At 42.4% G+C, this 288,358-nt stretch overlaps 5 protein-coding genes and 2 long non-coding RNA genes across 12 annotated transcripts; 1 reads left to right on the plus strand and 6 right to left on the minus strand.

The window, feature by feature from the left end:
- Positions 1-9,377: 9,377 nt before the first annotated feature.
- On the minus strand, positions 9,378-12,606 carry LOC147310848 (uncharacterized). Its single transcript, XR_015125320.1, has 2 exons — positions 10,540-12,606; positions 9,378-9,910 (listed from the first exon to the last, which is right to left on the minus strand). It is a non-coding gene; the product is annotated as an uncharacterized LOC147310848 (long non-coding RNA).
- On the plus strand, positions 11,108-14,589 carry LOC147310849 (uncharacterized). Of its 2 annotated transcripts, XR_015125319.1 has the most exons (6): positions 11,108-11,403; positions 11,880-12,468; positions 13,044-13,073; positions 13,539-13,607; positions 13,788-13,862; positions 14,220-14,589. It is a non-coding gene; the product is annotated as an uncharacterized LOC147310849 (long non-coding RNA). The 2 variants fall into 2 exon arrangements; XR_015125318.1 differs by having other exon boundaries at positions 11,108-12,468.
- An 11,168-nt stretch (positions 14,590-25,757) lies between these two features.
- Positions 25,758-242,670, minus strand: LOC147310850 (titin-like). The gene is made up of 245 exons (XM_086267493.1): positions 242,462-242,670; positions 237,390-237,493; positions 237,114-237,317; positions 235,876-236,163; positions 235,626-235,705; positions 235,167-235,378; positions 235,007-235,082; positions 234,256-234,411; positions 232,736-232,969; positions 232,531-232,644; positions 231,782-232,021; positions 231,423-231,482; positions 230,432-230,690; positions 230,130-230,196; positions 229,839-230,036; positions 229,045-229,184; positions 228,791-228,939; positions 228,481-228,708; positions 227,954-228,195; positions 227,428-227,660; positions 227,165-227,329; positions 226,911-227,079; positions 225,128-226,824; positions 224,756-225,037; positions 224,406-224,672; positions 223,978-224,250; positions 223,619-223,882; positions 221,799-222,059; positions 220,415-220,675; positions 218,259-218,522; positions 217,898-218,158; positions 217,378-217,638; positions 216,866-217,126; positions 216,641-216,785; positions 216,344-216,512; positions 214,720-214,951; positions 213,269-213,553; positions 212,469-212,594; positions 211,931-212,119; positions 209,981-210,031; positions 194,383-198,150; positions 193,400-193,678; positions 192,552-193,115; positions 192,035-192,316; positions 191,665-191,943; positions 191,301-191,582; positions 190,928-191,206; positions 190,420-190,707; positions 190,038-190,316; positions 189,640-189,921; positions 189,273-189,551; positions 188,825-189,103; positions 186,937-187,215; positions 186,563-186,850; positions 186,186-186,464; positions 185,614-185,895; positions 185,100-185,378; positions 184,737-185,015; positions 184,378-184,656; positions 184,003-184,290; positions 183,635-183,913; positions 183,036-183,317; positions 181,049-181,327; positions 180,652-180,933; positions 180,272-180,550; positions 179,757-180,044; positions 175,992-176,270; positions 175,426-175,707; positions 174,554-174,832; positions 174,173-174,460; positions 173,509-173,796; positions 173,084-173,374; positions 172,433-172,720; positions 172,175-172,285; positions 171,800-172,085; positions 171,497-171,680; positions 171,335-171,418; positions 168,254-168,521; positions 167,768-168,028; positions 167,194-167,403; positions 167,003-167,080; positions 166,872-166,898; positions 163,493-163,549; positions 163,284-163,322; positions 161,720-161,794; positions 161,503-161,550; positions 161,260-161,337; positions 161,095-161,166; positions 160,610-160,861; positions 154,438-154,509; positions 154,091-154,198; positions 153,912-154,007; positions 153,446-153,490; positions 149,503-149,553; positions 147,601-147,996; positions 147,224-147,502; positions 146,618-146,887; positions 146,356-146,495; positions 146,132-146,258; positions 144,917-145,183; positions 144,521-144,787; positions 144,002-144,265; positions 143,322-143,461; positions 143,034-143,160; positions 142,670-142,936; positions 142,268-142,534; positions 141,782-142,048; positions 141,171-141,310; positions 140,931-141,057; positions 138,893-139,035; positions 136,687-136,810; positions 134,876-135,142; positions 133,915-134,012; positions 133,641-133,809; positions 132,857-133,126; positions 132,199-132,465; positions 131,496-131,774; positions 130,743-131,151; positions 129,156-129,280; positions 128,787-129,053; positions 128,344-128,613; positions 127,407-127,706; positions 126,432-126,734; positions 125,987-126,174; positions 125,565-125,679; positions 125,169-125,459; positions 124,917-125,068; positions 124,411-124,558; positions 123,930-124,229; positions 123,436-123,723; positions 123,059-123,355; positions 122,223-122,409; positions 119,092-119,207; positions 118,711-119,010; positions 117,474-117,773; positions 117,283-117,388; positions 116,851-117,047; positions 116,299-116,604; positions 116,061-116,214; positions 114,541-114,665; positions 114,327-114,445; positions 114,043-114,223; positions 109,307-109,609; positions 108,681-109,205; positions 108,269-108,571; positions 107,844-108,000; positions 107,575-107,717; positions 106,192-106,310; positions 105,902-106,079; positions 105,452-105,736; positions 105,074-105,367; positions 104,666-104,965; positions 104,199-104,507; positions 103,836-104,062; positions 103,421-103,735; positions 103,193-103,307; positions 102,750-103,058; positions 102,479-102,660; positions 102,159-102,288; positions 101,898-102,049; positions 101,508-101,655; positions 101,193-101,413; positions 99,630-99,726; positions 99,126-99,422; positions 98,342-98,641; positions 97,662-97,976; positions 97,201-97,424; positions 94,927-95,077; positions 94,558-94,839; positions 94,117-94,419; positions 93,326-93,631; positions 92,068-92,349; positions 90,468-90,655; positions 90,136-90,247; positions 89,891-90,029; positions 88,927-89,090; positions 88,689-88,840; positions 88,379-88,535; positions 87,984-88,265; positions 87,449-87,748; positions 86,894-87,187; positions 84,576-86,580; positions 83,755-84,442; positions 83,365-83,629; positions 82,856-83,182; positions 82,459-82,743; positions 82,035-82,334; positions 81,653-81,955; positions 81,237-81,512; positions 80,834-81,133; positions 80,447-80,749; positions 79,197-79,496; positions 78,824-79,111; positions 78,422-78,724; positions 77,837-78,139; positions 77,450-77,755; positions 74,865-75,152; positions 74,122-74,412; positions 73,697-73,984; positions 73,025-73,612; positions 72,594-72,698; positions 72,308-72,505; positions 71,868-72,164; positions 71,076-71,663; positions 70,391-70,693; positions 53,137-70,230; positions 52,746-53,042; positions 52,054-52,641; positions 51,632-51,934; positions 51,241-51,537; positions 50,823-51,110; positions 50,434-50,733; positions 50,100-50,251; positions 49,849-49,999; positions 49,461-49,760; positions 47,580-49,346; positions 47,138-47,431; positions 46,737-47,024; positions 46,305-46,604; positions 45,814-46,148; positions 43,907-45,638; positions 43,472-43,774; positions 42,772-43,083; positions 42,215-42,505; positions 41,831-42,130; positions 41,548-41,689; positions 41,282-41,445; positions 39,937-40,239; positions 39,561-39,842; positions 38,839-39,432; positions 38,451-38,741; positions 37,999-38,298; positions 37,372-37,674; positions 36,961-37,263; positions 36,571-36,839; positions 36,134-36,449; positions 35,679-35,984; positions 34,897-35,196; positions 34,028-34,603; positions 33,560-33,865; positions 32,950-33,332; positions 32,612-32,822; positions 26,707-32,484; positions 26,291-26,581; positions 25,758-26,050 (listed from the first exon to the last, which is right to left on the minus strand). Exons 2-245 carry the CDS (start codon positions 237,478-237,480, stop codon positions 25,758-25,760), a joined length of 91,200 nt encoding a protein of 30,399 aa, XP_086123619.1. The 5' UTR covers positions 237,481-237,493; positions 242,462-242,670.
- Positions 149,955-151,605, minus strand: LOC147310851 (uncharacterized). Its single transcript, XM_086267397.1, has one exon. The coding sequence runs from the start codon at positions 151,603-151,605 to the stop codon at positions 149,986-149,988; it is 1,620 nt and encodes a 539-aa protein (XP_086123523.1). The 3' UTR covers positions 149,955-149,985.
- Positions 156,432-160,463, minus strand: LOC147310852 (uncharacterized). The gene is made up of 4 exons (XM_086267399.1): positions 160,181-160,463; positions 158,612-159,088; positions 156,552-157,784; positions 156,432-156,484 (listed from the first exon to the last, which is right to left on the minus strand). The coding sequence occupies exons 1-4, from the start codon at positions 160,461-160,463 to the stop codon at positions 156,432-156,434; spliced, it is 2,046 nt and encodes a 681-aa protein (XP_086123525.1).
- LOC147310853 (uncharacterized) lies at positions 200,527-209,118 on the minus strand. The gene is made up of 2 exons (XM_086266804.1): positions 208,918-209,118; positions 200,527-208,781 (listed from the first exon to the last, which is right to left on the minus strand). Exon 2 carries the CDS (start codon positions 208,606-208,608, stop codon positions 200,695-200,697), a length of 7,914 nt encoding a protein of 2,637 aa, XP_086122930.1. The 5' UTR covers positions 208,609-208,781; positions 208,918-209,118; the 3' UTR covers positions 200,527-200,694.
- A 14,920-nt stretch (positions 242,671-257,590) lies between the features above and the next one.
- LOC147310854 (uncharacterized) lies at positions 257,591-282,036 on the minus strand. 5 transcript variants are annotated; one of them, XM_086265782.1, is made up of 25 exons: positions 280,924-280,987; positions 279,670-279,812; positions 279,119-279,277; positions 278,901-279,038; positions 278,738-278,815; positions 278,567-278,625; positions 276,521-276,686; positions 276,325-276,431; positions 275,755-276,126; positions 275,546-275,672; positions 273,346-273,483; positions 267,791-267,939; positions 267,520-267,669; positions 267,367-267,445; positions 266,819-266,896; positions 266,571-266,717; positions 266,380-266,489; positions 265,986-266,282; positions 265,778-265,905; positions 262,817-264,891; positions 260,815-260,934; positions 260,567-260,716; positions 260,006-260,056; positions 259,804-259,866; positions 257,591-259,725 (listed from the first exon to the last, which is right to left on the minus strand). In XM_086265782.1, the coding sequence occupies exons 3-25, from the start codon at positions 279,257-279,259 to the stop codon at positions 259,498-259,500; spliced, it is 5,151 nt and encodes a 1,716-aa protein (XP_086121908.1). In that variant the 5' UTR covers positions 279,260-279,277; positions 279,670-279,812; positions 280,924-280,987; the 3' UTR covers positions 257,591-259,497. The 5 variants fall into 5 exon arrangements, with proteins under 5 accessions (XP_086121908.1, XP_086121906.1, XP_086121905.1 ...); XM_086265780.1 differs by lacking the exon at positions 280,924-280,987 and adding an exon at positions 280,827-280,919; XM_086265779.1 differs by lacking the exon at positions 280,924-280,987 and adding an exon at positions 280,640-280,778.
- Positions 282,037-288,358: the final 6,322 nt, after the last annotated feature.

Raw genomic sequence — 288,358 nt, forward strand, 5'->3', positions numbered from 1 at the left:
GTCTTTATCTCAGAATATAAAGCACCTAGAGGCAAATTGAATTGAATTAAATTAAGATCAGCAGCATACTTTTGAGACTGAGAGTCGTCAAATATGTGAAAATGAACCAGCTCTGTAATGTGTTTGACATCATCATACAGGCCACCAAAACTAGTTACAGCATGAGTGCAAAAACTGAAAAAGATGTTGACATTATTTCTAAGTGAACCAGAGGTTTAGTGCTTACAAAGCAAGAACTACAGATCTTATTATTGCAGTAAGAGAATGAAATTTATCTGGCTTTATTTGAAAACAAAAAAACTACTTTGGTTTAGAGATGGCACGATACCACTTTTTTATGTCCGATACCGATACCGATATCATGAATTTGGATATCTGCCGATACCGATATGAATCCGATATAGTGTTTTTTTAATCAACAAAACTGTTTTTTTTTTAAATATCTTGCTGCATTTTGTATAAGTTCATACTCAAGTTTAAAACAACAACTACACTAAAGCTATTCTGTTATACCTGTATGCAAAAAAAAAATTTCATAGTTCAGCAATACTGATCAATCTAATAAACTTAAACCTACACCATCCTCCCTATTCTGGTATTTTAAAGAGTACTTAGCGTAAATATTAAGCAACCTAACTAATAGGGTTCCAACTCCCAGCAACAACAAAAATAAATAAATAAAAAATAGGGAACCACCCCTCACGCTCCACCTCATGATGCTTAATCGACGTAATCAACCTTAATTTGATGCAGTGTGAAAAAAAATGCACAGAAATCAATTCTTTTTCAAGAAATATTAAATAGATTCAACATCTTTCTTCAACAAAATTGCAGACTGCACAGATGGTACCTTCCCAAAGGAAAAAGTACTATAGCTTACTAGGGTATATATATTAGACTTAATAGTTACTATATACAGTAATGGACTTCTATTCATTTTACATCAAATTAAAACTTTGGGTGTAAGATTCAGATAATTATTTATTAAAAGCTAGACATTTTAAATGAGAATAAGAAAGAAAAGTGTGTCTTTGTGCCCCCTTTTCCCTGTTCATGCCCTATCGGCCCCCCTGGCTAAACTTTGCTAGATCCGCCCCTGCACAGTTACCAGCATCAGCTACGTAGAAAAAGATCCTGGTGTAGAAATTAATATTAAATAAATTCTAACAACAGCTGATCAAGCTTAAACGTTCTGCTGTTGTTCAGCCGCTGGTTTCCTCTTTCTGGTGCAAAGTGGGCCAAAAACAAACCAGAGAGACGGACTCGCGACAGAAAAGCCGATCAGCTGATCATTTAAGCAGTTTCATGATTGAAGTAGCAGCAAGAAGAGGCAGTCGCTCCATATATCGTTTGGTAAGCTTAACGCAGGAATGCTTTACAAACATTCAGAGATGGACTTACACACTTGCTTTACTTCTCTCGGGGATAACTTTGTCAGAGATGAAATGCCAGGTTGCTAGCGAAGCTCCACATGCTATCCAGACCACTGACAGGTCCCGCATGCCACAGCCGCTCTATCACGTGATGCATACTGCTCCGACGTGCTAACGTTCTGAGGTGAGTTATGGTGTGTTGCAAGTTTTGTGAGGTGCTTTCGTGATATTTAATGGATCGGATTACATTTTTTATTTTTCTCCGATATCCGATCCTGTAATTTAGGTCAGTATCGGACCGATACCGATACGTAATATCGGATCGGTCCATCTCTACTTTGGTTACTATATAGTTCTAAACAAACACTCACACTATGTGTTTGCCAATTGCACAGAGTCTGTTTCTTAAGAAAAAAAGAAACACTTTTAAGCTATTTATGTTCATGCAGTCTACATCTGTTCTGACTCATTTGTTGCAGGGTGAACTCGTCAGAGTGTTATGTATCACTTAAGTATCACTTCTCTGTTCCAGATGTCAGCATCATACACTCTGGGATTGAATTAGTTAGGTCTGAAGTCACTTAGTTCTATGACATAAAGAACAATTTTCTGTCAAGATTTTTTTTTATAAATACTTGATAAATACTTGATAAAGAGATAGTAGAAAATACTTCTTAACAAAAAATTGTTTTTTATCTTGTTAGAAAGTCTAACAAAAAGATCTGAAGAGTTACTGTAAGTGTAACATATGTTAACCATTCCTCGCCGTCAGTCCCCTGACCGTGGTCGGGAGACACGAGGGGAGATGCTTCCTCCAGGGCCGAAGTTTGTCCTCCTTCGGGGTTAACTCCCTTCACTTTTGTGGAGTAGTGAGGCAGACAGAAATCAGCCGAGGCACCGGAGAGTACTGAAGAGATGAGGCTTTAATAACAGTACTGCACAGTTCGGAAACACACTGCATAGCCTGTAGCCCGTTAGAACGCTGCTCCCGGTCGCCCTCTCTACCCATGACACACTCTCTCACTCTCTTTTCCCTCTTTCGCTCCCCGCGTTTCCTTCACGCGCATGCTCACACACACATTACATACACTCCTTACTGCACCCAGTCACACACAAGACAGCAATTCCCGCAACACTACCCCCACTCTGGATGGCAATTAAACAATAATTCCACTCCAGCATTGTAATGCATAAAACTGGTACACAATCCCCTTTACCACTTGGAGCCCACAGGAGATAAAAGTGTTAGCCATTACCGCATAAAAGGTGAGGTATAGTATCAACGAGTGCACTTCAGTGACAAAGAGGTTGGCTCAAGTAAGGTGTACATACATGTGCAAAATAAAGCATTTCAAGTGCTGTTAAGTAGAAAAGAAATTACACAATTGTAACTATTACATGGCGACCGGGAATAACCAACTTATCCTAGCATCTAGGAAGGCACAAATACAAATGGATAAGTGCATGTAGATAACCCCGTAGGTCCTTCAGATACTTTTTTTTAAATGTAAACACTGGAACAATGAAAAAAATATAACTCTTTTAAACCATTGTAGCTAACAGTATAGGAGGCTGAAACGATTTAAACTTGAACCGAATCTTCAGTCCTACTTGGAACTGTCCATGGTAGGTAAACCAAGTTAAGTGATCCACACTCCATACCGGTCTGGAGCTCTGCGCCGACGAGTTGGTCGCTGAAACTGCTGGCCCGGGTGGTCTGGCTCACCCACCACACCCCCACCATTCTCATGGTCTACATGGGAAGGGGACGATGGGACAACCACAACCAGAGCGGGATCAGCTGCAACTGAGACAGAAGGCTGAGAGGAGCTGGGGCCATTGCCAGTTGCAGTAGAGAACAGACTGTGCAGACCCAGATCACGGTCTGCTGGGTCATCTTCTAAAGCTGGTGGTGGGACCTCTGTAGGGGACCACTGATGAGCCTGATCAAGGACCCAGGTATTGTCCAGTGGCTCGCGGCAGCGATAATGCTTTAGCTGGTCATGGTGGACAACTTTCACTTTAGACCTTGGGTTCTTCTGGATCCGATAAACTAGGTCATCCAATTGTCCCAGGACAAAGAATGGTCCTTCATACGATGGGAGGAACTTTCTGACCTTGTTCTTGACGTGACGTGTTCCTTTGATGAGATACCACACAGGATCTCCAGTCTTATACTGTGTGTGGCAACAGTTCTTGTCATATTGCCTTTTTGCGCGCTTGACTGACTCACCCAGGGCTTCCCTGGCGATGAGGTGGGCCAGCTCCAGCCGCTCACGCATTTGCTGCACATACTCTGGAACTGAGGGTTGGTTGCCTGGATCAGGAGGTAGACCTGCGACAAGGTCCACTGGCTCACTCAGTTCTCGGCCAAACATCATGAAGTTCGGGGTGAAACCTGTAGCACTGTGTTTGGTCGCCCTGTAGGCCATAACAGCGTACGGGATCATCAGGTCCCAGTCCCAATGACAACGCTCTGCTGTGGAGGCCAGGATCTTCTGGAGAGTGGCATTGAAACGTTCAACCTGGCCATCTGACTGGGGTTGGAATGGCGTGGTATGAGTCTTATCTATGCCAAACAAACTGCACACCCCTTGGAACACATCAGATTCAAAATTGCGTCCCTGGTCACTGTGTAGTGCTTGAGGTATCCCGTAGCGGCACACCCACTCAGATGCAACGACCTCGGCAACGGTTGCAACCCGTTCATCTGGGATAGGAAAGGCTTCAGTCCACTTTGTAAAGTAGTCTTGTATCACAAGCACATATCGGTTTCTGCGCTCTGTCTCATTCAGTGGTCCCATAATGTTCAGCGCAACGCGCTCCATTGGGGCTCCTACCCGGACAGTTCCCATCGGAGCTTGCGGTGTCTTCTGGGGTCGGGCCCTGGATGCACAGCTGGTACAAGTACGGCACCAAAGAGCGACGTCTTCCCTCATGTGATACCAATAGAATCGGGTTCGTAGTCTGGCCACAGTCCGCTCGACACCAAAATGTCCACCCACTGGCCCTTCATGCATCTGGCCCATCACTTCTGGTTGTAGCTTGCGTGGCAGTACGATTTGGGGATAGAACTGGGTCTCGTCAAGGCAGTAGAAGCGACGGACCAGAACTCCATCTCTGAGGTAGAGCCGTTTCCATTGAGCCCAGTATGTCTTAGTGGCTGGGCTGCATGGTGAAACGATAGTCCATGGGGGGCGCTCACTGCTGGCCTCCATCCAGGCGCGTATGGGTGCAATGTCTGCATCAGCGTCCTGGGCTTGGCTCAGCTTCCCCATGGTCCAGCCATGAAACAGAGAAGCAGTATCTTATCTTATCTTATCATATTATATACATTTGTACTTATGTAAATATGTATATTTTTTATAGTTTTTTCCTTTCTCTTAGTTTAGGTAAAAGTTTTTCTAGTATGTTTCTCACAGTCGGGGGGAGTATTTTTTAGCCAGGAAAAACATTTCACTGTATGTTGTACTAGCTATAACTACATGTGACAAATAAATAAAGAATGAATGAATGAATCTTCAGTATCAAGGGTTTTAGCCACATATACTTTCTCGGTCAGCTTTACAGTGTGTGTATTAGTGGACATGTTCTGGTGTGATATGTCTGTTCTAGTGTGAATTGTCTGTTCTGAGATGTCTGTGTTGATAGGAGTGTTTTGACATGAAATGTCTGACTTTGTAAGAGCAGTTTGGTCTAAAGTCTTTGTTTCTGGTGTGGTGGTGTTATGACTTACCCCCACTAGACACACCGCTGTAGTAGCCGGTTGTCCCTCCACCCTCACCGGACTCAGCAACAGGGAGCTGGTGTCAGAGTCCAACTCGCATTGAACTGCCTGATGACTGGTCCCCCCGAGATGCTTGGGGGGGTCCTGCACTCTGCATGGACAGGACTGGCGACAGGGTCTTCTGGAGAGGCTATCAGCATTGGTGTGCACTCGACCTGGATGGTGGATGATCTCAAAGTTGTACTCGGCAAGCTTCTCGAGCCATCGAGCTAATTGTCCCTCTGGCTCTTTCATTTTTGTTAGCCACCGTAGACTGCTGTGGTCTGTGCGCACTTTGAAAGGCCGTCCAAGGAGGTACTGGCGAAAATGTATGGGCAGAAATCTGTGCCATCAGAAACTGAATTTGAATAAGTTAAATGTTAATTTGAATTGCTTAGATTGAATCTGAATTGTAACTTGAATAAATGCTTTTGAAAACTGAATTTGAATTAGTCTAATTTGAAATTGAATTTATGGTTTGAAAATGATCATCACTAAATTGAAATTGAATTTTATATTTTGAAAATGAATTGATTTGCTTTGAAACTGCATTTTATCCTTTAAAAATTCAGCTCTCGAATAATTTCAGTTTCACTTCTCACCATTCAATTTCAGTTCTACAATTCAATTTCAGTTCCAAAATTCAGTTTTTTGGAACTTACATCCGGTTCCGGTTCAAGCGCAGATTAATAGAACTACGTTTTACTAGCTGACCGAAAGTGTTACTGACGGGAATCTACAGCGTCTTGAGCTGAATTAAGACTTCAGAAGTCATTCGTCATGTCGAATGACCAGCGGATAAACTCTCAGGTTGGTAATAAATGTATTACATGTATAAGAACAAGCGTCATGTTAACAAATGATAGCCGTAAGGTAACTTTTATGCTTATTGTAGCTGTTAGCTAAAAACGCTAATTTAGCATAGTTTGCCCTGGATTCAGCTTTGACAACAAATATGATCGACTGTTTCTAGTAGAATTCCTAAGTTGTCATCTTAGACCCTCTCAGAGTACCCCCTCTGTATGCTTGCAGAGACCCCTACAGTAGGGAAACATGCAAAACGGTGTCCAAACTTTTGTGTTTTAGCTTTATTTATGTCTTACACAGCATCCCAACTCTTTAGCTAACTTAATAACTTTAGCTAAAGTGAATAGTTAGTCTAATTCATTAGTGCAGCATTACTGGGTCACCTCTGTTTGAAGTGATATAATATGATATACAACTATCAGTGTTTAACTACCATAATAATTCTTAGGGTACTGAGTGCATGCTTAATTAGATTTTTTTTTAAAGCATACTGCTCCATTACTATGTTTGACAGGCTGAAGTTGTCGGGTCACCTCCTAAATCGACCATCTTTTACAGGTGTTTTGTGCCAGAAATGGAGTGTCCACTGAAGACTGAAGATACTGAATCTCTACGCCTTGCCATTGATCCCTCTTGTGCCTTCATCTAGACAAGAGACATTAACTTAACCACTCTCATATGCTCTGTACCTACATCACCTTCCCTGACAGTCGTAGCTTGGCTCATCTGAGGGTGAAATTATAAGAATGTGTTATTTTGCAAAGTGCTCTCTAGGGTTCCTAAATAAAATATGGCATTGAGGTCATTTCTTTTGAATTAATCCCTTCTTCTGAAATATAAGAACCTCTCCTGGTTTTAATGGCACTTTGGATTTCCTTACTTTCTGTTCCACTTCCAAACCCAAATAGATGCTGACAAGCTGACACAGTAACATGGAAGAGGGAAAGAAGTTGGAAAGGACTAGTACAAATAAACCCAATGCCTAACAATGAAAAATGTAAAATAAGAACAATAATAATAATAAAGATAAAAGATGAAGTAACAAGTTTTTAGTTTTGTTTATTCCAAATGATCATCCAGATGTCTGTGACATGTGATGACAAACACCGTAATGGAAGGCCTTAGTCATCACATGCACTCATCATATATTTTTGCATATGCTGAACAGGCAGTCAGACATGCTGTAACTGTGGGGTGGAAAACAGCATGAACACCATACGGCAGGGGTCTCAAACTCCAGTCCTCGAGGGCATGGAAAAGTTGCATGACACTTTGACCCTTGAGGACTGGAGTTTGAGACCCCTGTCATATGGAATATGACAGGTGTGGTTGAACTGCATGAAGACTCTGAAGTTTCTCTTCTCTTCTGGCAGGACAGGAATGTGGCCTTGTCCTGTGAGCCACTGTAAGGATGTACTTAGAGTAGAACTGGACTGTCACCGGCCTCAGGCTCTTCACCCTTTTCAAAGACAAAGCAGTCATTTAGATAAAATATTAGATATTGTTTACCTGTAAATGCACAAAGAGAATTTAGAAATGTAATTATTGTCAAGAGTGAACAAGTACTGATAGTGTAATCTACAGCTGTGGCCAAACGTTTAGAGAATGAGAAGTGTTGTTTGCTTATTTACAAAGTTTGCTGTTTCAGTGATATTTGTATATCACATTATACCACTTCAAACAGAGGTGATCCAGTAATGCTGCACTAATGAATTAGACTAACTATTCACTTTAGCTAAAGTTATTAAGTTAGCTAAAGAGTTGGGATGCTGTGTAAGACATAAATAAAGCTAAAACACAAAGGTTTGGACACCGTTTTGCATGTTTCCCTACTGTAGGGGTCTCTGCAAGCATACAGAGGGGGTACTCTGAGAGGGTCCAAGATGACAACTTTGGAATTCTACTAGAAACAGTCGATCATATTTGTCAAAGCTGAATCCAGGGCAAACTATGCTAAATTAGCGTTTTTAAAAAAATACATTTTTCCTGGCCAAAATATATTTCAAATATATGGTAAATATATTTTGTATTTGTGATGCTCCAAAAAAATATATTTTTGAAATTGAAAATATATTTCTTTCAAACCAAAATACATTTCAAAACATATTTCAGAGTGAAGAAAATACATTTCCAACCTTACAGTAGAATGTATATCAAAGTATCCTTTATTTAAAATATATTTAGTGCAATAATGATGATAATGATAACAATACTAAAAGTAACATGTTTTATGCACATCTGCAAACAGTTGGATTCAAACAAAACAGAGTCAAAGGTCTATCACGAATTAGGTTGTTTATTCATTTGCTTACAGTATTTCACATTACACAATATCTCACTATAATGTAGCGTTCATTGACTTTGAAATTATCTGTCAGTGATACAGTAAACAAGATACAACAACTGCTATGTACACTTTAGTTTTTGACAATATATACAATTTAGTACTTAAAGGAACACACTCCACTGTTTTGGAAATAGGCTCATTCTCCACCTCCCTCAGAGTTAAAAATGCAGCGTCTTCTTTCTAGATCCGTACGTTAATAGGGCTCTGGAGCGTGATCTTACGGGATGGGGCGTAGCCAGGATTTTTGGTCAAGGCGCCATATTAGCAGGCCAAACAAATGCTTGCTGTGTGGTCGGTTGTAATGTTAGATTGCACTACCGACAAAGGAATAAGCTTGAAAACAGGCTCTCTTTTCATTGTTTCCTCACCTGGAAACATCATGAGGGAGCTTATGTGTTGGATGTTACCAAAAGAAGGCGTCTAGCCTGGATAGCAGCTGCGAGACGAGCTGATATTCAGTTCTCTACCAGCCACAGATATCTGTTGGTGTGCTCCAGTATTTTCATTCAGGTAAGTTCTAAATAAGTTCATATTATTATTTATAGCCTGTTAATTTTATTTTCAATAGCACAAACTTAGAACAAACATGCAGAACTACCTTCTATTTATAGAGTTGCTAATTATTTGGCATTATTGCAACAAACCAGCCTATGAAATGAATGAAACAAATCCTGACTGGGTTCCAACACTACACATGGGGCACTACGAAATCCCTGCTTCAAACTACATGCTACATACCACCATGCCAATCAGATTACTTCTTCCATGTGAGGGTAAAAAGGTGACCTTCCTGGATAAGATGGCAAAGGTTTGCTGCGTTTTGGTGAACATGTGCCCCAGTGTGGTAGTAAAACCAGGGAAAAATGCTCTTGTTAAATACTTTTAAGTCTTGTGCTGTTTATGTAGTGATAAGTTTTCAAAAGAGACAGTAAATTACAGAATGCTAGTAGTGGGTGATATTATACAAATGCTGTCATGATTTTATGTGAACATTTTGTCATTTGTAAACTATACATAACATTTTTTCTACATTGTAACTGATGTGATGTTCGACAAAGTGCTTTTAATTAAAAATAGGCAAACATTTCTTTGTTTCTTTATTCAACTTTTGAACAGTGGTATTTAGTAAGTACATATTCAGTAAATGCAAAGTATTTACATGGCCCCCTAAATTAAAACATTATGGGTTATTCAGAACAGAACTATGCTTGGAAAAATATTGTCCCATCAGTTGATCCAACTCCTCCACAGTAGCAGGTGGAACCTTTCTTTTTTGAGGATGGCTTCTTTTACCTGTCACAACGAATGGTCTGTTTATGTTTTGATCAAGAACCTTTTTTTTGGGCAGCTGAAGAGGAGAAGTCTATCTTATGGCCAACCTCTGGCTGTATCTTGGTCATATTACCCAGCAAAACCCAGTATGCAGGTTCATCTGTAACAGTCCTTGTGCCACAGATCCTCACTGTTGCTTCTACATTAAACAGAAGAGCAGTGACATGGCTGCAAGTCTCCACGACTCTAGCCATACAGCTGCAGTGGGCGGCTTCAACCTTCCCTGTGATGCTCACAATGACCTGTGGCTGCAATGCTGCAATTCAGTCTTTAAGAGTGCAGGACCTAAAACACACACACAGACAAAGTTCATTTAAAGACAAGAACTTTAATAAGCCAAGTCCGACACAAATGTGTTTTATTTACTTTCAAATCCATTTATCATAAATGTAACAAATAAAGTGTTTTTATGTATCCATCTATAGAACGCTGCATGTTATATTCTAAATCTGCATGTTTCTTTTTAGAAACCTATCAGCAAAAAATGAATCTAAAGTATGTAATGCAAGGATGTAATCACTTTCAAGAGGGAGAAAACATAAAGTTCGACTTTAAGTGACAACTATGGACACCTAATATGACAAGCAGATTCTGCAGGTCATTAATCAATGTATAAAACTAAAACAGAATGTATTTTTAGTGACACAGGACACAAACAAGGAAGCAAGATGTGTAATTAGGATTATTTATAATAAATATGAATTAATTAGGGCAATTTCTTTAACCATAAAGAATAACTAAATCCTTCAGGACAATGTCACATCAATGCACTGAACTCACTATGTTATCCCTCTAACAGAGCCTCTACATGTTCTCACTGTAATTTCCCCCTCACGAATGAATTTTTGCTAGCACTAATTTGAATGCTGGGGGGAATCAAACGCATTTTACTCGCAGTACTCAAGCTGACTTACCTTTGCTTGAATGACGGCGTACTCACAACGTGGAGGCTTAAAAATAGCCAAATCTTGTACCCAGTCCTTGGTGAATTGGATGTGCGCCTCCAGAGATTTATAATTGCGAAATTGGTGCGCCGTGTATGCTCTGACTCCACAGACAAGGTATGAGAGTAGATCATGCTAAGTCAATAGCGGTTTGGTCTTCAGGGTTTCTACTCCACGGCTATATTTCATACGGGTCCACATTTCAACAATCAAGTACCGTCTCTTTGCATCTGGACAGAATCTGTCTCTATACCGTCATTTTCTTTTGAGCTACGTTTCAGAATGGTTCGTAGCAATCTTGTTTTGATTCGTGACCTGCCAAGATGGTGCTGCGCTCCCACAATGCATTGCGACATTACGTCAACTCCAAAGCCCTTTGCGTGCAGGAGTGTATGCGCATGCGCACTGCCACGGTGGTTTAAAAAATAAAGATATAATGAAAAGTAATTAATAAAAATTAAATATTTAAACATTCCCACAAATGTGCAATGAACGTGCAAAAACTCTCTTTAGTAGTTGTTGCTGTTTCTTTCTTTCTTTCTTTCTTTCTTCTTTTTTTTTTTTGAAAAATAACGACGTCTCTGAGGCGCGAAATCTGACAGCGAGAGGAACGGCCGGATACAGGAGACGGGAAGAAACAAGCCGATTATGTTCGCGTTAATTAAGTGGTTGGAAGATGTAAAATTCTCAATTCTGCCAACTGAACATATACGAGATTTTAATGAGGATGAATAATTAGCCGGCATGGAGGAAACGGACCTTTATTTCGTGGAGTGGCGACAAGAAGCCAAGGCGGGTGGCCAGTCTAAGAAGCCTCCATCATCAAGCTAGCAGGTGCCTTTTCCCATATAATATTACTTTATTCTCGTGTATTTGGAACGGAAGCGTAGAGCTGCCACCCAGGCAAAAGAGAAATATAAGTATATCACGTTATAACGTGAAAAGTTTATCGTTCTAACAATATACTATCATGTTTGAACAACATGTTTGAACAACATTGTACGAAAAATGTACATAATTATCACGTCCGTACAATATTGTGCGAACGTGACAATTATGTATATTATAATAACGTGATATTATATTATACAAACATGAAAAGCATAATGTTAGAACAATAAACATTTCACGTCATAACGTGATACAGCTCTATTTTTCTTTTGCCTGGGTGGCAGCTCCACGCTTCCATAATTTGGTAATCAAAATATGTAACTTAATTAATTATATTGTGACGTACTTTTGCCTTTTCTTATTATTCTGCCTTCTCAATAACTATCAAAGCCTATTCACATTTAATTTGGCTTTCACAGAAATCCTACCTCTCCTTCTGGCTACAGAGTACTTACCAAGGTTAGAAACAAAGAACAGTTATGCTTTATTAATGTTCGCTAATTACAATGTTCCACATTTCCTTGCTTTTTAAGTCATTTTTAGGCTTTTTAGAGTTTTTGTTTTTTATTTTTTTAGCAGTAATGTTTCTGCCTATTTATTTCAGCCCATGAAATCGAATGCAGATCTTCCTAATGTGAGATTTACATAAATGTAAGTAATTTTGTTTGTCATTGTCATTAATGTTGTTGCTGTTGTTGTTTTTGTGCAGTTTGCAATCATATAAACCTAGCAAGCATCAGTCAGCACAGTGACTAACCTAAACAGATTCTTGCTTTATTCACATATATTATATGTAATTATATATACCTGCACATTGTACCTAGGGTTGCAGCCACTTGGCCCCACCCCATTGTTGTGACAGCCCTGATTGTACTTATACACTGCATCTGAACAGGGAACAGTCTGCCACATTAATGTATTTTTAAGTGACTTGTTTGTAATACATGAATTTGTTTTTTACAGATGTCAAAGTCTCAACCTCATGCTGCCCTCCCCCATCCTCCTAAAGTAAGTATTTGTTGTTGTAGTTTTTTATGCGGTGTCTGTGTCACATGCTAATCATAATTATTGAAATAACTGTTTTCTAACAGATTTTCCAAAACACTAGTTATGTTTGTTGTCATTCAGACCAATACTACTGCTTAGACATTGACCCTAAATACTTTAAGAATTAGATGTTGGTTTGTCAATTGAAAGTGTGTAGATCTTGCATTATTATGGTGTTATATTATGATTATACATTCAAAGACATAAAATGGTCTTAAAATGACAATGACATAACTTGTCGCAATTGTTTATGGGGCAATATACCGACCAACAAAAAGTCGCTATCGTAACAGGCCTTCAAAACAGACGGTTTTATGATTGATAAATTCAAAAAATAAATACATTTAATTTCTCTGAGATTCTCTAATATTCAGTTACAGTTCACAACACAGTTACCCGTACATGCAGTATTATACTGTAAATATAAATCTCTGCATTTAGCATCCCACTAGAAGCGTCACAGTTACTGCCTCTTTTTTTTTTTTTTTTTACAAATACCTGTACTATCACTAACACATTTACTGTTTTACTTTTAGCCTGTGGATACAAATGCAGATTTCCTTAATGTAAGTTGTGCATTTTAATTACATCATGTTATTTTTATTATTATTTATTTATTTATTTTATTTTACATTCAAATATTTCAAGCTTCTTGGTTAAAGAAGCTTGATTGCTAGTAGGTAAAGAATAGTTCACCTATAATTCATATTCCCAATTAATTTCTCACCTCTGATTGAATGCCTTTGTTTGTTTTCCTTTTGACTATAACAAAACATTTTTGCTGGATATATATGGTGAATTTATATGCATAGATACAGTCGTAGTGCTTGACACATGCAAACAGCAGTAGATGTACTAAAAAGGAAATAATTACAATCATGATGTTGATTGCTGATGTCAGTATATATATTTTAGAGGAATGTTTTGTTTTTCACCCAAAATGAACTATATTGCTTCAGAAGAGATTTATTACCCTATATAAACAGTATCTATATATTGTTCTGTTTTTTGTTTGTTTTTGTTATTTTCAGGTTCAATGGTGCGTGTTCTTCTAATGGCCGCCTTCCCACTGGAGGTTTTGATCCACAGCAATTTAAAAGGTAATCAGCTTTGAAAGTCAGTTCAAATGGTTAGCTAATAGTACTTTAAAAAGCCTACTTCTCTGTCACCAGTTTCTTTACCAAAAAGCATAATATTGTAGTTCAAATGTTTAGATGAACAAAGATCAGATTTTTGGAAATTTAACTAGCCAGACACTCAAATGTTAATGCTTTTTATAGGAGGACACAGCAAAACAGACATCGGCGCAGAGCGAAGAACTGCCCTTGATAAAGAAACCATGACAGCCATATATAGTAAGTGAAGACTGTGTATCTAAAATTGCATACTGCACAAGTAACTCACTTTGCAACAATAAAAATTGCACAGATAGGTGATGAAGCATTGAAGTGGTTGGACTCAGACAAAGAAGGTCAACAGATTGAATGATGGAGAGTAAGGATAGATGACCAAAAGGGGTGTTAGTATTACTGTAATGTGAACTGGATAGACTTTCCATCGAGGGGGAAAAAAAAGGTAAAATTATGTGGAAAATATATCTGTATCTCTATAAACGGAAATATCTGTTTGCTAAATGAAGCTAGCTAATTTAAATCATGTTTTTATTTTAACTCTGATAAAAGTACTAGAACTGTGACTTTTGTTTGTTACAGTGGCGGTAAGGAAGAGGTTCCCCAATGTATCCAGAGGGGCTTTGGGGATTGCAGTCAATTCAAAGCTGGGGGAACTCAGACTGTTGGAAAAGAAAAAAAAAGTTACATTTTAAATATGTTTTATGTTCGTACACACCCACATATATATATCTATATATATATGTGTGTGTGTGTATTCCTCTGCTTGTTATTGATCAGTAAACATCTTTGAGTGATCACATTTTTATTGTGTTAATAGCAGTTCACATCAAATTCACAGTATCGTTACTTATAAGTGTTTGTTGCAGTTGCATTTTGTATAGTAAAATGTATGTATATATATATATGTGTGTGTGTGTGTGTGTGTGTGTGTGTGTGTGTGTGTGTGTGTGTGTGTATATATATATATATATATATATATATATATATATATATATATATATATATATATAATTTTTATTTTTTAAAAATTTTACAATTTTTAAGAATGTTATGAAAATAAAGTTGTATAATGTATGTTCCTAGCTTGATTTATATGCTGTGTTTGTTTTAGATATCAAATAAAGATTTTCAGTTGTTACATGTGAATGTGTTTTCTTCGACTGAAATATATGAAGGGTAAAATATATTTTTGAAAGATTTTTAATTAATTTTCAATTATATTTTGAAATATATTTCAAAATATACAAAAATTGGCCAAAAAATATATGCGCTAAAATACATTTCAAAATATATTTATATATTTTGAAATGTATTTCAAAAAATATATTTTGAAATACATTTCAAAATATACAAAAATTGGCCAAAAAATATATGCGCTAAAATACATTTCAAAATATATAAATATATTTTGAAATGTATTTTAGCGCATATATTTTTTGGCCAATTTTTGTATATTTTGAAATATATTTCAAAATATATTTCAAAATATATTTTTTTACCGTATGGGGAGGTGATCCAGTAATGCTGCACTAATGAATTAGACTAACTATTCACTTTAGCTAAAGTTATTAAGTTAGCTAAAGAGTTGGGATGCTGTGTAAGACATAAATAAAGCTAAAACACAAAGGTTTGGACACCGTTTTGCATGTTTCCCTACTGTAGGGGTCTCTGCAAGCATACAGAGGGGGTACTCTGAGAGGGTCCAAGATGACAACTTTGGAATTCTACTAGAAACAGTCGATCATATTTGTCAAAGCTGAATCCAGGGCAAACTATGCTAAATTAGCGTTTTTAGCTAACAGCTACAATAAGCATAAAAGTTACCTTACGGCTATCATTTGTTAACATGACGCTTGTTCTTATACATGTAATACATTTATTACCAACCTGAGAGTTTATCCACTGGTCATTCGACATGACGAATGACTTCTGAAGTCTTAATTCAGCTCAAGACGCTGTAGATTCCCGTCGGTAACAATTTCGGTCAGCTAGTAAAACGTAGTTCTATTAATCTGCGCTTGAACCGGAACCGGATGTAAGTTCCAAAAAACTGAATTTTGGAACTGAAATTGAATGGTGAGAAGTGAAACCGAAATTATTCGAGAGCTGAATTTTTAAAGGATAAAATGCAGTTTCAAAGCAAATCAATTCATTTTCAAAATATAAAATTCAATTTCAATTTAGTGATGATCATTTTCAAACCATAAATTCAATTTCAAATTAGACTAATTCAAATTCAGTTTTCAAAAGCATTTATTCAAGTTACAATTCAGATTCAATCTAAGCAATTCAATTTCAAATTTAACTTATTCAAATTCAGTTTCTGATGGCACAGACTTCTGCCCATAAAAATGGGACGTGAAATCCACGACGGCTAGTAGTTCACGTCGTGTGGTGCAGTAGTTTTGTTCAGTTCTTGATAGCTTACGACTGCCATATCCCAGCACACGTTCCACGCCCTGTTGCACCTGTGACAGCACCGCGCCGATGCCAGTGTCGCTGGCATCAGTGTCTAGTGTCATTTCTCCATGGTCAAGTGGATAGCCAAGAACAGGGGCAGAGGTGAGTCGACACTTCAGCTTGTCGAAAGCTGCTTGGTGCTCAGCATGCCACTGAAAATGTGCATTCTTCTTGGTCAGGTTGTGCAGGGGTTCGGCTATAGAGGCAAAATCTTTCACAAACCGGCGGTAATATGAGGCCAGGCCGATGAAGTGTCTGACCTCCTGGATGGACGTAGGTGTGGGCCACATCTGAACCTTTTGAACTTTGCTGGGGTCGGTAGCCACTAGAGATGGCACGATACCACTTTTTTATGTCCGATACCGATACCGATATCATAAATTTGGATATCTGCCGATACCGATATGAATCCGATATAATGTTTTTTAATCAACAAAACTGTTTTTTAAAATATCTTGCTGCATTTTGCAAGTCTGCAAGTTCATACTCAAGTTTAAAACAACAACTACACTAAAGCTATTCTGTTATACCTGTATACAAAAAAAATATTTCATAGTTCAGCAATACTGATCAATCTAATAAACTTAAACCTACACCATCCTCACTATTCTGGTATTTTAAAGAGTACTTAGCGTAAATATTAAGCAACCTAACTAATAGGGTTCCAACTCCCAGCAACAACAAAAATAAATAAATAAAAAATAGGGAACCACCCCTCACGCTCCACCTTATGATGCTCAATCGACGTAATCAACCTTAATTTGATGAAGTGTGAAAAAAATACACAGAAATCAATTATTTTTCAAGAAATATTAAATAGATTCAACATCTTTCTTCAACAAAATTGCAGACTGCACAGATGGTACCTTCCCAAAGTAAAAAGTACTATAGCTTACTAGGGTATATATATTAGACTTAATAGTCACTATATACAGTAATTGACTTCTATTCATTTTACATCAAATTAAAACTTTGGGTGTCAGGTAATTATTTATTAAAAGCTCGACATTTTAAATGAGAATAAGAAAGAAAAGTATGTCTTTGTGCCCCCTTTTCCCTGTTCATGCCCTATCGGCCCCCCTGGCTAAACTTTGCTAGATCCGCCCCTGCACAGTTACCAGCGTCAGCTACGTAGAAAAAGATCCTGGTGTAGAAAGTAATATTAAATAAATTCTAACAACAGCTTATCAAGCTTAAACGTGCTGCTGTTGTTCAGCCACTGGTTTCCTCTTTCTGGTGCAAAGTGGGCCAAAAGCAAACCAAAGACACGGACTTGCGACAGAAAAGCCGATCAGCTGATCGTTAAGCAGTTTCACGATTGAAGTAGCAGCCGGAGAGTGAGAGGCAGTCGCTTGTTAAGATTAATGCAGGAATGCTTTACAAACATTCAGAGATGGACTTACACACTTGCTTTACTTCTCTCGGGATAACTTTGTCGGAGATGAAATGCCGGGTTGCTAGCGAAGCTCCACATGCTATCCAGACCACCGACAGGTCCCGCATGCCACAGCCGCTCTATCACGTGACCACACTGCTCCGACGTGCTAACGTTCTGAGGTGAGTTACGGCGTGTTGCAAGTTTTGTGAGGTGCTTTCGTGATATTTAATGGATCGGATTACATTTTTTATTTTTCTCCGATATCCGATCCAGTAATTTAGGTCAGTATCGGACCGATACCGATACGTAATATCGGATCGGTCCATCTCTAGTAGCCACACCATGCTCCGATACCACATGGCCAAGATAAGCAACTTCGCGGCGAAAGAGGCAGCATTTGGCAGGTTTCAGTTTCAAGTTAGCTTGTTGAAGTCTATAGAATACCTGGCCAAGCCGTTGCAGCATCCCCGACACGTCCTTAGCCAGCACGATGATGTCGTCTAAGTAGACCAGGCAGGTCTCCCACTGCATACCAGCCAGGACGCGGTCCATCAGCCGCTGGAACGTTGCCGGGGCATTGCATAGTCCAAATGGCATGACGTTCCACTCAAAGAGGCCTGTCCTAGTGCAGAAAGTGGCGGCCCTGCGTGCTCTAGGCGTCAGCTCAACCTGCCAGTAGCCAGATGCGAGGTCTAATGTGCTGAACCATCTGGCAGTTGAGAGTGTGTCCAGCGTGTCCTGGATGCGGGGCAGCGGGTAGGCGTCTGTTATGGTGCGGTCGTTGAGAGCCCTGTAGTCAATGCAGAGACGGTATGTCCCATCTTTCTTACGCACCATAACGATGGGCAAGGCCCAGCTGCTGCAGCTGCGTTGGGCGAGACCGCTCTGTAGACTGTTGTAGATCTGCTGATCAGCATTTTGCTGCTTTTCCCCTGCCATTCTTCGCGGATTTTGTTTGACTGGGGCACCAGGACGGGTTATGATGTCATGCTGCACCAGGCTGGTTCGGCCCAGGTCAGCAGGCCCTGTAGAAAACACATGTCCATAAGTGCAAAGCAAGCGTTTCAGTTGGAGCTGTTCATAGTCATTGAGGTCTGTGGAGCTCTGGGCAGAGAGCTCCTGCAGGTGCAGAGGAACCACAGGCGGGCTGGTCAGAGAGTCTGCAGCTGGAAAGACCATGGAGGGTTCCACGGCGTCAGCTGGCTGGAGGAGCCCGGCAATGGATCCCGCCTTAATTGTTACTGCTTTATTGCCATGGTTAAAAAGGCGAAGTGGGACAGCTTTAGAAGGCTGTGCGTTGACTAGGACTCTGGCGATAAGTACTTTGTGCTTCTCAACAAAACCTTTGGTGGGACTAAGCATCATGTCACCTCGAGCTGCTGCACCAGGATGCACGTTTCCTTTCACCATATACTCTTGCCCCGGTTCCACCACCACAGTTCTAGCTATTCTCACTGCGTGTGACTTTGTACTGGCTTCGGTTTGGTAGTAGAGCACCTCTTCACTGAAAAGGATGATGCGGCATTTGCCGAAATCAAGACGTGCTTCAGCTTGAGTGAGGAAGGGATGCCCAAGCAGCACCTCATTTCCTGCTATATCTGCCACCAAGAAATCAACATCCACCTGTCGATTGTTGATATTGACAGGTATCTGGGCTTCACCAACACCGGCACGTCCCCAGGTCCCACACCAAGCAAGGTCTCAACAACTGAGGGCTGTAGTGGTGGTCTCACGTCTGGGTGGATGGAGTTGTAGTAGGGCAGCGGCAGCACGCTCCTCCGGGCTCCACTGTCCAAAACAGCACATACCTCCACTTCGTAGAGGCGCATGGGGATACTCATTTCTTGGCTTTGGCACTTAAGGTGGAGTACAGTGGGTTTTGGGCTGTCCCAAGGGCTACTGTTCAGTGTTAAGGCCTTGGTGGTTTTGTGAGGGGAAGGGCACTGCTTTTGGACATGGCCCCAACCTTGACAGTTATGGCAGCGAACCCCACTCCTTTTAAAGTTTCTGTGATTGTTCGGTGTTGTCGAGGGTGTGTGTGGGGCAAAACGATTCGGTGAGGGGCTAGCTGCAGGTGCATGCTCATGCTCCGCAACAGTCTCATCTTTGTCTTTTTCTCTGACGACGGCAGCTCGGGGCCGGCGTTCAGCTGCGTTACGGGCTCCTTGCTGCATGGCACTGGTTACATAAGATGCAGCCCTTTTAGTGGTTTCGTGTCGGTGGGCTATTTCGTATGCACAGGCGAGTGTGGCTGGGTGCCTCTCTAGCAACTTCTGTACTATTTCTGCATCACCCAGCCCATTGGTGAAAACTTCAACAGCTATAGAGTCTTGTTCAATCTTTGCTCTATTACCATATGCAACAGCCACTTTCCCATAAATGTCATCTCTGAAAACATGCAGGGCCTCACCAGGTTTACGCACTCGCTGCCTCAGTTCTACAGCAACAGCAGGTGCATGGTCAGAAGAAGCGCCATATGCAGTTTCCAGTTCGTCCACCAGGCGGCGGTAATCCCATTTGGATGAGCGGGGATTTCTGTGGATAATGGCCCCTGCTGCTCCAACTAGGCAGAATTTAAGCTGAGTTGTCATTGTTTTTTCTGACCAATAGTTAGCTTCAGCGCAGCTCTCAAACCTGTGCAGAAATTCCTTCCACGGTGTGGTGCCGTCATATTGGCCCGGACGTAGGGTGGGGACTCTCTCTCTAGGATCACTGTCCTCTTCACTGTCAGATGGGGGCTGACGGGGCACACAGCGGGTCTTGCCTGGTTTCGAGCGGGGTTTATGCTGTGCAGTGGTTTGCCCATAGCTTATGGCTTCATTAAGGCTACTGGAAGGCATACATTGCATGGGTGTATTTAACATTGCGTTAAATTGAGCCGGTGTGCTGTGTACAAAACTGTCCATGTGAGCGGAGGAAAATGGGTTTGAGTCTGGAAAGTGGATTTTCATTTGGGGAGTAGGGACTGGATAATAGTTCATGCTGCTGCCAGTGTTTCTCTCACGGCCGTAGCTGCGGCATTCAGCATCAACGAAGGGATTAGTGCGGGAAAACTGCGGCTGGGCAGGACCATCGGGCGGCGCGAATACACCCTCTCCATTAGCATGCGTGTTAGCACAACTTCCGGCACACAGGAATGGGTTCATATATTCACATTTAGTCACAGCTCTGTCTCTGTTAGCTTCCCTAATGCTCGCGGCACCCTCGGAGACACTGGTCAGCGACATGAACGGGTTGGAGTAATTGGTCTCAAGTCCGTACTTTTCGGGAGAATGGCGAGCAGCGGCCATCGCGAATTAGCTTAGCTGCGGGCTAATACACTTGTAATTACAGTCACTCGGCTTTATCGTTAGCCGCTTTAGCCTGTCGGTTTTTCTCTGTGCTCACCACTTCTTTAACAACGTGAGAGGGTCCCTTCGTGGTCGCCAGTGTTAACCATTCCTCGCCGTCACTCCCCTGACTGTGGTCGGGAGACACGAGGGGAGATGCTTCCTCCAGGGCCGAAGTTTGTCCTCCTTCGGGGTTAACTCCCTTCACTTTTGTGGAGTAGTGAGGCAGACAGAAATCAGCCGAGGCACCGGAGAGTACTGAAGAGATGAGGCTTTAATAACAGTACTGCACACTTCGGAAACACACTGCATAGCCTGTAGCCCGTTAGAACGCTGCTCCCGGTCGCCCTCTACCCATGACACACTCTCTCACTCTCTTTTCCCTCTTTCGCTCCCCGCGTTTCCTTCACGCGCATGCTCACACACACATTACATACACTCCTTACTGCACCCAGTCACACACAAGACAGCAATTCCCGCAACACATAGTTTAAAAAGGTTCAAGTTAATCCCACTAAATGGGACAATAGCACCACCTACTGTCACAAATGTCACCCTACATTGACTAAGAAGGGCAAAGAATTGTGGGTAATCCTCAGAGTAGTGGAGGATTCATGCTGGTTGTCCACGAAAATTAACCATTCTATGTTGTTGCCTTATAAAAGGGGTTGTTGGTACAAAAGAAATTTAAAAACTGGATTATAGATGGCAGACAGTTGGTGTCATAAGCCCCGCCCTCTGTTCAAAGATGGTCGCCCACAGTGGACATAGATGCTTCTTTCACTCCTCTTTCAAACCATCTGTCCTCTCTGTCCAAAATGTGAACATTGGCATCCTCAAAGAGTGACCTTTATCCTTAAGATGCAGATGGACTGCTGAGTCTTGTCCTGTGGAGGTGGCTCTTCTGTGTTGTGCCATGCGCTTGTGAAGTGGCTGTTTGGTCTCTCCAATGTAGAGGTCTGAGCATTCCTCGCTGCACTGTACAGCAAACACCACATTGTTAAGTTTGTGTTTTGGAGTTTTGTCTTTGGGATGAACCAGGTTGTGTCTGAGTGTGTTGCTGGGTCTGAAGTAAACTGGGATGTCGTGCTTGGAGAAAACTCTCCTGAGTTTTTCTGAACACCGGCTACATAGGGGATGACAATGTTGTTGCGTTTGTCTTTCTTTTCCTCCCTCGCTGGTGTCTGATCTTCTTTTCTGTGCCTCTTTGCTGACTTGATGAAAGCCCAATTAAGATAACCGTTAAGATAAGCGTTTCCTTTACATGTGTGTGTTCCTTCTTTTTTCCTTCAGGCTTAGAGGGAACATTTTCTGCCCAGTGATGCAAGGTGGTGGGAGTAAAAGAGGTGGTACTGGTCCATGTGTGTGGGCTTCTGGTAAACTTCAGTGTTGACGTTTCCATTCTCCTCATTGTGCACAGCACAGTCCAGGAATAGCAAACAGTTATCCTTTGTGTCTTCCGTGGTGAACTTTGTTTTTATCCACAGCATTGATGTGAGCAGTGAGGGATTCCACTTCTTGTGTCTTGATTTTGACCCAGGTGTCGTCTACATATCTGTACCAGTAGCTGGGTACTCTCCCTTTGAAAGAGCCAAGAGCCATTCTTTCCACTTCCTCCAATGGCATGTCCTTTCTTGGCCTTGTTGGTGATAGAATGAGGAGTGTTCCCCACAAGGGGCGCTAGGATGGTGGCAAGGTGTTTGGAAATGTTGTAGGTGGCTGAGTTTATACTGCTATCAATGGGTCTGAGTGGGACTGTGGATCTTTGGAAGATTTTACAAAATACAGCGTATAGATGATGGTATGTTGAGCAGTCAATGACTTTATCCTTTTTAAGTTCTTGTAGGCAACTGATAACTTTCTTTTTGTTGATATGGTGATGTTATAGTCTTTGCTCAGGGATGTAACGGCCTTCTTTTCTTGTATTGTGATGTTAGACGGGGGAACTTCAAGAAACTTAAAGAAGTCCAGATGCTTTTCTTTCCAAGCTCAGACTACAATGACCTGGATGACTGAGAACCTTCACAGATGCTGAAGAGTTACCTCAACAGTATGTTGGCCTAATAGTCACAGTTTTGGTTCGGCTTTCAAAATTCTAGGACTAGAAATTTTTTTAAAATGCCACCCGATGATTGTACAGTGTTAAAATATTTGTTGGGAGGTTCCATTTGGTTGTTAGGACATTAGGATTAATCTTTTATCACAAAAGTGCTTCTGCTCCTAAGAAAATAGGTGGATGGGTGGACAGATGGATATTAAAATATAGGCAAAAAAATCATAGGTAAGTCGTGAGGACTAAGGGACATGGTTAACTGTCAACAGGGGGATTAAAAATATTAATGAAAAATGAATACATGATATATTAGCAAAACAGCTGGTTGAACTTTGCACATTTGGTCAGATTTCAAAGAGAAGTGGTAGTGGTTGAGCCTGCAACTGATCCACATGTATTTATTTAAAGATTGGATTTGACATTCCTCTACATCATCAATGCTTTCTGTGTCAAAGGTGTTATTGAAAACTCTTCCACACTGCAGGAGAAAACTTATCTGTTATAATGACACAGGCATGTCTGTTTTGCCCTGTTTCCACATAAAGTGCATCTCCTAACTGATTAGTTAAAAGCATAACCAGTGTTAGCTTATCCAGCTAATCTCCCATCATTCTCTCATCAAAAGAGTGGAGGTTTATCCACATTCCACAGGCTGGAAGCTTTATGACAGAACACTGTTTGATATGAAAAGAGAGATCACTTTCACTTTGGTACAGTTTAAATTAGATATGAAAAGTAGACACCTATTAATGCTAATTTACACCATGGAGCCCCACTGTAAAACAAAACTGTCATAGATTTAACACTTATGAAGCTGGATTTAAGAAGTGTTTAAAGTTTTTAGACACAACTTTGTTCCGGTACAGAATGTGGAACTCTCTAGACTGGCTGGTTGGTGGTTGCAGTTAATAGACTTAACATTAGTCTATGTTAGCCAGCTAGTGACAGAACTAGTAACTCAGTGAATATGGAAACTAAAACTAAAGAGCAGAACATTTTAAAATACCTTAAATGATACCATGAAAGATCAAATGGCAACCTGTGATGAACCTAAAAGCTTGGAGGAAATTATAACTTTGGCCATTTTGGCCAATACATAGGGAAAGACACTACAAGTCCCGACCAACTTCCAGTTATAGCCCCATTTCTGCTTCCAGTGGTTGATTCTTCTCATCTTTTTGTTGTTGTTGTTTTTTTACAGTCCCCCAGCTGCTAACACTGAAGAGCCAAAGCAGTTGGGGAGAGCTAACTTAACATCAGAGGAACTGATTATATTTGCGTATATTGTGGTTAGCCACCAGCCTGCATCCCAATAATTAAAGATGGGGAAACTGGCAGGCAGGGTCAAAACTTCCCCACATTCAACGTTCTGTCAACATAGGGCATGATAATTTGAGGCCTGAACAAAACTGTCTGGACAAACAACTAATTCACCAGCTTAGAATTGCCCTCGAACCTCTGGATTTACCCATGGTTGTCACAGCACATAATGGTCAATATTTTACCACCAGAACTCACCAGAGAGTGCCAGCTCAGCTGATTCCTTCACCTAACCACTATAAAGTGATCAGATTCTTTGTGTTCTTTGTTCTACCCACAATCCCAATTTTCTGTGGCTCTCATGGTTAGAAAAATCCTCACATAAACTGAGCAAAAAGTCACAATTACAGATGGAGTCACTTCTGTTTCTCACATTGCGTGCAGCCTACCTCGCCACCTACTCAGTGTGCTGTTGAGCCACATGTCATATAACTCAGACACTTGCCCCTGAATAACAGGTTAATTCCTGAAAATAGAAACCTAAATGTGTTAAACGATGTGTTTTAATGTGACGAATAACCACAGCAGAAACATACTGTAGTGCTGATAATCATGCTTTATTAAAGAAATAACTGGAGGAAAGACTCAAGGAGGGTGCGAAAATAGTCAAAACTACAACTCAAACTTCAATCAAACCCTTAAACTGCAGGGCGACATGTGGGACTTGTTGTTGAACGCAGCAGTAGGTGGTTTCATACATCTGCTTTGCCGCACCCACCTTGACTGACAGGTGAACTTCTAAAAACTAGCACACAAACACACTGCATACCTCCGAGAGACAGCTCTGTTTCTGCAAACAAGCACAGGAGGGACTCTTATTTAAAGTGATTGGCCAGGTTGGTGGTACAAGTGAAAAGTCTCATCAGTGGTTGTTTGCCAGATGCAGAGCACAAAATATAAAAGAAACACTTGTGCTCAGGGAGTGCAGGCCGCTTGCACTCTGAGCACGTCAGTGAAATAGCAGTACGACAGAATCAGTCGGAGTGCGAGGTCCAGTCATCCTGCTTACATGAGGGTAAATGCAAACAGCATTCAGGATCTCACACTGCTTTCACAATGCTAATGCACTGCTCTCTAAAGCAGTGTATTCATAGTTTTGTCTCTGATTGAGTTAACATCAACAGGGAGCCTCTCTACCTGTTGAGGCAATCTTAAGACTTCAACTTATCGTTGAGGCACAAAGTTTAGTTTCTTAGTTTAACAGAGTATTCGTTCCTGTTGGAACTTTCTCCTGTTAAACCATATACAGTTTCATTTTGTTTTAGTTAATATTATTGTCATAAATAACAATGCATACACTTCCCATAACCGGTAAATTCGGCTATATACATTATGTACATGTCACAGAATAATGGATCAAAAATCCTAAGTCACAGTTATCCAATATGGTACATTTTATAACACCTTTAGACTTTAGTCTAGTTTGGCAAAAATTAATGTCAAGATAGTTACAAAAATAGTTCATATTTACAAGAACAGAAATCCAGATCTTTATCAAGTAGATTCTTTTGCTTGATTAAATAAAAACGCATGAGAAAAGGAAAAAGGGGAAGTTTTGAAGAGTTGTTTTTTTTTCCTTACACCGATCGAATACTAATGTGAACAGTTGCTGTATCAGATCCCAGCTCATTTGACAGTTTGAGGGTGTAGCTTCCAGCATCCTCCTTCTTCACCCCAGTGATAATGAGCGTGGTCAAGTCCTCAGTGGTCTCAATATGGAAGCGTCCGGCAGCAGTCAACTCAATCCTTTTGCCGTCGTGCGACCACTCAATGTGTCTGGCATCACCAGAGAAGGCACAGGCGACTGTCAGGACTTTGCCAGGCTCAATGCTGATGTCCTCTGGCAGAGCTTCAATCCTTGGAGCAGAACCTGGAACCCATGATATATGCACAGAACAAGAACCTTTTTTTCATTTAGAGTAAGGCAGGCACACAATTTCACAACAGACACAAACAAAAAAATGTTATGACAAAAAAGCATGTTTTGCTAATTGAGCTTAATTCAGCATCTTTATGAGGTTTCATTTCAAAAGAAGGATAATTGTGTTGCTGGTGGATGCAAGGAAGCTAAGTACAGTTTTACAGATTACCAAGAGTCTTATGATCTTACCAAGAGCTCTAAGTGATCCCTCCATGTGGGAGGCCATCTCCATGAGGCTACTGGAGCTCATGGCATATGCCTCAGATGACACGGAGGACATGCTGGACATGGACATGGTCTCAAACTTCATTTCAGCTGCCATGCTGCTGAAGGAGCGGGAATCCGTCATGGATGACATCATTGCCTGCTGGGAAGTAGAAGAAAAGGCAGACGACTCCTCCATTGTATGGATTTCTTTCTTCATCATCACCGATGAACTCAAGGATGACGATGACTCCTTTTGACTCATCAATACTGATTCTGGCAGAAGAAACGATAACACACATGTCATTGTTAAGAATGACTTCAATGTTAGGGCTCTGTTATAATTTCTTTAAAGCATTAAACTGGATCAGATTTTCTGGATGGTGATAGAAAAAGCCTACCTTGAAGTCCCAGCTGCTGTTCACAATAAGCTGTAATCTTCTTGCGAATTGACTGAAACACTTGTCCAGTGAAGTTGAAAGAAGACTTGGATACTCCTCCTTCTGATTTCATCTCACAGATGTACTCTCCCTGATCACTGTCTGTTAAATTATGGATCAAAAGGCTGCAAGAACCCTCAGAATAGTGCATCTCTAGGCGACTGCTTTGTGAAAGCCTCCTCCCATTCACATACCATACCACCTCTCTGACGGAGCTCTCACAAACACAGGACATCCTCACTGACCCCTCACAGGCTTCTGCTGTTAGCTGACTCATGACCTTGGGGGGTTTTGGGATTGGGGATTTTACGGTGGGTGGAGATACAACTCTCTTGGGGGACATGGTGGGAGGAGGAGACTTCATTCTAGGAGGTGATTTGATCCCTTCAGGTTCAGGGGACTTCAGTGCCCTTGGTGATTTGATGCCTGCTGGTTCTGGGGACTTGATGCCTTTTGGTGTTTTGAGTCCAGGAGGTTCTGGGGACTTGACACCTCTTGGCATTTTGATTCCTGTAGGTTCTGGAGATTTGATACCCCGGGGTGATTTTACTTCCTCAGATTCCAGTGACTTTCCAGTCCCCAGGGTCTTAGTTGGCGGTGGTGACTTGAGTCGTGGCTCAGGAGATTTTAGACCTCGTGGTGACTTAAGTCCCTCAGGCTCAGGAGATTTGACACCTGGAGTCGGTGATTTTAAGCTCGGTGCAGGAGAAGGTGCAGTTGGTTCAGGAGACTTTATGGTCTTAGGAGACTTAATCCCCTCGGGTTCAGGAGACTTCACACTTGGTGTTGGGGACTTCACACTTGGAGCAGGAGATGTTGCACTTGGTTCAGGAGATTTTATACTTGAAGCTGGTGATGTAACTGAAGGCTCGATGGATTTGGTGCTAGGTTCTGGTGACTTCACACTGGGAACAGCAGAGGTTGTGGAGGGAATAGGGGATGTGGCTGAAGGTGCAGGTGACTTTACACTGGGAGTGGGTGACTTCACGGATGGCTCAGGGGGTTTGACTATTTTAACTTCCTGCTTGGGGGTTGCTCTATGGATGGTTAAAGTAAAATGAGCTTCCTGTCTGCCTTCTGAATTCTCTACCACTACTGTGTAACTGCCCTCATGGGAGGCTGTCACAGAGGAGATTTCCAAACTGGATTTATACTGAGTTGTGGTGACCTGAATGTGGTGGGATGAGACAATGGTTCTGCTCTCATGTATCCATGTCACAGTGGGTGCAGGCTCACCATCAATATCACAGGTAAATCTGACAGTCTCTCCCTCCTCAACTGTCACAGACTGAGGCTTAGTGAGGATTCTAGCTGGAAGAGAAAGTTTTGCCTTCTGGACAGAAACTTCCTCATCACCAGCAGTGGTAGAGGATTTCAGTTTAGCTTCAGATATGGTGTGTTTCCCACTCAGAGAAAATTTGTCAGATGAATAAGAGGAACTAGATGACAGGTATTCAGCAGAAGCATACTTGATAGATGAGTCATACCTCTCAGCAGAGGAGTACCTTTCAGAGGAGGCGCCATATCTCTCATGTGTGAATACCTCATGTGTTTCGGTTAACTTAGATTTGGTTTCTTCTACCTCAAAGTGGGTCTGTGAAGCATAGCCAGCTTTGAAGTGGGAGATGTGGTAGTGGTCTGTTCGAGTGACTTCAGGGACATATGCTTTGGGAGCTTCCTCATCCTTGCGGCGAGAAGAGAAAGTTGTGTAGCTACCACCTGACACCTCCAGGGTAGCATAGTCTGAAGCCTCTCCCTTAGAGTTGGAACATACACAGCGATACGTGCCACTGTCCTCTTCCTGACAGTCCAGAATAGTGATGGTCAAGACACCAGTCATGTTGGTAAAGATGAATTTCTCACTGGATTCAGAGATCGCAGTTCCATTGTGGAACCACGTGACCTCAGCCTCTGGTTTAGCTTGTACATTTAGGGTGAATTTTGTATCTTGACCAACTGGGATACGATGAGAACGCATCCTAACAGTGACACGCGGGGCATGGTCCAAACTGAAAGGTGTCTGACTGACCAACTGATACTTCCTTTCAGATTTCAGAGCAGCCTTTCTGGCCTCGTAACGGGACATGATATCAAAACGGGCAGACCGCTCAAACCTCGAGGAGGAGCGTGAAGACCTTTCAACTGACTTGATGGGGCTGGGGGAACGTGGTCGGGTCCTCTCTGGGGTAGGGGACCTCCTCCCCACAATCTCTCCCTCTACTTCCACAGGATGCCTAGCATGTGGTTGTCTTATCAGTTCTGAAACTGGACGCATTAGCTCAATGTAAGTGGGTGACAGTGACCTTCTCCTCCTCATATACTGAGAGATGGTACGTTTCTTCTTTGTCTCAGCAACCTCAACGGTTTCATGTCTACCTTCCTGCCTTCTTTCCTCATGCTCCATGGCACGTCGCTCAATGCGTACAGGGCTGCCAGCAGGTGAGGCAGAAAAGCCAAGCTCCAGTTCATCCTCCAACATCATTCCTTCTTCTTCCTCTGTTCTCATCAGCTCCTCATCGCTAAGGTCTCCCAGAGATCTCCTCCTAGATCTGAACAACGCCTCTGACACAGGACTGGGAGAGCGGCGTGCAGGTCTGACAGTCTCCAGATCATCTAGAGTGAGTTTTGGAATACGCCATCTTGGCCTATACTGGTCAGTGATTCTAGGAAGGGGCATGACGTAGAACTGTTCCCATCTGGACAAACGAATACGTTTCTGTCTCTTCTGCACAATCCTCTCCATCCTCTCTGAAATCTCATATTGATCTTTTAGCTTTCTGTACCACTTCATATCTGACAGAGGTACAAACAGTTTGATACCTTTGTTCTCATCAAGAACTCTGGGATCATGAACCACAGGCTCAGGAATTTCATAGGGCATGAAGATCCTCCTCTCCTCCTCCAACTTCTTGGTCTCTGACTTCTCCTCTTTGATGTCAAACTCACCCTCGACATTCTTCGTGCTCACTGCTGGCTTGTAAATCTCTGCAGCATATTTGAGAGCTTCTTGAGCAGTGGGATTAAGCGGTACAAGCTCCTCAGTAGCAACGATTTTCTGAGCCATCTTGTTGGTCTTTTCAATTTGTTTCTGTATGTGCATGTATTTCTCTTCCTCACTCCTATATTCTCTCCTTGTATAGGTAAGGCGGTCCACCTTCAATGTTGCCTGACAGCTGGCGGTGCCAGCAGAGTTGGTTGCAGTAACTTTGTAAACACCAGAGTCCTCAAGTAGAGTCTCTCTAATGTGAAGGACATGAGAGTCAACGTCCTCCTGTATGACAACCACCTTGGGACCAAACTGTAGTGGATGACCATCCTTTTGCCATTTAAGAGTAGGAGGTGGTACACCTGAGACTCTGAGCTCAAAATGGACACTCTGTCCCTCCATGCACTCAACATTAGCCAGCAGGCGTTTGAACATGGGCTTCATAGTTTCTTCTGTCACAGGATGTGGTGCCACAGTGAGACGGGCCTTGCAGCTGTCTTCTCCAAACTTGTTGTGGGCCATAACGGTGTATTCAGCATCATCAGTCATGTCCAGGTTATGGATCATGAGCTGGTATAGACCCTTATCACTGGTGAACGTGTACTTGCTGTCATTATCACCTGGCTTGATTTTTTCACCATTCTTAAGCCAAATTATGCAAGGCTCTGGATGCACAGTAACAGTAACACCAAAACGCACATCTTCGCCAATGAAAGCGGTGCGGTTGTAGAGAGGCAAAGTGAACTCTGGTGGTCTCTGCAGAAGCTTAGTCTTGTCAACTCTCCTCCTTAATTTCTTGATGGAGCGGCTAAGATAGTACTCTTTGATACTCCTCACTGTCTCGACAAAAAGCTCTCCATAAGCACTGTCTTCTCCATCATCACTCAGCACTTTGCATCTGTACACACCATCATCACGTTCTTCAATGTCCTTTACGTAGATACTGGCAAAGCCATTACTATAAGTAATCTCATACTTGTGGCTTGTGTGTAGCTGGCAGTTACCAAAGTACCATGACACCTGTGTACTCTTGTCATGCTTGGCAATGCTGCAAGTGAATCTTGCATAACCACCTTCTTCAGCTGAGGCATGCATGACTGGGCCAGCACGGAAGCCATGGCACTCAGTTCCAATCTTCACTTTACCAACAGCCAATCCCCTCTGGTTCTTGAAAGCACCACCATAGGCCACACGAGCTGCTGATACAATAGTATCAACCCTCTTTACCAGAGTCTGATAGTACCTTCTGTGTCTCAGTGTCCTGATAGCCTTGTTGCTAATATGCTCTATTTTCATCTTGAGCCATGGGTGCTCCAGAGCCTCATGGGCTGTCATACGAAGCTTCCTGTCCTTGACAAGAAGTCTGTCAACAAAGTCCATAGCCTCCAGGCTGATATCCTTAAATGCTTCACTGTCGAAGACATACTCACAGTTGGTGATATTCTCAATCATCTTTGTGGTAGACTCTGCTGCAAATGGATTAAGGCCACTGAGTAGAACATAGGCCATAACACCAACAGACCACATATCTGTGGCCGTTGTGACCAAATCATGGCGGTGGACCTCTGGGGCGCAGTACTCCGGTGCTGAAAAGAGCATTCTGATGTTTTCTCCCGGCACCAGAAGCCTAGCCTGGCCCATCTCAATGATCTTTATGTTGGTACTTTTCCTTGTAGTGTACACAATGTTGTCTGGGCGGATATCAAAGTGGCCAAAGTTGTGGGAATGCAGGAACTTGAGAGCAGAGCAGACTTGTCTAAGGTACTTGACAATCTCCTGCTCTGTAAGCTCAAAGTTGCTGGTGCCAAGCCGCTCAAAGATGTCAACTCCAGAAATGAATTCAAAGATAAGGATGATCTCCTCCATGCTTTCAAAGTATTCATGCAAGTAGATGATATTCTTATGCCTTCCCAAATTAAGAGCTTCAATTTCCCTCAAAACCAACTCACGATCAGTTCCTTTGACTTTGATAAACTTGGCCATGTAGGTTTTCTTTGTGGCAATCTCAATACAACGGTGAACCACACCAAACTGGCAGTGAGCAAGCTCCTCAGAGATAATGTACTTTGAGGACAGCTCCTTCACCTTGTAGAAAAGAGCCTCCTCTTTAGTAATTTCTCTTGTTTCGTCCACTTCCTCATCATAGTTCCTAATTACAGACTTGTCTTCCTTTGTGGTGATAGGCTCAGTTGGTTCAGATGGTGGGCTCAGACCAAACTGGTTCTCTGCAATAACACGGAACTGGTATTTGGCCTTTCCAAATATGTTGATGATAGTGATACTACAGTCAGTCGTTTGTCCAGCACGAATCCACCTATCACTGGTGGTGGGGCACTTCTCCACAATGTAGTTAATAATGTTGCTTCCACCATCACTGACAGGGGGCTCCCAGACAAGAGTGATAGAATCCCTTGCAATTTCACTAACCACAAGGCCTTTTGGAGCTTCAGGAATGTCGGCCACATTCACCTCGATGGTTTGCTTGTCCATTCCAAACCTGTTCTTTGCAGTAATAATGTAGTAGCCAGTATCTTTCCTCTGGACTCCCTTCTGGAATACCAGGGATGTGAAAGACCTTGTGGTGATGACTTGGTGATAAGGAGAGTTGGAGAGGATCTCCTGACCTTTCTGCCAAGTGATTGTTGGCTCAGGTTTGCCAGAGATGGGGATCTTGATGGTGATGTGATCACCACGGACAGCATGGACTGCGCCCATTCCTTGGAGCTCTTGAGGCAGATAGATCTTAGCAGGAACTACAATAAAAATGACCAAAATCATGACTTATTCTCATGAATGTGGGCTTTTTTAAAATCAGGAATTGGAAAGAAGATATCATGCATTTAGTGCATTCTAGAAAATATTTGGAAATTATGATATTACCTTCCACCTCCAAGTTGGCTGTGGTAGAGATGGATCCTGAGGAATTAGTTGCTCTGACTTGGTAAACTGTGGCATCATTCTCATCAGCAGAAGTGATGACAAGCTGATAGTAGCCTCCCTTGAACTCCAGCGCTTTGATCTTAGTTCCATCTGCCAGGATCTCCTTTCCACTACGGTACCATTTCACAACAGGCTTTGGATAGCCCAACACCTTGTTGGAGGAAAAAGAGACAAAATAAATAACTGGTGTCCACTGAACAATGATGTTATGATTGTATTTTTGACTTAAAAACTGAGAGATTTTAAAGGAATAAGCAATGTAGTTTTAAAAAAGGTACCTTAGTGACAAATGTTGCACTGGCATGGTATTTGACAGTCATGTCTCTGATCTCCTCCCTGAATGTGGGAGTGCGAGGAGGCTGGTCAGACTTGGGGATGATGGGTTCAGAAATCTCACTCCATTCGCTCTCACCGCCCATGTTCTCACATTTGACACGGAACTCATACTCGAAGCCTTCAATCAAGCCTGTGACCTCATAGTTGGTCTCTGCAATCTTCTTGGTAGTTACTGACATCCACTTGTTCTGTTTCTTCTCACGTTTCTCCAGGTAGTAGTTTGTGATTTTAGCTCCACCATCGCTGCTTGGAGGCTTCCAACAGACAACACAAGAGTCCTTTGTGGAGCTGATAATGAAAGGCTGCTGTGGGATGCCAGGTTTTTCTGAAAAACAAATAGGAAAGTTACTATAGTGCAGAAGTCCCATATTCTATGCAGTGGCAGATCTTGAAAACTAAATACGCTCCTTACAAAATGAACACATTTAAGTTTCTAGATGGTACTCTATAACTTATGCAAATAGGAGACGGTCGAGTAGAAGCTGTGGTTGATTTGAGACAGAATAAGCCATCTGTGAAGAGGACACCAAAATAAAATATAAATAAACTTACCAAATGGACTCTTGATTATAACCACTGATGGGATCTCTAGAGGCTCACTGACTCCATATTGATTCTGAGCTGAAACCCTGAAGTAGTAGCCAGCATTCTCCGTCAGATTGAGGACACGGCAGGTGGTTCCAGACAAAGAGGAGGACACCAGGTACCACTGTTCCCCTTCTTTGGCCTCCCGTTTCTCCACAATGTAGTTGGTAATCATTGATCCTCCATCATCCTTGGGAGCCTTCCAGCTGATGACAACTGAGCTCTTAAGCAGGGCTTCAACAATTAGGGGCCCCTCAGGCATGCATGGCTTGTCTAGAAACACACACACACGCGCATATATATATGAAAGATTTGTAGACTGAAACTGAAAACTCATGCAAAGGGCTTTCATTTGTAACTTTGATTTTAAATTTATGGATAGATGGATGGATGGATGTGGAGCCCTTAAGCAATTTGTTTATAGTTTGATCTCACCTTGGATTTCTACACGAAGCACAGTGTCAATAGTTCCAAAGAAATTGCTGAGCTGCACCTTATAGCGACCAGCGTTGGTCTTTCTCTGAACATTCCTCACCACGAGGTGGGTGTAGCTCTCTGTGTTTTCAATGATCACATTTTCAGATGGATTCAGAGGCTTCTTGCCATAGAACCACATGATCTGTGGGATGGGACGGCCAATGTATACGACATGAAGGCGGAGACTGGTGCCAGCCCCAGCAAAGTATTTTTCCTTCAGGGGAAAGCCAGGGTGAAACTGGGGAGCTGCCTGTAAACGCAGTTTACCACTGCTCTCGATCTCTCCAGCCTCATTGATTGCCCTACAGGTGTACAGGCCCTCATCTTCCTGTTCATCTGTTAGAATGCTGAGGGAGTGGTTTCGACCATCTGAGCTCATTTTGTACTTGCGGCTCTGGATCAGTTCCTTGCCAAAGCGGTACCACTTAATCTCAGGCAGAGGTCTGCCAATAATGCCACAGGTCAGAGTGCCAGACTCGCCAAGTTTAGTTGTTACATCTTGGATGTCTTCTGTCAAAGCTGGAGCCTCACCAACTGCAGAAAGACAGCAATGTTTAATCACACTAAATGTATTTAATTTTTACTTTTTGTTGTAAATTGAAAGGAATTACAAATAAATTGGTTGTCTTTCCCTTTAAACATTAGATTTTACACGATTTTGACTTTAACATTAAATCTTGGTCAAAATTTGGTTCTAAGATATATTTTTCTGTTGTCAGTTAAACAACATTTGTATTGAACTTGCCAGATATGTTATACATTGAATGTCAAATTCTACTGCAACGAGGTCATTTGTTTTGATAGACCTCAATCCTGCAACAGCTTACCACTCAATTTGGTCTTGATGCCCATAGGTGTGCGACGAGGTCGGCTGAGTCCAGTCTCGTTCTCAGCAAAGACTCTAAACTCATACTCAGTGGCTTCCATTAAGCCACCCATGGTGAACTGACGATCCTTCGAGCGCTCCTTATTGCATTTTTTCCAGGCACTCTCTCCAGCCTGCCTGAACTCAATCCAGTAACCTAGGATCTCCTTGCCACCATCATGCTCAGGCCTGAGCCAGTGGATGGTGATACAGTCTTTAGTGACAGAGACAATGTCAATCTCTCCTGGTTGGTTAGGTTTGTCTACAGGAAAACAGAAAGGAAAAGGGTCAATAATCTTGGATAAATTCATTCTAACATCAATACATTCTAAAAGTATTTTAGAATGTATTGATCTCATACGTTTCCCTTATCAGCACAGACTGATTTAGATTGATTGCAATGAGTTGGCAATCTGTCTGCATTTATAAATTAGATAGCAGTTATTTGCAAAATTTCATCAGTATCTCTTAAAGTAATTGCAGTCACTCTGAGTTGGACTGTGACTGTTTGGAGGTGGTGTCACCTCCTACCAGGCGACCTGTGCAATCACCTTGCAGTCAAAAGTGGTGACACAGAGGTTGAGGGTGTTACACGTTCAATCTCTGGGTGACTAGTCACCGTTACTACATGCAAATGGTTGACAAATGCCAGTAACTTAAAAATTAACAGTCACTAAGTAAAGGAAGAGTTGCAAGGAGGTTGTTGCCCTATTTGTACTCTAGTGTGACTGAGCCATAACTCACCAAATGGATCTTTGCAGACTACAGATTCAGAAGCAGGACCAGGTTCGCTCTGTCCAATGTCATTTTGTGCGACAACTCTGAACATGTACTCTGCATCAGGGATGAGACCAGTGGCATTGAACATGGTGGTGGTGATGTGGGTCTTGTTGTGGCGGACCCACTTCTCTGTTGAAACCTCCCTTCTCTCAACATAATATCCAGTGACACGAGAGCCTCCATCGTCGCGGGGCCTGGCCCAGGAGAGAGAAACTGTGGACTTGGTAACATCCATGATCTCTGGTGGGTTGCTGGGAGGTTCAGGTGGGCCTGTGATAAAGGATGGTTTTACAAATTAAATTATCAGAGTTACAGTATGTTCAGAGTGTATGATTATCACAACAATAGGTTTATTAAATACAAAATTTTCCCAGTTCGACTGAGAAAGTTGGACTAATAACAAATATATCACTACTCACAAAGTGGAGTCTTTGGTGTGACAGACTCTTCAGATTTTAAAGCTCTGCTGACACCAAACTGATTCTCAGCAGCAACCCTGAAGTGGTACTCCACATTCTCCTTTAGGCCCTTCACCACTAGAGAGTTCCCAATTACTCGAGCATCCACTGTATACCAGGCAGCCTTGGGTACCTCCCGCCTTTCCACTATGTATCCCAGGATGTCTGCTCCACCGTCATCTGATGGTGGCCTCCAACTGACTCTTACTGATCGGGCCTGAATGTCGTCAAATTCCAGAGGCCCTTCTGGGACATCTGGGCGACCAATCACTTTCACCTACAGAGAGGAGGTACAGAGAGTTCGTTTTTAAGGCTGCAAATATTATTAGATTTTATACAATATATGTTTTCATTTCATTAGCCATTCTTTAATAAAGTCTTTCAGACACGCTCCCCACCTTGATATAAACAGCCTTCCTGCCACATTTGTTTTCCAGCACCAAGTCGTAGGTACCAGTGTCATCTTTATGCGCCTCTTTGATGACCAGCTCAGTGATGTCATCATGCGTAGCAATCATGGCCCGATGGGAGATGTCACGACCATCCTTGGTCCACTTGCATGTAGGGATGGGTTTACCCTTAATGGGTACAGACAGGTGGATGACACCACCTTGTCTGACCACATAGCCCTCTTCATATTTAGGATCCAGCTCATAGTCAGGATAATCTGAAGAAGACAGAGGTTTGATTTTTTTTTTAACTAAAGCTAAAAATGCCAGGATGCTATATGCCATGCCACCAAAAAACTGAAGTAAAGGATTTATAAATATTTCAAATTCTTTCTTTACCAAGCATCTCCTGGACTTTAACCACTCCAGGAATCTCAGCAGCTTCTCCACAACCACCAGCATTGCAGGCGATGATCCTAAATTTGTATTCAGCCCCCTGTGGCATGTGGGTGATGATGTACTCGCACATCTTCGTGGGAGTTGTGTTACACAGTGTCCATTCCAGCTGGTCTACCTTCTGCATTTCAATAAAGTAGCCAGTAATGACAGAACCACCCTCCTCTTCTGGTGGAAGCCAAGCTAGAGAAACAGAAGTCCTGGTAGTGTCTGTGACTCTGGCCTGAACTGGAGGACCTGGAGGTTCTGTTTAATAACAGAGAGAATAGGTAAAGATAGTGACCCCACAGTGGTATGGCTAATTTAAAACAGAAAAGCAGTACAACTGTTACAGTGATCTTTTGCGGGACATACCAATGGGGTCTAAAGCGATGGTAATGACAGAACTCTCGCTGGGTTTCCCAGCCCCTCTAGAGTTAATGGCTGTGATACGGTGTTCATACTCCAGGCCCTCAATCAGTCCGGAGGAACGGTACCTGGTCATAGTAACAGGGTTTTTGTTGATCCTCAACCACCTGTCAGAATGGGCCTCTTTCCGTTCTATGATATAGCCCGCAATAGTGGAGCCACCATTGTCCTCAGGTGGTTTCCAGGTCAGGGTCATGCCCTCATGGGTGACATCAAGCACTTCTGGCCTGCTTGGGGGTCCGGGGATGGCTACATAGAAAAGAAAAACAATCAGAGATGAATAACAAACAAGACATAGTACCATATAGTTCAGTGAGAATAAACAATCCACAGTTTAATAGGATTTTTAAGTTTATATATCAAATCAGAACCTGTCTACTTGTAATTGTATACAGTGACCACCAATAACAGTGTGAAACTGAAACTGTAAAAAAATGCTTCAGAAAGAAGTTGGACTCGTGGGCTTGAAAAGAACAAGAAGAAGGTTTTCAAAGCAACAGTGCAAGTTATCAAAGGCAGCACAATTCTCATTGAAGGTGCATATGAAGAACATCTTATGGAAAGAGAACTTACTCTTGGCGCTCTTGCATTCCACCACATCAGACTGCAGGAAGCCACCAATGCCAAAACGATTCATGGCTGCAACACGGAACACGTACTCAGTTCCTTCAGAGAGCCTAGTGAATTTAAAGCAAGGCCTTGTCACAGACTCGGAGATGGTGGTCCAGCCAGGCCGGTGGGCATCACGCTGCTCAACAACATATCCGCTGACATTGGCACCACCATCATTCTCTGGAGGTAGCCAACTAACTGTCACTGAAACACCGTCGACTTCCTCGATCTTTACTGGACCCATAGGAATACTCGGTTTGTCTGAACAGAAACAACAAGGCAGCTATTTAGGAAGACAGTTTTTGTCTTTTTTATTTCTTTGTCTTTTGATTTTTCTCTGAAGGAAAAATACACCTTACTAAATAAAAACTGAAAATATAAAACATTCAGTTTAGTAAAGAATGTCTGCTTACCCAGGATGATAACCTTGATAACTTCAGTTGCCATGCCTATGGTATTCTTCACCTCTAGTGTGTAGTCTCCTGTGTCAGAGATGGTCGTCTCACGGATGACGAGATGGGTATATTTGCTGGTGCTGTCAATCTTGATGCGGTCCAGGGTGTCCTTCAGCTTCACACCACCAAAGTACCACGAGCAGACTGGCTGTGGTCTGCCCCTTATTGGGATGTTGAGGTCAATGGGTTTGCCGCAATTCACATGAACTATCTTCTGAGGGATACTTGTCATGTCAATCTTGGGCATAACTGCAGTAAACAAAAAATTTTTCATATGACTTATGAAAGCTTTTCACAGCTTAGTAAAAACAGAAATGATGTGATGATTTGTGTTTTGATATCTTACCCTTGATCTCTTGGATGATCACTGGAGTGACAATGTCAGTGGATTCACTGGCTCCCCTGCTGTTCGTGGCGCGGATTCTGAACAGATACTGGTCATTTTCTGTCAGAGACTGGATGGTGTGCTGGGATACTGAGGCCTTAACTGTCGCCACAGCACTCCATCTGTCGGAGCCTACTTTGCAGGCCTCAATAATGTAGCCTGTCAATCTGCTGCCACCATCATGCAAAGGCTTCTCCCAGTGCAGGGTGACAGAAGATTTGGAAACATCAACAATCTCAAGCTTCACAGGCACTGAGGGCACTTCACACACCAGCACAGCCTCCGCTGTCTCACAGGGCTCACCGACACCATAGATATTCTCTGGCAGGACTCTGAAAAAGTAGTACACACCCTCCTCCAGTCCACTGATTCTGTACAGTGTTTTCCTACACTCAGTGGTAACAGTCTTATAGGACTTCATGTTGGCCTCACGCTTCTCTATAATATAGTTGCTGACATGAGCACCACCATCAATGCTTGGGACATCCCAGGTGATCACAACAGATTCCTTGGTGTAGTCCTTCACTTTCACTGAACCTGGAGGACCAGGAGTGTCTGACAAAGAGAGGCAAGTAAAAAGATCATATTTCGAAACTATATTACTTTACTAACTGTATGGTGACTGTACATATTTGATATCCAAAATCTTTTAACAAACTCTGTGGAAACTTTGGTTGACATACCATAGACTTTAACAAGGATGATGGCAGTCTTTTTTCCAGATGGGTTCTCTGCCTCTACAATGTATTTTCCAGAGTCGTAGCGATCAACCTTCTCTACTACCAGTGATGTGTACTTGTCAGTAGTCTCAATATAACCACGGCTCTGTAGTTCCACCCCCGTCTTCCTCCAGGCCACTACTGGCGTCGGACGACCAGTGACAGACACAAATAGGCGCAGAGTACCTCCAGCGCGGAGGCACACTGTTTTCTTTAGGTCATCAGCCAGCTCCAAATCGGGTATTTCTGAGTGGATGGAGCATAGTTTACATAGAACATTAAAAAGTTCAGATGTAGTTCAAATATTGATTTTTTTCAACAGAAATCTACACCTACTTACCAATTTTCTCAAGTGGTTCGATTTCAGCACTTGGTTCACTGAACTCTCCAGTCCCATTGCTGTTAATGGCAGCAACCCTGAATCTGTACTTCTTATTGGCAGCCAAACCAGCAGCCACATACTCATTAGTCTTGAGGGCTTTGGCAGTGGCACGGTACCACTGCTCAGAACCCTCCTCTAGGATCTCCACAATGTAGCCGGTGACATCTGATCCACCATCATACATGGGCCTGGTCCAAGTCATGGTGATGCTGTGTTTCGTTGTGTCTGTGATGCGAGGCACTGATGGAGGAGCTGGGGTGTCTGTAGATGAAATGGAATTTTTGAAAATGTATTTTATCTAAACAAATATGTTGTAAAATATGTTTGGGGTGGTGCTTTCAGCATTGGTATCACTTCCTCATCCTGTTGCAAAGCACAGTGTGTGCCACTTGATTAACAACAAACATAGTGACTTCATCTGTTCACCTGTTAAATCCAGAATTCAAAATTCTGCTCCTCACATACAAGGTCTTAAATAATCAGGCCCATCTTATCTTAATACACTCTAAAGCCAGGATTTAGAGTGTATCACAATATAAATATATCACTAGTGAAGGTTACAGATGATCAAATGGCCTCTGTCAGTACTTATCTTGCTGTGCAACTACACCACAATGTGGGGTTCAATAGCACTGTGCTATGTGCATGTAAATGGGGAGTTTTCTTCGCACAAAAAGGTTAATTATGAAGTTCCACAACTAGTTAAACCAAAGGCATGTCTTAAAGACACGAGACCTGAAATACCTCTAATTTACTACTTTGTTCATTTACTAATTTCAGAGAAAACAGGGCTTGATGTACTCCAATAACACTGAAGAATCTTGGAGTCTTTTTTAATCAGCATATGTCCACATTAACACTGTATGTTGGACAGCCTTCATTGCCTACTGTATTAAATCTTTAGTAAATATTAAACTCTGCCTATCCTTTAGTTTGCCTTTTTCCGGTATCTTTCTCCTCTCTTTCCCCTTACTCCCAGCTGATCGTGGGGATTGCTGCTCTTCCCCTGAACCTGGTTCTGATGGAGGTTTCTTCCTGTTAAAAGTTTCCTTCCCATTGTTGCCAAGTGCTTGCTATTAGTGGTTAGTATGATTGTTGTGTTTCTTTCCATCATTTTAGCATTTTTACCTTACAATATAAAACACCTTATGGTGACTTCTGCTGTGAATTGGTGCTATATAAATAAAAGTGAACTGAATGGAACTGAAAAATATTAAATAATATCACTTTTCTCTTGGCATTAAAAGGACAATGTCTACAGTTTTCTTTCTTTCTTTCTTTTTTTTAAGTAAAAATGTCTTACATGTGGGGTCTTTACAGAGGATGTATACTGAGGTGTCACTTGGCTGGCTGTATCCAGCAGAGTTGACTGCTGTAACTCTGAACTGGTACTCGCTTCCCTCCAGTAGGCCTGTGATCTTCAGGCGGGTGTCATAGATGGTGTAGGTCTTATTCACTCGAGTCCACCTGGTCCAAACAACAAAACAACATCATGAAAGAGAAGGATAAGTATCTTTATTTAAGAAATGATGTCTCAACATCTTCAGTGAATCCAGAATTTGTTCTGACCTGCTACTGTTCTTCTCTCGTTTTTCAACGATGTAGTTTTTGAGCTCGCTTCCTCCATCACTCTCAGGCTTCAGCCACTCGATGATAACGTGCTCCTTACCCACTGCAGTCGCCTCTGGTGTGCCTGGCTGGGAGGGGATTGCTGTGGAAGAGTGGGAACAGGTCAGAGTCACGCAAACACATCTACATTACGTTTTCCCTTTCATAAGATGTAATATAATCCATAACACCTAAATCCAAAATTGAAATTGTAAGTAAGACTTGGAAAAATGCTGCAGCTTACTGTAAGCGTTTCTGGCGATGATGGGATCAGATTCCAAAGGAACTCCAGCCCCATACTTATTGACACCTCTAACCCTAAAGATGTACTCATTGTTCTTGATCAACCTAGTGCTGACACATGACAGGGTCTTGCACTCAGTCTCCATGATGACCCAGTTGAGGCGGCTGGTCTCACGACGTTCCACAATGTAATGGGTGACAGAGTCTCCACCATCCTCCAGAGGTATCTTCCAAGACACTGTACATTTTTCCTCTGTGACTCTGCTGATTACAATCCTATCAGCTGGAGCTCCAGGAGTGTCTAACAGACAGAAAGCAACATTTCAATCAGAAAGTTCAAACTATTACGACACACTAATTAATTAGTGTCCTTTTGGCTGCTCACCTAGAACTTTAACGCTGACAGCTGCCGTCTTAATTCCACTGGCATTCTTGACAGTTAGAATGTATCTACCTGTGTCGTATCTGTCACAGCTCTTGATGACAGCCATGGCTCTAGTGGCAGTGTAGGTCAGTGAATATTTTTCTCCAAGTTCTAAAATCTTGTCACCCTTTGACCAGTACACTGTAGGCTCTGGTTTACCACCCACAGCACCGTCCAAGACAAGGTCAGAACCAGCAGTAACAGTGACAGTCTCACCTATCAGTTTGCTGTCAAGTTCAGCTTTGGGAGGAGCTGCAAAAAGTAAGGGATGATTAGTGTTACATTAAAAAATAACAACATATACCAGTATAATGAACTGAACCCTGAAAACAATCTTTGTTTTAGTCATTTTTATTGATATTCTGCCTGGTACACCAAGCAGGGGAGCTTTTTTTTCTTTAAAGTTACATTCATTCATAGTTATTTATTGTTTCTAAAATAACAGGACATGTAGATTAACTTATTTAAATACTATCAAGGTAAAAAAAAACAAACCCAAACAAAACCCTTGAACTTACAATATTCATCCTTGCATGTGACTGGTCCAGTGGTCTCTGAAGGGACACTTTGAACACCTGCAGCATTCTTGGCAACGACACGGTATTCATAGGTCTCTCCTTCACCTAGGTTTGTGATGGTGAAGTAGTTCTCTGTGATTGTGGTATAGTTGCACTTGAGCCAGCGGTTGTCATCCCACTCATCTGTGCTGTAGACTTTTCTCTCCACCACATAACCAATGATCTTACTGCCACCATCATTGAAGGGCACTGTCCAGCACAATGACACAGAAGAGCGGGTGATGTCTGTCACCTCGGGTTTGCCAGGAGGATCTGGAGGGTAGAAATGATCATAAAACATTTATATAAGTTTATTCACACAACGTCAGATATTGTTAAAATTTGTGTAGGTTCTCAGTCATTCAGGTCAGAGTAGTCCTAAGGGCTTGAGTTGAAAAGAAGTTCTTGAAGATGTTTTATCTATCATCCAAAAGTGTTCTCTAGCTTCAGAAGTTCAGAAAAAAGAAGTACAATTGACTTCAACTCAAACACTTCCGACTATGCTCTTAAAGTCTCCATTATGCATTTTAGTTGGGCAATATCAACAGTAATAACAATAGATCTGTTTTTAGGACCTTAAGCAAAATTGAGTATTGACCATCTGTCATTTCATAATACATCTTCATAGTTAGGATGAATGTGAATGTGAATATTTTCTTACCAACAGGATTGAGTGCCACTACAGGTCTGGAGGCTTCGCTGGCTTTGCTGAGCCCAGCAAGGTTCATGGCATACACCCTGAACTGATACTCTAGCCCCTCAATCAGGTTCGAGACCTTGTATTGGCAATCCAGGCAGGGTAGCTTGTTCTCCCTCACCCACAGGATCGTGTTCCTCTCCTTTTTCTCAATCCAGTAGCCTGTCACCTTGCTGCCACCATCAGCATATGGAACATCCCATTTGATGCTAATGGCATTGGCAGATATAGATATCACATCTGGGCGAGTTGGAGGACTTGGTGGAACTATGAAAATCAAGTGGAGATGAGAATATGGTTTGTTTAGAAGAAATCCAAAGCATTAAAAAACAAAACCAATGTTGGCACACACATATATAAAATCAGGATCAGATATTTAAACTGTTGGACAGCACCTACCAAATGGATGCTCAATGACAACAGGGGCAGACTCAACGGACTTGCTGACTCCAAACTTGTTCTCAGCACAGACTCTAAATGTGTACTCCATGTATTTGGTGAGATGTGTGACTTTGATGGTGGTTCTCTTCACACTGGAGTTCACCACTTGCCAAGAAGCAGAGCCAGATTCCCGTTTTTCTACAATGTAGTTGCTGATGTCAGTACCACCATCATCAGCTGGCTCAGACCAAGAAAGGGTGCAGGACTCTGAAGAGATTCCAGAAATTTCTACTGGTCCTGTGGGTGGACTTGGTCTGCCAACTATGACCACAGTCACTGTGAATGTCTTCACACCAGCAGCATTCTCCAGTGTCAGGTAGTACTTGCCACTGTCGCTTCTCTTGCTGTCTTTCACTACCAAAATGGTTCTTTCCTTTGAGGTCTTAATGGAGACTCTGTCAGTCTCCTTCAGCTTCATCTCTTCCAGTTTCCAGGTAACTTTAGGTGCAGGTCTGCCACTGATAGGGACATCAATTGTGAAGGTGTTGGAAGTCTTGCAAGTGATGAGCTGGTTGGTGATGCTGCTGAGATCAGCAGTTGGTTCTATGCAAGGCTCCTTTATGACCACAGAGCTAAAGGTGCCCTGAGGTTCGCTAATTCCAGCATCATTCTTGGCTTTAACTCTAAAGTCATATTCTGTGTTCTCAATCAGACCCTCTACCAACATCTTTTGAGACTTAGTCTCTCCACTAACAACCCAGTAGTCAGTGCCCTTAGCCCTGAATTCAACAATATAGCCTCTAATGCGGCTGCCTCCATCATGCTCGGGTTTTAGCCATACCAGTGAGGCTGTGGAATTGGTTGTGTCAACAACATCCAATCTCTTGGGTGGCGCAGGTTCTTCTGTGGCAATTATAGGCTCAGTCATCTCTTTTGGTTCTCCCTGGCCATAATGGTTAACGGCAATCACTCTGAACAAATACGGTACACCAATTTCCAGACCAGTTACTCTGATCATCTGCCGTGAGCACTTGGTGCTGACTTCTTGCCAGGCAAGGCGGCTTGCTTCACGCTTATCCACAATGTAGTGGTGGATTCGGGATCCACCGTCAGTGGCAGGAGCGTCCCACATCACTGTCAAGGCTCCGCGAGTAATATCTTTGAAGGTTATGGCTCCTGGAGGTCCAGGAGTATCCAGTACTTTAACAGTGAATGTGATGGATTTGCGCCCACTGTTGTTCTCCAGGGACAGGGTGTATTTGCCTGCCTCATACCTGGTGCAGTTCTCTATGGTCAGAGTGGAAAATGAATCTGTGGTGTTGATATCAGCCATTATCGGAAGCTCACTGTCTAATTTAGACCACGTGGCTAGAGGAGCTGGCTTTCCTCGGAAAGCAATATGTAGGGTTATAGTGCCTCCATTCTTCACAATATGAGTTTGCTTGAAGTCAGGACCAAGATCAATTTCAGGAGATGTAAGTCTGTCCAAAGACTGAACAGGGTTTGGCATCACTGATGCTTCGCCCTCTCCTGATCCATTTACAGCACTGACTCTGAACTTGTAGAGTTCTCCAGGTACTAGACCTGTGACAGTATACCTGGTGTGAATACAAATCTGTCTGTTGACTCTGTGCCACTCCTCCAGACTGGCCTTACACATATCTATATTGTAGCCAATTATTTCCATGCCACCATCAAAGACTGGCTTGGTCCATTCCAGGGTGACAGAGGACTTAGTGGAGTCAATGACCTGATGAACAAAAAGCATAGTTACAATTTTTTTAATGCGTTTTGTTTCTACAATCTAATATTGAGTTGAACTCAGCGTTCTTCACTACAATGCTGCACCTGTTTTGTATCCAAATTGCCTCTTGTGTATGAATATGAAACATGTATAATTCAATGAGTGTTACCACAAGATCTACCTTGATTACAGTGGGAGCACTGGGAGCACTTGTTGGTTCTCTGCATCTGAAGAGCCTGGAGGTGCTGCTGGCTGGTCCAACACCAGCACCATTTTCAGCCATAACACGGAACTCATACTCATTGCCCTCAGTAAGTTTGGTCACACGGTGCCTTAACTCTGTAATGGGCCTCTTGGAGGAGACCTTAACCCAGTGCAAGCTCTTCTTCTCTCTCCTCTCTAGGATGTAGCATTTAATCTCATTGCCTCCGTCTGACCGTGGCCTGGTCCAACACAGCGTTATGCTGTCTCCAGTAACATGGGTGGCATCTGGTGTACCAGGGGCATCAGGAACAGCTGAGTAACAGAACAAAAATATAATTTTTTTAAAGTAATATCTTTGAATGGTGGAAAGCATTTCTTCCATTAGTGCTTATGTTCAATAGAAAATTCAGATTACTTTTAAGAGTTTCCCAACAAGTCAGACAGACAGCACTGAGTAACTTTACTTACTGTATTGCATCTTCGCAATTATAGGATCAGAGTCCAGTGGTTTTCCGACACCAAACTTGTTGACAGCAGAGATTCTGAACTGGTACTCATTGCCTTTGATGAGGTTGGTGGCATTATAAGAGCAAGCTTCACACTTGGAGGTGACCAAGGCCCAAGTGATCCTGGATGTCTCCCTTTTCTCCACCACATAGTGAGAAATGGCAGCACAGCCATCGTTCTCTGGTGGGCTCCACCACACAGTGCACTTCTCAGCTGTGATGCCTGTGAAACGGATTGGGCCCTCGACGGGTCCAGGGGTATCTGCAAGGAAACAGTTGATTGAGGAGACTTGTTACGGTAAAAACATTTGTATCACTTGTGTCAACAGAAACAGATTTGTCTAAAACAGTGTTTTTTAACAGATATTATAACAAATTGCACACATTTACAAACCTTGGACTCTAACGTTAATGTCAGCTTTCCTGGTTCCAGAGCTATTTTTGGCCTCTACAGTGTAAATTCCACGGTGGTTCCTGTTAGAATCGCGAATAAACAGACTACTGGTGCCAATGCCAGTAGTAATCTCAATGTCAATCATAGTCCTCTTGTCGATCTCTTTACCCTCCTTGTACCAAAGAACCTGTGGGACTGGACGTCCGGTGATTTTGCAGCTGAGACTGACGTTATCTCCAGCCCTCAGGGTGAGCACCTGGTCTGGAGACCACTCAATCTCAGGAGCAACTGGAGATGCAGACAAAAAAAATTATGAATCAGCATCAAGTAAGATGTGATTAATTAAAAAACAATCAACGATTTGCGTTCTTCTAACATGTTTTTATATTAAAAATACTTACTGCTCTCATCCTTGGTCATTATGTATCCAGAGGAGTTGGATGGTGGGCTGACTGTGCCAACAGCATTCCTGGCAATCACTCTGAACTCAATTCTTTCTCCAGGTGAGAGACCAGTTACAGTGAACTGGGTCTCACTGATATCAGTGAAGTTGCACCGTAGCCATTTGCCTCTGCCTTGACGCCTCTCCACACTATAGGCTACAATTTTGCTTCCACCATCCCTCTTGGGAATGTCCCATTGGAGGGTGACTGAGTCTCTGGTTACATCAATGCAGACTGGGGTACCAGGTGGATCTAATTGAGGGAAGAAAGCAATTAATCCATAATAATTTAGATGTAAAGAGTAACTAAATAGGACAAAATGAAAGAATCATAATGTCTAAACAGTAAATACAAAACAACTCCTAAATATAGACCGATGTACTGAGCAACGTCTACTTACCAACAGGGGAGATAGCGAGTGCATGTTTGCTCTGCTCACTGCAAGGGCTGAGTCCGGCATTGTTCTCTGCATAGACTCTAAAGGAGTACTCCAGACCCTCCACAAGACCAATTATCCTGTACTCTCTGTTAGAGATGGTTGTGGAATTCACTTTCTGCCATAAGAGGCTGTTCCTGTCCTTCTTCTCGACATGATAACCTAAGACTGGGGAACCCCCGTCAAAATCTGGGGCATCCCACTTTATTGACATACCATCACTGGTGATGTTGTAGGCAACTGGTTTTCCTGGAGGACCTGGAGGTTTGTACTGGTGCTGGGCAACAACATCTGAAGAGATGAGTGGCTCACTGACCCCATACTTATTTTCTGCACGGACTCTGAACTGGTACTGAGTTCCTTTGACCAGGTTAGGAATCTTAAAGGTAGTCCTGACAACACTGGAGCAGACCATCTTCCAGTTGGCCTGGGAGGTTTCACGTTTCTCCACACTGTAGCAGGTGATCTCGCCACCTCCATCTTCCTTCGGCTCATCCCAGGAGATAATAATACTCTGAGCTTTTATCTCGTCAAAACGGATGGGGCCAGTAGGGACTGAAGGGGGTCCCAGAGTGATCACATTGATGTCAAAGTAGTTCTTAATGACTCTGTTATCCAGAACCAAGGTGTATTGTCCAGCATGTTCTTTCTTAACCCCTCTGACTGTAACTGAAGTCTTGTTGTCAGTGGTCCTAAAGCGAATCTTCTCACTTTCCTTTAGTGGGAAATTATCCTTTAGCCAGCTGATTGTAGGTCTTGGTTTTCCCTTGAATGGTAACTCAATATGGATGTTTTGACCTATACGAACAGCAAGCTCTCCATTGGGATAATCATTCAGTTTGGCTTCAGGTGGAATGATGAGGTCCATCACTGTGATCGGACCAATTTGGGAGAAGTCACTGTTGCCTTTCTCATTCTTTGCAAACACTCTGAAATCCAGGATAGCATTTTCCTTGAGTCCCGTCACTTCACAGCTGCACCGCTTGCATTTAGCAGCTAAAGTCCATTTGACTTCATCCTGGGCTCTCTTCTCAATGATGTAGTCAGTGATGTGGCTGCCACCATCGTGGTCAGGTCTGCTCCACTGAAGGGTGACAGAGTTCTTTGTGGAGTCCACCATTATTAGGTCTTTAACAGCTCCTGGAGTTTCAGTTGCTCGGACAGCATCAGTGGTTTCACAAGGGTCACCCACACCAAACTCATTTTGAGCAGACACACGGAAGAAGTAAGCTATATCTTCCTCCAGCCCTGACACCTTGTAACTTGTATTTAAACACTCATCAGTAATCACTTGATAAGCTTTCATAGTGGAGGCCTTCTTTTCGACAATGTAATTAGTCACAGGGGAGCCACCATCTATGAGCGGAGGCTCCCAGCTTAGTGTCAGCTTTCCTCTTGTGACATTCTTTATCATCAGTTTCTGGCAGGTGGATGGACTGTCCAGAACCTTGAGGGAAACAGTAACTATCTTAGGTTCTCCAACACCATTCTCAATTTCCAGCACATACTTTCCACAGTCATCACGGGTGACCTTGGGGATGAGGAGTGTGGTAGCTCTTTCAGTGCTTGTGACTGTGTAGCGGTTATCACCAGCCATGTTACGGTCACCACGGCGCCAGGTGACATTTGGTGTAGGACGACCCTTCAGGGGGATAAAGACTTCCACATCACGGCCAGCCTTTGCTGTGTATTGAGTTGTCATAGCAACATCCAAGTCCAGATCAGCCTCCTCTGTTGGACACAAATGTCATACAAAGATGGAAAAGAATATTAATTTTGATTTTATTATTGATTCGTCTCAAGACTAATATCTTGTACTATAAAGGGAACTATATCAATACTAACCTAAAATATCTTTGGCTTGCACAGGCTGGTACATTTTGATGTCTTCTCCTTTGCCTTTACAGTTGACAGCAGATACTCTGAAGAAGTAGTAGATGCCAGGTTTGAGGTGGGACACGACATACTCACATGTCTTGACTTGTGGGTTGGTAATCACCCATTCTTTGTCCTCTGTATTCATCTGCTCTAAAATATAGTGTGTAATTTCGCTGCCACCATCATAGACGGGCTTCTCCCATCCAAGTGTGATAGATGTCTTTGTAGAGTCAACCACACGCAGCTTAGTGGGTTCACCTGGTAGATCTGGAGAAGAAAAAAGGAAAATGTAAACAATAAAGGAATTCCTCAAATGCTGACGAGATGAGGATAACTGCAAATTAAAGTCATATACCTATTGGGTCATAGGCTTTATAGAGCTCAGAAGGTTCAGAGTAGTTCCCTGCTCCAGCCTTGTTGACAGCACACACTCTGTACTGGTACTCATTGTTCTCCACCAGGTTAGCCACTTTCTGCCTGGTGTCTCTGATAGTGCCCTTCACCACCTTGATAAAAAAAAAATGGATGTATTAAAGCTAACATCTCCTATTCATTGGTAGATTTTCTTTATGCTTGAACTTTTTAGATTTGGGGCAGCAAACAAACCTTGAACCATTGCAGACTCCTCTTCTCCCTTTTCTCTAGATAGTAGCCATCAATATCACTGCCTCCGTCCAACGCTGGTCTTTCCCAGATCACTGTCATGGTAGACTTAGTGATCATAGTAACTTTAGGCTTAGATGGCTCGCTGGGAGGTACTGTGCAAAATAAAAACGATAAGGTTAAAGCTTTTAAGTTTACCATTGTAATTTACCACTGTCTATAATGAAAGTTGATATATTTTCAAACATGAGAGCAAGAGAGAGAGAGAGAGGGAGAGATACACCTCATCAGTCACATATGGGGTGACTGATGAGGTGACTTTATTCTATTTGCTTACCAAATGCATTCTTGGCAATAATGGGCTCAGACTCCAGTGGCTCTCCAATGCCATACTTGTTGACTCCACGGACTCTAAAGATGTACTCATTGCCCATTATGAGTCTGGGCACATTCACAATGCAGTCAACCAGTTTCTCTGAGACAATCGACCACATTACCCTGCTGGTCTCCCGCTTTTCTACAATGTAATGTGTCACCATGGCACCACCTTCATCAGCAGGTGGTGACCACATGATGGTGATGTTGTCAGCTGTCACCTTCTTAAACTGAATCTCTCCAGCAGGTGGGCCTGGCTTATCTGATTAGACAAGGAAAACATTTGACTCAGGGTGTATACTGCATATATGATACATGTTATACAATGAAAAATAAATATTAAATAAATACCTTGAATGAGCAGCCTGACAATGGCACATGAAGATCCGAGGGAGTTCTTCACCTTGACTTCATAGGTTCCAGAGTTAAGACGAGTTGTTTCCTTCACGAACACACTTGTGGACTCGAAAGTGTGTTTAAAAGAGAGCTGAGAAGTAGGCTTAAGCTCTCTGCCATCTTTAAACCACTCAATACTGGGAGCAGGTTTGGCTCTTATATTAAATTTGAGTTCCACATTAGAGCCAGCCTTGTGCTTGACCTCATTAAGATACTCCTGAGGTATTTCAATCTCTGGGGCACCTGGACCAGAGATGGTAAAACAAGTCAGGATGTAGAATATGTAGGGTGTGGAATAAATATCTTAGAATACAAGACAATGCATAATTGCAGAAAAAAATACACAAATATAACCCAACATGAAAAGACCTACCATAAGTGTCCACACATGTGGCTGGCCCCACAGTGATAGACGGATTGCTCACTGAACCAACTGCATTCTTTGCCATGACTCGGAACTCATATGTTTCATCCTGGGTGAGGCCAGTAACAATGAAGCGGGTGTCTGTGATATTGGTGAGGTTAGCTTTAGACCATTTGGGGCTAACACCCTCTCTCTTCTCAATGATGTAACCAGTTATTGGGGATCCACCATCATAGTCAGGCTTCTGCCAGGCCAGACTAATGGAGTTCTTAGTGATGTCAGTTATACGCAAGTATAGGGGTGGCTCTATAGGAAGATACAGTGAGGATGATTTTAATAAATATTGCAGAAAATCTTAAGTCAAAGAATTTTTCATGCATTTTATCGACTATAAACTCACCGCAGGCATCAATAGCCAATACAGCATCAGAAATCTTGCTGAAGGCACTAATTCCAGCAGAGTTTTCTGCTGCTACCTTGAACTCATAAATAAGTCCAGCATTTATGTTGGTGACTTTAAAGTGTGTGGCACGGATCACTGTTTTGTTGACTCGCTGCCAAAGGATGCTGTTTTTGTCTTTCATTTGGAGATGGTAACCAAACACATGGCTGCCTCCATCTGACTTTGGCTCCTTCCATGCAACGGTAATGCTTTCCCTGGTTACAGCAGTAATTTCTGGAGTTGATGGCACATCTGGTATAGCTGGAGGACAAGAGGCAGAGTTTGAGAATTTTGGCATGCTCACATAGTGAAGGTGTAAAGAATGAGTAGCAAAATTATTATGTTTATGTATAATAATAAGAAAAGCAAAAACTTCTTACTGTAAGGAAGACTGACAGCGACAGCTGGGGAGTCAATATGTTCACTGATTCCATATCTGTTCTCTGCCCTAATTCTGAATTGGTACTCCAGGCCAGTGGTCAGCTTCATAATTTTCATGGTGCAACGGGCCACAGCTGAAGACACGTCCATCCAGTTGGCTGTAGTTGTCTCTCGCTTCTGGATGATGTAGTTGGTGATGGGACTGCCACCATCATATGCTGGTGGGAGCCACTTTAAGCTTACACTGTCTTCTGTGACATCATACAGCTCCACTGGTCCAAGTGGGACACTGGGGCGGTCAAGAACCACAATATTTACAAAGGACTTGGTGGTTCCACTGGAGTTGGAGGCAATAATATCATAGCGGCCTGAGTCTCCTGCAATGCTCTCACGCACACTAATCTTGATACTGTCAGGAGTGACTTCTGAGTTAAACCTCATTGTTGATTTGAGCAGCACATTATCCTTGGACAGAGTCACTTTAGGTAAAGGCCGGCCTGTCAATGGAATCTCACATTTTAGGGTAGATCCAGCTCTAACATATACTGTATTGTGGGGGAAGTCCTTCATGTTGATCTCAGGAGATTCTAGAACAGAAAAGTACCAAAAAGAGTTACAACAGGAGAAATTAGGTGTAGTCTCTACTAATTGCATGGCATGTTCTGATTATTATAACAAGCTTGTAGTTTACCAAGCTGGTCTTTGACCACTACAGGAGTAATCATTTCCTTAGCATCACTGAATCCAGCATAGTTCTCAGCTCTGATTCTGAAGAAGTACTCCGCATTCTCCCTCAGACCAGACACTGTGAAGTGGATGGACTTTGTTGTACCACATTTAACCCACTTCTCTTGTCCATTCTCCAGTGCTTCTACTAGGTAGCTAGTAATTCTGCTGCCTCCATCATGTTCTGGCTTGGCCCATGCCAAGGACACACTTTCCTTGGTCACATCCGTTACACCCAGTTTTGGTGGTGGACTTGGTTTTTCTGGAGAAAGAAAATATGTCTTTCAATTAAAACAAATTTTGATATATATTTTCTGTAAAAATTAAAAAAAAAATACCAACTCAGGATTTAATACCTGTGATCTTGGTCCCCTCTTTGGTCTCAGCAGGAACACCAATACCATATTCATTCTCGCCTGTCACTCTGAAGTAGTAGACTTCTCCCTCCTGCAGGTCTGCCACCTTGTATGTCAGTCTGTGGCATGTGTCAGTCAATCTAGTCCAGCCTTTCTTGCTAGCCTCACGGTAATCAATAAGGTAATTCTTGACTGGTCCTCCTCCCTCAATCTCAGGAGTATCCCAGGTTATAGTAGCAGAGGTCTTTGTGACTTCCTTGACCTCTATATGACTAGGAGGCCCAGGTGAGTCCAAAACACGGACAGTGAGCGTCAAGGAGGAGGTACCAGCTACATTGGATAGAGTGACAGTGTATTTTCCAGAGTCATTTCGAGTTGCTTTTTCTAAGGTGATGGAAGTAAAGGTATCTGTGGTGTCAATTACAGCACGAACTCTAAGGTCTACATCAGGCTTAGCCCAAGTAACACTAGGGATGGGTTTGCCTTTGAAAGGAACTTTCATTGTGAAAGAGCTTCCATCCTTTACAATAAGAGTCTTTCTCATTTCATTGCTAACATCAAAGGTTGGCTCCTCCTCTCTTTCTTTGGCAACTTGTTTGTCTGACTCAGGACTGGGCTCACTCACTCCAATCTTGTTAATGGATTTGACAACAAACACATATTCAGTTCCAGGTGATAATCCCACCACTGTAAATTCTGTGTTTTTGGTGTTCTGTACTCCAACAATCCATTCATCATCTAATGTCTTCCTGTATTCTACTCTGTAACCAGTCACAGGTGCTCCACCATCAAAAAGTGGCTTATTCCATGACAGGGTGACTGTAGTCTTTGTGGAGTCAATTATCCTAGGCTTAGCTGGAGGTGAGGGTAAAAACTGTGGGTCTTCTGCCCTGGTGAGTGGGCAAGGAGTGCTAGGAGCACTGAGGCCAGCAGTATTCTCTGCAAAAACTCTGTATTCGTACTCACAGCCCTCGCGAAGGTGTGAAGCTTTCACTCTAAGGTCATAAACAGGTTTCTTGTTGACACGGCACCAGCGGAGGCCAGTCTTCTCTCGCTTCTCAATTACATAGCCAGCAATACTGCTGCCACCATCAGAAACAGGTCTTTCCCAGCAAATGGTCATTGCCTCACTTGTAACAGAGGTGACCTGGACATTAGTGGGAGCTGAAGGGACAGTGAATGGATCAGTGGCCTTTGTTGGCTCACTCTCCAGGCTTTCACCATCTCCATATTTGTTGACTCCCCTAACTCGGAAGATGTACTCATTTCCTTTGAGCAGTTTAGTCACTTTGCAGGTAGTTGCCTTCATGTCACCATAGACAAGAGTCCAGGCAAGACGACTGGTCTCACGTTTCTCAACAATGTAGTGCATAATTTCAGCACCACCATTTTCCTGAGGTGGTCCCCATGACAGGGTGCATTTCTCTGCTGTGAGACCAGAAACTGTTAAAGGTCCTGATGCAGGTCCAGGTCTGTCCAGAACCTTACAGTTGATAGCCACAGATCTGGTTCCAGCTACATTGTGCAGAGTAAGAACATACTGTCCAGAGTCCCTTCTGATAGCATCTTTGACAATGAGCGTGGTTGTGAAGTTAGTGGATGTGATTTCACATCTAGCCTTGGCCTCAATCTCCTTACCATCCTTAGACCATGAAACAACTGGGAGTGGACGCCCAGTAATTTCGGCATCAATTCTAATGATTTCTCCAGCCTTAATGACAACCAACTGTCTGAATTTATCTTCCAGTATAATGGTGGGAGGATCTACATCATCTTTGACAGTGACGGGTCCAGTGCTTTCTGAAGGAGCACTCAATTGCTCTGCAGAATTTTTAGCAATAACACGGAAATCATACCGGACATCTTCTGTGAGACCAGTGACATCGAAGTAAGTGTCTTGAACATTGGTGAAGTTGCATTTCAGCCAGCGACCATTGGGAAGCTCTTGACGCTCAACAATGTAGCCAGTAATTTTTGCACTGCCATCATATTCAGGTCTTTCCCAAAAAAGAGAAACTGAATTTCTAGTGATGTTTGTGACTCTAAGGTTATGTGGAGATTCACATGGATCCCTGGCTGCCACAGGGTCACTTGCCCTAGTGCATGGACCAATTCCAGCAATATTCTCAGCATACACTCTGAACTGATACAACAGACCTTCTTCCATTCCTGTCATCTTAAACTGGTTCTCAGTCACCAGACCTCTGTTGACCTTGGTCCACAAGATGCTGCTTTGGTCTTTGCTTTCAATGTGATAACCAATAACAGGACTTCCACCATCACTTGCAGGTCTGCCCCATACCACGAGCATCCCAGTTTTGGTGGCATGGACAACATGAAGTTGGGTTGGAGGGCCAGGAGGCTCAAATGGATACTGAGCAACAACAGGAGCAGAATCTATGGCAGGACTCTTCCCATAACGGTTCTCAGCTGCAATGCGGAACTGGTACTCTGTCCCCTGAGTAAGTCGAGAAACCTTTATTGATGTTCTGGCCACTGTGGCTGACACGATTTGCCATGTTGTAGTAGTAGTGTCTCTCTTCTCAACTACATAGTTGTTAATCTGACAACCACCATCATAGGTTGGAGGATCCCAAGACAGAGAAATAAAGTCAGCGCTCACCTCATCAACCTTAATGTTACTAGGTGGTCCAGGTTTATCCAGGATTATAACAGAGATTTCAGCTGACTTGGTACCAACTGAGTTAGTCAGGGTAATCACATACTTCCCTACATCCTCCTTCGTGGCATCCTTGATGACAATCTTAGATGAGGTTTTTGAATTGAGAACATTTACCCTGGTTGTCTGCTTAAGCACTTGGCCATCCTTCTTCCAGCACACCTCAGGCTGTGGTCTGCTTTTGAAGGGAACGTCAATCTTCAAATCATCTCCTGCTTTTACACTGTATGTGGTGAATAACAGGTTGATGATGGGCTCCATCGTGATGTCCCTTACCACCACAGGAGTAGCCAGAGGCTTAGCATCGCTTCTACCCTTATCATTCACAGCAGTTACCCTGAAGGAGTATTCCTCTCCAGTTGTGAGTCCATCAATGGTAGCTTCAAGTGCTTTGACTTCACTGCACACCGTCCATTTGTCATCTCCCTTGGGCTGCATCTCCACAATATAGTTTGTAATCTTACTGCCTCCATCATGATCAGGTTTCTCCCAAGAGAGTGTAACAGCATGACGAGTAATGTCAACAACCACAATCTTACCAGGAGGCAGAGGAGGCTCAGACACCTTAACTTGATCTGTAGATGCAGGCAGACCTACTCCGAGTTCATTCACAGCTAACACACGGAAATAGTATCGGCCTCCTTCCTGCAGGTCTGAAATAATGTAGGAGTTTCTGACGCAGTTAGTGCAAACACTGGTGAAAGCCATTCTCTTCTGTTCTCTCTTCTCCACTATATAATGTGATATCTTAGCCCCACCATCAATTAGAGGAGGCTCCCAGGAGAGAGAGACAGAATTTCTTTTAACATCCTTAACGCCGAGGTTAGTAGGAGCACTAGGAGAATCCAGAACTCTGACGTTGATAAAGGCTGATTTAGAGCCACTGAGGTTTTCAAGGGTCAGCACATATTTGCCAGTGTCAAATCTGTCAACATTCTCAATCACCAGCATTGTGTAAGAGCTTGTGACTTCTACCTGGGCATGTTCATTTAGAGTGCCATCAGCCTTTGACCATCTGACTTCAGGCTCAGGCTTCCCTCTGGTTGTCACAAACAGACGCAAGGTAGCAGAGGCACGGACGTTGACCATCTTTCTTAGGTCACAATCTAGTTCAATTTCAGGAGCCTCCAGCTTCTCTGCAGCAATCACAGAACAAGGCAAATCTACATGTTCTCCTACTCCCTCACAATTAACAGCACTTATGCGGAAGTTGTATTCCGCATTCTCCTTAAGTTTCTTTACTGTGTAGTTAGTGGCTTGGACGCCAGTGTGTGGTGTGCTAATGATCCATTCATCATCTGTTGCCTCTTTCATTTCAATAATATACCCAGTGATCTGTGCACCACCATCATATATAGGCCTGGACCATGAAAGGGAAACTGTGGTACTTGAATGGTCAGTGACCTTTGGATTATTTGGGGGTCCAGGTGGATAAGTGGCATCACAGGCCTTGATGTACGGAGTTGGTGCACTAGGCTTTCCTACACCAGCAGCATTTTCAGCCGAAACCCTGAATTCATATGAGTGGCCCTCTGTGAGACCAGTGCATCTGAATCGCAGGTCATTCAGCCTCTTCTTGTTGCATTTACTCCATCTGATACCATCTTTATCACGTTTTTCAAGGACATATCCCTCAATCTCTGCACCTCCATTATCATTGGGCCTCTCCCAGGAAAGCACCATGGAGTCCCTAGTGATGGCACCGACCTCAAGGTTTGAGGGGGCACTGGGAGTGGTGAAAGGGTTACGAGCAACAACAGCTTCTGATTCTAAAGGCTCGCCAACACCATATTTATTTACAGCAGTAACTCGAAAGATATATTCATTGCCAGGCAATAGTTTTGTGATTTTGTGGCTGATTGCCTGAATCTTGGGCTCAACCATAGTCCATGACAAACGACTAGTCTCTCTCTTCTCAATGATATAGTGAGAGATGCCAGCTCCTCCGTCATGTGAGGGATGATTCCAATGCAGATAACATTTCTCAGCTGTGACCCCTTTGACTTCTAGAGGTCCATCTGGAGGCCCAGGTCTATCCAGAACTTTGACATTAACTGGGATCATCTTGACTCCTCCCACATTAATAAGCTTGAGGACAAAGTGGCCACCATCCACTCTGATGCAATCCTTGACTGTCAGGATGGTACGTGTAAGGGTAGTCTTGATTTCCATTCTTGGTGTGGCTTTGTCAATCTCTTTTCCATCCTTTAACCAAATGACCTCAGGCAAAGGTTTTCCAGTATAGTCAGCATCAATGACAAATGTCTCACCTGCGTGAACAATAGTCATATCCTTGAATTTCGAATCCATGGTGGCTGCTGGAGCCTCAATTTCATCTTTGGCAGTAATTTCCCCTGTGCTCTGAGAGGGTTGGCTCAAAATCCCAGCACCATTTCTGGCAATGACCCTGAACTCATACACACAGTCTTCAGTCAGACCAGTAAGTGTAAATTGTGTATCAATGATGTTAGTGAAGCTGGCCTTCATCCAGCGGGTGTCTGGGTGCTTCCTTCTCTCAATCACATAGCCAGTAATTGCACTCCCTCCATCATACTGGGGCTTGGTCCACTGGAGTGTCACATGGTTTCTGGTGATTTCAATAGGCTCAGGAGTTCCTGGTGAGTCACAAGGGTCCCTTGCTACTGTGCTCTCAGACAGCTTGCTAGCTGGGCTGAGACCAGCAACGTTTTCAGCATAAACCCTGAATTCATACTCAATACCTTCTTCAAGTTCTGTAGTTCTGAAACGTGTGTCTGGGATTAGAAGCCTGTTTAATTTAGTCCACAAGAGGCTATTCTTTTCTTTTCTCTCAAGGTGATAGCCAAGAATTGGACTGCCCCCATTGTTGGTAGGAGGTTTCCACTCAACGACCATGCTATCCTTGGTTACAGAAGAAATGACTGGTGTTCCTGGGGCCACAGGCTCACTAAATGGATACTGAGCAATAACAGCAGGAGAGACAATTGCAGAACTCTTCCCGTATCTATTTTCAGCTGACACTCTGAATTGATATTCAACACCAGTCTTCAACTTGGTGACTTTGATGGTTGTCCTGGCAATAGTAGCAGAAACAATCTGCCATGCTGTGGTGGTAGTATCTCTCTTCTCCACGATGTAATTATTGATGGGACAGCCTCCGGTATACTCTGGTGGCTCCCAAGAGAGAGTGACATAATTAGAGCTCACCTCTTCTATCTTTACAGGGCCCGTGGGTGGCCCAGGCTTATCAAGAATAATAACAGTAATCTCCTCTGTAGCTGTTCCAATGCTACTGGTGGCTGTGACAGTGTATTTGCCAGAGTCGTCCTTATTTGCATCTTTGATGTACAGCTTAGTGCATGACAATGTGCTGGAAACATTAATTCTTGTTGTCTCTTTAAGAGCTTGTCCATCCTTCTTCCATTCAACCTTGGGAACAGGTCGTCCAATCACTGGAATCTCAATCTTCAAATCCTCACCGTGCTGTAAACTATAAGTGTTAAATTGAATCTTGAATTTGGGTTCAATGGTTATATCTTTAGCAGTGACTGGCGCAGCCAAAGGTCTAGGGTCACTCTTGCCCTTCTCATTGAAGGCTAAGATTCGAAATAGGTACTCATGTCCTGCACTGAGGCCTGTGACAGTGCCTTCACAAGTTTTGCATGTGGCAGCTACCACCCATTCCTCTGAGCCAACAGGCTGCATCTCAATGTAGTAACCAATTATTCTGCTACCTCCATCATGATCTGGCTTCTCCCAGGAGAGTGAAGCAGTTGTTTTTGTCACTTCGGTCAATGTGACCTTACCCACAGGCAGGGGGGGCTCAGATGTTTTTACTGATTCTTCTGTCTCAGCTGGCTGTCCCACACCAAACTCATTCTCTGCTAAGACTCTGAAATAATATATAGTTCCCTCTGTCAGGCCAGTTATACGATAGCTTGTCTTTGTGCACTTGTTGTCCACATTAGAGTAAACCTTCCTTGTGGACTCCCTCTTTTCAACAAGGTAATTCTTGATTCTTGCACCACCATCAATAAGAGGAGGCTCCCAGGTCAGAGTCACACTTTCCCTCTTGATGTCTGTTACTGTTAGGTTTAAAGGAGCCCCTGGAGTGTCTAGCACCTTAACGGAAACAAAAGCTGATTTGGTGCCAGCACTGTTTTCTAAATTGAGCACGTACTTTCCAGCATCATATTTGTCACAGATTTCAATTGAGAGCTGTGTGTAATCTTCACCAGTCTCAACCTGAACTTTACTGGGTAACTCTCCATCCTCTTTGGCCCAGTTTATCTCAGGAGTAGGACGGCCTTTGAATGGAATGCAGACTCTCATCGAGCCTCCTGCACGGACAACTATTCCCTTCCTGAGCTCTGAATCCAGAATCACTTCTGGAGGGTCAATTTTATCCATAGGTTTGACGACTCCCTGAATCTCAGTGGGCTCACCAACACCCACCTTGTTGATGGCACAAATGCGGACTTTGTATTCTTGGTGTTCAATCAACTTTTTGATAGTAAACTTGGTAGCATTGACTCCACAAGGTGGGGTGCATATGGCCCATTCCTCCTCATCAGCCTTGGTTATTTCCACAGCGTAGCCTTGAATCTCACAGCCACCATCATAGATAGGTCTGTGCCAAGCCAGACAAATGGAGTCTCTAGTAGTGTCTACCACATGGGCATTGGTGGGACAGCCTGGCTCGAAGGTGGGGTCACATGCTTTAAGATAGGTTGTCGATGGACTTGGCTGGCCCACTCCAGCTGCATTCTCAGCAGATATCCTGAATTCATATTCATGGTCCTCAGTCAGTCCTGTTACTCTGAAACGCAAGTCTGTCACTCTGCGTTTGTTGCACTTGGTCCACCTCACTCCTGCTCTGTCTCTCTTCTCAACAATGTAGCCAACAATGTCACTGCCTCCTGATGTCTCAGGACGGTTCCAACATACAGTCATAGAATCCCTGGTGATATTTGTGATCTCAAGATCCTGAGGTGCTCCAGGTGGAACAAATGGATTTCTCATGATAACTGGTGCTGATTCAAGTGGCTCACCTGTGCCATATTTGTTGACAGCCATGACTCTGAAGATGTACTCATTTCCCTTCAGTAGTTTTGTAACTTTAAACATGGTAGCTTTACAATCACTGCAGACCACAGTCCATGCCAAGCGGCTAGTTTCTCTTTTCTGAATGATGTAGTGAGAAATGCTGGCGCCTCCGTCATGCCTGGGTGGCAGCCACGACAGTGAGCATTTTTCCTCAGTAACATTGCTGATAGTAAGAGGTCCTTCTGAAGGCCCTGGTCTGTCCAGAACCTTCACACTGAAGGGGATAGTCTTACTTCCTGCCACATTTGTGAGAACCAGAGTATACTGTCCACCATCAACTCTGATAGCATCCTTTACAACAAGCAAAGCTTTAAAATCTGTGTTTCTGATCTCCGCTCTTGCTGAGTTTTCAACTTCAAGATTCCCCTTGAACCACTGAGCAGTTGGAATAGGCTTTCCTTCCACACTGGCCTCAAGATTGAATGTCTCTCCTGCATTTATAACAATGGTCTGGTTGTACATAGGATCTGTCTCACTCTTAGGTGGTACAACTTCATCCTTAGCAGTTATGGATCCTGTGCTCTCAGAGGGCTTGCTAACGGCACCTGCAGCATTCTTTGCAATTACTCTGAAGTCATATTTGCTATCTTCTGTGAGGCCAGTAACTGTGAATTCGTGTTCAATGATGTTTGTGAAGCTAGCCTTCATCCATTTTCCTTCAGGAAGATCACGTTTCTCTACTAGATAACCTGTAACTAAACTCCCACCATCGTACGCCGGGGGGTTCCACTTGAGTTTCACTGAGTGCCTGGTCACAATCACAGCCTCAGGACGGCTAGGAGGATCACATGGATCACGGGCAACATAAACCTCAGACACTTTGCTACATTCACCAATGCCAACAATGTTCTCTGCATAGACTCTATACTCATACTCAATGCCTTCCTCGAGTGGAGTAGATTTGAATCTACAATCTTGGATGAGCATTTTGTTTATCTTTGTCCAGAGGATACTGTTCCTTTCTTTTCTTTCCAGATGGTAGCCCAAGATGGCACTGCCACCATCACTTGGGGGTTTATGCCACTCAACTACCATGTAGTCTTTAGTGTATGAAGAAACAAATGGTGTTCCTGGTGGTCCTGGCTCCTGGAATGGATACTGTGCCACAACAGGCTGTGAATCAATTGCATAGCTCTTTCCATATCTATTTTCAGCATAGATTCTGAACTGGTACTCAGTGCCTGTCTTCAGATTGCTGACTTTTAGAGTGGTTCTAGCCACAGTGGCAGACACAACCGACCAGTTTGTTGTGGTTGTGTCTTTCTTCTCCACCACATAGTTTGAGATTGGACAACCACCTGTGTATGTAGGAGGTTCCCAGCTGAGGGTGATGCTCTCAGCACTGATATCCTCCAACTTTACAGGGCCTGTGGGTGGGCCTGGTTTGTCCAAGGTGATCACCTCTACAGTGGCATCCTTTGAACCAAGGTCATTGGAGACACCGATAGTGTACATACCTCCATCTTCTCTGGTAGCATCCTTTATGGTAAGAGTGGTAGTTTGTGCTGAGTCGGTGACATTGACTCTGGTAGTCTGCTTAAGGGCTACGCCATCTTTGGTCCAGGTGATAATTGGTTTAGGGTGACCAGCGACCGGGACCTCTAACTTGAGGTCATACCCCACCTGGACACTGTAAGAACTTGCCTTGGGTCTAACAGCAGGTTCAATAACAAGGTCCTTTGCTACAACAGAATGAGCCAACTGTCGTGGGTCACTTTTGCCCTTGTCATTTACAGCAACAACTCTGAACTGGTACTCCTCTCCCTTGAGAAGGTTTGTCACTAATGTTTCCAGTGCTTTCACACTAGCACATATAGACCAAGCTTCACTGTCCTTGGGAGCTAGTTCAACTTCATAGTGGGTGATTCTACTACCACCGTCATGCAGAGGCTTTTCCCAAGTTAAAGTTACAGTGCTGTGAGTAACATCAACAACACTGACCTTGCCAGGTGGCTGAGGTTTCTCAGATATCTTAACTGGTTCTATAGTTTTAGCAGGGAGACCCACACCATATTCATTCTCAGCCAATACTCTAAAGAAAAAGATTCCACCCTCTGGAAGAGGTTCAACTTTCCATGACATCTTGTTGCATGTCGTGATGGGAGAGTACACTTTCCTGGTGCTCTCACGCTTTTCAACAATATAGTGCTTAATCTTTGAGCCACCATCCAGATGTGGAGGCTCCCATGTGAGAGTGACAGAATTCTTGGTAATCTCTTTCACCACGAAGTTAGTTGGTGGACTAGGGGAGTCCAGCACTCTGACACTTATGAAGACTGATTTTACTCCACTAGCATTCTCAGCAGTCAGGGTGTACTTGCCACTATCAAATCTGTCAACATTCTCAATGACAAGTGATGCATAGTTGCCTGTATTGTCAATCTGAGCAGTCTCCTTAATCTCACCATCAGCCTTGCCCCATTTCACCTCTGGAGCTGGACGACCCCTTACAGGAACAAACAATCTGAGCGTACTTGCTGCTCTGATGTTGATCATCTTTCTCATATCTGCATCAAGATCAAGATCAGGTGCTTCAAGTTTCTCCTCCAAAAGAATTTTTCCAGGAACATCAGCATGCTCACCAACACCAACCTTGTTGATTGCACACACTCTAAATTGGTACTCATGCTTTTCCAGAAGTTTTTTCACAGTATATTTTGTGTCCATGATTCCAGTTGGTGGAGTACACATAAACCACTCATCAGATGCACCATTACATGCCTCTACAATGTAAGACTGAACCTCGCAGCCACCGTCATAGATGGGTTTGCCCCATGTTAGAGAAACAGTGGATCTAGATGTGTCTACCACCTTGGGGTTGTTTGGTGGGCCTGGTTTGAAGACAGGATCCAGTGCTTTGTAGTACACTGTTGGTGCACTAGGCATGCCAACACCTGCAGCATTCTCAGCAGCAACTCTGAATTCATAGCTATGGTTTTCAAGAAGCCCGGTAACTCTAAAGCGCAGCTCACTAATATTGCGCTTGTTGCATCTAGTCCATCGCACACCATCCTTGTCACGTTTCTCAACAATGTATCCCTGGATTGGGCTGCCACCATCATTAGTTGGTCTCTCCCAGGTCACCACCATAGAGTCTTTGGTGATTGTGGAAACTTCCACATTTGTTGGTGGGTTGGGAGTGACAAATGGATTCCTGGCAACCATTGGCTCAGATTCCAGTGGCTCTCCAACTCCATATTTGTTAACAGGAATCACTCTGAAAATATATTCATTACCAGGAAGTAATTTGGTGATCTTCAAGTTCAGTGTCTGAACTTTTGGTTCAACTACAGTCCAAACCAATCTGCTGGTTTCCCTCCTCTCAACAATATAATGGGAAACATCACTTCCTCCGTCTTGCAAGGGAGGTTTCCAGGAAATTGAGCATTTTTCATTAGTGACACCATAAATGGATATAGGGCCTTCGGGTGCACCAGGTCTATCTAAAACCTTAACATTAATGTTAACAGATTTCTCTCCTCCAACATTCTTTACTAGAAGTATGTACTGACCTCCATCAACACGGATGGCTTCTTTAACAACAAGACAAGCTGTAAAATCTGTGTTCTTAAGCTCTAAGCGAGCTGCTTCGGTGATCTCCTGGCCCTCTTTCAGCCAATGAATTGTGGGTACAGGTTTACCGTAAACAGCAGCCTCAAGTTTAAATGTCTCTCCAGCATTAACTACCACAGTTTGGGAGTATTTAACTTCCAAGTCAATTTTGGGTGGATCCACCTCATCCTTGGCAGTGATGGCTCCAGTAGAATCAGATGGCTGGCTAAAAACACCTGCTGCATTTTTGGCAATGACACGGAATTCATAAGTCTGATTCTCAATAAGTCCTGTGACAACAAATTCTGTTTCAGTGATGTTAGTGAAACTGGCCTTCATCCAGCGACCAGCTCCCTCCTTCTTCTCAATAACATAACCTGTGATCTTGATTCCACCATCATATTGGGGTTTTGTCCATCTTAGTGTCACTTGGTTCCGTGTTACAATGACAGCTTCTGGTTTTCCTGGTCTGTCACAAGGATCTCGGGCAACTTGTATTTCACTCACTTTGCTGGCTTTGCTGAGGCCAACAATGTTCTCAGCATAAACTCTGAACTCATATTCAATACCCTCCTCCAGGCCAATAACCTTGAATCTAGTTTCTGGGACAAGTTGTTTGTTCTGTTTCACCCACAATATATTGTTTCTCTCTTTTAGCTCTAAATGGTATCCCAAAATCTTGCTTCCACCATCATTGCTGGGTTTTTCCCATACAACCACCATACTTTCCTTGGTGGTTGACTGAACGGTAACAGAACGTGGTGAACTAGGAACCTCAAAAGGATACTGAGCAACAATAGTATCAGATAACAGGGCTGAAGATTTGCCATATCTGTTCTCTGCAGCAATCCTGAATTGGTACTCAGATCCAGTTTTCAGACGTGCTGCCTTGATAGTGGTTCTGGCTACTGTAGCTGACACAATCTGCCAGTTAGTGGTAGATGTGTCTCTCTTCTCAACGATGTAATTATTGATGGCACAACTGCCATCATACTGAGGTGGATCCCAGGACAGGATCACGCTATCAGCAGTGACCTCATCTAGCTTAATTGGGCCAGTTGGAGGGCCAGGCTTATCTAAAACAATAACACTGATATCTGTAGATGCCTCTCCAGCTGTGTTAGTAAGTTTGACAGTATATGTTCCCACATCATCTCTGCAAGCCTCCTTAATAACCAGGAGAAGATTTTTGTCTGTGGCATCTGCATTCACTCTTGTCGTCTCTTTGAGAGCAACACCATCTTTGAGCCAAGTTGCTGTAGCCTTGGGATGGGCAGCATATGGTACATCTATTTTCAGATCATCCCCTGCTAGCACACTAAATGTGCTGAAAAGAAGTTTGAAGGTTGGTGAGATGACCAGATCCTTGGCAACCACAGGCACATTGAGAGGGCGGGGGTCACTGACTCCCTTTTCATTAATGGATGAAATACGGAATGTATACTCCTCTCCCTGTGTAAGGCCAGTAACATGAGCTTCATTGCTTTTTACAACCATAACCTGGGTCCACTTCTCACTGCCTTTTCCCTGCATCTCAACTATATAGCCAGTGATTCTGCTTCCACCGTCATGGTCAGGCTTTTCCCAACTTAATGTGACACTTTTGCTGGTAACTTCACGGAGAGACACTTTGCCTGGGGGAAGAGGCCTCTCTGATGCTTTAATTGGTTCAAGAGTCTCTACTGGGAGGCCAATGCCATATTCATTCTCAGCCAAAATTCTAAAGAAGTACATCTTTCCCTCCTCTAGGTCTCCAACTTTCCAACTTGACTTATGGCAGCTGGCACACACAGTTGAATAAGCCTTTCTGGTTGATTCACGCTTCTCCACGATGTAATTGCGGACTCTGGAACCACCATCAATGACAGGAGCATCCCAAGCAAGAGAAACTGAATCTCTAGTGACCTCCCTGACAATCAGATTCTGAGGTGCTCCAGGACTGTCTAGCACTCTGACATTAACAAAGGCTGTCTTACTTCCTGAGGCATTCTCTACAGTCACAATGTATTTACCCCCATCAAATCTGTCAACATTCTCTACCTGAAGAGTGGTGAATGATGAGGTGATTTCAATGTTAGCTTTATCTAGAGATTCCCCATGCTCTCTAGACCATTTTATTTCAGGTGCTGGTCTTCCCTTGATAGGGACAAAAAGTCTGAGTGTGCTGCAGGCTCTGATGCAGACCACCTTACGTAGTTCTGCTCCAAGTTCAATTTCTGGAGGAACTAGTCTGTCTTCAGACTTGGGTGTTCCAGGAACAGCTGCAGGCTCTCCCACTCCTTCACAATTAGTTGCAGAAATATTGATTTTATACTCTTGGTTTTCCCTCAAATTGGTGATGGTGAAAGAAGTGGCAGTCCAACCATTCTTGGGAGTGTGAATTGTCCATTCATCCTCCTCAGGCAGGCAGGTCTCCACTATGTAACCAGTGATTTCTGAACCACCATCATAGACAGGCTTGTTCCATGCAAGTGTGATAGAAGACTTGGTTGTGTCCAGCACTCTGGGGTTCCCTGGGGGTCCAGGTTGGAAGATGGTGTCAATGGCTTTGTAGAATGGACTGGAAGGACTGGGCTGACTTAGCCCAGCATTATTCTCAGCAAGAACTCTGAATTCATATTCATGCCCTGGTGTGAGGCCTGAGACTTTGAATCGCAAGTCAGTTACAGTCCTCTTGTTGCACTTCACCCAGCGCAGGCCAGTTTTGTCCCGTCTTTCAATTATGTATGTGTTTATTCTACTGCCACCATCATGTTCAGGGCGATCCCAGCAGACAACCATAGAGTCCTTGGTGATTATGGTGACTTCAGGTTGCTGTGGTGGGTCACTGGGTACATAGGGGTTGGCACAGATGACAGGTTCCGACTCCACAGGTTCACCCACACCATACTTGTTAACAGCCATAACTCTGAAAATGTATTCATTGCCCTTTAGAAGCTTGGTGACCTTGAACCTATTAGCTTGAAGGTCTGTGGCCACATTTGTCCAAGCCAACCTGCTGGTCTCTCGTCTCTGAATGATAAAGTACTCAATCTTGGCACCACCATCATGTGTTGGATGGAGCCAATTAAGGACACATTTCTCAGCAGTGACATCTGTTGCAGTGAGGGAGTTGGGAGGTCCTGGTCTATCTAACACCTTGACATTGTATATGAACTTAGCAAAGCCACCAGGATTGCTGGCAATCAAAGTGAAAGCACCACCATCCCTCCTGAGCGAATCTTTGTTTGTTAAAGTTGTGTGGAACTCGGATGTTTTTATCTCAATTTTGGCTGTATCCTCAAGCTCCTTTCCTTCTTTGGTCCATACCAGAGATGGGATTGGCCTTCCAGTTACACTGGCTTCCAGCTTGAATACCTCTCCTGCCATGACAACAACAGTGCTGCTATATGATGCATCTACATCAAGCCGGGGCTCTTCAATGTCATCTCTGCACAAGATTGCTTCAGATGACTGGGATGGAGCACTAACAGCACCAGCTGAGTTCCTAGCAAACACACGGAATTCATAGGTTGCATCTTCAGTTAGACCACTGACTGTGTAGATAGTTTCCAGAATGTTGTTGAAGTTTGCTTTGAGCCAACGTCCATTGGGCATCTCCCTCCTCTCTACGGTGTATCCAGTAATAGAAAATCCTCCATCTCCCTCTGGCTTGGTCCATGACAAGGTCACTTCATGCCTAGTAATATTTAGTGCTACTGGCCTGCCTGGTGGATCAACTGGGTCCAAAGCATACATGGGCTCAGAGGGTTTGCTGGCTTTGCTGAGACCAGCCATATTTTCAGCAATAACACGGTGTTCATATGCAATTCCATCAATAAGGCCCGTTGATTTAAACAGATTTCCAACAACAAGGGCTTTGCTGATCCTCTGCCACAGAATACTGTTTTTCTCTTTCCTTTCCACATGATAGCCCAGAATGGCACTACCTCCATCAGAGGATGGCTCATTCCAACTAAGGGTCATAGCATCCTTGTTGAAAGAGGTGACCACGGGAGTGCCAGGCTGGCTTGGTACATCAAATGGATAGACAGCTACCACTGGTTCAGAGATAATGCTTGGTCCAATCCCATATCTGTTCTGGGCCTTGATGCGGAACTGATACTGAGTTCCTGTAGTGAGTCTGGCTGCCTTAAATGTGGTGCGGATGACTGTAGCTGCCAGCTCTACCCATGAAGTACCAGTGGTCTCCCGCATCTCAACAATATAGTTGTTAATAGGAACACCTCCATCATTTTCTGGTGGGTCCCAGGACATCAGCACATAATCACATGAAATTTCTTCCAGCTTAATAGGACCAGTTGGAGGTCCAGGAATGTCATGAACCAGGATTGTGATTGTCTCTGTCATTGCCCCCAGCATGTTTTTACCAGTCATAGAATACTGGCCTCCATCTTTCTTTTTTATCTCATTGATGTTGAGAATAGTTGATGTTGGTGTGGTTTCAATGTTGAGTCTTTGTGTCTCCTTGAGCACTGTATCTCCTTTCTTCCATGAAACCACAGGCCTTGGTTTGCCCAACACTGGAATCTCCACCTTCAACCGATCTCCTGCCTTAGCAATGATCGTTTTCTGGTAGACCCCACGCAGGTCAAATGAAGGAGCAGAAGTCTGCTCTTTGATAACAGCTGGTCTGCTCTCACGGGGATCACTCCTGCCTGATGCATTGACTGCCATTATACGGAAGGTATATTCAGCACCCTCAATTAGATCTGTAACAGTATAATCCAGAGCCTTAATGGTGGCCACATGGACCCACTGATCAGTGTCCTTCTTTTGAGCCTCAATGACATACCCAGTGATCAAGCTGCCACCATCATGCAAAGGCTTGGTCCATGCAAGGCTGGCACTATCAGAGGTAACATCGGTGACATACAAATTTTCTGGGGCAGAGGGGGCCTGGGATACCCTGATTGGCTCTGGGGTTTCAGCTGGCTCACCCACACCCAGGTCATTCTCAGCTGAGACACGGAAATAGTAGTAAGCTCCCTCCTCGAGGTCTGGAATCTTGAAGGAACACTTCTGCCATGTGGTGCTAAGCACTGTGTAGGCCTTCTTAGTGGCTGCTCTTTTCTCAATAATGTAGTTACGAATCTTAGAACCACCGTCAATAATGGGAATTTCCCACTGTAGGGTGATGCTGTTCTTCGTGATCTCTCTAGGTTTGAGATTGACTGGTGGTCCCGGTGTATCCAGAACTTTCACATTAACAAACCCAGTCTTCTTTCCAGCAACATTCTCTAGAGAAAGGTGGTATTTTCCAGCATCATATCTTGTGCAGTCAGGAATAACCAGAAGAGTGTACGACTCTGTGTTGTCAATATGTGCACGTGTTTTCAGGTTAGCATCATCTTTACTCCATGTGACTTCAGGGACAGGACGACCCTTGATAGGAACAAACATACGGATTGAAGCACGAACTCTAACTACCAGAGTTCTTCTGAGTTCAGCATCCAGCTCAAAGTCTGGCAACATCTCCTGGTCCACCAATTCAGTCACTTTCTCAACCTCTGCAGGCTCGCCTATTCCCTCAGAGTTTACAGCACTAACCCTGAAGTGGTATTTGCCTCCTTTTTGTAGTTTACCAATCACGTATTCTGAAGCTTTTAGTGGGTACTGTGTCTCTGTCTCCCAATCATCATGTCCTTCCTTTTTATATTCAACAATGTAGCCCTCTACTTCAAGACCACCATCATAGTGGGGTCGGCCCCAGGTGAATGTGGCTGAGGTTTTGGTGGTTTCTGTAATTCTAGGGTTGGATGGGGGACCGGGTGGATCTAATAAACACAAAAACAAAATATGGTAACAAAGTTAATATAGGTAATTATGTATTTGACAAAGCTTGATTTGTATTTTCTAACTCTCCTGCATTGCAGTTTTACAGTTTTAAAATACAATTCACATTGCCGTGAGAACATTGCTGTGAGTTTTACTTACACACAATATCTTTTGTCATGACAGGGCGCGATGGTTCACTTGGCTCCCCAAATCCAGCCTTGTTCTCAGCAGTGACTCTAAACTCGTACTCTACTCCCTCACTCAGGCCTTGCACCTTAAACCGCAGGTCAGGGATAGTCCGCTTACAGGCTCTGACCCATCTCAGTCCTTTTCTCTCTTTCCTCTCAACACAGTATCCCCTAATGTCACTTCCCCCATCTCGTACTGGTCTCTTCCATGAAATGGTGACAGCATTCCTACTAACATTATCAATCTCTGGGGTTGAGGGCGGACCTGGTGGTGCTGGGGAAACAGAAACAGGAAGGACAAATCAAATCAAATCAAATCAAATCACTTTGACTGTCACATCACATGTGCAGGTACATTGGTACAGCACATGCGAGTGAAATTCTTGTGTGCGAGCTTCACAAGCAACAGAGTTGTGCAAAATACAATAACATAAACAGGCAAAATATATGAATGGCTAAATCTGAAACTAATAAATATGTGTACAATATATAATAGTATATGTAAAAAAAAATTTTCTGGATGTGTACACTACTATTAGACATGTCTATTAGCTATATTTTTATTTTAAAGGATCTGCAAGATCCTATAGCTAAGTTGCTTTTATTGTTTAATTATTAATACACAGATATAAACCACATAAAAAATATAAACTTACAGAAACTATCAACCATTTTGACTGGAGCAGACTGGGTTGAATCTCCTGTGCCATACTGGTTCACAGCAGACACTCTGAAAATGTATTCATTGCCTTTAATCAGTTTGCTGACTACGTGTCTGCAATCCATGACATTTTCAGCTAGCTTGGTCCACTGTAGTCGGCTGGTTTCTCTCTTCTCAAGGATGTAGGATTTGATAGTAGAGCCTCCATCCTCCTCTGGTGGAAGCCAGGTCAGGGTACACTTTTCGGCTGAAATGTTACTGGCTTCAACTGGGCCTGGAGGTCCAGGAACATCTAAGACCTTCACCTTAACATGTTCTTCCTTAATGCCAAAGGGGTTGCTGGCAGTGATAGTGTACTCCCCTGTGTTCTTCCGACTTGCGTACTTAATAGCCAGAGTAGAGGAGGTTGGGGTACTGGTGATGGTGACAATGTCAGAAGTCTTCAACTCACGTCCTCCCTTGGACCACGCTGCAGTAGGTGGAGGTTTGCCCACAATTTTAGAAGCTGAGATTACAATTGTGTCTCCTGCTCTGATGGCTATACCATCTTTCATTTCTGGGTCAATAGTGATGGTTGGGGGCTCTGTAGAGATGACAAAAAAAAAGTTGTATTTTGCATTGTAGACAGTTGTTGACATTTTAAACGTTCAACAACTCAAAATTTCAAACTTTTGACAAATATTTTTAAGTCCTAACTGTACATATATACATAAAGGGGGGGGGGGGGGGGAATCAATAATCTACAGTCAACTCCAAAACGAGTCAAACTGTTTACTACTTAGCTCACCATATTCATCCTTGCAGGTCAAAAGCGGAGTAGGCTCTGAAGGAATACTGATGGCACCTGCAGCATTCCTAGCTCTGACTCTAAATTCATACTGGGATCCTTCAGTCAGGTCAGTGACGGTAAAAGCACAGCCCTGAATGTTGACATGATTTGCTTTCATCCAGGCCTTACCACTGGCCTCAAGTTTCTCTATGATATAACCAGTAAGCTTGTAGCCACCGTCATATTTGGGAGCTGTCCACATCAGAGTGACTGTGCTCCTGGTGACACTGATTACTTCAGGCTTGCCAGGAGGATCTGACATGACACAAAAGAGAAGACGGTTGTAAAACATTTCAAAAAGAGACATGGTTGCCATAGCTCAGGTAACAAGTACTGTAAACAGTACATAGTTGAATAAGATTAGAGCAAAAAAAAGATTCCAATAACAGTGGACTCACCAATAGGATCCAGAGCAACCACGGCCTCAGTTACTTTGCTAGCCTTTCCCAGGCCAGCCATGTTCATGGCCATTACCCTGAACTCATATTCTAATCCTTCTGTCAGTCCAGTGACTCTACATTCTTTTACTCTCAGAGGAGTCTTACTCGCCCGTTTCCACATCAGACTGTTCTTTTCCTTATACTCTATGTGATATCCTAGGGAAAACACAAAATTACTTGATCAGACTGATTGTTATTTGCTGTTTGCTCATACTTAGCATGTACATTGATCACTGTTTGTTACCAGTAACTGGGGCACCACCAGTGTCCTTTGGATCAACCCAAGTCAGGATGGCTGATTCATGCCTGATGCTCACAATTTCTGGTGGAGCAGGTGCCCCGGGAACATCTGGAGGAAGAAGAGAAAGCGAGAGGAAGACATTAATATGTGTAATAAAATCAGTTCAGTATAATGCAGATGATGTCATTACACGAGAAAGACTGATTTAAAAAATCCCTAAACAAAGCTATAGTTTCATTTCATTTACTAGTATTTTAAAAGTACATTTGTAAAACAAATACATCAGGTCTTATAATGAGCACTAAATGTTATTACTAGAGATAATTTTGCCCTTTTTCAAAAAAAAATTAGAGACAATGTCTTGACAAGACAAAAAGATCTGAAGTATAATCAGTTATAAATTAACAGTGGTAGTAGACAATGGCCATACTTACTGAAAGGATGCTGGGCAACGACTGGGTCAGACCTCAGATGTTCTCCAACCCCATACTTGTTCTCAGCAAACACTCTAAAGATGTATTCTATCCCGTCATGGAGTCTGATCACTCTCATGGTGGTCTTCTGGATGGCAGAAGCCACTGTAGTCCACTTGTTATCTGTTGTTCTCCTCTTCTCCACAATGTAATTAGACACCTCTGCACCACCATCATCTTTGGGTGGTCCCCACTCTAGTGTGATGGCATCGGCAGTTATCTCATCAAACGTAATGGGTCCAGTGCAAATACCGGGTTTGCCAACCACCTTCAGCTGGAACTTGCAGTCCTTTGAGCCAGCACTGTTCCTGACATTTATAGTGTAGGTGTCAGCATCTCCTCTCTGGGAGTCTCTAATCAGTAAGGTGGTGATGCCCTGAGATGCTTCAACACACATCCGGCCAGTATCACCCACTCCCATATCGCCCTTCTTCCAGGTAGCAGTGGGGTTTGGAACTCCAGTGATGGGGATGTTAATGCGTGTTGTGCTGCCCTCCTTAACCACACAGCAGCCATCGTGCAGATCACTTAAGTTGCAGTCGGGTAGCACTGAAGTTCAAAAGGATAATCATCATTAAAAAGTTCAACATTATAATTTTAGTATAACTAAGAATAGCATGAAGGCATTTTTACCAAATTGGTCCTTTGCAACAGCAGTGAGCTCAGTGGGTGGTCCCTCTCCAGACTCGTTGAGTGCCTTGACCCTGAAAGAATACTCCTTGCCTTCTGTCAGTTCTCCAATAGTGTGTGAGGTATTCTTGCCTTTCAGGATCTGCTTCCACTTCTCCTCGCCTTCACCCTGCTCCAAGATGTATGCAGTAATAAAACTCCCACCATCATTGATGGGCTTCTTCCAGGACAGGGTGATAGAGTTCTTTGTAGTCTTCTGAGCTTTGAAGTCTGTCACTGGACCAGGTTGCTCTGCACAGGAAGGACAAATGGACGAAGGTTGAACGTTTGTGTTTTTTTAGCTACATATATAGTGTCTGAGCTCATGAATGCAGTGGCTATACAGCATGAGTATATTTAAATTTAAGTATCAAATATCTTGTAACTACCAGAGGCCCTGATGCTGCCTGGGGTCTCACAGCCTTCTCCAATGCCGTATGCATTTTCAGCTAGAACTCTGAAGCAGTAGGCCTGTCCTGCCTCCAGGTTGGTGATCCTGAAGGAAATCTTAGGACAATCTGCTGACACACAGGTCCAGGCTTTCCTCTCAGCCAAACGTTTCTCTACGATGTAGTTCTTAACTGGACTACCACCATCAATCAGTGGGGCATCCCAGGTGATGCAGGCATGGGTTCTGGAGGTTTCCTTCACAGTCAGGTTTAAGGGTGGGCCCGGAGAATCTAAGTGGGCAAGAGAAGCAATTTCTTTGCCTTATAGCTTTCAGAAAGTTATACAAGCACGAGTACAAATGCATGTCTGAAGTGAAAGCACACATTAGGCCTATGTGTGCACTCTATATTTATTTAAAAAAAAAAACATTTTCTTTCTTCATGCTGATATTTCTGATATATCTTATATAATCATATATATGTTCTACTTTTTTACACATTTTAAGGTGAAAACTAGGTTCGACTCCATTTAATACATTTAATGTTTAATTTTTAAAACCACCATTTCAAGAATTGTATTTCAACTCGATGCAGGTTAAGAAAAACCTCTTGATAGATTTGAACTATAAATCAGTGAAAAGGTTTTTCACTTACTTGGTTTCATTTACATGTCTACATTGCATGTGACAGTACAACTCACTGGAGTGTGTGTACTCAACATTTTATATGCCAGAAATTCTTACCAAGGACCTTTACTACGATGGTGTAGCTCTTAGAGCCGCTGCTGTTCTCCAGTGACAGAACATATTTGCCAGAATCACATCTGTTAACATCCTCAATCATCAGTAGGGTGTCCCAGTCCGATGTCTTGATCAGTAGTCCTTGCCTTTCCTTCAAATTAGCATCAACTTTAGTCCATGTCACCTTCGGTGCTGGGCGTCCTCTCAGTGGTACATAGAGCCTCATGGTTACTCCAGCTCGCAGAACCAAAGCTTTTCTCAGGTCAGCGTCAAGCTCAGCATCAGGAGCAACTGGAGGAAACAAAGGGTGGGTCATTAACAGTGTTGGATAAGTTACTTTGAAAAGATAATTAATTATAGTTACTAGTTACTTCTTCAAAAAAGTAATTGAGTTAGTAACTGAGTTACAAGATTCTAAAAGTAATAATTACTTGAAAAGTAACTATTGTGTTACTTTAAAAAAATCCAGGGTATAATTGGCCATTTTAACTACTTTTGATGTTTCCTCCACATTTCACCTTTAAAAACTATTTACTTTGTTTGGTCTCATCCTTTTCAGCACAACCTCACATGTCTGAATTTACAGTCATGTTTTCATTTTGACAAACTGTATTAACACAATTGATCTAAAATCAGACAAAAAACATAAAATCAGAGTAGAAAAAGTTATATTTTTACTGTAACAACCACAAACATGTTTAATGAATCATATTTCATAACTTTAAATGCAAATATAAATTGTCAATGTTTAAATCATATGCACATGTTTTACAAATAACAAAGTTATTTGCATCCATTTACTTTTTACCCTCTTTTTAATAACCATTTCAAACTATTTACAGAACAATCAGCTGTTCTTCAATAAGATGCCACAAATTATTTGTGCCACTGCAAAAACATCATTTCTGTCTACTATAAAGGAAACATCACAGCCTGATACCTGCAGGTCTGACAGCAGCAGGTGTATCACTCCTGTTTTACCTGGAGACAGCAGTCGCCTCATTGTTCTGACACACAACACAAAACTACACACTAACTACACAAGACAACACATTAACTACACACTCCAAACACGCTAAACGTCATAAATCTCTCACATCTCAAAACTCTCTCTCTCTCTCTCTCTCTCTCTCTCTCTCTCTCTCGCCGTCACTCCTGAAACTTCCGCCTCTTCCTAAACAACCAAATGTCATGTTGCCATATCATTTTTTCATTGGTCCACATGGTGCATTTTCCCACCAACACAAACGGGCAGTTTTTGTTTTGTTTTTCTTATTGTTTGCTCATAAGCAGAGAGTGTTCGCTGTGCTGTCCTTAGACAGTAAACGTGACGAAAGTATTGAGGAAAAAACGCTGCGTATATATAGTTTATCATGACTCTGGTTTTACGTGGCCTTGTCACCTTGTTGCTTTGTCTTTAAGTGGTCATGTGATTGACCACGACTACTTTATTCTTCCTCAGTCAAACAACAGCACTCATGCCATTGTTTTGCCCCCTGTGCTCCAGGTGTTGTGCCAGACAGTGATCGTGATCACCATCCGCGGAAGCGCAGCTGCTTAAAGCTGCAGCGCCCAGATTACTTACAGCTACTTCCTGCAGCTGATATAAGATGCGGTAAACTGAACACAGCTTCAACCGTCTGTTTGTTGAAATAGTAACGGACCGCATTTTCTTGTTAGTAACGGTAATGGCATTGTAACGATAGGAATAGTAATTAGTTAGATTACTCGTTACTGAAAAAAGTAACGCCGTTACTTGTAACGCCGTTACTTGTAACGCCGTTATTCCCATCACTGGTCATTAATCACAGTGACTAACTTAACTGTTATGTCGTCTGTTAGTTGCCATTATTTCTTCTGTTAATCTGTCTTGCCCATTTGGCAGTACTCTCTTTTTGCTAATTTGTCCTCCTGAAAATATTAAGTGTTAATTTTGGCTAATACCAAGAAAGTCTTAGTTTATCAAGTTCACCAAGAATGATACTAATTATTGACAATATGTTTAATTAATAAAGTTAATTCGCTAGCGGAAACAAGTAATATAATATATAGATTAAAAAGATAACCACAAAGGCCAGACCAGCAATTTCAATTACGCTAGCAAATTGCTGGTTGGTCAAATTTTTCTAATAGTTGGACTTGATATGAGAAATTCTATGTTGGATTAGGTAAATGGTTATTTCATTTTCTTCGATTACCACTGAGCCAGTTAGTAGTCATACAATCTGATCTCCATAATGTCATATGCATTAAAGTTATTTAATGAAATTGAGTTCCTCTTTCACAGTGATAAACTGTGATATAGTAATGAGAGATAAGGTGTACTACTGTATTTGCTGACACAGTCTCTCCTTCAAAGCCAAGCTAACTTGATTGATTTTTATATTGCCTCTTGATTTAATTCTTTTTTCTTTTAGAGATTCAGCAATAGCCACACGTATTCATAACAATGATTTAGACATAAGCTGTTGATCTCCAGTGGAAACACCCCACAGAAAACCATTAAATTAAACCAGTAAACTAAACAATTTTCCTTTTGGAAATTATTTATCTAAATAGTGTTGAATCAGAGACAGCTGGGAACATACTTAGAATATCCTTAGGCATGTAGTTTCCAGGCACCTCGCTGGGCTCACTGTAGCCAATCTTGTTAACAGCCGTGACTCTGAACTGGTACTCAGTGTTGTCCATCAGGCCTGTCAGCAGGAATTTCGTGGCCTGGAGTTTCTTCGGCACATTGCATCTTGTCCAGCTCTCTGCATCAACTCGCTTGCACTCAACCAAGTATCCAATGATCTCACAGCCACCATCGTATGCTGGTTTGGTCCAGCTAAGGCTAACTGACGTCTTGGTAGAGTCCACCACCTTGGGGAAGGCAGGTGGCCCGGGAGGATCTAAATAATTATTTATGAATAATTAGTTGTCTGAAGCGTTTTACTTTCATTTAGAAAGTGTGTTTTAAAGCAGATACTCACAGACAGGGTCAACAGCCAGGGCACCATTTGAAGCGTCGCTGGGTTTCCCAAGACCAGCCTTGTTTATAGCAATTACTCTGAACTCATACTCAGAGCCCTCAGTCAGTTGAATGGCCTTGATGGTCCTATCAATGACTGGTCGGCGGTTAACCTTAGCCCAGCTCAGCTCAGTGGCCTCACGTTTCTCCACCATGTAGCCAAGGATGGGAGACTTGCCATCATTGGCTGGGGCCTTCCAGCTGACTGTCATGGAGTTCTGTGTGATGTTGGTGATGACAGGTGGCTCACATGGACCAGGAACATCTGACAAGAGATAATGTTTTAATTCTCTGATGGGCTACACCAACTTTGATCAACATGGTGTTATAAAGGAATAAAAAACTTACACATTAGCCATGTCACACAATTCACAATTTGAAAAATTGAATTTAAGCAAAAAAATGTCAAGCTATATATCAAATCACAGTAATTTTAATGATTTAAACATGGTCAAGCTAATATGAGACTTTATGCAGTCAGTAAAACATGCATGCTTTCATTTTTTCATTTCATTCTCCTCAAGTAGAATACAGTGAGTTTTCTTACCATACGGATTCTTGACCGTGACGGCATCAGTCATAATGGGATCTCCCACACCATACTGGTTCTCAGCACTGACTCGGAACTGATATTCGTGTCCTTCAATAAGTTTCTCCACTGAACAGTCAGTGATGTGTCCATGGATGTTTGAGGTGACCAATGCCCAGTTGGCCCTGCTAGTCTCACGCTTCTCAATGATGTAGTTAGTGATTTCAGAACCGCCATCTGCAAGTGGTGGCACCCATCGCAGCTTAACACGGTCAGCAAACACCTTAGAAATTTTCACTGAGGCTGGAGGGCCTGGTTTGTCTGTGGTAGAAAAAACACAAGGATAAGCTTTTTTCTCTCAAAACATGAAACGCTAGCTTAAGCACTACAATAAAATGAACTAACATAACTTTAGCTTACCGAGTACTTTGACCTTTATGGTGGCGTACTTGGTGCCATTGACATTTTCAGCTGTGATAGTGTAGTCCCCAGTCTCTTTCCTGGTGACAGAGTATAGCTCCAGCAGATGAAGATGTTTCTTTTGGGACATCTTCATTCCCTCAGCAAGGACCAGAGGTACTCCATCCTTCTTCCAGCTCACTTTGGGAAGTGGTTTGCCAAAGACCTCAGCATCCAGGAAGACATTTTCTCCAGCTTTCACCACAATCAGGTTCTTCATGTTAACACCTAATTCCACACGAGGAGCAACTGCATAGAAGAGGAAAAAAACCCTCATGATTATTTGTATATGACTGTATTTGTGTATCACTTTCGTTACTATGCAGAGTTGTACCATTCTCTGCGATGACAGGAATAGGGTCAGACAGCTCAGATGGAAGGCTGCTGTTAATTGCGGTCTTGGCGATGACTCTAAACTGGTATTGTTGACCCTCCTGTAGGTTAGTCACCACATAGTTCTCTGTCTGGGTGTTCATGCAGTTGGCATTGCAGCGAGTCCACTTCTCTTCTGGAAGCTTTGTATATTCCACGTAGTAGCCAATCAACTTGCTGCCACCGTCATGCTTTGGACGGCCCCACACTAATGATACAGTGCTCTTGGTCACATCCATGGGCTCGGGTTTTCCTGGTGGGTCTAGATAGAAACAAAAACCCCCACAAATGAACAGTTGTAGACGATACAGTTTAAATAACAAAGAATGAACTTGAATGCAAAAGAGTGCAAATATATATAGCAATATATCCTGAAATTAAAAAGAAAATATATTAACCAGAAAAAGTAGAATTTGAATCATTCTGATATGAGTCAAAGACGATTGTGGGTGGGGAGTATTGTGTAGGTGATTTTGACATGCAATAATTAAACTACTGATTTTATCATTGAATTGCAGCATCTGTAATCATTTAATTGCTTTCTCCTCAGTTTTTGTGGGTATTAAATCAACTACAGCATGTTTATTTAAAGGAAGGGTTCCCTAGCTTTACTGTTATATACTTTACTATATTACTGTTGAGTTGACATTGATTGATTGATAATTAAAAAAAAAATGTAACTGATTGATCAACTGATAGACAGAAAAATAGAATTCACCACTTTAATGTTAGGGCTAAAATGGGCTTCTGTATTTCAGATGTGTTTGGTTAGTTAACTTGTAACGGAAGTAGGTATTTTAAAAATAAATTTCCTTATCTTTTTGTTTGACATGTATTAAAGGGCCTGGGGCTGCTGAACTGAATCACTATTAAATATTTAGCCTTGGTACATGGAGCACGTTATCTAAAAGGGGAGATACATTTTTATTCCGTGGTTAAAAATAATTTTTAAAAAATCAAATGTTTGCTAGCTTCAACAAACTGATTGGGAAATGTTAAAAACAACAGAGGGCATACATAAAATGATGTATATGATATTTTTTCCAGTTAATAAAAACATGAATGACATAAAAGTGCAGTTGTGTTGTGAAGAGCTCTTTGAATTTAAAGTTGTCATTTTTGTGCTATTGGTTTTAACTGAAATTTACCAACAATATGGTGAAATGGTGAGAAAAATTATGATGTTTTTCTAGTTATAAGAAGTGTTCATACCGACAGCAGTCCTGGCAGTGATGAAGTCTGTCTGTTTACAAGGTTTGCCCTGTCCGGCCTGGTTTTGTGCTGACACCCTGAAGGTGTACTCCAGGCCATCGATCAGGCCTGTGCAGGTGTACTGAGTGGCTTTGACCAGAGTCTCATTAGCCTTCACCCACAGAAGGCTATTCCTCTCCTTCTTTTCAATGCAATATCCACTGATGGGGCTCCCACCATCAGAGCTGGGACGCTCCCATGATAGGATGACGAAATCCTTGTTGATCTTGTTTATCTGCAGGTTTCTGGGTTCACTCGGAGGATCTTTGGGGAAAAAAGCCATTAACACATAATGTTATTCTTGTAATGTTGGGAAGCTATGATACATATTAGAATACAAATGCTCACCAAATGGATATCTGGCAATCATCTTCTCAGAGTAGGTAGGCCCAGAGACGCCAAACCTGTTTTCAGCACGAACACGGAAGCTGTACTCTTTGCCAGGTGTCAGTTTGGTCATTCTGAAGCTCGTCTTTGTGCAAGATGTAGAAACGGTGATCCAATCACCCTGGCTAACATCACACTTCTCTACAATGTAGTTGGTGATGTTGCTACCACCATCCTCCTGTGGCGAGTTCCAGAGCAGTGTGCACGCATCCATGTCCAGTTCAGTGATCTCCAAAGGAGCTTCAGGGGGTCCAGGGATGTCTGAGACACAGACAGCACACATGTTGATAATGGAAGGCAGGGCAAAGCACTGCTGATGTGTTTACAAGAACCAGCGGTGTAAAAAGTCTCCGTTCTAACTTACCCATGACGATGACTTTGAGGATCTGATTAATCTTGGCAGTACTGTTCTCAGCTGACAGGCTGTAGTAACCACTATCCTTTCTTGTTACATTCTTTATAATAAGTGAGGTAGTTGTCAGCGTCTTTACAATGGACAGGCGATCAGAGGTTAGCACATCCTCATTGCCCTGCTTCCACTTGCAGACAGGAGCAGGTTTACCTGCCACAATAGCCTCAATCGTCATCTTGGATCCAGCTCTGACTGTCACAATGTCAGGCATGATTATCTTCGGAGCCACTGAGAGGAAGACAAAATATCAATAGTTACTTCTGTATTTCATGATGATTTAAACTTTTTGATTGACCTACATAAATGACAGTGTCTCAGTTACTATTATCCATACTAGTATGAGGAAATGTTTAAACTTGTCTACTCACTGAGCTGCTCCTTAACTTCAAACATTCCCTCAGCCTCTCGAGCCAAACTGACTCCCACTGAGTTCCTAGCAGCCACTCTGAACTTATACTTCTTTCCTTCTTTCAGACCAACTACCACGATAGTCAGGTCTTTGACCACAGAATATGGTGTCCATTTGTCCTCAGGTGCACCCTCCTCCTGGTAATCCACCACATAACCATTGATTTTGGCACCTCCATCCCTGAGTGGTTTTAGCCAGCCCAGTGTAGCACTATTCTTGGTGATCTCTAACACGTCCATCTTCTTTGGAGGGTCTGGCTCACCTGAATCCAAAACAAAGCAGGGATTAGGAACAATTAACAAAACAGACTAAATTCAGAGTCAGAAGAACACGGAACTTACTGATTGGGTCAACAGCCAAGTAGGACCTGGGTGAGTCCTGAGGAACTCCAATGCCATACTTGTTGCAGGCCATGACTCTGAAGTAATACTCAATGCCAGGTGTAAGGTTGGTGACCTTAAAGCTAGTCTTCTTCAGGTCCTCTGTGCACTTGGTCCAGGTCTTCCTATCAACCTCTCGTTTCTCCACAACGTAATTGAGGATGGGGCAGCCTCCGTCATTCTCTGGTGGCAACCAGGAGAGTTGAGCTGTTGTTTTGGTGATGTCAGTGGCATCCAGGCTGCCAACCGGACCAGGTGTGTCTGTGGACAAAATTTTTTAAATCAAAGACATGACAGCCTCCTCATTAGTGACCAGTCTTTTTAAACGGGTTTAAAAGTTATTAAAAGAAAATACACCATTTGACATTCGTTTTTTGTTTCTCACCAAGGACTTTGACACGGACAAATATTGCTTTCTCTCCAGCTGAGTTGGACAGAGTGAGTGAATATTTTCCAGAATCCTCTCTGGTGCTCTCAGGGATAACAAGGAAGGACATGGTGTCAACCTGGTCCACGTGACCTCGGCGGATTACATTGTCCACACCCAACCGCTTCCACGTAACCTTGGGGGCAGGCCTTCCTCTGATCACGGCGAAAAGCCTTATAGGACAACCAGCCCTCACAGAAAGGCCTTTCCTCAGACTGGCATCCAGCTCAATTTCTGGAGCCTCTGTTTTACATGAAAAACAAATGAATGTTTAGTGTCATCAGCTTTTGGAAAATTTACAAGACTACTGTACTATAAAACATTTATTGAGGCACAGAATCTGATGACTTCTTACCCAGGATCTCCTTGGGAGACACTGCCTCCTTCAAATAAGCATGGCGTCCCCAGCCCACCTGGTTTTGGGCTGACACCTTGAACTCATACTCCTGCTTTTCATCAAGCTGGCCAATAGTAAATTCTGTGAGCACCAGTGGTCCATGAGTATCAATTCTCTTCCAGCCCACTGTGGGATTCTCAGGGTCCGCCTCACTTTTCAGCCTCATGTCCAAGCTATAGCCAATAATGGGGGCGCCACCGTCATAGACAGGTTTAGACCAGGACAGAGTGATAGAGGTTTTTGTGCTGTCGGCCACCTTCAGGGCTGCAGGGGGACCAGGTGGCTCTGTAGGTGGAGACAGTGAAACAAAACTTATTATGAATGCAGAAATAAAAGACGAAGCTTGTCAAATCTTAAACCCCATTGTCTGGCATTTTACATGTTCTTCAGCTCTACCACAAAAAAACAAAACAAAACAACCCCCCCACTTGAACTTCTTAATAGTAAAGTTGTGACAGCAAACTCACCAATAGGATCTTTGGCTGCAACTGGTCTGCAGGGTTTACTGGGATCTCCCAGACCGACATCATTCTCAGCTCTCACTCTGAACTGGTACTCATGGTTTGGAATCAGGTTGGTTACTTTCATGCGTCTCTCAGAGATTGGGCTCTTAGTGCAGGGCACCCAGCGCACTGCCCTCTTCTCCTTCCTTTCAAGGATGTAGCCAGTGATTGACTTTCCTCCATCATTCTCAGGAGGAGCCCAGACCACAGTCATCTCATCTTTGCTCACCTTTAATCACAACCAATTATTATAGCTATGTTAATTACTATGTTATAAAAGCTTGAAGATGTTGAAATGTTTTCCACGAGACACAATTTGAAATAAAACCGAGTAGAGAGTATACAAAAATTTACCTTGGTGACTTCAGGGGCATCAGGGGGTCCAGGTTTGTTGAACTGAGTCTTGACAGTTATAGGCTTACTGTCCATGGCAGGGCCAGTTCCCATCTTGTTTTCTGCCCGCACTCTGAATATGTATTCATTGCCCTCCACCAAACGAGTGACGTTGCAGTATGGTGTGACCACAGAGGCTGAATATGTGGACCAAACCATCCTCCTGGTTTCACATTTCTCTAGAATGTAGCTGTCCACCTCACAACCTCCATCATCCTCTGGAGCATCCCAAACCACTCTGCACTTGTCAGCTCCAATGCCAGTAATCCTCAGGTCTCTCACTGGGCCGGGAACGTCCAGGACATTAACATTGGCATATGCTGTGAAAGTCCCACCCGAGTTGGTGGCAGTGATAATGTATTTTCCTGTGTCACTACGCTTGGACTTAGTCATCAGAAATTTTGAGTAGTCTGGGCCAGTTTCATAGCTTATTCTGGGATTGTCTCCAGTAGCCTTATCTTTCATCCATTTAACCTCAGGCTGGGGCTTTCCTCTCAGAGCAGCCTCCATCCTGACTGACTCTCCAGCTTTTACTGTCAGTGTTCCAGCCAACTTCAGGTCAATGACAGGCTTCTGGATCTCCTCCCTCACCAGAATATCTGCAAGTTTTACCCAGGCACTCTCACCTCCTTCACTGACAGTCTGCACTCTGGATAACAAATTGTAAAAATAAAGGTAAATAAAGGTAGATAGCTGGATAACCCTTACAGAACACAATTTCTGATCAGATAAACACCCAACAAAACAATCAGTAATTACAAATTAGAAATGAAGTAACCTACCTGAAGGTGTACGTCTGATTTTCCACACATTTATCAGCCAAAAAGAAGGTGTCTGTGAGAGTAGTGGTGTTGAGTTTTTCCCACTCCTCCGCATCTTTAGTTTTACACTCCAGGTTGTAGGAGAGATGGGGGCTTCCACCATCATAGTCAGGCTTCCGCCACCTCAAATTGACATAGTTCTTACCAATGTCAATTGCTCTGAAGTTCTCAGGCTCGCCGGGCTTGTCAATAGGGTCCATGGCCAATGTAGGAGTTTTGATCTCCACGGAGGGTCCTGGTCCTATTTTGTTCTCAGCACAGACACGGAACAGGTACTCATGGCCTTCCATCAGCTTTGCCTTGATCTTACGATTAGTGCAGTGGGAAGAGATCATAGACCACATGCTAATACTAGGCTCTCTGCACTCCACAATGTAGTTGGTGATCTCGGATCCACCATTGTCCTTAGGGCTCTCCCAGTTGATCATGCATGAGCCCTTAGTGACATAGGTCACATTCAGATTCTGGCAGTGGCTGGGTCGGTCTAGAACATTAACTGTGATTGTGCGGGAAGCCTCACCACCTTCATTTGAAGCTTTCAGAATATATTTGCCATGGTCATTCCTTGTAGCTTCCTTGATCTTTAGGTGGACTAAAGGAAGATTCTGCAGGATGGTAACACGTTTGCTGTTCTCTAGAATAGTCTCTTCTTTTGACCAAAAAACTTCAGGATCAGGGCGAGCCTTGATGTAACCAATGATGTTGATGTTGTGTCCAACACGCACAGTAACACAATCTCGACAAGTGGCCTCCATCTCAATCTCTGGAGGTATAAGAATATCCTGAGCAGTGACTGATTCTGGGATTTCTCTTGGCTCCCCGTCTCCAATCATGTTTGAAGCAAAGACTCTGAATCTATAGGTCACACCCTCTTCCAGACCCTTCACCCTGTAGGCACACTGCTTGATCAAGTCATCCAGGTTGACTTTTTTCCATTCTTCAGCGCTAGCTTTCTTCATCTCCACAGTGTAACCAAGGATTGGGCTGCCTCCATCTTTGGTAGGTTTGGTCCACACCAGGTCAGCAGTGGCCCTGCTGTAATCTTTAACTTTAGGATTGACAGGGGGACTCGGGACAGTGATGGGCCTGCAGGGCTTGCAGGGGTCGGAGACTGGGGAGGGGCCACTAAATCCAGCAATATTTTCAGCAAACACTCTGAACTCATACTCGCTGCCCTCGTAGAGGCCCAGGACTCGGTACCTCAGGTCCTTGCAAGGTGTCTTGTTGACACGGATCCACTTTCCTCCCTTGTGTCTGCGCTCAATGATGTAGCCAGTGATCTGACTGCCACCATCAGTTAGGGGCATAGTCCAGCCAAGTGTAACAGCATCCTCTGAGGTATCATAGGATTGTGGCTTACCAGGTGCACTAGGGGGCATGAATGAGTGCTCAGCAACAGTGGGCTTGCTCTCCAGAGGAGCACCAATGCCCATCTTGTTCTCAGCACGAATGCGGACTACATATTCTACTCCTTTCTGAAGGCGAGCGATCCGGAGCTGCGTTGCAAGACTACCAGAACTCACACCTCCCCATGTCTCTTTGTTGGACTCTCTTTTCTCCACAATGTAATTGGTTATAGGGCTCCCACCATCATCTTTAGGAGGACGCCATTCAATTGTCATGGAATCTGGCATGACCTCCAATATGTTGACAGGTCCAATCGGAGCAGCTGGAACATCGAGTACAGTGACATTTAAGGCCACCGTCTTGGTTCCTGCTGGGTTGGACACAGTGAGCAGGTAGGTTCCAGTGTGGTTTCTGGTGCACTCATTAATGCTGAGAATAGTGGAGAAATTATCAGTGTCAATCTTAATGTTGCCCTGGCTGGTGATCTCCTCTCCTTCGATGGACCACTTGGCAGTTGGGACAGGGATTCCTCTCATTATAGCTGGCAGTCTGATGGTAGTCCCGGCCTTCACAATGATGCCTTCAGTGAGTTTAACATCAACTTCAACAATTGGGGGCACTGTGCAAAAAGAGGTCACCTCACATTACTAGACTCATATGAAACAAATATGAAACAAAGTTAAATTATTCAAACTTTACCAGTTTACCAGCCTTATCAACAGTTTCTTTTTTTCATTAAGATCATCTGCCTCCTCTAATTCTAAGTACTCACTCGAGACACTATCATGGAACACACATCTGCACCACAATTCCTACACTATTAAGTAAATATCTAATTTCAGGTGAAAACAAACAACTGGAACACTAATTTCATGCTATTAGTTATATGTGAAATCCAATAGGGGTCATGCAAATACTGTCTTCTGCCCTACCTAGTTTCTCCTGGCAGAGGATAGGCACTGTGGTATCAGGTCTGCTGAGGCCAATGGCATTCTCAGCCCTCACTCTGAAGCGGTAGGTTTTTCCTTCCTCCAGACCAGTCACATGACTCTCAGGGATGCTGACAGTTTTCCATTCATACCACTCTTTCTCTCCCTCTTCCTGGTACTCAACCAGAAAGCCTATGATTTCACTTCCTCCATTGCGATCAGGCCAGTTCCATGCTAACCATACCTCAGTCTTGTCCACATCAACATGATGCAGGTCTTTGGGAGGACCAGGAGGGACTGGAGGGATGAAAGCAAAATGAGAGCGATTCAGGCTTCAACTACTCACTCTTTGTGCAACACAGTTTTCTTTGGTGCTTAAGGAAATTTATTTTTAGTATCCCAGAAAGTTGATTCTGTTCATAATCTGGGAATAGCATCGCCAGAAAACCCTACGCCAGGTAAGATTTTGGATGATTAAACAAGCATCTGTGGAATTTTCCAACACCAAAATAATATAGATGAATTTGAAGGATAAATAGTCACTGTGTTGTTACTCACAGAGTGGGTTCATTGCCTTGATGGCCTTTGGTGTCTCGACATATTCGCTGCGGCCGAACTGGTTTTCAGCGGCAACTCTAAACGAGTAGGACGTGCCCTCCATCAGGTGCTTCAACATCATACTGCGTTTCTTTGATGTAGAGCAGACAGGGACCCACTGAGTGGAAGCTGTGTCTTTCTTCTCTACCACAAAGTTAGTGATGCGAGTACCACCATTATCCTCTGGATCTTTCCAGGACAGGTAGGCAGAGTCACTCCTGACATCAGACACACGGAGGTGCTGTACAGGACCAGGTTTGTCTGAAGAAACATACAAAGAACATCACTAAAGTCTGATCCTTCATTAGGGGAAGACACAAAAATGAAACTGACTTTGTATCACAGGGGTGATGGCTCACAAAAATAAAATGTGCTTAATCACAGCCACTTTTTCAAAATTAAAAACCACACAGACGATTCAGCTCCAGATGTGTCCCTTCAAACCACCACTGAATTTTAGTTAATAATCCAATTCTACAAATAATTCCGTACTTACCAAGAACTAGCACAGTGCAGGTGACAGTCTTGGTTCCTACTGGATTCTCCACAGTTAGGGTGTAATCTCCACAGTCACCACGATGGCAGAACCTCATCTCCAGCTTGGTGCCTGTCTGGTTGGTTTCGATATCTGCCCGAGGGGGAACTTCTGCGTCATTCTTCTTCCAGGTGACAGTGGGAAATGGGACACCTTTGATGCCGGCTATCAGAGCAATATGAGTGCCAGCCATGGCTTTAATTTCTCGGGTCATTCCGGCATCCAGAATCAACTCTGGAGGCTCTGAAAGATGTAGAAGAAGGAAGTGAGAGAATTAATGACTACAAACACTATAGTACCTCAACACACATATGTAGCATTATGTAGCATTCTATGATACTGAAATAACAACTCACCAAGTCTGTCCTGTACTCTAATCGGCTCAGTAAGGTTGGCTGGGTTGGACTCCCCAGCAGCGTTGACAGCCATGACTCTGAAGTGGTACAAAACACCATCTTCCAAGTTGATAACCTTAAACTTGGTTTCTTTGCAGGAGTCTGGAGTCTGGTTCACCTGTTGTCCAAATTGACAAAATTCAGTGAAATAAAAAAGAAAGAAAGAAAGAACATTAGAATTGAAATGAAGAAATTAAAAGGTTAAATGTAGTTGTAGGGGTGGTCTACATGTTATATCTCTCGCCTCAATGGCTCAAGGTAACTTCCTCACCTTGAGCCATTCCTCCTTTCCAGCTGCCTGGAACTCCAGCAAGTATCCAAAGATTTTTCCTCTGCCAGTGTCGGTGGGTGGCTCCCATGACAGGGTAACTGACTCTTTGGTAAAGTCGATAGCCTTTAGATTCACTGGCGGACTAGGTTTCACTAGGGAAAAGAAGAAGGAATATTCTTGTGCTGCATTTACATCCACTAATAATAACATGGAGTGTAATTGTAAGAGAACAACTCACCAATGGGATCTTTGGCAAAGACCGGTTTAGATGGTGGGCTTGGGTCTCCAGCTCCCACTTCATTCTCAGCACTGACCCTGAACTCATACTCGCAGCCTTTCAGGAGGTCGGTCACCCAATACTCCACCTTAGGATGGATTCTTTCTGTGTTGCAGCGAACCCACCTGAGAAGAGAAACATAAAGGCTGATGTCTTGATGCATGTCAGCTAAGTAAATTCCAGAAAGTTGATTTTGTTCATCTTGACGATGCGTTTTCAGTTGGAGAAATATTTCCTTGCTCATCAACGTGACTTCTTGGATGAGTTTCTCCCACTGAAAACGCTGAAATCGAATGGAATGAAATGAAAATTCAGATGAAGTCTAACAATTTGTTTGTAAGAATGCATTTATATAAATATAAATAACATAAATTTTTTTAACTTGAGGAATAAAGGAAGCCAGAGTACTCAGAAAAAAACAACAACACATGGTTTGCATGAGAACATGCAAACTCCACATAGAAAGACAAGGCAGGCAAATAAACTCAAACCTGGGTCCTTCTTGCTCTGGGGTGACAGAGCTAACTACCACACTGCTGTGTTGCAACAGGTTTAATCTCAGTTTTCTAAAAAAGTTTGATTTATTAGGCATTGGGCTGACTGTGGCATCAGAGTTTGTGAGGCCACACACACACTGGAAGAAAGAGTTTGACATAGCTCCCACAGACTGGTGCCCACCACACAAGACCAGTGGTAAAACATTACACACTCACAGAGCAGTAGTTACATTATCAGCAACTAAAACAAATAACTTTAACAACTAGCTGAAATGTGCTGTTAATAATTCATAAGCGTGTTACAAGTCTGGATTGTGTACTTTGACATGCCAGTCATGGCTGTGTAAGTACACGAAAAAGCAATTAGAAGAAAAGCCTACAAACATTGCCTGGGCCCTAAATTATTAGTGTTATATGTATTTATGAACCTGTTGGCCATGGTCTCCTTCCTCTCCACAATGTAGCCTGTGATTGGTTTCCCTCCATCAGCAGGTGGCTCCCAGCTGATTAGGGCAGAGTCATGGTAAACTTCCTTCACCAGAGGCTGCTTGGGAGCATCTGGTGTCTCTGTAATAGACACAATGAAATGCAATTACATGCTGTTTTTACTTTATAAACACAAAAGCGGATTGCTTGCTGGCTTTGTGTGTCGTTCTCTGTGAATATCACTTACTGAAAATGTCTCTAGCTTTAGTCTCTGTAGACAGAAGAGGGTCACTGATGCCATAGATGTTTTGAGCCATTATACGAATGATGTACTCCCGGCCCTCGATTAGCTTTGGCACCTGAAAGGATATTAGTAATCAAAGCCTTTGTACTATTGTCTTGATAACAAAAGAATAAAAAAACAGAATGGTAAAAATTCAGGCATTTCAAACAAACTTTTTTATCAAAGATTTTCACAGGATCTTCTTACATATAAGGTGCATACTAAAAGTCTGGCCCAGATTTGCACTTCTCGTCACTGTTTCCAACATTTTCTGTGCTTAAAATATCTCTACTCACTCTGCAGGTGGTTCTGGTACAGGATGAGGTGACAGGCATCCATAGGTCTCTGTTGGTATCTCTCTTCTCAATGATGTAGTTGGAGACAGCACAGCCTCCGTCATCCAGAGGCGGCTTCCAGGTGATTACCATGTAATTCCTGTAGACTTCGTTGAACTCTACGGGTCCCTCTGGTGGCTGAGGACGGTCTGACAGGAAAATAATTTACAGCGATCAGCAACATGAAAATCTTCATTTATTTTCACGCCTTGGCTTATAAAAGGTTATAATACTGGGATACTCAAATGTAACATTTATTACACATTTAAACAGTTACTTGTTCAACATGCTAAGTAAAGGAAAATATCTAAAGTCTAAAGCATTAGTATTTCTGCAGTATAGAAACATTCTGTTTCAGAGTAATTCTAAAAAACAAGTTCAAGCCTTTTTTACTTCTAGGCTCAGTTACTGTAGTTATCAGGTTGTTCTAAGTTCCCCCAAAAGCCTTCGCTTGATCCAAAATAATGCAGCAAAAGAAACGAGAAAAGAAAACTAGAAAAAGAGGCTATAATGTTCTCATATTAGCTTCTCATCAGTGGCTCCCTGTTAACCCCAGAATCAAATAAAAAACTTTCCTCCTTATATACAAGTTCTCGAAAAAACCAGGCCTCTTCTTATCTTGAATATGTTGCACATTGCCCAAACAGTACGTCACCCTCAGATTGCTTATTTTTGTTTCCTATAGTATTTAAAAAGAGAGAGCCTTTCAGGCCCCTCATATGTGGATCTGTCACTCATTTTTCCTGATAATATACCATAAATCTCTCTTATGGTCCATATTGCAGCTCCAGTATACTTACTACTCTAATTTTCTGTCTGATTTTGATGTGTTGTGTATCCAAGTAGTCTAAAAAATCTTGACTTTTTCCAGACTACACGTGGCCATTCGGTCTTAAATGCTCAGACCAGAGCGTTCTCACTCCCGAGGCGTAACATGTCGACGTTTTGTCACGTCCCGGGGCGTTCCTGAGGAACGCGAAAGGAGACCTTCGGCGTTCTTATGGTACGCGGCGGGTTATGGCTGGAATCCAGTGCAATGACGCTCCCGCGGTAGTAGACGTTCCAGCCCTGTATTCCAGCCCTAAACCTAACCTTATCCCTAGCCCTGACCATAACCTTATTCCTGACCTTAACCAGGACTTTAATGATGTTAAATAGCGTGTTTCTAAGCGATTTGAAGAAAAAGAGCGAACATGTGTAGGTTCAGTCCAGACGGTTCTCATATTTCCTCTTTTTCCGAGGTCGTCATTTAGGAACGTGGTGGGTAGCCGAAAACGTAATATGGTGACGATTTGTCACCTAGCGTAAAATGTTACGCTTTGGGAGTGAGAACGGGTTGCTCAGACAGACAGAGGCACTGTTTTAAGTGCCTTTTCTGAATTTTAGTTTTTAAACCTCTGATTTGATTTTGAGTCATGTACAAGCAGCTGATCACTCATCTCGATACATCCATTAACATATCCTTCATTTCTGGTGTTAGGTGTTGGTTCGGATCAATGCTACTTTTGTGTTGTGTTAGTTCCACAGCTGGTCAGGTCATTAGCTCTTTGCTGCGACTCACCGACCACAGTGATGGTGCAGATTCCCGAGCGAGTGCCAGCAGCATTCTCCACGCTGACACAATAGCGGCCGCTGTGTTCTCTCTTGGCCTTGCTGATGTTGAGGCTGAGGTGGTGGGTGGTGCTGTGGAGGCTGATTTCCTCATCTGCCTTCAGGTCCTCATCATTCTTTGCCCAGGTGATAGCAGGGGCCGGTTTGCCACTGTAGCGTCCCGACAGCATGCAGGTGTCTCCCACCTTTACCATGAGCTTTTCCCTGAAGTCCAGGTCCAGAGTCGGTGGCTCTGCAGGGGTAACAGTTAAGCTAGTTATTATATCAGCTGAAAATCTTCCCCTAGATCATTTTCTCTGATTTAAAAGACCATTTCCACACCTACAACAGTTATAATGGCACATTTTGTCACATTTTCTTACTTCATATCAAATTATTTAATCCTGTTTATTGTATTTCCACAACAACCACGAAGATCAAGTTCCAGTCCATGTGTGTTGAAAATCATACAACAGATGCATTGAAGCCTTTAAAAATAACTTAAAATAAAAATATATTTACAGTTATTCTGTATGAACAAACATAGGCAACAGGAATGTTCACACATACTGTAGCTTAAACCCCACAATCTGTACACATGAAGGTGGGGTTCAAAAATGAGTGAATGTCATCAGTTCAGTATCTAACCATATTTGGACTTCCCTTCATTTGCTCAAATACGACCTAGAAGAACCTGACCTAAAAATGTATTTTTACACATGAATATGACCTTTTGAATATAAAATGTCATAATTTTGTCTTTTCACATTATTTGGAGAAGCAGGGTTAACACAAGACTTCCACACACACTACGGTGAGACTCTGCCATTTAGATATTTGTATTAAATTTTCTCATAATTAGCAAATAACATATTGGCCAAAAGTATGTTTAGTGAGATTAAGGTAACCGTGATCTTTGACAATCAGAATCTAATCAGTTTATCCGTGAGACCAGGAAAACTCAAGTTATCTCCATTATCAGAATAGAACGGCTGAATAAAAACATACAAGCTCTGGCCTTTGCTGACAACTGAAGCATTAAAACATCTCTTTATGCCATTACATGGCAAAACACTGACAAACCTCGAATTACATCCCAAAACCAACTTGCTGAAACAACTGTTATACCTCATAAGCAATGTTGAATCATAGTTACCATCCTTGGTTTTCACATTGGTGAGTCACTAGTTTTTATGATAAAATTAATGTTGTCATGTTGTGTCACTTACCAAGTTCATCCTTGCACTGCACAGGTTTGGTGGCAAAAGATGGTTTGCCTTGTCCCACCTGGTTGACAGCTGAGACTCTGAACTCATGGCTTGAGCCTTCCTTCAGCCCAGTTAGTGTGAACCGTCTGTCCATCAGCTTGTCCTCTCCGCCTACTCTCACAAAGCTGTCATGGCCTATCATTCGGGACTCAAGGACATAGCTGGTCACATCTGCACCACCATCATATTTGGGTGGTCTCCAGGTGACGGAGATGGAGTCTTTGGTAATAGCTGTGATGATTAGATCCTCAGGACGCTCTGGGACAGCTGCAGAAGATACAAACACAGAGTGACAGCAGTTTTTTTTTGTTCTACCCAAATGACTGTCAAAGGGTTTCGTGCCTCACGAGCGGTTGTTGTTGTTTTCCTGTAGATATTCTGCACAAATTGTGAGGAGTTGACTTGTAAAAAAGATTTACTTCCAGGTTATAATTAACATTCAAATTATTGAAAGTATATAATTGAAAAACTATTTTTGCGCTTCCATAGATTTAAAACAAATTTGTAATAATTAATTGATGAATTAATTAATTTTTAAAACGACATAAAATCAGCGTCTTCTAGATTTCATGCCTAATAGTTGCAACTTTGAAATGAGGATTTAAGAAAAAACTTTGTATATAACAATTCAGTAATAACTCCTATTATGTTTTTTCTAGTTTGGTGATTACCCTTAAAATTGTAAAGAAGTTACAACTAAAATGTTAAATAAGGGACTCTTTTCCTTTCAGGTTACTACATGTTGGACTTACAGATGGGATCTTTGATGAGAACCATCTTGTCGGTCTCGACGAAAGGTCCCATGCCTATGATGTTCTCAGCTGCAATCCTGAAGAAGTAGCCCTTGCCATCGATGAGTCCTTGTACTACAGCATTGTTTCTTGTCACTGTGTAAGATACAGAGGTCCAACCCATGCGGTCTGACTCTCTCTTCTCAATAATATAGTTGGTAATGGCTGAGCCGCCATCATCCTCAGGGGAGTACCAGGTCAGCTTGCAGGAGTCATTGGTCAGGTTCTCTCCAGCGAAGGGAAGACCAACTGGTCCAGGAACGTCTGTAGAGATAAGGACGGAGTCAGACTCTGCACATAAAGCTTCCATATTCTACTTGGATACGCGGTTAAGAAAGTGGATGGGACAGCTCTTTATGCATCAGCATGTTCAAATTGTTTGAGGTGAATGTGATTACCCACCCAGGACCTCAACAATGACCGCCTTCTTCCTCTCTCCGCCCTCGTTCTTTGCACTTAGTGTATAAATGCCCTGGTGTTGGCGTCTGCAGTTCTTAATGACCAGTGAATTAGAGATGCCTGTCGTCTCCACCACGGCCTCTTTGGGCACCTCACTGTCATCTCGGCACCAAGTGATCTGTGGGGCAGGTTTGCCGGACACGTAGGCGATAATGCGGATGGTGCCACCGGCATGGACTACGATTTTCTCCTTCACTGAGGCGTCAAGATCCATCTCAGGAGGAACTGCACGAGACGGGGACAATTTTTACGTTTGTGTTATTAACAAAAAATATTGCTTTGCCAGATGTTAAAGTTGGATCTGTATCTTACTTGTTCTGTCTTTGACCTCAATTAGCTCAGACACTAATCCAGGGTCTCCTACTCCAGCAGCATTCACAGCTCGGACTCTGAAGCGGTACAGACCACCTTCCTTAAGGCCAGCCACCACAAATTTAGTTCCTCTGATCTCAGTGTCCTTTGCCTGGGCAGAGGCGAAATGCAAATTAACGTTCATTTAATCATGTTAAAAACACTACATACTGGATCTTCATTGGCTTTGTGGAGATGTCTCAAATCCTGAAGTCAACATTACAACATTAAAGATGAGTTCAGAGCAACTGATGTCACTCTGTAAAGTAAAGATGTGGGTGGCTGTAGCTCAGGTGGCAGAGCAGGTCAGCCACTAATCAGAAGGTCGGTGGTTCGATCCCAGGCTGCATCCTGGCTGCATGCCAAATATCCTTGGGCAAGATACTAACCCCGTGTTTGCCTACTGGTGGTGGTCAGAGGGCCCGGTGGCGCCTGTGTCCGGCAGCCTCGCCTCTGTCAGTGCGCCCCAGGGCAGCTGTGGCTACATGTAGCTGCCATCACCAGTGTGTGAATGTGTGTGTGAATGACTGAATGTAGTGTAAAGCGCTTTGGGGTCCTATGGACTAGAAAAGCGCTATACAAATGCAGGCCATTTACATATATACACAGATTACATTATTTTACTGCATCATTACAACCATAGTGCTCTATCTCTTCATAGATTCAATGCATTGGTGTGTTATGTTAGTCTTTTCCTCTTTCTCTCTCGCTCTACCGCCCTCGCTCTCTCCTGCGCAACTAGGTTAATTGGGAACCCTCCTGCATATTGATTGCAGGGTGCCGTCAGCCCGTATAAAGCTAAGCCGGTGTTTTTCTGGATCGTTCCTCCCGTGCGTTTGGCGCAAAGCAGCAGTAAATGCTGGCACACCGCGACGGATTGATCAGCAAGCGAGTAGATCATATGACAGCTACAGGTAGTGATGGTGAGATGAACTGAAGCTTCCATCCAACCGGTCGACTCATGGTTCGAAGCATTGTGATGCTTCATTTGCTCTACTGCGCCATCAAGTGGACGATTCAAGTGAAACGGGCTCTGTGATTATAATGATGTGATGTGTAAACCTCTAAACTGAATAAATTGTTTTCATGGTTATTTATCCTGAATATTGTCTCAGTATCTCTGATACAAAAGAGAAAGTGGAAACTATCAGGACAGAGTCTTGGTATGACTGTGTAACTGTTAGCCTCAGACACTCAGTCAATAGTATAATTCAGATCATAGATCAGTACATTTACATAATTTTATAACCATAAAAAGGAAGCTGACACTTTCGAGACTTTATCTAAGGTGTGAGCATCACAGCAGATGCCTTTGTGTCAACGTAGCTGAGGCTAAAACAGAAAAACGATTTTACAAAAATATTCTGCAGTAGATCAAAAAAGAAGGAAGAAAACTATTAATCAATAAATGAACATTACCTGATGCTGCTGAACTGAAGCAGAGCAAATTACAGAGGTTTTATTAGAGACACAGCTGAGCGTTTTGCAATTTTGCATAATGTTAAAAAGTTTACATTTGTTCAGAAGCCTATTGAATGGCAGAAATTAGGTTTTCTTTTCGGAAGTAAGTAGTAGTAAGTGGGAAATCAGCTGTGTTTTGCTGCCCATTTTATTTTGAACCTGGACAATTACCACCAGCACGAGTTGTAGTTTGACTCGTGGGGCGCAAGCCTTCCAGTTTGGTGTGTGTGTGTGTGTGTCTTTTATTAAAGTAATCACAGTTGGTTTTAGTTTTTATGATCTGTAGCGAGCCTGACGCTCAGTGTCCTTTTATTCTTTTAACGTATTGCTCTGTGTTGTATTTCAGTGGACGGAGGACGTGCCAGTGGCCCTGGGACCTCAGGTGGGGGGTCGTTTTCACACTTTCTTTTGCACAGCACCGGGTGGGCTGTAGTGATTTTCTTTTTGTGTGATTTTCTTTTGGGTCCACGGCTGCTGGTAAGTCCAAGTTCCATGATTGTTTTATTTTTAACTTGAGGACACTGTCAACAACGACGCTACCTTTTGCTTTCTAATATTTTATTTATTTTAACCGTAAATAAAACTGTATTAATATTGGAGCCAACCTGCCTCGGTGTGCATCCTCGAATCTGTGCGGCCTCTTTTTATTCCTTTTATCTATTTTTCTTAAATGTATATTTCCTGGGGGTGAAATTCCCCTAGGTGGCGTTGTCATTTTTCGATTTCTTTTATAACCCCGCCGAACACCTGGTCACAATCTGTTTCTCTTTTTACCTTCTCCCAGGCCTCTTCAGTTTCTGTTTCCTTCTCCTCTTCAGCTACACTCAGGAGTAGCCTCCTCTGAGCTTTCTTCTCCTCTTCCTCCTTGTTCACCTCCTTGAACTCCACAATGTAGCCTGTGACTTTTGACCCTCCGTCCACCAGAGGCGGTATCCACTCGAGCTCAACTGTAGACTTTGTCCAGTCTGTTACCTTTGGAGTGGGCGGTCCAGGAGGCTCTGCATGCACAAATTGAAATACTGTAAAGCTCCAGTTTCTGCTAAATCACAAATGTGATTAGAAGCATACACAATGGTAAAACATGTTTCAGCACCAACACAATTTGCTGTCTGGAGTTTGACATTTCATTTGGGATCATTTATTTTAGTTTTGCTCGAGAATTATTTAACAGGATCTAATCTCTGTTGCAATGTTGCTGCTAACATGCTTTAACACAATAATAACTTCTGTCTTACTGATGGGGTCTCTGCAGAGTATGGGGTCAGAAGGTATACTGGGCAGTCCACAGCCAGCAGCATTGACAGCAATGACCCTGAACTGGTATAGCGCCCCTTCCAGTAGCCCAGTGACATCCCAGTTGTTGCCCAGTGGCAGTGCCCTAATGGGCTCACGGTTGACACGGATCCAGCGCTTGGCAGTGGTCTCCTTCTTCTCGATGATGTAGCCAGTGACGGGGGACCCGCCATCGTACTTGGGTTCTTCCCAGTTGACAGTCATTGACTCCAGACAGACTTCGGTCACAGTGGGCTTCTCACACTGACCGGGGACAGCTGCAAGAGGACAGGGCTGTTATCCACGATCCACCCATAATCAATACATCATTTGTCTATGAATTACCAGACAGACAGATCAGAATCCTCTAGAGCTGTGGGTGTTAGTGACACAGTGTAATATGTAATATTGTCTATGTTTGGCCTGTTAAAGGCCAATTTCTTTTTTTAATATATCCTGATATATAAAACCATAGAACTGACAGTAGTTTTTTTAATATTAGAAAATGATGACGGTAAGTTATGCAGTAAGTGGACCGTAAATAAATAATTTAACATGTAATAGATAATATTAACAAAGTGTAATACAAGTTATTTGTCCTCATTTGTGTAATGAGGGTGAAGACGTGATGGTCTAAACTCACTGAAGAGATTTCTGGCCTTCTCTGGATCACTGACCAGTGGTGGGCCTACTCCAAACTTGTTTTGAGCCATGACTCTGAACTCATACTCATGGTTCTCGGTCAGCCGGGTTACCACATAGGTACACTCTTTGGGATCATTGGAGACATGGACCCACGATTTCCTGTTCTCCTCACGCTTCTCAACCACGTAGTTGGTGATCTTAGATCCACCGTCATCGATGGGAGGGTTCCAGGCGAGGCCTATTCTTTCTGCAAACACCTCCGTGAACTTGACTGGTCCGACTGGGGGACCGGGAGGCCCTACATAGGGAGGGAAGCTGAGTCATATATGTATATCTGAAGAGACCTGGAAATCACTTCAACCAGTGATCAAACCTGCTATCACCTGATAATTAAACTGCTACGAGACTTTTAACCTTGATTTGAGAACATCACACAATTTGAATAAACTGAGTCTCTGTTTCAAAATACAAGTGGACAAAATGACATTCTCATTCTCTCTGAAGATTGCTGTTTTTAATTGAACATTACAAACTTTTTTAGACAAAGAACTTTGGATACTGCAAAGGCTTTGAGTCGGGCATAGCGCTGTTGATTTGAAGGTGACACAGCGCTCTGCCAGGCCAAGCGTCTGATAATGAAACTTGTACTGCTGTTGCCTTTAAATTAAATTATCTGATGAGAAATATGGTTTGCTGTGATTCAGCTTTGTTGAGAAATAAAATCCAAATATTTTTTAAGAGTTGAAAAGACACATGTAACATCTTTAGGTTGAATTTCTTACCAAACACTGAGAGCTTGATGCCCTTGCAAACAGTGCCCAGACTATTAGTGGCGGTCAGGCTGTAGAGTGAGCTGTCATGCCTGCTGGCTTGCTGTATTAGAAGGGTGCACTTATCCTGGGTTACTAGTTTGTTGATGTGTTGGTCATACTGAATGGCAGACTTCTCCTCAGGTTTGTCCAGACTGGCTTTGTGCCAAACGAGGCTGGGGAACGGACAGCCGCTAACTTTTGCGACAATGCTGATGTCACAGCCCTCCTCTCCCTCCATAGCCTCACGTAGTTCAATAGTGGGCGGACCTGCAGAGAGATGATCCGTTTGTTATGATCGACAAAACAAACTGTTTGTTAATCACCATCATAAAGTTAACTGAATGCAACATTCTCAGGCACCCACAGATGTTCGTGAAACAGCCCCTATGAATATTTGACTGAAAAAACAAACGTGCTGGTCAAATAGAGTGGAATATGAGTAGCCTGTCATTGGCTGAAGAGGCTGTTGCTCACATGTCTGATCCTTGATGACCATGGGTCCAATGGTGGCAGAGGGTCGGCTGGGTCCAGCAGCATTTACAGCTTTTACTCTGAACTCATATTCTCCTCCCTGTAGATTAACAAGACAGTCAACACAAAGTTTGGGTAAAATTCCAGTAGAAATTCCCAAATCACTGTGGAAAGTGGGCTGAAAGCTCAGGTTTTATCCTCTCCTGTTATTTTTTGTTGTTAGTTTTTTTTGTAAAAAATATAGATGTCCTTCAGAAGCAACTCTCTCTGCAGGATACATTTTGGCTTAATTCTCAAATTTTGTGTTGGAGAAATACAAGTTAAAATGACAGTAACATCGCAAAGAGATAGAGTGGGTTAAAGATTATGCACTAAATATTAATCATCTTAAAAAACTTTAAAGTAAAAGAAGCAATCTTTATTGCATTATATCTTAATGCATCCTTGATCATCCAGCTAAGGAAATCCCAAAAAGCTGATTCTGTTCATCTGGAGGTAACGTTTTCAGTGGGAGAAGAGTTTTGCCAAAAATTGGTCCACCCCAAGGATCGGGTCCCCCGACACAAACAGAGTAACATAGTGTACGCTGTTACGTGCCAGGAGGAATGCCAGGATTTATACATCAGGGAAAACAAACAACCTCTGGCTAAGACAGGGGTGGGCAATTCCAGGCCGGTGTCCCTGGAGGTTTTAGATGTGTCCTTGAACCAACACAGCTGATTTAAATGGCTAAATTAGCTCTTCAACATGTCCTGAAGTTCTCCAGAGGCCTGGTAACGAACTAATCATGTGATTCAGGTGTGTTGACCCAAGGTGAGATCTAAAACCTGCAGGACACCGGCCCTTGGGGCCTGGAATTGCCCACCCCTGGGCTAAGTGGATGGCACAACACAGAAGAGCCACCTCGTCAGGCCAGGACTCTGCAGTCTATTTACACCTACAGGCCAGTGGACACTCTTTCAAGGATGAGGATGTAACATCCTGGACAGGGAGGGACGCTGGTTTGAGGGCGGAGTCAAGGAGGCCATTTACGTGAAAAGGGAAAGACCATCTCTGAATCGAGGAGGGGCCTAAGGGTACATCTGTCACCATCTTACAATGCTGTGATTGCAGCCATTCCCCAACTCTCTGTGAATGGGACTCATGGCCATTGATCAGTGGTCATGAGAATTTGCATATTAATGATCTTGAAACTGACCATTTTTCACTGGTGGTGCTTGTTTCAGTTATTGGGCAAATTTCCTGTTTATAAGGTGGGAAACCTGCAGTCAGCTGAGACTGAAGACGTCAGCTGGATGAGTGACGAAACATTTCTCCCACTGAAAACGCTACACCCCGATGAACAGAATCAACTTTTATTGCATTACATTTTCATCAGTTATCAGTTTGAGTTTTCTAGAAATCATCTTAAATAACTTCCAGAAAGAAAATGATCAATCTTAAAACTAGGACAAAAAGTGACATTTAAAATATGCCTTTCTCCAGCCATGTATTCATAAATGTGATTCTAATTAATACAGGAAACAAGCAGTACATGGAGGAATACTTTGAAGAGGAAAGCCTGACCTCTTTGAGATCCTCCACCACGAAGGTGAGCTCTTCCACATCTCTCTTGTTGCACTGTTTCCAGGTCTCTTTCTCCTTGCCGGTGGTGTCCCAGCTCAATCGTTCAATGATGTAATGCTTCACAGGAGAGCCACCATTATTTTTGGGAGCCTCCCAGCTCAAGGTGACAGTGTTCTTTGTCACCAGGTTAACCTTCAGCTTGGTGGGGGGGTCAGGTGGGTCTGAGAAAGAGGATGGTTAATGTTAGGGCAATTCATATAAACTTTGGAAGTATGTGCTGCATATCTGGAGCTGAAATTCCAAACAAGTCCTCACAGATGGGGTCTCTGGCCCGGACAGGTTCAGTGGTGACAGTGAACGGGCCGAATCCCAATCGGTTCTCTGCTCGCACTCTGAACAGGTAGTCCTGACCCTCTAGCAGTCCTGGCACCACGTAGGCCTGGCTAGCACAGGCTACATTAACCTGATAACAAAGCAAAAAACGCAGCTAATCAATCACAAACAGCAGAATCTTAAAGTTAAACTTAGCTGTTATATCTAGTGCTTCTGAGTCATGGACATATTAGAATCATAGAAGCAGCTTACTATTTAGCCTGGGAGTCTCTATCCATTCCTGCAACATCTAATCAAAGGGACTATTTCCATACATTACTTTTAAAACTTAGCAAAATAGAATAGAGAAACTGACAACAAGGTGATGTTTACCTTGGTCCAGGCCTTGTCGGTCACAGATTTCTTCTCAATAAAGTAACTCTTGATTCGCTCTCCTCCATCTGTATTGGGGAGCTTCCAGATCAGCCTCATGGTTGATCGGGTGATGTCAGTAATCTTTAAGTCCTTTGGAGGTCCGGGAACATCTGCAGGCACAAGCACAGTAAAACATTTAGGACACAGGAAAAAGATGCCACTCTGCCATTGCTAGTCATCTATAAGTATGCTTCTCTTAAAAAAAAGTCACAAACATACCGAGGACAATGACCCTGATGTTGAGGTGTTTCTGTCCAGACTTGTTCTTGGCTGTGATGGTGTAACGTCCAGAGTGAGTCCTCAGACTGACAGGTATAGTCACAACAGAAGTGGTGTCTGTGGACTCCACCTGAACAAGCAAAACAAAAAAATATTTAAAGAATTGTCTTATGTATTTTGTAAGATATACAAACACAAACATAATAATGCAATGGTTTCATAAAATTGTAACAGACAAGTGAAAAATAAGGGAAAGAAGGGCAAGAACTCTTCAGAAAGGTGATTTTTTTTTTCCTGAAAATGTGGTATTAAGGTCTCACCTCAGAGTCCACAGGCAGTGTGTGGAGTTTGTTTTTCTTGTGCGACTTGGCTTTGCCGTCAAAGTCCCAGGTTACCTTAGGAGTGGGCCGGCCTTTGATGGTGGTGGGGATTCTAATGGGATCTCCAGCACGGATGGAAACCAGGTCATCTGCCATCACATCAAGTGTGATTGAAGGTGGAACTGTTGAGTAGGAATTGATAAACACATCAGTGGATGAAATACACAGTATCTACTTATTGTAGGGAAAATTACTTTAAATTCAGACATACGTTGGACATCCTCAATAAGAACTTCACTAGTGCGGGGGCTGGGATCAGACTCTCCAATGTCATTGACAGCAATGATCCTGAACCGGTAGCGCTTCAGCTCGCGGAGGCTTGGCACTGTAAACTCAGTAGTGGGGTGCAGGGTTTCAGGATCATTTACTCTCACCCACTCTGATGTCCCCTCATCCTGTATCTGGATAATGTAGCCCTTGATGGGACTGCCACCATCACTCTCTGGTGGTTTCCAGGAGAGTGTGACATTGTGTTTTGTCTTATCGGCCACCTCGGGAGCAGCAGGCATGCTTGGAGGAGCTGCAGGGAAAAGCAACAGAATGTGAAAAAAGTATCCAAATTCTATCATTCATCATCCCCCTGAATCTGGTGGCCAACACCAGACTTAAGTAAGCTGGTGGGTTTTAAAAAGACATGCATTGTCCTTTACTTACTGAGAGGGTCAACAGCAAAGGCAGAGTCAGATGGTCCACTGAAAGGTCCGGTTCCTGCTGAATTACAGGCTGCGACCCTAAACTCGTACTCTGTTCCTTCAAACAGACGTGTCACCTGAGAGACACATAATGCAACAGTATTCAATTTCTAAACAAGGAGTTGTACACACCGAGGCAGTGCTTTCCTTAAAATAAATGCTAAAATTACTAGAAAGCCCCACAGCTCACCTGGTACTCCCAGCCTTTCATGCCCCTCTTTGTGATGGGCATCTTATTGACTTTAGCCCAGTAAGCAGTACCTTTCTCTCTTTTTTCCAGCCAGTAACCAATAATCGTGGAGCCTCCATTATCTCTGGGAGGTTCCCAGGTTAGAGTCATGGAGGTCTTGCAGTACTCTGCAATTGTTGGTTTCTCTGGAGGGCCAGGAAGGCCGAAGGGGTCTATAATTTGAACTTCCTCAGTTGTGCAGGGATCAGATTTACCGTAGCGGTTCTCAGCCCGTACCCGGAAAAGGTAGGTCTTTTTGTCTTCCAGGTTCCAGACCTTCAAAAGATGTAGGTGATGTTACCATTGGAAACCAATTGGACTACATTTATTATTATTAATATAACTTGTAGTTGGTGCTACTATTATAAAGACATACCCCATATTTTCTCTCAATTATACTATTTGTAACCTCCTCCCACTGCGGTTCAGGTGGAGCTTCCTGTCCCTCTTCCACCTCAGGCACCTCTGTTACCACTTCCTTCTTCTCAATGATGTAGTTGGTCAGTTCACTTCCGCCATTATCAAGTGGTGCGTCCCAGTTGAGGTAGCAGGACTCACCTCTGATATTGGTTACTGTCACTTTCCTTGGTGGAGTTGGTCGGTCTGAAGAGAAGAGCATGAGTTCAGTCAGGACACTGTCAGCTGGTTACTCTGATACAAACAGAACTAGCATAACTAATAACATAACACCATATTTTATGTTATAAAGTACCACCACAGTGACATGATTTCAACTCACCAAGCACCATGACATAGACCGTGTGCGTGGCTGAACCCATGTTGTTGGAGGCAGCCACAGTGTAACTGCCACGGTCCCTCCTGTTGGCTGCTGGGATAGACAGCATGGTCTTGCAATTCATTCTGCCAGTCACATTTGTCTCCATCAGTAGAGTCTCAGTAGGCTTCTCGATCACTACGTCATCCTTAGACCACTCAATCTTAGGGATGGGGAGTCCCAGGACATCAGCTGGGATCTCGATGGATTCACCCTTCTTCACAGTAATGGTGTCCCCTTTGAACTGCTTCAGCATGTGAATCTCAGGAGACACTGAGAAAGGCAAGACAGAAATCAACCAAATCAGAATGCATGAGCCATGAGCCAAGTTATTAGCGTCCACCAGGGTTGACCTCTTTATTTTATATACATTTCTCTGGAGAAAACTCTTCCATCCATTACTTGAACAAGTAGAAGTTTTCAGGCTTTACCTTCATCATCTTGGATAACCACAGTCAGTGGGATGGATGGCTCACTCTCTCCAATAAGGTTGGCACACTTGATTCTGAACTCGTACATCCAGGCATCATCCAGGCCCTCCACAGTCATAGTCATGTTGGGACAGATCTCAGTGTTGCAGGGCTCAAAGGCCTGCTGGTCCTGCCTCTTTTTCTCAACAAAGTAACCAATGATAGGGCTGCCGCCATCATTACGTGGTGGTTTCCAGGCGAACGTGATGGAGTTCTTTGTGCGTTCAGTGTAGTGGAACTTCTCAGGATATGATGGCGGGCCTGCAAAACCACACAAGAAACTTGTTTCAAATACACTTCCACATTTCACACTGCTTCTAAACACAAAATCCCCAACATCCATAGAATGAAAATAAACGTAGCACTCACCCTGTGGGTCTACAGCCTTGATGGGTCCTAGCTCAACAGGTGGGCCCAGGCCGTATTTGTTCTTGGCGATGACACGGAACAGGTATTCTTGTCCCTCCATAATGCCCACACACTCACACTTGGACGAGGCGGTTTCAACAGGTTGCCTCCATGTGTGCATCTTGGGATCTCTTCGCTCCACGAGGAAGCCGGTCAAGTCACTGCCTCCATCGTCTTCAGGGTCATCCCAGTTCAGAAAGATCATCTTACGAGTGACAACAACAGGCTTCAGGTCTGTGACAGGTCCCGGGACATCTGAAAATAAAACAATATTATCCTGTTTGATCATTTGTTCAACTAATTACAAGTTCAGACTGAATTCTAACGTCCTGGACTCACCCATGACCTCCACTCTGGTCCATGCAGACTTGATGCCACTGGGGTTGCAAGCGGAGATTTGATATTTTCCGCAGTCTTTCCTCTGGACATTCTTGACTGAAAAGATGCTGTTGTTGTCCTCAGTGAGGATCTCCGCACGGTCTTTGTCGGGTTTGCCATCATCCTTGGTCCAGGTGATGGCTGGGTAGGGTTTACCTGTGACTGTAGCAGGTATAAGGAGGTTTTCTCCAGCTCTGATCACGACGCCATTCTTGACAGACAGATCCAATTCAATTACTGGGATCTCTGTTAGTGATGACCAGCAAAGAAGCAAAGAATGAAAAACAAACAAATAAAATACAAGAAGAAGAAGATATACATCAATACGAAATTAAACAAGATTTGATCTAATTGAACACTGGTTCAAATTTCTACATTTTTAAAAAAAAATTTCTGAGTTTTTCAGCTAACCTGCAGGATTTCTGACGAATACAGACTCTGTGAATCCTGGTGTTCCCTCTCCAGCAGCATTACAGGCAATGACTCTGACCGTGTACTTTGCTCCCTCTCTGACTCCATAAACAGTGAAGTTCCGAGTCTTCCACGGACGTTCCGTAGATCTTGACCAGTCCTTGGTACCAGCCATAGCCTGAATAACACCACAAAACAAACAAGAACATCCATCAGGACTGAAATCAACTTCTAACATGACAGAATCTCAAAAACAAAGTTAAAAACCTATGAGAAGTAACTTTTTTCACCTTATCCACATGATATCCCAGGATTTCCCCACCTCCATTGTCAGCAGGCGGGTCCCACTCAACTTCGATGGAGTGGTCAGTAGTTGCTGCCACTCGGGCAACTGGAGGACCTGGAGGCACTGTAGGGTCAAAGTAAACACAGATGAATCTCACCCTACAATTGACTATATTTCAGTGAGAATAACTATACCCAGATGAGGTAGGAAGTAATTCAGTTCGAATATTATACTAAAACAAAAAAACACTTGGAAATCATCTAATCTAATGTTTTAGATCATCAAACAAATTGTATTTAACAAAGACAACATAAGTAAATAGAAAATGCTGTTTTTTTCATGATGATTTCATTTAGTACAAGAATCCAAACCTACCTGGCCCTATATGAAAAAGTGAACCTAACAGCTGGTTCTACCACCTCTCGCAGCAAGAACTGCAATCAGGTGTTTGCAATAACTGGCAATGAATCTTTTATATTGGTGTGGAAGAATTTTGGTCTACTCTTCTTTGCAGATATGTTTGAATTCAGCCATATTGCCCTGTTTGAAGTCATGTCAATCCACTTCTATATGTTTTAAGTCTGGAGTTACTCTTGGCTACTCCTAAACCTTCAGTTGGGCTTTTTAGGCCATCCAAACGTGAACTTGCTGGTGTGTTTTGTATCATCGTACTGCTCCATAACCTGGGTGCGCTTGAGCTTCAGGGCACAAAGTGATGGCTGAATATTCTCTTTCAGGATTTTCTAGTAGAGAAGAGAATTCATGGTTCCATTCATTTGCTCATTTTATGCCAGATGCAACAGGACTCTTCAAAATGTTAAACTGTAACCCTTTCCCTCCACGGCGGCGATGTCTCATTCGAATGCTTGCCATATTAACTTTCGATGGCACTTTATCTGCCTGCCATGTTTGACCACAGATAATGGGGAATCAGGGTTCGATTCCGGAGAGAACCTGACAAACGACTACCACATCCAAGGAAGGCAGCACACGCACCAATGATCCCCTCCCGACTCAGGGAGGTAGTGATGAAAAATAACAATACAGGACTCTTTCGAGGCCCTGTAATGTGAATGTGAATGAAATAATCTTTTAAAAAATATTTTCTATTTACTCAGGTTACCAATTTCTAATATTAAAATTTGTTTGAAATTTTATCTGAAACATATAAATGTGACAAGTATTTAAAAAAACCAAAAGAAAATCTTAAAAGGAGCAAATAATTTTACCATAACTTTTTCTTCTTCATACTTCTAAATTCTAAAAATTGCCAGTTGCTCATTTTTCAAATATTAAATAAATGTTATAGATGGATATAACTAAGAATAAAACATTTAGTGACAACTCACAGTTCTGTCGAACAAAGGATTTAGAACAGTTTACGTACAAATTGCTGGCTGGGCAGTCTTGGGTTCAGAGGGAACACTGAACTTTCCAGGGCCGGCCTGGTTTTCGGCAGCAACTCTAAAGATGTAAGTCAGCCCCTCGATCAGACCTTCAACATTTAGCTCAGGGACAGGGATGATGTTCCTGAAGACCAAAGGTACCATGAAGGCTTTGTTATTACCCTCACACAAGCCAATATGCACTTTCATGTGTCTTGTTGCAAATTGGAAAAGAAAGAAAGAAAATGGTTACATTGTATGGTTTTCTCACCTATTTACACGTGCCCAGTGTGAGCTGTTGATCTCACGGCGCTCCACCCAGTATCCCAAGATGGGGCTGCCATTATCATTTGGTTCATTCCATGTGACCAGCATGCTATTGGCTGTGATGTCATCAACTTGTGGTTTATCAGGTGCTTCGGGAGGTTCTAAGGACATACCGAGATGAAATAGCAGAACAAAAATAAGTGGTATGTTACTATTGTTTATATACCTTTAAGTTCATTAATAGCACAGTTATCTGTTAATTAATCTACATAATGACATATATTTAATTTCAGTTGACCTTTAATCAGTTACAAACATTTTTGTGCTTTAAAACTTTACAAACCAAGCTGAAAAAAACAACAAACAAATAAAACAAAACCAAAAACTAGCTTACAGCATAGACCAGAATAATAATAAATGCACCCATACCAAAAGGATTCTTGGCAATGACCGGTTTGGAGACACAGGGTGGGCCTGCACCATACTTGTTCTCAGCCACGACCCTAAAGATGTACTCCTTCTTTTCAATGAGTTTGGGCACCAAGTAACGACATCCTTTCAATATTGCGGTAACGGTGCTCCAACCAATCTCCAGCTTGGAGTTGTCTTTCTGTTCCAGGGTGTAGTTGAGAATCTCGCTGCCACCATCATCCAGAGGGGGATCCCACTTGCAGATCACAGAGTTCTTCCTCACCTCCTCGAATCTAAAGTTTACGGGAGGCCCGGGAGTATCTGTAGACAGAATAAATGTTCAGATTTGAACTTTTTGTATCTTTTTTTAACACATGATTAGCTTTAAAGTATAAAGCTTTGGTTATAGAAAACACAAAAGAACTCGCACCGAGTATGTTGACCTCGCAGGTTGCCGAGGCAATGCCATGGTCGTTCTCCACCTTCACCATGTAGACACCATGATCAGGGCGAATCGAGTCCCTGATAACGATAGAGGATACACCCTTGTGGCTATTGTCGATGGCCAGGCGTTCATTTATGGTGGGGTAGTCTGGCTCCTCGACCTCTGGTTGTGGAACTTCCTCCTCCTTTTTCACCTCGCCTTCTTTTTTCACCTCGCCTTCTTTTTCCTCAGGTTCTTTCACCTCTCCCTCCTTCTCCTCTTTCTTCTCAGCTGTCCCCTCTTCTTTCTCCTTTTCCTCCTTCTTTTCCTCTTCCTTCTTTTCCACCTTCTTCTTCAGGGGTTTTTCAGGTCTCTTCCGGAGTGGCTCAGGCTGAATTGATTGGTTGTTCCAGTACCAGGTGATCTGAGGGTACGGAGATCCTGAAATGTTGGCATCCAGGCAGATCTCGTAGCCTCGCTTCACGGCGAGACCAGACTGCAAGCTGCCACTCAGGAAAACCTTTGGAGGATCTAAGAGAGAAATAAAATCAGACAAACCGAAATGCATACCTAGAAATAAAGAAAGTGAGAGATAGATCGAGAGAGAACGAGACCACACAGCTGATACATACCAATGGTATCAGCGGCCTTGATAAATGGCGTGTTGCGTGATGGCTCACTGATCCCAGCAGCATTTTCAGCTCTGACTCTAAAGGTGAAGTTCTTTCCTTCAATCAATCCTCTGACGGTGTAGGATACTACAGGCACCAGGAAGTCATTGCACCTCTCCCACTTGTCCTCTCCTTTCTGCTGCTTCTCTAGGATGTAGCCCATGATTTTGGAGCCACCATCATACATGGGAGGCTTCCAGGTTAGAGTAACAGTACTGGATGTTGGGTTGTGGGTTTCCACATCCACTGGTGGGTCAGGAGCATCTGGAACAAGATTTTGCATTCAGTTAGATTTCTCTTGGAAGCAAAATGTCAAACATTGAAAACTTAGGAAAACTAAATATTCATTTTCATACCAACACCAACTAGAATCTTGATATAAATGAGTAACAGTAGGTGGACATTAGGTAAGGCTGCACTTTTTGCAGCGATCTCGTATAGAAAACTATTCTGCGCATATATAAAACAGGTCCGTGGCTCCGAACTGTAGTACAGGGACCTCTGGCTGATACGTCGGGTTCGTGTCGGGCTCGTAGCTGAAAACGAGCTTTACTTTGTTGTCTGGGTCAAGTTTCAGACAGAGAGGCGTTGAAAGGCTGCTCCAACAGAACTTATTGTTTCAGAGGAAAACAGGAACACGGTGTACAGTCGAGTCTTAATAGCTTACTTACAGCTGGGCTCGTCAGGCTGCAGTGGTTATTATTATTATTAACGGGCGACCGTGGCTCAGGGGGTTGGGAATCGCATCTGTAACCGGAAGGTCGCCGGTTCGATCCCTGGGCTCTCTGTCCGGGTCGTTGTGTCCTTGGGCAAGACACTTTACCCTACTTGCCTACTGGTGTTGGCCAGAGGGGCCGATGGCGCGATATGGCAGCCTTGCTTCTGTCAGTCTGTCCCAGGGCAGCTGTGGCTACAACTGTAGCTTGCCTCCACCAGTGTGTGAATGTGAGAGTGAATGAATAGTGGAATTGTAAAGCGCTTTGAGGTTCTCGAAAAAGCGCTATATAAATGCAATCCATTATTATTATTATTATTATTATTATTATATTTACATGCTTCCAGCTTCCGTTTCTGCTCGGTGACAAGCTGAAGAGGAGACATGGGCCCATCCTCCCGCAGGCCCACCACCCGCAGGAGGCGCCATAGGGGTCGGGTGCATTGTGTGCCGGGTGGCGGCCAGGAGCGGAGGCCCTGGCGGACTGACCTCCGGCTGCCAAGACTGGCAATAGGGACATGGAATGTCACCTCTCTGGTGGGGAAGGAGCCTGAGTTAGTGCGTGAGGTTGAGAGGTACCGGCTAGATATAGTCGGGCTCACCTCTACACATGGCTTGGGCTCTGGAACCAGTCTCCTGGAGAGGGGCTGGACTCTGTCTCAGTCTGGAGTTGCCCCTGGTGAGAGGCGGCGGGCTGGGGTGGGTATTCTAATATCTCCTCGGCTTGCTGCCGGTACTTTGGGGTTTTTCCCGGTGGACGAGAGGGTTTGTTCCCTGCGCCTTAGGGTCGGGGAACGGGTCCTGACTGTCATCTGCGCTTATGCGCCGAGTGGCAGTTCGGAGTACCCAGCCTTCCTAGAGTCCCTGGGGGGGGGGGGGGGGGGGGGGGTGCTGGAAGGTGCTCCATCTGGAGACTCTGTTGTCCTGCTGGGACACTTCAATGCTCACGTGGGTAACGACAGCGAGACCTGGAGGGGCGTGATTGGGAGGAACGGCCTCCCTGATCTGAACCCGAGCGGTGCTTTGTTATTGGACTTCTGTGCTAATCACAGTTTGGCCATAACGAACACCCTGTTCGAACATAAGAGTGTCCATAAGTGCACGTGGCACCAGGACGCTCTAGGCCGTAGGTCGATGATCGATTTTGTAATCGTATCACCAGACCTGCGACCATATGTTCTGGACACTCGGGTAAAGAGAGGGGCTGAGCTGTCAACTGATCACCACCTGGTGGTGAGTTGGATCAGGTGGCGGGGGAGGACGCTGGACAGACCTGGTGCACCTAAACGCGTAGTGAGGGTGTGCTGGGAACGTCTAGCAGAGGCCCCAGTCCACGAGGTCTTCAACGCACACCTCCGGCAGAGCTTCAACAGCATTCCGAGGGAGACTGGGGAAATTGAGTCCGAATGGACCATGTTCAGCGTCTCCATTGCCGAAGCTGCTGCATTGAGCTGCGGCCGCAAGGTGGTTGGTGCCTGCCGTGGTGGTAATCCCCGAACCAAATGGTGGACACCTGAGGTGAAGGGAGCCACCAGGCTGAAGAAGGAGTCCTATCGGGCTTGGTTAGCCTGTGGGACTCCGGAGGCAGCTGACAGGTATCGACAGGCCAAGCGGAATGCGGCTCGGGCAGTGGCTGAAGCAAAAACTCGGGTGTGGGAGGAGTTCGGAGAGGCCATGGAAAAAGACTTTCGGACTGTCTCGAAGAGATTCTGGCAAACCGTCAGGCGTCTCAGGAGGGGAAAGCGGTGCTCTACCTGCACTGTGTATAGTGCTGGCGGAGCGCTGCTGACGTCGGCTGAGAAAATTGTCAGGTGGTGGAAGGAATACTTTGAGGACCTCCTTAATCCCACTGACATGTCTTCCGAGGAGGAAGCAGAGTCTGGGGATGAGGGGAATAACCCGCCAATTTCCGGGGGCGAGGTCACTGAGGCAGTTAAACAACTCCTTGGTGGCAGAGCCCCTGGTGTTGATGAGGTCCGCCCCGAGTTCCTGAAGGCTCTGGATGTTGTAGGGCTGTCCTGGTTGACACACCTCTGCAATGTTGCGTGGAGATCAGGGGCAGTACCTGTGGACTGGCAGACTGGGGTGGTGGTCCCCATCTTTAAGAAGGGGGACCGGAGGGTGTGTTCCAACTACAGGGGGATCACACTCCTCAGCCTCCCTGGGAAAGTCTATGCCAGGGTGCTGGAAAGGAGAGTTCGTCCGCTAGTCGAACCTCGGATACAGGAGGAACAATGCGGTTTTCGTCCTGGTCGCGGAACACTGGACCAGCTCTTTATCCTCTCGAGGATACTTGAGGGTGCATGGGAGTTTTCCCAACCAGTCTACATGTGTTTTGTGGACTTGGAGAAGGCATTCGACCGTGTCCCTCGGGGTGTCCTGTGGAAGGTGTTGCGGGAGTATGGGGTGTCTGGCCCATTGCTACGGGCCATTCGATCCCTATACAACCGTTGCAAGAGCTTGGTTCGCATTGCCGGCAATAAGTCGGACTCGTTCCCGATGGGTGATGGGCTCCGCCAGGGCTGCCCTTTGTCTCCGGTTCTGTTCATAATTTTTATTGACAGGATTTATAGGCGCAGCCAAGTGGCGGAGGGCTTTCGCTTTGGTGGCCTCAGAATCTCATCTCTGATTTTTGCGGATGATGTGGTTCTGTTGGCTTCATCGGGGGCGGGCCTCCAGCTCGCACTGGAACGGTTCGCAGCCGAGTGTGAAGCAGCGGGAGTGAGGATCAGCACCTCCAAATCTGAAGCCATGGTTCTCAGCCGGAAAAGGGTGGAGTGCCCACTCCGGGTCGGGGATGAGTTCCTGCCCCAAGTGGAGGAGTTCAAGTATCTCGGGGTCTTGTTCGCGAGTGATGGGAGAAGGGAGCTAGAGATCAACAGACGGATTGGGGCTGCAGCTGCAGTAATGCAGACGCTGCACCGGTCCGTCGTGGTGAAGAGGGAGCTGAGTGTAAAAGCGAAGCTCTCAATTTACCGGTCGATCTATGTCCCTACCCTCACCTATGGCCACGAGCTGTGGGTAGTGACCGAAAGAACGAGATCGTGGATACAAGCGGCAGAAATGAGCTTCCTCCGAAGGGTGGCTGGCCTCTCCCTTAGAGATAGGGTGAGAAGTTCGGCCATCCGGGAGGGGCTCAGAGTAGAGCAGCTGCTGCTCCACATCAAAAGGAGCCAGCTGAGGTGGTTCGGGCATCTGACAAGGATGCCCCCTGGGCGCCTCCTGGGTGAGGTGTTCCAGGCATGTCCCATCGGGAGGAGGCCCCAGGGCAGACCCAGGACACGCTGGAGAGATTATATCTCTCGGCTGGCCTGGGAACGCCTTGGTATTCCCCCGGATAAGCTGGAGGAGGTGGCTGGGGAGAGGGAGGTCTGTGCCTCTTTGCTTAGTCTGCTGCCCCCGCGACCCGGCCTCGGATAAAGCGGATGAAGATGGATGGATGGTAATAATTTAAAAAAATATTTCTTCATGTCTTTATGCAACTAGGGGTGACATGGGCCGCGAGATTGAGACAAAGACATTAGAGCCTCCTAATGCGTGTTTTGTTTGGGTTTCCATCGGCGTGGAATCACCAAAATAGAGAGGGCATAGCCTAACATATGAAACAGGAAAAAAACGCTGTGTAATCCCTTTACTTCAACAAAGTAACTGTATTCTAAATACCACCTTTTTAAACAGTAACTGTAATGGAATACAGTTACTCATATTTTGTATTTTAAATACGTAACGCTGGTACATGTACTTCGTTACTCCCCAACACTGAGTACAAGTGCTATAAAACTTTAAGAAATAATAATCAATCTTAAACTGGGAAAATCACACAGTATCATCTGTGCTGACTCCTGCTGCTATCCCTCGAATGGTTAAGGGTGAATGCTTTAGCTAATCTCCATCTCCATCCCAAGTGATCATATTCTCTACTGGCATTCTCACAGCAGGAAGTATAATCCTTGTATGACATCACCAGATTCGATTTCCTTACGTTTCTGGTCCTCGGCGATGACTGGGTTGCGGAGCTCGATGAACTCTCCTCCTCCAATCTTGTTAACGGCCTGGACCCTGAAGTAGTACTCTCCATTGTGGATGAGATCTTTGACCACCCAGCTCACCTTGCACTCTCCTGACATTATGTTGACGTATGTCCTCCTGCCGGCCTCACGCCGCTGTGCGGCACCACAAAAGGAACAAATGAAAAAACACATGAGCATTTTATTTTCACTGTCAGATTTCTAACGTGATCAGTAAAAACACGCTGCCATCTCAGACCTGCAAGACATAGTGAAGAATTGGACTACCACCATCATAATCTGGTGGATCCCATGAAACTTTACAGGAGCTCTTTGTGATCTCAGAAGCCACAATTTCCTTGCAAGGACCAGGAAGCCCTGAACACAAAGACATAGAGACATGAAAAAACATCGGCTCCAGGTTCAGTGTGTCTCTCCAGTGATGTACAAACTGGCCATGTGTGTTTAAATACCGATGACTTTGACATTGATGGTGGCACTGGCACTTCCCAGCTTGTTTTCTAGTGTCACTTTGTACACTCCAGCATCGGCATGAAGACTGCTGTCAATCTCCAGGTGACAGGAGGTATACTCCTTCCTGTTGAGCACCAACCAAGAAAGAAAAGACACAAAGCCATTTTAATGGAGCTCATGTTGGGCTTTTTCCCAGCAAAAAAAGATCAGTTTTCTACTGTTTGTTTGAAGAGTAATTTCAATATAGTATTCTTTAAAGAATATGTTCTTCTATTATATCAGTCATTCCATCTCAAATCAGTACATCCATGAGGGTCTGAAAGGCGTCTATAAATAAAATGTATTATTATTATTATTTTATTACATGTTTGGTAACATTTCTACTTAAACAACTCCAATTTTCTTAAATGTTTTATGGTCCAAAGTTTACCCATATATAGTGAGTGCTGTGAAATTTTAGTTTTATACATTAGAATTAGTGCTGTCAGAGTTACTCTCGTTATAATGACGTTAACGTCATAACCGCATTCACGCGGCAGATCTCTGTTAGCACGGATTGGCCCATGTTAGGGGCTGCACGGCACTAACGCGCTAACAGGCTAACCGTGCTAACACTTTGACGCTGTGCAACCCTAAAACATGACATTTTAGTTTTTGACATTAAAATTAAAAAAGAAATATTTTTTAAATGGTCACTTTCAGACCATTGTTTTGCTAACTGAAATATAAATATATGTGTCAAAAACTAATAAAAACTGGTCTTTCTAACAGCTGAAATAGATCAATTTGGGACAGATACGCACATAAAAAAATTGCCTACTAACCCCTCTGACCCTAAATCCCTAATCTATCCCTAACCCAACCCTAAACCTGGCATGACTTCTACAGGTAAGCAGAGATCAGGCATGTAAATACATATAAATTCCCCATTCTTTATATTCCCAGATCGGGTGCTAGTAGAGGCTGGGAGTTTGAGGGTCCTGCTCAGTTTCTTGGACAGCACTCTTCTACCTCTTAGTATATTTTAAACTTAATTTTAAATATCAGACTGAATGCATTAAGTCTCAAACTGTTGGGTAGAGCAAGTGTCAAAAATGAAAACTATGAATATGTTTTAACAACATTATTTTTCAGTTATCACAAAAAGCAATACCTGGATACGCTAGAATTTTTTTCTATATTTTTCTTACCTTAACTTGCCACTACTCAGACATTTACACATCGGTCCCAAATTAAGGATCTTGATGCATTTTGATGGTAAGAAAAATGAAAATTTTAGACTCAAATATTCATGTTCAAACTTTTCCTCACATTTAAATGTGTGAAAAATGGCTTGAAAGTGGGTGGATTGTAGATTTTTATTTATTTTTTTGTTTGTTATATTAGGATTAAATTTCACAGCAAGCATAAAGTTTTTATGCAAATCAGAGATGGATGAGTGTAAGGCCTGTGCTGGTGTGAAATGAAATAACCGATATGACAAAAGTTCTAGATGAAAGGATTCGCACAGAACACTCACCTAAAGCCAAGGCGTTCATCCGCCTTCAGCTCTTTGCCATCTTTGTGCCAGGTGATTTTAGGTAAGGGGACTGCTCTAAAGGGAACTGGGATGTGCAGCTTTTCTGTTTCCACAACAACTAGATCCAGAGTCTGGAATTCCAGAGTTGGGTTGCCTGAAAACACAGAAAAACAAAATCTTTCTCAGCCACAAATGAAGGGCACCGGTGACTCTCAGAAACAAATATGAAGATTCTTACAGTCAGAGTCTTTGGCAAAGACATTTTCAGAGATGTCCGACGGTTCGCTCTCTCCGATAGCATTAACGGCCCTCACTCTCAGAATGTACTCCTTTTCAGGGGTCACGCCCTCCTCTACACGGTACTTGAGCTCCTTCACTGGACGGGAGTTCACCCTCATCCACTTCTCAGTTCCAGCCTCGCACATCTCAATGTGGTATCCTCTGACAGGGGCACCGCCATCTGTTTGTGGAGGTTTCCAGGCAATTGCCAGGAAGTCTCGGCTGGCTCCAGTCACGTGTAATTCAATGGGTGGTGATGGGATGCCTGGAGGGGAGAATATAAACTCAGACTCTCCGCACTTTAAATTGTTTTTACTGTTACAATATAATTATTAATGAATTGAAAGCCTTTATTGTCATTATACATAGTATAACGAGATTAGAAACAGCTCTATAAAAGTGCACACATGCTTATAGCATTTTATAAAAACTATACAATAATTTAACTATACACTTACTGTAAATATATGAAGCTTATTTATTTATTTTTTTATCTATTTCCTGAGCTGACCTGTTGGATCTTCTATGGTGAGAATCTCGGTGGGTTCACTTGGGTGTCCACTGCCAGCCTCGTTCTCAGCTCGGACCTGGAACTGAACCTCTGTTCCCTCAATGACGTCTGTTACCCTGTACTTACAGTCTGGACCCGAGGTCTTCCCACATTTCACCCAGCGAGTTCCAAGCTTCTCTTTTTTCTCAATGGAATACCTGAACAGCCAATGGAATACAAGGGAAATAGACCTTTATACATACTAGGTCGAGGAAACAAATCTGCTGCTTCTGCTGCAGGTGCCATTTACATGGTGATCTACTAAGTGCCTATCCTGCATGAGAAACGTAAGGAAATCAGTTTTGCAGAAATGTTTAAGTTGCACGGGACTTAAGTTGTGCAATGTCACATACAGGGTACAAGATAAAATGTGATAAAATGGTAAAATGTAACCTGAGGATGGGTCTTCCACCATCGTTTTTCGGTGCCTCCCACTGCAAGTCCACATATCTTTTGGTCACAGCACTGACAGCGAGAGCGTAGGGTGGGCCAGGAGTACCTGGAAATGAGGAAACATTATCATCGTTCTTTGACAGATCAGCAGTGAGGATTTTCATTGCGACTGCGCATCCTTTCTAACTTACTGAAAGTGTCTTTTGCCAGCACAGAGTCCTCCATCTCACAGAAGGGTCCGACACCCACAGCGTTCTCAGCAGCAACACGGAACACATAAAGCGACCCTTCATTGAGCGGTTTCACGTCGCACTTCAGCTCTTTGACTGTGGTGTCCACAGTCTGCCAACCTTTACGCCTCACATCACGTTTCTCCACAATGTAGTTGGTGATGGCTGAACCTCCATTGCGCTCAGGAACCGCCCATTTCAGCTCAGCACTGTTCCTGCTGATGTTGACAACCTCTAACCAGCGTGGAGCTGAGGGAGGGTCTGGGGAAAGGAAGACAAACCACAGTTTTAATCTGTCGGTGTGACCTGGCCAGCTTCAGAGCACCAGCTGTCGGATGTGTCGCCCATATACCATAGTGTACCACGCTTATTCTCTACCAGTTTGTCTTACAGGGAAATGTTTTGACTGTTTAAAACTTCAAATATTCCAACAATTAAAACTAAATTTAAACAATTAAACTCAATTTAAGAAAATGTGAAACTGTGCTTTACATGTCACATCATTCGTCTTTTCCAGATGAAAAACACATTTCATCTAAAAAACCTGTTTAATTCAGGGTGAACGTACTCAGAGTTTGAACACTGATCAGCTGTCCTACAACAGTAAATGCTGAGCTGCCAGTCTGAGAGGTCAGCTGTTGAACGGCCCTCCTGTCTTGTACTCCCCACATAGACGTTTTCCCGAGGGCGTTCCATTTTTACCAATTATCCAAGCGTGCATTTAAGTTTTGGTTTTCAGTTTTGGTACTGAAGCAATGATATATCCCACTGTACTGATGCTCATGATTGGACATAGATTTAAACCCACCCTGAATAAATGCAAAATTTTAACCTTATTTTGAACATAAAAAATAATAATCAACCCACCTCTGTGTATTTTTATGGCAGTTTTATTAGCACTCTGAGAGGCTTATGTGGGAACCTTTCTCAGAGAACCCCACGTATGCTTATTGTACAGTTAACTGTTTGTGTTCTGGACATTTGTTTTTATTTCATGTTTGTCTAAATTGTCTGACAGCACCTGTGTTATAGAACCACACACACTAAATATCTATGTTTATTTGTGTGTGTGTTATAAATTGCACATTTTTTTAAGCTCACCCCTCTTGTATTATGTGGCAGTCAGTGCAGAACAGATCATTGATCTATGTTTTACTCCAGTATGTTTTTCTGTTTTTAGATCATGAATTATTCTTACTGAGTCTCTCTTTGCAGAGCACTGGGTCACTGGGTTCACTGGGTTCGCTCTCTCCAGCCACGTTAACAGCTCGCACTCTGAACGAGTACTCCTGCTTCTCCATCAGGCCCTTTAGGAAATATTCCAGCATGGGGATGTTCTCTGCCACACGGATCCAGTCCGTGGTGCCGGTCTTTAGCATCTCAATGACATAGCTATCAATCTTTGCTCCGCCATCATGCTCTGGTTTGGTCCACATTAGGAAGCATGACGTCTTAGCTACGTCCTTCACTGTGGGTTTGCCAGGGGGCCATGGAGGGTCTGGTAGGAAAAACAACCGTGACATATTTATCTATTCTAAACAGATTTAAAGTGCTTATAGAAGTAAGGGAAATTTAGTACCAATAGGATCTTTAACAAGGATTGGATCTGTCTCCTTGCTGGGTTTCCCAGTTCCGGCCAGATTCTCAGCAAGGACTCGGAACTTATACTTCTTCCTGGTTGGAAGACCTTTGACCCTAATGAAGAAAAGTACACTGTAATCTACCAAAGAAGCTTAATGCAAGAGTCAGTTTTGAAATTCGACAGCAGAGTAGCTAGGCTAACCTTTTTTGTGTCTTTGACTGGTCAAAAAAGTTATAGCATATGAAAGTTCTCTTTTTACCTGCATTTTAATGCAAATATAAAAAACTTCAATAACGTTTTGTTTTTCAGTTTATACTGTTGCCTCATTTCCATTGTCAGATGTTGAATAATAGAGATGATGCATAATCTTAGTTTCCCATATGCTTTTACACAAATCAATTGTTTTTAACTTTGGGAACCATCACAAGGTGCAGTGCATTTCGGATGAAGACTCAGTGGCCAGTATCAACACTGCTGTGTTGCTGCTGTAGTGTTGCAAATGTGAACGATGGAGATTGTTGTGGAAGTTTTCCATTACAGTTTTTTCTGAATGCTTAAACCCTAACTGTGATTCCTGTAGCACGATCTCTAAAACTATTCAGACTTATAGCAAAACCACTCACTGAGTTTGCAAAACTAAAAGCACAAAAACTGCTTTGCACTCAGTTTGCAATTTTGTAACATACACTTTGCAAAACTGTAGGCACAATTCACTGCACAACACTCAATTACCAAATTTCCAACACACTCCTAGCAAAAGTATACACATGTATGGCTATCATTAACACTAATTTGCCAACTGTCTGGCACACTTTCACATGTGAAAACTTTTTTAGATAATCAGTTCACTTTGCAATCAGCCTAAGCACTATAATACAGGTAAGCTGTGTGTGCAGAGTACAATGGAGGGAGCAGAAAGAGTGAGAAGTAGAGGAGGCCGAGGAAGAGGACGTGGAGGTGAAGAAGTAGGATGAAGAGGACGACAAGGACAAGGAGGAGCAAGAGGAAGACGAGAAGGGGGGAGAGGAAGATGAGGAGGGGGGAGAGGAAGGGTAGGAAGAGTAAGAAATAGAATTGCTGATGACATCAGAGCTACAATAGTGGACCATGTAATCAACCGTGGAATGACCCTGAGGGAAGCTGGCCAACGGGTCCAGCCTAACTCGAGCCGCTACACTGTAGCAAGCACCATGAGGACGTCTTGAAATGAGAATCGGTTAGTACAGTCACTTCGCACAAAGATTTGTAGCACTGCCATATGCCAATGAGAAACACACCAATACCATTGATGTAAAAATACTGAAATTGTTACTTTACAGAATTGCTAGATGACCAGATGCTGGGGCAGAGGAAGCATGTTCACTGCAGACCAAGTAACCCATATAGTCATTATGGCGATTGCAAATAATCCTATACTTGGAAATAAACACTTGTGTTTGTTTTGATGTGTTTGAATAAACACCAGTACTTGAAGTTTGGATCCCTCTATGCTTATGGATCTATGACAGAAGTATGAGCTCAAACTGACATAGCCTACCTTGTGCACAGAGAAAGCAAAAGCCAGATGTGTTTTGTATTCATACCATCAGTGTGCAGTTGGCGCATTGTGTGCTTAGTAGATGATGGCTTGTGTGTACTGTTTGATACGGAAACACCATTTTTACGAAGGTGTGAAGAGTTAATCTAGCTGTGTTTGCTTTTGCAAGAGAACTACAATGTTTTGATTATTGGGTGACAGGTTTTCTTATTTGTGTGAAGAGTTTTGCAAAATTAGCCAATAGTTACAAAAAATGTGCTTAAGCAATCAGAAAAAACTGTAAGTAAAGCCTGCAGACGAGCGGTGAGCGGTAGCTAACATTCTTTAAAAAAAAAAAAAGCTAACATTCTTTAATCACAAACAAAGAACAGAAAACCAAGCTTGGTGGAGCCTGCATGATCGTGGGGCAGACTCAGCTAAATACCGTCTCCAGGAACTAAAGGCAGTACACAGCTGTTTCACAGCTTAAGGTTCGCACTCCCTTGCTACCTCCCAGAGTCCTCGAAGAGACAAAAGACTCTTCCTGTGGAGTTGTCTGCTTGTCTGCTTCCCCCCAACTTCCTTACCAGACCCCCACCATTTGTCTAAGTAAGTAAGTAAAATTTATTTATATAGCACATTTCACAGATAAAAATCACAAAGTGCTTTACAATAAGATCAGACATACAAGTTTAAATTAATTAAAAGCCCGTTTGTATAAAAATGTCTTCAGCTGCTTTTTAAAGGAGTCAGTAGAGTCTAGACAGCGTAAAGACAACGGCAGAGAGTTCCACAGCCTCGGTGCCTGAAAAGCCCGATCCCCACGTGTTTTAAACCTAGTACGTGGGACCACCAGTAGCCTCTGACTTGAAGACCTAAGTGCTCGGGATGAAACATGAGGTTTCAACAGGTCAGAGATATACTGGGGAGCTTCACCGTGCAGAGCTCTAAAAGTTACACCTAAAATTTTAAAATGAACCCTAAACTGCATGCTAAAGAGACATGCTAAAATCCAGGGATTTAATTCATCAGATCTATTTGCCAGACAATTTTTCAGCTCGGTGTAAGAGACTGAAGCACAGCTGTGACGGCTGTATGAATTGATTGCTTCAGTCAGCCTTTGTCTGTTGGAATCAAAATCACTGAATTAACTTTTTTTCTAATAGGTTAACTTATGGGACAGGTGCTTTGTGAAAACAACAAAAGTAACCAGATCAGTTCAGTCAGTTTCAGTCTGGTGTTACTAAACCACACATTTGTCCGTGTACAGGGGTCGCTCATAAATTAAGTCTAAAGTTCTTATCTCCAAAAATGGATTTGATCCAGAGAGTCCTGGATAGAAGGTGAACCTGGTAACAGTGAAAACCTTTTAGATGCTATAACTTGTTTTGACCAGCCACCTATCCCACGTAGTTGTACTGTGTTTTTATAGTTAAGAACACATTTCATTTCAGTGAAGTATCAGAGAAAACAGAAAACATCAGGAGCACCAGTACTTTTTCTAATATTCCTGAGTTTAAACTTTTCTGTTGGAAATGTACATCAGCACACTAATCTACCAAAGAAGCTCAATGTGTAAACATCAGTTCTGAAATGTGACAGCTAGGCTCACCTGTAGTTTGTGTCTTTGACTGGCAGCTTGTTGCATCTTATCCACTTGTCATGGTCAGCTTCGTATCTCTCCACCCAGTATCCAGTAATTGGGCTTCCTCCATCCTCATCGGGCTCATACCAGTTCAGATTCAGAGAGTCCTTTGCAATATCTGAAGCCTCCAGCTTGTAAGGAGCCCCGGGAGTATCTGAGGACAAGATCAGATGCATCAGGTTAGTCCAAGTCATGAAGACTTGATGTACTTGACCAACTAGGGACCTGAAAGTAAAAAAGCCTGATTATGATAAATGTTCCACACTAAACTCTTCAGTTAGCTGAGAATCAACAAGAACAAGAATCTCTCACAGGATCTTATAAAAAAAAACCTGTACGATTAAGCTGTTTTTCCATCTTAACCTCCTAAGACCCGAACTCTTCCACGGCAGCATTTTTAATTTCTCTTTGATATTTGGGCTGATTGGGACCTGATGAATGTAAAAACAAAGAATTACCAGATTATTTTTTTTACCTGATTTTTGTTTCTAAGAAAAATGAGAGCCACAAATGAGGATATTCGTTTAAAATTTCATTAGAACAGTAGCAGGATAATGTCCTCGTAAGTGGATATCAGGCCCTTGTAGAGCAAAATTGAGTATTATGGTCTAAATAACCCAAAATGTGATGTCCACATATGTGGACGCAGGTCCTAGGAGGTTAATGCTGCATCAGACATTTCAATCCAAACAAACAGAAAAAATACTACTGTATATGAATCTATACATAAAAGAAAACTGGAAATGGACTCATCTACAAATGGAAATTTCTGTTTCTAAGATATTAGATGTAAGGTAGCCTACCAAAGGGGTATTTAGCAGTGATTGATGGGTGTTCAGCAGCTGGACCAACACCAAACTGGTTTTCAGCAAATACTCTGAAGATATAGTCTTTGAACTTGATCAGACTGGTAGCTTTGTATGTGGTCAGCTTCACAGTGGAGGACAGTCTGTGCCAGATCTCACTATCAGCAGCTCGCCGTTCAACAATATAGTTGGTAACTTTGGAGCCACCATCATCACGTGGAGGGTTCCAAGCCAGAAAGCAGGACTCATTGGTGATTTCAGAAATGTCAAAAGCAGCAGGGGGACCAGGCTTATCTGTTTTGAAGAGCAGATTTAAAATTGTAATCAGCAGAAACGGAGAATCTGTACCTTTCTCGGTCGTTAATTGATCTTACCAAGGATGTTGACATCCACAGTGGCAGTGGCACGACCGCTGCTGTTGGTGGCTTCGATGATATAAGTGGAACTGTCATCTCTCTTTGTCTTGGCGATGGTAACCATGGAGTGTCCTGGCTTGGTGTCGATGGACACCCTGTCGTCTGGTTTGAGGACCAGGTCGGCTTTGGTCCACTTGACTCGTGGCTCAGGCTTACCTGTCACATCAGCAGGAAGTTCAATCTTGCTGCCAGCCTTAGCAGTCAGACCAGCCAGAAGCTTGGCATCCAGCTGGATCTCTGGAGGCTCTGCATAGAAATTAAGGACAAGAAGTCAGTCAGTAGGTGGGCATTGAGATGCCATAGTCACAATAGAGTAAAGAGGACAGCAAGCTCAGTGTGACCACATAAAACTAATGGCTTGCTTATACGGAGTTTATACGAGGGAATAACTTGTAACGTTGGATTACACCATATGAAATTTCATGGTCCTAAGAGGACTACATCACAAGTACCTTTAGGATCAACAGCCTGGATCTCATCAGTGGCTTTGCAGGGCCGGCTGGCTCCAAGTCGGTTCAGGGCTCTGATTCTGTAAGAGTACCACTGACCCTCAATAAGATTCGTCACCTGGCACTTCAGCTCAGGTACCAAGTCCCCACAGGGCTCCCACTTATCCGTTCCTCTCTGACAGCGTTCAACATTGTAGCCCCGGATGCCGCTTCCGCCATCATACTTTGGCGGCTCCCAGGTCAGGAAGATGCCACTGGCTGACTTGTCCCTCCACCTCAGGTTTTCTGGAGGGTCGGGGACAGCTGGAGAAAAAAAACAGTTGGAGCGCTTAGAAAGTTTCTCAGAAGCAGTTTAATCGAAAGGAAGTCTCGTGTTGTTCTGACTCTACGTGTACGAAGAATGTGTTTAAGTATTTTGATTAATAGAGACAGCCAGTATTGTCATTAACATCAATGTTACACATTGAACACTGCCTTTACTCACTTGCAGGAGAGGAGACGTTAACTGGCTCGTCAATATACGCTGGCTCTCCCGGTCCACATTTGTTGCAGGCGGTGACTCTGAACAAATACTCCTTCCCTTCAACCACGTCAGTAACGGTGAACTCCAGATCCTGGATCCCTGTGGTCACCTTAGAGAAAGAAGAATTAACATCAGGCTTAACTGGTCCTTCATCACCATGTGCAGTCCAGCTAAACATTTCTTCATGACAGGCTGGGGCCATGGAAATAGTATGAGGGGAGATATTATTGAGTGGGTGATAATACTGGAAATGCACTATACGAGTGCCAGTCAGCAGGTGTTGTTACGATTCGGCTGTTACTTGTTCATGAATACCCAGAGCCAGCTAATTACAGAGCACTCTCTCTCTTACACGTGTGTGTGTTTTAAAATATAAAATTACACTTTTTTAATTTAAATATTAGATGACACATTATGTAGTGATCAGCTGGTTCAGCACACTCTGAAAGCCGATGTCACTGTTGTACCTTGACCCAGGTCTTGCGGGACACGTCTCGTTTCTCCACCTGGTAGCCAATCAGAGGACTTCCTCCATCATGCTCTGGAGCCTCCCAGCTCAGGTGGACATGCTGCCGAGTCACCTCAAGGACCTTGAAGTCCTTTGGAGCACTGGGTGCAGCTGGAGACACAAACAGAAATCCGATGACACAATTTTAACAAAAATGTAACATTTGTCAAGGCTCTGCTCAGTTTTTTTAGGGAAGATTTTTAAGGTGTACCAATAACATTGACTTCAATCTCTCCAGAGACCGATGTGACATCATTCTCCAGATGTAGCGTGTAGATGCCTTTGTCTGGACGGACACTCGGAGTGACCATTAGTTCTGTAAATGTTGACTTTGTCATGAGGAAAACCCGCTCATCATGCACGCTGGATAGCTCCTTCTCTCCGAAGGTCCACTTAGCAACAGGTATTGGATATCCAGTTATGGGGACTCTGATGGTGAGAGGCTGGGGAACAATCACTTCCAGGCCATCTTTAAAAGCACTCAGGTCAAAGCTTGGACCAACTGGAGAAGAGACAGAGGTTTTAACGTGCCTGCCTTTGCCAAGGATTTTACTATGAAGGAATAGCATATGAATAAAATAACTATGAACTAATTCATTAATCTCACCATGTGGGTCGTCAGCTAGCAGAGGTCCGATGATGTTTGAAGGCTCAGAGACTCCGGCAGCGTTTTCAGCAAACACTCTGTAGTTGTACTTAGTCCCATATTTCAGACCTGACACCTGAGGCAAACGTCAGTGAGGGATTACAACAAAGAAATGTCAAACTTTTAAAAAACCTTTTATTTAAAAGACTTTAAAAGACAGTTTTGGGAGGTTTTTACTTTGAAATAACTGGTATGCCTTTTTTAAATGACAGGTTTTTTTAAACCCTCGCTGGAAGGCTTGTTTTGTCAATTATCTAATGACACGCTTTTAGCCCGAAGCAGCTGATAAAGGGCTTTTACTCAAAGGTTGTTTTTGGTCACAAGACACTGAACATCAACGAAACAGCTACTCAGGTTTGCAGATGATTTTCTTTGATTTGTACCTTGTAGAAGAGGTCAGGGCAGAGACGGGCGTTGCAGCGGAGCCACTTGTCAGAACCGTCCTCACAGCGTTCAATGATGTATCCGGTGATCATGCTGCCTCCGTTCTTCAGTGGAGTCTCCCAGGTGAGCTGCACTGAGCTCTTGTTCTGGTCCTGCCAGGACAGGTTCAGAGGGGGGCTGGGACGCTCTGCAGGTGATCAGAAAACACCAATTTTAAACCTGTTAAGTTAGAAGTATCCTAGGGTAAACCAGTGTGTGTGTTACGTTTTACCAGGCAAGAAAGGTTGACACTGAACTAGTTAAGTTGCTTTGGAGTGCTAGCTTCTTTCTGTTCAATATTGATTTTCCCTGATTTTGAGGGACAGACTAACCTTATCTAACCATTAGATAATCATTTTCTTACTTGAAAGGGTAACCAATCATCTTTCCATGAGCCAAACTCACCGATTGGATCCATGATTTTGACGGGCTGTGAGGCAGCACTGGGTTTGCCGACACCGGCTCTGTTCTCAGCTTTCACTCTAAAAATGTACTCTTTATTCTCAATGACATCATTAATGATGGCACTGAGGTCATCAGGTTTGGCCACCAGGACAGGAGACCACTTCACTGACGTCCTGTCGCGGAGCTCAATGATATAAGAGGTAATGGGAGAGCCTCCATCTGATGTGGGAGGCTCCCAAGACAGAGTGCAGCCAAACTTGGTGACGTTTCCCACGATCACATTCAGAGGAGCTTCAGGAACATCTACAGAGATAAACAAAATATATTTTAGTGAACATGTGTTCAAGCATCCAAGTATTAAAGTATATATCAAGTTAAATTTGCACCTCAAAGATCTTGAACTTGGAAGTTTGGGCTACTTTTGTCCACTTAACTAGACTGTTTAATTTCCTTTCATCAAAATATCAATGCTTCTGTTTAATCTGAAACATCCTGTGGCTCATAAAGAAGCTAAGAGAAAGTTGGTGGCTGTGTAAAGGAACAGTTTAAAATAAAATATCATGGGTTATTTTGAACTCTAACAGAGTAAAGATTTTAAAAAAGAAACAAGGATATGAGCAGAACAGGTCAACTTAACTTCAAAGATTTGGCATGTTTGTTATATTAACACCATACTCACCATATTCAGATAATTTGATTTAGCCTCCGTCTAATTCAGTTACGAGAACAATAAGCTAACATTACCAAGATATCAGTTCATGCACTACAAATTTTTATCAGTATTTTGCAATATAAAGTCTCTATATTTATAAAGTTAAACTATTGTTTGTTTTTATTTTACCTAAAAAAGTAACATCTCTTCAACTTAGTTTTATATCTTTTTTGTTACCTTAAAGTGAAGCTTACTGTCTAACATCAGAACTACTTTACATCATTATTTAAATGTGTGCAAAAGATAAATACAGTAAATCTCACCAAACTTGTTCTTAGCTTGCACAGCTTCGTCAGTCTCCACAGTGGGTCCGCTGCCAACCCGGTTTCGGGCACAGACTCTGAATAGGTACTTGGACTCCTTCTGGAGGCCGGTCACTGTGTACTCAGGACTTTCGGCATGGTCGGTGGCCAGTGTCCAGGTCTTACGTTTCTCATCACGTCTCTCCACTATGTAGCCGATGACTTTACTGCCGCCATCGCTCTCAGGCTCCTCCCATGCGAGGCTGATCTCACCATCTGCAGTGTCAGTCACCTGGAGGTTCTTCACAGGTCCTGGGACATCTGGAAAAGAAAATCACATTATAGGATAAGATAAGCAGCCTATGGACATCTACACTACAGTATCAGCTCTGAATGAAGAGAAACCCGTTCTAAAGTTTATTCTTAATCACAGAAACAGCAGATGTGAAAATACCACACGACACCCATTATTTTGTTGTTTTAAGTATGACTGGTGCTTTTAAAGTTCACTCGTTATTATGGGATTTGAGAATTTTTATGCTTTTCTTTTTGACAATTAAAAATAATGTTTTGCACCTTTTCATGCTGCTTCAGCTACTTTTGAAGGAAACAACCTGCAGATTTAAGTAACATTCATTATGTATGGGGTGAGAAATACTGAGGCACTATGTATCATCTGAATTAGATTAATATAGCAGAACACAGCTTTTGACGACGTGTTGTCCAGATTTGGCTTCACATTTAACATTAATGATCCCAATAGTGGTCAGACTATTTAAAAAAACTAGCTTGTACTAGTAACTATTTTATCTCTAATATCACACGTAATTACTATAAAATCCTTGTGGAAGCTGCAGTTCAGTGTAATTTTAATTGTAAACTGTCTTAACACTAATTTAGTATAATTTTGTTTACTTGTAGTTAACCAGCTGCTTCTACATAACAAAGGAGACCTTACCAATGACATTCAGGTTGATGAAAGCTTCTCCCGCTCCATGTTTGTTTTTGATGATGATCTTGTAGGAGCCCTCGTCGACCTTCTTGGGGTTCTTTAATCGGTACTCTGTGTGCTCAGCTGAGGTGTAGATGTTGTCTTTTTGCAGACTCAGGTTGTTGTACAGCCAGTCAGCTTCAGCTTGTGGATAGGCACTGTAGGGGACGACCATGATAACAGGCTTTCCAACATCTGTGACGTAGTTCTGGTCAGTGGTCTTTATCTGAGGCACAGCTGCAAGAGGTGAGGAATATCATCAGTAGCACATGTAGCAGGTACAATAACTACTGAACACAACACTGATTTTTCTAAGTAACCCATGGCTCACTGGACAATGCCTTGGACTTGGACTGCAGTAGCAGTGACTGCAGTGACAGTTATTGTATTTTTTGTGTCTGCACTCTCACCTGCCAGTTCCAGCCTGGCCTTTGCATCTTTATCCTTGGCAATGACTCTGTACTCTCCCTGGTCCCGAGGTCTGATCTCACAGACCTGCAATCTGTGGACTTTACCCTCGCTCATCATCTGGTATTTGTCTCCCTGGACAACGGTCATATTGTTCCTCAACCACTTCACCTCCACTCTGTCTTTGTTGAGCTCCACCTCAAATACAACGTCCGAGCCTGGAGGTTCAAACACGTTCTGCGGGGGTCTGATGATTTCCACTGGGGTCTCTGCAGGACAAAATAACATTTTTAAAGCGGTCACACCAAGCAGGAACAGAAGAGGAACTACATTCTACTGAAAACTCTTGGAGGCAACGCTGAGGATTTCACCTTCAACAAAAAGCCTGGCCCTGGATTTCTTCTCCTCCACACCACAGGCATATTCACATTCATCATCAGGTCTGCATTCCTTGATGCGCAAAGTGCAAATCTTTCCATCTCGTTCAAATATGTATCTGAGACAAAATAGTGAATTGTTTAAAAGTAAAGAAGGAGACAGATTCCAAAACAGTAAAGTGTAAAAACGGAGGACACTGTTCATCAGGAAGAATTCTGTGTGGATACAAAAATAAACTTTTGTTTTTTCTCCTTTGTAAATGTGTAAAGTCATTAAGTCTGGGAGTTACTGCAGTTTGTGATTTGGGGGTGCAGTGTAGCTGGCCATGCTAATTTGTCCTGCTCCGATTACGGCTGCTAACTGAGAGTAATTGTGCAGGAACGTGTGTTCAAAAACAGTGAAATTACTGAGGGCAACTTCTCCCTTTGTTTTTGTTGATTAATTTGTATTTATACAGTACCATGCAAAAGACTCAGCCACCCCTCATTTCTTTATCTTTTGTTATGACAGTGGGAAACAGGTGTGGTGATTTATTAAAACACGTGCACACATGTATGGATTACAGTATGAGGAAAAAAGCTTCCCTAAGGACTGGAGGTCCCTACATATGTATGTCTAAAAGTTCACTGAACTTGGATCTGCACAGAACGTTTTCCTTCATTGTGTGGTTGAACCTGGCATAGCTGTAGGCTTCATTTCTATTGGCTGAGCAAAGGCAAGTCACAGGGTGCAGCGGTCAACTGGTTTGAACTGGGTTTTTTTGGCCTTTTTATTGGCTAGACGGAGAGGCTGAAGGGAAAGCAGATTGAAAGAGGGAACATACAGTAAAGGGCGGCAGGTTGGACTCAAACCCGGGCCAGCCACACAGCATATGGTTGCCTGCTCATCCCAGTGAGCTAAACCAGCGTCCAACTTGCTTAAACTTTGGCCGTGGCATGCAGGAGTACTCCTTGATGGCGTGCATGTGCTTTGCCTTTCTCTGCAAAGTGGTAAACCGTTATTGTGTGGTGCAAGTAATAGAAATGATTGCAGCACTAAATGGGACGTGCTGTAAAGGATGCCCCCCTGGGTGAAGTGTTTCGGGCATGTCCGACTAGAACGAGGCCTGGTGAAGACCCAGCACACGCCAGAGAGGTGACATCTCTGTGAACTCCTTGACATTCCACTTATTCAGGGTTTACCCGGCCCCGGATAAGCAGAAGAAAATGGATAGATGGACAGATGGAAAATGGACTGGGCTGAAAGTGAGTAAAAAAAAGCAGCCAGTGCTCAAACACAAACAATAAAAAACCTTCAGAAGGCCTGGAGATCTATTGCTCAGGACTACTTCGAACAATAGGACATAGTATGGCTCCTTGGAACCAAAGTATGAAGAAATAAGGGGCGGCTCGAGACCTTTGCACAGTACAGTATATATGTAGTACTCTGTATTTACTTATAATATAAATATAATAAGGTTCTATAATGAAATATATTAACAGTGAAATCAGTTTGGTCTTTGTTGTGTTGGTCACAGTTTAAAATTAAATGAACAGAGTGTGTTCACATCATTCACAGAGAAAAAGAAACGTTTCACACACCTGGGTCCTTCTCTGATCTCTCGGCCATTTCTGTACCACTTGACTTCAGCTTTCTCTTTGGTCAACTTGCATGTAAATTCTGCGTCCTCGAACTCGGTGATTGTTTGGTCTTTTAGGTGCACGTTGAAATCCGTCGGTGCCTCGCTGATGATGAGCTCTGCTGTGGCTTTGTCATCTCCAGCTACAGCTGTGTATTCACCCTCATCGGCCAGGGTGCAGTCTTTGATGGTAAGAGTATGCTTGTCTTTGTCAACTCTGTAGACAATGCGTTTGCTGAGGGTAATCTCCTCACCGGCCTTCATCCACTTCAGAGTAGCATTGGGCCTGTTGACCTTACAAGAGAAGCTGATGGTCTTCTTCTCCTGAGTGTCAATGTCCTCCGGGGGAACCACTATTCTTAGACTCTCCTCTGAAAAACACAAAGTACAGTCATATTTCAGACATTAATACTGTAGGTACTTTGGTACTTTGCATTTATATACTTTGCTAATAATACATTGGACATCCTACAATTCTCCTTCTCATGCCAAAGGTGATCTACTGGACCAAGTCTGAGGACTGTTGTTTGGTGAACCCATCATCATGTTAGAGATGATGTGAGTCTTATAATGTGATACATTAAGTGCTCAAAGTAGAAATCATCAAGTGATGTACATGTTCAGCAACAATACTCGGTGATGTTTCACTTTATGTGACAGTGGGACTGCAAACACAACAAAACATGCAGCCATGCTGCTGCCAGGAACCACTCACCCCTGATGGCCAGGCTGCAGTTGCTCTTGGCATGCTCTCCTCTCTGATTGGTCAAATTGATGCTGTAGTTGGATTCGTCTCCCTTCTGGACATCTTTGATTCTCAGGGAGAAGACATTGTCTCTCTGGGTTATTACGTACTTGCTGCTCTCAAATATGGTGTCGTCGTTCTTCAGCCACTTGGCCTTTGCTCCCTCTGTGTTGACCTCACAGTTCAGGACGACCTCCTGACCTTCTTTGCCCTCTGTGTCTTTTAGAGGAGTGATGATTTTCAGTCTCTCTGCAGAAAATAATAGAGCAGACACCAATGAGAATATTTCTGGGTCATCTGGACAAAAGACTTTAATTTCAAACGGCTGAACTCCTTGAGCCGGGGAAGAAACAAAACCCAAAAATGACACCTTCCTGCACTGCAAGTACTTCTAGCTAATATTACGTTTCAGAATGTGTTGCCAAAAATATTATTAATAAAAAAAGATATACATTCAATATGAAAAAGAAATTTTACTTCAATAAATTCCTATATTTTGCTTCATGCTGCCAATGTTGAACAAGACTGATCTCGAATGTAAATTGTTAAATACAGATTCAGGGAAAATGCTTAGTGTACTTGAAAAACAAACTAATTTAAAACTTCATTTGGTCTCCCGGGAGCAGGTTTTCTTCCCATTAACTGAGATAAACTTAAAGTGGGCAGGGCTTACCGAGCACAGTAAGGTCGGCGCTGGCTCTAGTTGGTCCAATCATAACTATGTATCCACCCTCATCTTTAAGTTCACAGTCCTTGATTTCAAGGATTCGTTTCTTGCCATCGGTGACTATCTGGTATTTCTCTCCGGCCTCGAGCTCCACGTCATCCTTCATCCATTTGACTTCATAGGTCTCCTTGGATACGGAGCACGTGAACGCTGCCTTCTCTCCTTCCACCACTTCTAGGCTTTGTGGCCTTGAGATGAATTCAGCAGCTAATTCTGCAACACAGGAAGCATTTCAGAGCTTAGAGATGGGTTTATTTCAGTGAGACTAAGGCTTAGAATCGGGTTTCTTTTAGCCACATGCTAAAAACGAACATTTCCTAGAGGCTGTCACATTTCAAATCAAGTCAAATCAATCAAGTTATCTGAGAAAAGGTTTGTATTTAGGTGCTTCAAATTGTAAAATATCCTATAACAATGGCCTGAAATTAACCAAAACCTAACCTTTACCCAAGATGGGTTGCAAATGGAGTGATAGATGTTGAAAGGTAAGGGTTTAAAATAATAAATCCTGATTTTAGATTTATTTCTCTGCATTTTCTTTGTTGTGTGTGTTACTGCTCTCGCTGTTACTTTGTTCCAAGTGCCTTTAACATTTTTTGCGTACCATTAATCTTGAGGTTTCCTGAAGTTTTGTTGCTGGAACTTAGCCTGCAGTTGTACTCTCCAGCATCAGACATGTTCAGATCCTTGATCAGGAGTATCCTTCTCTTCCCATCTACAATTTGCTCATAGCGGCCACCCTCTGGCAGCTCCGTGTCTCCTTTGTACCAGATAACGTCTGCGCTGGGTTTGGAGACTTCACAAATAAGTTTTACACTGTCAGTCTCAGTTCCCTCCACATTGAACAGGTTCTTGGTGAACCTTGTCTCCTCCTCTGCAATGAAAGGAATCCTCCATTAGTTGCTTAAAACCTTTTAATACATTTTTAACAACATATATTTTAGCAGTAAACTGCCATAACTGCTATCATGCTCACATCATTTATATCTAATTCATAAAACTCATTCAGCTTCAGCAAAATTATGTTAAATTATCAAATCAATCTGTCCACTTCTGCTTATCCAACTCATATTCTAATTTCACTGACTGATCTCCAAATCACAAACATTTATTGGTCACACAAATGTAAAATGTGCTGTTTTCCTTGATTTATTTAATTTAATCCAACTAAACCAAACTGAAGAAAATTGTAATTTTCTGTTCTTGTGATGGTTCAAATATCTGAGAAAAACTTTACTTTGAGCATCAGAAATTGTCTAATATTATCTTTAGCTTTGAAGAACTGAACAATTACATCTAACGTTAAATAATAAAATCAAGTAACCAAACACATTAATACGTGTATGAAGAAAGAGGCTGTGATCGAAGAAGAACTTCTTGATTCTTACCAACGACAGTGAGCATGCCAGAGGACTTTGAGGTCTTTGCATCACATTCGTATTCAGCCTCATCGTCAAACACAGACTTGTGGATGATGAGGATGTGCTGGCGACCTTGTGCAATAATTTCGTATTTCTTTCCCTTTCTGATTTCATTTCCGTCCTTAAACCAGCGGACCTGTGAGATGTGAAGGAAGAGGTCACTGAGAGCAAGATCAGTCCAAAGAAAACATGAAATGTAACCTTTACTGTAAGCTCATCTGGCAAAAGCGTGTGTTCTCACTTTGACGTCTTCTCTGGACACTTCACATTCAAACCTGGCTGATTCCTTCTCTACAACCTCGACGTCGTGGAGTGGCTTTGAGAACTCAATGTGTGGAGCTATTCAGACAAAGAGAAGAGACTCGTTAATACACTCAGTTTACCACCTCCTGGAGGGGAGGTTACCTTAATAGAAGAGCAAGGCCAATGTATCCTCTGGGCTTCATGTGGAAGTTTCTTTACTGTTTTAAAAGGCACTTTAACTTTTGTGGGGAGTTTGTGATTTGTGATTTGACAAATGAGTATGTATACAGGCATGCTAAAAGTAATTTGATTTTAATTTGGAGCTTAAAATCACAAATCTCAGAGTGCCATCTATCTCTTAAAAAGGGTTCCTTAACAAAAACAGAGACTGTTTCCTTAATGACCAACACTACTGGGCCACACCTCTTAATCTTTGAAATCCGGTGCTTTCAGTCCCATTGCCACAGCTGTATAAAATCAAGGACCCACCTTTACCAACATTTGTGAAACAATGGGTTGTTTTGACGCACCCACAGATTTCAAGTCAAAGGCTCTCACTGACTGAAACTATAAATGGTATTTTTGCAAAGTGGAAGAAACACTGCAACTCAGCCATAAAGTGACAGAATGGGGCTGCTCAGTGCTGAGATTCAAATTTATGAGCATTCAGCTCAAAACCTGCGGCTTTCCAAATCTCTGCCAGGATTAATATCAGCACAGATCTGGAGAGTCATAGGATGGGTTTTTATGACGAAACAGTTCCTTGAAGGCATAGAGACAGTCGGCAGCTGGCCCAGTACTTCTGTCCCATTTTGGGCCCATTAGTTACCGTGGGGACCCCTTCTCATTGAGAGGGTTGTTTTAGGCCAATAAGGGGTGAGTCACAGTCTAATTGGGGTTCCTTTTCATGCCTAATAACTTCTAACTTAATTTTCTTCCCATTTCACAACTATACTTACGTTCAACATTGAGGAAGCATGAGGTTTTGAAGTCTTTAGCATCACAAGCATATGTTTTTGAGTCGTCCAAAGTGCAGTCGTGGATGACCAGCGCTCGCTTGCAGCCGTCAACGATCATCTCATATTTCTTTGTCTTGCGGATCTCCTGTCCATCCCTGAACCATCGCACTTCTGCATTTTCCCTGGAAACTTCACATTCGAGTGTGGCCGTGGCCTCCTCTTCCACTGTCTGGTCCTCCAGAGGCTTAGTGAACTCCACTGGTGGTTCTGGATGAACAAAGAAACAGAGAAGACAGCAGTTTGAATTTCAGTGAAGTAGAAACTGAACACTAAAGATCAGTTTATTTTTCGTGGGATTTCATCCTGGCCAATAAAATAAGGCTGCAGTGATAGTCACATATTGTGGTTGATTTATCAGTGCAACGTTTCACCTCTTCTAGTCTTAAAATGCCCACAGAAAAATGTAAGTTAACAATGTAAAGTCTCAGTAAGCTGCAGTAAGAGAGTAGCTGCGGTCCAAGCCAATTGTGTTTTTTGGCGTTAGATGGGTAAGTGCAAAATAATCTTGGGGATTTGATAATACACCTGTGCAGCCTCCACAAGTAAAGTTTATACATTCATAATGACCTTTTTAAATAACCTTTTTTTTCATATCTCACAGTATAAAGTTTTCTTTTTTCTGTGAGATATGTACCTACCCAAATTACAGACCTAAGTAAAACAATCAGCAATACAAATGATAAGGACCTGTGCCAGTGAGCTGTCTGTGATCCTGAGTCATGTTTACAATCTGAAACAGAAAACTTACCATTGTAGTGGAAACTACTTGGACCATGCACTGACAAAGTCCCTCCCTGAGCCTGGTTCTGCCGGAGGTTTCTTCCTGTTAAAAGGGAGTTTTTCCTTCCCACTGTCGCCAAACTGCTTGCTCGTAGGATCATAGGGTCATATGATTGTTGGGTTTTTCTCTCTATATATCATTGTAGGGTCTACCCTACAATATAAAGCACCTTGAGGTGACTGTTGTTGTGATTTTGCGCTATATGAATTAAATTGAATTGAATATCTTAAGTGCATTTAACAGTATCCATCCACATTGACAAACAAACAAATTGAACTGGAAGACCAACCAACACAACCACTGCATGCTCGATTTTATAAAGACACCAAGATATATCAACTTGCAGAGTAAAATGCTGGAGATTTTCTATCAGTCAGCTGTGGCAAGTGCAGTGTTCATTGCTGTTGTCTTCTAGAAGGACACTAAAAAAGCTGGTGACATCAATTCAATTTAATTCAATTCCATTTTGTTTATATAGCGCCAAATCACAACAACAGTCGTCTCAAGCGGCTTAACATTGTGAGGTAAAGAGCCAACCATAATACAGAGAATCCCCAACAATCATATGACCCCTGTGAGCAAGCGCTTTGGCAACAGTGGGAAGGAAAACCTCCCTTTTAGCGACGAGGAACCAGCAGAACCAGGCTCAGGGAGGGGCGGGGCCATCTGCTGCCACCAGTTGGAGGTGAGGGGAGGGAAACAAGATAAAAGACATGCTGTGTAAGTGAGCCAGAGATTAATAATAACTCATAATTAAATCTGGAGTGGCCTATGAACACAAAAGGGATGAGAGGAGAAACAGTCAGTGCATCAATGGAAGGCACCAGCAGCCTAAGTCTATTGCAGCATAACCAGGGTGGATTCAGGGTCACCTGATCCAGTCCTGACTATAAGTTTTAAGCCTAATCTTAAAAGTAGAGAGGGTGTCTGGAATTAAGTTAAAAATCCTGAAATAGTGTTGTTGGGTTACCTTTGACAGTAAGACTGGCCTCAGTCTGGAAGTCTTTGGCTGCGAGTTTGATTTGTCCGGCTTCGTTTTGCTCGACATTGCGTAGAGTCAGGGTGTGGACTTTACCCTCCGCCTTCAACACCACCTGCAACAGAGTCGATAATCACAGGGTTTAATCTGTCCTGTATACTTCCTGTCAGGTTGATAGATTCATTCATATTTAGTATTTTCCTGCCCTGAATGTCACAACATGTCACAGGTTTTAACTTCTCTGAAGATCTTATATCAAGTTTAGAGATTCAGTTTTTGTCTGTATAAATCTTATCTCACTAAACCAACTCACTAATTTCCAATCTAATTTGGATTTTTCTGTTTTTTTCCCAGACTATGAATGAATATATGACATTAAACCTCATTGCTGCAAGGATTAGGTATTGCAGTGTCACTGAACATTGCCCGTGAGGTTCAAACCCTGGTCCTCCTCCTCCTGTTAGCAAAGCAATAATTGCTAATGGTAAGACAGGTTTATATGTGATCAACAGTCTTTGTTCTTTGGAGGTTCCTTTGTTTCTCCACATCTACAGAATGTGAAGCACAGAGATTTTCTCGGTTAAGCCTGGACGGCCAAAATGAATATAGGCACCCCTCCCCCTCCACCCCTCCCCATTTTCCCAATTTAAACTACACGACCTATAACACCCAACAGCTGCTTTTACCACTGTGTCCTGCATGTGACAGAGCTGCCTCACAACACACTCACAAATGAAACGTGCAGCATTTCTTTATCAGACTAACAAAATAAGCACAACTGAAATTTATGTGACATCAAATGAACTTGGTTCGATTTTTCATTCCTAACAATGATATTTGTCAGAACCGTTTAAGATGAAGGTACAATGATATTTTTCTGTGCTGTGTGCATGAAAAGACACATCAGCTGTCAACAAGTAGACAGTACATTCATGTGTGGAGGATAAAGTGGCCTATTAGTGTCATAGTTAAAATGCTGCTTGATCAGAAAAACACTTTTGCTGATAAGCAGAAATGTGACAGAAAAAGTAAAAACAAGACAAACTGATAATAAAGTTTATTTAGCTCTATAAAAAAACTTTATTTGTAACATCTTCAGCTGAAAACCTGCATATTTTTTCTTCAACATAAAAGATAAGATTAGATTAATTGGGTTGTCATGTGAGGCCTGAAGCACTTTTCTATAAGAAGAAAGACAAACTGCTGCTTTTTTTATCAATTTTACTTTAAACTCTTTGTGAGTTTATATCTGCCATAACACTGTAACATTTGCTTTGACCAACTCTAAACCTAGATTTTTTTGGGGGTGTTTCTTCCTTTGGTTTTAATTTAGAAAGTTACATGTTTGCCCTTCATACTGACACTTTTATGAATCTTAACTGAACTCGAGGAAGTGCAGTTCTTCATAATCTGCTACCACATGTACCAACGACACTCTTCTGTTTGTTTGTATTTAAATGCGCTGCTGAACAAATCAGCCACTTTTGGTATTACCCAAGAAAAACACGCGCTGAGATGGAAAAGCTATTCATTGAGCCCAAGGAAACATTCAGCTTTACATTCTTCTGTGCTTCAGCTACTACTGTGGCTGAAACCTCCACCTATGCTAAACATGCAACATGCAGTGCAACCGAGAAGGAGGGAACGATTCATAAGGACCACGCCGTTCTCGGGTTACTTCAAACTTTAAACACTTGGATCTGGATATGACTCGATTTCATTTCAGGGCCTGGACTATTCATTGTTCAACTCTGAATTACAATGTGGAAACAGCAAGTGCATCAGCTCAAGCAAAACACTTATAGCAGTCCATGTGTTTTGTAGCTGTAGCTGTCATAGCTCTGCTGCCACTTGCCCTGCACCTCAGCCTCCTTCAGCTGTTAAAAATAACCCTGCAGAAACGCTTGTGGGGCAGAAAAGCCTTCCTGCCTATGTTATCTCAAAACCAGGAATCCCAAACCCACACCAGCAGAGCCTTATATGAAGCCGGAGCAGTTCATTGGACACAAAAAACGAACATTGTGTACAAATGGAAAGGGAAATTCTGGCTGTGGGACACAATCATGAGGCCTGGACTTCTGTAGTGGTTTGTAACTGAATGTTAATGGGTCTTGTGTTTCAGGAAGCGAATCTCCTAGTGATCCTGTCCGCAGTAAAGAAACATTGCGTGGGCTCAGTCAGATGTGTTGAGACTTACTCTATCGCTTGGCTCCAGCTTTGTACCCCCCAGGAACCACTCGACAGCGATGCCTTCGTATGACAGCTCACACTCAAAGGTGGCAGTCTCCCCAGCAGTCACGGTGACATCCTTCAGAGGCCTCTGGAGGCCAATCACTCGGGCTTTAGATTGGGAAGAAAACATGGTTAGCGCCCCTGACCGAAAAACAGGTCAATGAAAACCAAAAAACGCCCAGAGAGACATGGCTAATCCTCAGTGGCTATTCCTCATGGTGTTTTGAGCTGAAGGCTGCTGGTGCAAGACCTTGGACAACTGAAACAAGCTGCCCTGAGACTTGGCATTAGGTGTCCAAGCTCATTAGCATGAATCCTACTGTCAGATGTAAACGGCAGGCAGAGCCAGTGAGAGTTGGGGTTCTACCCTTCCCCCCTGCCAATCACTGCAACCCTTCTCTAGATAAGGAATGTGGCTTCAAAAATAACTAAGGAGCCTGATAGGCTGAGAGCCCACATCTGCCAAATCCATTGAGGGAAGCCGGTCTGCTCCTGTCAATCACAAGATTGCAATTTCCCAGGAAAAGGAGAATGTGAATGTCCTCACAGGAGTTACCCAACGTCACACTACTGGGGAGTTTGGTAACACGGGACATACAGAGCTCTAGGAAGTCAGTGTGGATTAACAAGCCACATCAATTATTTATAACAGGCTTCTTCACATGCCTGAATTAAGGCCCCTTTACAGCCTGTTGAAATGCACTCTGGCAGCATGACAGCTCATGCAATCAGAAAGCTGTCAGTCTGAAGAGTTTGCAGTCTCACCATCAAAATGACTCATCTATTAAAGTTAATTCACATTTAAATCCCTACACTCTGAACAAGAATGACTGTTTATGATTGTGTAGCTGGACTGCTGAACTTTCTTTTATTTCTGAACATTTACTGATTTGATAAATCTAAAAGTGAGAGAGAAGCAAAATATGAAATAGTTTTTAATTCTAGAAACTTGTAAGCCTGCGCCATTATAGGAGCTTTCAATCAGTCGCTGAGTTATTTAAATATTGCACTGAATTAAATTCTAGTTCAGAGACAAGTTGGAACAAGATCAATCAAAATGAATCATGTGAAGGGAAATATTATTAAAACAACTGCATCACTAACTTTTAATTATTTATTGAATTATTAAAAACAACAAATTATCATCTGATCAAATAGTGCTCCTTGTGTTAATTCTATTACTGAAGAGGATCACGGGATGGGTTGATAACTCAAATCAAGAGGAGGAATTTCAGGAAATTTTAGGCTACGTTCACACTGCAGGCGAACGCGCATCAAATCCGACTTTTCTGACCCTATGCGACCATCTATCTGATCATGGTGTGACAGTGTGAACGGCACAAATCCGATATTTTCAAATCCGATCTGGGTCACTTTCGTATGTGGTGCTGAATCTGATACATATCTGATGTTTCAGAAAGCGACTGCTGTTTGATGGTCAGGTCGCATTAAATCCGCCTTTTACGTCACCGACACAAGACAGACGCCAATTATCAGCGCCGCAGAAGACATCGCGAACACTTCCTGACCATCCAGTGTAGATGTCAGTGAAACTGTTGGGAAGACAACGTGAACATTTTATTTGTCCTGTATAATCTGCAGATTCTGACAGAAATCTGCTGCTATCCTCTAAAACAGCAATAAGGATCATTATTACATTATTATGTAAATAACAAATAACAAAATAACTTAAAGCAAAAATTGGGAAACATAAAGTCTGAAGTCTTTATATTAAGGGCCATCAGTCAAACAATAGTTTGGTCTGGGTCTAAACAGAGCGTGTTGTGTGTGACGTCTTCTTTTGCGCATGCGGGCCGATTTGAGCGTTCACACTAGAGCGCGTTTGCTGTCGCATTTTATTTGTAGTGTGAACGAGCAGACAAAAAAATCGGAATTGAGCATCAAGACCTGCAGTGTGAACGTAGCCTTAGTTTCATACTAGCAAATGTTATCACAGACATTTCAAAAATCGCTGTGATTGACTTCAGACTTGTTTCAGTCACCTTTGACCCTGAGCTGAGCTGAGGATTTGGCATTCGCTGCTGCAAAGTCAACACTTCCAGCCATGTCCATTTTGCAGTTATAGAGGATCAATAAGTGCCGGGTTCCTTCCTCCTTGATCTCCACATTCTGAGAACAAACAATGTGCAAACCAACAAGAGATGAATGTGCCAGTTCAAAACATTTTCATGGAATTTCCAACAAATGTGTTGAAATTATATTTTATAGGTGTAAAATCTTACAGCAGACGGATGAAGTGTCTCGCCCTTCAGTTTCCAGGTGGCATGAAGGTCCTCCTCAGAAATCTCTGTCTCAAACTTTGCCATCTCGGTCTCTGTAACTTCCACGCTGTACAGTGGGCGGACGACCTTGATGTCACGTTCTGTAAAGTTTGTTAAAATATGTTAGCGAGACTTACAAGTGAAGGGAAGCGAACGGAAACGTATTAGACGACATCTGTGAAAAGAGTTTCCCATTGTCAGATACAGTGTAACAGATGAACTAAACATAGGACAAGACGGGAGAGTTAAAATCAGAAGACAAGCTTACAATTTGTGTAAAAACAGAAGTTGAGGAACGCTTGAGAATAATTAACCCCATAAAACATTTCAAAGTATATCCACATCTACACATCTACAGATCCATAATACCATGCACTGTAAGATGTGCAAGGTTGAATTATTCTCAAGTATTATAATGATAACTTTTACAAGCATTTAGAAATAAAGTGGAAGCTGCAGTAGTGCAGGACAAATGGAGATAACAGGAGGCGGGGTTTGGTGAATGCTGGTGGGCGGGGCCTGTCTCTGCAGTCCCGGTGGAGTCTGAGGGGCTGGATCACCACAGGTATTACCTTCGATGTTAAGGTCAGCGGTAGTTTTGTCAGTTCCACAGTCGCAGCTGTAAGCGCCCATGTTGCTCTTTGCTGCCTTCTTGATGACCAGCATATGTTTCTTGCCATCAGATTTGAAGGAAATGTTCTTGGAGGGAAAGATTTCTTCGCCATCTTTGAACCATTTGACCTCAGCAGCGGCCTTACTCAACTCGCAGGACAAAATCACCTCATCTTTCTCAACAGCGGTGTAATTCTGGAGCTTCACTGTGAAGTACAGGTCGCCCTCTGTGGGCAGACACCAGGATTATATCAGCTGAAAACATTCACTGGCTAAAGTCATGGCAAGTGCAGCGTATACATTCACCCAAAAATGTCACACGTTAATTCCATTTTAATACAGTAAGGGGAAGATGCAGTTTTTTCATGGCAACAAGTACACGAGTCCTGCACTCAGTACATTCTTTATGGAAATCTGGATGCATCCCTCTGCGGGACGATACTAACCGAGAACGGTGAGCATGGCCTCTGAAGTCTTGGCCATCGCCTCCACTTTGATCATAGACGTGTCATCAATTGTGACCTCCTTGAAGGCCAGCGTGTGCACTTTTCCTTCCTCGGACATGTGCACCACTTTGCTGGGGTGCAAACGGACGTCATTTTTGTACCAGACGACTGGGATTTTTTCATGAGAGAGTTCAACGCTGAACTCTGCAGTTTCACGTTCCTTTACGGTCACATCTCTTATTGGCTTGATAAATGCAAGGCGAATACCTGACAAGAAATGTGGTGTTTGTCGTTAAAAGGCTTTTGGCATACAAAGTTTAGCGAGCACGCAAAAGAAGAATTCAGCCACGTACCCAAACAAATCTTCTCCTAAAAACACTAAAGAGATCCAACTTTGTTTACCTTTGATAATCAACTTTCCGGATGTCCTCTTATCTTCAGCTTCGAACATGTATTTACCTTCATCTTCATATCTGGCAGATTTTACAAAAAGACTGTGTCTCTTTCCTTCCACGTGGAGTTCAAACTTGTCATCTGTTGACAACTCTTGAGATCCCTTCAGCCAACGGAAGCTTTTGGGCTCCCGGGAAATTTCTAGTTCAAATTTCGCTTCATCCTTTTCATACACATGTACATCAGCCAGAGGTGTAATGAATGACACTGGGACCTCTGTTGATTCAGACAGATAGTTAATAAAAAAATCAAAATATCTGAGTGGGCAGAGACTTTCCACGCTGACTCAAAAAAAGGAAGGTGGAAAGCTCACCCTTCACTTTCAGGTTAGCAGAACATTTGGCATTAGCAGCAGTGAACATGACCTCGCCGGTCTGAGGTACTCTGCAGTTGTACAAGACCAGAGTATGTTTGGCACCGTCCTCCACGATTTCAACATCCTGCAGATGGCCAACAAACGTTTTCAGCAAAATTGTGAGAGTGAAAGAAACGTGATGAGGACACAACTACGGTTTATCTCTACTAGTGTATCGACATCTAGATTTAAGTAAAAGAATGAAACCACAGATAAATGAATATCTGCTGAGATGCAGTGACATACAGTGGATGGACTGAGGAGTTCCCCATTCAGTTTCCACTGGCCATGGACATCGTCTTCACTGAGCTCAACCTCAAATCGAGCTGTCTCTCCGTCAAACACCTCAGCGCCATACATCGGCCGAACCACCTTTATGTGACGAGCTGACGTTTTGAAGAGGGGACAAAGAAATCATAAACATATAAACATATACAAACATGTACACACAATGTACACACAAAAACAAGTCAACATCAGACAGACACACATACAGAAACCAGTGCCTCGTGGTCCCGGTAATAAAATGTTGTGATGATTTGATCCAGTTTGAAACTGTGTGATTACTAAAGTGACAAAGTGCTTCAAAAGACAATAAGTGATGTGTTTTGAAAAGGAAATCTCATAACCAGAAGTCAGCGACATGACAACGACACCACACATAGATTCGAATACAGTTTAGCTTCTTGGAAACTTTAAATCTTTTAGTTTTTAGTCTTCCAGTTTCTGCTGTTAATGGAGAGAGACGGAAAAAAAAACAGTAAACGCTGATTGGAAAGTGAAGTGCTTCAAGTAAAAAATTGCAAAAAAGAGTGAGCGATAGGACGCGATGCACGGGCTGTGCAAGTGAAGACGAGTATCAAGAAGGGAAGGAAGCTGCCTCAAAATGACCGAATATCAAAATCAAGAGATTTCTGGGTCTTTACCTTCAATGTGAAGAGTCGCTGTCGTCTTGTCTGTTCCACAGTCACATAGGTACTGTCCTTTGTCTTTGTCCCCAACTCTCTTGATTATGAGGACTCTGCGTTTGCCTTCAGCTTTAATGTTCACCGTCTTAGAAGCTTTGATCTCGGCCTCATTGTGGTACCACATGACATCGACATCTTTGCTGAGCTCGCAATCTAGAACCACCTCATCTTTCTCCACTGCAGTATAGTCCTGCAGCTTAACTGTGAAGTACGGATCTCCCTCTAGAATGGGAATATTTTTGGGTAATTCCACAATACACCACAAATATACAGTGCACAAAACACGACAGTGAAGACACACGAGAAACACAAATGAAAACCACAAAAAATGATTTCGTATATATCACAGAGACAAGGATACAGTACTTTTGTAGACCCAGACAGACACAACAATGGACAAAGTGTACACAAAGCTGTGGGAAGGACGACACACTTGACAATGAGGACAGAAAGGACAGATCGTTATTCTTGGATTACCTATAACTGTCAGGTTGGCCATGGAAAGAATTCCTTTGGCCTCAGCCTTAATTTGGCAGATATCATCTAGAGTCACTTCTCTCATTTCTAGTGCGTGCTTCTTTCCATCCACGTGAATGACAACAGTTCTGCTCGGATGAATTTTGTTGTCGTTCTTGTACCAGGTGATGGGGATGTTCTCGTGAGAAAGCTCCAGCTCAAAGCGAGCTGTTTTGCCTTCCTTTACAGTTTGATCCTTTATTGGTGAGATAAATTTCAGCCTGATACCTACAATTACATTAATAAAACAGGGTCATATGAGTTAGCTCATATGATGGTGGGGTAACCAAGACAATGAATGCAGTGAAAACAATCGTGTTCTGGCCTTTTTTCCAGTAAACGTGGACCATTACTTACCCTCCACTGTGAGTCTAGCTTTTGAGGTTTTGCCTAAAACTTCAATCATGTATTCGTCCTCGTCATCAAACTCACAGCAGTTTATAATCAGCATGTGCTTCTTTCCGTCGTCGATGATGTCATATTTTTGGTCTTGGGTGATGATGTCAGCCCCTTTATACCACATGACTTTAAAAACATCTTTTGTGATGGTGCATTCAAACTTAGCTTGTTTCTTTTCTGGCACAGAAACATCCTTCAGCGGGACAACAAAGTCCATTTCGACTTCTGAGATAAAAAGTGACATAGGCACAATATGTCAACAACAGAACACAACAACAGGACTGGAGTCTACAGCCTGAGGTCGCTGTACCTTCTGTATCTCTTTAAATGTCCCTCTAGCTGTATAATTACCCCGAATCAGGAAGCACGTAGTATCAGGGACTATTAAAACACTAAGTTACTTCTTGCTATTGACTAAACTGAAGATCACTCCAAAGTGCTTAAAATGGTCAGTAAGACAACAAAGGTGCTGTTGCCAGCTCACAGTGTTCTTCCCATCTTGAACTACATCAGTCCTCTTTCTCACAAGGTGTTGAAGGACCTCCTATATTGAAGTTATTATTAAGGAACACCATGTTGTTAGTAACAAGAATTCAAAATATTCACATTCAAGTTTTGCCACAGGGTAGAAAAAACATCTTCTGAACATAGTTCCCAGAGAAGGCAAATAAGAGGTGTCTTCTGTCCACTTCTTAAAGTCTGCACTCCAGCAGATGTTTGCCAGGGAAAATCAATGATTTGTTGCAGAACTCCACTGCTGTTGTTAAAACCAAGTCCCTTTCAAATTGAGTCCCGTAACACATTCACTAACATGTGCTAACTAATAAACTGTCCATGTCCACAGATTTAACATAGAACATTTAACCATAAAAGATACAAATAAACTTTAGAGGGAGACAAAATCTGACACATTTATACTTTATATTTTCCAGTACAAGACTTTACAACAACAACAGATACAGCACACCAATTCAACCAGTGAAAATAGCTAAGATCCCACACCAGACTGATATAGTGGCACAAATGATCAAGTTGAGTTGTCGATCCTTTTCAGTAAAGGTGTAAGGTCCACTCTCACAGGACGCCTCGGTTAAGACCTCACACCTTTATTTTTACAGGACACTTTTACAGCACACAGAATTTGCAGTTCTTGGTTACAGGAGTTCCCCTTACCTTTGACATTAAGCATGGCGCTGGTTATGGCGTTCAGAGCCGTGTAGGTCACTTCTCCCGCCTGGTCCAGCTGGCAGTTTTTTAGCTTGAGTCTACGCACTGTACCCTCCATTTGGATGTCGCATGTCTAGTGAAAACATTACAATATACTCGCGAATAAAGAGTGAACATACAAATTAAAGACTACATGTGCAGCAATATAAGACAAGCCCTTTGTGCCTCACCGGGGATCTGGTCAAAACCTCTCCTTTGAGCTTCCATTCCCCAGGAATGTCGTCCTCAGAAATCTCAGTCTCAAACATGGCATCTTCCTTCTCAACCACCTCGACGCTGACCAAAGGCTTTAGGATCTCAGCCTCCCGCTCTGTGAACACATTATTAGAAATTAGTACTCAATATTAAATCTTATGCATCAGCAACAGAAAACTATTGCAATGATTTAAATGATTACAGTTACTATGGATATAAGTAAGTAAATGGATGAACCTCCAAGTGTTAGCTTGGCAGTGTAGATGCGTCCTTCCACCTCCAGCGCATATTCTGCTACGTCATCAGGCTGGCAGTTCTTAATGACGAGCGTCAGCTCCTTTCCTTCCTTCTTGATCTCAATCTTGTCAGATGGCTGGACTTCATTCTGTCCTTTGAGCCACTTCCAGTTGGGAGTTTCCTTGAAAAGCTCGCATTTAAATGTTGCAGCAGCCTTTGGTTTTACATGCTGATCTCTCAGTGGTTTCACTATCCAGTCTTTGACAATTTCTGTTGAATTTTGAGAGTCAATGACAATCATATGTTTCAGAATTTGCACAAATAAAACATTGCATGACAAAATCAGCTCAGTCTTAACGTGGTTAAAATTTTAAGCGATACTCAGTTTGAAAATTCCAAAGATCTCTATTTAATGTCCAAGCTGTGGAAATAAATCACATTTAGCTGCAGGACACTTTGCAGCAATCTTTTTCAATAGGATATAAAGATGCATAATAATGTTATGATATTTATGTTTGTTTAGGCAAACTACAAACAAGCCACAAAATTTGATAAAAATGTGTACTGAGACATGTAGGAGCGTGCAGCACGTCTCATTCTGCTTACCAATCACTTTGACGTTTGTTGTAGTCTTAACGTCTTCCTGTCCAGCCACTTCACATGAGAAAACACCGGCGTCCTCCTCCGTGGAGTTCTGGATGGTCACCGCGTGCTGCATACCAATGATATTGATCTGAATCTTGCCCTCCTTTTTCTTGAGGACCTCACCATTCTTCTTCCATATCACATCCCTCTCTTTGTTCAGCTCGCAGGTCATATACAGAGGCTGACCCTTGATTGCTGATGTCTCCTCTCCCAGTTCTTTGATCCATTTCACAGGTAGCTCTTTAACATGACAAAATAGCAGAGACATCACACATTATTTGAGGGGATTCCAATGGTTACATTTTGTGCATCTCAGGACTGCCAAAACATTATTATACCTTCAACGATAAGCTTGGCGGTGCAAGATATCTCTTTGCCAGCGTTCTTGGCCACGCACGTATATTCCCCAGTGTCAGACAGCTGGACATCAATGATGTTCAATTTGCGATCTTTGCCATCCGAAGTGAACTTGTGCTTGGGGCTCTCACGGAGATTGCTACCATCTTTCATCCAAGAAGTAACAGCAGTGGAAGGTGAGACCTCACATTCAAAGACAGCAGATGAGCCGATAGACTCGGCTTCCTGCAGAACAATGTTCTGAAGCTTTTTGATAAACTTCAGCGGGACAGCTTTGAGCTTGAACCCTGCAAAAGGTTCCTCTGGTGGTGGTGGTCCTTTCCCACCAGGCCTCAGCCCCCGACCCCTGCCCTCTCCAGGAGATGGGGTCTGCTTAGCTGAATAAACAAATTGAAGACCATCAATTCACATTTCATTTGAAAATAGAATGGCATGCTCACGTCATCATATCTGTATCTGCATCAGTAAAGTATTCACAGCGCTTTACTTGTCCCACATTTTGTGATGTTACAGCAAAATGGATCCATTTTTTTTTTCACCTCAAGGTTTGACACAGAATAACCCACAAAACTGGCAAACTGACAAAAGCTAGAAACTTTTCTCAAGTTTCTTAAAAAACCCCAACAATTTACATCAAAGTATTTATGCTCAATACTTTGTTGAAGCACCTTTAACAGCAAATACAGGCTCAAGGTTTTTTGAGTATGATGCTACAAGCTTGGTACACCGATTTTTGGGCAGTTTCTCCCATTCTTCAGGTTACTTGGGTGGTTCACAGCCATTTTCAGATCTCTCCAGGTGTGTTGTCCTGTTGGAACATGAACCTTTGCTGCAGAGGTCCGGAGCGCTCTGCAGCAAACTGTCATCAAGGATGTCTCTGTACTGTCTTTCCTGACTAGGCTCCTGCTGCTGAAAAACATCCCCCAGCATGATGCTACCACCACCATGCTTTACTGTAGTGATGGCATTGGCCAGGTGATGAGGGATACCTAGCTTCCTCTAGACATGACACTTGGCATTCAGGCCAAATAGTTTAAAGTCTGGTTCACCAGACCAGAGAATTTTGTTTCTCGTGGTCTGACAGCACTTCAGGTGGCTTTTAGCAAACTCCAGGTGGGCTGTCATGTGCTACCATCTACCATGCAGGCCCAGTTGTTCTTCTGGAAGTGGTAAGAAACATCTGGGAGGTGGTCAGGATGCACCTAAGCTCAAGTCTGAGTGCCATGGCAAAGGCTCTGAATACTTATGTACATGTTTTTGTTTTTCAATCTGAATCAAATGGGAATAATTCAAAGCAACCTTTTTTACTTTGTCACTATTGGGTACTATGTGTCAAATTTTAAGGTAACAAATTAATTTAATTTATTTTGACAAAGGCAAAACAAGAGCACAAAGACATTCTTCTCAAAGAAAACACTGAAAATGTAACAGTGCATTTAGCAGGGCTAAATACCGATTATTTATGCACAACTCATTAAGTTTAGCTTCACGAATTGAATCAATTTCTCTTTCAAAAAGTTTGCTGTGCATACAGATGTCTAAAACGACACATAACGTCTCACGTGCTCACTTACCAAACCTTAACTTTGAGTGCATGAATAGCCTGATGCACACAGATTACGTTGCATGTCCACGTGAGGTTTTGAGACAAATTGCAGGCTGCCAGCAGTGTTTCAATGTCCCAGTGTAAAGCTGGGACATCTGGGCTTTGTCATTAAAGTGTACTGGGTTCAGATTTTTAAGTGAACAATGAATTTAATCCATTTTTGAATAATGCTGTCATGTGACAAATTGTGAACAAATGAAGCGCTGTGAATCCTTTCTGGATAAACGGTAACATTGGTTTTGCTGGAACACCATTGTTTTATCAAGGTAAAACTTACGTTTCAGCCCTCTACCTCTACCTCTTCCTGCTTCCTCTGTTGGTTGTCCCTCTGTTCAGGAAGAATATAAATTATTTTATGCTCACAGGCTAATCATACATACTTATCATGCTAAACATGCCAGGGTAAGGAAATCCAGTGTAGTGAATGGACTGGGGATTATGAAATGGTTCTGATGGTAAGTTTATGAAGTATTGACACTCACATGGGGGTCGACAAAAACACGATGAGGAAGACGATACATTAAAATTAAAATAAATGGAAGAACAAAGACGAATGCAATGAGTGGGGACAATACATAATGGAGAATGGTCAAATAGCAGAAACATAAACGACATAACAAAAATGAAACAAAGCGGTAAACGTGACCGGCAGTCGGACACGGAATGATTACACAAGTCTAAGGAAAAGATGAAGAAATCGCATCACACTTAAAATACGATGGAGGGAAAATGAGGTTATGGAAGCGAAGATGAGTGGATATTATTGATGGCAGGGAGGCAGGGTTTTTTCTTTTTTGGTTGTCACCGAAGATGCCACCATCTCACCTCTCCTGGCCACCCCTGGAACCTTCACAGCACCTTCCTCTGCTTCACCTTCCCAGTCCTCTAGCTCGTAACTCTCCTCTGGAACCAGCTCCCAGCCCCATGCCTCCTCTCCCTCTGGCACAGCCTCATTCTCAGCTTCAAACTCCTCTTCAAATACTTCCTCCTCTGCCTGAGTGGCAACCTTCTTCATCTCCACGGCTCCAGGAGAGACTTCCTTTACCAAAGGAAGCTTTCCTTCATCAGGCTTTTCCGGTTCCTTAACCTTGGCTTCCTCTTGCAAAGGCTTCTTTGGGACTTTTTTTAGAATCACATCCTCAATAGATTCTTTGGGTGAAACAGTTTTAGGAAGCTTTTTGAGTTTGTCAAGACTTGGCCTTCTCTCAGCTGCAACTGTCTCTGCTTCTTTAAGTTTCTCAACTTTCGGGGAGGGAGTCTTTTTGAGCTCTACCTTCTTGAGCTGCTCTACAGGTTTTAGAGATACTTCCTCTTTTTCCTTTGATAACACTTTTTTCTTCACTTGCAGAGGTTTTTTCTCCTCGAGAACCTTTTCAGGTTTCTCAGCGGGGGCTGGAACAGGAAGTATGGTCTTTTCCAACGGAGCTACATCTACCTTCTCCGGTTTCACCGGCTTCTTCTCTGGAGCTTCTGGGATCTCAGGTTTCTTTGGTTTAGCCTGTTGTTTCCGTTCTTCAGGGGTCTCAGCTGGACTTGTGTGACGTTTTGGCAGATCATCAGTTGGCCTCCTTTCTTTCTCCTCTGCGGGTTTCTTCTCAGGCTCTGTAGCCTGTTTGGCCAGCCTGTCAAAGGGCTTCAACTTGACTGTTTCTATCTCTGGTTCCACTGTTGGAATCTTCTTCACCTTTTTTGGCCTTTTGTCCTCTTCAGGCTCCTTCTCTGGAGATTTCTTTTGGTCTCCTGGTTTTGGCACCTTGGCTGGTGGCTCTTTTACTTCAACAGGTTCTTTCTCAGATTGCTTTGGAGGTTCTGTGGTTTCCACCTGTCTGGGAAGCCTTTCCCCCTTCTGAAAAGGTGACGTGTCCTTCTCTGGCCTCTCCTTCTTGTCTTTCTCTGGATCCTCTGCTGGTTTAAGAGGCTTCTCGAAGGGTTTCAGTTTGACTACTTCTGGTTCCACTTCATCCAAAGGCAATTTTTTAACTTTCTTTAGGGCTGTACTGGGTGGGGCACTTTCCTCCTCCTTAGGTGTCTTGGGAGTTTTCTTCAGAGAAATGGTATCTTTGGGTTTCTCATCTTTTGGGCCAGGCTTCTGCCGGGTCCACGCATCTTTAGGAGTCTCTTTTTGTTCCTTTGCTTCTTTAGGTTGAATAACTTTTGGCTTTTTCACCACATCTGCTTTCTCTTTTAGCTTCTTCTCCTCCTCATATCTCGTGGTGACAAACATAATCTCAGCAGCTTCTTCTTTATGTACCATCTCCTCAACATTAACAACTGTGGTCTTGGTGACCAGAGGTAATTCCTCTTGTTCAGGCTCTTTTTGTGGAACTGATGGGATCTTCTTCAATATGATAATCTCTTGTTCTTCTTCCACCTCTCTCATGACCCTGGTTGTCTTTCTCAACGTGGGGATCTCAAACGTCACATCCTCTTCCAATTTGACCTTTTGACCTTTTTTGTGTAGAACTGTTTCTGAGGCATCAAACGTTTCATATTACTTGGTTAAACATCGGCTGTATGTATAATACAGTTTAGTGTCAGTAAACTAAACTCATATCACAATTTGTACAAACAAAGAAAATAGCAACTCGTGAAAAAGAGTATAAATAAATAAATATTAATATACAAGGGATAAAAATGTAATCAGGGATTTTAGGAAGATAACTTTGAATGATTTAAGAACAACAAACAAAAGATGACAGGGACATTTCCAGTTTCTCCAACAAAGGACAGAAAGTTTAATGTTGCATTTAGTAGAGCTAATAGGAAATTTGCAAATTAGTGATCAGCTTAATTAAAAAAAACAGTGTTGGACTGATGACTGAAAAGTTACAGATATAGGAGGTATACATGCATGGTTATATACGTGCATTTGGAGACAGGTTTCAAAAAAGGCTACAAATGCTAACTTTTGAGACCTCATGCGAGCATGCTTCAATCCACAAATACAAAGCAATTTGACCACACCTCCAACTATTTTACAAATGCCTGCACCCAAACCTGAATAAATACTGATCATTTACCTTGTGATTATGTTTTGCTTCACAAATTGGATCATTTTCTCTTTCAAAAGCTCTCTGTGCACACAAACATCTAAAACTAGACATATCCTCTCACTTGCGCACTTACCAAACCTTAAATTTGAGTGCATGAATCGCCTGATACGCAAAGATCATGTTGCATGCCCACGTGAGGTTTTGAGATAAATTTCAGGCTGCCAGCTTCTCACAGATCGTTCAGACGTCCCAGTTTTGCACTGGGACGTCTGGGTTTCCTCTGTATTACTTGAAGTGGGTGTTTCTTTTCTAAATAAACAGAACAACTCATCACTAATTACAGACACAACGCAGTAACCTATAAAAGGTAATCACTTAAATAAGCTGCTGCTACATCCTGAAAAGTTAAGAATTAGTCATTAAGCTAACATTAATGTTAACCTACTGTTATTAGAGAATGGTAGGATTAACATGAAAGTGTTATTCCACATTACCTGGATTATATGATTATTTAAAATATACAGAGATTATTTAGCACATACTCACTCCAGAGAATGATCCACAGTGATGTACAACCATGATGTCCCCCCATCTGCAGCTGAGCACTGAATGAGTCTTCCCAGCAGATTGTCCAGCATGTAGCAGCAGCTTATTTAAACTATTAATATTTACAGGCTACGCTGTGTTATCTGTAATCTATGTTTGCTAGCAGAGGGGTGACAAGTTGTTCTGTTTATTTAGAAGAACAATGACCACTCCATTTGAAAAAAAGAACAAAAAGGACTATAGAGGATGTCCCTGTTTTACACCAGCACGTTGACAGCGCTTGTGTTTGTGGATCCATGTGAAGCTGGCAGCCCACATAGGCATGCGGCGTGATCTGTGCATATCAGGTGATTCGTGCACTCCTACTTAAGGTTTTGTACGAGTGGGAGCTTTATGAAAGACAAACGTATCCAATTTATGAAGCTGAACTTAATAAACTGCATGCAGATCATTACATTTATCCAGGCTTGTGTATTTGAATTTGTGTTTTTGATGTGTGTTCAAATTGTTTTGTACGTGTGTGGACTGAAGCACACGCTTGTGAGTCCTAAAGAGTTACACACAAATAATTGTACACATTTATACATTTAAGTGTAAGCTTGTGGATCACACCATTTGTAACCCTTTTGAGACATGTTTACTCCATACATGCTAGTAGCTCTATACTGAGTGTACTCCTACCTTTCTTGACTCCTCCTGGTGCTTGGACTGGCCCCTTGGATTCATCTAATATAAAAACATAGTTCAAAAAGTTGTAACTTAATGTGGAGGAGACACAAACACAGATGTGACTCACGTGCAGAGCAAAGAATTCACTGTGCTATCATTTAGATGAAGAGCAACAGAAAAGAAATAACACCGTAAGTAAACACAAAGAATGAAATGAAGTTAGGCTGAGTACAAGGACACAGTAGCTTATGTTGAATTCAATCACCAACAGACACAAACACTGCAACAACAGACAGAGAGGCTTTACTTTGGCTAAGGGTCCTATCCTCCAACATAAGAAAGACTCATAGCAACACCAGTACACATACACAGTGGAGTATAAATAAAATTGCTGTTATCAAACAAGAAGTTTAAAAAAAGAAACTGGAACAGACTAAAGACCTTAAATAAAGAGAACATTTCCATCTCAGTCCTCTACCTGTTCCAGGTGATATCTTTTTTGTTAGTGGTTTTTCCTCCTCTGCAATCATCTTAGTTGGTTCTTCAGCCGCCATAACGGGCTTTGTCACGACCACTTTAAGTATAAAAAAGAAAGAATTGATGTATAATCACCAAAGCACGTAATATTTCTCAAAGCTGGAATCACTGTCTGAATACCTGGCTTTTCTTCTGGTGGAGTAATTGTCTTTTTCAACTTGGCATTATCAGTGACTTCAGGCTTTTTGGCAGCTTCTTGATCTTTAACAGCAGCTTGTGGTTTGCTCACTTAAAGTAAAAAGTATACAGGAATTTCAGCAACAGTGCTCTATCTAATCTACATCATCCTACACAAAGAGAACCAGAAGTTCATGTTGCATTTTTTCTATAAACACCTTGTTTTTGTCTATTTTGTTTCAAGACACAGTCAAAGATTTATATCTGCATAAGAGTGGCATTCTTTTCTGAATGCCTTAATAAACCCTCCACAGAAACACAGAAAGAGCTTTAAAGAAGTGGCTGGGTACCTTTTTGTGGAGCAGCTGGCTTTACCAGTGATTCTTTGATTTCTGGCACCAACTCCTTCTCCTTTACAAGTACTTGAAAATGAAATCACAAGACAATTAGCGCCTCACAAAGACAGATGTGGGAAGCATGAGACCATTTAAAGACTAAAACCACGTGACACTGCATAGAAAGCTGGATGACTGAGTTTCAACTCCATATGACAGCTGGACATTTGACCTCACCGTCCAAAACTATTGATAAAGAAATATTCACTTCAAATACAGAACTAGAAGTAACTGAAACAGCATTCAGTAGAAACCTTTTGTGATTTAACTGTAGTGATAAGAAAGCAAACAGCATGACGAGCAGTTTGTGCCCAGATGAAATGGCTAATATGATGAAGACGAGGAGTTATGAGTTCAAAGTCTTTTAAGAATCAAAACAATGACTGGCTCTCATATCAAGAGTGTTTCTTTTTGCCTCGATACCTCTGGAAATTTCCTGAAGGAAGAGTTTCTTTTCTCTCTTCTATTTCCAGTGTCAAATCCATTTGTCTGTAATGGAGTGAATCATTCGAGCTTCTCCCTTCTTTCTGGTGATGGCTTGAAGTTCATGAGGAGACATGCGTCTAGCAAGCGGGACTTCCTGCTTACATTCTGCTTACATCTTCTTCACGTCTTTTTTAGCTGACATACTTGTTTGCAATGACTTTTTCTTTGAGTGATTCCATTTTCACATATTTTTCAGGCCTGTCATCTGCTACATGTGATTGCTAAGACAACACCGGCTTTGCTTTCAGTGTCTTCTTCACTTTGACTGAATTTCTCCTATTATTACCTTTGATTTATCATTTTCACCAGATTTCTGCTGTTCATCTTCTGTAGATTTGCCTTTCATATAAAACTCACTTTTACAGTATCATCTGGGAAAATATATTTTACTAGAGGCTCTAATAAAAACTCGTGCTCCTCTGCAGTTAATTGTTTTGCAGATCCATTGCAGGGATCATTGAACCCTTTCTTTCCGTTTGTTGCTGCTTTGTATTAATGGTGATAAAATTGTCTTTTCACATTCAGTTTAGACTGGATGTCTTTGCTGTCCTCGGTCTTTCAAAGAATCTGGTTTCTTTGAAGATGTATTGAACTTCATTCTTAGACTTCGTCTTCCATTAAAGGCCTAAACATGAGGTTTCTCTCAGTGTGTTTCTTTGTTGAACTGGTCTTCTTCAAGTTTAATTCCTCTAATTCTGTCCTGTTTTTCATTGAAAACATAGAAAAAATATCTTCTGTTGTTTCAGTTTATTGAGATTTTGCAGATGTTTCACTAATTCCAGCCTGTAACGTTTTCTCTCCTTGGTCATGTGATCTTTTCTGGAGATGGACTTTTTATTAACTGACAATTTTCTTGTATTTTTCACCTTTTCCTTAGTTTTAAGAATAACTTAATTTGTCTTCAAACCATTAGTGACAGAAATGTTACCATGACATTTATTTTATTACCCTGACACTTTGTTGGGTTCTTGTATAGTTCTTAAAATCTCCTCTTGCCGTACAGAAACAATATCCTTGCCTACAGTGTCGTCATTATCTTTGTGGTTTGTTGCTTCCTCTTCTCTTCTTTGTAGAAGATGTTTTCTCGCATTGACATTGAGAAATTTAAATGGCGTGAAGTGTAGTGGTGCAAAGAGATCACAGTAAAAAATACAGACACAAACATTTTTAGTTAAGTAAGACAGACGCTGCTGTAAAAAGGAATATCAGGAGCTGAAAAAAGATGTGAAATGTGCTGCGACTTTACCTCTCTCTATTCTTTCTGTTTTAGCTGCAACTTGTGTTTCAGGCGACAAAGCATCAGGAGCAGCAGTGAGAATCGTGTCTTCTGTTTCTTTAAAAAAGAATCAGTTCTTATTCAAAGGAAGGCACGAGTAGATTTTAGTAGAATAACAGAGGGCAGGAAAAAAGATTTTAAGAGGAATGAAAAAGACCAACTATGAACATGTGACATGAAGAGAGGTTTACAAACTGAGGTTGATGATGGACTCAGTCTGAACACACACCAGAACAAAGACTGCAAACATGGAGTCGAATGACACAGGTACAGATTAACAATGCAATAAGAACGGTACGTTTGGTACCTCTGGAAGACTTTTTTGAAGGAATCCTTTTCTCGTCTGGCTTTAATGGCACCGAAGGAACTGTCTGAAGAGGATCCTCGGATAAAGATTCTTTTGTTTCCTTTGTCGTCTTGTATTTGAGTTCAGTTTTTGCAGAAACAGATTCAAATTCCAACCCCTGTTTGATCATTTTTGTCACGTCAGTATCTGTTACTGAGGGTTTTACTGCAACAATCTCTGTTTCTGCATAAAACATTTCCTCAGATTTCATCTTTTTCTCCGTTTTCTTTTCAAACACTTTGTGTGCACTTTGCTCACGTTCAGGGGTGACAAGTGCTTCCTGTTTTCTCTTTTCTTCCATTTTCACTGCAGTGGGAACGATTGTTGCTTCTTTACCTTTAACTGTGTCTTCCCTCAGCGCTCTTGTCATCTCTGAAACTTCATTGCTGTGTTTTTCATGTGGAGTCACTGATACGTCACGATCAACTGCTTCCTTAAAGGTGACTTCAGCTAAAGCCTTTGTTTCAGCTTCCAGGTTTTCAGTCAGTTTTCTTGCTTCTGTGGTGATCACAACCGAGGAAGGTTTGGTTTCATCTGCCTTTGTCACCACCGTGACATCTTTCAGTGTTTCCTTCTCTTTGAATGAAGTAGGCTCCTCGGATTTTTCTTTCGCGCGTCTCTCTTTGCTTTCTGTTTCAGTGCTCGTCGCTCTCTTTTTAGGTTCAAAGCTGGCTTCGTGTATGGCGATAGCTTTTTTGTCTTGTTGGTGGCTAACTGATGCACTGTCTTTCCTTTCATCTGTAATTTCTTTGCTTGGTGACTCAACTGCCTTGACAAAATACTCTGTTTTTTCTTTTGAAGGTTTATCTTGTAGTATTGTGAGCTTCGATTCAGAGTCCTGGGCTAAAACTACAGCTTGGGGTTTTTTCGGGCTGATTCTTTGTTTAGCCACGCTGCTTTCCTTCCTCTTTGAAGTATCAGTAGCAGATAGCTCACCTCTCACTTCAGACCTGTTATCTTGTTGGCTCTGTGTTTCTGTTGTACTTAAGACATCTGTTTCTACCAATACCACCACTGCCCTGTCCAGTGGAGCCACATCTTCATACCAGACTTCAGCATGTTCTTCTACTACTTGTTCACGCTCCCAGACAGCTTCTGTAAAAGGTACTTGTTCTGTCACATAATACATTTCCTGTATCTCCTGAGCTCCTTTCCTTTCCCATTGTTCTTCTTCAGTCTTCTCAAAACTTGCAGCTGTGAGATGATTTAAGAGGTGTAGAAGAAGAGGCGTCATGTGGCGGCGCCAAGATTTGACAGCAAAACACAAAGACAATCATCAGTGTTAGGAGACAACACAGAAATGAAGAACCACATGCTTTAGGTGACAATCCACTTGTTTCAAGCATTAAAGAATAAGATGTGTTTAAGATCCATGTAGTACCTTTTTTAGTAGCATAAATTTTTATATCCTGTTCAATCTCTGTGTGCAGAATCCTCTCAATCTTCTTAGCTTCGGTTTCTTTTAAGCAATGAATCAAAATTGATTCCAAGATGGTGTGTGGTGAAGAAAACAATTTGGAAAGAGAAAAATGTAGACAGTCAACAAACACATGTCAAATAACACAAACAAGCCAAGAGATGGAAGATGTTGACAAAACCTTGTGGCAGCAGTTCAGTCTGAACTCAATGCACACATTTAGTCAGCTGGAATTTCTTACCACCAATATTTGATGACACATCGATAGATGTCACATTTACTGATTCTCCTCACCACTGAGGCCAAATGAATTCAGCTCTGATAGCATTTTGTTATCTTGTTGCATTAAAGACGGAAATGTAACAAAGAAAAAATAATTTCTTTGCACTGAAAACTTTAAGTGATAATTAAGAACAATAAAGAGATTTCTTTTTACGTGATCAAAAGTTTTTGAATATTAAACACTCAAATAAAAGAGCATCATTTGATAACATTTAAGTGATTGTTGAGATTCTGGCTTCAGTTCAAATCTTGGCAGTCCTCATGCTCAAACATGCATGATGAAGATACAAAGAAAGACAAAAACAGCTGAAGTCTGCTGTACCTTTAGGAAGAATTTCTTCTACCTCTTGTTTAGGCTTGGCCTTAGATACAATATCAGGTATTGCATCAGGGGCCTTTACGTGAACTGTTTTCTCTACAGAGATCTTCTCTGTTTGCTTCTTTGAAATGAGCTCAACTTTGATTTCCTCAGTGCTTACAGATGTCTGCTTCTCAGTAATCAAAGCTTCTTCAACCACCTTCTGAGGAACCTTTACAGGCTTCCTCTTAGGAAGAGCCTCCTCTGGGACTTTTTCCTCACGTGGTTTTTCTGGTACTTTCTCAGGTAATTTTTCTGGCTCCAGCTTTGGAATTTCCTTCATGGCTTTCTCGGGTTTCAGCACTTTCTCCAAGCGTCTCTCGGGTACTGATTCAGATATTTTCTCAGGAAGCTTCACAGGTTCAGGCTCCAACACAGCAACCTCATCAAACACCTTCTGATAGCTTTTTTCAGGTACAGGTTTAGGTTCGAGCTTCAAAGCTTTAAGAGGGTGTGACACAAGAACATGCAAAAGACATGACAATAAAGAACACAAATGTGCTTTCACACAAGAAACAAATCCTTTATAAGTTCATGAAGTCATTTAGACACAAAAGGGTCACCCTGTGGAGAATAATATATGACTATGTGTTAAAAAGGAAATCTCATAGAGTAAAGACATTGAAAGGCACCTCTAAATGTACATTTTGGATATAAAATGAATAATTTGAGCTGGGTATGAGTATATATCATCATAGCATTTCTTTACTTAAAGAGACTCAAAAGACAGTGAATGAAGTCTGCCCCTGTATTAAAGAAACTTCATATGTGAAATAGAAATGTACCTTTCTCTTTCCTTGTTGGTTCTTCCTTTGGTGGAACGACAGCAGGCTCTGCTTTCTTGGCTGCTTTTGGAAGCTCAGTTATTTTTTCCTCCACAGGAACTTTAAAGAGTATTATTGGCATATATTAAAAGTCTTTTAGCAAATTCAAGTTGAAGAGTTTCATTAGAGAACAATGAAACACTCTATCGAGTGCAAGACAAGAACAATCACAACATGCAGCAACAAAATGAGAGAGGTTAGCCATTATAAAATAATATGCCACAGAACCTGAAGAGTTTAGGGTTAGTATGAGAGTTTTGGTTTTAGTTAGAAGTTTCCGGATGACTGAATTAGCTTCAGGTACCTTTAACTGCCACAGGTTTCTTCTGTGGCGCTTGTTCCTCTGTCTCAAACTTTTCTGGTTGTGCAAGTGAAGGTTGGGGTGGTTGGATTGGAGCTGAAACCTCCTTCTTTGCTGGTTCTTCTGATGCTTCAAAATAAAATTCCGTTTACTATCATTATTATAATAATAATAATTATTATTATTATAGTTAGGTAAATATGCAGTCGGCAGATATCAACATCAAAATGTACTCACAGATAAATCCCTGAAAAGAATCTGTGGTACTCAAAGGTTAATACGAGATTTGTTCGCACTACCATCAAAAACACTAATGTGAAGACACCTCAGATGAGTTAAGGTTGGACAGTGGAGTTAAGAAGATTAAAGAAAAAACACCACATTAAGAAAAACTCCACAGCCATTTACCTTTTTTTGCAGGTTCCTTTGGTGCAGGAGTTGGTTCTGGTTTGGTCACTGGGGGTTCCGGTTTTGGCACCACAGGCTTTGGTGCTGTTATTTCTGCTGATTTTTTCACCACAGGTTCAGGCTTGGGAACCACTGCAGGTTCTTTTGGTTCTGGTTTTGTTAGAGAAGGCTCGGGTTTATGAGCTTCTGGTTTAGGTTTGTCTGGTTCTAGCCTGGTTTCAGCTGGCTTGCGCCTGGTCTTTGATGGATCTGGTTTTGCAGCTTCTTCAGGGACTAGCAACATTTAGATTTGTTTAGATAAACAAAGACAAAGACTTCGCTTCCACTCTTGAAGCTAAATGAACAGTTTGAAGATCTTAATACTAAAGACAGAAGCATACACAGTAGACTACAAACTCAACACAAACATCCAAACAAAACAGGAAATACCTTTGGATGGTGGCGTCACCATTTTCTTTACTGGTACTGGTTTAGCTTCAGGCTCCTGCTCGGGGATTTGTTCAGGTTTAACCTTGGGTTCTGCTTTGGGTGTAGGCACTGGCTTTGCTTCTGGTTCCGCTTTGGGTGTAGGCACTGGCTTTGCTTCTGGTTCTGCTTTGGGTTTGGGCTTGGGCTCAGCTTCAGGCTTAGCTTCAGGGGCCACTACTTTGGAGTCTGCTGGCACCTGAGGCTTGGGTTCATCTTTAAATGGGTAAAAACATTCTTTGTTAGGATTACGCAGCAGGAGAATCTATAATTTTGCAAGAAGTGCTTCAGAGAATGAGAAAATCACCAGAATCGTATATAGAAACAGCATGACATATAAAACAGATAAAGGTTTCAATGAAGCCAAACTGACTCAGCGTGGTGGGAAACTGTATAGTGTGGCACACAGTTGATAAGACATCAAAGAAACATTAAGCAACATGAAGTACCTTTCTTTGGCACTCCAGGCTTCTCAGTAGGTGGAGGTGGGGAAGCAGTCGGCCTTTTAACTTCCTCTGTTTCTTTTAAGGAAATATTCAAACATATAATAATCAAATGAGACAACAGATTGCCCTTAGCAAAGATGTTCTAAAGACATTTGTAGGAATCCCTACCTCTGGGAACAGGAACATCCTTTTCTGGGACTGAAACCACAGCAATCTTTTCCTCCACTTGCTTTCTGGCTTCAGGCTCTTCAAATGTGCAGTTAAATTAAGTGAAGGTCAAGCAACATTAAAGAGGTTTAGGAAGTAAAAGATCAAACAAACACAAAGTATAGTTGAGATAACAGTAAAAACAAAAGAAGCTAGAAATGTAATTAATAAATTTACGTGTCAACATCAACAGTTTGTCAGTACCTCTCTGTGGTGATGCTGGTGTTGGTTTCTCTTCAGGCCTTTCCTCAACTTTGGGAAATTAAAAAAAAACACAATTAGGTGAAGAAGAGAAGTGCAGCAGAATACACGGCGCCATTTTAAAAACTGAAAACGCCACTACAGTAGATAATGTAATAAAAGAACAAAAAGACACAGTTGTAGGATGAGGGAAAGCAGAATATGCTCAGCTCTGCTGTACCTTTTGTTGGGATTTCCTCTCTCATTTGAACTTGTTTGGTCTCCATTGTCTCCTCAATGGCAACTCTTACAACTGCTGGAAAAACACATGCACAAAGGAACACATCCAAGATCGAAGGTAAGTGTCATAAAACATAAACATTCTTAAGTCTTCATAAGTCAAACATGGAATCCAACACTTTTAATTATTATTTTTTCTTTTAAGCTCAGAATTTCTAGATAAGCTTTTTAAGCATTTGGACATAAGTCAGTACAATCTAAAGCATTTGGTCATTAGTGTGTGGTGTGTTTTAGACGGGACAAGAGAGGTCAAAAGATCAGTGCAAACCTAAACTGTGCAAAGCACTCTGATAGGAGCCAGAATGATAATGCAGAACAATGTATTTGTGATAAGAAACTAAAAGATTCAGAAGCTCGACAGTAAGCAAAACCAGATCATCAGATATTAGGCTGTTACTGAACCAAAAGTGGTTATTAAAAAAACAAGCACACAAAGGCTGGTAGTGAAATGAGGGATAAAAAAGAGAGACGTATGCAAGCACAAATATATAAGATAAGAAAAAACATACATTTAAAAAAAGACAAATGTCAAGATAGACATGAGTAATGTGGCTCAAACGCACACAGGTATTGCTGTGCATGCTCTCGACATTGTGCTGACAAGAGCATGATGAGCACATCATACAAAACTGCTGGCCAGTCAAAGGCCTCAAGCCCGGGCCAATCAATACCCTAACACCTGTACAGTCTGATGTTAAAGAAAAAAAGAGATAAAGCCGCACATCTTTGAGATGCAGGACAAAAATCTACATTTTATTTGTCCTCGTTTAAAAACAGAAGTTGAACTTCTTAAAATCTTCAAACTGGAACGACTTTTTTAAAAAGCTCTATTCTTAGTGATCCATTACACACCAAACACCATTTACAGGCATAGAAAAAGCTAATACAAATGTGTGTGTGGAGAGGGTCCATATATACTTGTTGTTGTTCAGCTGGTGGAGATAGAACTCTTACCTAATATTGTACTTTTCTTACTAAGCCTAGCCAAAATCCAAAAAGTGTAAAAGCAAGAGTGCAAAATGTATTTTAGTGTGCTTAAACCTAATGGAACAGAACTGAACACAACGTATTTTATGTAATAAATCTCATCCCTAAAACCAGACTCACACACTTTTAATGTTAAATGTTGGTCAGAGGGCCCGGACACTGGCCCGGTGGCGCCAGTGTCCGGCAGCCTCGCCTCTGTCAGTGCGCCCCAGGGTGGCTGTGGCTACAATGTAGCTGCCATCACCAGTGTGTGAATGGGTGGATGACTGGATATGTAAAGCGCTTTGGGGTCCTTAGGGACTAGTAAAGCGCTATATAAATACAGGCCATTTACCATTAAATGGCAAAACATAAGTAAAAGTTAGTGAGTGTGGCATCAAGATGGAAAACTGGATTAAAGTTACAAAGTGACAACAAAACACATTCAGAACATTAGGCACAAAGAAAGAAAGAAGAACAGATACAAATTAACAGGAAAAAAGACAAAACGCAGGAGCATAAAAACAAATAGTAAATACCTTCAATCTCTTCTTCATAATGATAGAATTCATAAGATTCTTTAAAAGACAAAAAACATTTTTATTCCATTTCATTGTTAAATTCAGGTAAACATTGTCTTAATTCTATGTGGGCCACAAAACTACTATGAAATTTCTATAACAGAAACTGCTCTGTAAATTCCCTGATGTAATAAATGGAACAAAGTGAGCTGCTTATGATGCCTTACCTTGAATTGCAACTGACGTAGGCACTTCAGGCCTCTGAACAGAGGAATCTGGCATATCTACAGAGTATGGTACCAAAAGTTCTGTTTTGGTTAAGTGGTTAACTATTGGTTAACTATTAAAAACAAAACAAAACCACTGTATAAGTAGAAGTGTAGGACATTTTGGAAAATCCTCTTGCTTGGTAGCATTTGCCAGTTACAAGATAAAAAGTATAGATAGGCACATTTCAACCATAACATCAATTAAGTACAACCAGCTAGCGTAGTCCTGTAGTAACACAGGCTAGTGGGTACCATACCTAACCACCTAACTTGAAACTAGTAACTCCATATCCGGCCCTTTAGGCCTGGAGCTTAAGTTCAACATTTTAACAGCTTCCCAAAAATAAGCTAATTGGTTTCACTTTTATAAAATCATAGATAATAGTGTTATAGGTAATGGAAAAATGCATCTGGTCCTAGAAGGTCTTAAATTTGGTCAAATACAACCTCAGATGAACAACAATATACATTGTGTCATTACATATTTAACAAACACTGAGCAAAAAGGCAGACACAGTATGAAATACCCCTACTTCCTTTATAGGAATAAAGCATGTAAGTAACAGAAAGTTGCTGCTGCTCACATTCAATAGATTAAATGATGATCGACACAAGTGTGTCTACAACTGTAAAAGCAGAAGTGTTAGCAGTTTGCTAATCTGATGCATTGAGGTGGAATTGGAAAGCAAGTGGAAAATCCCATGAGTGGACATCAAATTCCCCTCAAGGACAAATGACAAATGGCAATGACATCCACCCACTGATCCATCCATGCCCAGACAAGCCCAGAGACTCCTTAGCCACCACCTCCAACTCTTCGGGTGGGTGACTGAGGCGTCTTAAAGACAGGCAATTTGTCCTTGGTCTTCCGCCAAGGTCTCCTTCCTGTGGTAAATGGCCAGGAGACCTAATATAGCAGGCAGGAGGTATCCTACTCACATGCCTGAGCCACCTCGCCTGGTTCCTGTGTGCAGAAGTTGCCACAGCTTCTCTGAGCAGAGCTGCTCTTTTGAGTCCCTCACCCTGTCTCTAAAGAAGGGCCGAGCTACCCTTTGAAGAAAGCTCATTACCATCATTCGTTATTTAAGTCACTACTCAGAACTGCAATAGGTGAGGGCAGTAACATAAATTACTAGTCAACACCTTCAGCTCTCAGTTCACCACAACAAATTGGTAATGACTCCTAATAACTGCTGCCACGCCACTCGTTTCTCGGTTACTGTAGGAACACAACCCTGAGACAGACCCTTTCTACTTGGGACAGGAACTCACAGTTTTCCAGATAAGAAAAACCTGTAGGTTGTAATTCTCATTCCCACATCTTCAGACTCTCCTGTAAAACAGCTCAGTGCAGGCTGGAAACGACCATGTGATGAAGCCAAGAGAATCTCATCATGCAGAGAAACATAGATGAGTCCCTGAGGCCACTGAAGTCAAAATTTGCTTCTTAGCTATGTCTACAAATTTTGTCCACAAACATTATGTACAAAATCACTGAAAAACCACTAACAGAGTCCAACAGCCAGTGGGGACAGGTCTGACTCATTACTGACAATACAGACCTTATGTCATGGTCCCCGTGTCTCGCCGGCTGACTCCGTGTCAGGGGACATGTTTGTTTTTGTTTTGCTCTCTCTCCCTCTTCCCTCCGCCGGGGTGGTGCTCACTGCAGGCCCTGCACCTGCACTTGTCATCACACCTGCTGCCACGCACCTGCACTTGTCATCACACCTGCTGCCGATTCCAGTGGATTAAAGCAGTACTTAAGATGGCGGACCTTTGCTATTCTTGGTTCGTTGGGCTATCGGCATCATCCCTGAACCCGTTTGTGACTGTGTTTGGACGAGTGAGATAGAGGAGCGGCGAAAGAGAGGTGTTGGACTTTCTGGAGAGAGAGAGGAGCGTTTTTGACTCATCCTCTGTGTCCCTGTGGACCCTGGAGCCCCGGACTCCTTTCCCCTGGCACTCTGTATGTATATATTCACCTGGTGTTTCCTTCACTGTAAATAAACGCACTGTTTTCTTGCCAAAGAAATCCCTGGTCTGCGCCTGAGTCCGTTTAAGGAACCTTGCTCAGGGAACCATCGCTCTAGTCTTCTAATCTAGAGGCATCACCCCACAGTGCCATGCAAAGTTGCAGAAGCGTATCAATCAGTGTAGTCCCACAACATCCAAAGCCTTAAGGAACAAGGCAAATCTCCACCCTGGGGGTCTTACCACTTACAAGAAGCTGTCTTATCCCAGTAAACTCACCTCTAGTGATTGCAAATCATCCACCTCATCCCCAGACTCTGCTTCCTCTATGAGGAGTATTTGTGACGCCACAGGCTAACCAAGTCCACTAGGAGTCCCTCTAACAGCTCTCTTTAGCTCCAGTGTCCACCATCTGCTATGCTTGCCCCAATGGCTCAATGCCCTCAGTCTCTCTCGGAATGTATTCAAAGTTATGCCAGAAGTGGAAATTGACCAGGGCTTCGGCTAGATGCTCCCAATGCACCTTCCCCATATATCTGGGCGTGCATGGCCAGCATCCTTTGCTCTCACCTCATCCAACTCACTACCAGGTGGTGATCAGTTGACAGCTAAACTCATGACACAGATATGAAATTAATCACCAACCTGCAACCTAGCGTGTCCTGGTGTCACTTCCACCTAGGAACACCCTTATACTTGAACATGTGTTCGTTATGGACACACTGTGATTATCATAGAAGTCCAATAACAGAACACCACTTTAGATTGGGCAGCCTTTTCCTCCTAGTCAAACCACACCCGGTCTACCAAATCAAAGCCAAACACATCATATCAGAAGCCGTGATCATTGTTTGGCGCTAACAGGACTTGGGCACCTGGCAGCCATGTGAGTTTAACATAGACTCCATGATTAATGGTGGCTCAAATGAACACAGGCATTGCACACAGATATTGTCAAATGTAAAGCCATTTGACTAAAATTGGGTCATGCAACAGGAGATTCACCCAGAACAATGTGAGAAAATAGTTCAAAAAAGTGGTTCTACACGCTAGTGAATCACAGTGTGGGCTTATTTTTTCACACATTGGTCCTAAATTTTGCCTTAAATCTTTTAAATACATTATGACATGATGTAATATGTCATGTGATGCTATTCCTCTGAGGTTGCATTTGCCTAGTTTTAGAACCTGGTAAGAGTCAGATCATTTTTGATTGTGTCTGAATTCGTAAAAACCTGCAGTGGTGAACTAGAGTGGTGGACTGTGTCCATATCTGACTGTGATAAAGAGGGCAGAAAGAGGTTTTCCAAAGATGTTCCTGAATGATTAAAGTCATCGAGGGTCTTGAAAATAAAATACCTACCAATGGGGACCATTGCTAATTCAATTTCTGTAAAAAAAAAAAGAAAAAGAAAATATAGAATAAACAGAGTGTTAAACACTTCGATAAAAGGTGAGCAGAAGCATAAAAAGTGTTGCCTGACTGAACTGTACCTTTGCCAGACAAATAAAGCTCAGCTGTGCTCTTAGCCTCTCCCCTGGGTTCCAACCTCACAATTACTGAGTACACGCCTATAAGGAATTAGTAATGAAGATCTTTTACACTCAGGTCTCAACAAACAACGAGGAAAAAAATCTACAGGACTTTGTGACGAGCCTTTGTAGCTTGATGGCACACTACACACCTTCGTCTTCAACGGTCACGTTTTGAATGACCATGAAATGTCTTCGGCCCTCGCTTCTGAAGTTGTACTTAGGGCTCTCTTTCAGTTCCCAGGTGTCTTTGTACCATGAAACAATGGCATTGTCAAAGGACACTTCACACTCAAAGGTGGCTGACTGTCGCTCATTGACTTCGATGTTGTGGATGCGTTTGGTGAAATGAATTTGTTCAGCTAAAAAAAAGATAAAGACGGGAATGGGTAAATGGCATCACAATTGGGAGTGTATGACAATAGCTAAATGGTCATTTTTCATCAAAATATCATCTAGATGGTTAAAAATGATGATCATCGTTTATGGGACAGTTATCAAAATGCATGTAAAAATACAACAAGTGGGACAATGGGGCATGCTTTTGGAACACGATCATGAAGAAAGTTACGAAAGAGAAGGACAAAATCAAAGAGGAAAAAAGAGGGCAATCTTCAAATTGCCAACATTATTTTAAGAGTTTGATAATGGAAGTCAAAGAGGTTAGTAACTGGGAACTACGTAAAACATGTCTATAAGTTTGCAGGATGGGTTCCAGGTACAAACCTTCCACCCAGAGGTCTGCTGAAGACTCCAGCTGTTGGTACTTGCAGGTGTATCTTCCTTGGTCTTCAGGCTTCAGGTCTCTGATCAGTAGCTTCTGAACCTTGTGTTTCACCTCAGATGTGTACCTGTCCTTCATTTCTAACTGCTTTCCATTTTTAAACCACTGAGCCTCTACATTAGGGATGGACATCTGACAAGACATAGTACATGACTGGCCTTCCTTACCCATTGTGTCCTGTAGATGTTTCTCAACCTCCACCTCTAAAGGACAAAACACATAAAAACAAAAATGAAGTCAAAAGAAAATAGTTTATTTAAGATAATCGAGGCTTTGTTCTCAATCAGCCAAGAAGACAGAACATTTACAACCACTTAAAAGCTAAAGCCTCTAAGCTAAACTAGACAACTGCCGAGGTGAAATGCTAATTACCCTTTATCAAACAACAGATACTTTTTAACAGATGCAGTAAAGCTGTCAGTACTGACCCATGACACTGAGCTTGGCACTGGATATGTGGGGCCCGCACACCACCCTGTAGTTGCCCTGGTCAGATGACTGGCAGTTCTTGATCCTGAGCAGATGGCGGTCGCCGCTGATGGTGATATTGTACTTGTCGCTAGTATCAAGTTTCTGTGTGCCTTTGTACCAGGACAGCGTGATCTCTAGGTAGTTGATCTTGATCTCACACTCGAACACTGCTTCTTCATTAATGAAGACAGATTGATTGGAAATGTCCTTCACCACAGTGACAGGCTGCAATAATGACAAAGAGCATTATGAAGTACATGCCAGACAAACAGTTTTTCATCCTTGTGATTATTTCTATTAAGTGTACACTGCAGTAAAGGAAAGATTCTCTGATGGCTCAACAGCTTTTTCTAATAATGTTTATGTGCACAACATATGTTAAGGACCAAAGAAAATAAACTGGGTCTATGGCTACAACGTAATTGATCACTTGCAATGTTGACCCTGTACCAACATTAGTTTTGTTAATTCAGCAAAAAAGACCATTGCAACGATTTCAGAATAAAGTTGGACTGATATAAATGCTAATGCATCCTATAACTGTTGACTGACAAAAACACATCAACGGCACATCAACCACTGGTCTTATCATTAATAACAAAGCCAATTATCCTTTAAATATGCTTTGAGGATTTTTAGCCTTCAGCTGTAAAAGGCTTATAAGGTATTGTCGCCCCACCCGCGCACCCTGCCGGGCATGTGGGTGTGTCACGTGGATACCCAAGTTTGTCAATGCAAAACCTGAGAACAAAACAAGGCGTAGGATTTACAAATTAATACCACAGGTGTATCTACTATCGCTGATGAGTTCAAAACTCAGTGACCTTGACCTCAAGGTCTGAGGTCATAGGTGAAGTTTTCTGAAAATCTTGTGCTTGTGATAATTCTAGAAGGAAGTCCATTGATTTTCTTCCGCTTATCTAGGACTGGGTTGCTGGGGCTTCAGCCTAAGCAGAAAAGCCCAGACCTCCCTCACCCTAGCCAGCCAAGATATATAATGTCCTTAGCTTGTCCTGGGTCTGTCCCGGGGCTTCTTCCTGGTGGGACTTGTCTAGAACACTTCACCCGGATGGCTGAACTCCTTCCGTCGCTTGTATCCATGATTTCAGCCACTACCCAGAGGTCATGACCGTTGGTAAGGGTAAGGGTGTACATTGGCCGGTAAATTAAGAGTTTTGCTTTTACGCTTAGCTCTCTCTTTACCACAACGGACTGGTACAGCGACGAGATTCTGAGACCATCAAAGTGGAAACCTTCCACCACTTGGTTACTCCTAGAAATCCTTGGTGGCAGGTCCTCTAGGGCAGCGGTCCCCAACCCCCGGGCCTCGGACCGGTACCGGTCCGTGAGTCGTTTGGTACCGGGCCGCGAGAGTTGAGGCTCAGGTATGAAATGTATGGTTTTCAGAGTTTTTATCGGTTTTCAGCGTTATTTTGTTATCGTTTTTATCGTTAACTCGGTTTTCCTGGGTCTTTTCACGTGTGTTATGAATAAATCTTCTCTTTTTCGGTACCGGTACTAGTTTTATTTTGTTCTATTTATCTGCAACACCTTAAAGGCCGGTCCATGAAAATATTGTCAGGCATAAACCGGTCAGAGGCGCAAAAAAGGTTGGAGACCTCTGCTCTAGGGTGTGTGAGGTTCACCATGAGTTCTTGAAGGCTCTGGAAGTTGTAGGGCTGTCTTGGTTGACCTGAACGTCAGAGGTCAGGTTTTCTGAAAATTGTGTGGCTGTAATAACTTGAGATGGAAGTCACCTTTGAAATTGGTGAATATGCTAAAAATATCAGATGAGTTCAAATGGGGCGATCGTGGCTCAAGAGTTGGGCGTTCGTCTTGTAATCGGAAGGTTGCCGGTTCGAGCCCCGGCTCCGACAGTCTCGGTCGTTGTGTCCTTGGGCAAGACACTTCACCCGTTGCCTACTGGTGGTGGTCAGAGGGCCCAGTGGCGCCAGTGTCCGGCAGCCTCGCCTCTGTCAGTGCGCCCCAGGGTGGCTGTGGCTACATGTAGCTGCCATCACCAGTGTGTGAATGTGTGTGTGAATGGGTGGATGATTGTGTATAGTGTAAAGCGCTTTGGGGTACTTAGGACCAAGTAAAGCGCTATACAAATACAGACCATTTATCAAATCTCAGTGACCTTGACCTCAAGGTCAAAGGTCAGAAGTCAAGTTTTCTGAAAAACTTGTAAATGTGATCATTTGAGAACAAGGCAACGTAGGATTTTGAAATCGATACCATAGGTGTATCTACTAAAAGGCTCAGGGGAGTAAAAAGAAGTTAGCTGACTAACAAAGAAATCAGTGAGAGATTTCTAATTGCTGCTGGAAAACACTTTAGAGAGCTGTAGACACCCAGTTCACGATCACGATTAAATAAGCAACTCTTTCCGACCGTTGCAAGTAAAAGCTTTACTCAATAAAGTTAAATATTAATTGTACTGTGATTCAACTAAAACAAAATGTAAAACTTTGGATTCTACTGTGGGCCTAAGAGTATTACGGTGGCCCTAGGAGGGCAAACGGATTTAAGAAAACACCAGCAAATAGGAAAACGCTGCAAAAGCACACAATACACAATGGAAACAGAAAAAAGACAACGGGAATGAGAGAAACATGACAAAAACTACAAAAACAAAATCAGAAAGGAAAACAGAAGTGTTTCAGGGGACACAATAACTTGACGGAAACATTTCCGTTTTCTTTCTGATTGTTTTCTGTATTTTCTTTATTGTCTTTTTGTCTGTTTGTGTTTTGTGTGTGCTTTTGCAGATGCTTTCAGTCCGTTTGGCCTCTCAGGGCCACCGTAAGATTCAGCTTCAGAAAGATTTTGTAAATTGATGTTATTGGTGAATAAATCTCCTTTATTTTTATTTTTATACTGATGACCTGCACAAACAAAAGTTATATTTACCTTACTGCATCTTCCTCTCTGAAATCCATTTCTAAATTCTTTACAAACATTATGAAACGATGAATTTCAAGTTGCATTAACAGTAAAGCTTTGGTTTTCAAAACGGACTTTGCACATGTCCTGACCTCAGTCCGTTCCATCCTCTTCTGCAGGTCAGCCACCAGCCTGGCCATGTCCTCATCAGACTCTCTGTCTCCACGGTCTACCTCCTGTCAGCAACACAAACAAGTGCATTAGACATCCACAGCTTCAAAATCATCGGACCAAGTGATTGTGGAGACCCTTACTTGTCTTCCACTTTCTTCAGCTCTCTCTTTTTTGAGCTGCTCAATTGCATGCAGTAGGCCTCGGTAGTCAGTGATACCGTACATCCGGGCGTATTTCTCATACTCTTTCGGGTCCACGTTTCTCAACAGCTCAACTATGTCAATGTCTTTTTCCTCCTGTGGGCTCTTTTGCTTTGATGGAGTTCTGAGAACAAGGAGATGTCATACATTTTTAAAGATAAACAAAATGACAATGACAAATTGAACGACATTTAAACGACATTTCAGTCTGAATGATTCTGTGTTGTCAGATTCTAAACTCACTTCTTCAGTTTAGCGCGGAGGTCTCCCTCAAGCATCACTACGTCCTTCTTTTCCTCTACGTGCATGTCAGTACTGCACTCGATCTCGCCATGTTTGTTGGAGGCGACACACCTGTACTGACCAGAGTCCGATTTCGTCACTTCTTTGATCTCCAGTTTGGCCTCTTGGCCCTTCTGTTCAATGGAGATCCGGCCACCATGGGTCACTTGCCTCCACTTCCCTTTCATCCACTTCACACTGGGAATGGGGTCACCACCCACCTTTGCGATGAAGGTGGCGGTTCCCTCTGTGAGCAACAGGTAGAGGAGTTAGATCAGAAATGCCTACGTTTTTACACATTTGGATTGTGCATTGTGCAAATGTTGAGACCCTCACTCTCGGTAACGTGTGCAGTTTTAGGCTCTTCAATGAAGAACAGATTGTCCAGTTTTTTGGATGGAGAAGCTGCTGGAGCTTCAGCAGGAGACAGAGCTGCTCCAGGTTTCTCTGCAAGATGACAAACTACAAATGAAAGATTCTCAAAAGCAACAAAAATCTGAATTTTTCAACTTTTGAGAAATAAAAACAATTACAAATAAATAAAATCTTAGAGTACAGATCTGAGGGGATTTAACCTTTTTTTTTTTTTTTTACCTTTGACAGTGACTTTGGCTTTGCAGAATTCGCTGCCAGCCTCATTGGTAGCCTTGCAGAGGTAGTCACCAGCATTGAGTTTAGAGACTGTGCTGATCTCCAGACATGCTGTGCCATCAGAAAAGCTGATTCTAGTGCTGCTGGATGGTGTCAACTCCTTCCTGTCCTTCATCCACTGGATCTTCAGAGGGGAAGATCCACAGACATGGCACCTGAGAATTAGCTTTTCGCCGTCATCCACAGTTGCTGGTTTGAGAGGTACGTCAAACACTGGGGGCTTCTTGGCCTCTGAAAGAGAGATAAGCCAGTCTGATTTATCTGACTGTACTGCTGTCAGTGCTCAGATTCAGATTCATAAACACATCTGAAGACCTTTAAACAAAGACTTCAAAGTAAATTCGAATAACAGGGTTAAAAAGCAAATATACATGAGGAGAAAAAGTCTGACTTGAAGCCTTCATTAGTTAACAATTTAAGCAAGATGTTTAACCAACAGTCCAAATCATCAAAGATTATAACAATGGAATAAAGAAAACCAGAGACTTCGATAAACATACCAAACCACTAAATAAGCTCCGTCATTTTTTAATCATTCCTGCTAGCTGTCATTCTGTGAGCATCAATTATGCTTCGACTTTAAATCAAACATACCTGAGATGCCAACAGTGACATCACAGGAGGCTTTCCCAGCTTCATTAGAGGCCTGGCACGAGTACCTTCCGCTGTCAATCACTTGGCTGTTTTTAATGCACAGCACTGCCACATTACTCTTAAAGCTGATGTCATACTTGTCAGAACTCTGTATCTCCATGTCATCTTTGAACCAGCTGACTGAAATGGGCTGCGACCCGGAGACTCGGCCCTCAATCTTCACCAGTTTGCCCTCCATGTCCTCGATGTGCTCTGAGGGCTTTTTGGTGAACACTGGAGGATTTTTGCGCTCTGAAATCAAGACAAGAAAGTAAGAATGATGAGAAGGGGAGCAGCTTTCAAAGACAAAACAATGTCCTTCGAGAGACGTGAATGCTTTAGAAGAGAGAGCCGAGATGGCATGAGTGTGCCCCAGGTTCAAATACCTTTGACAGTGATATCAGAGGAACAAGAGTCCTTCCCCATGTCATTAGAGGCGTGGCAGAAGTACCTCCCTGTATCTGATTTATCTGCCTTCAGAATGGTCAGGTGAGGTGTATTATCCACACAGCTAATCTTATAATTCCCCCCAGAGCGAATATCTTTGTGGTCTTTGGACCAAGTGACTTTAATGGGGGTAGAACCAGTCATGTGACATTCCAGCTCAATGCTGTCACCCACTGTCACCTCCTGTAGTGACAATTTCCTGTCAAATACCGGAGGGTATCTGGGTTCTGCAGAGTGGTGAATGAATGAAAGGAAGATAAAAGAACAAATCTTTAGATGGACACGATTAAACAGTTTGGGGCCTTAAACAGCCCAGCACCATCTGACCAAAGTGCTGTCAAAAATAATAAACAAAAGACATTTAGAACGTCTAGAACGTGAAAGAGAAAGGTGGTTAAGTACAACAGAGTGGGGCATTTTCAGAAACGTGAGGAGCAGTGACCAGAAGTCATGAGGTCTCCTAACACAGTTTCACAATAAATAGAAGACTCGTTTTTGTCTAGTCAGAATCAGTAGGTGACGGTGAGATATCTAAACGTTACACTGTTTGCTTCATAAGCATCCAGTATTAATGAATCAACCATCCAATCATGCGTCACACACCTTGCAGAGTGAGCTTGGCTCTGCATGAAGCTGAGCCCACACTGTTGGTGGCCACGCAAGTGTACTCCCCAGAGTGCCTCATCTCACTGTTGTTGATCTGCAGAACAGCTGTGTTATCATCGTACAGCATGGAAAACTCCTCCCCCTGACTCAGAGGTTTGCCGTCTTTCAGCCAGGACACCTCGATGGGCAATGAGCCAGCCACGCGGCACTCAAAGCGCACTGGCTGGCCCTCAGTTTGCTGCAGGCTGGTGATCTTCTTTGGGAATGATGGTGGCGTTTTAGCTTCTGTAAAAGATAAACACATGGCAGACATTAGTCTGAAAAGCCAGTGATTTTTACAAAGGTATAAATTCAGTAATCTGGAAAACTAGGTTTTACCTTGCACATTGAGTCTGCAGCTGGAGGAAGCAGAGCCAATCCTGTTCTCTGCCTTGCAGGTGTACTCTCCGATATCGGACTTGGTGGCTTTACTTAGCTTCAAACAGGCAACACCCTTTGTGTACTCCAGCTTGCAGGTGGGGCTAGACCTGACTTTGCCATCAGCCTTGAACCAGGACACCTTGATCTCAGGTGTGCCTGCAACCTGACATTTCAGACAGACAGCATCTCCAGCTGTCACCTCCATGGGCTCCAGTGACTCAGTAAAATATGGTGGCTCTGTGTGTGCAAACGCCAGAAAACATAGGGACACACTGTAAATTAAATCAGATCTGCAGGCTTTGGGACAGCTACACATATAATAAGTCTTGCTTTGAGTGTGGTTGTATGTATTATTGCTTATAGATTAACCTATCAGGCTTTTCCTCATCATATAGTCTTATATGCAATTTTACTGAATAAAAGTGGGCGACTGTAACATCCATAATGCAAAACCTCTGGCTTCTGTATGTTTGAGGTTTCCATATTTTTATACCTTTGCAATGTGCTGATATCAGTTTGTTACTTATTACTGCAGGTTTACAACCACTGCACACTGCTTCTAAGTAGAGTCTCCTGATTTGCCTAATCAGAAGGAAAGACTTTGTTGAGGTGGTCGGCTCTGAAGAGAGTATAAAGTTTGACTCTCGATTATTACCTAATAAGGGGCATTTTTCATTCTTTTAACTATTCAGTTTGTGTTGCTCTTTCTATCTAACATTCACACACATTTGTACTCTGGTGGATGCATCGGACGCTTGCCCAAGAATATTTTGCAGGAACAAATCAACAAATGAACCCAAACAGAGTGGGTTCAGTGATCTTGTACTAACCGAGGATAGAAACCACTGCCTCACACGTGTCTTTCCCAGCATCGTTGCACACTTGGCAGCAGTATTTTCCTGCAGCCTCCTTGTCATCAGTGCTGAGACACTCTAAGATACAGGAGCTTTCTGTTGTGGTAATGTTGTATTTGTATGAAGCAAAGATCTGCTGGCCATCTTTGTACCAGCTCACAGTGATCATGGGGGTGCCCGTGTATGTACACTCCAGGGTTAATGGTTTGCCCTTCTCAACTGATATGTCCTTCAGCTTCTTTGAGAAAGTTGCTGGCTCTGAAAAACACAATATGTTATTAAAATGATTGCGTTAGAAGAAATTTATAGACAAGAAAAACCTAAAGTCGATTGCATTTAACTAATTAATGTTGCTAGCAGAAAGGTGTGTGGTGCCACTGAAAAGATATTTGCCCCTTTCCTGAACTTAAAATATCTGTCACATGTACGTGTTTTAATATTAACCAAAGGTAACAAAGTTACCCAAACCTTACCTGGGATTAACCACATTTTAAAAATATATATTTTTTAGTGAAATAAGAAATAAGTTCTTTCTGGCCAACCTTTGACAGTGAGATTCACTGGATAGCTTTCTTTTCCTGCGTCATTAATGATCTGACAGGTGTACTCTCCAGCATGAGATTTGTCCACGTTGTAAAGCTCTAACAGAACTTTGTTATCATCCAGGGAGAAATCGTAGCCATGTCCAGCTACGATCTCTTTCGTCCCTCTGAACCACTTGAGTTTGAGAGGGGCGCTGCCTTTCACCATGGCTGAGAACGTCACATTAGAGCCTGGCATGGCCTCCACTGGCTGCGGTGGCACCACAAACGTTGGAGGTTCTGGGTCCAAACAGAAATATCAAACATTTCTATCAGACATAGAATTGTCAGGGCAATAACAGAACGGGCTAAAACGATAAGATGACTGCATTACAATCTGAATTGTTGCCAAAAACTGTGATTTTTGCCTCAGTGAATAATAAAGGATTCTGATTCTACTTCTATCTTAACTGTTTAATAAAGGTATTGGGGGGCAGGAGGTGGGGCCCGTCACATGTGTGGGCACCACAGAGGACAGGTGGTCTCCTGTGGGGTGCTTGTATCTTTTCCCAACCTGGTTGGTACAGTGGTCCAGACAAGTCAAACACCTTGCAACCAAAGAAAACATCAGCAAGTAGAAAACTGCAAATTAATGTTCACAGTGGAATAAAACAAAACCTCACAAAAACAATATTGATTTAAAGGAGACAATAATGTGACGGAACAGCTGAGAAGGTGACTGATAGCAAATGTGTATCTACAGGATTGCATGAATCATGTGTTGAGCACACACATTACTCCAACACTTCTTTCAATCCACAGCTCTTGTCTCGCCTAAATAATTTTTAATGTAATTATATTTCCGTTTGTTTTGTGTGCTTTTGCTGCAATTGTCTATTTGCTGGTGTTTTCTTAGGTTGCAGTGCATTTGAACCTGCAGAGCCACTGGGAGTGGGGTCTGCCAGTAGTGAACACTATATTTTAGGGTCTTTACCTTACAATATAAAGCACCTTGAGGCAACTGTTGTTATAATTTGGTGCTTTATGAATAAATAAAATTTTATTGAATTCTGTTATTGTGAATTTTGATATAAAACACCACCTGTTACGCCTGAAACCGTTTTCTAACATTCTAACAACAGTCAAAATCCAAGAATATATCAGATACATTCTGCATAAATATTGATTTTTACAAGTTTATCAGTTCACTATTTTTAACACATTTTTTATGATTAGTTGTCATAAGTACAAAGACAGTAATCAAAGAACATTGTCACTTTAGATTTGATTTGTGATGTTGCAGAGCTCTGTGTGCATACTCTGATGAGAACAGACACAGATGGTTTTGTGCATGGACTGTAGGATTTATTTGTCACAGAACTGTTTTTCATTGTAAATGGTAAATGGCCTGTATTTGTATAGTGCTTTATTTAGTCCCTGTGGACCCCAAAGCGCTTTACAGTCAGTCATTCACACACTGGTGATGGCAGCTACATTGTAGCCACAGCTGCCCAGGGGCGCACTGACAGAGGCGAGGCTGCCGGAAACTGGCGCCACCGGGCCCTCTGACCCGTAGGTAACGGTGAAGTGTCTTGCCCAGGGACACAACGACCGAGACTGTCGGTAAAGTGTGTTGGAGATAACCTCACAGGTGACACACTTGGCGTTTTTTTTGCTGGCTTGTCGGTAGCAGCTCCTGAAACGCAAGTGTGGCACACATCTGTTCGACCAAATCCAGTTAATCTAAGCACCAGTTAACCTGGAACCCGGTCCGAGTGTCAGGTGAACTGAACTTCAGGTAAGAAGTTATGACCTGCAGTCTATCTGGGTCAGATATCAACCAAGTTTAGGTGGAGTTTATTTTCCTTGTGCTGACTCTTTACAGTCAGTTACAATAACTCGTACTGCGTGCTAGCTAGCATGACAAACTTTTTATACAGCTGGGTGGGTGCTATGATGTTACTGATAGTGAACTTTATTCATAAGGTTAGTTAGTAGAGTTGCCAACCGTCCCGTAAAAATGAAATAGTCCCGCATTCAGAGAAAATGTTACGCGTTTCGTATTGAGCTGAGAAGAGACACAGTTTTTTTCAGCTATAATGAAAAAAAGACACAAAGTTGGAGTTATTCTGTCTTTACGCTGCACAGCTGCCTCTTCTTCTCTCATTCTCTCCCCCTCCCTCTCCTGTTCCTACTTCAATCATGAAACTGATCAATGATCAGCTGATCGTCTCTCTTGTTTGTTTATCGCCCACTTTGCGCCAGAAAGAGGAAACCAGCAGATGTCGCGCTAAACAACAGCAGCACGTTTAAGCTTGATCAGCTGTTGTTAGAATGTGTTTAATATTAATTTCTAGTATCAGCTGATGTTTGCTGGAGCCACAGCTGTAAAAGCTGCTGGTCATGATGTCGGTTTGGATATCCTAAATGGTCCGTATTTGTATAGCACTTTACTAGTCCCTAAGGACCCCAAAGCGCTTTGCACATCCAGTCATCCACCCATTCACACACACATTCACACACTGGTGATGGCAGCTACATTGTAGCCACAGCCACCCTAATGAGAGGGAAACATGAAGGTGAAACCAGGAGATGTCCTTACTGAATCATCAGAGCTGAGCAGGTGATGGTTTACCTTTTAGGTGACAGGAATGAGTTGAAGGGAAGTTATGAACTGTTTCTGAGAGACAAATAACACCAGGATCCTTTTCTAAGCAGCTGACAGCTGGTAACTGTGCAGGGGCGGGTCTAGCAAAGTTTTGCCAGGGGGGCAGGTAGGGCATTAACAGGGAGAGGGGGGCACAAAGAAATACTTTTCTTTCTTATTCTCATTTAAAATGTCTAGCTTTTATTAAATAATTATCTGAATCTTGTGAACAAAGTTTTTATCTGACGTAAAATGTATAGAAATCATACATATACCAACAAGACTACATCACTGTCACCACAGCGTTTGTTTTCATTCAAAGGCTTTATGGCTTTAATACCTGGTGGGCCGGTCTTTAGTCAAAATGCCCGATTTTCTGTCCCAGTCCAGCCCTGCAGGTTAATACTGGCAGTGTCACCATGCCAGCTGACTGTATTTCATCATCAGCCAGTGTTGTTCTTTATCAATATTACCAAAGTTTACCATAAGGCAGCATAGAAAGTATTTACTTGCTTTCAGGTTTTATTCAAATGTTAGTCTTTTCATTTGTTTCCCCACTTTTTTCCTGTTTCAAAATCAAACACCAGTTTGTGAGAAGATTATCTTCTGTTTCTAATAAGCAGATAAAGTTTTGCATTGGCTAATATGCCAATTGTTTGTTAAAAATGTTCGTATTTTAATATTCAAAAATGTTTTTGCCCAAAACATATGTGCACTATATGTCAGTAAAAATACTATGTAAATATTGATGTCCTTGAATGCTGAATAAACACTGACAAAGCACTGATTGTATCTCTTGTACTTTATCAACGCAGTATCTAAAAACTTTGCACCGTAGTGGTTAAAATCTCATTCTAATAAGAGTTAAAAGCACATTCGGATTTTTAGGTTTACAGGGTTATTGAATTATGGTTAATGGTTGGTAGACATTTTTTTTAACATTATCTGCCAATTACATCTGCCACCCTTCTCCAAATATGTGCCCCTTCTTGGCCCCCCCAACAAAAATTTTCTAGACACGCCACTGCTTTTCACTGAATTAATTGGAGGCAGCTCAGAGAAACGGGTGCTGAAACATTCAACAGACAGCAGCAACATAAAGACTTCTTTGACTGGGATACTGGGATTGGGATACTGACCTCGAACAACCAGGAAGGCTGTAGTTTCTGTGGTTCCCGCCTTGTTGACAGCCTTACATTTGTATGCTCCAGAGTCAGCCAGCTTCAGCGTGAGCACCCTTAGTGTACAGTTGTTGTCACTGAATGAAATCTCATAATTTGGCCCACTCTTTATCTCCTCGTCATTGTGGTACCATGAAATGGTAAAAGGAGATGAGCCTGACACTTTGCACTCTATTTCTAAAGGTTTTCCAACAACAGTGGTACAGTCTTTCAGTTTCCGTGAGAATGTTGGAGGAATCGTCTTATCTGTTTCAGAGGGAAACAAACAATGCTGTTAAAGAGTATCCATTTGTCAAGAAAAGTACCGTAATTTTTGGACTATAAGGCGCAATCGACAGTGCGCCTTATAGTCCGAAAAATACGATACTAGGGTAAAAGTACTTTCAATGAATCCTCTTCCCTCATGTCAATGGGGTAATGAGTGAACACACTGATCAGGATATTCCAGCTCATGGTACGAAGACGTTACCTACCTAAAACAGTGAGATTGATTTTACTCAGGTCCTTCCCAACTTCATTCATAATCTCAAATGTGTATTCTCCAGAGTCAACTTTCTCAGCAGACAGCACATTCAGGCTCGAAATCATCCGGGAAAATGAGATTTTGTATTTTCTCCCAGAAGCCAGCTCAGCACCATCTTTGAACCACTTGGGTATGAGCTCTGGGGTTCCACACACTTTGACCTCCAGGGCAGCCATATCACCTGCCGTCACACTCAGAGCATCCGGCTTGTCCACTATTTTAGCAGGCTCTGGAGTCAACAGAGAGGGAGCAGAAAATACTTAAAATCACACATTCAGGCTCCAGGTAGAAAAACAAAACAGAAAGAGAGAGAATTATATGATTACAAACCTAGAACAGTCAAGTTAGCGAAACACTCCACACTCCCAGCATCGTTTCTGAGTTGGCAGGTATATTTGCCTGCCGTAGTTGCATCAGCGTTAAAGATTTTAACTGCCACCTGGTTGTTTTCATAGGTGATTTTCCTGTTGTCACTGTCCCTGAGAATGTGATCCTTGTCTTGAACCCAGGACACAGTAATGGGTTCAGAGCCTTTAACAGTGGCCACAAGGGTCACCTCCCCTCCCAGTATCACTGTAATGTTTGACAGTCTCTTCACAAATGATGGTGGCTCTGAAGAGAGGAGAAAAACAGCGCAAAGGCAAAGTCAGCAAGGTGACAAAGTCATTTGAAAATCTAATTTTATTTTATATTATTTTAATTTAATGCTATCGCGATTTCTACTGACCTCTGAGTTTAATTGATGTCTGGCAGGTATCGCTTCCTACACTGTTTGACACTTTGCACTCGTATTCGCCGGCGTCTGAGGGCTCTATTCCAATGACATGCAGTGTGGCTGAGCTGCCCTCGCTCACCAGCTTAAACTTCCTGCTCTCCATGAGAGGTTTTCTGTCTTTAAACCAGGTGATCTGGAATGGAGCTGTACCACTGATCTCGCAGTACAAACTTACGTCCTTACCCTTCAGCCCTTCAACAGGCTGGGGTATTTTGACAAAAGATGGGGGGTCTATAGAAAGATGATGGAACCGTTAAAGAGGAATACACGAGGGAAACAATTCATGTCTAGATCTTAAAACTGGAATCCATAACTGTTGAATGAAGCTCAAAGCTGGCAGTGTTGAAAACGTTACTAGAGATTAACGGGTGGAATTTTTGTATGAACATGAAGTCTTAGAAAAGATTGTATATTTAATGTGGAAATTTTATGGAACAATTTGTCATGGTCCGTCAGTCCTCGCTGGTCGAACTGCTTTTAATGTTATGTCATTTGAGTGGTTTGTTTTTAGTCCCCTGTTTCCCTCTGTGTGCGTTTGTGTGTGTGGCCAGTGTGCCGGTTCTCGGGCAACACCAGGCTGGTGGCGTTCCCGGGCTAAGAACAGCCACACCTGCTCTTCAATCAGGATCCATCTGCTGCCAGCGGTCCTCATCAACTGTCTGCTATTTAACAGTGTGGCTGGGCTTCGATCAACGCTCTATCGCTGAGTGGCAAAGTTAGCACAAGCCCGGCTCGCGGAAACTGAAAGCTGTCTCAGGCCATCGTCTGGTGAAAACGTTTACTAAATCGTTACGTCTTGTTTTGTCAGGTAATCACGGGAATTTTGGAAATCCCACTGTTTTGAACACTTTTTGCTTCTCACTGTTTATTCTAATACTGTAAATAAATTCACAGTCGCTACCAGGAAAGTCCTGAGTTTGGGTCATGTTCCTAACACAAAATTGGAATGTGGAATTTTGCTGGGGTCTTAGAATTTGTTGGAACTGCAATTAGAATAGCAGATCTCTAAGAAATGTGGAAAATGAAGTTGGAAGTTGTAGTGACAGCAAATCCGTAATTTAAGTGTGGTTTAAGTTCAGTGAAAATTTTGGAATTGTTGAAATTTGTTACGGAACTTGGAATTTTTCTAAACTGGTGTGGAATTTTGGGGAAAGTGAATTTGAACTATGATGCAGATGAGCTGTTAGAGTTGTAAACACATATTTGGTATGCTGCTGCGCAATCTGCTGCAAATACATCTGAGACTGTGTCATTTTTGTTCTATCGTTAATTAAAATAAGGGCTTGTACGAACTACTGCATTCTGTTTTTATTGATATTTTACACAGTGTCTCATCTTTGATGGAACTGGGGTCGGAGTTTAGAAATGTACCTTCAATATGTTTTTATACCAAAACGGTTGCTCTAAGTACAAATGGACACAGTTGTAAGACTATTGAGATGTGTAGAGATGTTATGTTATCTTGCACTGCAGCTAAGATCATGGAATGATAGAAATGTATCAGAAACTACAACAAGCCAGCACGTTTGTGGAAAAAAACCTATTTGTTGTACTGCAGACAGGATGGTGAATTCCTTTAGCGTTGTAGAAGTTCAAACATATGTTGCTGGAGCTACAGGTAGAATGGCTTGGATTTTAACAAAGAGCATTACAGTTAACTTAAACGGTTCCATCTCGGTAAGCGTGAAGCGTTATGTAAAATGTATTGGCTCAAGTGAAATGATCTGTTTTGACTTGCAGATTAACATTTTCAGCGGTACAAGAAAGGGAAAAGCCTCAGATGACCCTCGACCATACTGGATTGTTAAATAAAGTAGTGCAATCAGTTATGGATACCAGCTTTAAGCAGTGGAACACAGCTATATAACCCACCAATACACTGAACAGCCACTGTGATCAGAATAATAAAATATATTTCAGAAGTCCACGGGATGCTAACCTTTAATGGTAAGTGTAGTGCTGCAGCTCACACTGCCAGCATCATTCTGAGCCTCACAGGTGTAAACTCCATCATCCTCAAAACTAGTGGAGACCAGTTCTAGCACTGCTACTGAGTCAACAAACGACGTCCTGTAGTTGCCACCGTCTGTAACTTTGGTGTCGTTTTTGAACCAGGTAATTTTCAGAGGGACTGTGCCACTGACTTTGCACTCCAGGCGGAGTGACTCACCCTGCTTCAAAAACTTATTGGCAGGGAGTTTCAGTAGAAATTCAGGTGGTTCTGGAAAGCCAAAACACAGATATGTTATCAGCTGAGGAAACACTCACCATTTAACATGGTTAAGATGGGCAGGAGGTGAGCAGATGAGATAAGCCAAGAATGACGGGTTAGAAGGAAAAGCAAAATGGCTGCGTGAATGCCATACAAATGCTAAATATATTGCTTCATAGAAAACGCAGCAGTGGAAAAGCTGTACATAATAAACAAAATGCTGCAAAGCTACACAAAATGTAACTGAAGGATTGGGTTTTGCCAGCGATGAAGAAATGAGATAAATACATCTCTGCAAGGATTGATTTAAAACATGTAAATCCAACCTTTTACTGTCAGGTTTGCACTACAGTGTACGGAGCCAGCATCATTGCTGACTTGGCAAGAGTAGACTCCACTCTGTGTGACGCCCACTGAATAGAGCTCTAAGAAACAGGACAGCCCATCAAGCCCTATTAAACAAGTAGGCCCAGTCATAAGCTCTGTGTCGTCCTTAAACCATTTGACTGTGAAGGGAGGAGTTCCCTTAAAAGTGCCTTTGAAGCGTGCAGTGGCTTTGGGCAGAGCTGTCTGCGACTCGGGCACTGTCACAAAGCTTGGAGGTTCTGAACACAAGATGAACAAGGTTAAAGATGTACTCACCTTTGGTTTAGGATCATATGACCAATCATGTTAAAAAAAAGCAGTGTCTGACCTTTGACCACGATGGACCCACTGCATTCACAGCTTCCTGCTGCGTTAGTCAGTTTGCAAGAGTATAACCCTGCGTCAGCTCTCTCTAGCTGTTCAATTTCAATGGACACAGAGTTGTCCTGCTGAATGAGCTTGTGCTTTAGACCACTAGAGATTTTGGTTCCATCTTTCTTCCATTCCACAGAGATGGGGAGAGAACCAGATATTTTGCAACATATCTGAACAAAGGACCCCAATATCTCGTGCATGTCTACCAGGGGTTTGATGAAGCTTGGGGCAATTACTTGCTCTGTTGCCAAGAGAACACCAAGACACAAGTTAGACTTTGTGAACATATTATTATGTCTAGCAGCAGCGGCGTGTTTTAGAAACTAACCTAATACAATTAGCTTGACTTTGCAGGTACAGCTACTGATGTAGTTTACCACCTCAAAGACATACTCTCCTTCATCCTCTGTCTGCGCAGCCTGAATCTTTAAGCTGCTGATATTGTTCTCAAAGATCAGCTTGTGCTGCCTGATGGACTTGAGCTCCCTGCCATCTTTCATCCATTTCACCCTGAGTTCAGGGGAGCCTGTAACCTTACAGTCCAGACTGACTGGATCTCCAACTGTAACCTTTACCACCTCAGGTTTCTCTGTGATCTGCGGAGGCACTAAAATCCCAAGCAAAGTCAACAATTCAGAACGTTTCTGAGCCAGAGTGTAAAAAGATTTTATAGCTGCAACTAGTTACCTTGCACTGTGAGGGCGGCAAAACACTTATCCTGCCCAGCCTCATTTACCACCTGGCAGGTGTATTTGCCACTGTGTATCGCCTCACAGGCAGGGATCCGGAGTGTAGCCACATTGCTTTCAAATGTTCTCTGAATCTTTGGATCCTCCAATATCCAATTCTCATCTTTTTTCCACTGTACAGAGGTGATGGGAGAGCCTTTCACAATGCACTGAAACTCTGCCATTTTACCCAGAACAGTAGCAGTGTTCTCAATTGTCTTGATGAATGTTGGTGGTTCTATTAGGAAAGAATGAAATATTAAAGTTTAAAGACCTCACCTCAAATGAAAATATGCAGAATTATTCTTCTGCTTAGACCAACCTTTGAGGCTTAGTGTAGTCTTACAAGTACAGCTTTCCACCTCGTTAGCAACAGTGCATTGATATTCACCAATATCTACAGCATCACATTTGTGCACTTCAAGACACACAGTGTCATTTAACTGAGAGAAGGCATGTTTAGCACTGGGTTTGAGCTCCTTTCCATCTTTGTGCCATGTTATCTCAAAGGGACCCGTCCCAGCAACTTGACACTCTAACATGGCAGTGGAGCCCTTCACAACATCAGCTCGAGCCAGTTCTCTAATAAATGATGGCGGTTCTGAAATGAGGGAGAGCAAACGGTCATGAACCTATTCTACTCCAGCAGGTCCATACTTGCTGGTCCAGAGGTTTACAGTTCATATAGGTAAAAATATTGGATAGCCCTGTTGTTTATTTTATGTTTAACTTAAATCAGATCAGTCTAGCTCTTTGTTTGAGGGAAACCACTGCTTTGAATTCAATGGTGTTGTAATTCTAGCACAATGAACATCGTGTACTTTGATTCAACACACCTTTGACCTTCAACTCCATGCTGCAGCTCTCACTGCCAGCTTCATTACGAGCTTCGCAGTAGTAAAGCCCACTATGTTTAACTTCAGCCCCACAGACTTCCAGTGTTGCCACAGAGTTGACAAAGGCCATCTTATAGTGATCAGTGGGGCTGATTTCAGAGCCTTCTTTGAACCAGTAGATGTCAATCTCAGGTGTGCCGGTCACCTGGCACTCAAAAACCTTACTCTGACCAGGACAAACTACAGACACACGGGCTGGGATCTGTGTAAACTTTGGAGGCACTAAGGAATAAAAGAGAGTGACTGATAAACCATCAGATGAACAACATGGGGGACACATTCACAAAGTGCATGTTTCCATCCAAGTGTTGATAACATTTTAAGCAAACTCATAGCAAGTTTTGGGAACTTGCAAGGGGGGTGTTTTGGAAAATTTAGGTACGAATTATCAGTCGAAAGTGGAGATTTAATGTGAATCAAAGGGAAAAGGTCAAATATAATGTGAGAAAAATGTCTCCAACAGATGGCTGGAGGCATACTTGGCAACTCAGTTTCACATAAAGATTAATAACCTTTGACAAAGAGTGTTGCTTGGCATGAAGCGGAGCCAACATCGTTCTGTATTTGGCAGACATAGTCTCCAGAATCTGTGGTTTTTGCGAAGAAGAGTTCCAGTGTGCTCGAGGTGTTATCTTTGATCACTGACCAGTCAGCACTGGACAGGATCTCTTTACTGCTTTTAAACCATTTGGTGGTGAGTGGTGGTGTGCCAGAGAACAGTACACTAAATTGGACTTTTGAGCCAGGCAAAACATTTATGGATTCAGGTTTTTCAAGAATGCACGGGGATTCTGAAAGACAGAGACAAAGCAATTCTGGGTAAAAATGCGTCTAACTATATTTCTTTGTACACATCCATCTGCTCAATGGTACAAAAATGTGTTCAGACCTTTCACAAATAAGACTCCAGAGCACTGGACCGTTCCTGCTTTATTTGTAGCAATGCAGGTATAATTGCCACTGTCTTTAGTGTCAAGATTGGAGATTTCTAGAAACGGAACATTTTCAAAGAATGTGCATTTGTGTTTGTCATCGGTCTGGATCTCTTTCTCATCTTTGTACCACTGTATGGTTATTGGAAGAGAACCAGACACGAGACACTCCAGATGCGCAAATGATCCTTTGACACCCTCTGTCTGTTTCAGTTTTCTTGTAAAAGACGGAGGAATTATTTGATCTAACATGGACAAAAGAAAAAGGCGAGTGAGAAACAAAGCAAGATTAAATTAAACAAAACTAAGGTGACAGACATTAAGAACAGACCGAGAATGGTGAGTGTGGCATCACACGAACTTTGTCCAACATCGTTTGAAACCTCAAAGACATATTCACCACCATCACTTTTCTGAGTTTTAATAATCTTCAACACAGAACTGGTATCTTTGCTCTGTACTTTATATCTCTGGCCTGAGGTCAGCTCCTTGCCAGCCTTTAGCCATCTGACCTTCAGGGGTTTTGTGCCTGAGAACCTGGCTTCCAGAGTAGCCGGATCCCCCTGAGTCACACTGATAGACTTTACCTCTTCTGTGATTTTTGCTGGTTCTGGGGTGTCCCAAAAAAAGAAAAACAGTCAGCAAAGATCTTAAAGCTTCCTATATTACAACACATCAATTACAAACCTCAACCTGAGCCTCCAGAACACTAAAGATTCTACACTTTGGTTCTTGTCAGCTTACAAGGTCACATTCATGTAATTTCAAGCATGAATGAGTATAAAAGTCATCAATGTTTCAGTCAAATCTCATTGTCTTGAGTGAAACTTCCTGCTAATATATTCAGATTTTAGAAAGCCATGTGAAAAAAAGTACACCTTCATTCTAAGGTTCCACATATCAGGACATTCTCGCTTAACTCAGTTTACTGATGTTTGCCAGCATTTGTTTATGCATAACTTTCTTAATGTCCCACCAAACTATTTATATCAGATTCCTGTTTCTGCTTTACAGTAGAATCTGTGTGACAATCACTTTGAAGTCTCTGTGTGCCGAGTTTCTTTTTTGCTTTTATTGTCAGCGTTGTGTGTTCATTTCTGAAGGAAAGAGCGTATGTTTGCTCTCATTAGGACAGAAATGTGTGTTGGTGTGTGGAACTTTAGCCCGATTTTTATATTCTTAACTGGCATTAATGAGACATTTCAGGGCATTTTACGAGGCAACAAGAAAGTAATGGAAAGAGTTGTGTAACGAATGACTTTCTCCGGTGAGTAATTAAGTAATGTGATGTCTCTGATATGCTATTTAGTGACGAGAGCCAATGAGAGCGAAGCAAGAATCGAAGAGAATCAAATTGAAATGTGAAGAAGATTGATAAGTGATATCACTAAATTCTTATCTTCTGATTTCTGGACTTTGACTAAGCCTTTGCAATACCTTTATTTTCTTTTTCGGCCATGATGTTGTAGTTTTGCTGGTGTACTTGGGAATACTGACCCTTATTTACTAATATGTGCATGGAAATGTTCCTACTTTGTGCAAAAAGTCTACATGCAAAATCACAGATGATGATATAAGTAATTTTTAATTTAAGACCATTTAAAATAAGGAATACTGTTATATGTTTAGATTAAAAGGTAAAAGCCTGCATCCTTACCTTGAATATTTTATATGCTTTACATGTATTTTTTTTAATCTAATTGTAATTCTGAGCACTTTGTGTCTTATGGTGTTTGAAAAAAACTGACTGATGACCAATAATTACATTATAATCATTATAATAATAATTAATATTATTCAAAGTGTGACATGGACACTCTTGCAAAAGTTGCAATATGTTGCAGTAAGCTGCCATGCCAGCAGAGGGAGACATTTTTTGCAAGCCAACATAATGATCACAGGAACACGTTTACATTTAAATATATATTTGCTGCTTAAATTAATAATTTCTGCCAATTAGGGACCCTGTAATGCATTCATACCTTCCTTCCTGACTGCTATTTACCCCGGTAATTCCTATGGTAATTCCTAATTTTAAGACCTACTAAGGGCCAGTTACATTTTTATTATGTCCAAATATGTGGACTCTTAGAATTGAAGGAGGGTGCACTTCCCATTTCACAGGACTGCAAGAAAACAGTCAAGTTTATCAACCTGTGAAGGCATACAAAGATTTTAATAAGGGTGCAAACAAAGTTGAGTTTAATATCTTAACCAACCTTTGACTGTCAGCACAGCAGAGCATGTCTGGCTGCCAGCCTGATTCTGCACCTGGCAAGAGTATTTACCACAGTGACTGCTCTGTAAGTTGGTGATCTGCAGTAGAGCAGTCTTGTTCTCATATGTAATCTGAATGTTTTCAGCCTCTTTGAGCTCATGGTTGTCTTTTAGCCAGGCCACAGTTATGGGCTCAGAACCTTTCAGACTGCAAATCAGAGAAACCTCGCTGCCAGCCAATGAGCTGAGGTTCTCCAGCTTTCGAACAAATGATGGTGGTTCTGCAAAGAAAAATGTAAAAAGCTGAGCAATCTCAAGTAAATTCCTTCTGAACAAAAAGAGAACTGTGCTTGCTAAGATTTCAAAAATATGATACAGATTAAAATGCAGCCTTTTGAAATGTAAGGAGAAGAGCTTACGGCAGCTAACAACAAAAGCACCTAAACTAACCTTTTAGCGTTACGTGACAATCACAGGAGGCTCTTCCCACTTCATTCTCAACACTACACTGGTACAAACCAACATCTCCTGTTTCTACTACCAGAACCTGAAGTGCTAGCAGGTCATCTTTCACAGTAATCCTGTGTCTTTTGTCGTTCCGAATCAATTTGGAGTTTTTATGAAATGACACAGTAAAAGGAGCAGAACCAGAGACTTGGCACTCTAGCATCAGCTCAGAACCTTTCACCACGTCCCTGTGCTCCAAGCTACGCAGAAACAATGGCGGTTCTACAACAAAACAACAGACATGTAATATAAATAGTTACATCACCAAGAAAAGAAGAAGTAAAATCGTTAAAACTAACACTAAACCAACCTTTGACTATAACTGTGCAGGTGCAACGGTCACTTCCAGCCTCACTTGATGCCACACACACATAATCTCCAGTGTCCTCTACTGTACAATTAGCTATTTCTAGAGTTGCCATCAAGTCGATCAAGCTCATTGTGTATTTAGTACTGGCACTGATCTCCATTTCATCCTTGAACCATTTGAAACCGATGACTGGGCTGCCAGTTACTTTGCACTCCAGCCTGGCAGAGTCACCACTGGTGATGAGCTTGGTTGCCTCGGGTTTCCTCACAAACACGGGAGGTTCTGATAGAAGAGGTTAATATTCAGTATGAGACAGAAGAGATTTATGGTTAATATCATATCAGTGGCATAATCTGAAGTCAGGTTTATGAAGTTGCACATGATACTAAAGACTGCACCTTTCACAAAGAGGACTACCGTGCAGTCTACCTTCCCAGCATCGTTGGATACTTCGCACGTGTATTTCGAGGTATCAGTGGGCTTTACAGAGTGAAGCTCCAAAGAGCTTGAAGAGGCATCTTTTTTAATGAAATAAGTGCCTCCTGTAATTATGTCTTTTTCTTCCCTGAACCACTTCACAGTTAAAGGAGCTGTTCCAGTGAATGCTGTTCTTAAGGAAACTGTAGTTCCTGGAATAACATCCTGGTCGTGTGGTTTCACTGTGAACGCTGGCGGTTCTGGAGGCCAATAACACAAATTTACATTTTACGTTAGTATGAAATGATTCAGAGATTACACGTAAAAAAACCAAATGCATAAGATAAGCCAAGCCTTCGTGACCTTTCACATAGAGCGTGCCACTGGTTTCTTTAAAGCCAGCTGAGTTGGTGGCTCTGCATTTGTAAACACCAGAGTCAGCCTTTTCTAGCCACATGATTCTCAGTATAGCAGAGCTGTCTTTAAATTCAGGCTGGAATTTGTCTCCAGAAACAATCTCCTGGTCGTCTTTGAACCAAGTCACGGTCATGGGCTGTGACCCAGACACCTTGCAATCCATGGAGACAGGATTATCAATGTTACCGTCAACTCTTTTCAGCGACTTGGTGAAAGCTGGAGGCATTATCCGATCTGGACGTTAAAGAAGAAAAATCATTTATTTGCAGTTTCACACTGACAGGAACCACTGAGCAAAATCCAAAAGCAAATAACATTGTACACACAACATTTTAGGGCTATAGCATAATGCATTTCCCAAAATGTATGAATACAATGTGTTTTCCGTGTAAACACACACAGCTAAAACAAAGGTTTTAAGAAATTTCAGAAGTAGCTGAAACCAGCAGCCAACCTAAGACAGTGACTGAGCATGTGCACTGGTCTTTCCCGACTTTATTTGCCACTTCCATTTTATACTCTGAAGTATCTCCTTTTTCTGCAGTAAGAATTTTCAGGGTGGCAATATTATCCTTCAGAGTCATCTTATATTTACGGCCACTAATGATCTCCTTCCCATCTTTAAACCATTTCACTTTGAGATCTGGGCTTCCAGAGACCGTGCACTCCAATGCGGCTGAGTCCCCTGCCGTCACACTAATGGACTCTGCAGGTTCTACAATCCTGGCAGGTTCTGGGATAAGACAGTTTTTAAGACAAAGAGTTTAGACATAAAAACCTGTATTACAATATGTAAAGGCATCGCTGCATCAAAGATGCTATCTGACCTTGCACAGTCAAGATCGCTTCACACTTTTGTTGCCCAGCCTCGTTCTCCGCTTGGCATGAATACTTGCCACCATGGCTGATGGCAACTGTTGTTATCGACAAACTCACAACACCGTTCTCAAAAACCATCTTGATATTTGGATCATCATCTCTTAGCATCTTGGAGTCTTTCATCCATTTCACAGTGATGGGAGTTGAACCTTTAATCATTCCTTGTAGTTTTACTGTATTTCCCAAGACTGCTGTAACACTCTCAACCCTTTTTGAGAAAGTTGGTGGATCTACAGAAACACATTACAAGTTAAAAATGGACAGAATTAAATCTGATTCCGCAACTGCTGTGATGGGCTTGAGTTTACTAACCTTTAAGTTTAGCCATAGCCTTAGTGGTGACTTTTCCCACATCATTTGATATGACACACTGATAATCTCCAATATCTGTAGTGTCAAATGTTTGAATCTCCAGCCTTGCTATTGAGTCTTGGGAAATCAATTTATATTTCTGATCACTGGTGATGGGTTTCTTATTTTTTACCCAAGTGATTTCAAAAGGAGCTGTTCCTGTGACCTCGCACTCCAGGTGAGCAGCTGCTCCCTTCACTGCCTCTACTGTCTGTAGGTCTTTTCTAATGCACGGTGGCTCTATGCATCATAGGTAAAGTAAATGCAGTTAATGCCAAAGTTTGTTTTTTGTCTGAACTGAAGTAAATGTAAAGTAAATCCTTGGACAAACCTTTAACAGCTAAAAGAGTACTGCAGCTTTCACTCCCAGCATTATTTGACACCTCACAGGTGTATCTGCCACTGTCTGTGACCAGAAGGTTCATGATCTCCACAGTAGCAACTCCACTCTTGAAAGATATTTTATATTTGTCTCCATTATTCAGCTCTCTTTCATTCCAGAACCAGTGGATGTGAAGTTCAGGCGATCCTTTGATTGTGCACTGTAAGCGTGCAGCTATGCCCTGTTTCCACGTGAGCTTAGATTCCATTTTCTTCACAAAGGCAGGGGGCTCTGAAAGAGTGTTTTGTTCAAAAACACTAAGACTTTTTATACATTGGTGAAATATAGAAAAAAGTCAACCAAGACATAAGAAAGCAAAAAAGAATGCAAAAAAGGCATAAGACAGCAGCACAGTATTAGTATCAGCTTGGAGCTAGCTAAAAACTCTTGTCAACATTGACCTCACTTCAGGTAAATGCATAGGTTTTCATCACAGCAAATGGAAAGATCACCGTTACGATCTTACCTTGAACTGTTACCACAGCCTCACAGGAGGAGCTGCCAGCCTCGTTTGCAGCTGTGCACACATATTTCCCAGAGTCCTTTAGTTTGGACTTGGGGATCTCCAGAACAGCGACCTTGTCCTCAAAGGACAGTTTACACTCCATACTCTGGTGGACTTTTTTGCCATCCCTGGTCCAGGTGACAGCCACACCAGTGTCCTCATTCACTTGGCACTCCAGCCTCAGTGGGTCATTAACAGCTGCAGATACTGGCTCAATGACCGTAACAAACCGGGGCTTGTCAATAACCTTGAGCTCTACTGCAAAAGTAGCTACACCAACACTGTTGGAAGCCTTGCACAGGTACACTCCCTGATCAGTCAGTTCAAGACTTTTAATGTGAAGGGAATACTTGTTCTTTTCACATTTTATGACATAGTTCCCTTCAGAGGAAATTGTTATGTTGTCCTTGTGCCAGACAACTTCCATAGGCGAGGATCCAGTAAGTGAGCACTGGAACACAGCTTGTTTTCCCACATATAAAGTCATTGGGTCTGGTTTTGATACAAATACTGGTGGGTACATCTCTATGGAGAGCAGGCAGAGCACACAAAAAGTTCAACAGGTTTAAAAAACCACCATTAAAAATAAACCTGTGCAACTCAGTGATCAATATGACATGGCAACATTTTGCTTCTTAATAGTGATATACTGCCAAATAATACAGCAGCTTAGCGCTATAAACTAAGCATACCTTCCACACTTGACCTTGATAATTCACAGTACAACACAGTGTTTGTATATAATTCTCTCTCTCTCAAACACATATATGCATAGCGATAATTTAAATGAGGTCCTTTTGGGATCTTACCGGTGACAATGAGCGAGGCAGTGCAGCTGTCTGTGCCGTGTTGATTTGAAGCTTTGCAGGTGTATTCTCCACTATCAGCTTTGACAGGGTTCAGGAGCTCTAAAGAGGAACTAGTGTGGTGGCTGACGATCCGATACTTTTCACTCTGTCTGATTTCGGTGCCAGATTTGTACCATTTGAACGCCACGTCCGGAGCTTCTTCAATCTCACATTCAAACTTGGTGTGACTGCCGACATTTATCTCCAGAGGTGTGATTTTCTGCCTAAAGACAGGGGGCACTGTTGCAGACACAGACAAAAAAAGCACATTTTAGTAATGAAATTTACTGCTACTCTTTAGGTAAAAACAAACAAACAAAAGATTAGGAAAAGGAATGGTGGAATGTACAATAATGGTGGATGGCAAGCCAAGGTGACTGTGGAGAAAAACAAAACCAAAAAAATGCCAGAACATTAGCCCCATGGTTTTACCAAAAGCAGCCTGAAAGAAGATGATATCAGTGTACGTGATTTTCTTGGTTTGTGAAAGATGAGGCAATCTGAAGCCCTTAAAACATGCAGAGAGACATTGTGGACGTGGAGAATGGCGACAGATCATGGGAAAACACGTTTAAAACAAAGCAGTCTGGTGCCACTTGCATGCCAATGTAAACATCCTAATGGCCAGATCATGACAAACATTATAGCAAGAAGCTTATGCACTTCAGAAATAAAATTACATTACGACTGCGATGGTTCTGGCCTTTAAGGAAATACTGACCAAGATGATGTGGAAAAAAGAAGAGAGTGAGTTAGTACCATCCAGTGCCCTGCTTAGACTGCTCATGCCAAGCTATGAAATGAATAGAGGAACCAAGGTGACAAATGCATATATTCATGTGAAGACAAAGGTTTGGAATGATCCACTGAATGATTAGTTGCTGTCAAAGAAAATGAATTGGATGAATGAGTGAATGATACATAGATTTGTCCTGTTATCAAACCTCTTGAGACCACAGTGAGCCTTGAAGATGTTGTTGTCCTGCCGGCTTCATTCTCAGCCTCACAAACATATTCTCCTTGATGCCTCTCCTTGACAACTTTGTTGATAACCATTGTGTACGTGTCATGGTCTTTGGAACACTTGAACTCTTTGCCAGATTGCACCAATTGCCCATTGAAAAACCAGTTAACCTTTGTGACGTACTTAATGGTAGTGCTGAAGGTTACTCTACTATCTTCTTCTATCAGTATGTCATTGAGAGAATTAACAATTACAGGATATTCTCTCGGTTCTGGTCTGGATACTTCGATGCCCTCTTTGGAAATGCTGACATCCACTGCCTGCTCAGTGGTAGTAGAAGTGGTAATGATAGACACTTCTACATCTTTTTCTTGACTTGTAATGATTGTTGACCTCACCTCCTGTCTTGAAACTTGCTCTGACTGCTCAGAAGCTATGTGAGCTTCAGTTTGAAGTTTGATATGGGATGACCGTTTTACCTTTGTGTCCATGGATTCCTGCACTACAACCTGTTCCTCCAATGTAGCATGCTCAACTGCCATTTTAGACTCAGTTTGAAGTGATGCAGAATGAGATTTAACAGCAGTAAAATCCGCTGTGCTCTCTGTCACGCTCACAGTCTTTACCATGGATGACACTGTTTCGCTAGAGCGAGCTGAGGTGGCTTGTGCCCTCTGAGGTTTGTCTAGTTGCATAGTACCTTGCTGTTCTGAAGTAAGAACATGGGCCTCCTGATACACCATGGAGTGAAATGCTGCCTGAACCTCAGTCCTGAGGTCAGCTGTCTGAGGGTATTCACCCTCAAAAGCTAGAGTGATCTCCACAGGGGCACCTGTTGTTGTGATCAGATATGTGAACATGGCCCACTTGGGCTCTCTTTGAACCTTGACTTCCTGTACTTCTACAGCGTTTAGGTATCCTACAACTTCAGCCAGTAACACTGGCTGTTCACTGGCTACAGCAGACTGAAGAGCATCTCTGAGCTGACGCTGTATATTTGAAGTGGATGATTTAGGGATCTGGATCACAAATGTCATCTCTTTAGGCAGAGCTGTAATATCTTTAGATTCTGGTGCCAAAAGGGACAACTTTTGCTGTGCATTAACAGCAACTTTGGTGGTCTCAGACTTGGTGATCTCTTGAGAGAATTCACCTGTCAGCACTCGCTTCTCGTCCATCATTACTGACTGCCTGACTGACTGACCCTCTTGGATCTGAACAGCAAAGTCCTGTTCTGCTGCCTTTAGAAAGACGCTACTCTCAGTGGAGATCTCTTTCTCCTCAATCTGGATTGGCTCAGTGGGTACTTTTGGCTCTACTGTTGTCTGACATGTGAATCTGTCTATAGCTGTTAAATGATCTGTGTGGCCCTCCTCCAAAGCCTGTTCATCTGTCACAGAAGTGACATGCATCACGTTCCAGCGATCCTCCTTCTGTAGTAGAGCTCGCTGATGCTTGCACTCTGTGCTAACTGGTGTCTCTTTTGACCACTGCACAGGCTGGTAGCACAGTTGGAGGATACTTTGTGGCTTGGGCTCAGTTCGAGACTGAGACTGAACTCCAGACAAGGACAAATCCAGTTCTGAGTAAAAATCAGCTGTGAGCTCTGGTTTCTCTTCTGAAAGAGCTGCATGGCTTCTTGCCTTTTCTTGTTTCTGCATTGCCACCAGCTGGTCAGGCTTCTCAACTGTGAGAATGCCCTCTTTGGGTAGGACCTCCACAGGCTGGGTTGACTGGAGATGCAGCAGGGTAGGGGCCTCTTTCTGGTGCTCTATGGTTATAGTGTCTGCCTTGGAGTCAAACTCTGATGTAGCCTCACAAACTACTGTTCTCTGCTCATCCTGACTAACAGTATGTAGCAAAGTGGGACTCTTTCTGGTCCCTGCGTGCTCTGGTGTTGGTTTTTCATATGTTAGTCTTTTCTCAGATGGAAGGAGGTCCTGTTCTGTTATAACCTGCAGGTGTAACAACTGCTTTCCTTCTATCTGGGACTTAATGGACATGGCACTGTCTAGATTAGGAAGCAACTGTGTGGACTCACCCTGCAGCATTCGTGTCTCTTCAGCAGTTAGAGCTGCTTTCATCATCGTATCTTTACAGGTATGGGCTGCTTCCTCAGCAGGCCTCTGAATAGAGAATTCTGACTCCTTGCAAAGAGTTTGCTTAGACTCGTTCACTAAAGCTGTGACAGGTGGCTTATGTTCTTTTCTAATTGCAGACTTAACAGCAGATTCTGCTGTTGCTAACTCAGTTGTGTGACCCTCTGCAAGCACCTGCTTTTCTGTGGACTGGGCCGAATATAAAATCTTAATACCTTCCTTAACCTTATAACCCATCTCTTCCTGTGGTTTGGGGATCTCTTGAGACTCCTCCTTCAGGATTGACAGTTGTGTTTTCACTTGATGACCACTGACTAGATGTTTAGGTTCTGAAGTGATTTTAACAGTAGCAGACTTCCTGTCACCCAGTGGCTCTGTGCTAACAGCAGAAAGTGGTGTGAGCTCCTCGACAACTGCTAACTTCTGTTTTGACTTTTTTTCACTGACTGCCTGAAGCTCAATGAGATCTGGCCTTTGAATGTCATCACAGTGCTGCTCTGTGAGGTCCTGACTCTCTTCAACAGACGATGTGAATGCTGCCATGTGAAGCTGTTTCGCAGGAACAGCTGACACTTGGTCTGGGTGAGTAGGAACCACAGACACCCGTTCCTCTGTCTCATGTGCCTGAAGTATTGCTGCCTGGTGGGTAACCCTCTCACAGTACACGGTGGCAGTGGAGACATCTACTTCTCTAAGGGAGCTCACTTGCTCGCTGGGAATGATCTGCCGATCTTCTGTGCCGATGGTGTAAACCATCTGATCTGACTTAGCTTTATCCTGGCCTGGGAGGCTGACCTGGTACAAGCGTGACTCTGTTGCTTGTTCTGTCACTGAAACCTTGTAACTTTTCTTCTGAACGGCTGTCTCCTGTTTGTGAGAAGCAGAGACTGATTCTTTGAATACAACAAGCTCTGCACTACAAGCGGTCTCACCAAATTGGTTGGAGGCTTTACATGTGTATAAGCCACTGTCCTGTTGTTTGACATTCTTAATAATGATGAAACCAGATCCATCTGAATTGGTTCTAATGGTACAGTTTCTACTGGGCTGGATCTGGAAAGGCCCCTTGAACCACTTTATATCAGGGACCGGATCACCACTGACTTTGTAATTAAAAGAAGCCTCTGTTCCTTCTGAGCACCTCACGGGTTGTATCTGAAGTGTGAAACTAGCAGGCTGACCTGTGAGCTTAAACATCTTCTCAACCCATTTCTCTGCCTGGCTGGCTTCAGGCTTTTTCACCTCCAGGTATGTGGTGCATGTCGTCTGGCCAAATCTATTCGTGGCAGTGCACGAGTACTTGCCCTCATATTCAGACGTGACTTGGGTGATAACCAGTGTGTACTCATCCTTCTCCTCTATCAGCTTGTATACAGAAGAGCTCTTTACAACCTTTCCATTGTGAGACCATTGCACAGTTGGCTTTGGAAAGCCAGATACTCTAACTGTAAACCTGGCGGTTTCCCCCGTGTTTACAGCTGCTCCGGAGAGCTGAGTAAGGAAAACGGGCTTTTCTTTTTTTTTCTCTAAAGTGGAAGAGTAAAGTTTAGAATCTGGCTTGAGTTCAAGTGTTTTAGCTTTTTGTGGTAACTGGACACCAGTGTAGTAGGTTTCCTCTTGTTCTTCCACAGTGGTGATGGTGGTTTCCTCTGTCAGGAAATATTGAGCAGGACATTGGATAATAATATCCAAAGACAGCAGCTATGGTTTTAGCACTTCATTCACAAAATCAGATATTAGGACTGTCCTCATGTAAAACAAATCTCAGCAGAGAGGACTTTTGCAGTCAGTTGTTGAGTTCAATCCGTATTTTGCTTTGTAAAAGTGAAAGCAAACATATCTTTATATTTAAATTACAATAATGAAAAGTCTTATAATAATGTCTCAGTTTAAAAACATTAAAATTTTGCTTTAGCTGCTGAAGTAATTATGAGGACAATCCTAGGACATGTGACAAAACTACAATAAGCACATTAACTATTAACAATTACATGAAACACAAACGCTCTGACCATTCTGGTTTGTTTTTGACTTCCGACCCATTTACAGTGTTAATTTATCAGATCACCACCTAGTGCAAGAATTGTGTCACAGCTGCCCTTAATTAGCAGAACTAGTATCAATTTTTTATAATTCTGAAATTTGTTTTATGTCTAAAATTTCTTCTACGTATATTCCGTATATATTTTATTTTCTTTGATAATTGATATTCTTTTTCTCTTTTAGCTTTTGTTTTTTAACCACTTATTCCACACTAAATTCTGCTCTGCATGGTGTGCACACAGTGAAGGTTGGGGAGGGCCTGGTTGCATTAAGAGATTTGATTGGGCAATGCAGTATCAGTAATGAAAATAAATGAATGGTCAAGTCAGTACTTGTACGGCTGGTTAGTAGCGGCCCTTTAATTGACCCATCGGCTCAAAAGTGCACGGCCCATTGGGAAAATACCCAATATTTCAGATTACCAGTTAAGCCCCAGTAATGCTTGATTAATGTCTGATTTCTCACGTAAGTCCAGTGTGCAGCTTGAATTTGGGAATAAAAATATTAACTCAGTGCATTGAATTCAGTAAAATACTTTCTTTGATTTTTATTGACAATTAGTCTGTATATAATTATCATCTGTTACATTCTTATTCATGACATATAAGGCAACTGTATTTCATGCATTTATATTTTCTTGAATATTTTTGTCTTTCATTCTGGAATGTTGCACAGAATAAAGACTGTTTGGTATGACTCCCAGAATCAGGAATTTTCAGCAAACTTTTCTACAAAACATCACTTTTAATGACTTAATTTTCTCTTTTAATGTTCATAGTGATAAATCATCCATTTGAAAGCTGGTTTAAAAAAGCAAGCTCAGACTGCATCAGAAATTTTATTATATAAACTGAGACAAACCAAGATGACAGCTGTACATATAAATGAAAGATTTCAACCTTAATATCAGAATCTTGCATTTTACTGGGTAAACATTCATACACCCCTAAAATTACACATATTTACAAGATGCCAAACTTATATTTTGTTTTTAAAAGGTTTTTCACAGTATTATCTATTTTTAAAATAAGTTATCAAGTTGCTCTTCTGTGACATTTAAAAATGCTTCAAAAAGCCATAAATTTCATTTAGAAACAGCAAGAACTTAGAATCACACAAAATCCACAAAAAGAAAAACTCTGCTAGAAAAACTTCTGTCTCATCCAAACTAAAGAGCTTCCAAATTGATTTGTGATAAGATCACTGCTTAAAATGTGTTGTCTTAGCGTTGTTAGGGCTGGGACGAACTCACCGATGCACATCAGTAATATTTAGAAGATGATGTTTTATTTGTTAGTTATTCATAGGTGCTGCCTTTGAGCAAACACACAGGTTTTTGTATTTGTGATATTTGCCTGATAAAAAGAATTTGCCTAATACAAATAATAGTGTTGTTGCTATCATCTCCATTAGTGCAAATTTCTCTTAACACCAAAATAACAAAAAAAACCAGGCTGCTAACATTTTTAGATTTTGGATGCAACACTTTGTCACTGAATTGTAAAGACATTATGGCAATAATGTTGCTTTCAAAGAGTTACCGGAAAATAGAGAAACACATAAAGCCATGTTTTTTGAACAAAAGTGTAAAGTATCACATTACCGTCACTGACACGCTAAAAGAAACATTTACTACATACATACTCAGTTATTTGAGCGCTAGCTTTGTTCTTAGACATGTCCTATATGTACGACAGGTAACCATATTATTGTTAGCCACAATCCTAAACCAGTAAGAAAATTTTAAGAAACTAGTTAGTATGAAAACATTCTCTTTTCAGAGAAATATGACATTTTTATGCTCTCTATAAAAGCTCTCTATAAAAATAATGTTTCTCCTTCATCCAACCTCTATCCAGTCTTATCTGCAAACTTCTAGAAAACTTACGCCTCATGTACTATATATATATATATATATATATATATATATATATATATATATATATATATATATATATATATATATATATATATATATAGTATAGATAAATTGCACAGACGGTCTCTTTGAATATAAGCTTTTCCTTCACACTCTGTTTTTCATTCATTCATCTTTTTCCTCCCCAAATCAAAATCTAATTCTACTGTGAAAGCAAAATTTAGATACAACACAAAATATGAATATATGACCTGTCCCAGCACCTTTACCCCTAAAACACCTTCAGCAGTGCTGCAGTTTCAATGCAGCCAGCTGTGTTTTGGATTATGCACTTGTATTCACCAGCATCACTCTGGGTCACGTTAGTAATGAGCAGATTGAAGTGGCCTGCAGTTTTCACCTGGATTATATACCTGCTATCTGTGATACGGTCTCCGTCTTTGTACCATTCAGCAGTGGGGTTTGGCTTACCATTAACCAGACACTGGAGAATGACAGGTGTCCCTACTGCTGCCGTTACATCAGTCAATGGTATGATACATTTCGGGGGTGTCTCAGTCACCTGAAACTGGAAGCTACACATATCACTGGACTTACCTTTAAATTCTATCTTTTCATCTTTTGCTGTGTCAGCAAATACATCAAAGTCAATGCTGACATATTTCTCTCCCTCTTCACTTGTTTTATTGTCAGTGTTGGCCACCAACCTGACTGCCCGCTGTGACTCATCAGCTTCTTGTTCAAAATCAAACTCCAGCTCAATTTCTGACACCTGTTCACCATCAAATGATGTGTTGCCAACCATCAAGTCAAACCTCTGGGGCTGGACTTTGGCACTGCCGAGGGACACAGCGGTCAGCTCCCTGCCCCTGGTCTTTCCCGAGAAATCCTTGGCACTTAACACCACTAGGGAAGCCCTACATAGAGTCTCTCCGACAATGTTGATTGCCCTGCAGGTATACACGCCACTATCCTGTGTTGTGACTTTGCAAATCTTCAGGAAATGATTGTCACTATCAGAAAAGTGCAAGTATTTTTTGTTATTTTGAGGAATTTTTCTATCACCTTTGAACCAGGATACGATGGGAGATGGAATTCCCATAAGTGAGCACTCAAACATTACAGTGGTGCCTTCTGGGTTTTCCATGTCACAGATTGGATTGATGAACCGTGGGGGCATCTCGGTGACCTCAAATGCTATTTTCAAGTCATCGTGCTCCTGGGTGACAAAGTCCACAGCACCCTCCTCATAAATACTTGGTAACACATTCAGAGATATGATCATACTCTTATTGTCAGCTGTGTATTCAGGTATGGTGATGATCTTCACCTGTTTCTCAAATTCTTTGACTTCATTTTCATCCAGCTCTACTTCAAGCAGAATCTCTTGAGGAGATGGTGAACGAGAAGAGTCATCTTCCTCCACATCAAATTTCATGACGTGCTGATGGGAGACAGCAGGTGGGACGGGTGTAAACCTTACTTCCTGTGATACAACGATCACTACAGCAACACTTCTGGCTTCGCCAACATAATTCACAGCTTCGCAAATATACTCCCCCTGATCAGCTCTAGTGACATTTTGAATTGTTAGTGAGATGCTGTCACCATCCCGCTCTATAGTAACTCTGTCATCCGCTACCAGCTGGGTTTTGTTGCGGAACCAATTCACCTGGGGGGAAGGTAGGCCAAACACCTCAGCATAAAATGTTAATGTGTCGTTCTCAAACACGTTTTTCTTCATGAGAGGTTTTAGGAAGGCCGGAGGGATCCCCTGCACTTTCTCCTGCAGGGTTGACAACCCCAAAGACCCTCTGGCCTGGCTGAGGATTTGATTTTCTTCCACATTCATTCCAGATAGAGTTTTTTCGATGCCCTCATCAGTAGGAGAGGTTAGGAATTGAACAGGTGAGAAGAACCTCTCACTTGAGTCTTCTGTTGATGGTCTTTTGTATTCTACAGGGGAGAATGGATATTCCTGAGGGGTCTTAAACCCACCAGATTCATCAGAACTTGGAGTATGAAAGAACACCGGAGACTTCGGAGTGTGAAAGGACTGTGCAATTGGTTGTGAGACTTCAGTAGAGGAGCCTGGGGTGTAGAACCTCTCAGCTACCTCAACTATGTCTTCACTCACAGTGCTGCCAATCTCTATGGACATCTCAGACTCAGGGGACAGCGGCCTCCCCCAGTCTGGAGGAGGACTATAGTAGTTGTACACTGCACCAAAAGTGACCTCCTCTTCCTCTATGGAGCCAGCTGCTGCTGCTCCCCCAGCTTGATCTGCTGAGTCTCTTTCCATACTATCTCCTTCCTTTCCATGGTCAGCAGCAGCTCTAGACCGACCAAGTGGGTTTGCTGTTGTGAGTACTTTAGGCTTGACAATAAATGTTTCTGGTTCTGACTTCAAGCGAACCTCAATTTTCTCATATTCACCCTTAATTTGTGTAGGAGACTCAATTAGATCATCAGCCACTGTGTTTTCTGATACTTCTCTCTTGTCATCCTGGGATTCTAGCATACTACCAAAAACACCGCTGTCAATAGATACTTCTGGGAACGAAATCAGCTCCTCATTATGAGCTTTGTCCTTAGTGGGCTCCTGTATGGAAATAAGCTTATCGCCAGAAAGTTCACCCTCCTTATGCACATACTCTAACATTAAATCAAATTCCTCTTCTAATCCTTTCACATCACGCTTCACATGTTTTTCTACTTCTTCTAAAACCCCCCCAACACTAGTATGGTCAGAATAATTTGCCGTACGTGAGATTTTAGCCTCACTTTCTACAGAGCAAACCCTTGGAACTGCACTTTGGCTTGCTGGTTTTAGAGATTTAGAAATTTGTTTGGGCTTAACAGTTCCTTCAGGTTGAGAAGAAAGTGTGGGAAGGCAGCTTCCTGCAGGTACTTTCTCAGACTCGAAAGCAATGTGGCTGCCAGTTTTGTCAAATGTTTCCCATCTAAATCTCTCCGCTTCACCCGCCTCAGTGTGTTGAGGGAGTAGGCCAAGTTCCTGTGACCCTGGTCTCACCACCTCTGGAGACTCCCGCATTTCCTCAAGAAACTGTTTAACTGCACCACAACTTACTCCTGAAATAACTTCCTTACTGACATCAGTGACCTGGGAGGTTTCAAAAGAGACGGGCTTGTTGGATTCTACTGGAGCATGAGAGGCTTTGTAAGAACTTTCACTTCTGGTTGTAGGTGAAGCAAGCTGAACACAGCTCTCTGTATGCATAGTATCAGGTTTATGTGGCATTACCTCTTCCTGCTGGTTAAGAGACATGGTAACAGACGGTATAAACTCCTCTGGGAACAGTGTTTTCTTTCTTTCCTCTTCCAGAGAAAGATTTTCCGTTAATCTAATTGGTGATGTTGATTCGAAAGTCTGTTTAATCTGAGAAACTTTAATTACAGCAGCAGAACCTTGCAGACCACAGCCGGATATAACCTGAGGCTCTCTAGAGAGACTGGGTCTGGATACAGTAGTTTTGACAGGCACGTCTGTTGGAGCTTGTGAACTCGGAGGTTTAACTTTTGGCAGCACAACACTATCCTGAGCTTTTTGGAAGATGTCAGGTTCCTTGAAATCCTCAGTTAAGCCATAAGGAGACTTCCTCTCTGTCTGCGATGGGGTGAAATCAACACCTGAAAACTTCTTAGGTTTTTCAACTTGATAGGAGACTTCAGAGATACTGGTTACCTCTCCCAACTTATTTCTAGCAACACATTTGTACAGTCCAGCATCAGGGTATGTAAAATTGCTGATATACAGCATGTACATTTTATCATGTATCTCAGTACTATATTTTCCAACAGTGGCTTCAAGGCAAATATGGTCATGATACCATGTGACGTCTGGAGCAGGTTCACCAGTTATAACACACTTCAAGACAGCTGTTTCACCCTCGGAACAGGTTATATTCTCTAATTCAGTGACCACACAGGGAGCTTCACCAACCACATCAAATGAGAAAGTAAATTTGTGTCTGACGGTCTGGGATGCTGCTTCACTACTCGGTCCAGATGACATTCCCTCTGTAAAAACCTGAGGTTTGTCCACACGAATATCCTCAGCCATCTCAGGGATGGGGGTGGCAGCTGTAATTCGAATTTCCACGGGTGAGGTGCTAAAAGATTCGTCTGAGCTGCGGCGTTTAATGATCTCCATCCGAGGCACCTTTAACGTTACCTTTCCTGAATCAGTGTAGGTCTGAAACTGCTCCTCAATCAGACTCTCCTGGTTTTCCTCCTTCATTGGTGCTTGTATTTTTACCACATCCGGTGTGACTCCTGACACTTTTGGCACCTTTTTGTTAGAGATTTCAAGAGTAGCACTGCAGATGGATTTGCCATGTTTATTGGTTATGATACAGTCATATGTGCCCTCGTGATCTGTTGTTGGATAGAATATGGTGAGCTTTGAGTTGTTAGATTTCTGTATGATATCATAGTCAGGATTGTGGTCGAGTGGATGGCCGTCTTTGAGCCAGTTCACAGTAGGTGGAGGATCACCTTGGAACTGGCAGATAAACTCAGACATCTCGCCAACTTTTACTTTAAGTGAAGATATTTCTTTAACAAATACTGGATGTGAGCCTCCCAGACTTCCAAGATCTTTTATGTTTAACTCCACATTTTCAACTCTTCTCTCTTCCTTCTTTATAGCACCTATTTCAGTACTCATCTCCTTACCCTGTGTAGATCTCAGATTTCTCAAATCTCCACTTCTTTCATCCCTCTGTTGTTTCCATTCAGTGTTTTCTCTTGCAGTTCCCATCTCCTTTTCCATAGCTCTCTCTTCTCTTACTTCTGACTGGAAGTGTTGCCTGCTGGATTTATCAACATGCATAGCATGCTTCTCCCTTCTAAACCTCACCACTCCCTCTCTTTCTGAATCATCCTGTCGACTAAGGGATGGGGAGCTTCTCCTGACTGGGGAAGGCTCATGATGGCTTTCATAAGAGGCAGAGGTAAGTTCATATTCCTCATAAGGACGCCCAGTGAGCTGGGTTGGAGAGTATTTCTGGACTGATGAAGCCTGAGAGTCCTTTTGATATCTTACAGGGGCATCAGGTGCACCCACATGGTGTAGCAAACTAGCATCTGCAGCAGGGTGCCTGGCCATAGAAGCCTCAAAAGGAGGTGACAGGTCACACTTTGCAATGGGCTGAAAAACTGACGGTTTTTCTGTTGAAAATAAATGTGGAGGCGGGGGTTCACTGGGGTGGGCTTCATGAGACATGCCACTATGATGGGGCTCACAATAAGTCAGGGGCAGTTGGGGCCACTCAGACTCAAGCTCAGCTGTATCCTCTTGTTCTACTGCATCCTGTTGCCATTTTAATATGCGCTGAGCCAGTGCTTCTTCCTCACTTACAAAGTACTCACTGTCCCTCTGCAGCCTTGTCACACGGCCCTCTGTTGGCAGTTCACCAGCCAGAGGCCACTGCAGAGTTTCACCCTCCTGGTCTTGGAAACCAGCAGGAGCAGACTCACTAGAAACACATTTCTCTCTGACTGTGTTTGCCAATTCTAAAGCAGAGGCCTCTGCGAGATTTGTTCCTGCCTCAGTGGTCTTCCCTGCCTGGAAAGGTGAGTAACCTTGAAGTTCTGCAGTCTGCTCTTGTTCCATTAAAACATCCTGTTGCCACTTTCTTATTCGCTGAGTCAAAGCCTCCTCTTCACTAATAAACTTCTCACTCTCACTCTTCAGGTCTGAGATGTTTTCCCTCGACAGCTGGAGCTCCTTTTCTGCTCTCGTCTTCTCAAACAGCATCTTCTCTGCTCTAGCTTTTCTTTCAGATCTAGACTCATATTCAGCTTCTGCTGCTTTAGCTTTAAATCTCTGCAATTTTTGTTTCTCATGTTCCAGTTCTTCTACTTTTGTTTTCATTTGTCCTTTGACCAACTGGGCAGATGTTTCAAGCTGCTCTGCTACACCTTTGACTTTAGGTGCCATAGGCATTGGCACAGGAGCTATCTTTTTCTCCATTACTTCTTGTGGGGTGTGAATGTGCTTCTCACTCTCCTTGTACTGTGTGCCTGCTGGAATAGGCAGATCGGTTTCTGAGTTAAATGTCTCCTCTTCTGATATTCTCATGCCTTCCTGCCTGATCCCTAAGGGAAGGCGTTTCTCTTCGCATTCAGTTCCTCCAGTTTCTAGCTTCTTCTCATACGGAGCTCTAAAAAACTTGCCTGCAAACTGATCACATGGCTCAACCTGTTTTTCCCCTTTGCTGTCTGGTGTTTGTTTTTCACTAATAAATCTCTCTGAAATTCTGAATCTGTCCTCTGGCCTTGGTCTTGTTCTTGGTGACTTTTGGGACTTTTGCATCAGCGTCTGTGGTGCTGTGTCTTCTTCTAGCCCAATTGTCACTGTGGAAGCTTTTGTACCCACAGAGGCAGACCTTTCCACCTCTCTGCTTCTCATCTTTATTGTAGATGTGGGTGTTGATTGAGCCATTCCTTCAGGATTATCTTCCCATGCCTCTTTTTTGAGTGATTCATGAAAAGAGGAGTGCATGGCCTCAGTTTCCACAGTTGCTCTTTTCTCCTGCTGGTTGTAAATGTGCCCTGTGGGCTCTGTGGACTTTGCCTCAGGGACAATGGGCAGATCAGTTTCAGGATCATATGTCTCCTCTCCTGGCATCCTACTCCCTTGCTGCCATTTCCTGATCCTCAGGGCAAGGAGTTTCTCCTCACAAGCTATTCGTTCAGCTTCCAGGCTCTTCTCGTAACGAGCCCTCAAATCCTCCCCAGCAAATGCTTCTTTACACAGATCAGCTGTTTCTGTTGCTGCTGTGTCTTCTCTAAGAAACCTCTCTCTGGTAGATGTGACTGACTTTGGCATGGTTGACTGTATGAGTAATGTTGCTTCTTGAGAAGGCAGACTTTTAACACGTTCCCCACTTTCAGTGTACATTGTAGTTTCTGGGTAAACCGCTTTCTCACCGAGCGGTCCTTCAAGGTTGCATGCTGTCATCCCAACATTTGTAACCTGCACCTTATGGTCATCAACCACATCTGCTTGTATTTCAACAAAACCCTTGACTTTTTTATCCTCTAGTTTCTCTGAATGTTTGTCGTCTGATGTCTTTTCTGTTTCTGACACACTTGTACTGACCAGCTCACCTCTCATTAATTGGATGGCCCTGGTTCTCGACTGAGGCTCGAATGAATGTCTAACACAAGGCTCAGCGGGATCCCTGCTAGAGGTTTTACCTTGAAACTCCCTGTACGTCTCACCCAAATCAAAGGGTCGATTGAAATGCTGAACATCAGGCAGAGAAGCAGGCTTGACCCTAAGTCTCTCGACATAATCTGCATAGCTTGACTCGCTGGCGACAGATTCTAACTCAAACTCAGAGGAAGACATGGTGGAAATAGAAAGCCTCTTTTTCTGTTTGACAGCTTTTTGGAGTGTAGTAAGTTTTGTTCTTACCTCATTGTGGAGACTCTCAGTGTCACTGAACCTCTCACTGTATCTGTCACTGCACCTGTCACTGAACTTATCACTGAACCTGGTGCCAGTGCGTCGGTCACAGTAGATGTCACTGAATCTGTCGTTGAAGCGCTCAGATCTGTCAAACATCGGGGTAGGAGACAGGGCACGCTCAGAGGCAGTTTCTAACCGCTTAGACTCCTTTTCTGGTTCCTTGTCTTCTGAATGGGAACCAGGCATGAAGTACACAGTACGCACAAGAGCACTCTTAGATCGAGATCTACCCTGATGGACCTTGGACATTTTGTCAAAAGGAGACCCGACATATCTGAGGTCAACCCTAAACTTCCTCTCTTTCCTCTGCTCTGCCATGGTATCGATGCTCTCGTGGGCTTTAGCAGTGCGTCTAATAAAGCCAAGATAGTTAGCAGACTGCTCTTCCCTCAGTGACACCAGAAGTGATGCTGTGGATTCTGCAGAACCCTCTATGTTTATTGCCATTACCTTATAACTGCCCGAGTCCTTTTCTTTGACACCATGAATAACTAGACTGGTAGTGTGAACATGCATTTTGCTGTCAGTGTAGATCCTGCGTCTATGCTCTTTAGGTATAGATCTGTTATTATGAAACCAGAGGATAGTAGGAGGAGGGCAGGCAATCAGTTTACATTTGAACTCTGCTGCCTCCCCTTCTAAGATGGACTGAAACTTAAGTTTCTTTGTGAAAGATGGTTTCATGTTTTCTGTCCATGAGCTGATGGATGAAGTCCTGCTGGAGCAACGATTGGCTGACACCAGGCCATGATCTATGAAATCCTCAGTGTCGGAGAAGGCTCCTCTAAGCTGCCAAGTGGCAGTGAGTTCTGTGCTGCAATGCACAGTTTCTTCTTTTCTTTGAGGACAGAACAGTTCTGCAAACAGAAATGGACAACTGTCAGACCAACACAGCTTCCAGGGGTAAAAACTGAAAAAAGGACTTGAATGAATCATTAATGGAAATATTAAATGCATGCAAGGACTCACAATGCCATAAGAAAATTCACTCACCATATTTGTTCGAATAAACGCAAGACTTGATTCTTTTTATTAGAAACCTGCAGGAAGTTTTGATCCTTCGTCTGTGGAAATTTCTTCAAAACATATATTATTTTGTTGTGATTAAAGAAGCATATTTTCAAGATGGACTGCTACCGTTTGCGTGTTTTAGTTCTTGAAACTTGTTTTATGCTAGAATATTTCTTACCTGACTTGCAGACAGAAGAATAAACGCCCTTTCTAATCCTTAAACTTAAACAGGGAATGAAAGATGCACACGTATGAGATGCAGAACTCTCTAAAAACAAATATTATATTCCAAAATTAACCAATGAAGCAGCAGAATTTGGTGAGACGGCGTTTATTCGAACTAATATAGGTTTACTGGGGTTATTTAGAAAGCAAACCACAGGAATCACATTCCACTATCTGCAAGCCAGGCTAAGAAATATTTTGCAGGAGGAAGGTATCAGTTCCAGATTCGGCAATCCTCCATGTCTTTAAAAAATACAGACCCGCGTTTTTCTGGGAAGAAAATCAGATGAACTTTCATGCCAAAGATAAATAAACTTTTGAATGCAAACTGCTCAAGTTCAACAAATTCTCACCTGAGGGAAACCACACAACATTATCAAAGTAAGACCAGATGGAATATGAAAGATAATTTAGAAAGTGTTTATACATATATATATATATATATATATATATATATATATATATATATATATATATATATATATATATATATATATATATATATATATATATAAAGATGTCATGCAACTGTGGAGGGTCAAAGTTCATCCTGAAATATAGAAATGATGATAAAAGCATGGACGCATGACAAGTACGATCCAACACAAAGCATCCACTCATGTAGCGGTTATCACTTTGCTCTCACAAACAATTTATCTGCTTCAGTGAGCCACAGCTTGGAGTTATCCAGTGACAGACTACTTTCAAATCAAAATTCAGTTGAGAGAAATCTGCTCCAGCTGTAGTTTTTCCACTCCAGCCATGATGGAGCAATGCTCTCGCTCTAATATGTGGTGAAAAGTTAACTTTATGACCTTACCTTTGACTTCCAGCTCAGTCTTGGTTTCAGCCTGCTCTCTCACGTGAGTCACTGTGAAGAAAGCCATGACATTTATTCCCTTTTCATCAACACACTGATCCCAACATGGGCAGATGTAGACACACATTTCTTTCACATATAATGTACATTTACATGTGTACTGACAGTTTTCTACCCCTCTTAATGTCTTTCCCTACAGAAAGTATTGCTTCCATATCTTTATTCTGAGCAGGTCTCAGAGTGTTTGGATAATTTTCTATTTTTTTCTTTTCTGTTTTTAATACTGCAGTGCGCTCAAACACACTCAAATAAATGTAAGTCTTACTGTAGCTGCCTTGAAGCAAATTCACATTCTGTATCTGAAAATGAGTCAGGTTACTAACTTCTGTCAGTTCCTGTTTTGAGGCTTTTTTGTTAAATTTTTCTGATTGAAAAATAATTTCAGAGAATCAAACCCACTAGTAACTAATGTGACAGTGAATGTTGCACCTCAGTTCAGGACATCCTCTCAAGTTTTGCTTGGAGCTAATTAGGACGGGTTACCTTCTTCGTTTATGGTGAGTGTGGCTGAGCACCTGGCCTGTTCAGCAGTATTAGCAGTCTTACAGGAGTACTGGCCAAATCATCCACTACGACGAGAGTGTTTTCATCAGACAGTGTTTTCATTCTTGTTAGGCTAAACCGAGTGTTGGTTGTGGAACCAGCTTATTTCTGATTTTGGCATGCTAGCTACACACAGATAAAAGTGGGCCTCCCCCCATGTGGCACTGTACAGCTTGTGATTGGTTGGATGAAATTGGCTCTTGGCAAATTGAAGGTATCTTTAGGTGAGTGATGTTGGTGGTGGCTGATCTGTCCCACGTTTGCTTTTGCCCTGAAATAACGCATGTTCATTGGCTCAGTGTACTTTGTTCTATTTACATCCCAGTAAGCACCATTTGTGTGATCTGTCAGGAGCTGGGAATAAGGGAATATCTTCTGTCCTTTCACAGCATAACAAAAACTACAAACTAAACTAACTAACTACAAAAATACTCAAAACAACCAAAACTACTTGGACCAGAGCAAATGATCCCTCACTATCATGGCTGAGCGTCCCCACTAGCATTTCAAATCACTAAACTGAAACTGACTGAGGGCTCATGAGGTCATATTTCAGTAAAGAAAGCGTGGATAAAAACTTTGACACAGAACTCAGGTGAAAAAGGAAAAGGTATACACAATGATATTTACTTGTTTGTATTTTTATGAAAGATTGTTCCCTGAGCCTTGGTCACCTTTCATTGCATTCCTATATAACTATAAAACACATTGCAATGGGAGTAATTTTACAAAGTTAATTCTACATGGTTAATAAACACTTCCAACACAAAAGCCCACATTTTTCTCATTTTTATTATTATTCATTTTATGATCCTCCAATGCCACCATAGGCAGTACGATGGGTTCTTTCCGGGTACTCCAGCTTCCTCCCACAGTCCAAAGTGATGCAATTAGTAGTGATAGGTTAATTGGTAACTCTAAATTGTGAACACCTCTAAAGGTATGAATGTGAGTGTGGATGGTTGTCTGTCTCTATGTGCTAGCCCTGCAACAGACTCGCGATCTGTCCAGGGTGTGCCCTTCCTTAGACAGCTGGGATGGGCTCCAGCCGATGGATGGATGAATGCCATCATTACACAGGCAGATTTTTCCCCTTTTTCCTTTGCCCACTGTTGTTGCTGTTGAGATTCACTTTAATGTATAACTTAATCCTAACCTCAAAGAACAAGTTCTGAAAACTGAATGTGCAGGATTTGTTATCGCCAGACAGCACAACACCAAATCATAATCTACAGATTCAGTGAGAGTGTGTTGATCTGAAACCAGCACTGCTGTGAGCTTCTGTTAGTGACACTTCAATTGTCTCAGAGTAAGAAAAGCAGCCTTTCTTTTTAGTAATAAACTCACCGTCTAATGTAAGAGTTGCAGAGCAGGACACCGTCCCTCCATTGTTTGTGGCCATGCAGGTATACTCGCCCTCGTCCTCTGGATAAACCCTGGAGATCTCCAGCTGACAGCTGTCATCAAACTGAGATATCCTGAAGAATTCGGACTGTTTGATTTCCTTTTTCTTGTGGAACCAGCTTATCTTCACATCTTGATGGTTGACAAAGGAAAAAGCACGGCTTGTGTAAATATACTGCAGTAAATTTGCACTGTGGGTCAACAGCAAGAGTAAATAAGTCAGAAGGTGGTTAATTAGTCGCGTGCCATAATCAAGTTTCAGTGAAGTCCCAATGGCTTCAAGAGAAGACCAAAGGACACACTTCTACTGAAACTTATGCGTAGGTAGGAAATTCCATTCACAGGAAGTGGCCACAGGTTTGAATAAAGTTTCAACTTAAAATTCTGTGCAGCGTAACTACCAGGAACTGAGCAATACCATCACTTTGTTTCAGTATTAAAAAAATCACAGCATCACTCAATAAGAAATTGTATTTTTTACCATCTCCACGGACTTTGCACTGGAAGCAAGCTGGTGCGCCCTCGCAGGCTGAAGTGCTGGCCATGGGTGAGATGATGACAGGGGGAGCAACAGTGGCGGGGGAGTCTGGAGAAACCACCTCTGAAACTGCAACACAAGAACCTGAATCAGTACAGATACAGCCACTTACAATGTCTGCCTGGACCCTGGCAGGGCAATGGTGGGTCCTCGGCCAATCCTTGACTGGTCTCCTTGACGGTTGCTATATTGCCGCCTGTGACGTGGACGACACAACTATGAGTAGTAACGCCCTTAATGAGCAATCAGTGGTAAAAGCATGTGTATCCACCAGGGGGAGCAGTGTGGAGGCTCCCTGCAGGCTTGCACTGCATATTCATACACTTTCTAATTAGCTGGTTGGTTAGCGATGCAAAAACTCCACACGCTGTCAGGTAAGAACACTCTTATACAAATAGTCTTCTTCTTTATCTTTTCCAAAACTTTAGGAAAACTTTTTTCTTTTCGTATTTTAGTGCTTGTTGTTCTGCTGCCCTACATCATTTGCATTATATTGAAGCTATCATCACCTCTTAATGATCACGTTGAATTAATAATAAAGTGCAACTTAAAAATATGCAGAAGTCATTTCCACCTTCTGGTACGATCTGACCTATTTCTGGTGGAGAGTTGTGTCCATGAAAACTGTGATGTTGGGCTAATGGCGAGAGCATGCACTCTACTCAGGAAAAAATGCCGATTTCAGCAGAAACCAACAATCTGTTTTATACAAAACTGACTATCAAGTCACATCCATGTCTCACCTTCAACATTGAGTGTTGCAGTGCTTGTGGCAGTGCCATACTCGTTCTTGGCCTCACAGGTGTAGACAGCAGCGTCTTCAGGAAAGACCTCGATGAGCAGCAGTGTGTGCTCGTTGCCATCGTGCAGGAACTTGCACTTGAAGCCAGCGGAGAGAGCCTGGGAGTTTTTGTACCAGAAGACCTGAGGCTGGGGAACACCGCTCACCTGGACTGAGAAGCGAGCTGGTTTTCCAGCCTCCACCGACTGGGGCTCCATGTGGCGAAGGATCTGAGGAGGCTCGGGGACTGAACGAGGCAGAATATTTTAGAGGTAAAGTTTAACTGGAATATACGGATATTCTTGCTCCATCCTCTCATGTCACTTCCCCTGTATTAAGTTCATGTGTGTCTATGTATTTGGTCACCATATTTCACTTCCTGTGTTATTTGGATTCTTTGTCCTCTGTGCCTTGCTTTTAGTTTTCTCATCATCCATTTCTTTTCAGCTGTGTTTTGCTTTCATCACATCTCCACTTTCCTGATTGCTGTTCTCTGTGGGTGGATTTAATTTTCCCTTTTGTGCTTCATGTTTTGTTTCCTGGACCTTTTGTGATGTAATATGAATTGCTTTCTTGTGTCCATCCTTCCGTGTCTGCATTTAGGCCTGCTAGAACCTTCAGCTGCATGTACAGCGGTCCCTCGTTTATCGCGGGAGTTACGTTCTAAAAATAACCTGCGATAGGCGAAAGTAGCCAACTTTATTTTTTACAATTAACATAGATGTTTTAAGGCTGTCAAACCCCTCACTACACACTTAATACACTTTTCTCTCTTATTTAAATATTCTCAAAGTTCAGGCCTTGTAGAAAAATAAGTCCAGTATTACAGAATGAAACCAAAGGGACCTGCAGGTGACGACGTTTTCAGCGTTGTTGTGTTTGTTGGGGAGAAAACTTCACGTCAGAGTCACGCTGCTAGCAATCGAAGATTTATGTAAATTTGACAAGCTGAACGCATTCTGTACTGTACAGGAGACACAGCACGAGATTAATTGACAATGCGCTGTAAAAAACCCAAAAAACTAAATTGCACCAAAAAAAATCTGCGAAACCGCGAAAGGCGAACCACGTTATAGCGAGGGAGCGCTGTATATACTTGAGCTTGTACATATACGTTTAACCCTGTGATTAGAGAAAAGTCCTAAAAAAATTCAAACCCAGTTCTAATTTTATTTAAATCATTAAAGATATATGCTGAACAGACATTTTACCCTTAAAAATAGCAGCTCAAAGAAATAATTATAAAGCCAAAATGGTGAGAATGATGAGTGTATGTAACCTTCAAAGCACAATTGTATCACTGATGAGAAAGTTTGAAATAAATGGCCTTTTTAGAAACAAACAAGAAACAACCAGTTTTTATGTGTTCATACTGTACATCATTCTTTCTGTGTGACGTCACGCTGGACTTACTGTTTATTCGAAGCTGCATGGTGCTTCTATTTTTGCCAGCGATGAAGGTGTACTCCCCAGCATCACTCCTGTAGGTCTCTGAGATGGTGAGGCGATGCAGCTTCCTGATGGTCACGTAGTTAAATCGTTCTTCCATCGAGAACTGGATCTCCACACCGTTCTTCAGCCAGTGACCCTCCACATCTTCTTCATTCACTTCAAACTCAAAGGTTGCACGGTGTTTCTCCAGAACCTAGGAGGGGATAGTGAAATATTTACATTTCTATCTCTGTTCAATTCAATTCAGTTTTATTTATATAGCGCCAAATCACAACAACTGTCGCCTCAAGGTGCTTTATATTGTAAGGTAGACCCTACAATAATAGAGTTAAGGCCCTATTTTCTGTTGAAAATGTCAGTAAATACAATCACCAAGCACCCAAAATTCTACTATTTAAGTTGCTTTTTAAAATGTGAGTGCAGTAAAACATGCTGTGGGGGACTGACAAACCTGAGCGGGTCATATGTAAACTGTTATGATATTTTGATACCACGGTTAGCATTTACAGGATATTGTTTTATACAGGAAAACTGTTACTCAATAAGGCCCATCTACTAGTTGTTTTTCTCTTTCTCTGTGACCCAAGAATTAATGTGTAAGACTCACAAGCTGGTACCCCAAGGTCGAAAACACCACAGAGATGAGACCACTTCCTTACTCCCATCCTCCCTTTTTCTTTATCTCCTGGAAAAGGCTCGTTAAAGGCTAGGTGGTTTGTTTCAGAATTCACTAATGAAAGAACTCTGTATTTTATGTCTAGGAGTGTATTTTGCTGGGATGATCATAAATTATAGCTGAACTGATAAACTACACAAGGGATACTTTGCTCAGAAGGCAGGAAGACGTTTCCTTATTTAGTCTGTACCGGTTTGAACTGGGAAAGCTGACACACGAACCTTTTTTCCTCTATATAAACTGCTGTGTATCAAATAAACCTTTGAGTCGATTTGGGAAGACAACCTGAAGCAGTCTGTGTTTCCTTGTTCTCCCAAGCTGCTCCCGACGTCGTAACTAACCCAGCTGAATGGCATACCTGAGTGTTACTTTAAATAATTAGGAATCTTAGAAGGAAAGGACAGAACTCTGCTTATCGCTCACGCCACGGAGGAAACCCGGGACGGCAATTTCCTTCATAAACATTAATAGTTATTTTTTATTTTTATGGCCAATCGTCACTGCTTCCACAGAGAGAACAGAATAATATCTAAATATTTACACACTGTTTCTAGTGTATCTTTATGCCTTATTACTTTAAGGAATATTTCTAAATAAGAAATAAAAGAGAAATAAAAATGTTAATGTCAGGTTCAGTATCTGTAAACTTCGCCCGTGTCTTTCCAAGCTAAAACATATAGATGCACCAAACTGACACTAACTTCTCTGCGTAACGCCTGTGGTTGTGAAACAGAGCAGCTTTGGTTGCAAAAGTTAACTTAGGATTAAAATAAGATGAAACTCATTGCAATTAAATAAATGAACAGTCTTAAAAAACAGCGAATCACCTTTAATCCTCAAACTGTGATTACCTGAAAGACAGAAGTTTTATTCTGAAACATCAGTAAATGAACTTTAAAACCACTTCACCGTAATTTCCCGCTCAGGAGGTTCCGAGATCCGAATGTCGCGACCCTCCACTGTGAGCCGGGCCTTGGAGACGCTTGATCCAGCTACCACTGAATATTCCCCAGCATCAGACATTCGAACCGTCTGGATCATGAGGCGGTGAACATACTTCTCTGCTGTCACAATATACCTTTGGATTCAAGGCAGAAGATATCCAACTCACAATTAACCTCTAAAAGCTTTCATTGTCCAAAGGAGACGCTGGGAATAGTGATTTTCAGATTAAGTGTGGCCAAACTTTGACGAGCACTGACAGACCTTTCCTCAGACATGTCCATCTCCTGACCGTCCTTCATCCACATCACCTGGATGTTTGGCTCAGAAACCTCACACTCAAAAATCGCCTTCTTCTTCTCTGTGATCTTTATGTCCTTGATCTTCTTGGTGAATTCAATCACACGAGCTGAAAGAACAACATTTTCAGAGACGTTTCGTAGCATTTCTCACCTCTACAGACTGTAAACGTGCTCAGCACCAGGTTACCTTCGACAAAGAGATTAGCAGTGGTGGCAGCAGAGCCGGCCACAAACTTGTACTCTCCTCCGTCTCCAAAGTGAACGTTTCGGATGGTGAGGGAGTGCGTAAGCTGCCGACTGCGGACCTGGCACCTGTCCGACGACTTCATTTCCACGCCGTTCTTCAGCCATTTGTACGTGATGCCTTCATAGTTGACGGTGACCTCAAAGGTGATAGTGTCTCTCTCTTGGGCATTCAGGTCCTTCAGCATGGAGGTGATCAGAACCGCTGGAGGACGAAATTTGAGGGAAATACAAAAAGACACATTCACTGTGTTTGCTTTTGAAGAATTTCAGCTATTACTGTATGCAGTTATTCAGATATGCAGCTCAAATATATAGCGAGAATTCTGAAACTTTAAAGCTTAAAATATGTTAAATTAGGTGATTATATAATTTAGAAATTATTTTAACCCCCCTCTTGAGTCTCATTCTGATACAGTATTTTCATATCACGTTGTGGGAGGTCAGAATTCTTACGGTTGACGGTGAGTGTTGCAGACACTTGGTCGTTGCCACAAATGAAGGTGTACTCTGCAGAGTCGTCCCTGCTGGTGTTCATGATCTTCAGCTGATGGAGTTTTCCCTGAACCACAATCCTGAACTTGTCACTCATCTCAATCTCCACTCCGTTCTTCAGCCAGGTGGACGGCACATTGAAGTGGGAGACTTCACACTCGAATGTGGCCACTTGAGTCTCTGGTACCTCCACACTTTTCATGGGTTTAGTGACCAGCAGAGCTGCATGTAGTAAATCAGGTCACAAGACATGGATAACAAAAGATTAGACAAATATTCTTCTCGTCTCAAACACCATAAACATTCTTTATATTCTTCAGTAAGTGGATGGACTGCTTTTCACTCTACCTGCAATCTGTGCTTAAGTGTTTTTGATCTAACATTCATACTCTGATGGATGTGTCAGAGAGCAGCTTGGAGTTACTATCTTGCGATCTAAATGCAAGACTTCACATGCAGTTTGTCTTATAGTGCTACATACCCTCCACGGTGAGTACAGCACTGCACTGCAAGTGTCCAACCACAGCCACGTACTCTCCTGCATCGCTGCTGTCCAGATTCTTCAGGATCAGTTTGTGTGCTTTCCTCTCAGACAGAATCTTGCACTTCTCACTTGACTTCAGCTCCAAACCTTTAAACATCCACCTAACAGGGATGTTGTCATGTGAGAGGCTCATCTCAAAGGAGGCTGTGCCATCCAACAGAGACGTCGCATCTTTTATCTTCTTCACAATTTTGATTTCTGCAGGAAAAAAGTAGCAGATAAACCACTCATGTGATATGATGATACCTGACAACATTGTGCACAATTCTTGGTTATGCTGATAAAATCTGACACTTACTCTCTACGTTGAGTCTGGCATTGGCAGAAAGTTTTCCAAGTTTGAAGGAGTAAACAGACTCGTCCTGTATGTTGCAGTCCTTGACCTTCAGTGTTTGGACCATGCCACTGGAGACGATCTCGTACTTTTCGCTGTTTTGCAGTTCCACCCCGTTCTTAATCCACTGGGATCCTTTCACATCGGGGTGTGTGAGCTCCAGTGTGAACACTGCTTCCTGGGTCTCCGTCACGGTCTGGTTCCTCAGAGTTTTCTTGATCTTCACTCCTGCATATAAATATAAAGCTCTGCTAACTTTAATGTATACACACGGAGGTGATTCGTTAGTTTTGGAAGCATTTTAGTTCTGTCAGGAGAGGTGGGACAGACAGAGACTGAAGTCCCCCCGGCTTACCTCTCATCACATCTGAGAGTACAAGTTCTTAACATCCAGCCTCTTATGTTAAAAGTGATGCAGAGCGCTAAATGGAGTCTATCTGTAGGTGCTTTTACTCATAAATCATCTTTTTTTTAATCAAACATACAATAGAGATATAAGTCTAATTAATATGAGGAATGAAACTTATTCTAATGTGCAGATATTATCCAGCTTCATCCTTGGCACATTGGTGTCACACATGATTGTATGATACATGAAGTATGTTGCAAGTGTTAAACACAGATTAACATGAGGGGATTTTGCTGGTGGTTAATCGTGTTTCGCTTCCTAATAGTGATCAGAATATAATCAGGTATAAATTTAACCAACATACAAATAAGAAAATATAATCTATAATAATGATTCTAGGTGCAGGCCTCTCACTGAGTGTGTGTGTGGAGATGACCTCAGAGGCTGTGGGTGTGTGTGGGTGTGGAGGATGGGAGGGGGAAGTGAGCGAGCCGGAGAAGCCACTAATCTAAAAGAACGTCTGATTTTAATGTGCAGGATTTAATAAAAGAAATCATATTGAGTATAATGGGACAAATGAACAGAGTTATGAAGAGAAAAAGTGAGAAAATGAATGTGTTAGGACAGATGAGGTGGCAGTAATGGTGGATGGATGTCACAGCCACTGTTATTGAGGTGAAATTATAGCAAGTAACACCAGAGGAACAACCAATGCCGACACTGTGGGCTCACTAATTGGATTTAGGATTTTTGACTTTTTCTCTACTTATTTTTGCCGTTTGAGATTATAAATCCAAGAGGATTGAGATTTCCATTGTTTCTGAATGGGATGCAACTTCCATGAACTTGGCTCTATTTCTATTGGACAATATCCACACAGAGATGAGTGTGTCTGTGGCCATTCTCTCCTCAGACCATCTCCTCTCAAAGATTCTAATAAAATCAGCATTAACTCAGAATCAGTTAATTAGGTAAGAATAATTCAAGTAATTTGATTCTGTAATAATTATTCTAATTTACTTTGGCTTTTGCTTTAATAAAATACGTTGTATTCAAAAAGTTTCATTTGTGAACCTTTTTAAACTTTCGTGAAACAGTAAATGTAAAAACCTGAGGATGAATCCATATTAGTATAAATAGCTCCTATTATTCTTAGATTTACAAGCTGCTAAGTTACTGAGGGCTCCCATTTTTTTTTTGTTTGTTTGTTTTAAATGAGAGGAGCCATGGTAGTTAGTACTTATAGAGGGATAGTTAGTACTGGATGAATCCCCTCACCCATACGTTCCATCTAAGATCTGCTCCGCCTTCTGGGTAAAACTCATAGGATCAGAGATTAGGATTAATCCCGACTTCCAGTATTGGAGTACTGGTCCCATGGATCGACCGTACAAATATAACACTTATTATAGTTACTAGAGCTATAATATGTATAATAACTACTGCAAATATTGTGATAGTGAGTCTGTCTGAAACTATCATAAAAGTTTAAACAAACATTTACCAAGTCATTATTTTTTGCGACAAATGAACAGGACATTCCCAGATAACCTTTAGAGCTGTATATAACAGACAAAATCTTTCAGTTTTCAGCACTCACTTTGCATTTTTCCCACAAAATGTTAATTTTTAAATTTTCTTTCAATAACTACTTTTATTTTGATTGTCGTATTTAATTTACCTCAGTATGTTCCCGGTAAATGTCCTGTTTTATTTATCTTGGTTATGTGAACACTATGTGTGTGTGTGGTAGTGGGAAGCTAGTACTTACCCTCCACCCTGAGATTAGCTGTAGTTTTGGAGTTGGCCACCTGGTAGGTATACTCTCCGACATCCTGTGGCCTGGTAATGTTGATGATGAGGCGCCTGATGGCTCCGTTCACCTCACTCACCACATTCTCATTGAAGTCAATGGGCTGGCCCTCCTTAAGCCACTTGCCCTCAGCATTGGCATTTGCAACTTCACACTCAAGCTCAGCAGTCTGAGACTCCGCCACTGTCACATCCTGCAGGGGCCGTGTAATGGCTCCACCTAATGGCAGCAGAAAGTAACATTTCTGTCTCACTTCTGACCACATGTCCTAATCACAGAAACAGCAAATGCCAACACACACAATCTTCTGTCATAATAAAAAACAGCTGCTTTAAAATAATCCACGTTTTTGTCAAAGATGGGTATGGGTAGGTATAAATGTCAGCAAAATGTGAAATGTGTACCAACAATTAAGTAACAAATTATCATCTAGTGTGTGGATTTCCCTTATCTGAAGTGGCAGGTCAAGGAGCAGCAGTCTGAGAAGAGACCAAACCTTCTTCTTCCCACCCACTTCCTCCATCCAAGGTTGCACCAAGTAATTCCCAGGCCAGCCAAGAGACATAATCCCTCCAGCATGTCTCGTGTCTACCCTTCCTCACCCAGGAAACATCAGATGCACGAACCACCTTACCTGGCTCCATTCTATGTGGAATGAATCCCTCTCAGATAACTGAGCTCCTATATCTAAGCCTGAGCACAGCGATCCTTCAGAGAAAACAAATTTCTGTGCCTTGTTGTTAAGATCTCATTCTTTTGATCATTACCCAGAGCGTGTGACCATAGAACAGAGTAGGGACGTAGATCAACCAGTTTATCAACATCTTTGCTTTTACACCCACCTCTCTCTTCATCACAATGGAGGGTTACAGTGTCCAAATCGCTGTAGTCGCTGCACTAATCCATCAATCCCCTACTTCCCTCTCCTCTCACTCTGAACAAGCCCAGGATTCTTAAATTCCTCCACAAAAACTCATCTCTGGCCCAGAAGCAAGCAAGCAATGGATACCCCATGTTCTCGAATGCCTTCTCCTAATCCACAAAACACTTGTAGAATATGCTTGAATATTCTTGAGAGGATAGAAAACTTGTCCAGCTCTTTACGTTGAGGAATACAACCACGTTGTTCATCTTCAATCTGAGGTTCAACTAACTGATGTATTCCCTTCTCCAGTAATCTGGCATAGATCCTCCCAGGGAGGCTGAGGAGTGCGATCTTTCTTGAAGATGGGCACTACCACCCCAATGTGCCAGTGAGTCTTTTTTAAAATCAGTGATTGTGTAAATGATTTCATCTGAGTAAAACACACAATATCCATAATATCTTAAAAGTTAGACATACCAGAGACAGTAAGCTTGGCACTAGATGTCTTTTCACCAGCATGAAACATGTACTGGCCCTCCTCATCTTTCATGGCGTCAATGACTGTCATAGAGTGAGCCTTTCCCTTTGACTCAATCTTGGATTTGGGTCCAGGTTTGATTTGCTGGTTCCTGAATGTCCAGACTGAGTCAATTCCAGGGTGAGAGACTTCAACATTAAACGTCACATTCTGGGACTCTGAACACACTTTGTCCTCCATGTGTTTCACAATGTGTACCTCTGTAAAAATGAAATGGTTAGAGTATGAAAGTGAGACTGGAACCTAAAAACAGTATCACGCTGAAAGTACAATGCTGTGAAAAAGTATTTGCCCCCTCCATGATTTTTTTGTATATATTTTTCTCACACTAATACTTTCAGTCAGCAAAGTTTACACTAAGTTTAGATCAAATGATAATTTAATTCTTTAAGGAAAAAAGGTGCCTGAACTTACATGGCTTTATGTGAAAAAGTAATTGCCCCGCTTGTTAAATCATTAATTAACTGATTAGCCACATATTTTGGAAAGCCGAGTTCAATAGTCACACCCAGAGCTAATTACCAACAGACCTGTTGACTAGGGATGGGTACCGGTATCGGTTCTGACATAAACGGTAGTAACCAGACCGAAAAGCGCACATTTCGGTGCTTTATTTCGGTGCTTTTTTTTCCTGAGCTGTGATACACTTTAGATTCTAGCCAATCATTTTACCTTTGTGAGCGTAGTAGGCGGGTCCAGGTACGTACGTTCTTTTAGAGCAGAGCTACAGATTAAAAATGCCCAAGGCGAAGCGGTCAAAAGTCTGGCTGTACTTCACAGCAAAAGATGCAAACTCAGCAGCAACAAGTGCTTTAAGCTGATACTGTGATACTGTCAAAGGAGGTAACTCCTCGAATCTGACGACGAACCTGGCGACGTATAGCATTTTGTTAAAAGCCGAGAAATGCGCCGTATTTGATAGCTTGCTAAACATGAGAGGTTTTTGGACAAAGTGTGTGTTCTCCATTCTTTAAGCACCGGTTCAAGCACCGTTTCAAAAGTACCGGTTTGGTACTGGTATCGTATAAAACCTAAACGATACCCATCCCTACTGTTTACAGACTCCAAAAAGGCACTGATTACTCTTCCAGGAGGTCACAAAAGAACCCAAAACAACCTCTAAAGAACTTCAACCTTTTACAGCCACAGTTAAAGTCAGTGTTCATGATTTAACAATAAGAAACATAAGTGCAAATATGGCATCCAAGGGAGACGTTGACTACAAAAGACACAGTTGACCAAAAGGCAAAAAACATTACAATGATTATACACCCACACGGTGATCTGAAGCACTTTAGCATATCCACCTTTAAACTGGTCAAAAAACAAAATAAAGGTTCAGGAGTCAGTCAAATCCAGTTAAAATCTGGACTGGGATCCTGTTGTGATGCTTTGGCGTGACTTTAAACAGACCGTTTATGTTCAAAAACCCTCCAATGTGGCAGAGTTAAAACAATTCTACAAAGACGGCAGACAACATTCATACACAGTGATGTGGAAGATTCAATGTTTCATTGCAGTTCTTCCTGCCAAGAGTGGCCTTACCAGTTATTTGGTTAGGATAGGCCAGAAAGGTTTGGATAGCTTTTTGCCTTAACAGATAAAATCGTCATTTAAAAACTTTAAAAATTTTTGCCTTTACTCGGGTTATAATATTAAAATGTGTTTAATGATCTGAAATATTTAAATATGAGATATATGAAAAACAAAATCCAGAAGGTGACATATACTTTTTCACTGCACTAAAAATCTTTCTTACCTTCAACCGTCAGGCTACAGCTGGTGTCAACCTTGCCAACAACTAGTTTATAGTGACCCTGATCAGATGCAAAGGTTCTGGTGAAGACCAGCCGCTGCTTTGCTCCCTTTGCCACCATTTGGATTCGGTCACTGGGTGTCAACAGTTTGTCATTATGGTACCATTTGACAGAGCTGATGTCCTGGGCAGAGATCTTAGCCTCCAGGACAGCCTTTGTGCCTTCAATAGAGGATACATCCTTCAGTGGCACTACAATGTCAATAGCTGTAAGAAAGAGCAACAAGATGACAGTCAAAAGTCACAATTTTTTTTAACAAAATATTTTTAAGTTTATATTCAAACCCAATTCTAACTCTTACTTTGAACACTGAGTTTGCCTGAGGTGGAGATGTCATGGGCAGGAACCACAAAAGAGTACAAGGCAGCATCTTCTGTGCTGATATTCTCCACCAGCAGCTTGTGAACCATCTTGTCAATGACAATGTGGATACGTTCCGAGGCAGAAATGGCCTGGCCGTTCTTCATCCAGGTTCCCTCAACATTCTCTTGGGAAAACCTGACCTCCAGCTGAGCAATATCACCCTCACAGACTATCAGGTCAGTCAGGGGCTGCATCAGTGTCACTGGACGCACTGAAGGCAGAGGTAAAAACATGCAATCAGACAATTACCCACAATGTTTTTCAACAGGTTAAAGTTGTGAAACAACAGAACGCTGTTGAAATACACTGATGAAAATTCTCTTGTTTGCCAGCAGCAGTAACATGCACTTCACATTTTAAGCTTACATTTCATTTTTAGTGAGGCACTGGTCTTCAGATCACCGCATACAAAGGTGTATTTTCCCTGGTCCTCTTTCCTGACATCCTTGACAGACAAAGTGTGTCTTCCTCGACGTGACGATATGATGTATTTATTGCTGGGTGAGAGAACTTTGTCTCCAAAGAGCCAGCTGCCCTCAGCATCTTCACGAGATAACTCGACCTCAAACTCGCCAGCATAGGATTCTGGTACCTCAATGTTCTCCATTTGTTTGATGAGCTCGAGAGCAGCACCTGGATACAGAACAACATACCGAACCATTTTTATGTAATTTACAGGAACAGGACCGTTCCGGTGGATATTCTAGATAAATTACCTTCCACGTGAAGCCTTGCACTCGTTCTTATGTTCTCATCATCTGCAATCACACAGGTGTATTCTGCGTCATCCCTCATTTCAATCATTAGCACAGATAGGAAGTGGACTTTTCTGTCAGAGTGCATTCTGTATTTGTCTCCTGAGAAGATCTCCGTGTTGTTCTTAAACCATTTGACTCTGACGAAGGGTTCATTGGTTTCACACTCAAAGGTCACCATGGTATCCTTCTCCTTGGCACTCGTATCCTCCAAGTTTTGGGTAAAGCTAACTGCTGTCTTGGCTGCAACAGCGAAATGAAGAAGACAAAAACAAATCAAGACAAAGAAAATTTAGCATGGCGCAGAAATGATTTTAGATGAACTTGCTTTACCTTGTACAAGCAGGAAGGCATGACTTGAGGACTCCCCAGCAATATTAATGGCCTTAACCATGATGCTAGCAGAATCTTGTGTTTCGACATCTCTTATGACCAATTCACATACATTGTCCTCAGGCCAGTACCAGTAAATACGGTCAGACTTTTCCAGCTGAATGCCATTCTTGAACCACTGACACTCAGGTTCTGGTCTACCAACTACTCTGACTCTGAAACGAACCTCATCCATTGGAGCAACAGTCTTGCTTGCAATGCGTTCCAGGATCTTGGGTGCTTCCATGCTGGGAGAGAGCAGGACCCGTTCAGGTTTTATTGTGGGGATAGTGAGTTTACCCTCTTCCTCCATCCTCTTCCTTTCAGCTTCTTCTTTCTCTTTCATATGATGGAGCAGCTCCTCTTTAGTCTTCTTCAATAGGTCTTCATAAGAGTCATCCCTCTTGCGAGACTTAAGCTCTACAGCCGAGATAGACTCATAGAAACCCTCCTCTGTTCTGCGCTTGAACTTGCTCTTCAGTTCTTCAGACTCCTCTGAAGTTTTCTCATGAAGAATTCTCTGTGTCTTACGCAGCTTAACCACTTCCCTGTCTTGTGAAGCCTCACTAGGTCGGTCCATCTTCACAATATCAAATCCAATCTTGCCAGGCTCGTGTGTAGCCTCTGCAAGTTTTGGTTCTGGTGCACGACGCAGGACAGTTCTAAAGTCTTCCCTCTGCTGGATCTCTAGCTTTACTGTGTGCTCAGCTGTTCCTAAAGGATTGTCAGCAACCACCCTAACCTCTCCTGAGTCATAGGACTTGATGTCAACAATCTCTAAATAGTAAATACCATCATAACGGAGTCTATATCTCTTGCTTTTGCGGATAAGTTGTCCGTTGAGGTACCAATTAACCTTTGGTGCTGGATAACCAGTTACTCTGCAGCGGAATCGTGCAATGTTGCCTTCCAGCACTCTTGCTGGTTCAGGAAGCAAGACAATATCAGGTTTTGTCTTTTCAGATTCTTCATCAGCGCCGACTCCTGCAGGTCCTCCCTCATGAGCCATGCGCTCAATCTCATCCATCCTATATGCTCCCTTCCTGCCTTCAGGAAGTTGTGTTTCCTCAACAAGTCCCTTCTCATCCTTGACAATCAGGGTGGCTGAGGTCTGGTCAACTCCACATTTGTTTGTGGCTCTGCAAGTAATAACACCACTGTCCCTAGCATAAGCAACTTCATAATCAAGGCTGCAGTATCCAAATTCATTGACCATATGCAACCTATTAGCAGCAGCCAGAGGTTTGCCATCATGCAGCCACTCCACTACCATATTGGGGTCACCAATAGGAGTGAGTCTACACTCAAAATGGGCTGGTCCAAAACACTTCATTCTGATAGATGTCAACTTCTTCTTGAATTGTGGTTTCTGTTGCTTCTCCTTGTCATAAAGATCACCCTCCTCCCACTGCTCTTGGCCGTATCGCAAATGAAGCGGCTCCAACTCGGGTGCTGCAATCTCTTTAGCTTTGTAGGTTCCTCTAGGAATAATGAGCTTCCTCTCGGTTTGAGGGGCAGCAAAGTCCACCTCAACATTGACTCTGCAACGAGTGGTGTCTCTACCAGCCTTGTTGATGGCTGTAGCAGTGTACCAGGCGCTGTCTGAGCCTGAAGCAGATGGAATCTGGAATTTGGCTTCTCCTTTGGTGCCATCAATCCTGAAAAAGTAAAAGGTCACATATACTGAAGAAAGCACTTTTATACTGCACTGAAAACAAAATATAAAATACTAGATATTACATACTTTATCTGTGGATGCTTGTGTGGGGTGATGATGTCACTGTTTTTCAGCCACACAATGTCTGGCAGGGGGTTTCCAATGGCTTTGACAGCCAACTCAACCAGAGTGCCCTGCTTTACAGTGATGTTTTTCAGCTTTTCAACAAATTGAGGACGTGCCAGGGTTTCTTGAGCTATAGATAGCAAAAAACAACACAATGTCTAACAATATGATCTTTTGGTTAACTAAAAAGTTCAAGAGTGCTATATATCACTCACCATCAACAGTAAGAGTTACATTGAGAGATGCCCGTCCAGCTCTATTCTGAGCAACAACCGTCCACTCTCCAGAGTCTTGTGGTAGGGCTGGGACAATGATCAGGGACTGAGTACCATCCTCTTTAATCACTATCTTGTGTGTGTTATCATTGATCACTTGTTGTCCTGGGAAAAGAAGGGCAAAATGAGTTGACTGAGAGGCTGAATCAGAAAACAAAGGTAGACATCAAGAAATTTTTCTCTGCTACCTTTTCTGTTCTTACCATTGTGGAACCAGTATGTGTCAGGCATTGGCCTGCCAACAACTTTCAAATCAAATCGGGCAGTTTGCCCCTCAGAACATTTTATTGAGGAGGGCTTCATGACAAATACAGGTTTGTATAGTCTTTCAAGCTGAGCCTCATCTGTTTCGTCAAATCGACGGGCAGGAGACTGGCGAGGAGATCGGCTGGAAGAACGCCCTGGGGAGCGGCTCAGAGAACGAGGAGATGTCGATCTGAGAAAAAAGCAGTGTCGTCATTTGACATGGCTGCAGTTAAACAAAACAAATTTTAATGTAAAACATGCAGTGGATAGAAGCTTTGAAAGCTTTCAACCTGATATTGTGTGCTTATTAAAAGTGTGTGTATTATTAGTGTATTATTAAAGCACCACTATTATTCTGCTAGTCACCAATATTGTCTGCCTTTTTTAAAAGCTAAGCTATAAGCCAAAACATCCAACGTCCAGTTCTCATGGCGATATGTGATTTTCTTAATTTCTTTTTTAATTGTGCCATCATTAGATTACCTTATCCTCTGTACTGCTGGCTGTGGTGTGTATCTCTGCGGCGTTACAGCTTCGGATGGCTCCACATAAAGCTTTCCAGAGCTGACTGCATTTCCCTTCATGTTTGTGGCAAAAGCAGTGTACACGCCTTCATCCTCTGGCAGCACCACAGGCAGACGAAGACTGGCTCGCCCATCTTGAAGAACTTCAATTTGGTAACGCGCACTGGGCCTGATGCGCTGGCCATCTTTGTACCAGGCAATCTGGCACAAGATGACAGTAGATCAACAAAGCTGGCTAAACGCTATAAAACTGTGAGAGTGCGATGACTCGACAGAAAGCGTGAAACATAGCTGTTTGTTGTACTGTCAGATTTAAATGTTTCTCTTTACAGCAACGCTGGAATGGTATTTACAAAATAATAAATAAAGGCCAAAAACCTATATTTCTTGGCAAACCAAATTATTTATTATAAAGCATCACTCTGATATACCCAACTTTGGTTGGATGAGTGAAAGTTGTTTCACTATATGAATGTGTCTCAATACCTTTGGCAGTGGTTTTCCAACCATCTTGCAGTGGAAAGTGACTCCCACTCCCTCCATGATCCTGTAGTTTTTCACTGGTGTGTCAAAGGCTGGCTGCACTGCCTCCTCATCTGCTATAGTCACTACCAGCTCTCCGTCCTCTGCCACAAGCTCTCTGTAAGTAATTGTCATGATACACAGTTCGATCTTCTGTATTATCCTCTCCTCAAAGGCTGAAATGAGGAATTCCTGCAAAAATGATGGACATTAATTATGAACCGTAGATTGAGATCTGTTATCACAGCACTGCAAATGTTTATAGCACAAGTACCGTTTCTGAGACAAAGCTCATCGGGGTTATTGTCCTCCTCTGTTCCAATTCATACTGACTCACGACCACGGAGGGTTCCTGAACCACTGACGTAGTCACTTCAGTTTTATATGTTACATCGTGCTGCTTCATATGTGCTTCATATTCCTCTGTAAACACAGATACGGATACGCAGATAAAGCCAGACACATCTTTTCAAAGTGATTTTTAAAGAAAGTTTAAAACTGCAAAAAACAAAAAAAGGATGCTAGTACCTTCCTCCAACAGGCTGGTGGAAGCTGAAGCTTCTCCGTGGGGATTTTTAGCAAAGATGGAGTATTCTCCGGCATCGTCAGCAAAGGTCATCGAGATCTCCAGTTTACATTCTCCAGTTTCCTTGTAGGCAACTTTGTATCTGATAAGAAAACCAAAACAAGCTAGTGCTTCATCGTCACAGCATGATTTCAAGGCTCAATAACAAATTGTTCTACCTTAATATTTGGTTTGTCACTGCCATTACTTACAAAGTAAAGTGGATTTTTATTTAAAAAAATAAAAAAACGATATGTTAGAGAGTGTACAACGTACAAAAGACAACGATAGCTAGCTCCAGTTAAGCAAATCCACAAAAAACATTGGCCGGTGATGTAAATATGTCTTTTCAAAGACACTAACCTGCTTTGCAATGACATGGTCATCAGAGGACCACTGTTAAAAGGACCTCATAAAGAAAATATCTGAACTGCTAAACACACGTAAGTTACCTACATGTTAATAAAGATCATTATCGCAGTTGTGGTAATTTTTAAGGTCTGATCTAAAACATTAAAAATATTGCAAACATTACAAAACAGCTGACTCATAACGGAGCAGGACTATAACTGTTCCTGTTTGTTCCACAGATAGGAGATGAAATCAAAGAGATCAAATACTTATTTCACTCAGTGACATGCAAATCAATAGATTTCTGGTTGATATCTGTCTCTGTTCATTTCTTTGCAAGTCAGCAAACTCAGATATTCAGCAGGGGATCCATTTTTTCCTGTATGTATTTTATAATCTGTATCACCTGTATCCAGTGGTAAGCAGCACGCCATTCTTCTTCCAGATAATGTGAGGTCTTGGATTTCCTCCAACCTGGCATTCAAACACAACACTTCCTCCCTCCACTAGCTTCTGCACAGTGGGTTTCTTGATGAAGAACGGAGCTGCAGGTTCTCCTGCGCTCAACTCTGTCACTGTCTGCAGCTTTGTTTCAGCTGCAACACTGAAGAGGAGCAATAGCTTTATCAATTCTGCAGCTTTGGATTCTTACATGACAATAAATCTGCAAAGAATGAATCTGACTTTTACAACTCACGTTTTTTCTTGTGTGATTGCAATTTCTGTGACAGCTGTTTCCTCTCTGCTTTCGATTTCTTCTGAAACTACAAGAGAAAGTGAAAGTCAAATTAGTTTGTATAAAACTTGATGATCTGTAGTTTAACATGTTTTAGCATGTCCACAACTTGGACATTTGACTCTGTTGTGTTCATCAATTTTCAAGTGTACCAGGTGACCGCAGGCTCGTGCAAAAATCCAGTTGTTTTTCTCCTCTACAGTAAATTCATTTCCATACAAGCTTGTCAGCTTTACTTTGGCTTATCATTCCAGTATAGATACCTTTCACAAGCAGGTAGCAGGAGGTGCTCACAGTTCCTGCTTCATTGGTGGCAGTGCAGGTAAACCGGCCACTGTCTTCAGCAAATGCCTCACGAATAATCAGCCTGGCAAATCCGTGCTCGTAGCTGATCTGGAAGTCAATGGAGCTCTCGATCTTGTAGTCCTCCCTGAACCAGATTATGACCGGGGAAGGGTGACTGCTGATTTTGCACTCCAAGGTCACTGACTCACCTTCGGTCACAGTCAGGTTCTTCAGTCCCTGAAATAGTCATAAAGAAGTTTATAGGATGTACGGCAATTTTACATCACATTTATATTCTGAAGACAAAAAGGCCTACTAGGAGTAAATAGTGATCAGAATACGCTCTTTAACTCACACGTTAAAATGTCCTCGTCTTGTAATATTGTCAAAATTAAACACATGCTGGAAACTAGTTCATGCATTTGTTACTTCTTGGCCAGACTAATGTAATTCCTTATCAGGCTGTTGTATAAGCTCTGTTAAATGGTTAAAAATCGATCCTACATGCTGTAGCGAGAGTACTAAGGGAGAGAAAGAACGATCATATTTCTATAATATTATGTTGTGAATTGTTTTCATGTTCTCGTACATTATTGGGTTCACTTAGCAAAAAATGTAAAAATATATTATTCCTTACATTGAATGTAAAATAGATACATTTGAATCACAAACTGTAATTATGTAGTATTATTATGAAAACTGATGACAGGAAGAGCTTTAAATGTTGCTACCTTCAGTGGCTGTTATGAAGTCAGATGCAGCACTTTGTGAAAGGATCAGTTATCTTTTAAAGTTTTCACTACAAAACATGTTACCTTACATTCATTGGGTCTTTCCTTTTGATAAAGTGTATGTTTAGGGCTGGATCAGGTTTTCTCTCTGATATTTAAGGTACATTCTTGCCAACTAGCTCTTTATAAATAAGCTGAATTTAATTGGAAACAGGAAGCAGATAGGAAAAGTACTCACAGCAATAAGAGTGGGTGGAACAACAGGCTCCTGGGATCTTGTGGGCACTGCAGCCACCTCCTGCAGAAACCAACAAGACAACTTAAAAAATTGTCCCCCAAAAAACAAAGTATGGGGTTCTGTTAGAATAAAGGGAGAAAACAGGTTAGAGTAGACAAAAAACCATATAAAGAGGACAGAGGGATGAAGGTGAAGCAGCAAAGACAGGAATAAGAGGAGGAGGATTCTTCATGAGGCAGGTGAAAGGCAGCATATCAGTTGCTGCTGCGTTAAGATAGGTAGAAGAACTCAGGTGAACATCCACACAGGATTAAGTTGAGGAACGATAGGAATGATAGCAGTGAGGACATCAGACCAACCTGAGGCTCCCATTCCTCAAATTCTTCCTCACTAAACGCATAAGCGCCTCTGCTGTCAAGTTGAGTCTTATATCGCACATCTCTGAACGGTGGTGGGAAGGGCTCAGGTATCACATGAACCTCCACCGCCGCCTGTCGAGACGGACTGGGAGATTTGACTGGCTTGATGATCTTTCTGGGGGTTGAAGGGGAGGATAGCTCTTTGTGCAGTGTAGCGATGGCAGAGCCAGCAAGGGACACCTGATCAGCCAATGAGAACAGCATTAACCATCACACACAGATAGTGAGTCCAAATTCTGCTGGGGATTAGTGAGCAAGAGACACTGAAGCTAAACAGGAAATCTAAACCAGCTAAAAACGGACTAAAACTGAAACAGGTTGAGAAACAGCAACTGTTTCTTTGCTGTGACTGATTTAATCCGTGAGGTGGGATTATCTGATGATAGCTGATTTAGATGGTTTTTCCACGAGGTGACTGCTTCATCTATTCTACAGACTACTACTCTGAACCAAAACACAAAGTCATATCTAAGAAAAAAAAACAGTGTTACTATTGCTGTTATATAATAACCACAAACTATAGCTAGTGGATGTTATGATGGGGTAGTCCTCAAAAGAAACAAATGCTGTGGTAGGATACTGTGAGGACGGGATCAACGGGGATTAGACTGAAGGAAAACTGTATGTTAAGATGTTCACATTCAAATGAAGGTTTTGGGACGACGATGGCCTCAAGCTGTTCTTCTTACCTCATGTCTAGGTTCATGTTTAGGAACAGAAACTTTAGAAACTGTGAAATGTGGAACTGGGGGCTGGACGACACCAGTGTCCACACAGGAGAAGATTTCTGTTGTTCTCTGAATCTGGAGTAATCAACAGAGTGTGTTAGGATAGTTGATGCTCCATATCATTAAAATGAGACGTAAGTAACTGAATTCAGGAAACTCGTCCAACCTGAGAGACCTGGACTCTGTGCTGCTCTGCAGACACAGCAGGCTCAGTAGGAAGTGTTTTTGTTGCAATAACTTGTTTCTCTGCAGTTGCTGCCGCCTGTTGCTTTATCCTCAACTCCACATCCTCCTCTTCCTCTTTCCGAACACCCTCCCCATGCACAGGCTTGAGGACACGAGCAAGGTCAACAGCGGCCACCACTGTAGCCACTGCCTCAGCCTTTTTTTCTCCCTCATCCTGAAGACACAACAAGCAGCACACACATCTCAGAGAAGACAATGCTCCACCAAAAGCCTTAAGGACTGAAAAAAAACACGACAAATAAAGCATCCATAAAGTCACGCAACACAGAAGTGAAATATCACGCAGTCTTCTATCCAAGATTCACAACTTGAGGTTCAGTATCTTGTCCAAGGATACTTGGCATGCAGATCGGAGCAGCCATGGATCAACTCATCATCCTTCCAGTTATTAGATGAGCTGCTCTACCATCCTGATCTGCAGTCACCTGATGAATTAAATGCATAAGGTGGCTGTGGGAAGACACAAACCCAGGAACTCGAGCCCTCAGTATGTGGGTCATTTTCTCAACAATGTGACCAAACACTCTCTCTTTATCCTGAGCCAAAAACTTCTTATCTAAATGATGCAGTGCTGGCTATTTTAATAATTGTGATTTGTACAGCACTTTGTGATTTTTTTGCCTGTAAAAAGTGCTCTATAAATAAACTTTTCTTATTTACTAGAATGTCAATAAACCTGCTGTGTATGGTTAAAATGGGACCTTCCTTTTTTCTCTTATCATTGCTGACTAGTGCAGCGCACTAGTGCAGTATATATGTGTGTGAATGTGTGGATGACTGAATGTGGTGTAAAGCACTTTGGGGTCCTTAGGGACTAAGTAAAGCGCTACACAAATACAGGCCATTTACCATTTATGCCTACAAAAAGATCTCACAGAAACGTCTTGTTTGCAAACTGATTTAGAATTTTTCAGCCACACCTTCTTAAAAAGAGCTTTGTTTTTTCTTTGGATTGAACATACATTTTTCAAAACTGACCCTTTTGCTGCCCAGAGCTTGATTGTTACTGATATTATCTCTATGATGAGTTCAATTCGATAAATATGATTTTAAGGTTATGAGTGAATTCAAAACAGTAACAATGTCCTGAAGGAAGACTGGGTCAAAATGACAAAGAGTCACACTCTGGCAAACAGGATAATCACATTAGAAGCCACAGCTAATAACCAAGAAAGGACAACGTTGCATTAAAAGAAAAGAAAAGAAGAAGACAGAAAGAACAGAAAATAAATGCATGTTCACTTTGCATCCAATACATCGGCACAGCTGGGCCAACATGTTCACAACATAAAAGTTAGTGATGTCAGTTTAAAAAGCAAAATTAAAAACAGAGTATTTGTCCGTGTTCATTCTGCAGTCACAAACAAAACGCACTAACATGTCAGGTTGGATGTACTGATTGAGTTGAGTTAACCAGCATGCAGGCTGTACCACTCTCACCTCTCTGGTGGCAGCCACCTGCTGCTCCCAGTGCTTCTCCATGTGAAGCTGAGTGGTGCTGCTGACAGCGGTCATGCTTGCCATGCTGGTATAGCTCGCCTCAGTCGCGTAGTCTCCCTGTTTCCAGGGCGGCAGAACCTCTGCAGAGGTAGATACCTGCAAGTAGTCGATTGAGGTTACGCTTTATCTAACACACGTTCAAAAAATGAAGGTCTGCAGATTTTAACAGCAGTTGTTGTGTGTGTGCTTCGAGAGACAGATCAAAGCCACTTTATGAACCAGTTTTCAAACTTTATTCATTGTGTTTTATTTTTCCTCTGTATCCTGATGTTACATGTGATCTCCTGCAGATTTTCATGTTGCCTCTAAAAATTGTTATTACTATTGCCAAATGCTGTAATTTCAGTTACATCATATATACATATATACTTTCTAACAGTAACTTACACCCTGCATCTCTGCAGGAAGACAAGAACAACAATACCAGAGAAAACAGGACTGTTCCATCAGTGATCAATAATATTTGTACAAAAACTAGCTGGTATTCAAAATCAGAGTCACTAATTGTGTTGCTACCCCACACCTGAAGATGGCACTAATACAGTTAAATACATGGAATATGCAGCGTTTCATGTTTTTTTTGGTATTTGCTGATGAGCAAACTGAAAAGCCAAACAAACCGAGGCATGTACACTAAGTCACTGTTACAGCATCTTGACAGTGAAAGTGGACTCCAGATAGATGCTCTGACCTGTTTCCTGGTCATGATGGGAGACTTGACTGGTCGGATGGGAGAAACAGACAGTTTGGTGGATGGAGACACTGGTCTGTAGACGACAACACGTAGATCAGTCAGTTCATGTAGTCAATTTAGATGACCACCTGCCTTCACTGAGATCACATTTGCATACCTGACAGGTGTCGGTGTTGGCCCTTTCACATGTCTGACAGGCGAAGGGGACTGCTGACGTCCTGCCGTCACCTTGGAAACATAGGACGGCGGGGACTTGGAGGTCGGCTTTGGAGGAACCCGTGGGGGGGTTTTGTGAGCCAAATGCTGAGTGATCATTCCTTCTCCTACATGGATCTCCCTCTTAGTGGAGGCCTGGAAACTAGTCTCCACCTTCAAAAGGGGAACATTTTATATTTACTAAGAAATGAGATATGAACATGACCTTTAAACATTAATTCCACACTCTGTTTCTTTTTCATGCATTTTTTTTAGCAGTACTGTCACCATAACATGACAATCAGGCAGAAGTACCTGAATAATACTGGGAAAAGACATATTTACTATTTAAGAACTATGCTTTCTACTTTAATCAACTTAAACTCAGATAATTGTTCCCTAGAACACTTGGTTATCTCACCCTCTGTACTCTGCTCTGGGAAGCCGATATTTGGGATGTGGAAACAGTCTTCAGTTTCTTAGCTGGCACAGCTTCCTCACCTGCAACAACAATAAAAATGAAAGTTTAGGTTGATTAATTATGGTAAATTATCATTTAACACATATTAAAAACTGGAGTATTCAATTATTATGAGGATTATGCGTGTCCACATAAAATATTTTGACCAAACTTGACATATTTGAAGAATTAATTAAACTGTGGTGCTTACCCTGAACTAGCAATTCGGCAGTGGAGGTGGCCCGTCCGCTGTTGTTGGTGGCAGTCACAGAATATGTCCCAGAGTCCTCTGGGAAGGCTTCAGCGATCAACAAAGTATACAGGTCTCCATCTTGGAGGATCCTGAAGTCGGCCGAGCTCTGAATCTCGGCCCCTTCTCTGTAGAACTTCACAGCTGGTGTTGGGATTCCTGTCACTCGCACATCCAGCCTCACCTGGCTGCCTTGTCTCACTGTTAAACTCTGAAGTCTTTGAAGGAAATTTGGAGGCGCCGTCTCCACTGCAGAGATAGAAGATTAGCTTGATTTTAATGCTGACCTGCCCTTACCAAGCAGTAACCTAACTAAAAGCACCAAAGACTAATAAACAAAAAGGAAGAGTTCTAATCTGGTAACTGCAGTTTACATCCATTTCTGTGCAGATAACAAATCTGCTATAACGACGTGATGCTGTCGTGTCAGTGTGGACCAAAAACACCTGCTATCTCATGAAAAACTGAAAAATGGAAAGAAATTGAACCAGCCTGGTACCAGAAGTGTCTCTGTGTACATAATAAAATGAGTCCTGATGTCTTTTATATTATCGTTAATAAATTAAAATCAACGATTCAGACCTCAGTGGGTTTAAGTTTGTTAATAACTTTATGCAATGATGTGCTGCAACAGCTGCATCTATGCTGAGTTTATCACTGGATTAAGTTACACGACCCCCCCCCCTGTTAAAGACCAGCAGGATACATTTAGACTGGCACTAACCCACAGAGAGTTTGAGGATCTCATCTAAGATTCACTTTACTGTAGCGTATAGCAACATTAATGATTTGTTTTTGGATGTATTTGTGCCTCTGTTGCTTTTGATGGTATTCCTTTATAATACTGCCATGCTGATACAGCAACGAGCAAGCAGGCAAACTGCAAACTGATAATGGAGATGATGGAGATTTGTACTAGAAAGGTAACGTATAAGAAATGAATGACTTAAATCACGTTGTTCTTGGGCTTTTGCATTTCCACGGTTTTAGAAAACTTGGCCTGTCGGACCTTGAGGTTGAGGTCTGAGAGCAAACCATTCTTTCACGAATGTTTGTAGAAGCAGCCTGAATGCTATAGGAGCCAGTGACTATGTAAGTGATTGGAACGCCTGAATTCAGTGATTTGAATGGGAAAATACTTCAGTGTATTTTTCCTGTGTTTTCCCAGGTCACCGGTGTCCCAGCCTCCCTGCTCTCACCTGTAACGAGGAGTTCAGCGGTGCTTGTGGCTTGTCCAGCTCCGTTCGTGGCTCTAACAGAAAACCTTCCGCTGTGTGCAGCCGTCACAGCAGGAATCCTCAGAACAGCGCGGCCATCGCTGAACAAGATCTGTATACCTGGCAGAGTGGTGGTGGAAAGAACCTGGCCATCGCGGAACCAGCTCACCTCGGGAACTGGAGAACCTGTGGACGACAGAACAGTCACAAATGGTCGGGTTCAACATGTGAGTCGGTTCAGTCTGGAAGCTGTCTTACCACTAATTTGAGCCTCAAACGTCGCGGCACTACCCTCAAGTGCCACGACGCTCTGTAGCGGCTGTGTGAATGTCGGTGCTTGTGTTGACATGTTGGCTGGCACCCTACACACAAATAAGACAAAGACACAGTCAGTGGACACGTCAAACAACATCAACAAATTAGTGCAGCATAAAATGAAACGTCCTTTCAAAGAATTGTTGGCATTACCCGGCAGCACATATCAGTATCACTCCACATCATGCTCGGAAGTGGACATCAGGAGTCAGTCCAGAGAGATAATAAGGTCTACTCTATAAGACTGCTCCAGTTCTAACTATTGTTGTGAGACCTTTGTTTTTAGCTTTTTACAGTTTGGGAGAAAATTAAGGAGTCGTCTTTAACCCTGTAAGACCCAACCCATCAAAAAATAGCCAGCCATGTTTATTAACCCTCATAAACAAAATCCACAAGTGTATTTATTTTTTGCCAAATCATGTTGTGTATGATATATTTTGTTCTATATTTATTATATATTTTTATCGCATGTCATATATTGGGTGTTTTTGGCAACTTTTTGGTAACAACAATGTTAGACAAAAAAAAGAGTTTTGTCCGTAACATTTTGAAATTATGGCAAGTATTGATCATGCTGATGAGATCGAGGTCTCAGAAACTCATTATAGGGTTAAGACTTGAGATTTTCTTAGTTTAACTCACGAGTCCAGATGATTTTTAGAAATGGGCTCTAACTATTTTTGTTTATAGACATAATTCATGGTTTTTACCTTTTTATTGAATTGTCCACAGAGACAGGGCTGTAAAGCACAAATCTAAAGCTAACTTTACCTTTACATTGGAAACAGCAACAAAGGGAGATGACTTTGGGTTTTTTCATGCTGTCAGTCAAACCAGCACGACTTCAGACAAGCTGTCTCTTCCAAAGTTAGTAAGATGGCTTTTACTTCAGTTTGGACATCTCAAAGGGAATCACCACTGCAGCAGAGTTTTACCCAATAATGCAGTGACAGGAGTAATACTGTAACCTTCACATATGAGTCCTATGAGTTTAAGGTGCATTGTGGGTAATATAGGTGATATGAAGAAAGACACATTTGGATGTGCAGAACAACGTTACAAGCATTACGTTCGTCTATAACAGTGGTTCTCAACCCGGGGTCGATCGAACCCTAGGGGTTCGGTGAGTCGATCCCAGGGGTTCGGCAGAGCCTCCACCGTGACATGCACGGCTCATTTTGTGCACCAATAAAAAATATATCTATGTCTTGAATTTGAAAAAAATCACATTTTATTTTTCACTAAAGAGGGGTTCAGTGAATGCGCACATGAAACTGGTGGGGTTCGTTACCTCCAACAAGGTTAAGAACCACTGGTCTATAATCTGAGTGAAAAATATATTTCAGGATGAACCTTTGCATATTCTGTACCAAATACATGTCTTTATATTTCTTATCTGCAAAAATGAAGACATCTTCTTGTGTTTAGGTAACGACCACAGATGAATTAGATCATCTCCACTCAGAATGTCATACAGAGTTTGCCCATCAGACAGTACACAGATACACAGCATCAGTTTTTAAATATTCAGATGTGACCACAACAAATATCTTTCAGCACTCTATGAAACTACACTATCTTTGTCTTCATTAAACTGCATCAAATATCCCACTGCTGCTCACTCCAGTAAATAAAACATATGTAAAAACACAAACAGCTGCATCTGAGGCTCTGTAGATGTTGTGTCCACAGCTTCTCTTTGATGGTTAGTGTGCTGACAGGAACTCTGCTGAGTTTATTTTAGGAGCGACATCCCCAGATGTAGTCCAGGCTCCTCAGAGTCTGGCTGATAAACCACTAGCTGATCAGGCAGATCAGAACACCAGCTTAAAACTGGGAAACTGCTCTCAGGTTTCAGTTCGTTCAGTAGACTGGGCTGTGATTTTATGATAGTTTGCTTTTCCTCAGGGTTTTTATCTAATAATTGAACTTTTTTGTAAAAAATGAAATTGTAAAATTTTACATGTTTACTTTACATATTCTTAAAGGAAAGCCACAGCAGTCGCTTCAAGGTGTTATATAGTGTGAGGCAAAGACCCTTTAATAGCAGTAAAGGCTGTATTTTACAAATGTGACTCTAGCCATTGCTATCAGCCACTTGCATTAACAGGAAGTTTGAAATGAGAAGTTTCTTAGTGCCACTTTCAGATTAATAAAGGCATCTTCCAGCCCACAGTCACAGGCATTATGTCTGAGTTCATGTTTGTAAGGGTGGCTAGCTCACTTAGCATTGCTTCGTCTTGGATTCTCATTCACGAGTGGTGGGAGAGTGGAAGCAAAACAGCTGCTGGTAGTCACCAAACGAATACTGTTGCTGATGCCTGCATTGGAAATGAACTACATTTCCTATTTGAGCTTAATTTTCTTCACATTAATTATAATTAATTCTGTTTCAGGCAACATCAGAAGATGAACGTCAACGATGTGCTTTATATTATTTAGAAACTGTTCACACTATTTAATGAACTGTCAATAAATCAGTAGACTGGAGTCAGCGAGGGCAGTGAAACTTGACCTAGTTTGATTGATCAGCGACATTCCCGTCACACAGGAATTTGTCCCACTGCCTGAAGGGAAAACTTATGGATTTTGTTTGTCTTTATCAGTGTTTCATTCGTTATCAGCAGCATTCACTGGCACTGCTAAGCTCTGCCGGGCGTCTTACTGGCCCTTTTTGGTGAAACTGGCTCTGACTGGTCTTGACTGGCACTGGAGTCCTCCTGGATCTGGTCCAGGCCACCTGAGAGTTTTGTCAACTTTACAATGCACAAAGACTGACAGCTGTTGCTGTTGGAGGCATGAAATAACTCCCACTCTGGTTATTAAGGTAATTCAGCTTCAACTTAGCAACTTCAACAGTTGCTGAACTGCAGAGCTGCTTCAGTGACAGACTGCTGCATCCTCGATGCATGAAGGAGCGTTTCTGCAGGTCCTTCCTCCCTGCAGCTGTCAGACTGCACGATCAGAACTGCTCCCAACAAACACAGATGTTTACGTCAGCGCTGTAACTGCACTATCTTATCAACCGGTTCACATTATAACCTGGTTTGCCTCTTATCTGTATTTAATTTTATTTAATTTAATAACGGTACAGCAATCTGTTTTTGGTAACCACTGTCCTCGATGTAAATATGTAAGAAAAACTGTGTATGTTTCTGTCCTGTGTCCTGTGTACTGTTTGTTGTATATGTGTCTTTCTGGCTGCTGTTACACCCAAATTTCCCCTTGTGGGAAAATTAAAGGATTATTCTATTCTATTCTATTCTATTCTATTCTATTCTAACTAGTCGAAAATCTCAAGAAAACAAAAAATGGTGAGCTTCAAATCAGAAAATAAAGAATAATTTCAACATAAAGACATCAATAATTTTATTTGAGATGTTATGATGTGTGGAATTATCTTATTGCCGTAACCATGGAGCTAAAATTCTTAATCTCACTTTGTAAGGAGAATGGGCCATTAATAGAATTAATTTTTAAATGTTTATCTATTTATTTTTTATTTAATTTCATTTCCAATTGTAAAGTTTCATTTGTTTCCTTCACGCTAAAGATGAACATTCGAATATCTGACAGTTCATTCTAATTAATCTGATCTTTTGAATACCATAAAATTTACTCTCCATCCAGAGAATCACAATGTTAATATTTATTATTTTAATAACCACATTAATAATATTATATATAAAATCATATATGTCATAATCATAAAACAATATATATATTTTATTTTTTTTATTTTTTTATTTAAAATTAGTAAATAATTAACAATTTATATTAATCATTGTGTAATAAATAACAAAAAGGACTATCATAAGCCCCTAAAAACATTATGTGAATAAAAACATAAAGACATATATTTTTTACTTTTAAATGATTAACATGAGTTTTTCAACATTTTTAAACCTCTTAAGAAACATGTTCTCATCTTTATATCATGTGGAGTAATAATATCATAACAGTTATGATGTGGGACCTACTGAACAATAACAGCATGATATAGCTAAACAGATGAAATGAAACACTGAACATGCACATGATGCACATGATGTCACAGTTCAGAAACTGAGCCCGAGGCAAAGCAAGGGGAGCGTTTATAACACATTAGTTACACTCTCACCCCTCCAGAGTTCAGACTGTTTGGACTGAAACGTTCGTTTGCTGCTCAATTATAATAAGCATAAAAGCAATAATAATGTAAACAATGAATTATTATTATTTTGCAATCATTTCAGCTTTAGAAGCAGAAATAAGATGACTTGCTAATAATTCTTAGGATTATTACGTTTTCTGTGAAACCTGAGTCCTGCTTTCTATTTAACTTTATTCATTTGTATTCATATTATATGCTTTTTATAAACAGTTAAAATAAATTACTTTCCAAAGTAAATATATTTAATGCAACAACAAAACACTTAACTCAGATTTTATGTACTTTTTAAGATTGCAAATCAATGTTCTTGGGCTGTTTCGTTATAGGACACGTCTGGAAACATCTTAAAAGCAATGACAGCGTAAATGAGCCAAATGCAAGAACCTCCACTTGAAAAATAAAACACAAGCTCAAAACATTATATTAACTAAATGATATTAAATTTATTGTAAATACATTTAATAAAACTAAAATACAAACTCGGCTCAGCTGTTGACTATTCTCAAATCTAAAATAAAAGCTTCCTTGAAGTGTTGCTGCAGTCAGTCACCACCACCCCGTGCCCGGGGGTTGGGCGCTAAAGCCAACGACTAAAAATATCACCACCTCCAACCCAACACATCTCAGTTTGATTGACAGGCACCATGTGGCACATATCTGGAGGGGCAACTGATAGCCCTGCTGCTGATTCCCTTAAAAAGCCATCAGCCACTCAGCTGGGATCCAATCTGATGTTCTCAGCGGCTATTCTGGGATGCCCTGCTCTAACCTTCAGCTAAAAAAATATAAAAAGATCACTTTGTCTGGTTCTCCGTTGGAGCTCATTATTCACAACAGTTTAAAAAACTTTAAAGACACTTACTTGTCTGGACAAGGATGCCTGGGAAGCCCAGATTTGGGCGCTCAGCAGGAAATCTAAAATCTTTATCCAGAAAACGGAGTCAGAAAATCCAAAAGGGGAACAGTTGAGCCTCAAAGGAACCCCAAAGAAAAAAACAAAACTACAGGCCTACGCCGCCGTGTAGTTTTGTAGTTTTCCTCGTAACAGCAGTCCCTCCAGCCGAGGCGTCCAGGCTGGGAACGCTGACTCTGCTCAGGGCAGCTGGTCGGCCGAGTGAGGCCTTTATACTGCTGTGACATCACACAGGGCACCACATGACATTGGTCAGCTCTGTACAGCAATGCAGGGGATTGTGGGAGGAAAGGCAGACATTTTGTGCAACTCGTCACACCTGTCAGCTGCTTTACTCAAGGCAGCCTCTTCCTCACTGTATGTGCTTCAAAGAATCAGGAGATTTGTTTGAGGTGTTACCAAAGTCATCGATAAACTCAATCTGATCATCTGATCAATGCCAACCTTCCACGTTTCTCTGCAGATAGGGTGGGGGCTCATCTGATGGTGACTCAGTAGTATAATACAACGTTTGCTCTTTTATCTCTCGCTAACAAACACCTGGATGTTGATTTTTCTTATCACTATGTGAATGCATTAATGTACTCCACAATCAGTTGAAGAGGCTTTTCAAATGTATTGTATTGATTTTATCTTTGATGTTAAGAATCTCCACCTGCCTAATAGAGTTATTAACCTGGTGTTAAAACTGAGTCTAAAACCTGCTAACGACTAGGATCACAGAGTGAATTTCTTCTTTTTTGTTTCTCATAAGTGAAAGTGAAAATGGTCCGAGTGCGAAGATGCAGATTAGGCTGAAGGGACAGACGACTTTACAAACTAAGAAAAAACTGACTTAAGTAAGTTAGTTGTACAAGTAAACTTGCCAGGTTACTATTGGCAATATTGGCGATTGTTGAGACTTGTGTATTGATTGTTAGCTGTCTGAAAATAATATTTAGTACATGTAGATCAGCGGGCCCCAACCTTTTTTGCACCACGGACCGGTTTATGCCCGACGATATTTTTTGCACGACGGATAAATACAACAAAATAAAACTAGTACCGGTACCGAAAAAAGTAGATTTATTCATAACACACGTGAAAAGACCCAGGAAAACCGAGTTAACGATAAAAACGATAACAAAATAACACTAAAAACCGATAAAAACCCTGAAAACCATACATTTCACACCCGAGCCTCAACTCTCGCTGATGTAGATGATTCCTCCTCTAAAAAAACCTCAAACAAAAAAATAAGTCATTTGTAAAAAATAGCAAACATGCAAACCACAAAGTCAGTCCTATCCACTCTTAGGTCTAGAGTAAATAACTGATTTATTGTCATTTTTAATGTGGATCCAGAGCCTCCTTTGTTGAATCTGGTAGAGCTTCGGACTACGTCCAACATTTTACTGAAAGTTCTGCAAGTAAGAAACAAGAGTTAGAATCAAAATACTGTTGACAAGTTGTAACACTGTTTTGTATCTTTTATTTAGTACTGTGCAATTTTCATCCAGTATCAAACACACTCTTGACATTCTATCACTACACGGCAAGTTCTTGTTACATTTCTCTATAGCTCACCACTTTATATACAGGGAGTGCAGAATTATTAGGCAAATGAGTATTTTGTCCACATCATCCTCTTCATGCATGTTGTCTTACTCCAAGCTGTATAGGCTCGAAAGCCTGCTACCAATTAAGCATATTAGGTGATGATACAAAATGGCGCCGGTGAGGTCGGCTGCCGTGCTGGATGCTCTGCCCTAACTTCTCCACTTTTTGCAGTTTTTCGTCACTTTTTGCTATATCTGCGATAATCTTGCATGGGCATCATGCAAAACACACAAATCCGCTACAGTAGAGACACTTTGGTTTCTATTGGTCTGCAGTACACGAACATTTCACCATGTTTAACTCCGGACCCAAACTGGCCAAAGGAGATCCTGAGAGAGAACAAAGGACGCGGTAAAAGAGGAACAGGCTACGGGCTCGCGCACACCGCGCACCCATGCCCAGTATCCTGCTAGCCAATGTTCAATCCATCGAGAACAAGCTTGATGACCTCAAAGCCAGAATCAAGTTCCAGAGAGACATTCGGGACTGCAACCTCCTCTGCTTCACTGAGACTTGGCTGAACCCAGCGATACCAGACCACGCCGTGCAGCCGACGGGGTTCTTTTCGGTTTACCGCATGGACAGGACAATGGAGTCGGGGAAGAAAAGAGGTGGTGGAGTGTGTTTGATGGTGAACAACAGATGGTGCGACAGCACAAACATCTCCCCACTCACACGCTCTTGCTCGCCCAATCTGGAGCTTTTGATCGTTAAGTGTCGCCCTTTCTATCTCCCTCGGGAATTCACTGCGGTCATTGCCTGCACTGTTTACATTCCGCCTCACGCGGACTCGGACACTGCCTTATGTGAGCTACATGAGGCTCTCACACATCAACAAACACTTCACCGAGATGCCGCACTCATTGTTATGGGAGATTTTAACAGAGTGAATCTCAAACGGACATTTCACAACCTTCACCAGCACATCAACTGCCCCACCCGGGGCACGAGGACATTAGACCACTGCTACACCCCGTTCAAGAACTGTTACAAGGCTCAACCCCTGCCGGCATTTGGAAAATCGGACCATTCCGCCATCTTCCTCATACCTGCTTACAAACAAAGGCTAAAGCAGCAACCACCAATCAGGAGGGAGGTCGCTCGCTGGACGGACCAATCGGTGGCCGCGCTGCAGGACGCACTGGATGACGCAGACTGGGACATGTTTCGGCGCAGCTCTGATGACATCAACATGTTTACGGAAGCGGTTGTGGGATTTATTGGGAAACTAGCGGACGACACAGCAGAAAGAACTATCATCCGAACGTTTCCCAACCAGAAGCCGTGGGTGGATAAAAACATCCGCGACGCTCTGAGATCACGCACCGATGCCTACAATGAAGGGCTTGTCTCCGGTAATATGGACCTATACAAGGCTGCGTCCTACAACGTGCGCAGCGCGGTCCGAAAGGCAAAGCGGAGCTACGGGGAAAAACTAGAGTCACAGCTATGACAGTGCGACTCTAGGAGCCTGTGGAAGGGACTGCGGACTATAACGGACTATAAACGACCAGCTTCTTCAATGATGAATGCAGATGCTTCACTGGCTGATGAGCTGAACACGTTTTATGCTCGCTTCGACGCTGCAGCAATTAAAACAACAAACGGCTACGCGCGCTCGGAGTGCACCAGTGAAGAAAATGCATTCGTCATCACAGAGCATGCCGTGAGGAACACCTTCAGGAGGGTGAACACCAGGAAGGCAGCAGGACCAGATGCAATCCCTGGCCGGGTCCTTAGAGCCTGCGCTGATCAACTAGCACCGGTGTTCACGGAGATCTTCAACCTCTCCCTGGCCCAAGCTGTGGTTCCCACGTGCTTCAAACAGTCCATTATTGTCCCTGTTCCAAAGAAACAACAGCCCGCTTGCCACAATGACTACCGTCCAGTAGCACTGACTTCAATTGTGATGAAGTGTTTTGAAAGACTGATGAGAGATCACATCACTTCTTCACTTCCTCCCACCATCGACTCACTTCAGTTTGCTTACCGGACTAATCGTTCCACAGACGATGCCATATCTCACCTGCTCCACACATCCCTGAGTCACCTGGACACTGGCAGAGGGAATTATGTTAGGATGCTGTTCGTGGACTACAGTTCAGCATTCAACACAATAATTCCCTCTAAGCTTTTCACCAAGTTGACGGATCTAGGACTCAGCTCATCACTGTGTCAGTGGATCCTCAACTTCCTCACAGACAGACCCCAATCAGTGAGGGTAGGAAAACAAGTCTCCCCCTCCATCTCACTCAGCACTGGAGTGCCTCAGGGCTGTGTTTTAAGCCCCCTGCTGTACTCACTGTACACTTATGACTGTGTAGCCACATCCGACACCACCTCCATTGTCAAGTTTGCTGACGACACTGCTGTTGTGGGCCTGATCTCCGACAACATCGAGACGGCCTACCTGGAGGAGATTAGGAACCTGGAGACCTGGTGCCAGGAGAATAACCTCCTCCTAAACGTCAGCAAGACTAAGGAGCTGATCGTGGACTTCACTACAAAGCAGGCGAGGAATTACAAACCCCTCATCATCAGTGGCACGCCAGTGGAGAGAGTGGACAGTTTCCGATACCTGGGTGTCCACATCACTCAGGACCTGTCATGGTCCTGTCACATCAACACCCTGGTTAAGAAAGCCCATCAGCGTCTCTTCTTCCTCAGAAGACTTAGAGACTTCCATCTGCCACTGAAGGTGCTCAAGAACTTCTACTCCTGCACCATCGAGAGCGTCCTGAGGGCAAACATCTGCACCTGGTTTGGGAACAGCACCAAGCAGGACAGACGAGATCTGCAAAGGGTGGTGCGCTCGGCAGAACGCATCATTCAATCAGAGCTCCCTGACCTGCTGTCCATCTACACCAAGCGGTGCAAGTCCAAAGCTAGGAAGATTATGATGGACCTCTCCCATCCCAACAATGGACTCTTCTCACTGTTGAGGTCTGGGAAGCGCTTCCGCTCCCTTAAGGCCAAAACAGAGAGAATGAGGAGGAGCTTCTTCCCCCAGGCTATTCGGGCCCTGAACCAGGTGTAGGACTGGACTCTCCCAAACACGTCACTATAAGACTGGACTCTCACACACGTCACCACACGCACCACCACACATTTCCTATAATCCTATAATTCCTATAATTTATAATCCTTATCTTTATAATCTCTTCTGCTATTTGCACATTCTTTACTGTAAATTCCTAAGTTAATTTGTAAACTTTTGTAGTAAATTGTAAATATTGTAAAACTTTTCTTCTGTCATTTAATGGTCGGGCATTGTACAGCTACAAGCATTTCACCCCCATGTCATACTGTGTATGGTTGTGTGTGTGTGACAAATAAAATTTGAATTTGAATTTGATGTGCATCTCTGTAATGAGAAGGGGTGTGGTCTAATGACATCAACACCCTATATCAGGTGTGCATAATTATTAGGCAACGTCCTTTCCTTTGGCAAAATGGGTCAAAAGAAGGACTTGACAGGCTCAGAAAAGTCAAAAATAGTGAGATATCTTGCAGAGGGATGCAGCAGTCTCAAAATTGCAAAGCTTCTGAAGCGTGATCATCGAACAATCAAGCGTTTCATTCAAAATAGTCAACAGGGTCGCAAGAAGCGTGTGGAAAAACCAAGGCGCAAAATAACTGCCCATGACCTGAGAAAAGTCAAGCGTGCAGCTGCCAAGATGCCACTTGCCACCAGTTTGGCCATATTTCAGAGCTGCAACATCACTGGAGTGCCCAAAAGCACAAGGTGTGCAATACTCAGAGACATGGCCAAGGTAAGAAAGGCTGAAAGACGACCACCACTGAACAAGACACACAAGCTGAAACGTCAAGACTGGGCCAAGAAATATCTCAAGACTGGTTTTTCTAAGGTTTTATGGACTGATGAAATGAGAGTGAGTCTTGATGGGCCAGATGGATGGGCCCGTGGCTGGATTGGTAAAGGGCAGAGAGCTCCAGTCCGACTCAGACGCCAGCAAGGTGGAGGTGGAGTACTGGTTTGGGCTGGTATCATCAAAGATGAGCTTGTGGGGCCTTTTCGGGTTGAGGATGGAGTCAAGCTCAACTCCCAGTCCTACTGCCAGTTTCTGGAAGACACCTTCTTCAAGCAGTGGTACAGGAAGAAGTCTGCATCCTTCAAGAAAAACATGATTTTCATGCAGGACAATGCTCCATCACACACGTCCAAGTACTCCACAGTGTGGCTGCAAGAAAGGGTATAAAAGAAGAAAAACTAATGACATGGCCTCCTTGTTCACCTGATCTGAACCCCATTGAGAACCTGTGGTCCATCATCAAATGTGAGATTTACAAGGAGGGAAAACAGTACACCTCTCTGAACAGTGTCTGGGAGGCTGTGGTTGCTGCTGCACGCAATGTTGATGGTGAACAGATCAAAACACTGACAGAATCCATGGATGGCAGGCTTTTGAGTGTCCTTGCAAAGAAAGGTGGCTATATTGGTCGCTGATTTGTTTTTGTTTTGTTTTTGAATGTCAGAAATGTATATTTGTGAATGTGGAGATGTTATATTGGTTTCACTGGTAAAAATAAATCATTGAAATGGGTATATATTTGTTTTTTGTTAAGTTGCCTAATAATTATGCACAGTAATAGTCACCTGCACACACAGATATCCCCCTAAAATAGCTGAAACTAAAAACAAACTAAAAACTACTTCCAGAAACATTCAGCTTTGATATTAATGAGTTTTTTGGGTTCATTGAGAACATGGTTGTTGTTTAATAATAAAATTATTCCTCAAAAATACAACTTGCCTAATAATTCTGCACTCCCTGTATACTTAGGTACCAACTCAGCATTGTTTAAACATTTCTGTGTTTTTCTTGCATCATGATGAAATCATACTGAATTACCTGCTGCAGGTTTTCTGCAAGTCATTCACCAAAGGGTCACGAGGTCACAAGTGCAGTCTGTGAGCATATTTTCCTTTGGTTCTTTCAATTTCATTGTAGGTCTTTTTTTGCTTGTCCAACATTTTTACTAACACTTCCCTAATTTTTCTTGCCCGAGTCCTGCACCTTTCTATCAGTCTTTATTTATTTTTTATTTTTCTAGTAAAAGATCAAACATTTTAATGGCTACAAGAAGGAAGAAATAAAAATGTGTGTGGCAGGTTGTGGTTCTGTTGGTTACTGCCCAAGAAACTCCAAGTTTCAGTTTTCAGAATTTAATGATTGGACTTGTTTTCCAGCTTAATAACTTATACCTCAGCCTCCTGATCGGTTATGGGGTTTCATAGGGTTAATGTAATGTAAATCACTGGAGCTATTAGTTTTGTATGTTCTACTAAATAGTAGAGTCAGATAATTCATTTTTTAATTTCCTCATATTGTTTTTAGATCGTACAGGCCGAGAATGATCTACAGCTGCAAGATGCAGTTGCACAGGCAGCCAGCTTGATCAGTCTTGCTGGTCACAATGTTTGCATAACACTTCAAAACAAACAAGAAACTGCTCACTGGTATGTCCTTCAACGGACCCGTGCACCTTTTGAAAGGCATGTCTAAACACATACTGTCATGGTAAAAAATTAAGCCTGTCAAACTAAAGTCATTGTGTTGTGAAACAATGGTATTAGCCTGTTTGGGTGGTACAGGTCTGTAGCGCTCCATTCTAGTACAGTTCATAACAAAACAGATATCTTTCATTCATGAGATTAAAATTCACATAAAACGTTGTATCTGTGCCGATGTAGGCATGTGTTTAAATATGTAAATAAAAATAGATTCAAACTGAGTAGCATTTGGGTTGACTGCAGACTGACGGAAAAGGTATAAGATAAGATAAGATAAGATAAGATAAGATAAAACTTTATTAATCCCTCGGGTGGGTTCCTCTGGGAAATTCGGTTTCCAAAAAGCACAGCACCGACAGAAGTTACAGAGTTACAGAATATTATATATATACACACACACACACACACACACATATATAAATACAGAGACAAATATAAATAAAATATACGAAGGGGATAAATAGAATAAATAGGAATAAAAATAAAAATAAAAATGCCAATGTATGCCAATGGAACAAGAGACCAGATGTATTTGAAAGCAATGTGTCACTTTTACTCCAGTTCATGACAGGTCCCTGTGTGTCATGTTTCAGCTCAGTTGCTCCATGTATAGGCATTCTTTATCTGTATCTGAGACAGTCTGGCCCTGTAAGGGGGAAAATGTTCTTCACCTCTGATACAGCAGTCCACAGGGAAGCAAAATGTAATTAGTTCAGAAATTTCTCTTAATAAAACCTCAAAACCTCTTGTTATGATACAGGTTCCAAATCCCATCAAATACAAATATAATAATAATATAAAATACAATTTGATTTTGTTTTATTTTGGCTAGGTTCAGAGATGGCTTGAGGTCTGTAGCTCTCCTAGATGCTCTACAGACATACCCTCTTCAGATGAAGTGTCTTTTCGTGAAAGCTGGAATGGCTCTGAGAGCAACTGATAGGGAGAATCTATTCCAGATCATTCACTCCGATCGAGGGAGTAATGCACTACGAGTGCCGGACTCTGGCTTTCTGGCAAGACTATCTTCAGGAGGCAGAATGTGAGTTTACTATTTGGCACATTGTTTGACCATAAATCAAAATTCTCACTTTTGTGCAGCAGCATCATGAAATCACAGACATAGACGCCATAACAAAAAAGGTAGATAGATGGTACCGATGCAAGTGCTGGGTTTACAACATTGTATCCAAATGTGATTTCAGTTTGACTTCAGTCTATTAACAGGATAAATAAATAACAGGATAAATAGGAGGATAACTAAATAAATAAATTATTACCAATCCTGTGTACTGAGTACTAATAATAGGCTATTTCTGCATCCACGTACATTTAATGTTGTGGTCTTCACTAACTTCTTTTTTTGACATTGTGGTTTTACTGTATAGCCTAAATAAGCTTCATGTGTGTCTTTCAAATTACAGTTTAATTTTAAAAAAATATACATGTTTCACTTTTGATTTAATCTTTTGGTAATTTAATGTATCTGTACATCAACATCTTAGTCAGAATCTCATTATCATTTTGTATTTTTCTATCTTATAGTTGAAAGTGATGTCTCTTTGGAAGATATTCTTGTTTTCTGCACTGGATGTGACAGCATACCAGCCCTGGGTTTCTCTCCAAAGCCAAGCCTTGAGTTCGTCACTAACTGCAGATTTCCAGTGGCCAATACTTGTGAAAATATCCTTCGTATACCAGTTCATGCAGTGTACACTACTTTCAAATCAGACATGGATTTTGCAATACGGAATTCACCAGGATTTGGAAGAGCATGATGTGTTTTCTTAAGGATTGTTGACATGATGAGGATTTGGGTTTTTTTTTCTATTTTGCATATGCATTTTTTATTTTCCTTTTTTTGTTAATGTTGTTAACCCGCATCAGAGTACACCCTGGACAGCAGTAGGACTGTATAGCCTAAATAAGCTTCATGTGTGTCTTTCAAATTACAGCTTAAATACCAGTTCATGCAGTGTACACTACTTTCAAATCAGACATGGATTTGATAAGCCGAAGAGAATGGATGGAATAATTTTGTTTCAGTTTATACATGTGAGGCATTTTTTGTTTTGTGATTGTAGTTAATTAGTTTTCCTGCTTATATGGCATGTTTTGTCTCTGATATGTAGTTCTAAATAAATTCAAACGGCATTTAGGACGATTTTTACTCACCTTATGTCTCTACCACGATGCTATTTCTCTCTCCAACAGCGTAGGTTACAATTACATTAGCATGACCAATTATGCAAATTAGGCGATGACGTCATTTGGCGACTTCTAGCGACTTTTAGGACAGCCAATAGCGATTTTCCTTACTGAGGAGTTGGCAACACTGGGTGGAAAGACAGTATCTCCAACGCTGGCAGCAAAGTTGTCTATAAATGTGACAGACATTGGTTTGGTCAAACCTGGTTATGTTACAGGTTGAAATGTGAACATTATATCACACTATATGACATTACAATCTTATCAAATTATTATATGTTGTCAAAGTATTATAAACAATAATAATAATGATAATGATAATAAACATAACCTGGTTTGCAGGGAGTGTTTTAAGGATTTTGTTTGCATATTTTACTATACTACTTGATAACACAGGCTCATTGTAGATTGTTTGGTTTTTTTCCCCTCTTTCATTTGTGTTTTTTTAAGACCAGCCCTATTACTGCAGAATATTATTTCCTTCCTCTGGGTACTAGAAATACACAAATGAAGGGTTCTGTGTTCCTACTTTTTATGTAATTTGTGTCTTTAAAAAAAAGAGTTTAAAATGTGTAACATATTTTATTTAATGAATGAATCATAATTCCTGTTTATTAACAGATAAATTAGTACATCATACAATCATATGTAACATATACTGTAACATTTTGTATTGTGACAATTATGGTTTGTCATGAAAGAAAAGTGTAGTCTAAACACTTTATTTGTCTACTTTTATGATTTAAATGGCACAAGTGAATATGAAGATAAAACCAGTCTTTTTACCTTACTTTTACCTAAATAATAGTCTTGGACCCTTTTCAGTATCGTGATATTTCACAATTTTTAGTGTCTGGCACTCAAATACATTTTTTAATTAACACAAACAAATTTACTAATAACTTAACTGAAGCATGCGGCATGCTGTCAAAAAACTTCTATCCCATGATTTCCATCGTCACTCAAGGGGTCGAGCTGCCTCTAGTCAGCCGTCAACTGCTGGTGATGGTAAGAAGGATGTTTGAAGTGCACTTGACTGAGACTCTGTGATGCTGAGGAAGTTGCAACATTCCAACAGTCCACAGCTGCAGCGGGGAGTGATTTTCCATTGTCCTTAAGCTGTGATGGTTCCACTCATTTACAAATTCATCCACAGATCTGTTCATTCTTGGAAGATATACATGGTGAAGAGCCCTAATATGAAATGGGTCAGTGCTATCTAAAATCCCAACATTTTCCATAAAGAGGAAAAGGTTTTTAAAGTATGCTGACACAACTCTGTTTAGTTCACCCCACAATCTTTCAATTCTTTGATTATGCACACTTCATCCAACCATAAAGCTTCCTTTGTTTGGCCCTCGATGTTCAATCATAAACCGTGCAATATCAATATTCTCACTCATCACCCCTGACACGTTGTGGGAGGCCAAAGAGATCAGCACTCTGGAAAAGGTGCACAGCAGTTGATGCTCTGTTATCTGTGCAGCATCTCATGTAGTTAGTAGGTAATGCAGCGACTATAGCCGCATGTAAATATATAAACACCCAGCACGCCCCTGCAGGCGGTTTATCCTTCAAGCTCGGGTCCTCTACCAGAGGCCTGGGAGCTTGAGGGTCCTGCGCAGTATCTTAGCTCTTATATATTATATATATATATATATATATATATATATATATATATATATATATATATATATATATATATATATATATATATATATATATATATATATATATATATATATATATATATATATATATATAATGCAGGTGTTTCTAAGTCCACAATAAAAACTCAAATCTGCAGTCGGTGATGCACTTTGACATTTATTTAACAGGCAAAAGGACACAGAAAAGCTTTTAAGTGTTTTCTTAATCTTATTTTTATTTTTTAAACATGAACACGATCATAAATTGATGATCGGTACTTAATACTTATTTTTCCCACTGTATATACATAAACATATAATAATACTACTGCAGTGTATTTTTCATCAGCAAGAAATACTAAAAAAAAAAGAAGCCAGTGTAATCTATCAAGTTTCCCAGACGAGTCACAGCAAAGATTCAGCTAAAAAATCATCTGATGTGTTCAATAAACTTATTATCAGATAGAAACATCCTGAATCCTGCGCTGGCTTTCCGTACCACTGTCACCAGATTCGAGTATTTATGAATCATAACTGACCACCAACGTTAAGGCTGAAGTTAATATCATGATTGAATGCATTAACATGATTGTGGATTACAGTAATCAGGGATTTCCTGGCTAAAAATGAGCTTCTGAAGGGTGAGAATGCAAATCACACACTTTTATTAAAGATAAAGATTTAGACAATATTGCAGTCAGCCAGTATTATTATGGATGACTGTGTGTTAGGAGGCAGCTGTCTGCTATTCAGTGGTCACCACCAGCCAACGTGGGGAAGTAGCAGCTGCACACTGAGCGTCTCCCACATGACCAAACTCTTACCAAACTCATGATACGTTGAGCCGGCTTTCAGAAGTTCTGTCCCTCTTTTTCTAAATCTCATTGCTTTGTTGCTACCCACAGTTTGTGGATACGGTGAGGTCGGGAACATAGAAGGAAAAACTGATGAACTCCCACTTTGAGCTGAAAGTTTCTGTCCAACTTGGACTGGGGTCTCTGACATTCTCTGGCTCAAAGCTGTGGATGGAAATTTGGAGGACATCAATGAAACCAGCAGCACATATTACATGAAAAGCAAATATGATGCTTAAATAACTGAAGCGTTCACCCCTTTGACTGTCCCACGAAATTCTATCCAAGAGATTGTGAATAAGGTTAGTGAGAAACAGCTGCCCTGGGGCTGTTTTTTAATCCAGTATATTGTTTATCACATTTTGTGTTATAACTGCTGGGCTTTGGTTATAACTGCTTTCTTGGGGTTTTAACCAGCCTGGTGTTAGTGTAACTGAATATAGTTTTGGTGAGATTATTTTTAGAGTCGGAGGCTTTAACAGCAGCCAGACATGTCAGCATCTCACAAGAGGAACAGCAGTGTCCAATGACTAATCCGTCAGCTGAGGACAGCTGAAAGAGTAAACCCCAATGAAACAGTGTCACCCATTAGGTGAACAAATGGACGGGTTAAAAAAAGCACAGCATGTAACAGAGGAAATGAAGGCGGAGGTTGTTGCTTAAGAAGTGTATATTGCTATATTTTACTTAGTGTTATTTAAAAGAATTATTCAAACAATGTGTCTGTTGAGGAACAGATTTCTTGAAGTGTTCACCTTTTAAACATTAAATTGATGCTTTTCTGTAGGAATCATATGATTAAGCCGTGCTGACATTGTTTGAAGGGGCAGGGCTCAGAGTTAAAAAGGGGCAAACAGAACCAGGCTGAAACACAACAACCCACATTCATCAAGAATCTAATAATCAGATCACATCATACTATATCATCATCATCATGTGGGGACAGTGTGAAGCAAACGAAGCCGATGTTTTACCTGATGGGTACAATGTTGCTGCTGCTGCTGCTGGTGGTGCTGGAGGGCAGGGCTGTGCTGATCTCAGACTGGAGACATTAAGGAGTCCACAGGAGAGATGGGAGCTGATTATGAAAATATTACCTCCCAGCTGTACGAGCTCGCTGCGTGTTTTGGAAGCTGCTGCGCTCTTCACAAATAAAGCTGGAAGCAGCTTAGACTGTTAGAACTGAGCCCTGTTACATTTATACAGTGTTAGAGCAACGGCTGCAGCCTACAGCCTTTAAACTAGCTGATTAAAATGCTGACAGTAAACTCGTCAGTCCAGATGTTACCACATTACTTTGTGGTACTTAGTTTAACAGAACTGAAACAGGCTGATTAAAATAACAGCTGTCAGTTGTCTCATTCCTTGTATTATCTCCAGTCTTAGCAGAGGGCAGTTACGCATCACACATGACCCCGTGCTGCGTCATGTGTGATGCGTCATCATACGAGGACGTTACATTTCAGCTTTTCTGCATCTTGATTCTGCTCAATTAAGTGTTTTAAACTTGGACAAAATATGGCAGCTTTGTGTTGTGCTGCAAGTTAAACCCAGTGTCCTCATGAACACAGCATCGAACAACTTTCCTTTAAAAAATCGATTGAATTTAACTGGACACACTGGTTTTCAGTGGGAGAAAGATTCATCACTCAAGCGTGACACTGGAGAAGTCACCTGGATGAGTGATAAAACTCTTTTCCATGGAAACATCCAGAGGAGCTAAACTTTTGAGTATGTCCTTGCCTGTGTTTCAATCAGCAAGAGTTTTATGTATACGTCTTTTTTCCTCTTGGCTTAATTTCAGCCTCAGCAGCATCTCTCAGAAGAAAACCGCTGTAAACTTTCTGCCAATCATCAGACAAAAAAGTAAATATATCATGTTCATTCTTTCTAATCATCTGTCCTTATTGCTTCCGTATGTTTTTTGCCATGAAACGACTTCCACAAACTCTGGGCTATTTTTGCTGTTCAAATTTTAAAACATTCTGCTCCTTCCCTCTATATCTTTTGGTATTTATAAGTTCTATACTTGTTAAAGTATTAAGCTTTTTATGACTCTTTTTCTGTCGTCCTCTCAGATTTTAAACTTTTTTTTCTCGTCATATCTCTGAGATGGATTATTGTAGAACAAGAAAATTGGCATGATTGTTCACCGTCAATGAAACAGGCCTTTCAGAATGAACTGCTCATTGGTTTCCATTTCATAAATCACATTTTAAAGTTTAACTGCTTACATCTGTCAAGAACAAAAACAAACCCTTCGTATGTGCGTGCCATATTACAATTTATTTTTTAAGAAAACATTTTCTTAGATCCAGATATATACAAATACTCTCAAGTACAGTCAAAGTCAAATAAAATAAGAAAAATATGAAATCTAAGGTTTCTCATTGGAAGGCTTTGAGTTTTTCTACATGTGTTTCTGTGTGTTTAAGTGAGTTTGTGTGTGTAAGCCTTTAAAGGAGAATGTGGAGGCTGCAGTGAAGAGAAGGGAGCATATCAGCATCCTGGAGTTTGCCCTGTGCAACGTTTCTGTGCTGCTGAAAACAAGATGTTATGATGGTGTAGACTTTAATTAATATTAATAATAAACCACTCAGGTCAGAGGCTCAGTGTTTTACCAGTCCTGTACACTTTTATTGGCTTGTGAAAAAAGCTTTATTTTTATACTTTAAACATTGATTCTATTTAATTGAGACGGCAATTTAAATCATTTCACTTGAAAAAGGTTTGAAAACCTTGAAGTAAATACGGTCTAGTACACCTCGTGCCCCCCTTTAGACTCAGCCCTGTTCGCTTCAGCTTTTAGAAACCCTTATAATTGAAACATGGTATCAAAGTTAACAGTTCACCAGAGTATTTTAATACAACTTCACGTCGTTTGTTGATCAGGTGCTTTGATGAAGGACTCCTGCGCGCTTTTTCCCAGTAAAGGTTTTAATGGTGATCACAGGGACAGCGCTGCTGTTTCGCCCAGCTTGACATCAGCATCTCGGTCCACCCTCTTGCGCTCCACGTTAAACTGTTTCAGTACTGCACTGCAGGTCCGGTCAGGTGCTGAATCTACATCCACACTGTTTACAGTCCCAGCGACAGATAGCGAGAGGTGAAGCATGTAGAGGCAGGTGTCCCGTACTGGGCTCCGGCTCTGTCTTCCTAAGCCAGGGGATCAGCAACCTTTGAGCCCCAAAGAGCCATTTGGACCCGGTTTCCACGAAAAACAAACAAACACTATTAACATGTTCATTTATTCTGATTTTCTCACACTGGTATCTGCCACCGCGTCCACTTTGGAAACATTTACAAGCTTTTGTTTTTTCTGCTGCTTAAAATATATTTTTGTAAAAAGGTAACAAAGAAAAATCCAAATAGCATTTATGATTTATTTCAGTATCATTCTGTGAATTCAACAATCAGACAGCATAAAATGTTTGACAACTTTAGAATAATTTTATTATAAAATACAAGTAAATAACTTTTAAAAGTAGCTGTTAAGTTCAAACTAAAGCTGTCCGGGCTGTGCATCACACCTGAACCTCAAACTAATGTTCAGAACAAAGTGTCTGCAGCTGCATTTTAAACCTTACTTCACACACGTTCAGTGTTAAAGTCATTTTAGCCTCATGTTTACATCTAAGATGCAACTGTGACAATTTTCCATCAGTCAGCTTATAAGACAAATCACTCAAGATTAATGTGTAACAGAAAATGAGACGAGATGATGATGAATATGTGATGTAATCACCGTCTCCGCTCTTATGTTGACAAATGAATAACTATAAAAACAGCAAACTATCATAAATCTGGGATTTCAGTGTTTGTAAAAATGTAAACTTGTACAAGTTAATTCGCTGCTCTACGCACTGACAGTGATTTGATGAAACAGGAAATGAACTGGAGGGCGCGTCAGCTGATTCAGGTGCAGCTCTCAGATTTCAGGGTGCTGTCTAAACCAGCTTCCTTCCCCCCCGGGACGCTTCCTCGAGCTGGCCGCACATATTTACACACAAATACACACCACGAGTTGACCTTTGACTTCAACATGAGCCTGTGTAAGCTCAGACTGGAGGACTGTGGGAAGGCACTGCAATGTATTTCAGGGTTGGAGCAAACATTTAGTGGCACTTCCCCTCAGACTGGCCAATTGTGACACTTGTTCTGCATTAATCAGTGTCCAAGCATCACAGCTGCTGTGAACATTGCATCCATGATCCTTCAGTTTTGCAGAGTGACAATTATTTTATTAATATTAGTACTCAGTATAAATGGGTACACCTTACACCTGTGCAATTCATAAATACATCTTGGTAATCAGGGTGGCCACCTTAATAAGGTAGTGTTAAAAAATTGTCTCTTTTGGATCTAGAAAAGACAACATGATGGCCCAGACTCACCTGAGCCACTGACTCAGGTGAGTCTGGGTTTATGCTCGAGGAAGAGCTGCGCATTAAAACAAACAAATATAAATAAGCGGCATTGTTGGACTGTAAACGTTTATCAGCTTTTTAAGCTTCGTGGCTGTAAAAAGTGCTGTTGTTATTACATGACTGTATACAGAAATAATGGTACTAAAATGAGACAAAAGTATTAAAGTGGCAGCATGTGAAACATGACCAGTATAACCACAGAACAAAAACAGAAGAATAAATATGCAGAAACACTGACAATAATTTGAAAAATAAGAATTTCTTTGCTTTGTGTGATGCAGAGAAAAGAAACCATGAGGTCACAGAAGAAGACCAAAGTAATGTCTACGATGCAGCAATAATCACCAGAACTGTTATTAAATCGTGTTAATTCTGTGTAATTCTAACAATGCAGGAAAGGTTGTTTTGGCTTTAATAGCAAGAAAAGCAGGTGTATGTGCATTATTTCCCTTTGTATTCTGATTGGCTGGTTTTAATTAGTTGCTTTGAATCCTCTGACAGGAAGAGCTCTATTTGGATGAGTACGAGGCAGAGCCTATACTTTCTATTGTAAATGAGACAGCAGGTCTCAGTGGGACTGCCTGTATAAATAAAGGTTAAATAAATAAACATGAGGTAAAGAGCTCACAGAGAAGAGACCTGAATGTTCAAGACGGCTCTACCTCTCAATTTAATGAGTGTAAAGTAATTAAGAACATTTGGTCCTGAATTTTCACAGCTGGCTGAAGGACATTCTGAGCTCCTCCTCCCTCATGCTACGATCCAATCGCTGTGTCTCAGACTCTAGGATGGATGGGATTGGATGTTGTGTGATAGTTGCTAGTGAATCACTGAGGTCAAGTCTCAGAGAGAGCACTGACTGGCTGTTTCGGGAGGACTGCTGAATGAACTCTGCCCTTTGTTGCTGACCGACAGCCAGTGCAAACTGGAGCTGCTTCACCTGGAGGAGAGGAGAGACATCATCAGCACCCACCTGACATCAGAACACCAGGAAGTCTTTTTGGTGCTTTGCACTCACCTGGTCCTGCAGCTCCCTCACTTTGCTCCTCAGTTGCTGCTCTTCTGTGGTGGTTAAAGACCCCTAAAACACACAATAGGTTTGCAACCACACGTGCCTCTATTGACATTTGTCACAAACACACACCTCATAGTCTGGACAAATGCACTTACACTAACACAACCTGTAATTATTACTGTAATAAGGGAACTGTGTGTCTCACCTGGATGCTCTCACTCAGCTGCTGTCTGAGCCTCGAGCGCTCTTCCTCCACCTGAAATACACAATAATGTGTACTCACGTCAGTGTGTCTGCTGTGTATCTGGATACCTTTCTTAGTGTTGTGTGCCTCAGTATGCCAAGGTGGTGTCTCTGCATATTGAAATCTGTCTCGTCCTAGGCTCACACTGGGTCTGTGACTCAGACTTCTTTTGCCCTTTGTTTACACCAGGAGCAAATATGGTGACCAGATTATATCCTATATCAGAACATAGTTTGACCAGATCCTCTGTGCTGCTCCTGGGTCCTAGTTCTTTACCTTGCTGTGTGCAACTCGACACTTCTTGTGTTAAAAATAGATCCAACACTATTTTACGTGACGTGGAGCAAAGACACGGCAACGTTTCTTTAAAGCTCCGCGGCACATCTGCTGGGATGTGGTTGCAATCAACTCAGGTCACTTAAGACAAACTGCATCCTGCTGTGTACCTGTGGCTTAATGTAGAAGTGTACACGGCGTCTCTCTGGGTGCGTGCACGTGTACCTGTCTCATTGTTGTGTATACCTGTTGCAGCGTCTCTCTCAGTGTGTGTGTCGCTCTTTTCAGTTTGTCTTTCTGATTTTCCAGATGAAAGTTTTTCTTGTTCAGTCGTTTCTGATCCAGTTCCAGTTCAGCCACCAGACTCTGCAGGACCGTCAGTCTCTCCTTCAAACCCTGCAGACACATTTTCCCCACACAGCTCCACTTTACAACCCGTTTCCTGTCGATGCACTTTGAGTACAGCTGCACTGACAGCATGACCACAAACTGACCTCTGTATCAGATCTCCTTTTATAGCCCACCAAAGCTGCATCTGTTTGCTGTGATCCAGCTAATCCGATTCCATCCCGGTCCTCCTCCATCTCCTCTGTGCTCTGACTCGGAGTGTCCACCTGCACATCAGCAATAAAAACAGTTACATTACAATGTCAAATTCACAGAACAGCGTCATAGCGATTACATGCAACCCATATACAAGATGACGTTATTTATAATAATGCTTAAGCTCAACCCCAGATCTTTGTGAACTTATGTAGCACGTTTTCAGCTCAGAAGCATTTAACACCCTGTGATCAACTTCAATAAAATCCTTGATAACACAAGTTTGAATGATCAGTGTAGTGGGGCAGTGCTATTATTCACAGTTTGATCTGATAGCAGAGTTCAGGCATTGAACAAACACTATACGAGGACTTACACACGTTTTAGGCTTCAGTTAGAGAATTCACTCATTAACAGGTATAACCTGTTTCTTTGTTACTTCTTGTAAAGAGTCTTGAGATCATTCCAGGTTGCAAAAAACAATATCTGGATAATCTCTGGGTGGACAGCTGGAATCATGATGGGTGGGCATGTGGTTTTCACTGGCACTGTGTCACTGGTGTTTGTTGCTGTGACAGAAGACAGGGACACGGGAGAGTGCTATAAACTACAGATCGACGACCCAAAACTGTAAAACATGGGATCCCAGCCTGTGAACCGCTTCAGCACAAGCTGGAGGTCGCCAAGGCGACAGAACCACATCGTCCACAAAAGCAAAGACGAAATCCTGAGGCCACCGAGGGGGAGACCCTCCACCACCTGGCTATAGCTACATATTCTGTGCATAAATATTATGAACACAATCATGACAAAAGGGAGCCTGACAGAGTCAAACACCCACCAAAAATGAAACCGTCTTACTGCCGGCAATATGAACCAAGCCCTCGCTATGGTTGTACAGGGACAGAGTGGCCCGTAACAACAGGCCAGACATTTCATACTCCCAATAGGACACTGCCCAAGAAACTGCCCAAGTTCTCCAAGCCAAAACCCACACGTGTGCAAACTCTCCTGCACCTCAAATATCCTGAGAGGATAAAGAGTTGGTCAGGTGTTCTGAGACAACAGTGAAAACCACATTGTTCCTCCTGAATCTGAGGTCTGACTAATGGATAAACTTTCACGGGCTGAGAAATGTGCAAAATTACAGACAAAGTCCTGGCAGCCTACTGCCCAGACAGTCCTTTGGTTTTTAACTGCAGTCGTTCTACAGCAGAAAGTGAAAAACAAACAGTTAAAGTTCAAAATTTCTGCTCGTGCTTGTTTGTGGTGAGAAATCAAACAAGTTAAGAATTATCAAATGGCTTCAAGCACACAGACTCATCCAGACACCCAGTGTCACTGAAATGCAGCCAGATGTTTGCTCATTGCACGTTTTCACGCCTTCCTTCACTATTTCCCGACACGCTTGCTCTCCCGTCTTTCTACGTACCTGTCCTGTACACCTACACTTGGTGTCTTTTGGAAAGTCAAACCATTTGAGATTCCATAAGACTGGTAATGGTATGATCCCAGTTTGCCTGTGCATCTGATTGGCCACATGGTGAGCCTATCAAAATAAAGTCCCACCCCTGCCTGCATGGATTCTCAGCAGTGATGACGATCAGGCTCGCTGACGTGTCGTCTCTCAGGCTGGATGTGATTGTACATCCTGTGTTCAGTCATGCAGAATGCTTTAGTCACAATAACTCCAGCGTTCAGTTCAGCGTACAGACGACAAACAGTGAGTACACGAGGTTTACTTTAACGACAGCACGTTGTTCTTCTTACTGATATATGGTTCGTGTTACTGCTGGAGCTGACAGAATACTGGCCCGCGGGCCGTATGTTTGACACCCCTGCTACAGAGGGTTCAAGCAGTTTGACCTCAGGCTGGTTTCTTCAGTTCAAGCAGTATCACTGTCAGGATGACTGTGTTTCTACAGTGTTTGTGTGACTGACAGACTGAAGTACCTGCAGGGAGTTTCGCACCATCACCTCCACGCTCTGCTTCACTCCTCTCAACTCCTCCTGAGGAAAGTCATCTTTCGTCTCTGTCAGCTTGTTGTTTTCCATCTCCTGCACTTCCTCCTTGAGAGCTGTCACCTCTTCCTCCGTCCTCCGTAGCTTCTCCTTTATCTGCTCCTTCTCATTTTGTTCTTTTTGCAGCTCTTTTTTAATAACCAGTAACTCCATCTTAGTCGTCCTCAGCTCTTCCTGCGTCTCCTCTCCCCACACCTCTCTGAGATATTGTGCTTCTTCTCTCCATTTTAACAGCTCATCTTGTGCCTCCTCCTTCCTTCTTTTCTCCTTTTGTACCGCCTCCCTAAGCACCGACATCTCTAGATTGCTTCTCTCCATCTCCTTCTGCACTTCCCTCCTAAGAGTCCACGCCTCCTCCTCCTCGGTGTCCAACAGCCTTGCTTGCTGCTCTTTGGCTCTCATTGGTCCATCAGCTTCTTTTCCCATCTCTATCGATTTATCCTGCAGACGTTTCTTCTCTTCCCTCAGTATCATCAGCTCATCCATTTCTCCTTTCGTCGTCTCCTGAACTTCCTTTAGCGTGTTCTCCAGTCTCCTCTTCTCCTCCACCGTCTTCCTCAGCACCTCTCTTTGGTCCTTCATGTCACTTTCTACTTCAGACAGTTGTTCCTCCAGCCTCTTTGTCTCCTCCCCAGCTCTCCTAAGTGCTTCCCTCTCTTCCTCGGCCTCCCTAACTTTCTCCTCTAATCTCTTCTTCTCCTCCCCGACCTCCATCAGCTTACTTTGCAGTCTCCTCGTGTTTTCTTTCTCGGTTCTACTTAGTGCCTCCCATTCTCTTCTCTCCTCGTCCTTCTCCTCCAGTATAGCTCTTAACCGCTGCACCTCCTCCTCTTGCTCCACACAGATATGGTTAAGCTTTGTAGCCTCACTCTCGCTGTGTTCTGCCCTCTCCTGCCACTCCTTTATCTCCACCTGCAGCCTGTCACGGGCTTCCTCCATTTCTCTTACTCTTTTCCTTGCTCCCTCGCTCTTTGTCCGTCCCTCCTGTAGCTCCCTAACCTGGGAGGAGATCGTGTCATCTTTTTCCATACCTTTCCTACTTCCTCTCACCTCCTTTTGCTTTAGTCTGGCATTCACCTCTCGATGGTCCCTCTCTCCTTCCTCCTCCCCCTCCTTCAGATGTTCCCGATGTTCCTCCCCTACTTCTTCTCTCTCCCTCACCTGTAATTCCAGGCTCTGCTCCTTACATTTCGCCTCTGCCTTAAATTCATTAAACTTCTCATTGGCCACATTCAGCCTTTGCCTCATCAGCTCTGCCTCCGCCGCTTTCTCCTTTAGCTTCTCGAGCAGCTTTGCAACCACCTCCTCCTTCTCCTCGAGCAGTTTGTCTTTCTTTCTCCTTTCATCCTCTTGTGATGTTGAGATTTCTTTTTTCAGTCTGTTAATCTCCTCCTCTTGTTCTTCCACTCTCACCCTCCATCTGTCCCTCTCAGCTTCTGTCCTCAGCTGGTCCACCTTCTTCTCCCTTTCCTCCTCCCTTTTCAATCTCTCCATCCGCTCACAGAGGGCTTCCACTTCTCTGTCCCTCTGCTTCGTCTCCTCTCTTCTCCTCTCCTCCCAAAACTCCTTCTCCTCTCTCAGCCTTTCCTCTGTCCTCTTTACCTCCTCTTCCAGTTCCTCCTTCTCTCCCTCTAATCGCTGTACTCTTTCTATCATGAGGTTGATTCGAGTCTTCATCTCTATTACCTCCTTCCTCATTTTCTCCTCTTCTCTTTGCCTCTCCTCCACCTCCTCAGTTAATCCCTCAATGCAAATCCTCAGCACCTCAGCTCCTTCTCTTCTCCCCGAGTTCTCACTAAAGAAACTCCTTTCTTCCTGTTCGGTCTCCGTCTCATCCTTCCTCTCCATTTCCTCCCTCCTCCTCAGCTTCTCTATCTCCTCTGTCATCCTCTCCATGTCCTCTTGCAGTGCCTTCCTCTCCTCCTCACTCATCTCTCTCCTCTTCTTCTCATCTTCTGCCCTGGACATCATCTCCTCCAGCTCGCCTCTCAGACACTGGATCTCCCCTTTAAAAAGACAAAAAAAGTTTTAAATACAACTAAAGTACATGAAAATCACTGTTGTTCCTATTAATGTCAGCACAACTGATATGTTTCACTTGAGTGTGTTCACTGGGATGACTTCATTCACACTGCATTTAATCAGAGTGTGTGTGGACGTTAGAAAGTTTGAGACATGTTGTCCTCAGAGCTATCGAGTCAATCCTCACAACTCTGTCCGAGGAGGAGAGCAGCTGTGGTCTCGAGACAGGCTGCTGGGAACAGTGGGAGACTGGAGGGAGACAGGACTGTGATCAGCACACTCAAGCCTGCTGCTGTCTGAGGAGTCTAAACCTGTCATGTTGCTTGTCCCGTGGGAAAGCTGCTTAGAGGAGGCTCAGGAAAGAAAGAGGGGAAATAAGCAGACGTGGTAGCCAACTGTTGGAGGCAGGGGTTAAAGCCATGCTGCAAACCTGTGGAGGTGGGGTGTAGGGGCTCTGGGGCCCAGTCACTACAACGAGTCCTGTGAAGCAATAAAGCCATCGAACATCTGAGAAGCTGGTTGAAGAGAGGCAAGTCAGAGCTCGGTCACCCTGGGAGAGAGCCTCTCTAAGATGTCTTTTAATACTCAATCATGTTGCCAATTAAGCTAAAATCTCTGGTGCTGTTTATTTTTCAGCCTTTTGATGCCACCTTTGTTGAGATGTGTTACCGACTAATAGTGGTCTTAAAACAGGCCCATTTCTCAGTTCAAACATGTTTAATGTTGTGAATAAAATGTTGGTTTATGAGATCTGCATTCTGTTTTTATATCTTCATCACTTTTTTGGAATTTGGTTTGAAGTGCCACATTTATGTGTTTTCATTATTCTTAAAGGTTTGATATTATGACTTTAGGCGTACTGTCACTGACCATGTAAGGTGTCTTTGGCCTGCTTCAGAGTGTGGATGTGTGTGTTCAGCTGACATTTTTCCACCTCTGACTGTGAGAGACGCTTCTGCTGCTCACTGAGCTGCTGGTGGGCAGACAGCGACAGAGACCTGCAGGCAGAGAGAAACAGGATGTCAGTATGATGCGACCCGTACAAACAAACCCTGAGTTTATTTCGCGTGCTCAGCACCGGATCTCCTGCAGATCAACTTCGAGCTGCTCCTTGTGCTTCTGCAGACTATCCAGCTCCTCTTGTAGCCGCCTACTCTCTCTGAGCTGCTCCTGCTGTTGTATGCTCCCATTTTTCACCTCCTGCATTGCGTGCCCCAGCCGGTCCTGCACCTCCTTCAGCTCCTCACACATTGCGGCATGCTGAAAGGACCGGTCATCCACCTGCTGTTCACCCACAGAGGGAAAGCTCCCGTCTTCCTCTGGCTCTCGTCCTCTCAGCTGCTGAACAGCATCTTCCTCAGCCTCTCTCTGTACTCTAACAGACACAGCACAATTCACACTAATTATTCAGGATTGAAATCAAATTAACTTTACTGTTCTGGCCTGACGACTTGGGTGCAAACTGACCTCACCTGAGCTTGCTGAAATCCATGTTTAGGGTCTTGACTTCCCTCTCCAGGGAACTGACTCGTGACCTTTGAGCCTGCAGCTGTGATTGGCCCTCTGACAGCTCAGACTCCAGCTGGTAACAGACACGTGAACTGACTTACATGATGTACACTAAAGCTGGAAGCCACAGAGAGGGGCATGTAGGGAGGAGTACCTGCAGCAGCTGTTTGTGCAGCTCTCTCTTGTCTGAGGCCAAAGAAGAGTTCAGGGTGGACAGCTTGTCTAGCGCATCCCGTCCCTCCTCCACCTCCCGTCTTAACGCACTCTCTTGCAACGACAGACGCGACACGCACTCCCTGGACTGATGAGACAAAGATGGCAGCCAGAGCGTCATTCTATGCAAATGACCAAGCTACGAGTCTTCCTCTGAGGACAGACACGTTCTCGGTGTCATGTCTGTACCTTCTGTAAGGCATCTCTCATATCAGAAGCGTCTTCCTCGGCTCGCTGCTTGTCCAGCTGCTCCCTCTCTAGTGCTCCCTGCGAGAAAAGACGACGACGACACCACAAGATGTTCAGCTGTTTTAAATGATGCACTACTTATTTTAGTGACAACAGTTTCTGAAGAGGACCATTTCCTGCTGTGTGCTAAATGGAAGAAAAGCTAAATCGCCCACAATACGATAGTTTCACAATATATGATTGTGATTTTTAACATTTTGCAGTAAGCGTAGTATTTGAATCACATTTAATGTGATTTATCACCTTTTTCACACAGCCAGTCATCAGTCTGTAACTGAACGGGGTCCGACTGGCAGGTCTGTCATTCTATGCTGGATGGTTTTTGTCGATTTATGCCACGTTTGCTGGGCTAACGTTCTCTCAGAATGGTGACGCAGGAGTTTATTATGCTTTTCATTGACTGATATTTGGTCTCCACGTAAAATATCACATCACTGCTCCGTCTCAGTTCAGGTATAAAAACTGCTTGAGTGACTGAGCCTGTTTACCTTCAGACTATACATTTCTGCTTGGGTCAAAGTCTCCCGCTTTGTTAGCTGGACGTTCTCCAACACCTCAGTCTCAACTCTGAAACAAAACCAGTGCATTGCTGATGAACCAGTAAAGCACAGTGCAGTGCAGTGGTGACCTATGCTGAGTACCGTCTGCGCATTTCTGTCTGCAGCTGTCTGTTCCTCTCTTCCTGTTCGTCTTTCTCCTTTCTCAGTCTGTGATGTTCTCTCCTCAGCTCTTCCTCCCTCCTCTGCAGCTCCTCGACCTGCAGACGCAGGAAGGACGCCGTCTCCTTCTCTCTGTCACACACATCGGTAAATACAGAGCTGTCAACTCTGTCAGTGTCGTTCACTAATTCATTTACAAGCATGAATGACACAAGTGTAGCAAAAAATCTGAATTGATTTTCTCTGTGTGAACCTGCTCAGTACGTCCATAATGTGGCCGAGCTCCTGCTGCTGTTGTTGTTTGTGTGTGTGTAGCTGCTGGTTGTCGTCCTCCAGCTGCTTCAGTCGCAGGTGCAGGGCTGCTCTCTGCTCACCGAGCTGCTGCAGAGATCGCTGTGCCCCCTGACACACACACACACACACACACACACACACACACACACACACACACACACACACACACACACACACACACAGTAAGGCTTTTGACTAGCACACACATAACCATACTGATTCAGACTGCAGGCGTGCGTGTGCCGCTTTTTGACTGTATAATGAACATCAGGCTGAGTAACTTTAGACATCTAAAATACATTTGCAATATTTTAAATGTGATAATGATTTTTTATTTCATGTAATTTATTTAAATTGGTTAAAATTAAGGAGCTGTCCTACAACAAAATTACGCTTTAATACAACATTAAGGGAAAATTGAATTTATCAGAAATGTGTGAAAATGATCATTTTCAGTTACAATGTAGCCGTCCGTACTTGTTTGAAGCGCTGTCATGTCACTTTAGGATCAGCTGCACAGCGCTGTCCACACAGACTTGTTTTGTCTGGGAACCATGAACATCAGTGTAACACACTACAGCAGAGTCTGGGCCTAAACAGACAACTCCTTAAGATGATGGACTAATCCTGGCAGTTTGCACAGCCAACACTCAGTAACATGAAGTTTTGAACAGTATACACAATTTTAACTACTTCAGTACTTTGGTGTTAAAACCTGCACTTTGAAGTATTTCACATGACAAATACACACTTTCCAACAAACTGGTGTGAAACTGTTAGCAGAGCTGCTCTGTGCAGCGTTATGGCATAATAATTTTAAGGGAGAATAAAAAGTCGACACACATATCTCATTCCTGACAGAGGACTCTACCACTACACTTCTCCAGTCCATTCACAGAGTCGTTGCATGGTAAGACATGGATAGGAAGTGGGCGGAGCCTTTTACCGTCATTTTATTACGACGCAAAGTACAAACACCTGTGGACACACAATCCAACACCCCCACTTGTACACAGGTTGGGGAAAAACAATCCTCCGGAAAAAACATCTTACATTCCAAACACGAATACAGAGAATTTTTCTAACTTAGACTTTGAAACTGGTTTCGTCATCATATCTGCTACCATTGACTCAGTTGTTCAGTAATCAATGAGCACTTTCCTTTCATGTACAGCTGACCTTATAAAATGATATTTCACATCAATGTGTTTACATCTTTGTCTGTTCACTGGATTTTTTGACAAAGCGATTGTTCCCTGATTGTCCTCCAATATCATAGGTATTTCATACTCAAACTCATCAAGATCTTGAATCAAATAAGTCAAATACATACACTCCTGAATTGTTGCTGCTAATGCCATGTATTCGGCTTCACATGTTGATAGTGCTGTAGTTGTCTGCTTTTTGGTTTTCCATGATATCAAAGGACCATTTTCATTTAGGCTTACACAATAACCTGTCATACTGCGTCTATCAGAAACATCGGATGCCCAATCTGCATCACTGTATGCTTGTAGACCTAGTTTTCCACTTGAACATTTCCTAAAACACAGTTCTTTTCCTTGACTACCTTTTAGATACCTCAGAACATGTTTCACTGCTGTCCAATCATCAACAGTTGGCGCATTGAAGTGTTGTGACAGTTTGCTGACAACATAGCTTAAATCAGGTCGCGTACAATAGCTCAGATAAATAAGACATCCTACCGCTTCACGATATCTCCTCACATCTGGTAATGTCTCGAATTTATCAGAATGAGTCCATTTCTGTTCACAGGGTGTTAACCTTGGCTTACAGTTTTGCATGTTAAATCTCTTTAAAATGTTCTCAATATATATTTTCTATGACATTCTGACACATTCTTTTTCTTGAATAAAATCTATTCCTAGAAAATGGTTAAGCTTCCCCAGATCTTTCATTTGGAATTTAGAAGAGAGCATTTCTTTCACGCCTGAAAGCACATTTTCATTGTTAGCTGCAATGAGTAAATCATCCACCCACACTATGATGATTACTTTTTCACTTTCAGTTTCTTTTGAATACACACAATGATCAGCAATATTTTGTCTAAATCCACAACTGCTTAAATAGTCATGTAAGGTTTGGTTCCAGTTACGACCCGATTGCTTCAGCCCATAAAGTGATTTCTTTAGTCTGTACACCAGTTTATTAGTCTCACTTGATTCTGTCTCAAAACCTTCTGGTTGTTGTATATATATTTCTTCATTTATTGGTGCGTGTAGATAGGCGGTTTTTACATCCATCTGGTGAACCAACATATCATCCTGAACCACTTTCTGCATCAAAACTCTCACACTCGATAAGTTAGCAGTCGGTGAAAAAGTCTCCTCATAATCAACTCCTTTTGTTTGACTAAAACCTTTAGCCACAAATCGAGCTTTATATCTGTCTGATCCGTCTGAGTTCTTTTTAACGGCATAAACCCATTTACCCCCCACTGCTTTCTTACCCTCTGGTAAAGTGGTTAAAGTAAATGTGTCATTCTCCTTAAGGGATTGAATTTCTTCACTCATCGCTCTTTCCCATTCTTTTGACTCACTTGACACAATAGCTTCGCTAAATGATGTGGGTATTTCACACAACAATCTGTAGCAATAATCAACACTGGTTTGCATCTGTTCATTTTCACACTCTTTCACATCCGTGATATAATCACTCAAATAATCAGGTCTCTTTCTGATTCTGGATGGATAACGTGTAGCTCCAGCATCTACTTTATCATCAGTTTTAACCTCGGACTCAGTTTGACTGCTTTCACTACCATCTGGAATATCCTCATCCTTCGTCTGTTTGGGTTCACCATCTTTTCTGGATTCATAAACCTCATCTTCATACATCTGATCACTCTGTGTTTGTTGATCCATTGTCGCGGGATTTAGTATTTTTATCAATCTGTGCTTTTCAACTTTCCCGGTTTTTGGGAAATAGATCAAATATGCTGGACTATTTTTGTCATATCCCAAGAAAACACCTTTGTCGCATCTTGGATCCAGCTTTCCCCTATTTTGTTTATAAGCATAGCACAATGATCCGAATTTTTTCATTCTAGAAAGATCAGGTCTTTTTCCAGTTAACATCTTATACGCTGTCTGACCTGTGCGTTTGTTAAAACATCGGTTCCGAATCACTCCCGCGGTTTGTACTGCATATGGCCATAAAGACTTTGGCAATTCGCTCTCAACTAACATGCATCTCGCCATGTCAAAAAGTGTACGCCAGTTCCTCTCTGCTGTTCGGTTTTGATGAGGCGAATATGGCGCCGAAGTTTCCTGCCTAATGCCGTGTCTACTTAATAAATCTCTGAACTGTCTGCTTGTAAATTCAGTTCCATTATCAGAACGAATGCACTTGATTTTCCCATATGACGCCACCTCTGCAATAAATCTTTCAGTTGCTTGAGTTGTATCACTTTTGTGTTTCAGATTATATACAAATGTTGCACCTGAATAATCATCAACAAACGACAAAACATACTTAAACCTTCTTTCGAGTTTGGCGTAATCGGACCAGCTAAATCCGTATGTACCAACTCTAATGCTGCCCTGGCCTTTTCATCCGGTTCTCGGTTCCTAGTTTGAATAAACTTCCCTTGTATACAGGCTTCACATTGCATATTTTTGTTGATTTTACCCTTAATTTCCATTCCATCGACGACATTTTGCAAATTTTGAACATCCTCATAATTACAGTGTCCTAGAATTTCATGCCACGTTTGCATATCAAAACATCCATTACATTTCTCTTCAAACTCTTGCACAGTGTTTATAAAGAACAGTCTCTCGTGTTCATATATAGGGAATTTTGTTCCATCAACATGTTTAAGAAAACTGTCCCCGTGTTTGAAAACCACAGTGGCTCCGTTACTAGTAGCTGCTTTTACTGACAAAATGTCCTGTGGAAACGATGGAATGTAGAGTGCTTGTTTCAATGTGACCTTGTGACTGCGTCCTTTACTGTCAATCATACTTATCTCAGCATCTCCTCGCCGCTTTGCAGCTCCTCTGCTCCGCCTTCCGTCAGCCAACTCTACACAATGAGCCTCGGGTCGAAATGTGTCATCAAAAGTCTTAAAACTCTCGATCTTCGTAAAGATATGTGACGTCGCTCCCGTATCCACCAGTAGCTGGTTATTCAGCATCTCTTGGCCGCCGTCCGGGACCCTCTGGGGTTCGGAGCCCGTCCTGAACGCGTAGTCCTTCTCCACAACCCCTCTCGCTTCATCCCGTCTTAGCTTCCTTCTACAGGTCGCATCTTTGTGTGTACTACTCCGGCAAAAACTGCACCATACTCTGGATCGGCACGTTCTTGCAGTGTGTCCCTTTAGTCCACATTTAAAACACACAATCTCATTATTCTTTGATCTTCGGTCATCTGCTCGCCATGAAGTAGAATCCTGGTCTGATTGCACTTTTGTCCTCATTACGTTGTCATCAGTTACAGCCGCACGCATTCTCTCGGTTTCTTCATAACTTCTGAGTTTTACTTTAAACTCTGAGAATGTGATTTTTGCTTCGCTCTGTGTAACGTGCACAATCAGGGGTTTAAACGTCTCTGGTAGACCTCTCATTATCATTGCGATCAGAAGTCCATCAGTTAATGACTCACCCGCATTTTTTAACGCTGTGATAATTGCTTCTGCTCGGATAATATAGTCCGTCACACTTTCATTCTTTTCATTTGTGAGAGAAGCAAGTTCGGTGTACAGACTTATGATCCTTGGCTTGCCCACTCCTGCATAATGACCTCTCAAAATTTTTAGGGCTTTCCGTCCGTCATCAACTGCATCTCTCATAACTAACGATAAACTTTTGTCATCCAGAAATTGTATCAACTCTGCATATGCTTCTGCATTTTTGTCATCATCTTCGCCATCGGCTTCTTCATCACCCTCAGCCTTTAAGATGACATCTTTCAAACCTTGTAGTCTGAGATGACCAAGGAACTTCGTTTCCCATATCTCATATTTCCTTTCATCTCCATCAAACTGCAAACGGGAATATCGACTGCCCGACTCTGCCGTGCGTCTGCTCATGATGCACAAAAACGCTTACTCACTCAATCGTGCCAAACTTTTAACACCTGCCGGTAACTTGCGGTTTCAGGAAACGCTGCCCTTCCTTTGGCAGTTACAGGATCTCTTTACTGCTGCTCTGGGCCCATAACCTGTTCTGTGCAGCGTTATGGCATAATAATTTTAAGGGAGAATAAAAAGTCGACACACATATCTCATTCCTGACGGAGGACTCTACCACTACACTTCTCCAGTCCATTCACAGAGTCGTTGCATGGTAAGACATGGATAGGAAGTAGGCGGCGCCTTTTACCGTCATTTTATTACGACGCAAAGTACAAACACCTGTGGACACACAATCCAACAGAAACTGTGAAAACCTGTAGACAATCAGGGATCAGGAGGCAGATATTGTGGCTACACTGACACAATCATAAAAACAGTAGTGACTTTGCATATAAGAACTATATTGTGTTGTTTACCTGTAATTCCTCATTTCTCCACTGTAGGGCGCTCTCAGTCTGAGACAGGACGGAAAGCAAGCAGGACAGATCCAGGCTAAGGACACCCTCTGGGGAGATGTTCAGCGACTGACTGCTGGCTGAGGTCAGGACTCTGGACTGAACACAAAGTAGAACACAAGCTAATTTCAAATGCTTCACTTACTGCTGCTGACAGAGGCTCTTAGGGCTTCATGTAGACCAGCCATCAACACGAACTACTGCAAGAATTCAATTATATTGCTATAGTGCCAAATCACAACAACAGCCGCCTCATAGACTGTATATTGGAAGGTAAAGACCCTACAATAACAGAGAGAAACAGCCAGAGATTAAAAATAACTCTGTTAAATGCAGAGTGGTGTATAAACACATGGTGAGAGAAGAATGCTCATTGCATCATGGGAAGTAGAGCCATGCATGGGACTACTTTACCTCTGAGCATTACCCTCCTGTCCGTTTGTCACTCCCACAATATTTGTGTCCAATCCTGCCCACACTCGCAGACTCGTCATAGCTTCCACGTGACATCAGAGCTACTGGGACACGCCCACCTGGAGGGCAAAACGGTATTGCATCCTTTGCCCTCCAGGGATCCTTCAAACATCTTTTAGTTTAAAATAGCAAAAGTGACAGACAGCTGCTGAGCTGGTGGATGCACTAACTGACGCTCGTTTACAGCTGCCAGAGGGAACACAGAGTATGGCACCCGTATGTGAACACAGCTCTCCTAACCCCGCCTTACGGGCCAAATCGCACCGATCCCTGTTTCTCCACAGCAACCCTGTGGTGGCTCATTCAAACTGCAGGAATGATTTACTGACGTCGGAAAAATACTCTGTCAACTTCACTGTTATGACACAACTTTTCTAACCCTACACAGTAAATATCAAAGTCAACTAAACGTAAGACGAGTGCGAGTTCATTGAAGCTAGCTATGTAGCGCTAACCTGTGCTTCAACAGTGAACAACCTCTTGTTCTTCGTCTCCTACACAGTGGCATTGTTTACCCATCTAGGTCGAAAACACACAGCTGTCCACACTTTGAAAGCTTTAATCCTGGCATCAATATAAGGGGAGCGTTTCTCTACAAGATACAGGTAGATGTCCCTGAACTAGAGCTCTGGGAGAGACGTCATCACTTTCAGGGATTTAAATAAAGCTGGGTCACCTGATCCAGCCCCAACTTCAAGCTTTGTCAAAAAGGCCTAATCTTAAAAGTACAGATGGGGTCTGTCTCCTGAATCCAAGCTGCGAGTTTCTTCCGCAGAAGAGGGACCTGAAAGTTCAAGGCTCTGCCTCCCATTCTACTTTTGAACATCCCAGGAACCACAAGTAAGCCTGCAGTGTGGGAGCGAAGTGATACAGCACCCTGAGGACAACCTCATGGTGCTCTCCCAGTGTGGTGGCAAGATTTCCACGTGTAAGGTCTCTGGAAGTCTCTATGCCTATAAATGGTGAGTGTAAACTTTAGTTTGGTCAGACAAGACCAAAAATGAACTCTGTAGATGCCGTAATCCACCATGTTTGGATGTCAAGGGGCACCGCATATCAGCCCCAAAACCCCAAACCCACAGTGAAGTCTAGAGGTGGGAACATCCTGTTTGTGGGCTGTTTTTCAGCATACAGCACTGGCATGCTTCATAGAGACGAATATATAATAAATAGTAAATTGTTTTAGCAAAACAAACAGCTGAGGACGGTGAGTTGGTTTCAGAGATGATGTTACAGCTGGCCGGCCAATCAGCTGACCTGAATACAAATGAAAATCTCTGCACTTGAGTTCTTTTTACAACCTTCAGGATTTAAAAAGCTGCTTGTAGAACGCGTCAAAAATCCCACCTGAGCAATTTCTCCATACAAAAGGTGTCTTGAAGCTGTCGTCACCAACAAAGCATTAAATACATTTCAGTATTTAATATTTCCCCCTGTGTCATTTCTCATTATTACAGATTAATGTATGAACATCTATGGTTTGATGTCTTTGAATATTGGATGGGCTGTTACTGGTTGTTACTGGCCAACACCCCTTTCAGAAATAGACTGACTGATAAAACTGGTGACGTGTTCAATAATAACTGTACTCATGTAACAACAGCAGTGATCCAGTTTCTATTTGACTTCGTTAAACAGGACAATAGAAACGCTGTCCTTGGACATCTCACCAACATAACACACTCACCAGTTTGATCACAGCATGGCTCACAGACTGCAGGCTTCTCTGTATTACTCTATGTCTCTCGGCCTCCCTCTCGCTCTCCTCCCTCAGACTGACCTCGGTCTGCAGTGAGCCAGTGAGCGCCTCAATCCTGGCAAAGAAAGGAGAATGATCGAGAGGAGAACAGAGGGAGGTGCAGGATGTGTTTGAACGTCTGGTAGAAGCTAATTTACCTCTGCTGCAGCTGTAAAACTTGAGTCTCCTGAACAGACTTCACCTCTGAAGTGCCTTGCTCGTCCTCGTCCCTCCTTTCCTCATCCTTCTCCTCTTTGAGTTCCAACTCTCCCAAAGAAAAGATTCGCATTGTGGATGAGAGGAGAGGAGGTGCAGAAGAGTTCGGAGGAAAAAGGGCCAGATCGGAGGACGGAGGAGGAGAATAGAATGAAAAGGGAGGAAAGTGGGAAGCGAGAAGAAGGGGAGAAGCGGAGAAGGAGAGAGGATTAATGTAAAGTGTGCTGAGCCTCAGAGAGGAGGAGACAGAGTCACAGCTGGAGAGGAGAACGGATGAGAGGCGAGAAAACTCGGCCTTCAGCTGCCACAGGTCCCTGCAGACACAGACAGGTGGGTCAGCATGTTTACAAGCTCAGGTTGGTCATTTTGAAAACGGTCTGAACCCTGTCCTCTTCTAAAGTTCTCTCTTCTTTAGGGTCTTTGAATTCGTCCGAATGCTGATTGGTGGTGCTAATAACTGGACCAACTGTAGAGACGGTGCTCTGAGTGAAGCAGCCTCGCCTCAGACGTACCTGTCAGCAGCCGTTTTCATAGCGTGGCAGTCCCGTCTCAGAGCAGCCACAGATCTCCAGATAGACAGCAGCCAAGCCTGCTGCTCCCCCACAAGACACAGCCGACGCTACACACACACGCACACACACACACAAATATAGAAACACAATAACTGCCATCTGAATGGTCACTTTTAAAATCAATTAAACTGCAGACCTCTCGCTCTTTCTGCAAATCAGCCTCTCGCTGCTCTGCCTCTTCCACAGCTGTCATCCAATCATTCGTCAGCTTCTGGAGGTCCTCCTTCAGGGCGTGGTTGGCCTGCTCTGATTGGACAAGTTGCTTGCAAAGGAGACTATTGGTGTCACCTAAACTGACTGACCTGAGGAGGGAGACAATAATTTATTAAATCAGCAGCTTCAAATAAAACCACAAACTTCTTTTTTAAACTGTCATGAAAAAACTGACAATATTTGTGTAGAACAATCACGATTATAAGTGAACTTCATTAAATGAAACAGCTATAGCAGTAATTCTGGCTCTGGGTTTGATAAAAGCCTTTTTAAATACAATAAAATGATGTTATGACTTTTGGCCACTAGAAGAAAACCTGTAACAAAGATGAAGGACTGCAAGCTTCAGTGGATGGATGCACCTTTACTCGGACAAAGCTTTGGAGAACTTCAATACAAATGGTTCCTGTGTTTGCTTTTCAAATAAACAGACGCATGAAAGTGGAATTTCATTCATGTTTCAGGAGGAGAAGCTCCTCCAGTGACCGAGGAGCAGACTGACAGACACGAGACTCTCTTAGTGTCCTTATGCATGTAGCAAGAGGATTAAACAAATGTTTCCTTAGAGTGAGTAACAATACACGTTTATGTAAAATAGCAAAAAGCTACATTTAAATATTGTAATATTTTTGTGACTGTTTAGTATATGTACTGTACTGTAGGTGTTTTAATTACCCTAAGAAATAAAATCATTGCATTAACTCTCAAACGCTGATTCAGCCTCCTATCAAGAGCTGAATTTACCACATGAACTTTTTTCATTCTAACCACACAGACGTGTATAAAAACTACACTGAACTATATAATAAATGTGAACTAACATCAGGCTGGTCCTGACAGCTTTGTTCCTCAGCTTCTCTGTACTTTGACATCGCTTGTTGTGTTCTGTAAAATTCAGTATTCAGACCAACATGAACACTGATGAACACATAAATGTACAATGCCTGAGGCTGGCATGGAGGAAGCAGCAAAATGATTTGACAGTAATTAGCACTGATAACTTTGCAGAGTTTCACTTTTGGTGCACAGCTGCATGAAAACGTTTGCACAATTTTGAAATGATGAGAACTTCTGAAACATCTTAAAAGCAAGAACAATAAATAGTTGTTGATGCTGCCCTGCTTTTATCCTCTGGGGTCAAAATGATCCCAGTTATTTAAACTATACAGTATAAATTGTTAATGCTGTGTTTCATGTTCTTCTCGTTTTGCAGTTTGGGGCCTGCAGACCTTCTACACAGACACCCTGTTTTTGACTGAAAATAACAGGAAATACTTTGACTTAGCACAGAGTGGTGTATGCTGAACCTTAGTCAGAATGCTGTTTTTGAATAAGCACATAATCACACTCTGGGGTCAAAGTTCACCCCATCACACCATTTCTTTAGTCCATTTTACATGTAAGGCCAATGCGACCTCTTTTACATTAACTTACTTTTGAGCAAAAATGAATAAAATCATAAATGATTCTGATTATAGTTGACGATCAGAGTCAGATCAGCACAGATGGATATATGCCACAGGTTAGTGAGGATGCTGTTTTTAAACGGCAGCAAATGATGACACCTGTGGTATTTAAAATGATCCCGAAGACGAACGAGGGCGGGGCAAGTTCGGGCTTATTCCTCTGTACTGTTCCCACCGTTTGCTGGTATGAAGCAGAGATTGTCACAGGTGATTATTTCTTCCCCTGGAGACCTGCTGTAAGGTGTAACTCGCATGTCTGACTTTTTCTGAGCCAGCACACACCTGCAGCTTAAAGAAGTCCAGACGCTTTTCTTTCCAGGCTCATTAGACAAACTACACAGTACTTTCTACATACTGACAATGCACAGCACACTGTGGGAATCATAGTTTCTAAGTTCTACATGCTTTGATTTCCAAACACAGGCGTGTCACCAGAACTTGAGGGTCTAAATTCATGTGGTCACAGCAGGTCTAACCCAGCACAGACAGACATCTCCACTTACCTCTGTTGTTCCTCCTCCAGTCTGAGAACGGCGCTTTCCAGAGAGTCATCTATGATTCTCTGTTAAAGCAAACACACAACAGCTGTATGCCGACACTCACTGTGGTAGTTTTACTGTATCGTAGCAGACAGTGTGTTAGTGGTACTGCAAATACTATTACTTGAGTCTGACCTCGGTGCTGAGCATCTGTGTATGATTATCCTGCAGCCGAAGCTCCAAATGCTGACATCGTTCTCTGTATTCCAACACCTACAATAAAACCACAATCAGTATATTTTCCATCTCCCACTGCATCTACTCCAATTATGAGTACAGCACTACTGTTTGGCCTCACCTTGTTCTGGAGCCTGTGGATCAGCAGGGCCTGCCTGGCCTCCCTCTCTCTCCCCTCCCTTACCTTCTTCTTCCATTCCCTCTGCTCACCCTCTAGTTGCAGAGAGAGAGCAAGTGAGGGAGACAACGACCGCCACAGCTGGTGGGAGGATGGAGAGAGAAAGATGTAAAGGCTTAACTTCGTCTAATGATCAGCAAAACTCCCCTGCCCCTTCTCACCCTGTCCTTCAGAGCTCTGTTCCTGGATTCCAGCTCATCTTTTTCAGCATGACTCTCTGCCAGCTCCTCCTGCAGCCGACACACCTCCTGATTAAGATGCAGCTTCTCTTCCTGCCAGCCTATCAACAACTCTTCTTCCATGTTTGGAAGTCCACCTGTCTGCAGTGCACCAGGAGACACACATGACTTTAGCAAATGAGTGAATTAATGACATTTTTTTTTTGGGGGGGGGGGGACACACAAATAAACAATAAATTTTTTTTGGCAAAAAAAAAGGTGCTTTCTTATTCGACCGTGTGTGTGTGTGTGTGTGTGTGTGTGCGTGCGTGCGTGCAATGGGGCAAAGGAGAAAAGGCAGCAAATCTTTTGTGCTGTATTTTGTATGGTCTTCACAGATCTCCATCACCCACTCCTCATGTCTCTGACATAGCTGGAGGGACACAATCAGTTCATTCTGTGCAGAACTAAACTTACATGTCTCACACAGATTTTATGCAAGTGCACGCAGAGACTGAAGCAGGAAATATGAAAACCGCTGTTGTAAGACCCACCTGCGATTTCAGGTGTTGACGAGCCAGCTGATCCAAACTAGCTATGCTGAACTTACTTCATGGTACAGCCCTCAAAGCTGAGATGCCTCCAAAACTACATACTAATGTCACACGACTGTTTGGCGTTTGTGTCCAACCTTGAACTGAAATGAAACACAATCAAGGTAAATTATAAACACACAGCGCTGACTTGGCTGATGCAAATAGGGCATTTAAAAGTTCCACACAACCATAACAACTTTAGATTAGGGATGTGCACAACCAGTCAACTAATCGTTGCTATTGTCACTAGAAGTTAACTGGTAGTCAGTGCTGGTGCGGTAACAACCCTAACTCTGAATTTGGACCATTCGCTGAACTTGTGCCTTCACATATTCAGGTTTCCGTGCACATGTTGCAAACACCGGCACTGCCGTCTGGCTGCGTGCAGTCTGTTCGGTCTGGGTCGAGAGCTTTCGGCCACATCGTCCTGCAAACCTTGCTGCACTTCCTAACTGCTGCTGACAGGGTGAGGAAACGGTTTTCTTCTGACTGCCTCTGTTTTATTGAAATGCTTGGCCGTCAATTATTGTTACAATAAAGAAATAACTGAGAAAACACAAATTTCTTTACATTTGTGCTGAATGTAAATAACCTGCCTGGGGTACCAGGATTAGCAACATCCACGTAGCTTTTGGGAAGCATTAACGCTCACATCCATATTTGGCGGAGCAGCTGACCGGATGGAGACGTATGTGTACATTACGTTATTGACACTGGGTGTCACGATCAACGTACGTCGCTTAACGGTCACCGTGTTTTAAAGGTTATGAAGGACTTTTGAGGCGTTTAATCGTTTTAAGCAGGTTTTATACTTATGCAGCGTTATTTCCAGAGCAAAATAAAGCGGAGGACGTTTTATAACAGAGGTTGGTCTCTCTGCAGGTCTGGCGTGATTTCCTCCTCATCATATGAGCTAGCTACTAACTACCTGACTGTTGAGCAGGATGTTCGTTAACGTGGAAGCGCAGTTTTCCCCTCTGCAGGTAGCTGCTCGGATATAATCCCAGAGTCTGACTAATATGGCTCCAACAATCCGTTTCGTCCTCTGACTACGGGGAGCACACTTCTTCTGCCAGCATGCTAACACCAGGAAACATACATTCATTCGTTCGTACCTTAAACTGTTGCCTCGTTCAGAAAATGTCAGAAATAAAACATTAAGAGTGTAAACACAAACTGGTGTTGTCAGCGTATTCAAACCAAGAACCTCACCTCTCACCCGGACATAGACAGTCATGTGATCCCACCGAAACGGAAACTTCCGCTTTGAGCGACACCTGCTGGCAGGAAATATTTACTAGTGATGATACCACTGATTTCCTTTCCGATCCGATACCAAGTAGTATTCAGGATGGTGTCGACGATACTGATCCGATACCGATACTTTATACAAAAACTTATTTTATTTATTGTATCTCAAATTATAGCGTCATCATGATCACAGGACATCAGATTACTTGTTCTTATCACTTAATAATGCAGAGTTCATCATATAGAAATAAAAAACTGAAGTTGTGCCTATTTGAACACGTTGCCTGCCTGCAGCACTGAAGGACTCTGTGAGAGACGTCTGTCTCGCCCCAGCAGCACCTGTCCATGTCCTCCTCTTCAGTCTCAACATACGCTCTTCATATTCTGTGATATGATTTACTCTGAGGTGTTTGACAAGGTTAGTGATGTTGCCACAACCATACATGCCAACCCTCCCGATTTTTCCGGGAGAATCCCGAATTTCAGTGCCCCTCCTGAAAATCTCCCGGAGCCACCATTCTCCCGAATTTCTCTTGATTTTCCACCCGGACAACAGAATTGAAAAACCATATCGCAGAATTCATAGCGCGGCCCAGCCAATTCCAGTTTCCAACAATGGCGGCAGCTACTTAGTTTTAATATCACTCTTATTTCTCTTCCTGGGTCGCAAAAAAACTTTTCAGGTGAGGATGTAGCTGTGTGAACTTCAAACATCTGAGCCGACCGACACATCGTCTTCAAACCCCCGCAGTCTTTCACCACTCGGGTTAAACATGATGTACAAGTCACTTTGATAACTTAAAAATGTTCTTGTTTGGCTTTTTCAGTGTTTTATTTGTTCGTGAGTAAATCGGTTTGGCTGAGATTAAAGTTATTAGATTAGATTAAATTAATTGTAACTTTATTATTCCACACAGCTGAATAAACGTCAAACTGAAAATGATTAAACAGAAGTGAGAGACGGTGGAGAGTTTACGTCAGCGCCCGGTTATATTAGAGAGCAAGGAGCAGATGGCAGAGTTTCACTCCACCGAGGAAGCGCATGACGTACCCCGGCTTTCTTTAGACCACGAAGGCCGAGTCCTCAGGTGGAAGCAACCTCTGAATTTGGACACTCCTGCTGTTTCCAGGCCGGTCAATAATAACGGTGACAGCCCTTTTGAATATCTCCATAATTCTGAGGTCTCAAGGTTGGCAAGTATGGCCACAACACCTCACTCTTGGAGCACTTTTTTGCCACATGTATCGCAAACCACGTCTCAGCTGTTTGTGGAGGTAAAATATGTCCACACATGACTCCAATTACACTCAGCCATTGTTGTGAGTGCGCACGCCAGCGCTGCAAGACATTTATACAGCCGTATTTCGCCCATAACTATGAAAGGCGGAAGGGGAAGTAGTTCCTTTGAATGTAGAAAATCCGAATGTTATAGTTTCTTTCCACTGTGTTCCTGTTAATGATAAACTACAAATTTACCCTAAATTACTAAAATATCGATATTTTAATGTGAGAATCGATTCTAGAACATAAATGATTGGTATCGGAGGAATCGATATTTCAGGATCGATCCGCACATCACTAATATTTACATTTCTCTGTTTATTCTGCGCTTTGTCAGCGTGTTTGCAGCTGCCTTAAGACGTACATCCTTCAGCAAACACTATTTTCACCCTGTTAACATATATTAGGTTGTTTAAATTGCTTAGTAATTAAGCACAAAACACTGCTTGTTGTGATAACCACAAAGGTTTGTAGTTGTTTGGGGGCTGGGTCACCTTAGTTTGAGCTTTCTGGGAGTTGTCGTCAGATTTGTTTTACACACTAACAAACAAAGCTAGAATCACGCTGTTTTATTTTTACAGCAGTGAAAATAAATGTGAATCCCCCTTTTTTACCAACTATAGTCTTGTGTAAAGACATTATCAAGTTTACTGTTAGTGCAGAAAATGGAACTCAGCCAAGCTGGCTCTTGAAACTGTACATGGTGGCAAATTCAGTTGTGTAAATCCACAAAGAGCAGTAGGTCAGCGGATTACAGCATGTACACAAAGAAAATCTACTAGAGCTCACATTAGAAATTATGGTTAGTTGTGACAAGACTACAGTTTCCCCCACATGGCAGATCTCACTTTAACCCCTGACTGTACCCATTTTCCTGTTTAGGTACTTTGTCACTTTTACTTGCATAAAGAAGTTAATTCAGTAATTCAACTAATACTGCAGTATTTTTTTAACACAGGTACCTGTACTTCTACTTAAATACAGAATGTCTGCACTTTTCCCACCTGTGGTTATGAGTACCATTCACAGAGAGGTGGGGAATGACTACAATCACAGCAGTGTAAGATTGGGAAAGATGTACGCTAATATGTACCTTCTCCAATATCAGCATGGAGGAAACGAAGGCATTCACATTTCAGTGGATGCACTGTGTATATGTATAGCAAGCAGTAAGGTATTGAGGCCTCATGGTTGTTTTAGATTATGTTTATTTTAAGTACTTATTTCTCTGTATTAGGTTTAAGAAATTAGCAGCAGGAAAATAAGTTCATGTCCAAATATATGTTACATTACATGTTTAGCAGATGACGATCTCTTTATTATCTAATTTATTTCTTGTTGCACTTTACATAGAAACAGGAGCTGAAGTGTTATTTGCGCTTAATTTCAATAAAGGAGCTGGATTCCAAGCCACATGTTTTATGAACTGGCAAATCTACTCTGAAACATGAAGAGTGGGTCTCCTCTGTTCAGAGAGGGTAAGAGGGTACCATCTTACAGTGCTCTGATTGCAGCCATCCCCCAACTCTCTGTGTATGGTACTCATAGTCATAAGCATCATGACCTCACAGGCCATTGCTAGTCAGTGGTGTCAGTTTCGGTCATTATGCAAATGACTGAAACTGGCTATAAGGTTAAGGAAACCTACTTCCAGCCATCCATTTTTCCATTATCAGCCTGTTTCAGTTTAAGCGATGTTTTCAATAAATTGAGTGCTGAAAAAATATGTTTTGTATCACTAACATTTCTTCTTGTTGCATGTTGAAGCTCTAGTTCAAACCTTGTTAAGAACCAACCATGCAAAATATGATTTTCATGCCATTTTTCAAGTGGTCTCAAACTTTTGATTGGGACTGTACCAGATTATTGTAGTAAGTAAGTAATTAAATACTTGTTGATGGAGGAAAGCTGGAACATGGACTTGATATAGGGTTTTATGGGGTAGCTGAACTACGTTGTAAACCTTATCTTCCACAAGAATGATTTTTGAGGTAGAATTTTCTTTCATTTCCACAATTTTGTCATATAGATTTTGGACAACAAAAATATTCCTGGTGAGTTTTCTAAATGTCCTCAGCAGTGATTTTCAGAAGGGTAGTGTTTTGGTTTTTTTTGGAACAGAGTACCATAGCACAGGGCTGTGACTCATCCATATAAGCTCTAGAAAGACATAGTCAAGGCATAGTGTTAAACCTGCCTTTTTTGTATTCCACTGTAAAAAATCGTTGTAGTGCAGCTGTACGTCATTTCGCAGCAGTTTGCTGCACAGTCGTATTCTAAAGCGAGTGGCTGTTTTATGACATGGACATATTCCCGTCTCTTCACTTTTCTGAAACAAGCAGACAAGAACATTACAGTAATATGTAAGCTATGTCCTGGGGAGAAAAAACTATCGGCTGCTGTTAATAGCACGAGTAATCTACTGAAGCGCCTGACACAGAGCATAGACCAGGGGTCGGCAACCTGCGGCTCCGGAGCCATATGCGGCTCTTTAGTCCTTATACTGCGGCTCCGCGTGGTTTGGGAAAATAAATGAGAAGTATTTAGCTGAAGCGTATTTTATTTATGTTAGTTATTTTTTAACTTGTAGTTCTACATTGGAAGATTATTGTGATATTGAAATATAAAAATTAAGTTATATTCTATTATTTTTTCATCGCTCAAAATAAGCGTCACACTCGCAGAAGCCGGTGTTACCACGCCAGATCCGCGGCCCCGAACTGTAGTAAGGAAACCTCTGGCAGTTACTTGAAGGTTCCGTAACTGTCCTTGTCAGATGCCAGAACCACTTTAACCTGCTCCTTTTGATGTGGATGAGAGAAAAATACAGAAAAAACCCAATAATCATATGATTTCTGATGAGCATGCGCTTTGGCAACAGTGGGAAGGAAAAACTCCATTTTAAAAGAAAGAATCCTCCAGTAGCACCAGGCTGAGGAAGGGACAGCCATCTGCCACAACCTGTTGGGATGAGCAGAGGAAGACAGGACAAAAGATAAAACTGAAGGCTCTGCCTCCCATTCTACTTTTAAATACTCTAGGAACAACAAGTAAGCCTGCAGTGTGAGAGCGAAGTGCTCTAATAGGGTGATATGGTACTACAAGGTCATTAAGATAAGATGGGGCCTGATTATTTAAGACCTTGTATGTGAGGAGCAGGATTTTGAATTCAATTCCGGATTTAACAGGAAGCCATAGTCTGTCCCCCAGTGCATGTAGCAGGCATGGAGGAGATCCAGGCCCCAGACACCCAGAGGCCCCCAGAATGTGAGAGCCCAAGGAGGACCATTGGAGTTGCAGCCATGCCACCCTCCTGGGAAACGCTGAGGAGAGCCCCAGATTAGAGGTCACCCAGCAGCCACGGAGCAGAAGCACAGGGGGCCCGTGATGTGGCCGTGGGCTCTGCCGGCAGACAGCTGTGCCAGAGTGACCTGAGCCACAGGCCCAGAGGCCAGAGGACTGAGAGCCCCCCACCCCCCGGAAGTGGCCTGACGGAGCCACGGGTGCCAGACCTCGCCAAGCAGTCACTGGGAGTGAGCCGGTACATACCTGAGCGCCCAGCCCCGGACACCAGAACCACCAACACACCGACGCCTGAGGGCATCAGCTAACGGCAAGGAGTGTGGTGAATCGAGATAGTCGATGAAGTCCTACCCCACCACCCTCGGGAAAAAACATACGTTACTTATGTTGTTTCTTTTTATGTGTTTTACAACTGTGAAAGATTCACTGACTCTTACTAAATGACCTCACACAGTGCCTAATTTCTAAAAAGGATTTCACACTAATAGAAACACATCGACGTCTCTTTTTCTCAGAGAGAAACATGTAAACCTGCACTCACACTGTATTCTTTTTGTTAAACCGTCACTGGCTCCTTCACTGGCCTCCTCATGTTTGGGTGACACTTAACAGCTAATTACTGAAATGTTCTCATTGCATGTTTGTATATCAACTAACGCACGGTTGGATCACCCAGAGAACTTTCTACTCACACGAAACATTTTTGCAAATGCATCCTGACGCTAATTTGACCTGCAGGCTTTCAATTGCTCCTCTGTTGTAAACCCCACAGCAGCTTTTTCAGGCCAAAAGAAGGTTTTGCACTAGCACAGAATCTGACCCTGAATATCACCATGATAGCTCTGACCACTTGATTTCTCGTTCTTAACTTTATCAAATGAAACACTCTGAAGATGACAGCTGAATTCCAATCAATTAAACTAACTCTGCATATTGTATTCCTGTCTTGGGATCAAAGTGCTGGAGAGGTGATCCGGTGAGTTCCTGCAGGACAACGTGATGTGAAAAATTCTTGTTTGGTTTGAACAACAAAACTGATGAGTTGCTGACTGTGAGCTGCAGCTAGTGTAAATCATGCTTTTGATGGATATTTCTCACTGACACACTTTTTGACCTCCTCTAATAACAAATGTTACCTGAGTTCAGTGTGCACTGCTTTCGTGTCAAGCAGATATGTGTCATATGTCATATGTGTTCTTGATTGAACCTCCTGCTCTGGTTGTTTCATGCAGGCTATACTTATGTTCTTGATCAAAACCGACCTCAAAAATAATCAGAATCAGAATCAGAAAGGGGTTTATTGCCAAATGTTGAGCAGGTTTACAACATTAGGAAATTGCTGCGGTGCTTCAGTGCAAACATGCTGTCATAAATAGCACTTAAATAGACATGGAAAAAAATAAAAGTAGGGATAAGAATTAAAAGTGCTACGTGGAAAGATATGTGCATGAGATATACATGAGATATATACATGAGAATAAGAATTAAGAGTGCTACGTTGAAAGATATATACATGAGTGCAGGTGGTGATCAGTGCCAAACATGAAATGATGCAGTGACACAGCGTAGGGTCATGTGTTAGTGGCGGGTACAGTCATATGGTTATTGTTCATGTGTCCAACAGCAGAGGGGAAGAAACTGTTCTTATGGCGAGAGGTTCTGGTGCGAATGGACCGGAGCCTCCTGCCTGAGGGGAGCAGGTCAAACAGACTGTGTCCAGGGTGAGAAGGGTCAGCTGAGATCCGAGCTGCACGCCGCAGTGTCCTGGAGGTGTACAGGTCCTGCAGAGATGGGAGTCTGCAGCCAATCACCTTCTCAGCAGAGCGCACAACACGCTGCAGTCTCTGTTTGTCCCTGATAGTGGCTCCAGCGTACCACACGGTGATGGAGGAGGTGAGGATGGACTCGATGATTGCAGTGTAGAACTGCATCATCGTCCGTGTTGGCAGGTTGAATTTCTTCAGCTGCCTCAGGAAGTACATCCTCTGCTGGGCTTTCTTGATGACGGAGGTGATGGTGGGCTCCCACTTCAGGTCCTGGGTGATGGTGGTACCCAGGAAGCGGAATGAGTCCACAGAGGTGATGGGGGTGTCAGTCAGGATGATGGGGGGGAGTGGAGCTGTGTGCTTCCTGAAGTCCACAATAATCTCCACTGTCTTCTGGGCATTCAGCACCAGGTTGTTGTGGCTGCACCAGGACACCAGACGTTCAACCTCCCTCCTGTAGGCAGACTCGTCCCCGTCAGAGATGAGCCCAATGACGGTGGTGTCATCTGCGAACTTGATTAGCTTGACAGACTGGTGGGTGGAGGTGCAGCAGTTGGTGTACAGGGAGAAGAGCAGAGGAGAAAGAACACAGCCCTGAGGGGAGCCGGTGCTGATGGTCCGGGAGTCCGAGACATTCTTTCCCAGCCTCACATGCTGCTTCCTGTCCGTCAGGAAGTCAGTGATCCACCGGCAGATGGGATCAGGCACATTCATCTGGGAAAGCTTGCCTCGGTCTGGAAGGATGGTGTTGAAGGCAGAGCTGAAGTCCACAAACAGGATCCTGGCGTAGGTTCCTGGGGAGTCCAGATGCTGCAGGATGAAGTGTAGGGCCATGTTGATGGCGTCGTCTACAGACCTGTTGGCTCTATATGCAAACTGCAGGGGGTCCAGGAGGGGGGCCGTGAGGGTCTTGAGATGGGAGAGAACTAGGCGCTCAAATGACTTCATGACCACAGATGTCAGAGCCACGGGTCTGTAGTCATTTAGTCCAGTGATCCTAGGTTTCTTGGGGACAGGGATTATGGTGGAGGACTTGAAGCAGGCA

This window comes from Aulonocara sp. 'chitande type north' Nkhata Bay, linkage group LG16 (genome assembly GCF_057382095.1).
Source record: "Aulonocara sp. 'chitande type north' Nkhata Bay isolate Kocher_YH1m ecotype deep benthic linkage group LG16, A_spYH_male_GT1.1, whole genome shotgun sequence".
Classification (NCBI taxonomy): domain Eukaryota; kingdom Metazoa; phylum Chordata; class Actinopteri; order Cichliformes; family Cichlidae; genus Aulonocara; species Aulonocara sp. 'chitande type north' Nkhata Bay.

Bases quoted from the DNA above. Each gene is read 5' to 3' on its own strand.
- LOC147310851 (XM_086267397.1), bottom strand. From the start codon at position 151,605: ATGAGAGAGGTGGAAGAAGAACAAGAGATTATCATATTGAAGAAGATC.
- LOC147310852 (XM_086267399.1), bottom strand. From the start codon at position 160,463: ATGTTGCTAGTCCCTGAAGAAGCTGCAAAACCAGATCCATCAAAGACC. The intron at 159,089-160,180 runs GTAAATGGCTGT...ACCCTCTTAAAG, and splicing joins AAAGGAACCTGCAAAAAAAG to CTTTGAAGCTCGAACCTAAA. The intron at 156,485-156,551 runs GTACCAAACGTA...CCATGTTTGCAG, and splicing joins TTCAAAAAAGTCTTCCAGAG to TCTTTGTTCTGGTGTGTGTT.
- LOC147310853 (XM_086266804.1), bottom strand. From the start codon at position 208,608: ATGAAACCATCTTTCACAAAGAAACTTAAGTTTCAGTCCATCTTAGAA.
- LOC147310850 (XM_086267493.1), bottom strand. From the start codon at position 237,480: ATGTCAACACAAGCACCGACATTCACACAGCCGCTACAGAGCGTCGTG. The intron at 224,251-224,405 runs GTAAGCTTAAAA...CTCTGCCTTCAG, and splicing joins TGCCTCACTAAAAATGAAAT to TGCGTCCAGTGACACTGATG. The intron at 117,774-118,710 runs GTAAGAATAATT...TCCTTTCCCCAG, and splicing joins GCTCTGCAAAGAGAGACTCA to ACCCTCCCTCAGCTCCACGC.
- LOC147310854 (XM_086265778.1), bottom strand. From the start codon at position 280,816: ATGAATGTATGTTTCCTGGTGTTAGCATGCTGGCAGAAGAAGTGTGCT. The intron at 260,717-260,814 runs GTCAGTTTGTGG...ATGTGTCTGCAG, and splicing joins AAAGGAGATCTGATACAGAG to GGTTTGAAGGAGAGACTGAC. The intron at 259,867-260,005 runs GTGAGACACACA...TGTGTGTTTTAG, and splicing joins AGCTGAGTGAGAGCATCCAG to GGGTCTTTAACCACCACAGA.